The sequence below is a fragment of the Sciurus carolinensis genome, chromosome 13 (genome assembly GCF_902686445.1).
Source record: "Sciurus carolinensis chromosome 13, mSciCar1.2, whole genome shotgun sequence".
Taxonomy (NCBI): domain Eukaryota; kingdom Metazoa; phylum Chordata; class Mammalia; order Rodentia; family Sciuridae; genus Sciurus; species Sciurus carolinensis.
Genome location: NC_062225.1, coordinates 16,976,979 through 17,265,336, shown reverse-complemented (window position 1 = coordinate 17,265,336; position 288,358 = coordinate 16,976,979). Strand labels below are relative to the sequence as shown.

General features: G+C 36.7%; 5 protein-coding genes, 2 non-coding genes and 1 pseudogene across 21 annotated transcripts in view; 6 read left to right on the top strand and 2 right to left on the bottom strand.

Moving 5' to 3' along the window:
* Lims1 (LIM zinc finger domain containing 1) overlaps nt 1-85,316 on the top strand; it is a 142,829-nt gene extending 57,513 nt beyond the window's left edge. For 2 of the 9 annotated variants that reach the window (XM_047522343.1, XM_047522344.1), the window contains exons 2-11: nt 62,029-62,188; nt 71,197-71,263; nt 72,094-72,214; nt 72,556-72,705; nt 74,602-74,752; nt 76,086-76,178; nt 77,555-77,603; nt 79,127-79,202; nt 79,395-79,587; nt 82,430-82,560. In XM_047522343.1, the coding sequence (XP_047378299.1) occupies nt 62,029-62,188; nt 71,197-71,263; nt 72,094-72,214; nt 72,556-72,705; nt 74,602-74,752; nt 76,086-76,178; nt 77,555-77,603; nt 79,127-79,202; nt 79,395-79,542 (1,015 nt within the window). In that variant the 3' untranslated portion in view covers nt 79,543-79,587; nt 82,430-82,560. Of the gene's footprint in view, nt 1-28,616; nt 28,824-57,495; nt 57,728-62,028; nt 62,189-62,601; nt 62,895-71,196; nt 71,264-72,093; nt 72,215-72,555; nt 72,706-74,601; nt 74,753-76,085; nt 76,179-77,554; nt 77,604-79,126; nt 79,203-79,394; nt 79,589-82,429 lie in introns of those variants that run through there. The other 7 variants (XM_047522341.1, XM_047522336.1, XM_047522339.1 and 4 more) reach the window with 7 other exon arrangements.
* On the top strand, nt 48,473-48,546 carry Trnad-guc (transfer RNA aspartic acid (anticodon GUC)). The gene has a single exon. It is a non-coding gene; the product is annotated as a tRNA-Asp (tRNA).
* Nucleotides 85,317-103,823: 18,507 nt separating the features above from the next.
* Nucleotides 103,824-104,447, top strand: LOC124963554 (testis-expressed protein 38-like). The gene has a single exon (XM_047523294.1). The coding sequence runs from the start codon at nt 103,824-103,826 to the stop codon at nt 104,445-104,447; it is 624 nt and encodes a 207-aa protein (XP_047379250.1).
* A 2,552-nt stretch (nt 104,448-106,999) lies between these two features.
* Nucleotides 107,000-171,262, top strand: LOC124962933 (E3 SUMO-protein ligase RanBP2). Of its 3 annotated transcripts, none has more exons than XM_047522169.1 (30): nt 107,000-107,165; nt 123,226-123,290; nt 124,609-124,720; nt 125,157-125,309; nt 127,888-128,118; nt 128,656-128,801; nt 129,924-130,116; nt 131,652-131,739; nt 133,588-133,797; nt 134,701-134,882; nt 134,970-135,145; nt 135,305-135,428; nt 136,542-136,703; nt 136,920-137,057; nt 137,133-137,279; nt 138,113-138,292; nt 138,375-138,458; nt 141,941-142,076; nt 145,949-146,043; nt 146,909-151,718; nt 152,292-152,369; nt 156,136-156,306; nt 156,902-156,994; nt 157,319-157,497; nt 165,382-165,586; nt 166,674-166,775; nt 168,658-168,803; nt 169,647-169,920; nt 170,037-170,371; nt 170,749-171,262. In XM_047522169.1, exons 1-30 carry the CDS (start codon nt 107,094-107,096, stop codon nt 171,052-171,054), a joined length of 9,393 nt encoding a protein of 3,130 aa, XP_047378125.1. In that variant the 5' UTR covers nt 107,000-107,093; the 3' UTR covers nt 171,055-171,262. The 3 variants fall into 3 exon arrangements, with proteins under 3 accessions (XP_047378125.1, XP_047378124.1, XP_047378126.1); XM_047522168.1 differs by having other exon boundaries at nt 123,223-123,290; XM_047522170.1 differs by lacking the exon at nt 152,292-152,369 and having other exon boundaries at nt 107,001-107,165; nt 123,223-123,290.
* A 2,530-nt stretch (nt 171,263-173,792) lies between these two features.
* On the top strand, nt 173,793-253,347 carry Ccdc138 (coiled-coil domain containing 138). Of its 5 annotated transcripts, XM_047523019.1 has the most exons (16): nt 173,822-173,917; nt 175,018-175,055; nt 175,733-175,790; nt 185,337-185,454; nt 187,433-187,557; nt 191,117-191,295; nt 196,593-196,751; nt 200,457-200,576; nt 202,763-202,840; nt 202,934-203,041; nt 203,719-203,883; nt 215,874-215,990; nt 223,297-223,489; nt 228,340-228,516; nt 249,975-250,113; nt 252,424-253,273. In XM_047523019.1, the coding sequence occupies exons 2-16, from the start codon at nt 175,044-175,046 to the stop codon at nt 252,587-252,589; spliced, it is 1,914 nt and encodes a 637-aa protein (XP_047378975.1). In that variant the 5' UTR covers nt 173,822-173,917; nt 175,018-175,043; the 3' UTR covers nt 252,590-253,273. The 5 variants fall into 5 exon arrangements, with proteins under 5 accessions (XP_047378974.1, XP_047378977.1, XP_047378976.1 ...); XM_047523018.1 differs by lacking the exon at nt 175,018-175,055 and having other exon boundaries at nt 173,793-173,917; nt 252,424-253,274; XM_047523021.1 differs by lacking the exons at nt 175,018-175,055; nt 228,340-228,516 and having other exon boundaries at nt 173,793-173,917; nt 252,424-253,347.
* On the top strand, nt 206,039-207,211 carry LOC124963352 (heterogeneous nuclear ribonucleoprotein A1-like; annotated as a pseudogene).
* A 4,925-nt stretch (nt 253,348-258,272) lies between the features above and the next one.
* Nucleotides 258,273-258,345, bottom strand: Trnat-ugu (transfer RNA threonine (anticodon UGU)). The gene has a single exon. It is a non-coding gene; the product is annotated as a tRNA-Thr (tRNA).
* Nucleotides 258,346-266,889: 8,544 nt separating this feature from the next.
* Nucleotides 266,890-267,177, bottom strand: LOC124963747 (small ubiquitin-related modifier 2-like). The gene is made up of 2 exons (XM_047523625.1): nt 267,025-267,177; nt 266,890-266,952 (listed from the first exon to the last, which is right to left on the bottom strand). The coding sequence occupies exons 1-2, from the start codon at nt 267,175-267,177 to the stop codon at nt 266,890-266,892; spliced, it is 216 nt and encodes a 71-aa protein (XP_047379581.1).
* Between the last annotated feature and the right edge of the window lie 21,181 nt (nt 267,178-288,358).

The following is a 288,358-nucleotide window of genomic DNA, read 5'->3' as shown; positions in this document are numbered from 1 at the left end:
TATAGTAACCATTAGTTGTACTAATTAAAATCTCCCTGCTTCAAAGGGTGATGATTGTGGTTTTTACTTCTTGTAGATGTGTATTTAATTATTGAATTTAAGTATTGTTGGTTTCAAAGTAAGGAAGGGTAGGTATCCTTAATAATGCTTGGTATCATGCACTCTGGTCCTGTGAAACCTATGCTATAAAAGACCTTGGTAATGCTTTTTGTCATTATATTACATTAAATTTTTTTAATACAAATTCTGTCTAGGGTCTTTGGGAAGAAAATATACCATTTAACACTGTGTAGTTAACTTTTGTCCTTGCCTTGGTAGGAAAAAAAAAAAAAAGCATCTTATAACTACTTGAAAAATTATTCATTAACCTGAAAAACTATTTTCTGTTTTAAAAAATCAGTGGGAGGTTTGAGGCAGGAAGATTGCAAGTTCAAGGCCAGCCTGGTTAGCTTAGTGAGACCCTGTCTTAAAGTAAGAAATAAAAAGGGCTGAAGATTTATAGCTCAGGGGTAGAGTACTTGCCTAGCATGTATAAGGCCCTGGGTTGAGCCCCTGGCACAAAGAAAAGAAAAATCAGGCCATTTCTTCTTAAAGGAACATTAATATACCCTCCCTAAATTTACAAAATGTTTATTTTTATTTAGAGGTAATTTTTCACTTCAGAAGGATCTTGTGCTTTTCTATATGACTTGCCTTACTCAGTGAATTTTCTTATAGATTTAAATATATTTATGAAAACATTTATTTCAGTCTTAAGAAAAATGTCGACAATAAGAAGACTGTATGATGTAGATTGAGATGCATAAGGGCATCTCATTTTTGTTGTATATATTTGTGTATTGTATATATATATATATATATATATATGTAGGTATACACACATAATCAGGAAATATGGAATAATTATAGTGATCAGAAGAGTAGAATTACTTTTCAGGGATAAGAAAGAAAGTTAAAAAGAGGATGATCCCTTTAATTTGGTCTTTTAATGAATAGAAAGGGTACCTATGGAGCTGGGGCTGTAGCTCAGTGACAGAGGGCTTGCCTAGCACATGTGAGGCACTGAGTTCGATATTTAACACCATATAAAAAAATAAATAAAGGCATGATGTCCATCCACAACTACAAAAAATTTTTTTAAAGGGTACATATATTAGCTTACAGATAACAAGACATTGTGCATGACTGATAGAATTAAAAATGAATAAGAGATTCTAGAAGAACATACAGTTTTGATTTAAAAAATATATGTAACCTAGCATCTTGACAAAAGTACTGTAAAATTTTGGGGATAACCAAAAGATATAATGACATCATTTAGTGATTCTTAAATTGGGCTTTGAAGAATTTAAAAAATGATGGAAAAGTAGGTTCCAGGCAGAATTGGTGACAGCTTAAGCTTGAGAAAGTTTATAGGTCAGTGTTACTATTCTGTTCACAATCCTCTATTGCCTTCCATTTTACCTAGATCCAGAGTCTTTATTCTGATCTGCACCCTGTTCTGTACCTTTTAGATGCCATGTCTTTCCCACTAGATTGTAAGATCCATAAAGCAGGAACTTTGTCTTCCTTCTTCACCTTTGGATTCCTACCTAATACCTGGAGCAGTAAGTGCTTAGTAAATAATGAATGCAAAATTCAAAAGTTGTTTTCTGCACTGGAATGTAAGATGTTTGAGGGTAAGAATGACAGGGAATGAGACTGCACGGGGAGTATTGGTCTTGAAACGTTGGAGCTTAAAGGCAGTGTTTATGCTTTTCGCGGCGAAGTAATGTTGCGAAGTAATGTTGCAGCATAGAGGATTAGAAGGACCAAAGAGTGGAGATAGCAATACCATGTAAAAGATTTATGTCAATAGTTTCTTCAACTGACTTTTGAATGTTTGCTCCATGCTGAATACTGTGGTGAATTCTGGGGATACAAAGATGACTAAAAAATTATTGCAGTTGGTGGGGCCAGATATATGAATGTTCTGTAGCAGAGGTCTGAGCAAATGATGTAGTGGTGACCTGAGCCTGGGCATTGTCAGAGGGTAGAAAAGGGTGAAGTTTCATCGACAATTTCTTGAGGTCAGCTGCCGGAAGAATTCCTAGAGAAAAGATGAAGACTTTAAGGTAACTTTGAAAAATGTTTCTAGTCTTATTATTTTTAATGTAGTAGTCTTTTTGTGATTTTGGATTAGGTCTTTCCCAAAAGTTCTTAGTACTATGTTGATTGGTCCCTTTTTCTTAGAACAAGGCACATGTAAGAGGAGTGCTCCGTTTAAACTTTGAGTCAGCATGTAGTTTCTGGGGCTTAGTTTGTCAAAATAATTACAGAAGGAGATGTTAGTGTTCTATAGAATGATTGAATTAAATGGGGGTTGTATATGGGAAAATATTTTAAACATTGAACATTTGCTACTAAATATACAGTGGCATTACTAGGGGAAGTGGATACTTTTAACATCCCAGATGATAGTTGGGAATAGGATATATAGAATAAAAAAAAACTGAAAAATAGCTTTTATTCATGGGGGAGGAGTCAGGGAGGCACATATGCCCTTAACTCTGTGTGTATGTGTGTGTCTGTGTGTCTGAGTGTGTGTGTGTGTGTGTGTGCAAGTACACACATACATATCACTTAATAACTGCTTAAAAAGAAGTTTATTTGCCACCTGGGAAGGGCATTTAGACACTTGGTTCTTCAGGTTCAGCTGTTCATGGTTTTTCTTCTCACTAATTTGACAATTTCAGACTTGTAAGGAGAATATACTTTTCTCACTTGTTTTTTTTTTATTAAACCTGTTTATATTCTGAATACTGTGGTATAATCGAAAAATTATAACGGGTTCACTTGATGCTTTGACTATATATCCCTTGTCGCTTTGACACTTACATGTTTTTTTCTTTTTCCTGACCTCCTCCTCCCTGATTTTTTCCCTAACCTTCTCCTCCGTGATCTTCTTCCTTATCTCTCCTCCCTAATCTCATTTTCTCTGAATCACCTCTTTAAAAGCCACCTGTTCCTGCTGATGGGCAGAATCACAGACTTTGGTACAGAGTCCCCTGTGTTTCTCCTTTGCTGGCAAAGCAGTAAACCTTTTTCCTTTTTCTCAAAACCATGTCCTCATTATTGGATTGATATCAGGTAGAAGGACTGAACTTTTGGTAATAAAACCATGGGTTTTAGAACTATAGTCTTGGATTCAGACCTTACATCGCCACTTGTATAATTTTGAACAGTTTATTTAATATGTATGAGTCATGATTCCTTGTCTATGAATGGCAGCAGTATCTAATATGTGAATAGTAAGGATTAATTGAGATAACATCTGTAAAAGGATCCTGGCTTGAATTGGGCAGAAGCTAAATGGTCAAAAAATGCTCTCCTCCCATTATTGTGGTAAAATATATATGTAACATAAAATTCACCATTTTATTTATTTTTAAGTATACAATTTAGTAGCATTAACTGCATTCAGAGTTATGCAACCACTGTTCATATTTTTCTACTACTATTTCCCAAATGCTTCATCATCCCAAATAGAAACTCTGTAACCATTAAGCTGTAACTCTGTATTCCCTCCTCCCAGCTCCTGATAACCTCTCATCTGCTTTCTGTGAATTTACCTACTCTAGATTTTTCATATAAATGGAATTGTACAACCTATCTTCTGTGTCTGACTTCTTCCTTGTAGCTTACTGTGTTTTAACTTTATCTACATTGTAGCTTGATCAGAATTTTGTTCCTCTTAAGGGATGAATGTGGTTTCTTTGTGTTTTGTTTGTTCTTTCATGTGTTGAGAGACACTTGGTTGTTTCTTTGTATTGTGTCTGAATCCCTGTTTTTAGTTCTTTGGGCCTGTATCCAGAGCCCCAACTGCTGGGTCTTTTACTTTTTGAGGGATTGCTTTTGCATTCTGTCCCACTCCCACTCCACATATACATATCTCCTTTAAGATCTGGAAATATAGAGTTCAGAGTTGAAAGCAGCAAGCTTCTCTTTAGCTGGTAATTTCATGGTTTTTCATCATTTCCAAAGGGGTGCAAGTATCTTTCAAGTCTTCCACTGCCTGACTGCTACAAAAACAAAGCCCCTTGTCTCTTCCCTTTACTTTTTTTCTTTCTTAAATCTCCTCCTCTTTTTCTTTCCCCCACTAATCTTCCCTTTTACCCTTTGCTCCTGTTGCGCTTCCTTGCCTTCTCTAGAGGAATGCCCAGGAGGAATCTTCCTGGATTAGTCCTCCTTTCCCCTCTCCAGCCCTGCCCTGACCTCAAACTGCTTTCCTTCTTGTGAAAAGGGTGATAGAGGTGGCAAATAAGCAAATAAGAGATGCAACCAGTATTCTAGAGGCTAAGCTACATTGATTCACAGTAGACTTTATACCAGATTTGCAGAATGATTAGCACTTGTACTTAAAAAAAAAAAAAAAAAAAAAAAAAAAAAAAAAAGCAAGTCTTGGGTGAGGAGTAAGAAAATAACATCAACCAGTGGGAAAATGGAATCATCAGAGCTGCCAGCCTTGTGTACTGCTACACAGCTGGGGAGAATTGTAAAAGTGAATTTTCCATAGATAAAACAGCCAGAGATAAACCACAGACTGCCAAATCAGATGGGATTAACTAGTCAGGAAAGGTGTTTTTTCTGGGCGCAGTGGTGCATGCTTGTAATCCCAGTGGCCCTGCAGGCTGATCTCAAGTGCAAAGCCAACCCCAGCAACTTCGTGAGGCCCTGTCTCAAAATAAAAAGGGCTGGGAATGTGACTCAGTGGTTAAGAGCCTGTGGATTCAATGCCTGGTACCAAAAAAAAAGTTCTTTTTATCCTTGGTTGGCTAGTAATTAAGAGGCATCATTCAGTTTTTATATCACATATTTCTAAGATCATGGTAAGAGTCTTCAGTCACTACATATCTGATGAGACCCTAGTGGCAAATAAAGCATGCATCCATGCATCTAAGGAGAATAAGGTATACACAAATGAAATTGCCAGAATTACAACAAAGCCACATTTAAATGTAGGCATTAGTAATGAGGTGTTGGTAAAATAAACAGCAGCCAGAATTTTGAGATTAATTTTAATAAATTAGTGCATGGACTAGCAGAGAGGGGTTGAAAAGGATATAGTAAATGAAGGGTGTGAGTAAATAATGCAGCTCTGGGGAACAGGATTTGTCTTGCTGAGAAATTCAACACATACCTCTGCCTCATATGGGTGAATTCTATGGAAGTGATTAGAGTGGAGAAGTAAAAAGGATTGGAATCCAGATGTACCATGAGTCACCCCAAGATGACTAAAGCAGCTGTTGAACATACCCACAAAAAGGGAAGTAGCATTTATCAAGAACATACTTTGTGTTGCTGAATGCTAAAATGTTTTCCTCATGTTTTTAGTTCTCACTGGCCTGAGAGGGAGTTTTATTTTGTCCACATTATAGATTATAGATGTTTGACTTGCAGGTGAAGAAAATCACCTAGCAAATAAGAGATGCAACCAGTATTCTGCTCCAGGCAGCTGCTCCCCCTTGCTGCATGGTTAGAAATGAAAGAATTCTAGAATTACCTTTCTTTTGAGTTTGAGCAGGGCTGCCTGAGTTTGCAGTTCCTCCTCCTCAGTGCTTTCTGGACTGCATTTCTTTATTCAGTAAAGAGGGTTTATGTGATCTAGAGTTGTGCTAAGCCAATAGAAATGTAATCTGAGCCCCACATGAAGTTTGAGATTTTAAAGTAGCCATGTTGCAAATGCAAAAAGAAACAGGTGAAATTAATTTTAATAATATATTTAATCCAATGTTTCCAAACCATTATGATGTCCAAACAATATACATACCTTATAGTCAATATTTTTAAATTATCAAGATAGTCCAATGCATATCTTACACATAAAGCACATCTTAATTTGCACTAGCCACATTTAAGTTGCAGCATGTCACTTGTGGCTACCAAACTGGAAAGAAAAAAGAAGAGTCATCCTAAAAGTAAATCAAAAGTGAGGCCCCACTTTCAAAGACTTACTGAGCAGCTTCCCCTGAGATGGCAAGCTCCATGGAAGAAAGGTACCTACAGAGAAGATGGGATTGCTTTGTGAAGGAGAGTAAAGAATGTGACCATGTTGCATGAAGACATTACAGCCTGAGGGCTATTTATGGAGAGCATTAAGGTCAGACTGACCTTTATCACCACAACCTGTAAGGATCACAGGAAAACTCTGTGGTGTGGACTACTAAATGCTGAACTATATTTGGATTGGAGCAGGAGATAATGACGTGTTTTGGCAAATTATAAACCTTAAGAATGGAAACCACAGCCTCTAATGTATATATGGATTTGTTGCCAGACTCTTTTTTTCCTAATGTCTTTTTCAGATGGGAGCTGTAAGGTCTGCCAGAGGAAATAACTATGAACAAACTACCTTAAATGGGATTTTCCAGACCTCAACTCTACCCAGAACAATATAGAGTTTCAGACCTCCATTCCAGCAAAACAGATCATTGCATTTTATAAGATTTTCAGTTATTTCTTCCATGCTTTCTTACTTTAAAAATTCTTCTTGGACCTTTCATCTTTCTTCCTGTGATTCTGCCTCTTTTGTTGTCTTTGTCCTACTTTATGTCTCTCTTTCAGTCTTTCCTCACTATACTTGCTGTTTTATTTTGGGGTTTTGGTGGCTTTGTGGTAAGCTATGTACTAAGAATCAGTATACTTTGTTTCTGCTCTTGGTTTTCTTCATTATGAGACTTTAATTCTGTTCCTTCATCTGAAAATGGAAAAACAGTAGAGGTAGAGCCTTTATAATCTGTCAGGGTCTTCATTTTGCAGTTTGGAACCTCATTTTAAAAAAAAATATTGTAGTTAAAAAACATAATAGGATTGGGAATGTAGCTCAATGGCAGGTAGAAAGAACACTTGCCTAGCATGCATGAGGCCCTGGGTTTGAGCCCCAGCATTGCACAAAACAACCAAAAACCATGATACAAAATTTTCTATCAGAACCGTTTTTATGCATACAGTTCAGTAATGTTAATTATATTCACATTTTGTAACCATCACGCCATCCATCTCTAGAACTCTTCATTTTCCCAAATTGACTCTGGACTGAAACTTTGGGGAGTCATTGAATAATAATTCTCAATCCATCCCCTCCCCCAGTTCCCTGTCTGTCTTATGAATTTGACTACTCTGGGTACTTCATGTAAGTGGAGTTAAACAGTATTTGTTCTTTGTGATTGGTTTATTTCACTTGGCATAATGTCTTCAAGGTTCATTCATGTTGCATTGTGTTAGAATTTCATTCCTTTCAAGTCAGAGTAATATTCCAATATCTGTTTGTAGCACATTTTGCTTATTGATTCAATGTCGATGGAAATTTTGGCTTTTTGAGATTTTTCTTATCTGGGCGAATTTACATTGTTCTTTGACCAAAATTTTATTTTAGCTATTGTGAATGATGCTGCCATGAATATAGGTATGCAAATACCCCTTCAAGTCCCTGCTTTTAATTCTTTTGAGTATATATATAGAAGCAGAATTGCTGGATCACATGGCTATTAATTAATGAGCAACTGTCATACTGTTTTTCACAGCAGTGACATCATTTTACATTCCCACTAGCATCATAAAAATGTTCTGATTTCTCTATATCCTTGTCAACATTTATTATTTTGCTTGGCGTTTTGATAGGAGGCATCCTAATGAGTATGAGATAACATCCAACTGTGGTTTTAATTTGTGTTTCCCTATTGGTTAGTGAGTAGTCCAGTTTATCTGTTTTTCCTTTTGTTGTCTCTGTTTTTGGTGTCATATTTAAAAAGTCATTACCAAATCCAGTGTTACGAAGCTGTTCCTCTGTATTTCCTTGTAGAGAGTATTTTATAATTTTAGATGTTATTATCAGGTATTTGATCCATTTTAATTTCTATGTATGTGTCAGGGGTGAGTTCATCTTTATTTTTTGCATGTTCATATATAGCTTTCCAGCACCATTTGTTGAAGAAGCTTTCTTTTCCCAGTGAGTATTCTTGGCACCCTTGTTGGAAATTATTCAACGATTCAGACAAGAAGATGTAGGTCTATGTGTTTATCTTTACACTAGTTCTATATTGTTTTCATTACCATACCATTGTTGTGTATTTTGAAATCAGGAAGTGTGGGACCTCCAACTTCGTTCTTTTTTAAGATTGTTTTGGGCATTCAGGTTTCATTAAGATTCGGTGTGAATTTTAGGATGAACTTTTCTATTTCTCCAAATAAAGTCATTAGGATTTTGACAGAGATTAGAGCCTTGTTTTTTTTTTTTTTTTTTTTTTTTTTTTTGCGGTGCTGGGGATCAAACCCAGGGCCTTGTGCTTGCAAGGCAAGCACTCTACCAACTGAGCTATCTCCCCAGCCCTAGAGCCCTGTTTTTTAACTCTGTAAAGTGAGGGTGATTTTTTTTTTTTTTTTACAGTGATTTAATTGACAGCACAAGAAGTTTCTACCTATAGTAAGATGTCAAGTAAGAGCTGGCAGTCTTCAGAAACCTGATGGTGGGAGGCTTACACTGGATAGGTCCTTGAGAGGGAAGATTAGAAACACAGGAATGGGTGGGGGGGCATCTTCTGGCATGTCCAGGTAGAGTTGCCTTAAAACAAGCTTAAGGAACATGTGTCAGGGACTTTGGCTTTTGCTGTAGATACAGGAAGGGCTGATACTATTTGACACCTTATGTAATAGTAGCATTATCCTGAGGCCATGCCATTTCGTAACTAACATTTGCATAGTACTTTATTTCTTTGCTAGCTCATGTTACTCAGCTTTCTGAGAGTGTGAGAAAACACCTGAGATAATAAACTTAAAGGAAGAAAGACTTACTGTGGCTTATGGTGTCAGAAGTTTCAGTCTGTGGGCACTTGGCCCCATCATGTTAGGCTTTTGGTGAGGTAGTACATTACGTGCATGGTAGAGCAGAGCTGGGATGCAAAGAGGGAGAGAAGAAAGGGCTGGGACAAAATACTTTTTCCAAAGGCCTTCCCCCAGTGATCTGCTTCCTTCAATCAATCCTCACCTCCTGAAGTTTGCACTACCTCTCAATAACATCACAGATTGGTAGCCAAGCCTTTAGCACATGGTCTTTGGGGAACATTTTAAATCCAAACCATAACACTGATTAACATCTTTCCCATTTAATCCTTAAAAAATGATTGTGAAGCAAACAAACAAGCTCTTACTTACAAGTGTGAAAGTGGGAGAATCTGCAGCTGGAGGTGTCACAGGGTATCCTCATGACTTTGGCCCAACTACCCTCTAGGGGTAGTAGAGTGCCAGAGCCAGAAGTCAAGTAGGTGGTGGCTTCCTCCAGCAGTCAGGCTATCTTGAGGTAGTTCAGTGTGGCCTCTCTAGGTCTGAGCTACTCCTCTGACTACCTTGTTGCCCTTGTCCCCTATCCTTCCCTTCTGACTTCCTATCCCACCTTCTCTTTTCATCTGTTCTATCATGTTAGATAGAAATATGCATCATTTTCTTCTTTTCTTTTCTTTTTTCCTTTTTCGATTGATTTGTTTTGCTGTTCAGGAGATCAAACCCAGGGCCTCAAATATGCTAGGCAAGTACTATATCACTGAGCGTCACTCCTAGCCCTACATAAATTTTTTACATTATTCATTGATCAGAATTTTATATGTGGTTCTTTTAATGTAAAAAAACAAAACAAAACCCTGTGAGTTTAATATTATATAGTTCTCCTTTTAAAAGTACCTCTAAACACAGATGTAGTGGCATGTGTCTGTAGTCTCAGCACTTGGGAGGCTGAGGCAGGAGGATCACTTGAACCCAGGAGTTAAAGACCAGCCTGAGCAATGTAGCAAGACCCTGTCTCAGCGACAACAACAAAATATACTTTGTACTTTTACTTAAAATTTAGAATATTCCAGTTTATAAATGATCGATGGTACCCTATAATAATTTTTTCAAAAGGTAAGAAAAAATACTTTGCTATTCAATGGTAGTTTTCAGTATATACCTCAGAAAAATAGCTTTAAGAATAATTGTTCATTTCAGCAAGTTTTGGTCTGTAAGGATGAGGATTTTTCAATCACTACCTACCCCCCGCTTATTTTTTCTTTTTTTTTGGTCCCAGGGATTGAACTTGGGCACTCAGACACTGAGCCACATCCCTAGCCCTATTTTGTATTTTTTTTTTTAGAGACAGGGTCTCACTGAGTTTTTTAGTGCCTCACTTTTGTTGAGGCTGACTTTGAACTCACAATCCTCCTGTCTCAGCCTCCCAAACCACTGGTCAATCACCCCCCCTTTATAAAATACTTTTTAACCATGTCCTGCCCTTAAGGGATTATGACTATGCATTATTAAACATTCTCTTCAGTCAGGATGTCAAAATTATTTATTTCAAATAAAGTGAACAGACTTCAGTAGCCAATGCATAGTCAGTCCCCTTACTTAGCTACTTCTGCTCTGTTTTTGGGGGAAATTATTCTCACTGAACCTCAACTAAGACCAGAAAATGATCCTTAAATTCAGCCTTTTTTTTTTTTTCTTCTTCTTCCAACTGACAGGATTATATTCTAGAATGCAGGTTTACAGTTTCATGTTTCTGGAGCAGCCAAAGGTCGTGTCCATTGAAGTCAAGAGAGCCTCCCTGGCCCCTCTGTCAGACTAGCGTTGTGACTGTCTGGCCTTCTCTCAGCATTCACAACTGTCAGAAAGCTGCATATAGTTTTCTTTTTTTTCTTTTTTTTTTTTTTTTAATTTATTTATTTTATTTTTTCTAATTACTTGTACATGGCAGTAGAATGCATTTGTACATTTTGAAAATCACACATAAATGGAATGTAATCTCCGGGAACATATTTTAATAATGGACACAACAATTTGGTTGATTGTGGTGCTGGTATCATGAATATGTACATATGCCACAAGATAAAAGTATACACTTAAGATATATGCAGGTTCATATGTTCCAACTAAACCTCCATAAGACTGTTAAAAAAGTGGGATGTATCCAAAGCTGATGTTAAAAATGAAATATAGAGACATAAATTAGTAAACCATAAAATGACTAGGAACTTACTAGCAAATCATCCATCTCACTAGTTTGAAACAAATAAATTTTGTAAAAGTAGGAGTAGAGAAAAGAAAATCTTAAGCAAAAGAGTAAAATTAGAAGATATTGAAAATAAACATAACACAGAATCACCAAAGTTGATGATGGTGCTTTTTTAAAAAATATATATATATATATTTTTACATTCTTTTTTTTTATTGTAAACAAATGGGATACATGTTGTTTCTCTGTTTGTACATGGCGTAAAGGCATACTATTTGTGTAATCATAAATTTACATAGGGTAATGTTGTTTGATTCATTGTTATATTTTCCCTTCCCCCACCCCTCCCACCCCTCCCACCCCTCTTTTCCCTCTATACAGTCCTTCCTTCCTCCATTCTTGCCCCCCTCCCTAACCCTAACTCTAACCCTAACACTAACCCTCCCACCCCCCATTATGTGTCATCATCCACTTATCAGCGAGATCATTCGTCCTTTGGTTTTTTGAGATTGGCTTATCTCACTTAGCATGATATTCTCCAATTTCATCCATTTGCCTGCAAATGCCATAATTTTATTATTCTTTATAGCTGAGTAATATTCCATTGTATATATATACCACAGTTTCTTTACTCATTCATCAATTGAAGGACATCTGTGTTGGTTCCACAATCTGGCTATTGTGAACTGAGCAGCTATGAACATTGACGTGGCTGTATCTCTGTAGTATGCTGATTTTAAGTCCTTTGGGTATAGGCCAAGGAGTGGGATAGCTGGGTCAAATGATGGTTCCATTCCAAGTTTTCTAAGGAATCTCCACACTGCTTTCCAGAGTGGCTGCACTAATTTGCAGCCCCACCAGCAATGTATGAGTGTACCTTTTTCCCCACATCCTCACCAACACCTGTTGTTGCTTGTATTCTTGATAATCGCCATTCTAATTGGGGTGAGATGGAATCTTAGGGTTGTTTTGATTTGCATTTCTCTTATTACTAGAGGTGTTGAACATTTTTTCATATGTTTGTTGATTGCTTGTAGATCTTCCGTGAAGTGTCTATTCATTTCCTTAGTCCATTTGTTGATTGGGTTATTTGCATTCTTGGTGTAGAGTTTTTTGAGTTCTTTATAGATTCTGGAGATTAGTGCTCTATATGAAGTATGATTGGCAAAGATTTTCTCCCACTCTGTAGGCTCTTTCTTTGCATTGCTGATAGTTTCCTTTGCTGAGAGAAAGCTTTTTAGTTTGAATCTATCCCAGTTATTGATACTTGCTTTTATTTCTTGTGCTATGGGAGTCCTTTGAGGAAGTCTGGTCCTGAGCCGACATGTTCAAGATCTGGACCTACTTTTTCTTCTATAATCTGCAGGGTCTCTGACTGATTCTGAGGTCCTTAATCCATTTTGAGTTTAGTTTTGTGCACGGTGAGAGATACGGATTTAGTTTCATTCTGTTGCATATGGATTTCCAATTCTCCCAGCACCATTTATTGAAGAGGCTATCTTTTCTCCATTGCATATTTTTGGCACCTTTGTCTAGTATGAGAAAATTGTATTTATTTGGGTTTGTGTCCATGTCCTCTATTCTGTACCATTGATCTACCTTTCTATTTTGGTACCAATACCATGCCGTTTTTGTTACTATTGCTTTGTAGTTGAGTTGAAGATCTGGTATTGCAATACCCCCTGCTTCGCTCTTTCTGCTGAGGATTGCTTTAGCTATTCTGGGTTTCTTATTCTTCCAGATGAATTTCATAATTGCTTGCTCTATTTCTGTAAGGTACGTCATTGGGATTTTAATTGGAATTGCATTGAATCTGTATAGCACTTTTGGTAGTATGGCCATTTTGACAATATTAATTCTTCCTATCCAAGAACATGGGAGATCTTTCCATCTTCTAAGGTTTTCTTTAATTTCTTTCTTTAGTGTTCTGTAGTTCTCATTGTAGAGGTCTTTCACCTCTTTTGTGAGATTGATTCCCAAGTATTTTATTTTTTTCAAGGCTATTGTGCTGCATACAGTTTTCTAAGGTACACAGTTGAGAAAATGAAAATTTTATTTTGTGAGATGAGGTAGTCACATTCAAGGGGGAAATTACTTGAAGTCTGCTGAAATACATTATGACAACATTCTAAAAAGAGATGGGAAAAATAGGAACACCTTTAAGAAGGTGTTCTTAATTAACTTAAGGTTACATAATTTATAGAAAAAGTGGGTGGGTTTCATTTAGGTGTCAGATCTTACATTCCTTATATAAGGGTATATATAAAGAAAGGATGCATTGCAAAAACAGGAGCTTGGAGCATTTGGATGATTCACTCATTTCCCCATAGGCAAAATGTCTTAATTTGTCCCTCACCTTTTTTTGGGGGGTATGGGTTGCACAGATCACTTTGATACTCTAAGGTGTAGACCTCATCATAGAAAAATTCACAAAAGAACATACATAGAAAGTTTTTCGTATAACCTCAGGATTCCTGCTACCAACCTTCCAAACACTAGATTATAATGATGATTGTATTTCTGAAGACTTTTATAAAGACTTTTTATTGAGTAGAATACTTAAAATATTGTGAGTTCTTAATAATTGAGTATGCAGCGAATTTAGTAGCAGACAGTAGAGGGTGATGTTTTCTAGCACAGAGTAGATCTGGCACTTTGTAGTGGGCCATCAGTGAGTGCCTGTACGTGCTTGCATCACACACACACACACACACACACGGTCTATCTTCAACACAGAATGGAGTAAGAATTCCTTTTTCATTTCCTTTGTCCATAATACAAATGCTGTTCTTTTTTGCAGGGGAAGGTACCAGGGATTGAACTCAGGAACACTCAACCTCTGAGCCACATCCCCAACCCTAGTTTGTATTTTATTGAGAGACAGCATACTCTGCAGGGTTGTTATGATGATAGATCAAGTTCCTAAACTACCCAGTGCACACAACAGATACTAGTGAATGGCCATCATGATGATAAAGATGACAAATAAGGACTTAAAAAGCAGTTCAGAACTCAATCTGCAGAACAGGTGGGAGGAAGCTTTAAAGGAACAGCATCTCTAGCTGGGCATGGTTGTATGCATCTGCAATCCCAGCAATCACTGAGTTGCTCAGCACCTCACTTTTGCTGAGGCTGGCTTTGAACGTGTGATCCTCCTGCCTCAGCCTCCTGAGCCACTGGGATTACAGGCGTGCGCCACTGCACTCAGCACAAATGCTGTTCTTTTGTTTATTTATTTTTAATTAATTAATTTATTTTTACAGTACTGAGTAGGAGCCCAGAGGTGCTCTACCACTGATCTACACCCCTATCCCTTTTTATTTTTTATTTTGATACAGAGTCCTGTTCAGTTGCTGAGGTTGGCCTCAAACTTCTGTTCCTCCTGCCTCAGCCTCCTCAGTTGCTGGGATTGCAGATGCATACCACCATGCCCAGCTAGAAATGCTGTTCCTTTAAAACTTCCTCCCACCTGTTCTGCAGATTGAGTTCTGAACTGCTTTTTAAGTCCTTATTTGTCATCTTTATCATCATGATGGCCATTCACTAGTATCTGTTGTGTGCACTGGGTAGTTTAGGAACTTGACCTATCATCACAACAACCCTGCAGAGTATGCTGATTTATGGATTTGGACTGGATATTTAAGTAGCTGGATTAAGGTCCCCACTAGAAAAATTTGCCAGTTTATCAGTTCACAGAAAACTAAAACAAATATCCACTTTTCTCAAATTTTTTAGATTAGAAATGGATTTTTTTTCTCCAGGTGGGTATTAGATGTGATTGGAGAGGCTCTTTATAGGCATATGCCACCACACCCAGTCTAGTGAGAGGTAGGCTCTGTCTGCTCAAAAGTACCTCTCACTAGGCTGGGTGTGGAGGCATGTGCCTGTGATCCCAGTGAATAGGAGGCTGAGGCAAGGAGTATCACAGGTTCTAGGCCAGCTTTGGCAATTTAGCAAGACCCTCTCTCAAAATAAAAAGGACTGGGGAATATAGCTGCTCAGTGGTACAGTGCCCCTGGTTTTAATTCCTAGTACTGAAGAAAACAACAGCAGCAGCAAAATACCTATCACCAACTGGGTACAGAGTCATAATCCTGTAATCTCAGTGACTCAGGAGGGTAAGGCAGGAATATCACAAGTTCATGGCCAGACTTAGCAACTGAAAGAAAACCTATCTCATCAAAAAATTAAAAGAACTGGGGCTGTAGCTCACTGGTAGAGCACTCCTGGGTTCAGTTCCCAATATGGGAGTTGGGGGAGAACTCCTACTATGATTGAAATTCCCCATACTCCTAGCCCAAATATTGAAGATACTGTCAAGTGAGGATGTCTAGTGGGGAATTTATAGTTTCACCAATTAATAGTGTAGTTTAAATTTATCAGATTTTTTTTCTTGCCATACCTTTAATAGAATTGAAGAAAACTTGTGGTGTTTTATAAACTAGGAAAAAGGAGAGCTTGATCAGTACTATATTTCAAAAGAAAGATTGAATACAGTTTCAGTAGATGGTTAGCATTACATCTGTAATGTCAATGAAGACAAAATACCTCGTTTGTAATTTTGCTTATGATTAAGCTATGGTTGATGAATTCTGGCAGGCTGCAGAGGTGGAATTCCTTTGGGGAAAAAGAAGGACATATCTGTTTCCTGAGAGTCATAATTCTTTTTTCCTGTTCAGCTATTAAATAGTCAGAACCTTCCAATGGTGGTCATCTGGTAGGGAAAAAAAGACCTGGCAAGGCAGATGTATGCCAATCAGGCTATTTGTTAGTTGTGCCAATGCAGGCTTAGTGGAAGCTGAATAAACCTAGTCCTGGTCCTTTCAAAACATATGATTGTGTAGGTCTTTTGGGTGTTCCTTCTGGAAATGTGGTAACTAGTGTTTCTCTTAGGAAGTTAGCATCATATAAAGAAAAGTCTAGTAGAGAGAAAGGCATAAAGGATTTAGCATCCAGCCCTTAACAGAAGTTTGGAAAATCCCTTCTACAGAGGAGCCATAGGCAATTTTTGAAAACATTGTTTAACATTGTCAAATATTACTGCATTTAAATTATTATTACTGCATTAAATCTTTTACTCTTAGTCTCTCAAATTAAATCCACTTCTGGTAGAAATGAAAAAATATTAACTTTTTATGTTTGTGGTACTAGGAATTTAACAAGGATTCCCACATGCTAGGCAAGTGTTGTATCACAGAGCCACATCCCCAACCCAAGATAATTTTTTTCTTTTAAATATTGTTTTAGTTGTAAGTGGACACAATACCTTTATTTTATTTATTTATTTTTGTGTGGTGCTAAGGAGTGAACCCAGTGCTTCACACATGCTAGGCAAGTGCTCTACCACTGAGCTACAACCCCAGCCCAAGATGTGCTTTTAATATTGGTTGCATATCAAGTGGTGGCTCTTTCACTGACCTGAGAATTAGTGACCCTTTCATCTTCTGAAAATTCTGTATGCATGTAATATCTGTAGAAGCCACGTGGTGGCAGAAACAGTGTTTTGAAATTTTGTGGACTTAGAAACATAACAAAGATACTGTCTGCACTGTGCCTTCATCTTTCTTTTTTTCTTAAAAGAAAAAAAGGAAACAAATTAAAAAAACATTATGAAGGTCTAGAAAGTAATAAAAAGAGCCTCCAAGTATGCAACTCCAAGTTAAAAAATAAAACATTATAAATATGATTGAAACCTTTTGGTACATTTTTTCTTCTGGTTCTTTCCCCTTTCTGTTTTTCCTCAGGAGGAAACAACTTTTCCCGAATTTGCTATGCATCACTTCTATGCATGTCTTAATAATTTCTTTTATAGCTTGGTGTGTTCTTTTTTAATTAGTTAATTTGTTTCCTTTTTTGCAGTGCTTGGAATCAGAGCATTACACTCTACCACTGAGCCACACCCACAAGACTGCATTTATGTGTTAGTTTATGGAATTATTTCTTTTCTTACATATTTTATATAACATATACTATTTGTGTTACTATGCAAGTTGCGTTTTCACTCATATTATTTTTGTTTATTTGTGAATTCATGTAGCTTTAGTGAGTTATTTTTCTTTCACAGCTAAATAGTATTCCATTGAAGAGATCACAACTTTTAAAATCTGTTTTCTTGTTGGCAGACTTCGAGAGGCAGCCTGGCAGAGTAATTATGAATAGGGCCTCTGGGCACACAAGTGCCAGTCCAGATCCTGGTGCTATCATGTACCAGGTGTGTGCCCCATTTGTACTTGTGCAAAATAGAGGTTCACTTATTTAACAGACTGTTGTGAAGATCAAATACAATAATATCTAAAGCATTGACATGATTGTTGTTATTAACTGTCACTAGAACAAGATGACAGTACTATAGGCTCAGCTCAGGGCTGATTTTGTGCATGCACACACACATGCACACACATGCACATACACACACATACACACACAATGTAAACTCCAGTGGAATAGAAATCATCCTGAAAGAAGTGGGAAAATAGTGAAAACAGGACTTGCAGACCACTGAAGTGGCTTCTTTCTTAAGGCCTAAAGTAGGTGTGTTATCTGCCAAGAGTGATAGGAAGGGAGGCTGTGATAGGTGATTTGACTTTACCATTGAGCACATCCCTGGCCCTTTTAATTTCATTTTGAGGTAGGATCTCATTGAGTTGCTTGGAACTGCACTAAGTTGCTGAGGCTGGCCTTAAATGTGGATCCTCCTGCCTCAACTTCCTGAGTTGCTGGGATTATAGGTGTGCATCACTGTACCTGGCTCAGTATACTTTAAAAATAATGCATGTTTTCTTTCATTTGACTTAGAAATAGTGCCTCTGCTTTACTTCTATATAGTGATCTCATTAAGTTCTTAGATATTTCACCTATATTTTGGGAACTTTTATTCAGTAGAATATGGTTCTCTAGTATGTTTTGATCAGTGAAATAATGCCTTGACTTCAAGAGTCAGTGTATTCCTCTTAGCAGAGATTGCTTAAGATCACGAATGAAGCACAAAGTTGTAGAGCTTTCTTTTCTTTACTTGTATCCTGCAAGGACTGGTGTGCTTTATGTTGTAGAATCTCCTTCTGTACCAGCCTTCCTTTGTATCAGTATGAACAAGTGGCTGCTGGAATGGCTTAGACTCAAGTGTGTTTGTGGAATGAGGAACTGAGATGATTGGTTTGGTCACACCATCAGTGCCTCTCCATATACCCTTCTCTCCCAAAGTCTCTCTGTGGTCTCAGTTGCTTCCAGCACCTCCCCTGTTGCTGTTAACCAACACCCTTGGACAAAACCTGTTTTATTACAATCTGTGCCTTTTTTGTCCCCAGAATTCTTGGAAACATTGAGTAGTCCCATGTACTCTTAAAAGAAATAAAGCCACGTTGATAATTTGACCCAAAGACTGCCAAGGAATCCAGGAATTCCATTAGGTTGAAGATCACCAATTTGACCCCTTTTTTTTTCACTGCCTTTTTCACTTGAGGGAGAAAAATCAGCAAAGAAAACACATATTATTGAGAAGTGTACATTAGTCTTCAATGTCTTCATCCCAAACCCTCAAACTGATCATCTATATACAATCTTCACCTAGAACATAATGACTAGGTCTGGTTCACTTGGGGTGAGAGGGGTGTGGGTTGTCTGAGGTCTCTGTTTGGTCCATTCTGTGTTGACTATAGGGGCTGCTGTCTGGGCTTCTGTACTTGTTACACTCCTAAATTTCCCAGAAGCCTCACTAGAGGCTACTCCCATTCAAAGTTGATCTTTGGGCATTGGGAGGGAGAATATTTTGGGGCCCTGAGACAGTATAGTTTGATGACTGAAACAGGAATGTTTGAGTCAGATAGACCTGGCTCCGTCCCTTATTGGTTGCATTGCTTGATCATATCATTTAACTGTTTTAGAAGTCAGTTTCCTCATCTGTAAAATAGGAATAAAAAGTGCTACCAACCTCATAGGGTCATGATGAAGATTATAAATGAGATGGTATACACATTGTGCTCAGTAGGTATTCAGACCTCAACTGCTGATAATAACTCTATTAGATAAGTAATTGAGAGACAAATTCATAGTAGTGTGAGATAAACATATTTGTATCCTGGCCTTTTCTTTGTAAACTCTTTTTAAACTATTAGATTCAAGATGAATTTAAAATGCTATTCTTTCTGGAAACAAGATAAGGCCTTGTGAAGTACAGCTCAGGAGCCTGTTTTGTTGGCTTGTCAATAAAAGAATGTGGAGAAAAATGTTAACAATGTCAGCCGCTGCTGCCTCCTCCCTGGCCACTCCTTCATCACCCTGGCATCTCTGGCTTTGCTTCCTGATATACTTCAGGCTCATTCTCCCTTCTGTTTTCACCATCCCACCCAAGCTGCTGTCTCTTCCTGGACTGCCGCACAGGGCTGGGACTGCTCTGGTCTGGGTCCTTACTTGGCTGCCCTGCAGTGAGAGGAATATTCAGTATACTTGATCTTGTCAGTCCCTTCCTTTGAACAGCAGCGTCCTGTCTCTCTTGGGATAAAGAATGCCAGGCCCACTGCAACATGCCACTGCCTGTCTCTCTAATCTCATCTCACCTCTGACCCTCTCCCTTGGCCACAAGGTTGTGCTCCTTGAGGCCTTCCAGGTATTTGGGGTGTCAGAGCCAATGATTCTTTCTCAGGAATCTTTCCCCTGAAATCCCACCCCTCTCCCTTCCGTCAACAGCCTCATAGCACCCTATTTTTCTACAGCTTGACATGTTTTAAATTATAGACTTAATTGTGTGATTATGTGATTAATGCCTGTGTCTCCCACTTGCCTGCTGGTTCCACCAGGTCCCTGAGTCTGGTGCTCAGAGCAGGGCCCAGCATGTGTTAGGCATTCACTAAAGGTGTAAGAGTTGAGCGACAGAGGGCAACACATTCTCCTGTGCCCATTGCCGAGCCCCTCCCTCCTGTCAGTCCATTGTAGTGTTGTTTCTCTTTCCACCCCTTCCTCACAAGACCCTTGTCCTGATGCTCATTACACTTGAGTGACAACAGACCCTCTGCATATGACTTCTGGGTTTTCCACATTAATCTGAAACCTGTGGTCTTGGTTTGGAAGGTCTGCAGCTCCTCCAGTTTTGTCCCCTTGTAGGTTGTCACATTGCATTGAGGTTTCTACTTACAGTGCCCTCCATGTCCCCTTGCCTTTCTCCACCCACATCTTTTCTGGTCTTTCGGTTCTCATCAACCAAAGTCATTTTGGTAAATATTCTTCTAGACTCTGTTATGTGTGAATACACATATATGGGGTATACGTATGTGGTCTTTTCATAGGAAACCCTCTCCTATGGTGTTTTCTTTTTCACGTAACAGTAAGTATATCATGAAACCTGGAGTTTGGATAAGCTTGGTCCCCATTGGTAAGGGTATTAAGAGGTGGTCGAACCTTTAAGAGGTGGGACCTGGTGGGAGGTAATTAGGTTAGGAGTAGTACCCTTGGAGTGCTGTTGTAAAGCAAGGCCACTCCATGTTTGTTCTCATCCACATGCATTGGCTGTTTTCACATTTGCCCCCCTGCTATCTGCTGCCATTAACCATGTTGTGACACAGCAGGAGACCCTCAACAGTTGTGGTTGCCCAATCTATTCTTCAGAACTGAGTCAAAATAAACCTTTTCTTTATAAAATACCCAGCATTGAGTATTTTGTTATAGCACCACAAGATGAATTAAGGCAGGGCTGGGGAGATAGCTCAGTTGGTAGAGTGCTTGCCTTGCATGCACATGGCCCTGGGTTCAATCCTCAGCACCAAAAAAAAAAAAAAAAAACCCAGGAAAATGAATTAGGGCAAAAACCTTTTTATGTACAGTAAATGTCTACTTTATAATTTCCAGCTGTTGTCAACTGCAACTGAAATACAAGTAATACTATACAAAAAATACTTATAAATCATTTTTTTCAGTAATTGTTTTTAGAGCTAGAAATACTTTCTTATAAAAACCTACTTGTATCAAAAAACATTCATCCAAGTTAGGAAGAAAAAAATTAACAATAAATGAAGGGATAATGCCAATATCAAAATGAGGCAACAACTTTTTTTCACCTTTAAGATCAGGTTTTGCACAGAACCTTATGATTAGTGAAAATGATATGAAATGACGGTTGATGTATTGACACTACTGACTATAGTAATGAAACCCATCCTAGAGTAAGGCAGGAACTGTGGTGTAGTTTTTGGGCACACTTGAATTTCAGGGCAGGGAGAACAATTGTTTCTTCTTCCTGGTCCTCAGAAGATCAGAATTGCTGGTTTGCACCTGCCTATCTTGGAATGTAAAAATAACACTCTCCTCCTCTCACATACAACAGGTACTTCACCTTTTGGATTTTTTTTTTTTTTTTTTTTTAATAAGGATTTAGTCTAGCAATGTGCTTAGCAAACAGATACAAATTATCACGTGCGCTTGTGCACACACTAGCACACACACACACACACATACACACCAAGTGTATGGTGGGGGGCAGGCGGAATAGTTGTGGTTGTTATCTGAAAAATTATATCTCTGTGGGTACCTTGTTTTAAACCAAATTATGTGAAAATCTGAATTTACATACAGCTCTTGTGAAAAGATTTCTACTAGAATTCCTTTATAAAACAAGTTCATTTGGAAAATGAAAACTTACTATGTTTGCTAAAGTTTGACTTTATATGTAGTTTTCCAGAGACTTGTTTACCACCTTGAATGTAATAATTTACCCTCAGGGAGGAAGAGTACTGTCCTCCTATAGACATGGCTCCTGTTCCTTCCCTGAGACTTCAGTGAGCTCTTGAGGCAGAGTCTGTGTTCTCTTTTAGCAGAAGTGTATTGGGACTGTAATAGTAGGCATGCCTTTTTGTGGTCTTCTGTATCCTGAGTCCCTTGTATACTGGTAACAGCTGACCATAGAGAAAGTGAGCAGGGATTAATGAGCAGGAAAAGCCCAAAGGCTGCCAGTATCTTTCTTCTCTCTTCCTGCCTCTACACTCTGAGGGCCTGGCATGTATGAGGTCTTCAAAGAAATGTTTGTTGAGTGGTTGAAAGTATGAAGCCTGCCCTTGGATTCCAGTTTTATTCAGGAATGGGATTTCTGACTGAAGTAAAGTCTGCTCCATCAAGGAACCTAGGTAACACTGACACAGGTCCTTTCCTAAAGTCAAGTAATATTAATCTGGGGCTAGACCATGAAGATAATCTACTTCAGCCAATTCTGTTTCCAAATGGAAAAATTGAGGACTGATAGTTATGTGACTTCCTGTGTATTTATATGGCAGTCACAGCAAATAAGTTTCCCAACAAAATTATCAGCTAAATGTTTCCTGGTTCTCTCTTGGACTCTTCCTCCATCCTTCCTGTGCTCTCCCTTGGCCCCTTAAAAATGTGGGCTTAGTAGCATGAAGATAGAGAGAAGATCAGTAGAATAGAAGAAAGAGATTGAGGGGGAGGGAAGAGGGAAGGGAAAAGGTAGGAAATGGGGAATGGATTTGACAAAATTATACTATGTGCACGTATTCGCTGTGAATTCCACCTTTATGTATATCTATAAAACATCAATTAAAAATAAATAAATAAATGAGTGGAAGGTAGACCAGTAGAGGAAGGAGGAGGGACCAGGAGGAGGGAGGCAGGAGGGAAAGGGGAATCACAAGGACTGAAATGGAGTAAATTAAATTCCATGCATGTATGACTATGTCAAAATGAATCCAACTGTTATATCCAACTGTAATGCACTAATAAAAGGAAAAATGTAGACTTGCCTAGGTTATTTGGAATTTTATTCTAAATTCTTTTGGGCATATATCAGGAAAATTTGCCATATTGTGTCAGTGTCTTCTGAGAAAGTCCAAAGTTAGTTGTAAAACTTGAAATTCTTCTCTTATTAGATACTGTACAAGGAAGTTAATGACCTGGAAATATACAGCTTTTAAAACAGTTTAGAGGCCGTTAGTACCAAGTGTAAAGGTACTGGTAACAAGCCCCATTTAACCATAACTCTGTCATGGAATTTTATTCTAAATTCCTTTGGAAATATACCAGGAAAATTTGCCATATTGTGTCAGTGTTCAGTGGCTTCTGAGGACTTTTTTTTTTTTTTGCTACTGGAGATTGAACCCAGGAATGCTTTACCACTGAGCCACATCCTTAGCCCATTTTATTTTTAATTCTGAGACAGGGTCTCACTAAGTTGTAACTCTCTTGACTCTGTAAAAGGAAAAAAATGGACAATTCAATAACACTAATGATCAGTTTTAGGATCTTGATGTTCATTAAGTTTCTCTATTCTCTTATGCGTGAAGGATTTACTTACAACAGTATGCAGAAAACTTGACTATGACAAGTTTTAGGTAAAGATCTAGGGTTTTTTTTTTCTTCTTATCCACAATGGTTTATAATTTTGGAAGATACTATTCAGTTCTGCATATCTGAAATCTCACAGAAAGTACATTTTTTTCTAAGACTGCGGAAAGGAAGTGTCGTTTTACAACTCATTTATATAATGCGGAATGTTAAATGGGAAACCAAAAAGTTTCAAAACTCTGGAGAGTTCATCCCAAACATAACATTACAGAGTAATTAGGCTCTTAAAGTCAAAACAGACTAACACCCACAAAAATAACTTATTTATTTAATGAGTTTGAATGCCTGTGTGTCCCTGTCCTATAGACAGGGAAATGTTGGATATATTACTGCCCTCGAGGAGCTGCTGTTCAAGGGCAGAGGCGAGTAAAGTCCATCATGAGACCATGTGATTTTGACAAGGGATCCTTGGTGTGGAAAGGGGATTGTGGCACATGAGGTCTAGAAAGGCTTCTTGTAAGAGACAGACCTGCCATGGATCCTCCTCCTTGTCTTACAAGGATGCTTGTGGAAGGACCAGGAAATGAGCAGAAGCACAGTTTGTCCTGGTAACCTCCTAACTGACATCCAGTATGCTGGGGGCAGAGGAGCAGCAAGAAGGACTCAGCAACTGGCGCCAGATGGCTAGCATACCTCGTTCCCCTTGTTTGCTCTGTATCATAAAGGCAGTGGAGACGTCGAAGGGCTTTTAGGCAGAGTCAATAAATGATTGATTTATATTTTAAGATCACTTTGATTAGATTATAGCAGAGTAAGACTGGTGGATCAGTTAGGAGACTGAGAGAAATTAAGGGGAGACAAAAACAGTTTTACTGAAACAGAATCTAGTCCACTGCAGGGCTCAGAGTAAAGACATAACCAAATGAATAAGTGTCATTTAAGAGTCTTACACTACAGCATTGAAGACTTTTTTGAGAGGGGGAGATCATTATGAATGTGAGGTTCTGAAGTAGAGTTATATGTGGTCTCCAAGTTCCCCAAAACTGTTGTAAAATGTGATGCTCACATGCATTTTCTGGGAGAGTGCCATTAATTGTCATCAAATTCACAAAAGGTCTGTGACTCCTGGAAGATGGAAAACTTCTGGATTAGTAGTTGTCATGGGAAGAGACAGATCTCATGTGGTGCTCCATAGAGCTTTGTATTTAGTCATTTCAATTAAGAGTTTAAACTGGGCTGGGGAGATAGCTCAGTTGGTAGAGTGCTTGCCTTGCATGCACAAGGCCCTGGGTTCAATCCCCAGCACTCCCAAAAAAAAAAAAAAAAAAAAAGAGTTTAAACTTGTAGAAGAAATTATTATCAGGCTTGCTGATGACATTATGAACAGATGGCTATTTATGCCTGGAGTCAAAGTACAGGTTCACTGAGAACCTGGCAGGTTGGAAAGAAGGACCAAATTAGATGGAGAGTTATAATGAAGGTTATAGAGGAAGCAGGCTGGACGTTGCTTGTCTTAACAGCTTGTAGGGACTGTTGTTCTCTAACATGGTTAACACTGGGCATGGGGGAAAGCCCCAGGAAGTTTTATGATTCAGCAAACTTCCATCACTACAAGTGTCTAGGAAAAGGCAAAATCCTAGCTTATAGATGTTATGTAGGGGCGAGACCATGTGGAGGAGGAATTCGGTACTGAATGGGAGGCTGGACTGACCTTCAAAAGACTTTTTAGAATGCAAAAATGAAACGTTTCTTTAGAGACCCACAAAAATGCACCAATCCAGGCCTCCCTCTGTACTGTCAAAATCATTCCAAGACAGTTGTTTGAAACTTAAAACTCTTTTTAAATAGTTCTGATCTGAGAATTTAGGCACAGTTGATAACACTAGTTCCCTGGAAAACTTTTTTTGAGAGGAAAAAAGATAACAGACCTGAGAGCTCCCTTTCTTGCACCCGCCCTGCTATGTGTGCTGGGTGTGTGCCTCTGCCCGGTGCTGATGTATAGGACCTGTTTAGGGACAGTTAGTTATCTGACAACATGCAGCCTGAGTTCTAGTCAATTGTGTATTTTGTGGCATTTGTGAATTTCACTTTCAAAAATTGTGGGGGTGCACGAAGGTGCCTCTGTTTCCTTCCTCAGCTCTCCTTACAGCAGTCAGGTCTTGGTGTATATCGGAAGGGATGTGGTGAGAGAGAGGGCGGTCCTTTGTCTCTTGAGTCAGTGAAGACAGTGCTTACGAGAGCCTTCCCCAAAGACCTAAAATTTAATTTTACTCTGTTATGGCAGTTTCATTAGAACATAAGCATCAATTTACTGAAATTCCTATTTGTCAGTCTAGCCATTAGAGAAGTGAAGGGACAAGAGTTGTCACAGCTTGTTTGTTGCAGGGGTTGGAACTGTTTTGTTCCTTTCCTCACATCCTCTTAAGCCTAGACTCATCAGATTCAGGATCGTCCCACACAGTTTTTGATGTTTCCTGTCTGGGGTAATCTTCAGTTGTCACAAATTTCTTGTTTCCTTGTCAGCATGCTGCATTAATATTTTAAAAGTTCTTTAAAAAAAAAAACAAAAAACAAAAAAAACCTTAATTACATTTTTCTGAAGACATGTCTTTTTTTTTTCTCCCCTCCACCCCTGGGTTCTGGGGATTGTACCCAGGGCCTCACACATGGAAAGGACACTGAGCTATAACCCTGGCGCCAGAAAAGAGGTCCAACTTAATGTTGGAGTTTCTGTGTTTGCAGAGCGTATACAGTTGGTTTGTATTTTATTCATCAGGAATCTATTCTATTTCAATGGCTAGAGTGGAAAAAAAAAAGATCGGTAATGGATTCTCTCATTTTAATCATCTGGTTTTACATGAAATGAGAGAATTGGATTAGGACTCCAAATTTTATGTTTTATTACTATGAACTTTAAACCTTCCTGTGTTTTAGGTCTTAGGATTTTACTAGGCAAGCACTCTACAAGTAAGCCACATTCCCAGCCTGCTACTTAGTTTTGAATAGGCAAAATTTTCAAAAATTAGAAGATTAAAAAAGTAGTATGAAATGGAAAAGTTATTTGCTCCTGTCCCCTAGGTCTCTCAGAAGCAACCAGTATTACCTGTTTTTTAAAAAAATATTTTTGATGGGGGTGCAGATAGCCTCCCAGAGAGAGAAAGAAAGATGTCTGTCACCTGATTTTTTGAAACACATCTCATGACTAATTAAATCTACCATAATGACAAAATGGGTTAATCTCTTCCCCTGCATCTTTAAACATGTATTTATATTTGATGGCAGTTATAAAAAGTCATGTTTTCCAGTATGGCCAGGGTAACAGGGGTAGCACCAAGGGAAGCTTGCATCTATGTCTTGAATGAAGGAGTAAGATATAAATTCCCTTTAGGCAGGTGTGTGCCTTAATTTTTATATTTATGGTACAGATATTCTTAGAGGAATATATTAACTCCCTAACCCCCCTCGACCTTGGTAGATGTGTGTGTGTGTGTGTGTGTGTGTGTGTGTGTGTGTGTAAAATATCAGACTTATTTCTCCGTGTTTTTATGGTGGAGGGGATTCTAAAAGGAAAAGATGTTACTGGAGACCTAGGCCAGAGGCGTCTCTGATATCCAACAAATTAGGTCCAGCCACTTGCCCCAAAAAACAAACAGAAAAGGTAATGGTGAAGAGAAAGGAACTTTAATCAGTGTAACTACACCTGGAAGGCTAGGGTACACGTGTCCTTAGTCCAGTCTTTGAGGGGCTGATAGTGACCCTGAGGTTTTATGGAAAGAAGAATGAGGGCAAGGGTCTAGGAGGCTTTTCATGGGGCCAAAGCAGGTAATCTTGATCAGATGTGGTCTGTCCATCAGGATTGGTCAGGTGGGGTCTTGTTTCTTATACAAAAATTGTTACTGGTGGTAGGAGGGGTACTTGAACTCAACACAAGATGTTTATCAAATCAGACCTTGTTCCTGGAATCCAAGGTGACTTGTAACAAAGGAAATGGATGCGTAGAGGAGGCAGAAATGCCAATCTTTAATCCTGCTTTAGCCTCCCATTGGACATTTGCAGGCAGAAGCGAAGTGTTCTTGTACAAAGAGACTGGTATAAATTGCCCAAAGAGAAATTACTTAGAATCATGAAGTCCAATTGTTACCCAAGAACTTGTCAGTCTTGAGTGGGACTGAATCAAACTAGAGGATGGAGCCTTGCCTGGTATGGTACTAACATAACTTGGAGCTGGTAACAAGAACTTGCCCACAGTATTTGTCTTCTATTATCTGTTCCACCTTCCCCACCCCCCAACCAAAATCCAGTACTTCTTCCTAAGATCAAATACACAGATAACTAGCCAGTGGCAGAGACCTATAGTCCCACCTATTCAGGAGGCTAAGGCTGGAGGATTACTTGAGCCCAGGAGTTCAGGGCCAACCTGAGCAACATAGTAAGACTCCTATCTCAAAAACAAAAAAAGGGCTGGAGCTGTGACTCAGTGTTAGAGAGCTTGCCTAACACATGTGAGGCACTGGGTTTGATCCTCAGCACCACATAAAAATAAATAAATAAAGACATTGAGTGTCCATGTACAACTAAAAAAAGAAAAAGATAAATACACAGATAAATACAGACTGCTTTGGTACCCTAAGTAACCTTTAGAATGACAGTGTTAGATGGTGTATGTCAACTGGGTGGCTTTGTGAATAGGAATTATTCAGAATGAGTAGTTAAATTCAGAAAATCATTTAATGGAGATTGATGGAAGAAACTGTCTCCCTTTTAGTTATGAATTTTTGAGTAATATTTAGTGGGAAGGGGGTGGACCAGATACTTCCTTCCCTTCTAGAAAGGATTTTAAATGGAGCAGTGAAAGGGAGGAATTGTACTACCTCCCTTTAGAATTCTGCCTTTTTTTTTTTTTTTTTTTTTTTTAAAGAAAATGTCCTCGTGAGCTATGATGCACCAGGCACTTCTGTAAACTGACAGCTGCTTGTGAAATATTAATGGATTTCTTGGCAAATGAAACAAGGCTGGACCCTTTTTCAGTCATTACCTTACTATAGCTCTTTGGCCCAATTTTAATTCAGAATGATCCTGTAGAGATTTATAAAGGAATTGATTTGATTATCCATAACAATTAAATATTGCTTATTAGTAAACATGTGAGCAACCGCCCCGTCCATCACTGACTCCCCCCTCCCCAAGGTGCAAGGCCCAGAGATAAGGCAAGTCATGCCTTGCCGAGGAGGGTGTGTACTAGTGAGAAACAGGAAGCTGTGCTTCAGCGGCCTGGCCTGCACTGCCTGGAGGTTTCCAACCCTGAGTCAGGTGTGCTGAGGTCCCTCAGCAAGGGACACTGCCTTTCTGAGCCCTGGCAGCCACACTGCTGAGCATAAATGCTTTAAAGTGTCAGTAATTGATGTGTAGAGAGAAGTATGACTGCATTACAGCTTAAAGAGCTTTCACATTCAGGTCTCTACAGGAGAAGGCGCGAGCGTCCTGATAGTTTGAAACTAAATGGGCTGCCGGAGGAAGAGCTAAGGTGAGTGCAAAGTCAGGGTTGGTGAAAGGTCAAGGATCCTAATAATTGTGGGGATCCGTGCCTAACTGGAGGCAGCAATGGGAGGTACACGTTGAGAAGAAAACTCTTCCCTGTCTAACTAGAGTGCACACAAACTTCATGTCCTGCTTCACTGGAACCCTGCACAACTAGAGCTCTTTCCCATTTCTTCACAAGACCTTTAAATTGTAGCTCTTCTTCAAAACTGGAGAATTGTGTCTTTAAACACTGTATGATCGGAGAAGTTTTTAAACTGAGAACAATTGGTTCCCCCTAACAGCTAATAGAGAGCTTGTTCTGGTTTATTTAGAGCACCTTTCTGTGAGGAGTGTTTTGAGCATTGCTGGGGGTAGTTGTGGTGCTTGGGGTAGGGAGGGGCTTGGGGAAGTCTTTGTTATTGAAATGGTGTGTAACAAAGGAATGCAGTGGAACTGTTGAATGTAACCTAGGAAGGAAGGACATCAGAAATCTGGAGACTATGTTGACAAAAAGATTAGGGTTTTGGCTTTCAAAGTTAATTTGCCTAAAACAACACAATTGTAGTTTTTTGTTTTAATGACTGGAAATTTCATTTCAGATTTGTGGTTCTGAAAAGTCCCTACAATATTAAGCCCATGTGTTAAAATACTGTGTGACTGTGAAGGAAGGTTTGGATTTTGTTCCTGAGATGAAGTCTTCCTGTTTCAGTGCTGACAGTAGGCTGCAGTAAAGATAGACTTCCTTCTTTTTAAAATTACATTTACTGCATAAGTAGTTTGTTTTGGATTATTGATTTAAGTGTTTAAATGTTTTGATTAGATGGTAGAAGGGCTGTCTATACCTTGTGTACTATTTCTTTTCCCATCAACTCATTTTCAAAGTTTATTTTAAATTCTCTATTTAAATTTGATAGTGAAGAAATTAATAAGCTTTTAAAAACTTCTCCAGATTTGTACTTAATTGTCTTATAACCAAATATAGATGTTAGTACAGGAACTGTACTTTGGAAGGAAAATGTTTATTTAAAAATTATTGACTCCAATTTTTGAAGAGTATAGTAGCATTAAAGAAATATTATTGATGCTATTATAGGCATTTGCTCTGTCAGATGTCTCTTAGCTAATTTAATGTATGAACTTTGAATTGATTGGATTAAGCAGGATTTAAAAGCTTTAGAGTTTGTATTGTTACAAAATGTGAACTTAGTGAAAATATTGAGCTTTATATTGCTAACAGGATAGGTGGTTGGAAGTAACCTCTGAAATCAACATTTGTTTGTAGATGCTAGTCTTCTCTAAATCCAAGAATGAAGTTACCAAAAACAGGTTTAATTTCATATTTTGCATTTTAGGAATTTTCTTTTTTAAAAAATTGAGATCTATAAAACAACATTCTAAACCAACCTCTTTTATTTATTTTGAGATAGTAGCCAAAGTACCTATGAATTAAATTACCTATTTGGGTGGTTATTTATATAGTGGCAATGACCTTTGAAATAATTCAATTTCTTATGTCCTAGAACTTAAATTAAAAGGTTAGGGTCAAATGTTGCTTGTTCCAGTGGATCGAAGAGAAATATTTTCCACCCATTCTGCCTATGTAGTTCCCTGGTTATATAAGGGACTTGTTTCTGCCCCTGCTGTCCACTAGTGCAGAGAGAAAGGCCATTTTCCTTATTTATAAATGCAGTTCTACCAGGAAAAGTAGACAATTTTCAATTTTCTTGTGACTATTTAGTCAGTTCAGAGAGCTAGGATTTTCCCCTCTCCAAGAATATTTAGCCTGTTTTTAGTATTATCTCAGGTTTTCCGGCTAGTAAAGAATAAAAAAGAGTAAGGAATTTGAAGTTCAAATTCAGTACATTCCAATTTCAGTGCCGGTTTGACAAGTTACATATTCTTTTTGAGCCTTGGTTTGTTTTTCTTTAAAATGGGGATGAAAATAACTACCATTATTGAACAACATTTACTGTATCAAAATCCCATGAACTTGGTAAGGCAGTGTCATTGTCTTGTGATTAGTGCTGTAGGGTTGATAGTATCATAGGGTTACTGTACCATTCACCTAATTTTTATTGAGTGGCTACTCTGCAGGATGAATAAGATAGAGTTCTTCCTCTCAGAAAACACCTAGGTTTTGGCATACTGAATATGACCAACATATTTTTCCTATGAGTATTTATTTGACTTTGAATACCCATGCTATCAAACATTTCCATGCTGTCTCAAGTATTGCTCAAGAACCATTCCCTCTCCAATTCCTTCTTTACTCATATGTTCATTTTCTTGGCATGTATGTGAACTTTAACAGAAAAAACACTAGAGACGAGAAAGGTCCATGCCCACTGCCAAAAAACATTTTTCTCTAAAGTTTAAATAAAAGACTGTGCTCCAAAACACAAAATAGAAGTGTTTTAAAGAGCACTGTAACATACATGAAAATAGTTGTCTTCAAACTTGAAATTATTCAAAACAGGCACGTGTAAAAGGCAGCATGGCAAAAACACTGGGCTTTGTACATTTTTTTAAAAAGTATTACTCCTGATCTATCTAAAAGTTACCTTACTTGTGTACTTTGAACAATGGAACATTACCCACTGTATTTGAAGGCCGTAGTATTCCAGGGGCCTTAGAAATCAATCTGAGCCTTATACTTCCTTATATAGAATATTTAGAATATCAGCCTTTTTTTCCCTAAAAATTTTGATGCCCCAAAATAACATCTATGATACACCTATGTACATATACTTACTTCTTAGTTATTTATTCTCTTTCTTAAATTATGTTGTACCTATATGTGGTGATTTTTTAAGGAATCCTTAATGACAAACACCTGATCAATTTTTTGCTTTTAAAAATTCTCCAAGATCACTTTTGCTTTGCCTCAGATATACACAATCTGTAAATGACAGATTAGGGGCACCTCAAAATTCAAGTCTTTGTTAGCTGGATTCAAAAGCTAGTTTAATATAAGGGTTGGTAAACCATGACCCTCAGACTAAATCTGGCCCACTGCCTGTTTCTATGTAGCCTACAACCTTAGGATGTATTTCATATTTTCAAATGTTTGAAAAAATAATACTAAAAAGAAAAAAATATTTGTTGATGTGTGAAAATTATATGAAATTCATATTTTGGAATCTTTAAATAAAGTTTTATTAAAACCTAGCCATTCTTATTTGAAGATGTTGTCTATGGTGGTTTTGTGTTACCCTGCCAGATTTCAGTTGTAACTCACATTGGTATGGCCCACAAAGGCAAAAAATATTTCCTGTCTGGCCCTTTACAGAAAACCTTGACTGACTTGTGGTCTACTGCTGAGATAACAATGCTTCGATCTTTCCCTAATATTTCTTGTTACTGTTTCTGCCCATTCCTCTCCCCATCTCTCAGTTAGATTTGTTTATTTATTTATTTATTTTTATTTTTATTTTTTTATTTTTTATTGTAAACAAATGGGATACATGTTGTTTCTCTGTTTGTACATGGCGTAAAGGCATACCATTTGTGTAATCATAAATTTACATAGGGTAATGTTGTTTGATTCATTCTGTTATTTTTTTCCCTTCCCCCCCACCCCTCCCACACCTCTTTTCCCTCTATACAGTCCTTCCTTCCTCCATTCTTGCCCCCCTCCCTAACCCTAACTCTAACCCTAACACTAACCCCTCCCACCCCCCATTATGTGTCATCATCCACTTATTAGCGAGATCATTCGTCCTTTGGTTTTTTGAGATTGGCTTATCTCTCTTAGCATGATATTCTCCAATTTCATCCATTTGCCTGCAAATGCCATAATTTTATCATTCTTTATGGCTGAGTAATATTCCATTGTATATATATACCACAGTTTCTTTATCCATTCATCAATTGAAGGACATCTAGGTTGGTTCCACAATCTGGCTATTGTGAACTGAGCAGCTATGAACATTGATGTGGCTGTATCTCTGTAATATGCTGATTTTAAGTCCTTTGGGTATAGGCCAAGGAGTGGGATAGCTGGGTCAAATGGTGGTTCCATTCCAAGTTTTCTAAGGAGTCTCCACACTGCTTTCCAGAGTGGCTGCACTAATTTGCAGCCCCACCAGCAATGTATGAGTGTACCTTTCTCCCCACATCCTCACCAACACCTGTTGTTGCTTGTATTCTTGATAATCGCCATTCTAACTGGGGTGAGATGGAATCTTAGGGTGGTTTTGATTTGCATTTCTTTTATTACTAGAGATGTTGAACATTTTTCCATATGTTTGTTGATTGCTTGTAGATCTTTTTCTGTGAAGTGTCTATTCATTTCCTTAGCCCATTTGTCGATTGGATTATTTGCATTCTTGGTATAGAGTTTTTTGAGTTCTTTATAGATTCTGGAGATTAGTGCTCTGTCTGAAGTATGATTGGCAAAGATTTTCTCCCACTCTGTAGGCTCTTTCTTTGCATTGTCTCAGTTAGATTTATTATGCCTGGATAAAATCAGGGTTATGTTGGCCATTTGAAATGAATGTTAATCAAAAAATATAATGTGAAACTTGTATGCATCTTCAGTAGTTTAAAAATATAATGAAAATGTGAAGTTAATGGAATGTAGTTCCTTAGAAATTTATGCTCTCTTTTTTTCCTGTTGCACTAACCTTGAAGTACCCTTCTCCTGGTTGCTGAATAGACTGGGATAACCAGGAATAGACACAGAAAAAATAACCTTTCTGGTTATTGAGTAAACTTTCTCAGCTCATATCTTTCTAGATATAGTGTATAAAATCATTTTAAAATAGCAATGTCCTTGCCTTGATTTCAGAGTGAAAACACAGATCATGTGTTCCTAAATGATTCATTACAGTTTATTGAACACTGTTATGGACCCTTATATTAAAGACGTGGGTGTGCGTATATGTTTAACTTCTTATGAAATAAGAAATATATATAGAAAATATAGAAAAAGTGGTCATCATTGCACAACCAGTTCCTGTTCTTGACTTAGAAGTCAGTGCATAGAGTTCAGTTGAGTCTGGAGTAGATCTAACTAGGATGTGAATTTCCTTACTGTTTTGCAGTTTGCTGATTGCTTTTTGGCCTTGTTTTGACTGAACCACTGTTCATTGAGATATGGTGGCACATGCTTATAATCCTAGCTACTAAGGAGGCTGAGATTGTCTAGCTTCAGGTGTTTTCTTGGCAATGCTTAGTGTTCCTTGACTTATAGATGCCTAGCTGAAATTCCTGCCCTTTTTTTCACATAGCCATCTTCTCCCTCTGTCTGTCTGCAAAAGGCCTTCTCCCCTTTTGTGCCTTGTCTGTGCCTCCTCTTCTATTTTTTATAAGGACACCAACCATGTTGGATAAAGGGTTTACCAATACTCTAGTATTACTTTGTCTTAACTTTAATCTTCATTATATGTGCAGTGACCCTATTTTCAAATAAGGTCATACTCACAGGTACCAGAGGTTAGTACGGTAAAACGTTTTTAGTGTGTGTGATTTCTACCTGCACTAATGACCTCTTAGTACAAGAGTATATAAAGATTAAAGAACATTCCATTCTGTAGGGTTTTTTAAAACAGTATTGTTGAAGTTGGAGCTGGGGTTGTGGCTCAGTGGTAGAGCGCTTGCCTAGCATGTGTGAGGTCCTGGGTTCGATCCTCAGCACCACATAAAAATAAATAAAGATATTGCATCCATCTGCAACTAAAAATGTATTTTAAAAAAACAGTTTTGTTGAAGTTAAAGTAATGAATCTCAGTAAAGTGCACAGTTGGATCGTCCAGCTTGATTAATATTGATATGTATACTCCGTGATAGCAAAGTGGCAATCAAGACAATGAGTGTGTTCATCATTCCCCAAATTTTCTCATGCCCATTTATAGTGCTTTCCTCTTTCCCTTCCCTCTGCTCAAGCCCTACACAAACTTTGATCCATTTTTTATCACTGTGGATAAGTTTGCAACTTTAGAATTTTACATAAATGATATGATTTTATTTATATATAATTCTAAAAAAATGTGAGCTCTTACCCAGGGAACTGTGTGGCCTCACTTAAGTTATAGAATACGATTTGTTACGTGGAACTTCTGAATGCACTTGATCCTGTCTTAAAAGTTAAAAATATAACATTGAATCTAAAAGTAAAGGTTAACCTCCTGTGCTTGCCTGTGGGTAGTAAGTTTAAAACAAAATGAAAATTTCCTGCCTATTATTCATAGATATTTGCCAGAGAAATATCTAGATTGAAAAAGCTGAAAATATTTCATTTGTCTATGTAATAATGAGTTTGTAACTTAAAATTAAACATCCATGTTTTCCTTTTGCCTAAAATATTATCCTCCTGCCCATAGCAAACTGTGTGAGGGGAACCAGAATGAGGTAGGAAGCTACAACTAAGCATCATATGTAGTGGGTTTACTTATATTTGAAGTTTCTGTTGACAGCATTAGTTCTTTTTTTAAATTTTTAGTTGTAGATGAACACAATACCTTTATTTGATTTATTTATGGGGTGCTGAGGATCAAACCCAGTGCCCCATGCATGTGAGGCAAGCACTCTACCACTGAGCCATAACCGCAGCCTGCCAGCATTATTTTTTAATTCAGATGTATAGAATTATTGGAACCATCTAAAATTCTGCAGTGTTTTGGAAAATTTCGACATTTCCAGATGCTATAAAAGATATTCATTGTTTTACAGTAAAAGTAATGGTAATTATCTTTGAAATATCAGAGATAAATTGATGTTAAAGGTATTTTAAACAACGAGATTTTGTAAGAGCGTAGCCAGTTTAGGTCAAAAATTCTCCTGGATTTGGAATCATTCTTTGTGTGGTAGTCAACAAATACCTTTTAAAATGGGTTTAGGGGCTGGGTTGTGGCTCAGTGGTAGAGTGCTTGCCTAGCATGTGTGAGGCACTGAGTTTGATCCTCAGTACCATAAATAAATAAATAAATAAATAAATAAATAAATAAATATTCATCCATAACTAATCAAAATATTTTTTTAAAATAAATAAAATTGGTTCAGTTATTCAACACAAAGTGTAATCTTGCGGGGCTGGAGCTGTGGCTCAGTGGTAGAACACATGCCTAGCATGTGTGAGGCACTGGGTTCAAACCTCAGCATCACATAAAAATAAACAAATAAAATAAAGGTAGTATGTCCATCTACATCTGAAAAAAATTTTTTTAAAAAGTGTAGTCTTAGATCTTCTTAATTTAATGTTGTACTTTACTGAAGGGATATATTGCTAGATTGAGTTTCTGGGTTATTGTGTAAAATATATTTGTGTAGACAGTTCTGCTTCAGTCTACCTGTATTGAGGTCCAGCTATGTGGTAGGAAACTGGGGATATGACATTGATTAATGTACTAACATGTAACTACTACTAACATGTAACTTATGTAACTTAGCATATTGTGGGGAAAACGGATACAGAAAAATAATTAAAATATACTCTATTGCCCAAGGGATGGCAAGGATAATGTAGGAAGAGTGGTGTCTTTTGTTTGTTTGTTTGTTTGTTTGTTTTGCCCCTGGGGTGCTTCTCCACTGAGCCACATCCCTGCCCATCTTCTTATTTATTTTTATTTTTTATTCTGGGTACCTGGGATTGACCTCAAGGGCACTTAACTACTGAGCCACATCCCCAGCCCTTTTTTGTATATTATTTAGTGACAGGGTCTCACCGAGTTGCTTAAGATGCTCAGTGCACCACCACACCTGGCTAGAGTGTGTTAGGCTTTATGGACCATGCAGTCTGTGTCACAACCACTCAGCTCTGCTGTTGTAGTGTGAATGCAGTTGTAGCAAATACATAAATGAGCTAGGCACTGTGGTGCATGCCTATAATCCCAGCAGTTTGGGAGGCTGAGGCAAGAGGATCAGGAGTTCAAAGCCATCCTCAGCAACTTAGCAAGGCCCTAAGCAATTCAGAGACCCTGTCTTTAAATAAAATATAAAAAAGGGCAGGAGGTATGGCTCAGTGATTAAGTACCCCTGGGTTTAATCCTTGGCATGCCTCCCCCCAATAAAAAAGCATAAATGAATAAGTTTAGCCTTATGTGTTCTAATAAAAGCAAATGTGAACCATATTTGGCCTGTGGATACTCGTTTGCTGACTGCAGATTTAAAACAAAAACATTCACTATCTCACGGTGTCTGTGAGTTAGGAATCCAGGTCCAGATTAGCTGGGTGCCTCTGGGTTCAAGGCCTTTGATGACATTATTATTAAGTTTCTGGGCTGTGGTCTTCTCAGGACTCCTGTGGAATCAGTGATCTGAGAGAAGCAGATCAAGAAGGAAGCCACAGTCTTTTGTAACCTAATTTCAGAAATGACCTCCCATCACTTTGGCTGTGTTGCCTTCATTAGAGGCAGTAAGTCCCTACCTTGCTCAAGAGGAGGGAATTACACAAAGATGTGAGTGTAAGAAGATGAGGCCATCAGGGTCGAAGTGGCTGACAACCACACAGGGTTTGATGTATCACCAAGTGGTGTCAAATACCTGCTTGTTAAATCCCTCTACTTCTCTTTGCTTAGAATCTGTATTTATGTCTGTAAATCATCTCATCGTATCTATGACCACTGTCTTAATAAAATCCAGTTGAAACCAGACATAGTGGTATATCCCTACAATCCCAGCTACTCAGGAGGCTGAGGCAGGAGGATTTCAAGTTCAATGCCAGCATAGCAACTTAGCAAAACCTGCCTCAAAATAAAATGAAATAAAAAAGGATGAGGGTATAGCCCTATGGGAGAACACTTGTCTAGCATGTGTGAGGCCCTGGATTTGATTCCCCCATGGTAAAAAAGAAAGATTCACTTGCATCTTCATGGATGATGTAGCAGCACCACAACTGCCTACCATGTATTTTCCCCATCCTTCTATGTTCCCCGATTTCAATTTCCATTTCTTATTTCATTGGTAGACTTCAGTAAACATTTATTGAACAAAATCAAATAGAATCCAAGAAAGAAACTAAGAAACATTAGGTTTGGGGATATAGCTCAGTGGTACAGGGTTTGCCTAACATGTACAAGGCCCTGAGTTCAGTCCCCCAGTGCTGCAAAAACAAACACATGCAGAGCTGTGACCCTAGCACTGTTAGTATTTTCCCATGTTCTCTTATTTAATTTTCTCTTTATCCAGTTAGTAAGGGGATAAGACTGGCAGCTTCAAGCCCAGTTTTCTCATCACTCACCTTCTGTGCTCCCTGCACCACCATGAGCCTCACAGGACACAGTCCCACTTATCATCACTGTTAGTTGTAATCATGTCTCAGCTCTGTTGCCACTGTGTAAGCTGTCTGAAGACAGTTGTCACTGATAATTTGTATGGGTTTGTTGTGAATTTTTTTCTCTCTGCTTTTTCCTTCATAGTAGCTTTGATAAATACTCAGTAAAAATTTATTGAGTTGCATGAATAAATGAAACTCATGATAGCTTGATGTCAGCCATATATGCGTCATATTTGCTTGTTATCAGCACAGTCCTGCTGGATCTCCTGGGGCCCATTTCACAATCCATGTGTTAGATTGTGTTTTCCCTCTGATAGCAGCCGTGAGTTTATCATCCCTCTCATGCATCTCTTTCTTACCCTTATACCTCTGACTTAACACTCTCCACTTTGGCCCAGTTTGCCAGCCTCTTGTGAATGTGCTTAATGCCCTGCAGTCCTCAAAGCCAGCTGTTCTTTCTGTGATAGACAGTCCGAGCAACCCCATAATGTGGATTCTTTTTTTTTTTTTTAGTGTGGTGTTGAGGATCAAACCCAATGCCTCACACCATGGTAGACAAGCGCTCTACCACTGAGTTACAGTCCCAGCCCATACCTTGGATTCTTAAACCTCTGTAGTCCAGTGTCTACTCCCACCATGATCTCCTGCCCTGCACCAATTTAGTCATTCTTGGTTCTCAGTGGGAGAAATAGCAATAGACTTTGGCAACTTAAATGGAGAATGACTTTATTAGAAAGATTCAGATTGTGCACAGAATCGACAGAAATGGGAAAATTGAAGAATCAGGCCCAGAATAGGCAAGGTCCAGGAAGACCTGATAGCAGACCCCATAGCCAAGTTCTGCTGCTGGGACAGACTGAGCAGGGGCTAACACCGAAGTCTAGGTTATCCCAAGCAAGAGCACAGGGAGCCCAGGTGCCAATACGTTGCTGTCGGGAGCAAGTGGGGAGGAGGCCCATCTCCCAGTCTTAGGGTTCTCACCATAACTCAAGTTACTTTCCCTTTACTTCTTAAAATTTACAGTGTTAATAACTTAAAACTTACAGTGGCAATGATTCCTTCTCAAAAATTTCTCCTCCCTTCATCTCCAACATTACCTTTTCTTAGTCGTGCTAATGATGGGCTTGTGATGTGGGACCATAGGGTCCAGTGGGGCTGTACCACTTCTTTTCACTTTGTCCTCTGTCTTCCTTTCAGTATTTCCCAAAGCTCATCAGTATTCATGACCTCAGATACCATCTATGTCAAGGTGACTGTCTAATCCAGGCTAGGAGTCATTTCTAATCCTTATTTAAGACTCACACAGTTTAAACTAGTGGATGTTCAGATAAACTTTATGAATGAAGAAATGTCGGAAATTAATTATGAAAGCAGTTTATCAGATCATTTATTGACTAGATAGTGAAATCATAGAGTGTTTGGATTTTTCTTTCCAAACTAAACCTAAAGTCATAAAAAGAGCTGAGTGCCATGGTGCACACATGTAATCCTAGAGGCTCCACAGGCTGAGGCAGGAGAAGTCCAAGTTCAAAGCCAGTCTCAGCAACTTAGTGAGGCCCTGACCAATTTAGCAATACCCTGTCAAAGAATAAAAGAGGACTTGGGGATGTGGCTCAATGGTGCTCCTAGGTTCAATCCCTGGTACAAAAAAAAAAAAAAAAAAAAAGTCATAAAAAGAGACTGTAGCATAAATGAGGATTTTAAAAGCAATATTGTGTAGGGCTGAGGGTGTAGCTGAAGTGTAGAGCACATGCTTGGCATGTGCTTAACCTGTGCAAGTCCCTAAGTTCGGTTCCCAGCATCAAAAACCAAAATTGTGATTGTACTTACTTCTAACCCCTGCCCCACCAAAGTAAAGAATAGCATTATCTAGTTGAATAGTACAGAGCATGTTTCAATATACTTTAAAATGTGCAGAGAAATTTCATTGCATTTGTTTCCTAAGACAAATATAGTAGTAATTATTTGTATAAATTAAAAAAAAAAAAACTTCTTTGACCTATGTGCTTGAAGCAATATTGATAGATTGGGTCACCACTATAACCAGCTCTGCAATTCAGCAGAAACTTTGTTGTCATCCTTGTACATCTTGGAATTGCCATCTGCCTATTTAAAGGAAGGCATTGTTCAGTGGTGAAAAGGTACATTTTATTGTCAAAATTCTATTTGCTTGCAGGTAATGAAAATGAATTGGAAGTATTACAGGAAAGAAATATGAATATGCTTGAAACTAGGAATGGATCACAGATTACATGTGATGTTCTAATTTATAATGTTTACTTCACGTTTGAGTGGAAAAAAGGACTTACAGGGTTGTTTCCAAAATGGTTTCTTCTGTACCCTGGCCTTCTGAGGTGTTTATAAAGAAAGAGAGAAGGAGACAGTGACTGAAATTGATTGATTCAACTGCCAGTGGGTTAAACTTTCATTTATAATAGAAACAGCTAACTATGTGATCATTTCAGAAAAACAATCAGTATTTTTAGAGCTTCTGATTATCACAGTTGTAGACCAAAAGATGCAAATATGAGTTACATCACACACTTAATTTTTGAGAAAAGGAGCATGTAGTTACTATATTTGTTGGATATTTCATATTTTAATCTGCGTGAGTTTGTTTAGCATATTAGGAAGTGGGACTGTGAACTTAGGCCTCTCTGAACATCAGTTTCCTTTAGAGGAAACAGAAAGGGTTGGTCCAGTCAGTAGCTTTAAAAGAGATATTGGTTCCCAGGTAGGATTTCCCTGGGTACTGTGCATATTAAATAAAATCAGAAGTGCTCTGTAATGTGAGAAGGGAAGGAAGAGGCTTTGTGGCTAGACTCACAGCCCTGGATTCTTGTCCCGATCACCTCAAACTGTCCTGTGGCAGCTGCCAAAGAACCTTCACTCAGGGGAAGGTGCTTTGAAAGCCAGCAGAGGACAGCCTGCCCTTACTTAGAGGCTGTGATTTTGCTTAACTTGAACCAAGACTCCTTCAGACTTTATTCTGTTACTGAACACCACTGTAGGAAATAAGAATTTAAATATATTATGCTTATGTGCTGAATTATTTATGGATCAGATGATACTGTGTGTGGAATTAGCTTCAAAATATTTTATGCAACTGGGCATGGTGGTGCATGCCTATAATCCCAATGACTGGAGAGGCTGAGGCAGGAGGATCACTAGTTCAAAGCCAGTCTTAGCAACTTAGTGAGGCCCTAAGCAACTTAGGGAGACCCTATCTCAAAATTAAAAAAAAAAAAAAGTAAAAGTGTCTGGGGATGTGACCCCGTGATTAAGCACCCCTGGACTCAGTCCCTGGTACCAAAAATGAAATTAAAAAAATAAATAAATAACTGTATGGAGGCTCAGAGGTAGAGTGTGTGCTGAGCATGTCCATGGCCGATAAAAAAACAACTATGATTTGATAACTATTAGAGTTGGGTAATGGTTTATTGGGATTTATTACACTCACTAATAAAAGGTTAATAAAAGTTGAATTTTTCAATAATAAGAAGTTTAAAATTTTTGGTATAATATAATGAATGGCACATTTTAAACTGTTCCCTCCCAAAGGACTCAAAATCAGTATACTACAGTGATGCAACCACAGCAATGTTTATAGAAGCTCAATTCACAATAGCTAAACTATGAAATCACCCTAGATGCCCTTCAACAGATGAATGGATTAAAAAAATGTGGGGTGTACACACACACACACAATGGAATATTTCTCAACCTTAAAGAACAATGAAATTATGGCATTTGCGGGTGAATGAATGAAGCTGGAGAATATGCTGTGGGGTCCTCTCTGCTATGTCCCGTGTGGAGGAGAAAAGGGTTAACTGCAGGAGGAGGATGTTGGCAGTTTTTCTATTACCCCAAAAACTTATCTACTCAATAAACACACAAGAACCAATACTCTTTTTTAAAATGAGACAGAGCGTGACGGGTCTGGCCATACCAGCTCTGGCCTCTTACGACAACAACTCACCCAGCTCTCTTTTATTTATAACATACAGGTAAAGGGGGCCAGGACCAGGAGGAGGTTCTTCTGTGATGGACAGGATGGGGTGGAGTTAGGGAAGCCATTCTCTTAGGGGGAAAGTTCCAGAAGGAGACAGGGAACCACTCCCAGGCAGTGCCACATGCTTCCCGGCAGTTCCTAGAAGCCAGGCCTCTGTGTCCCATGGCTCAACCTGGTCTGATTCTGCTAAATAAGGATAATTTCCCACATCATGCTAAGCAAAATAATTCAGTTCCTAAAAACCAAAGGCTGAATGTTCCCGTGATATGTGATACTAATTCACAATAAGGATGGGGGACTAGGGAAAATAGAGTTACTTTAGATTAGGTAGAAGGGAATGAAGGGAGGGGAGGGAGTATAGGGGTAGGAAGGATAGTAGAGTGAAACAGACATTACCTTTTGAACATATGTAACTGTATGACTGGTGGGATTCTACATCACGCACAACCAGAAGAATGAGAAATTATACTTTTGTTTATATGAGTTATTAAGGTGCATTCTACTGTCATGTATAACTAATTAGAACAAATTTAAAAAATCCTCAGTGGGGGGAAAAAAAAAGTTAAGTGCTAAGGGGCTGGGGCTGTGGCTCAGTGGGAGAGTGCTTGCCTAGCATGTGTGAGGCACTGGATTCGATTCTCAGCATCACATACAAATAAATAAAGGTTTGTCAACAACTAATAAAAACATTTTTAAAAATAAAATAAAGGCATCTACAACTACCAAAAATTTTTTTTAAAGTTAAATGCTGAATCAATGAAAGTTACAAGAGTAAAGTGCCTCCATGTTGAGCAGAGATTTCTCAGAAATTGTGATTAAAATGAGGTGGAATTTCTAAGGGAACAGGTGCCCAGTGTTCTGGACAGTTTGTTCTCTGACAGGTGGTGCCATCCCATATGGCACAAAATGATGTTTAGGGCCAAGTGAATGGTAAATGAGCTGGAGAAAAGCCTCCTGACTTCTTTCTCTGCCTCCTTGGCTTTGGAAATGTAAGAAGGAATGCAAATATTACAATAGAGCCAAAATATGAATAATGGCATGATTTAGCAGCTTCTGTAGAGCTGTGTGGGAGCCCTCCCTGCGTTTGTGGTCTCTGAGCACTAGAATTCTGACTCAGACTGCCTAAATTTAGATGAAAATCTTAAACAAAATGGAAGGTAAATTGACCTTTCAAAGTCTGTGTATGTAAGCAGTTTCCTTAGAGGCAATCTATAACTACTTAGCAAGAGTAGACACGGATTTCTGGATGAGAAAACACTGACATTGCCTTATTAGCATCATATTATTGCTTTTCTTATATGTGTGTTCTGGTTAATAAACTGTATCAGGTGATATCCCCACACACCCTACACCCTTCTTTCTCCTCCATTCTAGGAATTAACCATGCATCCATATGATAATTAAATGTTAAATTATGACAACAATGTAAACTTTTGGTTTTGCTCTTTTGAATTACTTCCCTTTCTTCTTTTGCAGCGTCTTTTAGTTCTTAGCAATTATTTTGTTTTTTAAATTCATCCTCTTTTGGGGGGTGGGTACCAGAGATTGAATTCAGGGGCTCTCGACCACTGAGCCACATCCCCAGCCCTATTTTGTATTTTTTAATTTAGAGACAGGGTCTCACTGAGTTGCTTAGTGCCTTGCTTTTGCTGAGGCTGGCTTTGAACTCATGATCCTCCTGCCTCAACTTCCTGAGCTGCTGTACTTACTGGTGTGCCCTGTGCACCCAACTGAAATTCATCTTTTTAAATGGAATTAGTTCCTTTATTTCAGAGCAGTTTTATCTAGAAAGATAAAACTAACTCTTGAAATAACCATGTGGTCTCTCATAGATTAGGTTAGCATCATCTGGGGAAGGATAAAAATGACTTCTTTGAAATAGAGTAAAACCATTGATACAACCAGCATAGATGCTGTCATTTAGAGGGCTAAATAGCACTTTCACATGTGTTCAATCCATATGGTTTTATTAATTTGTTTGAACCATTCTCAGTGTTTCATCATTTGATTTGCTAATGGTTTCTAAACTCTTTGAAAACTTATTTTCTTTTTTTCCCAGCCTGGTAATTTGGCTTTGCACCAAGTTAGTTTTGATTTCATTCTTTCTTTCTTATGAACCACCATGAAAGAGATTGTTCTGTCTTGTGCTTTACTAATGCTTGGTTAAAGGTTTGGATTAAAGAACTGGACAGACTCAGAGTCACTCAGGTGCAACTTTGCTGTCCTGAACTGAAATGCCTGGCAACAGTTCTATTTATAAAAGAATTAGAGCAGGGAGTTCCTAACTCTCCAGTCAGGAAGGTTTAAGTTTCATTTTACAGTCTTTCAGTAATTAACTATTAAGAGGTGAGTACACACATGGCTTAGACTACATGGTACCCATATGTGCATGTCTTTGTGCCTCAGTTACACAAGTTAGTGAATATTCTGAGCATTGGTGCTCTTCTCATTTTCACCAATGTTTCTCTGGATTCTCTCTTGCACACTCTTCTTGAGAAATAGCATGCTTGGAGATTTGTGGCCAAGATTGGGCTATGGCCTCTGGCCAAGCTCCAGGGGAGAGCTCCTGCAAGAGCAGGCAGGGGAAGGCCTGCTGAACAGAGTTCCTGTGGAGGCAGTTGGATCATAGTCCCATTCCAGGCTGGCACCTCCTCCTATAAGGATGTCTGTAGAAGGGAAGGGAAGGAATGACCGGGGGGCTAGTTTATGCTCTGTCAGGCAGCTGCGCTCTTCCACGTAGCACTCATTTTTTAGTGATTATGACAATAATTCAACATTCCTGCTGTTCAATTTAATTTATGCCTGTGGAGTTTGGGGAAGAGATGGATGGTGGGGAAAGAGAATAGAGAATAAGGGAATGTCATTTCCTAAAATCTCATTATGTAACAAATTCTTCAGATGATTATTGTATTGCCTTCAGATTTTGCCCAGTCCCTTTTAGGAAACACGAAAGCTTGTGTAGAACATTGTCCTGGATGTTTGCCTGAGCCAAGTCTTCTTCCAGCCCTCAGCTGGAAGAAGAGCTGTTTTTTTTGTTTGTTTGTTGGTTGGTTGGTTTTTGGTACTGGGGTGGAATGCAGGGTGCTTTACCACTGAGTACTTCCCTAGTCCTTCTTGATTTTTATTTTGAGATAGGGTCTTGCTAAGTTGCTGAGGCGGGCCTCAAGCTTAGAATCCTCCTCAGCCTCCAGAGTCTCTGGAATACAGCTGTGTGCCACTGTGCCCAGCCCAGGGCTGTTCTACAGCACACACGCACATACACACACACTCCCCAGCTGTGCTTTCCATCTGTGGCACCTTGTCAGGACCATGTCTTTGAAGAGATGCCACATAGCAGTGTTGAGCAGTACATACGGTCTTCTTCACCAAATATTCTTCACCAAAATATTCTGAAATAGAAGGACTTGTTTAGAAACCAGGTTGTTGGCCTTGGATTGTGGCTTAGTGGTAGAGCACTTGCCTAGCATGTGTTCAATTCTCAGCACCACATACAAATAAATGAATAAAATAAAGGTCCATCAGCATCTAAAAAAAATATTTTAAAAAAAGGAAAGAAAACCAGGTTGTTGCTTCATTATATTGCAGGAGTTATGTGGCAGAAGGGAAACACAGGATGGCCATGACAAGAAAAGGTGTGTGGCACTCACCCTAAACAGCATAGAGATCCTTCCTATGTCAGCATTTAGTGAATGCTGAGAACCTTGGGTTCTCCTTCTCATCCCATTTTCAGAAGCAATTAGTGAGAGCTTACTGAAGACCTTAGGTTCCTCCATTCTTCTCTTGCTTCTGAGGACTGATGCAGGCTGTGTGCCCCTGTTTGCTAGGGTAACACCAGCATAAAAAAATATTACAGGAACATAGATTGATTGGCCCCAAATATGTCACCAGTACCAGAGTGCTGTCAGGAAGCCAGCAGAGGTGGAGGTGGCACTATTCTATACTGGAGCAGGAAGCTGCCATGCAACCATGCAACCCTCTGACTTTAAATTGAATAGTGAGTTCTCTTGCAGCCTCTGCCTTGGAAAAACAAAGAATGGAGCAGACTAATGTGATTTCCATTTAATTGACCACTTTACCATGCTATACCTTTACTTAATAACCTACTCTTCCCACCCTTCCTAGTTTCAAACGCAAATAGGAGACTCATTCCTCATATTGAATAAGGAACTCAAATGTCTAAAAACACTCAACTACAGAGTCCTGACATAGGCCTCCTCTGTAGGTCTGGGTCCAACCAGGAAAGGAAACGTATACAGTAGTTTGAAAAGTAAAGCTTAATATGTATAACAAATAATTAAATCTAGTGGGGTGTTAGAGTAATAAGGAATTGCCAACTAAGAAGAGAAAAAGCAACAGTATAGTCAGAGAGCTGCCTCTACCCTAGGGCAGTCTCTACCCTAGGGCTGAGATAGGTTCCCAAAGGGAAGTCCACCCCCACTCCCCCATTCGCCGAGGACACATTGCCAGGCTCACAGAATGGTAAAGAAGTCTGGCCAACTTGCTGCAGTACCAGTAACCTGAGGCACCCCCCTACAGAACTACACTGCTGGAGCCCAACCAGGAAGTTGCTGCTGAACACCATGCCCTGTAGGAGCTGGACCCAGCCTTGTGTGCTGCAGGAACCTGATGCCCAGGGATGCCCGGCATGCCAAGTGTTTGCCAAGGGAGCTGGAAGCAAGCCCTTCCCCTACAGCATCTCTCCAGCGCCCTCTACTGACACTGATTCAGTGTTGCTTACAAAGGAGACCAGCACCCAGTGTTCCTGCGAAGCTCAGGAAATGAGTGATTCTGTCACAATTACCGTAATCTTATTCATTATTTCTAGATGTATAGAATTCCTCTTCTTGAGAAGAACTAAGAAACTGAACAAAGAGCTTCCTATTTAAGCTATCACAGGGTTGAGTGACTTTCAAAAACCAAAGCTTCATTTTGTGACAGAGGTTGGCAAACTCTGTGGGGATGAGAGAGGGGCTGAATTACAAGAGCCAGAAAAAGGAGGAGGAGTATCTGAAGACTCCTGGGAGAGGCTGCAGCACCAGCTGGTCATTATCTTTTTTCATTGCAAGATAAACTGATAAACTGTTATGCTAGTCAAAATAATTCCTTGCTTTCTCTTTGTATATCACAAGTTTTGAAATTATTGAAAGAGAAGAAACCTTTTAAAATGTCCAAAAATGAAATTTCAGTCTCTCTGTTTAATCTTGGCCAGTATGTTCAAATGCTTTTTAATAAATTAAAATGTGTGTTCTATGTCAAAAAGTACTGACTACGAAAGATATGTATATTTGAATTTGAAAGGGTTTATTGTTTTCACATGAGTGAAATATTTTTTCTTTTGTCCTTCCATACTGAAATTGTTTTTCTCTTTAGCTTATCACTGAAGAAAGTAGGCCTCACGTTAAGCTTAGTCACAAAGTAAAAATTCCCATTTACTTCCTCTACCAACATAGCTGATGGTCAGTGTTGGACGAGATAACCCTGCTGAGTCACAACTAAAATAAGAATGTAATTAAGAGCCAGAAAGTCTGGTCCTTGGCCACCCTGGCCATATAAAGAGCTCCTAGATACACTCAGAGGTTTCCCTGGTAATCTGGGCATCTCTTAACTCAGTGCTCTGCTAAAAATACTCTTGGTCTATATTTGAAGTACAGGGCTTCCTCAAATATATCTATTTTGGTCAGAATGCGGTATCTTTTTCAAAAAATGTTTAGGGATCAGAATATATTAATGGATCTCAATACGAATAAAAGGAAGAAGTGACTTGAACATGGAAGGAACTGCTTTCAGAAACATTTTCCAGGAAAAGCATTAAAATTTCAGAGAAAAATCACCTAACCTCTGAGGGAAGTTTTTAAGAATTTTTTTTTAAGCAGTCAAACATTCTGCTTGAGTTGCCATTGGGTTCAGCTGAGAAAAAAATTGTGAGAGGACTTAATAGAGTTTAAATTGCTATGATTCTCACTGAGTGAACTGCCTGTGCTGAGGACACAAAGTCCTGCTGAAGAACACTGAGCTATTGGGGGTGGTCAGTGCCTGCCAGCGTGTGGTCTGGTCGGAGGCCCTCTGCTTCTGACAGGACGCACAGTGCTTGCATACAGAGAGGGTGCTTGGTGCCAGGAGGGGTACAAAGACTGTAGGAGTTCTTTCAGGGACTTTTGGTGTCCTTGAGGAGATAAGGAGTACTTTATAATACAGAGCACACTATTGTTTTCCTAAAATCATGTCCACCAGACTGGATGCACAGTAAACACTTCAGTTGCTAAACTGATGAGTGAAGGCTGCAACTCCCCAAGAAAGCTCTGAGAGAAGACCTGGGCAGGACTCAGGCAGAAAGCTGCAGAGAGAGGGGGCAGTAATTTTACACCCTTTCAGATCTGTCACCCAGAACTGAAAATGCTGATCATCACTTTTAAGATAATTCTGGGACTGGGGATATAGCTCAGTTGGTAGAGTGTTTGCCTGTCAAGTACAAGGCCCTGGGTTCAATCCCCAGCACCACAAAAAAAAAAAAAAAAAAGATAATTCTGAACAGTTACCTTGCATTAAAATTATATGCATGTACGGGTTCTTCGAGACCAAATTGTTAAAGTGCTTGTCTCTAGCTAGCAGGAATATGAATTACTTTTCTCTGCCTCTTGTACATTTTCTATAGTGAGCTATATTGCAGTTCACCAGAATAAAGCAGTGCAGGTCAGTGGTACCACCCCAGCGTGTATACACTTCTGCATGCACAGATGTGCAGAAATATGCTACCCTGACGTTCAGGTCATTTCTTAGTGTTCTGCCTTCAGTCATTGTGACTTTTGCTGCCCATTCTGCTGCTCTCCTGGTCTAGTATCTTTCTTTCTGTGGTGGGTTGAAATGTGTGAGGAAATGTCATCATTATCATACAGCCAGGTCCCTAGGTGTAGGTGGCCAGTCAGTTGTGTTGTGTTTGTGTGGGGAAAATAGTCTCTCAAACACTTGCTTTTTCTCTGCACATGATTCAGAATGTTAATGTCAGAGAGAGTCTTGGAGAAAGAGGAGAATGCCATAAAGAGCTTTATTTCCATCTCTCTCTCCAGTTTTACCAAGCTCCCTATCCTTTACACAGTGAAGTACTTTTGGGGCAGGTAATTTTGTTGTTTAGGTCATGCTGAAAGGTTTATCTAGTGATCTTGCAGAGAGAGGTCCTTCATGAGAAATAGGCCTCTCAGTGAGCTTTTAGTACTTGTTAAATCAATTAGTATTGGTCTGGAGTTGTGGCTCACTGATAGAGTGCTTGCCTAGTGTGTGGGAAGCCCTGGGTTTGATCCCCAGCATTGAGAAAAATACTAGTTAGTATTAAGTAAATGAACTACTGATTTGCAACATTTTGTGCCTATTGTGGACAGAGTATTTTTTCCTACCTTTTTGTATTGGTGCATTATAGTTGTACATAATGGTGGGGTTTGTTATTACCTATTACGTATGTGTACATTACGTGTACACAATATGACAATATAACAACATTCCCCAGTATTTCCCCATTTGCTCCCCTTCTCCCTCCCCTTGGTCTCTTTCCTCTATTCTACTGCTTTGCTTTTCATGAGACACCCCTGTCATCAGAAAACAGGCAGCTGAAACTCCAAACCTTGGTTCTTCTGGGTTTTGTTTTGTTTTGTTTTGTTTTTTGTTTTATTGTCAACAAATGGGGTACATCTTGTTTCTCTGTTAGTACATGAAGTAGAGGCATACCGTTTGTATAATCATACATTTACATAGGGTAATGGTGTTCAATTCATTCTGTTATTTTTCCTTCCCCCCACCCCTCCCACCCTACTTTTACCTCTATACAGTCCCTCCTTCCTCCATTCTTGCCTCCCTCCCATCCCCCATTATGTATCATCATCTGCTTATCAGTGAGATCATTTGTCCTTTGTTTTTTTGTGATTGGCTTGTCTGACTTAGCATGATATTCTCCAATTTCATCCATTTGCCTGTGAATGCCATAATTTTATTATTCTTTATGGCTGAGTAATATTCTGTTTTATATATATATCTATATATATATATATCAATCACAGTTTCTTTATTCATTCATCAATTGAAGGGCGTATAGGTTGGTTCCACAATCTGGCTATTGTGAATTGAGCAGCTGTGAACATTGATATGGCTGCATCACTGTAGTATGCTGATTTTAAGTCCTTTGGGTATAAGCCAAGGAGTGGGATAGCTGGTTCAAGTTCTTCTGTTCTGATGAAAGAAAATTTAAAGTCAGGTACCAAAAGCCATGCAGGAGAACTTTATTATAAATAAAAGTAAAGTAAAAGCAAAGTAAGGCTCAAGAGAGAAAGTGGGTCATCTGCAAGCAGAGAATGGCAAGAAGACACTACTATTTCCAAATTTATTACTGTTCGATATTTACCAAGACAGCTGGATACCACCTTCTGTACTCTTTGCCAATCAGGTGTTCAACTCCTCCTTCTCATTGGGTGATGGTGTTTTTGACCTTAGTTGGTCTTCTCCAGCACTGTCATGGTGACCAACCTATTTAGGGGGGCTTCATCTACAAGTCAGTCCCATGTTAATGTGGACACTGGGATCAGTAGCCAGTCAGAAGTTACCTTAGTGCACCTGCTCTGCTGAAGGAATCTTCCTTCCCAGACAAGTGGCTATAGCCATAATTCCTAGCTTCACACCAACCTCAGTGAACCATGTCAAGAGTTAGTTCCATTAATCCTTTTCTTTTCACATATTTTCCAGTGAGCTTTTTTGGCTTCTGTTTATTTTCTGCAAATTAACTATCACCCTTTGTATTCTTTTCCACTTTGAAAGCAGTTTTAAAAAGACCCTAAAGTAATTTAAGGAAGACTTGTGACCTCGCCATACATTTCACTGCTCATTGCTTCCTACTGCCTAACAACCCTCACCCCTGTGCCACTTTTCCATTTTCTTCTCTAGCTTCTACACATGAAAGAAAACATAAGACCCTTGACCTTCTGAGTTTGATGTGTTTTGTTTTGTTTTGGGTGCTGGGGATCGAACCCAGGGCCTTATGCTTACAAGGCAAGCACTCTACCAACTGAGCTATCTCCCCAGCCCCTGATGTGTTTTTCTTAATGTAATGCTCTCAAGTTCCATTTTCCTGTAAATGATAATTTTGCTTTTCTTTATGACTGAATAAAACTCCATTATGTATGTATACCACGTTTTCTGTATCTGTTCACCCATTGATGGGAACCTAGGCTGGTTCCATGGATTGGCTGTTGTGAATTGTGGTGCTGTAAATAAGGGTATGCATGTATCACTATAGCATGATGACTTTAATTCTTTAGAATAAGTACCGAAAAGTGGTATGGCTGGGTCATATGATGGTTCTGTGCCTGATCTTTTGAGGAACCTCCACACTGATTTTTATAGTGGTTATACTAATTTACAGTCCCAACAGCAGTGTAAAATTGTTCCTTTTTCTTCACATTTCTCTCCAGCATTTATTTTTGTTTGTATTCTTGATGACCTGGGCAGAGTGTTTCTGAGGCTGTGGAAGCATGTACAGGACCCGGCTTGTATTTGCAGAAAACCCTCATGGGCATGGAATCAGAGCACTCTGCCTGCCCTGGGCCATCCCATGGAGCATTCTTACTGTGGTTCCTGAGTGACCACTTTCTTCTGCAGGTTTCATTCCCATGGACTTGCAACACCAGATGAGGAATTTTTGCCCAGACTCCATGTACTAATCACAGTATTTGAATTGTTGATTTTAGTACTAAATATGTGCCTGCTAGTTCACTTCCTGAAAGTTTTCAGCCACCAACTGAATAGCGTTCCACTCATTTTCCTCATAAAGGAAGTGAACACACTTCTCTATAAACCTACATATACACCAATGTATCTTACGTATAGATACATTTTGTTTCAAAGGGAGATTCTTGAAACAATCTGATGCAAACACCCTTATTTCAGTTGCAATTTCATTGTAATTGTTGGACTTAATGGGCTTCCTGGACCCTGAGATAGGGCCTTAATGGTGGTGGGGGGGCAGATAATTTAGTCTACTTATTTCATCTTTGTTAGGAGATACTTCTTTTTTTCACTTAGTTTCTTCAGCATACAAGAACAAAGTCAAATTACCTCTGCCCTACTTTGATAATGCCAATAAACAACACTAGTGCAAACATGTAAAAAATGCACCATTTTAAGTTAAGTTTGAGAAATGTGTGCCTGATTTCTTTCTCACCTCACTCTCATGCCTCTGTGGTAACATCCCCCCCCTTTTTTTTGCTTGCGCAATTAAAAATTAGGAAATAATTTTAAACAAGGCAAAATGACATATTAATTACAAATTCATATCCTTTTCTGGCTAACCTTTGTCTATTTCTTCACTGTCTGTTGAAACAAAACACAGTGCATTTGTTCTGGAAGCTGGGAAATGGGATAGAATTTTCCAGCTCCATTATCTTTACTTGCAAGTCATGATTGTTTTGTTTTTAGTGGTCTGGGGAAAATTAGATTAAATTTTCCGTTTTGAGTGAGATGGAGAATAATAGTGAAAATAGTTCATTTTGCCAGATGATAATTTAACCAGGCCACCTCACCAATTTGAATACCCTGTATGTCACAAAACTCTTTTACTAGAGTTGGAGAAGTTTTATCCTAGTGATTTTTTGCTAAATTTTTTGTTTAGTCATCAATTATGTAAATCTGTAGAAAGGAGTAAAGCATTTATTAGACTCCCTTTTCCTCTCAGTCCCCTAGTATGGAAGAGGAATTGGTTCCAAAACACCACCCTACACCTCCATCACCACCCCCCTTACAAAAATCCAGGGATACTCAAGTCCCTTATATAAAATTGCATAGTATTTGCTTGTAACCTATGTACAACTTCCCATATACTTTAAATCATCTCCAGATTACTTATTAATACTTATTAATACCTACTACAATATAAGTGCCGTATAAATTATTGTAATACTATATTGTTTAGGGAATAATGATGAGAAAAACCTACAAGTTCAGAACAGATGCACCTTTTTTTTTTTTTTTTTTTTTTTTTTTTTTTTGGTGGTGCTGGAGATTGAACCCAGGGCCTTGTGCATGCACGGCAAGCACTCTACCAACTGAGCTATATCTCCAGCCCCAGATGCAACTTTTAAAAACAAATATGTTTGATCTGAAGTTGGTTTTAATCTATGGGCAGAATCCACAGATTTTGAAAGCCAACTATACTAAAGTCCTATGAGTTGGAGCAATTAGTAAAAATGTCTAGTTTGGCTTGTAAACTCTGTAGATGTCATAGGGATGAACATTATAAAATTTGAGAGAATTTAAATTTTAAAATGAGAGCTATTAAAAAACTGCATTTTGGTCACTCTTTTCTCTAAAATGACCCATCCTCTCGAGGATATTTTCCTTCCTGCTATAATAAACTTTTCCACACTTTTTTTAAAAGATGCTTTTGGGGGGCTTGAGTGTAGCTTCTTGATAGAGTGCTGGCCTAGCATGCAGCGAGGCTCTGGGTTAGGTCCTGAGCATTAACCCCCCCCCCCCCCCGAAAAAAAAAAAAAAAGAAAGAAAGAAAAGAAAAGAAGAAACAAAAAGGTTTCTTTTTTATTTTGTCAACTGTGCTCATGATTTTATCCAGACTTTAAGTATTTGAGCTCCTGGAAATAGCTGAAATGTTCTTTGTGGTATCTCTAAGTAGGCTATTTGTCTTTGGTTGTGTGTGTCAGAGGTGGAGTTTGTTTTGGCTGAAATGGTGGAGTTAGCAGACTAGTGGAATCTGAGGCACTGCATTGTCTTTACTGGAACCATGGTGGGTCAACTTAACACCAGGTGTGTCATGCATGGTTTGGACCCTTAAAAGTGTCAGGTACACTCAACCAGGGCCCAAATCAATCCTTCAGTACATGATAAGAGTTTGGCATACATTAAGTGATCAAAATTATAATTTTACAGAAGAGAAATCCCTACAGTCTGGATGAATTTAAGGAATTTTGAGTTCAGAACTGCCATTGGGGATCTCCCAAAGTCCCAGGTTAGCCATGGTGATGAGTAGGGCTAATTAAATTATAGAACTTTTTGAAGGAACCCTTAAGGAATTGAGGACCTCAGGTGACCCTAGTTCTTCTACAGAACCCACCTAATGGACTAGTACTTCAGCTAAAATGTACTTTTTTGGTATTTTTTAGAAATAGCCTCTTATTCTACTTCAAAGACTATTTTGCTGCTGCTGTAGTGGCAGTAGCAATTTCACTCAAAACATTGTGATAAATATTTTTCTCAAGGTTACAATCACAGTCCAAAACATTATTCGCATTTCTTCAAGTGAGATAATTGTCAAAAAAATTTTAAAAGAAACAAAATGCATGCATAAAGAACTCGAGCAGTGGTGCTTATTTGGCCTTAGATTACTCCCTTGTCCTCCTTGGAAAAATAACGGCACATTTCTTTTAACTCTGCTCTGTGGTAACTAAATCAGAGAAGAGACTGCCTGCATAGTCTTTGTGGAAGAATGATGCCGCCTAACCTTTCGTTGGCTTCTTGATAACAGATCCTTATTCAAGACCCTATGGATACACAGACCACCTTGTTCATTGAGCACTGGGTACTGACCTAGAAATCTGCTTCATGTTTTGCTTGCATATGGCAAAAACTATATGTATATCTATATTTGGTTTCTCTGACCACATTGTACACTCATAGAAGCAGTGTCTGTGATTTGTATTCACTTTTTTTTTGAAACCAGGGGTGCTCAAACACTGAACCACATCTCCAGCCCTTTTTATTTTTTATTTTTTTTTATTTTTTGGGTGCTGGGGATCGAACCCAGCCTTTTTATTTTTTATTTTGAGACAAGGTCTTGCTAAGTTGCTGAGTCTGGCTTTGAACTTTCAGTCTTCCTGCCTTGGTCTCCCATGCTGCTGGGAACTACCACACCCACCTTGTATTCACTTGTTTATTCATTCAATAGATATGTAATATTTTTTACTAATAGTGGGTGGGCCAGATACTTCTTAGAAACTCCCTTGGATCTACTGTATCCTGAGCATATAGTAAAAGTTTCATATGTTCAAAATGATGCAAAATAAACAGTGGAACAAAAAAAGCAGTTACTTTTTTAAGAAGTCATAGACCTTATCAGAATAGCTGCTAAAGAACAGCTATTATACTGATTAATTAAACAGTTTAAAACATATTTATGGTATATGATATCTTTGATCATAAAACCAATTCATATTGAAGTGACTTTTATTTAGAGGCATCCAGATAGAAGAGATCATGTTATTCCTGTTTTCAGACAATACTATTTTACGTATAGAAAAACCTAAAAATTTCACCAAAAAACTTAGAATTGGAATCAAATTCAGTATAAAGTTGCAGGATATAAAATCAAAATACCAAAATCACTTTTTTTTTTTTAATAGTCCAATAATGAAACTGCTGGGAAGGAAATCAAGAAAACAATCCCATTCATAATAGCTACAAAAAAAAATCTATAGGAATAAGTTAAGCCAAGGAAACGAATGATCTCTACAATGAAAATTATGAAACAATGATGAAAGAAATTGGAAAGAACACACACACATAAAATAAAGACATCCATTCTCATGGATTGAAAGACTTAATATTGTTACAATGTGTTTACTACCCAAAGCTATCTGCAAATTCAGTGCAGTTTCTGTCAAAATGCAATGATATTCTTCAGAGAATTAGAAAACTCCTAAAATTTGGGTGGAACCACAAAAACCTCAAAGAGCCAAAGCATTCATAAGGCATTATAATACCTGACTTCAAAATATACTCCATAGCACTTTCTTCCTAGTTATTTAATCCCTTTGTGCCTTAGTTTCTTCACCTGTAAAATGATACTAGTTTCATAGGTATGTTGTGAGGATTAACTGATGTGATTGGGGACAATTGCTAAGGAACCCAAATTTCATCCACTGCTGCTATAGTGTTGCAGCAGATCCCAGGTACCTACCAGGTACCTATCAGTGGCTTCTTTCTGGGATCTTATCTTGCAAATTCCAAGAAGGAAACTCAGACAACAGAAGGTGAGAATGAAAGGGTAGGATTTAAGAAGAAGCAGAGCTCTTGCCTGGAGTAAGAGGACCTGATATCAAGTTGCCACTTAACAGTACTAGTCTAGGTAGAGTGACTGGGTAGGGGCATTGATCAATATTTATTCATCAGGTATGGGACAAGTTTCCAGCTTATTGGAAAAGTGCAAAGGCTATTGGTTTGGCCTGCAACATTCTGATTGGTTAGCCCTTAAGTCTGTAGTTTTCACTCAGGTCTGTCATGCCTCTGTTTTCCTGCTGCCCTGGGACAAAGGAGTTGGCTATAATGTTGGGAATGTTTCTACAGGTTAATTTCATGGAGTAGTCTGTTCATTTAGAGAAACATCTTTTGGAGGGGGAGAATTTCTTTAACTGTCTGCCTGTTTATCTATCAATCCCATTTTACTCACTAAACTTTTATATCATTATGTATTGTTATTATGCAGGTCTCGGCTGCATATTGCTTTCTGCTCTTGAGACTCTCCATTGTAACCTGCAGTGTTCATCATTGTACCCACGCCTACTCTGTAGATTTTTTTTACAAGCTCCTTTCGGTCACTTGCTTTGGGTGGAACAATTTACTGAGCAGAGAGGACTAGAACCAGAGAAAGACTCTGAACCCCTGGTGCTACGTCATTGTCATGGTCATTATTAACACCATACAAGACAGTAGTATGAACTGAATATAGTCAGAATGCCAGAGCATGTGATGACTTCCTTAGTCATGGTAAAGACTAGGAAAGCCTGACTTACCTGTTACAGGATTAACTGGGATTAAATAGAAGACAGTTTATAATTAAACTGTAGCATTTGCCTATTTTCACTTGTATTCATTCATTGCAACTTTAATTGAACTCTCGCTAAGTGCCAAAAATAAAGATTATAGAAGACAAATGTAGCTCTTGGTTTCAGAGGCTCAGGGAATTCCTGGGCATGTGGCAGTCATGCTCTGTGGTTGTGGGACCCCATGCCAGCGGGGAGGGTTCCTCATACTGTCTTCCTACCATGACCTCACCAGGAGCTTCTCAGGGGGTGTCCCACAAACTCTCCAAAGGTTCTGTGCACACCAAAGTTGAGTTCACAGTGTTGGTGCTGTTGAAACATGGTGACAGATACTCAGAGTTCTTGCTTGTTTGTTTCTTTCGGGGGCCTTCAAAGCAAACTTCTATTCCTGTAGTAGTTAGTGTTAATGGACTCAGTCCACCAGGAAGGCTGCTCTGAAAAAGATTGCCAGTACTCTATGGAATGTTTTTCTAGAACTTCTAGAAAACCTCAGTAAATCCAGTCTGCTGTGCCAACTGAGTGCTGTGCTACTGAGCTCTTAACATGAAGTGTCAGTAGCCACCCTGACCAGCCAGGCTGACGTGTGTGGGAACAGTGGGAGTGACTCTGGCTGGAGAGCCCGGAGGCCTGGATATTGTTTCTCCTGTCTGTTTCCTGCCACTGTCATCTTGAGCTCTGAGCTCCCCAGCACCCACGATGGCTCTCCCAGGCCGAGCTCGCCCCTGCGCTATTCCAGAGAATGAAGAAATCCCCCGGACAGTTCTTAACAGTGTCCAGGAGGCTAATGGGAATGAAGACGAGAGGGCTGTGTCCAAACTGCAGCGCAGGCACAGTGATGTAAAAGTCTACAAGGAGTTTTGTGATTTTTATGCGAAATTGTGAGTCTTCTTCCCTTACAGAATGTCCCTTCCAGACCTTGAGTTCTTCAGCTCCTGATTCCCTAACTCTTTTGATCTGGCTAATATGGTTTTATTTAACGGAACTTTTCCAGGGTTATCTGGGGCCCCGAGGGTGGCCCACAATGCGGCATGTCCGGGGAGGCAGATAGGTTGTCTTGTCATGTAACACTTGCATTTGGAGGACACACACATGTGAAGGAAAATGCTGTCTCCACAGGAAAAGTAGAAAGTTCTTATCTTAAGTAGATTTCTAGTAGTAATACATTTCATTGTGTCATCTGTGAGAGAGGTTGAGAGTTTGTATTGCTGGGATTTATAGTAGGAAAAATATATACTCTAAAACTTGCCAAGGGTAAGGGGCAGGTTGGATGAAACAGTAAAAAAATTGAATTAATGAACATTTTTTTTTTTGGGTAATTATCCTTGTAACCAAAATTTTAACTGCATAGTGAACTCTCAAGATGATTCTTAGATTTTGCTTATCGTTGCACTTTTTAAGGCCAGAAAATGTGTTTTTACTTGTGACAAATGAGGCACTTGAATAATGAAAAGCTGGATGATATTGTTTACTATGAAAGTAGATCAATGAAATCAGCCATAACTGGCTAGTTAGGATTATGTCCCCTATCATCAACACTTTTTAGTGAAAATCTTTTTCTGAAAAATCACAAGAAAACCTAGAAACTGATAAGGGCAAAGCAGTTAATTAATTTGTCTGAAAATGGAGACTCCATATCATCTGCTTCACAGGGTTGTGGTGAAGATTCAGGAGAACATTGAAAGTAATTATACAGAGTAGATTAATGAAATGCCCAGTAGGTCACAAGCTGTGGAGGCGACCACACATGCAGGTAGAGCTTGTGCTCTGAGTGGGCATCTGCAGATAAACTTGTCAGATTTGAAGGCCAGCTTGGCCAGTGACTGCTCACCATAGGAGACTTCCATTTCTAGAACTTTTAGAAACAAGGAAGGTTTTAAGGCAGAATGGCAGCTATAATTCATTCATGACTTTTAAAAAGTAATTTCTGTCATATGCAGTATTGAATATAAAGTAAACTGTAAAGGAAGAGGGTACCATGCCAGAAGGCCAAGGCTAGGAAGGAACGGGAAGCATGAGTGGGTCAGTAGGATAGCGGGGTGATTGTTCTGTTTCCTTTTTTCCTGTTTGTTATTAAAAGGAATCCTTTTTAAAAAACACATACTACATTATCTCTAAACCAGTTTATTTTTCCTATATGTGGGAATTAACTGCTTGTTTTTATGTGTCTACCTATTTTGCTAATTCTACTTGAATATTTGAACTTGAACATAAATAGTCTCTAGGGTAATGAGTATGAACAGGTCAGTGGTAATCAAACATTTTAATCTGGGGACCTCTTCACACTCTCTCCTGTACTGCCAAAAAACCAAACAAGTATTGAAGTTCCAGAGAACATCATTTATCAGTATTTACTGCATGAGAAATTTAAACTGAGAAAAAGTTTAAACATTTACTAATTTATTTTAAAGTAACTATAAACTCATTACAAGTAATTATATTAGTAATTGGTGATATTAATATTTTTATGAAAATGACTATTTTCCCAAATGAAAAATGGCTAGAGGGAAGAATGACATTTTTTATATCTCTGCAAATCTCATTAATGTCTATCTTAATAAAACGTATTTTTCCATATCTGCTTCTGCATTCAACCTCTTGCAGTGTATTGTTATAGATGAAGAATGGAAAGAAAATATGGCCTCCAAAGAGATGTGGTTGGGAAAGAGAGGACCTTTCAGACCCTCAGAGGGTCATGATGATCTGTACACTCTGAAAACCGCTGATTTGGGTAATACAAAGCACAACATTCCAAAAATAGGCTTCTTCAGCATTTTTGGAGTTCCATTGTAAGATCACTTGAGGTTTGGAGACTCTTTCAAGAGATTTAGAGTTAATAATAGCCCCAAATATTTTAGGTATCATCTTCTGGTTTCCAAAGTGGCTTTGTATACTTTTTCTTATTTCATGCTCAAAACAGTTCTGAGAATTATTGGGACAGATGCGAGGCTTACCTTACTTCTCCACTTAGGGACACCTGTGCACTTAGGTCAGGGGAAAAGAAACAGCACACACCTCTCCAGAGCTTCACTAAAACTCCCACATTAATGTGAATAGGAGGAAAATAGATTTTTCTCCCTAACCCATAATAATTTTGAAATGACAAAATGGAAATTCATTTAATATAAGGCTTTTGCCAGGTTTGCCTAGCAGTAATGCTGCTTCCCTATCCTCTTTCCTTTTTTTTTTTTTTTGGTGACATTTTTCAAACCTCTTTAAATAAAGTTTTATTTACTTTTTTTTTCTTTTTTTCTTGTTTGGCTTCTTTCTTTGTGGTACTAGGAGTTGAACCTAAGGGCTTTCTCCACCAAGTTATATTCCCCAGATCTTTTTTAAATTTTGAGACAGGGTCTCGCTAAGTTGTTGAGGTTGACCTCAAACTTGCAATCCTCCTGCCTCAGCCTCCCAAGTTGCTGGGATTATAGGTGTGCATCCCACATGCACTAAAGTCAAGTTGTGATTGGTATAAGATAATGAACATGGGCTTTTTGGATGGAGTTACTAATGGCAAGATTATAAAATAGGATTACTGTTCTTTGCAACATTTGAGGGAAGAAGTCAAAGTACCTTGCACTGGGGTGGGGTAAGCATGCCATTTTTGCTAAAGAAATAGTAAAACTTGGAAACTGATAGGGGCAAGTCAGGCAGTTGCTCTATCTGAAAATGGAAACTATTTCATCTGCCTCATGGAGTAATTTTACAAAGTGGATTAATGAAATACCCAGGAGATCACAAGCTGTGCTAGGCAACCACAAACACAAGTAGAGCTTATACTCTTATGGGCGTCTGCAGATAAACTTGTCAAATTTGAAGGCCAGCTTGACCAGTGACTGCTCACCATAGGAGACTTCCATTTCTAGGGCTTTCAGAAACATGACAGGTCTTTTGTGAAATCCCCACCTAATAATATGCCTATCAGAGCCATGTTGCTTTTCTTCTTCCAAACTGCTGGTTAGAGAAATTGGGATCATGTTCACAGGGGTAGTGGCACTGCCCTAAGAAGTGCCCAAGTTGCGGGACTCAGCAGTAGTTACTTCCTGCATGGTTTCACTTTCCTGACATGTAAAACACGATGATGTCCCTATCATGTTCTCTTAAGTGTTAATCCTGTGCTCTGTGTGATGGAGTCCGATCTTATAGTTCTAGTCCTGTGCCTTCCATAACTTTGTGATGTTGGGTTAATCATCCACCTCTGTGAATCTGTTATTCCCTCTTTAAAATTATCTTTATAATGTAAAATTTGTGATTTTTAAGATATATTTTATAGTATTAGTATTCAGTGTTTGTCTTAGCAGTAAGACTGGGATACCTTGGCTAGTTCTCAAGAGTTACTTAAGCAGTTGCTTTTGATAGACTCTAACCAAAGGGATAAATGGTCTGTGTTTAGGTTATGATATGGCAGTTCAGTTTAGAATCTGTTCTCAGAAGGGAAAGAAATTTGCTTTGAGTTGTTGTTTTTTGGATATTTTAATTAAGCTACTTGTCCAGCTGGAAATCTAAGTTTCTAAGGGCAATTTTTTGTTGTTGTTGCTGCTGTTTTGTTTTGTTTTTGGAGACAGGATCTTACTATGTTGCCCAGGCTGGCCTCAAATTCCTGTCCTTAAACAATCCTCCCACCTCAGCCTCCTGGGGAGCTGAGATTATAGGCTCGTGACACTATATAGGACTGAAGGCAGCTCATGTCCTTTCTTTTCTGTCCTTATTATCTAACACGTCTTAAGCACTCTCTCAGTATATTTAACTAGAAGAATGACAAACTTGTTAAAGAAAACCAGAATCAAGACAGCTGTGGTGGTGCACACCTGTAATCCCAGATCTTGGGAGGCTGAGGATCGCAAGTTCAAAGCCAGCCTCAGCAACTTAGTGGGGCCCTATCTCTAAATAAATATGAAAAAGGACTGGTGATGTGGCTTAGTGGTTAAGCGCCTCTGGGTTCAATCCCTGTTACCAAAAAGAAAATAAAAGAAAAACAGAATCAAGGCAGGAGGCCCTTTCAGAACCTAAGATGCTGGGGGAAAGAGACTGAGGTAATTTGAGTTGAAAGACTTAACACAAACAATAAATTGGCTTCGTAGATAAAATACCAGTTTTGTGATCAGATAGAATTTACTCCTTCATTCTTCATGTTGTCTGGTCGTAAGCCTAAGACAATCTGTGACTTGATGTCCTTTGTGTGTTACAGCAACATGGCCAGTGCCCTGGCCAGTGCCACTTGTGAGCGCTGCAAGGGGGGCTTTGCGCCTGCTGAGAAGATCGTGAACAGTAATGGCGAGCTGTACCATGAGCAGTGTTTCGTGTGTGCGCAGTGCTTCCAGCAGTTCCCAGAAGGACTCTTCTATGAGGTGGGTCAAGCTTGACAGGGGCAGGAGGCAGCATGCTCCGCTCTTCCTTCCCCTCTTTTCTGAGGTCGCCATCTTAATTTTCAAGTTCATTATCAAAGATTGAATTGAAATGCCACAAACATGCCAGTCATTTAGTGTCTGTGATGTCACTGATGGCCTGTGTACTGAATACATGGACCATAGCCTAGGTGGGATGCCCTCATAGACTTTACCACTTATATCATTCAGTTCATCTTCCTGTTTGAGAACTGACAGTACCTTGCAACTGTCTGTCAGACCCAAGCACTTCAGCTCCAAACACACTCTGTTTAGTCTTCAGCTGCAGTGTATCTAGCTTTACCACATGGGCGCCCTTGTGCTTCCCTTACACAATATAGCTTGCCAGTTCCATCTCTGTGTCTTTCCTTTTTCAGAACACCACTAGATATCCTCTGTAAAGGAGAGCCAGTGTCACTTACTCCTTGACTTCTCATCATGAGCAGGAGTGTCCATGCATTTGTCTTCTAAAGAACATCCTACTTGGAAATGAGTATTGGAGGGAACTACACTGTCTGTGTTTAGCCCTTCTACATGACTTGATTTCTTTTCATGTATTTTTCTTGATCCTTGCGTTTTATTATGTGGTTGATACTTCCTTTGTAGTATATTTAGTGTTCTCACTATTATTGAGATCCCTTTTTCTTAATAAACATGTATTTCAGGGGGACAGTCTAGGGAGGCTAACCCATGTTGTAAATGAAAATATATTGTGTGAGTGTGTGTGTGTGTGTGTGTGTGTGTGTGTGAGAGAGAGAGAGAGAGAGAGAGAGAGAGACCAATTTGGTGATTTACTTTTTCCACCTTAGTTCTTACATATTTATGTATATATGTGCATCTCTATATAATAATTATGTATGTAGAATTATGTTACAAAGATGACTGCTCTTTGATTTCTTTTCTTTTTCAAAAAATTATTTTTTTCCTGACTTAGATTTCCATGCCTTACAAGCCATGCATAGAGAAGGACAGATAGTTTATAAAGTTGTTCACCATTCAGGCAACATTTTCTCACAGAAATAACCCCATGGGAGTGAGGTTTCCAGGCCAACCTGCCAGAAGCCATTTACCGCACATGAATGCATGAAACATGTATGTCTATAGTAATATAACTCTGGGAAACAGCTTTAAGAGTTTCAGTCAGGGAGTGAAATTGTATTCACTAGTGCGTATATTTTTGAGCTTCTGGGTTCCAGAAACACAACTTCCCTGTAACAAAAACCTCAGCAGTAGGAAGAGGAGGCTTGTTTTATTTTCACTCACAGATCTTATTAAATTCTTTGTTGCAGTGGAAATCTTTTTGTAAAGGATGGTGACTTTGGGAGTGGGGATAGGAAGTGACAGTGGGTGGGACAGGAGCAGGAGAGGCCAGTGTACAACAGCAGGAGAGAAGAGAGGATGGAGAGGAGTTCCAGGGGTGTGGCATGGTGGTGGCAGGATCAGAGACCCCACTGAGGCTGTGGGTGGGCTGTAATTGGTAAAGAGGGAGAAAGGGAAACCCCTTGAGGCTGAGGCAGCAGTTGGGAGGGGAACTTGCTGCTGGTGGTTGCCATGACTCAATTTTGGAAAATGGACCTAAGGACCTGCCTCTTAGAAGTTGTAACAAAAGGTTCTAATCTTGCAGGACTAGCAAGGAAGGAGATGAGACCATTTTGATTTAGGATTTTTAAGGTGGAGGGAACCCCTCCAGTGATTTGAGAAGAAATAAGATAGAAATAAAGGTTTTATTACTTACAGATCCTTGGGGAAGGCCACATGCACACAAGTCAGGGAGTACAATACAGAAGAGAAATACAGGAACCAATGGGCCAGTTCTTTCACTGGGTACAAAGTTTGACTTGTTGGGTTTAAAGCAGTAGGCATGAGTTCTAGTTCACACTAAGAGGTGGTTACTATGGCATATCTCTGCACAGCCATGTGGAGTGTGGGGGTCAGTAGGGCCATTGAAGATACTGCTAGCTGACCCCTAGAGAGGTGGTCTCCAGGGAACAGTTGTATAAGGCAGACATCAGTATTGATCACATCAAGGAACTGGGGGAGGTATAGAACTGGAAATTGTCCAGGGTGACGGAGTCACACATCTGGTGTAAAAAAGTCAGGTTGTATTTACAGTGGATGCTGAAGTAACATGAAACCATAGGAACTCACTGTAGACTCTTAGCAGATGGTAGGGGTTCCAGAAATATGACTGAAAAGGGAACATTAGCTGGGTGTGGTGGCACATGCCAGTAATTCTAGCCACTTGGGAGGCTGAGGCAGGAGAATCACCAGTTCAAGGTCAGCCTCAGCAATTTAATGAGGCCCTAAGCAACTTAGTGAGGCCCTGTCTCAAAATAAAAAATAAAAAGGGCTGGGGATGTGGCTCAGTGGTAAAGTGCCCCTGGTTTTAATCCCCAGTACAAAAAAGAGGAAACATTAGTCTTCATACTGTATAAGCCCTATCTTTTCCCCTGCCTTTCTTCTTTTCTTCCTTGTGGCTTTGAGAGGTTGAAACACAACAGATTTGTGACCTGAAAAGAATTAGAACCTACTTTCGTTGTTAATATCCTTTATAGTATTCTTTCCCTTAAGTTCTCTTTTCAAATATAAGATTATTATCCAAATGGCAATTAAGGTAAGGCCTCTAGAGGGAGCCCTGGAGGAGTAGTAGAGACCAGCTCTGAAAGGCAGCCTCTGTTCTCCCCGCATCTTTCATAGTTCCCTGCCTACCATTCCCTCTGAGAGTACCCTCGAGCTCCAATCCGTTACATTTTCTTTTTTTTCTTTTCCTTTTCCTTTTCCTTTTCCTTTCCTTTTCCTTTTCCTTTTCCTTTCCTTTTCCTTTTCTTTTTCTTTTTCTTTTTCTTTTCCTTTTCCTTTTCCTTTTCCTTTTCCTTTTCTTTTTCTTTTTCTTTTTCTTTTCCTTTTTCTTTTCTTTCCTTTTTGTACTGGAGATTGAACCCAGGAGTGGTTTACCATTGAGCTACATCCCCAACCCTTTTGATATTTTATTTTGAAACACAGGGTCTTGCTAAGTTAAGTTGCCCAGGCTGGCCTCAAACTTGGAATCCTCCTGCCTCAGCCTCCTGAGTCTCTGGGATTGTAGGTGTGTGCCACTGTGCCCAGCTCGGTCATCACATTCTTTGACCTGTACTGTCCATTTGCTTGCCACTTTGGAATGAATGCTACTGTTGAGCTACCTTGGTTAACCAGCACACCTGCCTCCACATGTGGGTCCTGTCCTGTCACTTGTACTTGGTCTTAAGGAAAGTCTTGGAAACAGCCTTAAACAGAACAGAATACAGTATGACTCACACTTGTTCTCTTGCCCAGCCCTCACTCCCCTTCACTTCTAGCCTATAAATAACCTCCCTAGTATTATTCCAGAAGATGCTATGAATCTCAGAACAAGGCTATTAATGGGTTGTTGCCCAGCATAAGCTCTCCAGGCCGAGGAAGACTGCTATTTTAGCTACAATGTTTACTGTTTAAACTTCTTTTCCAGATCAGGGATTTATAAACCTGCATATGAGAAATAAGATTTTCCCTCTTAGTTGAATGATACAGCTTTCAATAAATACATCCAAATGCTGGTTGTAAGCTTTCCAGTTAGATCCAGCAATAAAATGTTTTCTAGAAATGGAAGCTGAATTACCTGATTTGTTTTCCATTTGAAACTGACTTAGATGCTTCAGTTTTCATATAATCTTTGTATAACAAATGCAGGGCTGGGGGTGTAGCTTAATGGTAGAGCACTTGCCCTAGCATATCTGAGGCCCTGGATTCAGTCTCCAGCACCCCTCCCCCTGCCACCACCAAAAAGTATCTTTTCCAGTCTATATATGTCTTATTGCTTTTCTTACTATCAAAACATCATCTTTTCCTTATTTCCACAGTCCCCACTCTTTTATCTAGGAGACTAGCTATGAAGACCTATAGGGGAGTTCTATGCACTTATTTCCCCTTGAAAATGAGATTTACTTTTACTGCGGAACTTCCTAATGTTTTAGATTAGGTAGCCAGGACAGCCTTCCTTCTGACCACAAGGCAAGTCTGGAAGGAGACCCTTGTTTCTTGCCTGATTACTTGTCTGTTTATCTGGAGATACAAGTCCAGGTATTTCTGGCTCATCTCTGTATAATAGCTACCAGAATTATTACCCATATTGACTCCCTACTCGTGGTGAACGTATATCCTACTAGATTATGTGGTTTAAAACCAAAAACTGAAGTTTATCATTAAGGTGGTATTCTGTCCCTTGGAAGAATGTAAGGCAACACTTGATTCCTGTTTTCTAGCTTCCGACATAAATATTTCTCATTACTTGACATCATTAGTGATATTTTCAGCCTAATTCCATCTGTTTTATGTATATTCTCTGAGTCCATATAGCTATATTTCTAGTAAGGAAAGCATTTCCCACATTTTATGATAATTTTTATATGTTTATCTTCCCATATAATTGAATACTTGTGGTGCAAGGACTATCCAAATTAATTTTGTATCTCTAACAAAGTAGGTCTAGTAGGTACTTAATAAATACAATAATATAGATTCAGCACTTGGATGGTAATTACAAGATAAAATGTAAACATATTAACTAGGAGTTAAATCAAACATTTTCTAACGGGCTGTCTTTCAAAACCTTGGTACTCTTTACCTAGTTCCTATTGTTTATCACATAAACATCGTCTGAACTTGATCATGCCTGCATACAGTTTAGGTGAATGAAAGAAATTAATTTTTAAATGGAAACTGGAGAGCCCAATTTTGGGTAGAACCTCAAGTAGATTTCCTGAGCTATAATGTAGTATCAGAATCGTATGTAGACCACTGACTTCTCTGTTGATTAAAGCCATTGTGGCTTTGTTGAATGAATTTACTTTTTATTTTGAAAACTTAAAAACCTACAGAAAAGTTAAGAGAATACTACAGTGAACATCATGTGCCTTAAACATGTCATGTACACGTAACACATTCATTTTTTTGCCAAAAGATTTATAAATAAGTTGTAGACATGAAATTGAATAGTTATAATTTCCTATAACTTTGATATTTGCCTTTAAATGCTTGTAAGGATAATTGCTCTTTTCAAGGGAGCAGTGGAGGAGGTCTGAGCATGATGGTACACACCTGTAACCCCAGTGACTTGGGAGGCTGAGGCCAACCTGGGAAACTTAGTGAGACCTGGTGTCAAAATAAAAACCAAAAAGGCTGGGGATGTATCTCAGTGGTAGAGTACCCTGGGTTCAATAGCCAGTATTGAAAAAGCAAAAACAGGGCTGGGGTTGTGGCTCAGTGGTAGAGCACTTGCCTGGCATGTGTGAGGCCCTGGGTTCGATTCTCAGCACCACATATAAATAAATGAATAAAATAAATGTCAATTGACAACTAAAAAAATATTAAAAAAAAGAAAAAGAACAAACAGGGGTTGAGGGAAGGAGAGAGATGGATGGTTTGGGGGATTCTCAAAATGTTACTGGTATTCTCAAAATGTTCTATGACATTATATCAAGTCGAGAATCTAATATATTGAGTTGGAATTTTAATATAACAACTTCTAGCAATTAAAGTATCATTTTTTGAATTTAAAGTCTACCCCCAATAATTTAAAAATAATTTTCAACTATATTTCTGAAGGTACATTAAAAGGAAAAGAAAGAGAGCTTAATTTTCTTCTCCTTGAGTATGGGTTGGCATAGTTACCCTTTCAGAGGGTTTAAAGTAGTGACTTTGCTGTGGGGAAACCTCGGGTGATACATCAGCATAACCAAGTGATCAGTGTTGACATCAGCAGTAATGCCATGTTGATCTCACATGCCTTGATGTGATACACCAACATTATTACCGCTGTGGTATTCTGTCCAAAAATCTATGATCAGAGTCTAAGTGAGAAAACCCATATGGAGGGACATTTTCAAAATGCCTAAGCAATATCCTTCAAAAGCATCACCATCCTGGAGGCAAGAAAAGATGGATTGGAGGGGATGAAGAGCCCTTGACTATCTGATTGTGAGATTCTGTGGTGACAGTTATTCATTCATGTATTGATCTGCCCATCCATTCAACAAACATTTATAATATTAATCAAGCAGTTACAGTGTGCCAAGCACCTTTTCTATTCTACAAATAGAATGAAAGCAAGGTAGACATACTCTTCAAGGAAGTTGTTGATTAAACTAGACCATAGTCAAACCACAGAAAATTAGACACAAAAACAGTATCATGAAATGATTGGTAGTGGGGATAAGATAAATCTACCTAAGAACACACTCCCCCTATCCCTAGAATCTGACAGCTGGAGTAGATATGTTTAAAATGCTTTAGCATTGTACCTGACACTTGGTAAAAACTTAATAAATGGTAAGTGATTTTTTTTGAAGTAATAGTTGTCATATTTGGTACTGGGGATCAACCCCAGGGCCTCACATACACTAGGCAAGTGCTCTAACTCTGAGCAACCCTTTTTATTTTTTATGTTGATACAGGATTTCTCTAAGTTGCTGAGTCCTTAAGCTTGCTATCCTCCAACATGAGCCTCCTGAGTAGCTGGGATTACGCACACGTGCCACCATACTCAGCAAAGATTAATTTTGGGGGACATGGTTACTGGGGATTGCACTCAGGGGCACTCGACCACTGAGCCACGTCTTTAGCTCTATTTTGTATTTTATTTAGAGACAGGGTCTCACTGAGTTGCACCTCGCTTTTGCTGAGGCTGGCTTCGAACTCGCAATCCTCCTATCTCAGCTGAAAAGATTAATTAAAAAAAAAATAATCTTGGCATAGTTTTATAGACCATCATAGTATTGTCTCAAGAATTTTCAGTCAGAGTTAACATTTGTGTGATAAATTTAATTAGAAAGAACTCTTAGAAAGAATTCACTTAACAAAGACTCTGTAGAAAGTATATTTTTTCTTGTTTAAAAACACCCAAGGGGGGCTGGGGAGATAGCTCAGTTGGTAGAGTGCTTGCCTTGCAAGCACAAGGCCCTGGGTTCGATCCCCAGCACCACAAAAAAAAAAAAAAAAAACACCCAAGGGTGGTGTGCTGGAGATGTGACTTAGTAGTAGAGCATTCCTTGGCAGGCATGAGGCCTTGGGTTTGTCCTCCAGCATGACCGAAACAAAAACAAACAAACTCAAGGAGGGTGGCTGGAGTTGTAGCTCAGTGGTGGAGCAGGTGCTTAGCATGTACAAGATCCTGGGTTAAAGGGAAGAGAAATATATACCACCTCTGGGTAGTTCATCACTCATTTATTTGTAATGAAGATGATAATATCTTTATTTAGCAGAAAGAAATATACATTTCACATGTAGTAATTAGCATGGGTTTCCCAAACTGAAATTCGGTTTCCTCTATTCAGATAGTTTATTTTTGCATTTTAATTTTAAATAACATAAATGTTGATGATTATAAAATTATCCTTCTTTTTCCCCAGATTTTTATTGGTGCATTATAGTTGTATATAATGAGATTTGTTGTTACATATTCATACTGGCACACACACAGTATAATAATATGACTTGACCAGTATCACTCCCCAGTACTTCCTCCCTTCCTCCCCCAAAATATCCCTCTTTTAAATTTTAGTCTCTTTCAGAAGATGGTGAACAGGTAACAAGCACACTGTAGCTGAGATTAATAGTTGTGCACTTCTGTACCGAGTGATGTCCTACCTGTGATGAATCATATCTTAAGATATATTTATTCAAAGGTTGGAGGTATGGCTCAGTGGTATAGCACTTGCCTTAGCATCTGCAAGGCCTCTGGTTTAATTCTTGACCCTGCCAAAAAAAGATGTATTAAAATTACAGCTGGTGTTAATTTTATTTCACTAATGCAACATTTATATTTTCTGCCTTCTACTGGCAAATATATATGTTAACTGCCAGAGTAGTATTTTTATTTTTTAACCTATATAGCTTTCTTTTTCATGAAACATAGTAAAAGCTGTTTTTTTTGTTTGTTTGTTTGTTTGTTTGTTTTTTGTCTGGTACTGGGGTTCTAACACAGGGGTGCTTTAGCACTGAGTTATATTTCAGGTTTTTTTATTTTTTATTTTGAAACAGAGTCTTGCTAAGTTGCTGAGGTTGGTCTCAAACTTGTGACCCTCTTGCCTCGCTCCTGAGATTTCAACAGATTTTTAGAAGCAGGGTATGTGAGCCAAAAGCAAAATTAAGTACAGTCAGGGGAGACCACTAGATTCCAGAGGCACAATATTCATTCTAGTCACTACCTGTTCAGTTTATCTTTCCTGCATCTACATGTAGGAGAATGGAAGGTCCCAAAATAAAAAATTTAAAATTTAAAAATCCTCCTAGACAGCAGGGTTATGGAAAGAATTAATGACCATTCAAAAGTAAAGCAAAAAGCACACCCATGACCTTACCAACCCCAAAGAAACATCAAACTCTAAAGTGGGAGAGTAATCAAGATTTGGACATTAGAATGTTTATTGTTACTCTTTGAGAAACTACTACAAAATGAAAATGTCAGCATATTTTTCTAGCAAGCTATAATTCCAGGAATGCCTGCACAGAATACAGCCTCCCCAGTTTCAGTAGTTGCTAGGTTTATATTTTTTTTTCCTTATTTTTACTGGTTTGGTAATATGAATTGAGAGAAGAAATATTAATACCACTTGGGGAGAGCCCCAAACAAAGAAATCTTAAGTATATCGTAAATGCTTTTTGTTCCTTTTTTATTCATTTTGGATGCTGGTGCTAAATTTCCAAGTGTCATGGTTTCAAAAGAAATTTTATGCCCTTTTTATTTGTTTCTAGAATGAGGGGAGGATAACATTTTTGCTTTCTTCTGTTACCCTCTTTGAAAATGTGCAGTATGAATTTCCTCAAAAGTAAAATTTTTACCCTTCAAAGGAAAAAAAATCCTCATAGAAACCCTTTCCTATGTGTCTTCATGAAATAGTTATGTTCCTCCTGGGGTTGTGTCATGTTTACAAGCTGATGGTACTTTCTTTCTTCCTCAGTTTGAAGGAAGGAAGTACTGTGAACATGATTTCCAGATGCTTTTTGCTCCTTGCTGCCATCAGTGTGGTAAGTTTTGCTGCTGGATGTGAAGTGAAAAGCAAGTTTCAAAATGATCGAAGTCATTTAAAAGTATTAAAATTCCAACAGTAAAAATGGTTTTCAGTGCTCCTTATAAAATAATTATTATAAGACATACTTTATCTGCTCACTTATTATTAACTTAAAACAAGTACAAAAGTATTAGATCCTGGAGAAAATTGAATTTTATGGAGAAAGGGATAGAGGTGTTTAGGGACTAACTAGGACTTCTATAATTGGTCTTCTAGAATTCTCTTTCCCCTGTTAACCCAGCTTTTGCCTACTTGCTCTTGGGCAGGCCAGGAAAAGGACAAGGAAGACAAAGAGGAGTTGAGTGACTTATGGGTTGTTTGCATGACACTTAGGTACTTGATTGTATTTCAGACACTTCAGTTTCTAGGGGTTAGAGAAACTGAATAAAATGTAAAGGTTTAGTGAAGGAAGAAATTAAATATGAATTATAAAAAAAATGTATAATTAGGACTGGGGGATTAGCTCAAAGGATAGCATATGCTAGGCACTGGATTCAATCCCAGCACAAAAGAAAATGGAAGGAAAGGAAGAAGATGCTGTGGATTTCAGTTGTCTGTATTAACAATGCCCAGAAATAACCAAAAGGTATCAAGAAAGTCCAGGATATTAAAAGGAAAGCCAGATTCAGATATATGATAAATCAACCCCAAAATGTGGCTACAAAATCCAAAACAAGTATCCAGATGAAATAAAGGCCATTTTTTTTCCTAAGTGGTGTTTACTCTGGTAGACAGTTTTTAGCAAGTAAGTGCCACACTGGACATCCTTTGTGTTACTTCCCACAGGTGAGTTCATCATTGGCCGAGTTATCAAAGCCATGAATAACAGCTGGCATCCTGAGTGCTTCCGCTGTGACCTCTGCCAGGAAGTTCTGGCAGACATTGGATTTGTGAAGAATGCTGGCAGGTAGGAGTTTCCCTTCCTTGTCGGATGTGGGTGGGTGAAGTGTCTGTTGCAAGGTCATGTGCATTTTGCCTGTGAGATGTGAGATGCTGCTGTAGGATGTGGGAACTCAAAACACTGCAGTACTGCAAGATAGCTGGTGCCCTGGGAAAACAACCTTCACGTGACAGGTGGAGCTGCTGTGCGTGCCTGCGTGCCAGTGCAGACACACTCGCAGATAGGGTTCTGATTATGGGGGTTGGAATGATTTTTTTCTGTAGCATGATTCTGTTCTATTAAGCACAGAAGAGATTTTTTAACAAATAGTTAATTTCTCTTTAAATTTCAATTTTGTCTCTGTTTAGACATCTATGTCGCCCCTGTCATAATCGTGAGAAAGCCAGAGGCCTTGGAAAATATATCTGCCAGAAGTGCCATGCCATCATTGATGAACAGCCTCTGATCTTCAAGAATGACCCTTACCACCCAGACCACTTCAACTGTGCCAACTGCGGGTATTGTGGGTTTTTTCCCTTTTATTGCATAAACAGTAGAAACAAAATAAGAGATTATATTTATTTCTTTTCCTCCAGCAAATTATTTTTCTCCTCCTTTTAAATTTAATGTGGAAAATTTTAGACCTGTAGAGAGCTCAGAAGAGTGATCTAACAAGCACCTGTGAACCCTGCCTTTAGTTTTACCAGTTAGCATTTTGCCACACTTGAGTGTGTGCAGTGTATGCTCCCTCCCCTCAGTCTGCATGTGTGTCTGTGTGTGTGTTTGCATATGCAATAACCTTGACATTTTTTTCACTGAACAATTTGAAAGCCAGTTGTAGACATGATAACTTTCAATGTCTCTCCTAAGAATAACAACATTTTCTTAGAGAATCATAATATTTTTATCATATCTAAGGAAATCACAACAAGTTTATATCAGATATTCAGTCTATATGAAAACATCTGCATTTAGCCTCTTAGGATGTTTTTATCATTATGTTTTTGCAATATAGGATCAAAAAAGCCTTTTCTCTATATATACATAATTTTTGCAGTTGTGATAATTAGGGTACGATATTTGAATATACAAAAATAAATTTATTTAATTTTGCTTGATCGCATCTAAAGGGAATGTATTTAAAATTTTTTGTCTTCAAAAAAATCATCATAAATTTTTAGGCTATGAATTTTCCCCCAAGATGGGATGTTGCCAAGGCTGGGCTCAAGTGATCTTCCTGCTTTAGCCTCCCAAGGAGCTGGAACTATAGGTGTATGCTACCATACCCAGCTTTAGTATAAAAATTTAATGGAAAAAAATTGTTACTGTGGTCGATATGAGCTTACATACTAAATTATAATAGAAAGGAAAGATAGTAGATTAAGGATTAATAAAAAGTTTGTGGTATCTTATCTTTTGTAATTGAATTATCATTTTGTGCTCTATCTAGTTTTCTTACCTGTCCTTCCTCTTGTGTGTTCCCTGCCCACTTTTCATTAGCATCGATCCTAAAACATTATTGTTTTTAACAGATGAAACTGAGCTTGATGGTGCAAGCCTGTAATCTGAGCTACTCAGGAGACTGAGGCAAGAAGATCACAAGATTGAGGCTAACCTCAATCTTGCCTCAAAATAAAAATTTTAAAAAGGACTGGGGGTAAAGGTCAGTGGTAGAGTGCTTGCCTTGCATACATGAGGCCCTGAGTGTAGTCTCCAGTATTGGAGTGGAGGAAAGACAAGTCCATTTGACTAATTGGGCCATCTCTGGCTAAATTTATTGGCACAAAATAGCTAACTTAGGCATTTGGGGAAGGAAAATTGTGGGCATTTTGTTGTTTATTTTCTATTAACCTAAGTTTACAATGAGCTAAGTTCTAACAGCTTGTTAAAATTTCAGTAATGGTTACTAAATGGAACTGGTCTCTAAATTACTCACTCTGCTCAGTCTAGAAATCACTACTGTGATTCTTAAGAATACAGATGAACTGTAATACTATGTAATACTATGTAAGTGTATTACTGTGATAAGGAAATGATAAATATGACTGGTGTGATGGTATGTAGATGTATGTATGTATGATACATTGCATGTATCTTAGTATTACTTAAAGATTTTGATTTTTTTTCCCAAAATTTTCACTGGTGCATTATAATTATACTTAATGGTGGGATTTGTTGTTACATGTTCATACATACACACAATATAACAAGAGATGTTGATGTTTTGATAATAATCTGAAACCTATTCAAGCCTATTAATTCAGGTTACTCTGATCACCTTTAAGGGGGAAAAAAAGTCACCAGGAATTATTATAGGAATATATTTTAAAACCTTCTAAAAAGTGAGCTAGCTATACTGGTTGCCTACTTTCTCTTAGTAGAGGTATTCACTTGGGTATGTTTCTCGTGGACAGAAAAGAGCTGACTGCTGATGCCCGGGAGCTGAAAGGGGAACTGTACTGCCTACCATGCCATGATAAGATGGGAGTCCCCATCTGTGGTGCCTGCCGGCGGCCCATTGAGGGGCGTGTAGTAAATGCCATGGGCAAACAGTGGCACGTGGAGGTGAGTGCTAAATGGGAGGAGTAACCAGCATTTTGGATTTCCATGGCTCAGGCAAGCTAGCAAGATTAAGAGATTCTAAAGGTTAAATATGAGCATTTTAAAGATAGTGACACGCAGAAAATGAAGAATGCAGATATACACTGCTGTTGTGATCTGTGAGTAATGATGTGGGATGTGCACTTTGTTCTTAAATCCTTTTTTTTTTTTTTTTTTTTTTTCGTTGCTGAGGATTGAACCCAAGGCCTTGTGCTTTTGAGGCAAGCACTCTACCAACTGAGCTATATCCCCAGCCCCTTCTTTTTTTTGAGGAGGGATACTGGGGATTGGATTCAGGGGCACTCAACCACTCAGCCCAATCCCCAGCCCTTTTTTGTGTTTTATTTAGAGACAGGGTCTCACTGAGTTGCTTAGTGCCTCACTGTTGCTGAGGCTGGCTTCAAACTCTGGATCATCCTGTCTCAGCCTCCCAAACTGTTATGGGGCGCAACTTAAGAACAGACCGATCACCACTGAGAAGTCCAAATTTGAGAGTCTTTATTAAGCTGGCCAGCTGACTGTCTCACACAATGCCCCCAAAAAATAGCTATTGGGAGAACAGTCCCGACCACAGGGTTGTAGGGGTTCTTATACCAAAAATCACATCAATCATAAGTGTCTGTTGCTATAATTCGAAATTACACATTAACATCATGAGATCATCGACAGCGGGGGAAGTGGGTCAAAATGACCCTTACCTAGGTACAAACTAAAGAATGGTTGCTAACATCCACACGATTACCGTTTACATGGTACACTGGTTAAGAGCAATAGAGGTCAAAAGAGAGCAATTTTTACTACATAGGAGTTGCCATTGTATATTATTAAACATGTCATGCTGAGTAACTGATGATAGGTACAGAGGTGGGGTGTTCCCATGGGAGAAGTTTATTTCCTACATAACATGGAGTCTCAGAGCAAAATGGAGTCTGTTTAGTCATTTCCTTTAGAGTCTGGCCTATAACATTTTCATGGAACCAAATCTGTCAGCCCATTACAAAACCACTGGGATTACAGGCCTGTGCTACCATGCCTGGCTTCAATCTTTCTTTTGAGGCAAGAAATGTTATGGTCCATATTCAGCAGCAGTCCTTCTGTTATGGATACTAAGATGTTCATTTTGTGTTGTTTAAGTAGGCTGTGTCTTAAAGTAACCTGTCATGGACACCTGGATTTAAGATCATTAAATTATTCTGTTGTTAATTATAATGTCTTCTCCAAGAATTGATTAACTTTGAGGTTACATTATTAGATAAATAAAACATGGAAGTTTATTAATTACTTGTATTTTTCCCAGCATTTTGTTTGTGCCAAGTGTGAAAAACCATTTCTTGGTCATCGCCATTATGAGAGAAAGGGTCTGGCATATTGCGAAACCCACTATAACCAGGTATTGATTATATTCATTGGATACTAGATGTACTTTTATGAAATAAAGCTCATCAATAGTTTGGCTAAAGAAAATCTCTTAGAAAATATACACTGGTCTGCAGAGATTTGTTTTTTAACTTTTTATTAGGAAATAATTTCAGACTCAGTAATGTTGTATAATAAAAAATACAAAGAATACCTGTATACCTTTTACTCATATTCACCATTTGCTTGATCATTTGCATATGTTTGATCTTGATATATAAAAACATATTCTTATATAAATATACATATCTATTTACAAATACATATAAGTGTGTGTATATAAAAAAAGACAAGTTTTTTTTTTTTAATTTTAAACATTTGATGATAAATTCATCGTGGTCCTTTACCCCTAAATACTTCATGTGTAATTCACAAGAATTCTGAACTCTTACATAACTGTAGTTATAAGTGTTGATATAATACTTTAACACATTTATTCAATTTTTGTCACTTTTAGCATATTTTTCCTACTCTTAAGACCACAGTCTAGGGTTGTCATATTTCTTTGGCCTCCTCAAATCTGGAACATTTCCAGAGCCTTTAATAGACTGCTTTCTACATGGGCTCATCTGCTGGTTCTTTGTGATTAGATCAAGGTTGTGTGCTGTCATCTGGGACACTGCAGTGGTGGAGTGTCCTCAGGGCCCATTGCTGCCTAATGGCAACCTCCCAGTCATGATTCTGGCTGATATTTACACTGTAAAACGCTGTTTCCCCCTTTCCCTTGCATCTAATAAGTAGCCTGTGGGCAGCCACTTGAGGACCATGTAAATATCCTGTTTCTCATCAAGACTTCCCCAAGATTTGGCACCCTGTGGTGATTCTTGCCTGCTCAGATTAAAAATGATAGTTGTCCAGCTCCTGTGCACTCCTCCCTCAGTCAGCCCTCAGTACTGTGCTTGAGCAAGAACCTACCATCCTTTCCCATCTGTAGGTACACTGATTTATTCATTTCTTACCCATATGGACTCAAGAGTTCTAATATTTTTCATTAATTCTTTTTTTTTTTTTTTTTTTTTTTGCTATACTGGGGATCGAACTCAGGGCCTTGTGCTTGCAAGGCAAGCACTCTACCAGCTGAGCTATCTCCCCAGCCCCTTCATTAATTCTTTTGGTGCTCAAATTGTCATCTAGAAAGATTTTTTTAAGTAATGAAAAGTAAATCATTTATGTTATAAGAAGTAAATACTTGTAAAGGAACTTTTGCTAATTTTCTGTAGAAATGGTAAATTCTGTATTTGGGTAGCTAGCTATTTGTTTTTAAGTTATAGAAAGAACTGAAATTATATTAAATGTTCATTGTTCAGAAACTTAATTCTAACCCATCTTGAACTTTTTAAAAATTTTCAGCTATTTGGTGATGTTTGTTTCCACTGCAACCGTGTAATAGAAGGCGATGGTAAGCATCTGTAGGTTTTATATGGCACCGTTTGACACAAAAACACTTTGGTAATGTAAAATTGAAAGAGGTTAATGATTGGTATTGTTTGAAATGTGATTATCATCAGTTACTTTTTCTCTGTCTTTGGGATATTTCCAAGGTAAACTATAGCAGATGGATGATAATTTCTGAGAGTTGGATTTGTTACTCATTTATGATAGTCCTTTAGACCACTGCCACAGTGTTGTTAAACCTGCAATTGTGGGAGCTGTTCCTGGCAGGCCCTCTGGAACAGCTATTCTCTGGATGCTCTGGCACATTTACTTGGAACAGTTTAATCTGCTGTGGCAAATAGGAAGAGACACTTTAACCCTGTACAAGCTAAAACCTGGCATTTGTCTGCAGATGTAACTAGAACTTATTACCCTTGTATGGTAATTATACAGGGCTGATTGACTGGAACAGAAAGGAAGCAGCTGTGTTTGCTAAAAGTCACTAGCACAATTCTTCCACAGACTTCCTGACAAAGTTTTAAACAATCCTGTTTGCAGTATGCTTCATGGTTCTTGGCAGACATCACCTAACTCAGGAAATATTTTCTGAAACATTGTTCACATGTAGTTTTTTGAAAAAGTCAGTTTAGAAAAATCTTTAGTACCATTAAAAATAAAAGTTAACTCCCTTCTACATGAGAAGTGAAGGAAGCTATCAAAGGAAACTATTTTCTTGTTGTTAACTTTGGATGAAAGACTCCTAAGGCAAACAAGTTAATGTCTGGATTTTTAAGAGTTAACTCATGTGATTTGTATTTCTTGGACCAACGTTGGTAGGGACAGAAACATAAGAGAGTGCCCTGGCCTGCAAGGACTGTGTCAGAAAAATTTGTCTGAACAACATAAATGAGCATACAGGTTGCTGCACTGTCCAGTGGACTGAGGGGACCCAATCTTTGGTGTTAAGACATAGCTCATATCATTTGGATACCTTAAGAAAAGGGAAAAATTAAGGATTGAAAAAGGCAATAATCATCTTCCTAATTGAAGCCTAAATCATGGAAGACATAAATACTTAGTTTGCATGTTTTTTTAATAATGTGAAAAATAGACCTAATAAATTAACAGAATAGATTGATTCAAAGCACTTTAATTAGTGGCACTTAACTTTTTAGCTGTGTGATTCTTTTGTAAGAAAAGAATCTCTCAGGGCTGGGGAGATAGCTCAGTTGGTAGAGTGCTAGCCTTGTAAGCACAATGCCCTTGGTTCGATCCCCAGCACCCAAAAAAAAAAATAATAATAATAATAATCTCTCAAGGGCTGGGGATATAGCTCAGTTGGTAGCGTGCTTGCCTCGCATGCACAAGGGCCCTGGGTTCAATTCCCAGCACCACACACACAAAAAAGAATTTCTCAAGAAAAAGGTTGTTGAGGCCTTACTTCAAGTGCCTTGGGATCAGCCTTAGTTCTATACCAGAACTGATTGAAGTTCTCCTGCTTTCCATAGCAATATATTTCCACATGACCAGATCTCTCTTTCTCTCTAGTGGTCTCCGCCCTTAACAAGGCCTGGTGCGTGAGCTGCTTTGCCTGTTCCACCTGCAACACCAAGTTAACACTCAAGTAAGATTCTGATGTGGTCCAGTGTGAATCTTCAGACTGAAACCTTGGGTGATGCTAAAAAAATATTCCCAGAATTTAAAAAGAATTATTTTATTCCTATTTCTTCTTTCTCTTGAGATCTTTTGAAAGTAATGCTTCTTCCTTTAATTGTTCCCTGTTCTTTCTTCTGTTCCTTCTCTGTTATATTCAAAGGGATAAGTTTGTTGAAATTGATCTAAAACCAGTCTGCAAACACTGTTATGAGAAAATGCCAGAAGAATTTAAGAGGCGACTTGCCAAACGGGAGAGAGAAGCAAAGGATAAGGACAAGCAGAAAAAGAAAAAGCCAGTCTGTTTGTAAACTTTTCTGTCCCTTCTATCATCATTTTCACTACTTTCTTCTTTGGTTAGTCCTTCAGAATGTTTTTGTTCTGTTTCTGTCTTTTGCTTTTTTTTTTTTTTTCCTTTCCCTTTTTATTTTTGGCATGTTTTTGTAGTTCATCAGAGATTGAAATACAACTATTTGTCCTATATGGCTTAATTATTAAAAGTTTAAAGCTTATTAAGGTGCATACTTAAACCAGCTTGTGCACATATCTTTCCCTTAATCTGTAGATTCATCTCTTTTAAAATCACAGTATAGTATAGATCTCATTTCTTTCAAGGGAAGGAGTTCCAATGTTTTAATAATGGGGAAAATTTGCAAGTATTTTTGTCCAATGACCACAGCTTTTAAAATCCTTATCTTTAGTTTCTTTGCCTAAAATCATTTAATTTGAGAAACTTTAAGTATTGTGTGATATTTCTAAAACCATGTGCTCTAAGTTCTGTATTCAATTCTCTCCGCATGCTTTGCATCTAAGCAAGGCCGTCTGACTTACACAGCGAGGCACCTCCTCTCTGCGGTGCTTGCGGGTGTGCTTCCACACAGTGCCCATGCTCTGCTGTTCATGAATGCATTGCCTTTATGTCTTCAAACTTTTTTATTCCTGATTTTCATGGGAAGTATTTCAATCTTTGTCATTCTGTGTGCTGAATTACTAAGTTTCATTTTCCCTTCATGGTTACCACTGTTTTGAGCACTAAAAAATTTTTATTATTTCAGTTTTCATGTGTTCTTATATAGAGGAATTAAAATGCAAATATAAACCTAAAATGACGGAATGCATACTAAGTAGTTTCTCTGAAAGCAGAAATAATTTCAACTTCAAAAAAATGGCAGTTTTAATAGCTTTTGTTACAAGATTTTGGAATAATTGTTTTTAACTCAGTTATACTATTTAAATTAAACTGTCCCCTCTTGAAGCTTTTGATTTGCCAGTTGAAATGTAACATTTGAATTACTATCAACATTAGTTTCTCTGTGAAGCACAGCTGGAAAATAATTCCTATTGTAGTATTCTGAAAAATAGAAACATTTGTGCTGGGGTTGTGGCTCAGTGGTAAAGCTTTGCCTAGCATGCGTGAGGCACAGGGTTCAATTCTCAGCACCACATATAAATAAATGGATAAAATAAAGGTCTATCAACATCTAAAATATATTTTAAAAAATAAAAACATTTTAATTTTAAGTGTGAGGATTAGAATTAGCTTTGTTATTAACACTGCTCTTTAAAATTACCCTAAACCAAGTCAAGTACACTTCAAAAAGTACAGTAAGAATTATATTAACAGATTTTATGTTTGATGACAGTGTGCCACTAGACTTGTTCTGCAGATATTTCTTAAATATAATTTTACAGCAAATGAAGTTATAAGGTTACATATTTCTTAACTCAAAATTAAACAGCCTGTATTCCAATAGTAATGTTACTGTACTTCCTATTGGAAGTATGTTACAGATGGTCCAGAGGCCATGTGAAAAGTTTCTTCTCCAGAGCTATTTACAAATTAAAGTTGTTTTATGTATTTGCCTTAGCTTTTAAAAAAAGAATTGAGTTTTCTGAGGTAGGACAGACAAGACTGGACACAGAGGAAATATCAGGAAGCAGGTTTATTGGCTGCAGCCAGTCCAGAGGGGGCCTTTCACCTAAATCAATTCTGCCCTCCGAACCCTGAGTCCAGAAATTTTTAGAACTTTATACCCAGTGTGCGGGGCGAGGGTGGGGGGGTTGGAGGGCCACAATTTGCAGAGATTTACATAAAAGTAGGGTTTTTTTTTCTTTTGAGTTCACAGAGAGTGCCTCCTAATTTTTTCAGAGATTTTTACACTTCACCACAAAAGCAGAAGTAACATCATGAAACCCATGGCCAAATTTAGTTATTGCAAGATGGAGCAACAGGAAATAGGAAGCCTAACCACATTTGAATTCTTTTGCAGAAATTCTTGCTGCTGGTCTAAGAACAATTAGGGTGAGGGTCTCTGGAGAAGCTTAATTAAGATTTTTGGCGGAGGAAGAGGCACAACTACATTGCCATGCAGCCACCAATTATAAAGTATCTGAGGGAGATCTGGTTACCTTTGCGTTCCTTAAGAGTGATTAAAAACTTTCTTGTATCTCCCTCCCCAACTTTTTGTCAGACAACTAAATTAACCCGTTATGATTTAAGATAATTTTTTTTAAAAAGATTTAAGGTGTTTTTGTTATTGTTGTTGTTAGGGGATAGGCTGAAAAAAGCATTTTATAACAAGAAAGATGAACACTTAGAGCTAATTTAAAATACTAAGTAAGGGCTGGGGTTGTAGCTCAGGGGTAAAGCACTTGCCTTGGATGTGTGAGGAACTGGGTTTGATCCTCAGCACCACATAAAAATAAATAAAACAAAGGTATTGTGTCTGTCTATGACTAAAAATATTTTTTAAATAATAAATAAAAATAAAATACTACATAAAATTATTTTTCCTCCAATAAATAAATCATTCACATTATGAAAACCAATTTGTTTTAAATAAATTTATTCTTTTAAGATTGTCTCATGGTACTTTACAATGTGATTGACTTTGCTTATCTAATTATATTTACATTAGATTTCCTTTTTACTAAGTAAAATGTAACATACATTCTGTGTTATCCAGATAGATGTATAGGACCAATTTTTAAGGATATGTTTTAAACTGATAATGTGAATTTTTATATTTATCACAGTAAGAATTAAACTTGGAATTACATTTTCTTACTCAGATGACTATAGATATTACCATATAGTATCTTCATTTAGTCCAACTGAATTACTTCATATTTTTTATATGTCTGTTTACTATATTTCCACTAATATCTTTTTTTTTAATATGTAATCATTGTCTTTAGGAATAAATTTGTGGAGTTTGACATGAAGCCAGTCTGTAAGAAGTGCTATGAGAAATTTCCACTGGAGCTGAAGAAAAGACTTAAGAAACTAGCTGAGACCTTAGGAAGGAAATAACTTCATTATACTTTTTCTTTTCTATATAAAGATGAGATTGCCAATGTTACTTGAGTTGATCCACCCTTATTTAAAGCTGTATATTTCAAAGCTGTTGAGAGTGAAGAATAGTTTCTTCATCTCTTCTATTTCATTGAAAAAGTATTTGTGTAATCATATTTAAACCACAGATGAAATTAAGATTTGCCTGTTTACTCATATCAGTTTGTTGATATTTTGACTATGTAGCAAAAAAATCCACATGGTTAAATTTTAAATTTTAATTAAGGCCCAAAAAATGAAGTGTAACTTTTCAAAATGAAAGGAGTCAGCTTTTACCTGACTCAGATTTTTTTTTAACAAATGTAAACATTATTTTACTTTGTGGTCAAAATTGCTTCCCACTGCTGTTGGAGTGGATATTCAGAAGAAAAATAACCACCCAAAAAAGCAAATCTTAGTATGTTTATTAGGCTGATAGCTATAAAATGAATATACACATTATTAAGACAAGAAACAAGTGTAGTCAGAACTACTTGATTTTATTATTTTTTTGGTAAATGCAATAATTATTATGCTTTTCTATTTTGTTTTCTTTGTGAACTCTTCCTTTGTTTGATTTACTTAATACATAGTTGTAGCTAAGCTAATATTATACTTTTAAATTTTTTCTGGAAAAAAAAATGACACCAGGTATCTGAAAATACAACATACTTTACCATATTGGAAAAACAAAGTGTTTTTTAATGTGTTACATCAATTATGCTTCTAAGCTTAATGTCAAAACACATATTCTTCAAATAGGATATGAAATTAAATTTTATGTAGCTTGAAATGTATCACTTAAAAAAAGTGAATGTGGGACTGGGGATGTAGCTCAGTGGGGGTGTAGCTTATGTAGCCTAACATTCATGAGGCCCTGGGTTCCATCCCCAGCACTGCAAATAAAGAAGAAAAAAAGAAAAAAGGATGTGTATGTATTGGTCATATATTTCTTTTGTAACCATGCTAAACCTATGCTTCATACATAATCAAACTTGCTTTGCCTTAGAAAAACATACCTCAATCAGGAATTCTAGCTATTTTATACAATACCAACTAAAAGTCTAAAAATAAGTGCATTGTCTGAGATGGGTAACGCAAATTCATTTATCACAGCTATAATTAAAAAGTTTTTCCCATCAGTTTTTGGGAAAGCCTATGGAAATCAATTCCTGTCATCTTATTAGACAAGAATGATGTTTGTGTGTTTCAGGTTTTCCATTTCAAATCTCATAATCAGTTGGATTTATCTACTATAAATAGGAGGTATATAATACTCTTAAATTGTAAGAGGGATGTTTTAGTATCAGTTTTAGGTCAAAATTAGGTGAATTATTCTATTTCATACAAAATTTTACCCTGAAATTTCTGGACCCTTCTCTTTGGATAAACTTGTTATGCAAAGCTTTATGAACATTTTTAAAATGTTGCTGCTGCTATGTATACTTAAAAGGAAAATCGCTTAGATAGACTTCTAGGAAGGTAATTACTGGTTCTTCAAAAAATTGCTGACGTATTGCTTTGCCATAAAGAATATCTCAGGACATTACCATTCTGCCATTAAAATATTGTTATGCACGAAGTTTTAAAAATTTTGATCATGGATATTATAAGAATAAATTCTGTCTCTGTTTTCAGATAATTTGTAACCAATTTATTTTTTAGTGTTCTTTTAGAGTTAAAAGAATTATAAATGATTCAAAATAATCAATATATAGTTGTAAGGTTGTATGTGCTCAGTAACTTAAAACAATCTTTGCATTTGACTAGAATCAAAATCCCGTTAGCGTGCCTTTTTCAGCTAATAATGACCAGCAATGAAAACCTTGAAAATATTTATTAAATATTATACTATGCATATAGGCAAAATAGGACAGTTTGTACTATAGGGTCTTAAATATACCCCTGCATCATAAATATGGTTCCAAAAAGCAAGCTTTTTTCTTCCTTCCTTCCTCCCTCCCTCCCTTTCGTACTAGGGATTGAATCCAGGGCCTTGCACGTGCTAGTCAAGTGCTGTAACACCGAACTACATTCCCAATCCTCATTTATGTATACTCTTAATCACTCTATAGATGTGTGTACTGAACTCTGTTGCCTTTGTTTACATGTCATACATAGCTAGGTACCTCCTATAGCCAAAGGTCCCACTGCTGTCTTTGCTTATCCTCTCTCTTAAAATACGAATTAATAATATTTTCCCAAAGTTCAACTTGTTAGACCTCTAATACTTTATGGTATCTAGATACAGTGTTTTCTTTCTTGATAGGGGGTATCATTGGAGCCCTTGTGCATGGGAAAGGAGGAGGAAATTGAAGTTTTAAGTGAAGTAGAAGACAAACTTGATCTAGTTCATATTTTACATTGGACTTTCCCTGGCTGCTGAAAAGCTCAGGTCAATAAGCATCTCTTCGTTTAAAACAAAATCCTACAAGGCAATCTGAAATAATTCATTGCTCTTACTAAGTTTCAAAGTGCTCTTTTTTCTTAACAAGCCTAATGTAATATGAGTAAAATATACTTTGGATAATGTTCAAAGCCTTATTAACATTGTTCCTGAAATAAGAGGTCATTTGGCCTCATCTGTTTGCCAAAATAACCATTTCTAAGGTAAGGAAATTTTGAGATAGGCTTGTAAGTATTTCATTTTAGATTGTAAGCTCAATGGCAGGGAACCATATCAATAATTATGTTTTTATATAGCAAGCATTGCAGTATACTCTTGGTGCTTAATAAATATTCAGTTATTAATAATAACCTGTTGTGTATCATTTAATTTGAATCAAATATAGTTGAAGAATATATATGAAGATCCAAATAGTCATAAAATATCACAAACATTCATTCATGCACATGAATAAAAGAAAATGGCCCATTACCTGTGTTTCAGCCAAGAACTTGTAGAAGGGTGGTGAAGTCTTGCTGCTATTCATATATATGCTATTTTTCAATTCTTAGCAAAGTACATACCTATCTTAATACAAAATTCATCAAGCGCTGAGTCACTGTGTGTAGCATGTTGGGAAGAAGCTGGTAGCCAGAGCATTTCCTTCCAGTATTCAGTCCTCCCCTGGCTCCTCACCTGCCTTAAACTGCCTAAATGTGGACATTCCTGAGGCTCTGTATGAGTTGAGTCTTGCATTCCTTTTCTTCCTCTGGGGAGGCCAGATAGGCCATTACACCTCCTCGTGGGAGGTATCCTGATGGAGTAACACAGTGGCAGGGCCTCCAGGGGTGGGGAAAGGCTTTCTAGAGGAGCTGGGCAGTCTGAGAAATAGAAGTTAGCTAGGCAGGGAAGGAGGCTAGATGGGCTTCCCAGGTTGAAAGCTCGGTCACTTTCCCTCTCACCTTGGTTGAGGCCTCCATTATTTGAACTTGCTGGTTTTGCCTCTTCTTCCTTAAATGAATACCCTCATTTATTCTGGTGCAGCCTCTGGAACTTTTAAGTTTTAGCCCAGGCCTCCTCTATTCCTTGTCCAGAGAGTTAGACCTGGGTATTTGGTCTCAAAAGGACCCAGCCAACCCATGTTGCTTTTGTTCCAGCTCTGCCCTCCAGTTCTCTTTGGTGTAATTATAAAGCTTCAATTTTCTGATTGGAAGACCTGAAGTCCCCACGAACAAAAATAACAGGGAGATTGTTGAGAGAGTTGCTTAGGGAAGCAAACCCTTCATGTTATGAGCCCCTGGGTTCCTTCTTAAATGGTTCCTGCACAGATCCATAGGATCCCATTTTATAAACCAAGGACTGAGAACAGAACTGACTCCTGCTAATAATAGGCACACATGCTATGGTCCCTGACTGACCACTGGGTGGCACACAAGTGAAACTGAACTGAATAACCTGAACACTTTGTTGACTGCTGAAGTATTAGAATTTGTGGCTTGAATTTAACCAGGAAGATTGCCTGCCTTGACAAAAATATCTGTATTAATGGAGCTGGTTTGTAGCTCAATGCTAGAATGCTTCCCTAGCATGCACAAGGCCCTGGGTTTGATCTTCAGTGCTGGAAAAAAAATTGTAAATAGAACCTAAACTTCTTTCAGTGATTTTTTTCCCCCAGTAAATCCACAATGTTATACAGTCATCCCACAAATTACAAAACATTTCCCTCACTCCAACAAGAGCCCCATTCATATGAGTAGTCACATGATTCCCCCATCCCCTCTCTGCCCCTCCTGTCAACCACTTGTCTACTTTCTGTCTCTGAATTTGCCTACTCTGGACATTTTATAAAAAACAAAATTATATAACATGGGCTTTTATGATTGGCTTATTTTATGTGTGTCAGTGCTCAGTCCCTTTTTATAATAGTTTTATTCTGTTACATGGCTATACTACTTTTTTAAAATATCCACTCTTTAGCAGATAGACATTTAGGTTGTTTTCACTTTGGGCTGTAAAGAATGGTGTTGCTATTGGGGCTGGGATTGTGGCTCCATGGTGGAGTGCTTGCCTTGCACATGTGAGGCACTGGGTTCAATCATCAGCACCACATAAAAATAAGTAAATAGGGCTGGGGAGATAGCTCAGTCGGTAGAGTGCTTGCCTTGCAAGCACGAGGCTCTGGGTTTGATCCCCAGCACCGCAAAAAAAAAAAAAAAAAAAAATTAAATAAATAAATAAAATTAAGGTATTGTGTTCATCTACAACTAAAAGTTTTTTTTAAAAAAGAATGGTGCTGCCATTAATATTCCTGTACAAGTTTTTTGCATGCATATGCATTTCCATCTAATTCATAAACACAGGATATCGTTCCCTTGATTTTGATAGTCTTTAATTTCTTTCAACAATGTAGTTTCCAGTCTATAAGTCTTAAACACTTCTTTGATTAAATTTATTCATAATTATTTCTTTTTTATGCTATTGTAAATGGAATTGTTTACTTAATTTCAGTTTGTCCTTGGTGTACATAGACAATTACTTTTTTATGCTTAAAAAAGTAAATACAGTAAGATAGTAAGTACAACCTTGCTGAATTGTACTTACTATCTATGATAGTTTTTGAGTTTTATTGTTTGTTTTTAGGATTCATTAGGGTTTTATATATATAAGATCTTGGCATTTGTGAATGTAATTTTCTTTCTCACATTCCCATATGGATTTTTAAATTTATTTTTCTTTGTAATCATCCTAATTAGAACCTCCAGTACAACAAATAGATGTGAAAGAAGACATTCTTGTCAGACCCATTCATTCATTGTTGTATTTTTGTTTTGTTTGTTTGTTTGTTTGTTTTCTGGTACTAGTGATTAAACCCAGGGCACTTAACCACTGAGTCACATCATCAGCACTTTTTTATTTTGAGACAGAGTCTCACTGAGTTGCTTAGGGCCTTGCTAAGTTGCTGAGGCTGCCTTTGAACTTGCAATCCTGCTCCCTCAACCTCCTGAGCTGCTGGGATTATAAGCATGCACCATGGCACCTGGCAAACCATTCATCCCTTCATGATGAGTATGTCAACTGTGGAGTTTTTGTACATACCCTTTATCAGGTGGGGACATTCCTTCTATTCCTAGTGTATAGAGTTTTTCTATCATGAAAGGTGGTTGGACTTTGTTAGGTGCATTTTCTGAATCTACTAAGATGAATCTATTGAGGTGTGAAACAGTAACTCCCCATTTTCTCCCTATACCCTCCAGTTACTGGTGACCAGAATTTGACTCTCAGTTCTATGAATCTAACTATTTTAGATACCCCATAGAAGTGAAATCATGCAGTATTTGTATTTTTGTGACTGGCTTATTCCACTTAGCATAATGTCCTCAAGTTTCATTCATGTAGCATATAACAGAATTCCCTTCTTGTTTAAAGCTCAATATTATTTTCTGTGTATATTCACCACATTTCATTTATCCACTCACTTGCTGATGGACTTGTGGGTTACTTCTATTCTTGGCTATTGTGAACAATGCTACTTTGAATAAATACGATGTGCAATTAATTCTTCCAGGTCCTGTTTTTAATTCTCTTGGATATAAACCCAGAAGTGAAATTGCTAGATTATATGGTAATCTTTTTTTTTTCTTTTTGAAGAACCCTGTTTTTGGTAGTGGCTGCACCATTTTATATCCTAACCAACATTGCACCAGGTTTCCAATTTCTCCACATCCTTATAAATACTTGAAATGTTCTGGATCTTTTGAGTAGCTATCCTCATGGTATAAAGTGATATCTCATTGTGGTTTTGCATTTTTTAATTATTAAAGATGTTGAACATCTTTCATATGCTCATTGACCATCTGTACGTTGCCTTTAACGAAGTGTCTATTAAAAAAATGTGTATTGTAGCTTTTTGCCCACTTTTTGTTTTTTGTTGTTGATTTCTCTATTTTTTGAGTTCCTAAACTATTTGCATTCTAATCTTTATTATGTCCTTTTTGTTTGCTTTAGGTTTAATCTGCTTTACTTGTCCTAAGTCTTAAGGTGGAGGGTTAGATTATTGATTTCAAATCATTCTTTTTTTAACCCATTATGTTCAAGGTAATTGTTAGTAGGTAAGAACTTACTACTGTCCTTTTGTTAATTATTTTCTTTTTGTTTTGCAGACCCTTTGTTCTTTTATTCCTCCTCTGCTGTCTTTGTGAATAAATGATTCTCTGTAGTAGTATTATTTGATCCTTACATTTTAGAGATCATTCTTTTTTAGTATAGTCTTTTATAACTACACATTTTCCTGTAGCTATTGCTTTGGTGTGTTGTTTTTATTTCATTCACCTCAAAAAGTACTTTCTAATTTCCCTTGTGATTTCTTTAACTCATTGGTGAATTTCTCAAATTTTATTATTTCTATAATTTCATACCATTGTGGTCAGAAAACCTACTTTGTAATGTTAGGTAGGTTAGTTAGCCATGAACAGGTGGGTAGAGGGAAAGGGCAATGAAGGACAGACATCAGGCCTCTGCACCAAGAAGCTTCCAGGAGCCATAAAATTGAAACTGAGGAACCTTGTTGGAACAGGCAAGCATTGGAAAATGAGGTCCGAATGCCTAACCGTCCCCTATAATCCCTTGATAGAATTATTACTTAAAATTCTGGGACCCCAACTAAAATAGGTAAGTAATAGAAGAGTGGGGTCGGGTACATCAAGACCCCCAGCTATAGCTAATTATAATCCCTCAAGGGGCACTGTGGTTTCCAGGTAAGTGCCACCATTATCTCTTGCAACCAACTATGTCACAGCCACCCTGTTAACCAGAATATCCAAGCCTTCACAAAGGAAGTTGCTGGGGCTATCCAAAGGGTGATAAACCAATTTAGGGGAGACAGGGAAATCAAGGCAAGAACAAAGGACTCAGTTTCCTTACAAACCCAGCCCTGGGCTGGGGAGATAACTCAGTTGGTAGAGTGCTTGCCTTGCAAGCACAAAGCCCTGGGTTCGATCCCCAGCACCGCAAAAAAAAAAAAAAAAAAAAAAAAAAAAAAAAAAAAAAAAACAGCTCTGTGAGCACCACACCGTCCTCTCTTTGAGGTGGTCTGTGCAGTCCCTATGCTATACATGACCCTCTCCTTTCACTGTTTTGAAACTTTTTACTTAACACTCTGTGTTTCACTCAAATTCTTTCTGGTGAAGTAACAAGGACTCCCACCTGAGGCCTGCAGTGGCTGCCCTGGCTCAACCCAGTAGGCCCCCAGTTCTCTGAAATTTATTGACATTTGTCTTTTGCCCTAGAATAGGGTCCATACTGGAGAATGTTCCATGTGCACTTAAGAAGAATGTGTTTTGCTGCTGTTTTCTTCTTTGTGGGGGCTAGAGATTGAAAACAATGCTAGATAAGTTGTCTACTGCTGAACTACTCAAGACCTGTCATTTTTTTCTTGAGACAGGGTCTCATTAAGTTGCCCAGACTGGTCTTGGATTTGTCATCCTCCTGCCTGTCTCCCCAGTAGCTGGGAATACAGGTGTGTGCTACCAGGTTTGGCTGTTACTGTTTCATAGAAGTCTTGTTTGTTTATAGTATTGTTCAAGTCTTCTATTTCCTTTATTATCTTGGTCTAGTGGATCCGTCCAAGATTGTTCTTTAAAATATTTGGTGGTTGAGCGGGAGTGGTGACACCTAACTATAATCCCAGCTATTCTGGAGGTTGAGGCAGGAGGATCTCCAAGTTTGAGGTCAACTTAGCAAGATCCTGTCTCAAAAAATAAAAAGGGCTGGGGATACAGCTCAGTATTAGAGCATTCCTGGTTTCAATCATTGGTACAGCAAAAAGAAAACAAATTGATGGTCGAAAACAAAAATCATAATATTGGTAGAGTTTATGATAATGCAAATACAACAAAAAGAGAAAAGGTAAAGATACCTATATGGTTTGTTTTCTGCATTCCACTTGAAATAGAAATATATTCATTCTAAATAATCTGACAAAGTTAAATAACTTGCAACCCTTTGTACCAACACTTAAAAACATTATTCAAAGAAATATTTTCAAAAGCAATAAACAAATATCAATGCTAAAAATTATTCCAATAACCAATAAGAAAAAAGTAGAGATTCTTAAAAATTTAATAAATAGAAACATAATAAAATGATATGTATATTCAAACATCAATAATTACATTAAATACAAATGAACTAAACATAATAATTTAAAAATATTGTCAGAATGGATAAAAACAATACCCAGGGGTTTGCTGTTTATAAGGAATTTGCTTTAAATAAATGTTGGTTAATGGTAGAGGATGGGGGAAAAAAAAGTGCCATAAAATGTTAATCAAGAGTGGGAGTGGCCAGGGACTGGGGTTTAGCTCAGGGGTGGAGAGCTTGCCTAGCATGAGTGAGGCACTGGGTTTGATCATCAGCACCACATAAAAATAAATAAATAAACAAAATAAAGGTATCTATCTACAACTGTTTAAGTCAGTTTTTCTCCCCTGTGACTAAAAGATCTGACCAGAACAATTATAGAGGAGGAAAAGTTTATTTGGAGGCTTAGGGTTTCAGAGGTATGAATTCAGAGAGCCAGGTCCATTACTCAGGGCTCAAGGTGAGGCTGAACATCATGGTGGAAGGGTGTGGCAGAAGGGAGCAGCTTATATGTTGATCAGAAAACAGAAAGACATCACTCTTCAGATACAAAATATATACCCCATAGCCACACCCTTAATTAATCATCACTTTCTCCAGCCACACCCTACCTGCCTCCAGTTACCACTCAGTTAATGCACTCAGGGATTGATTAATTGATTAGGTTAAAGATTCTCACAACCTAATCACTTCTCCTCTGAACCTTCTTGTATTGTCTCACACATGAGCTTTTGGGGGACACCTCACATCCAAACCATAAGAACTAAAAATATTTTTTTAAAAAAAGAGTAGGAGTGTGGGCTGGGGATATAGCTCAGTTGGTAGAGTGCTTGCCTTGCAAACACAAGGCCCTGGGTTCAAAAAAAAAAAAAAAAAAAAAGAGTAGGAGTGGCCGTATCAGACAAAGTAGATTTCAGAGCCAAGAAAACCATAATAATAAAAGCATCAATTCACCAAGAGATATAACAATCCTAAATGTTACAGAGCTTTAAATTCATAAGGCAAAAATTGACAGAATTAAAGGGAGAGAGACAAATTCAAAAATTATAGAGATCTCAATATTCCTCTCAGTAATTGAAAGAACTATTAAAAGACCATCAAACAACAGGAAAACAACAACACTACCAACCAACTGGATCTAACTGAACTTTGTAGAACACTCTACCAGACCGCAGAATACACATTTGTTTTAGTCAGCTGTTTCACAGTTGTCACCAAAGGACCCAACCAGCACAATTATAGAGGAGGAAGAGTTTATTTGAGGGCTCGAAGTTTCAGAGGTCTTAGTCCATAGAAGACTGGCTCCATTTCCTGGGGCTCAAGGTGAGGCAGAACATCATGGCAGAAGAGTGTGGCAGAGGGAAGCAGCTCACATGGTGATCAGGAAGCAGAGAGATTCCACTCTCCAAATACAAATATATACCCCAAAGTCATGCCCCAATTCCTACCTCCTCTAGCCACACCCTACCACTTCAATTACCACTCAGTTAATCCCATCAGGGATTAAATCACTGATTAGGTTAAGGATATAACTCAATCATTTCTCCTCCAAACCTTCTTGCATTGTCTACACATGAGCTTTTGGGGGACACCACAGCTAAACCACAATAACATTGTTTTCAAGTGCACATAGAACTGTTCACCAAAATAGACTATGTAAGACAAACCTTAAAAAACCTAAAATCATGTGAAGTATGTCCTCTGACCATAATGGAAGTAGACCAGGAAACAGTAAGACAAATATAACTTGAAAACTAAACTGGATGACTTTTAAATCATCCACGTATCAAAGAAGTCTCAAGGAAAACGGAAATGCAAAAATTCTCAAAAAATATTAGCAAATAGAAGAAAGTAGTATGTAAAATGTTAACACATATTCTGCCATAAAAAGCCATGAAATTCTCATCAATGGCCAAACCTTAAAAATTATACTAAGTCAAATATGACAGATACAAAAGGACAAATACCATATCATCCCACTACCTTGAGGTGCCCAGTATAGGCAAATTCAGAGACAGAAAGTATAATTGAGGTTACAGGAGGTTTGTAGGGGGAGAATGGGAAGTTACTGTTTAATGGATTTAGAGTTTGTATTTGAGATGATCAGGAAGCTTTAAAGTGGATAGCGGTAGTGGTCACAAAACATTGTGAATGTACCTAATGCCACTGAATTGCACACTCGAAAACAGTTAAAATAGTAAAGTTTATGTTATGTGTTTTACCATAATACATGAACAAAGACATGACAACTGTGATTTATACTAGGAATTTAAGGATGCTATAATATTCTAAAATCAATGTGACCACACTAATAGCTTAAAGAAGAAAATTACATCATATCAATTGATGTAAAAAAAAAGTATAAACATAACTCAGTGTTCATCCATGATTAAAAAAAAACTATCTGCAAGCTAGAAGGAAACTTCTGTAGTCTGATAAAGGCATCTATAAAATGTCTGCAACTTAAGTCCTACTTAAAAGGGGAAAGACTTTCACTGTTAAATAGGAGAGAATATCCTCTCACTAACCTGTGCACAATAAGTCCTAGATATTAAAGTCAGGCAAGATAATGAAATAAAAGGCATAAAGATTGGAAAGGAAGACATAAAACTATTTCCTATGTATAAAATCCCAAAAACCTACAAAATATCTCCTAGAAAAAAGGCTGGTAGACCATTTGTCTAGCATGTGTGAGGTCCTGTGTTCAAGCCCCCATACTGCCAAAAAACAAACAAAAACCCTCCTAGAATAGGTGAGTGTGATAATATCACTGGATACAAGTTCAACACACAAAAGCAAAATGTGTTTTTGTACACTAGTAAGGTACGACTGAAAGCTAAATTCTAAAACACAATAGCATTTATATTATTAAGAAAAAAAAGGGCTGGGTTGTGGCTCAGTGGTAGAGCACTTGCCTGGCATGTGTGAGGCCCTGGGTTTGATACTCGGCACTGCATATAAATAAATAAAAGATCCACTGACACCTAAAAAAAATTCATACATATATATTCTGCCATAAAATATGTATATATGTATGTATATATTTTTAAAAAATCTGCTGTAAGACTGGGCACGGTGGTGCACTCCTGTAATCCCAGTAGCTTGGGAGGCTGAGCAGGAGGATTGCAAGTTCAAAGCCAGCCTCAGCAATTCAGCATGGCCTAAGCAATTTAGGCAGACCCTATTTAAAAAAAAAAAAAAAAATAGGGAGGCTGGGGATGTGGTTCAGTGGTTAAGCGCCTCTGAGTTCAATCCTTGGTACCAAAGAAACCTAAAACAAAACAAAATAAAACAATCAAAACCCAGTTACAAGCAAACAAACTATGTATAGGATGCTTAAAGCTACAAAATGCTAACAAATTTGAAGATCTAATTAATGGAGAGATATATCATTCCCATGGAATAGAAGACACAGTACAGATAGAAATCTCCCTATTGATCTACAGATGAAACACATTTCCAAAAAAGTCCTAACAGAATTTTTCACAGACAGACAGGGCTGGGGATATAACTCAGTTGGTAGAGTACTTGCCTTGCAAGCACAAAGCCCTAGCTTCAATCTTCAGCACCGCAAAAAAAAAAAAAAAAAAAAAAAAAAAAAATAGACCAAGACAACTGGGTTAGAGAATTTGAAAAAGTAAAGGAACTAGAATATGGTAGCAATTTTGGCAAAGAAAACTTGGAGAAATCACATTACTCATTTTAAGATTTATTTTAAAGCTAGAGTAATCAAAAGCGGTATATGCAAAGAGATATACATGAATTAATGAAACAAAATGGCAAGTCCAGATCTCTAATATGGCCATTTTGATTTCCACAAAGACACAAAAGCTCTTAAATGGAGAAAGAAGAATCTTTTCAAGAAATAGTGCTGGAACAACTAGACATCTGTATGAAAAAAAAAAAAAGGAGAAAGTACAGTCAGTGTAGTTCAGTTGGTAGAGTGTGTGCTTAGTGCATGAGGTTCTTGGTTTGATCAGCACCCCTGCCCCCAAAAACGAAAGCCTCTTGACATAAACTTTACACTGAATACAAAAATTAACTCAGAGTGGATCACAGATCTATATGTATGTAAAGTATAAGAAGAAAATTTTACTGACCTGGAGTCAGGCCAAGAGTTTTTAGACATGACACCAAAAGAATGATTCATTAAAAAAAAAAAAAAAAATTGAGTAAATTAAACTTTACCAAAGTTAAAAACACTTATTCTGTGGAAGATTCTGTTTAGAGAATGAAATAAACTATACAGACTGGGATAAAAATTCTTGCAAATCATATTGGATAGAGGACTTGTAATCAGAATAAAGACTCAACAGTAAGATAATCTGATTAATAAATAGGTAAATAAATATGCAAGTACACCTATGAAAAATATTCAACATCTTTATCTACAAAGGCTAAAATAAAACCATGACAAGATCTGTTGCATAATTTTCATAAAAGCTCAAATAAGAAATAGTACCAGGCTGGGGAGATAGCTCAGTTGGTAGAGGGCTTGCTTGTCAAGCACAAGGCCCTGGGTTCAATCTCCAGCACCTCATTAAAAAAAGAAAGAAAAAAAAAAGGATGCAGAGGGGCAGATTTCTCATGCATTGCAGATGGAAATGCAAACATCCTACCACCTTTCCAGAAAAGTCTGGCAGTTTCTTATAAAATTAAACATACACTCACCATAGTACCCAACAATCTCACTGGATTCTTATCTTTAAAAGAGGTGTATCGATCCCCAGCATCCAAAAAAAAAGAGGTGTAAGAAAAATTTCCTTAAAGGACCAGACAGTAAATATTTTCACAGTTTACAGGCCACAGATCTCTGTCACAACTATTTAATTCTTATTACTATAGTGCAAAACCAGCCATAGACAGCATGTAAATGAATGGGCATGGCTGCTTTACAAAAAGACTTTATTAGCAAAAACAGCTACCCGCCCACAGGCCAGTTTATTGACCTTTGTTCTAGAAAGAGAAAAACTCCTGTCCCTTGAAAAACCCTTACAAAAATACTTATAGCAGCCCTGTTCATAATAACCCCAAATTAGGAACAGCCCAAATTCCTACAACTGGTAAATGGATAAGTCAGTGGTGGGTCCCTATTATAGAACATTACTCAGCAATGAAAAAGAATAAACTATTGCTATATAAAACAACTTGGCATAATTTCCAAGGCAAGTATGCTGAAAAAAAAAAAGAGAAGCTTATGTCAAAAGATTACAATCTTTATGATATGGTATTCTTGAAAAGAACAATTACAGTGTGAAGTGATCAGTAGTCCAGGGCGAGTAGGGAGCATGATGGTGATACATGAATGAGCTTTGGGGGATGATGGAATTGTTCTGTATCCTGATTATGGTAGTGGTTGTATGGATCTGTACCTGCCTTAACATTTGTAGAACTATACACTCAAACAGGCAATTTTTAAATATGATTACTTGCTGGGGATACAGCTCAGTTGGTAGAGTGCTTGCCTTGCAAGCACAAGGCCCTGGGTTCAATCCCCAGCACTGCAAAAAAAAAAAAAAAAAGATTACTTACCAAAAATATCCATTCTATTAAAAAAATGACCACTTTTGTGTCTCTTTCTTTACTACCTAATCTCTCCTTTTGCCTGCACTGTTTCTTCCAAAAGAGAACTTTTTGGAACTAAGTCTAAAGAGTTTTTCAATACACAAAAATAAAATTTACAATTGAAAACTGAAATCTAAAACATAATAGCATTTACATGACTTTTAAAAATTTCTATGAGCAAACAAAACAACAAATAGTGCTGGAAAATTAGACATCCATATAACAAAAAAACAAGGGGTGGTGAGGAAATGGGGTGTAGCTCAGTAGTAGAGTGCGTGCTTAGTATACGTGAGGTCCTTGGTTCATCAGCAGCCACTCCCCAGAAAAGCCTTTTTAAAAAAATATTTTTTAGTTGTCAATGGACCTTTATTTTATTTATTGATTTGTGTTGTCACTGAGAGTCAAACCCAGTGCCTCACACATGCTAGACAAGTGCTCTACCACTGAGCCACAACCCCAGCCCCCAGAAAGGCCTCTTGATATAAACTTTCCACTTAATACATAAATTAATTCAAAGTGAATCACAGATCTATATATATGTAAAGAGTAAGAAGAAAATTGTACTGACCTGGAGTCAGGTCAAGATTTCTTAAACAAGACATTCCTGATCTTGTAGCAACATTTGACGTTATTGACTCTTCTCTCCTTAAGACTTGTTTTAGCTTCTGGAATGCTGTGCTTTTTGGGTTTTCCTTCAGACACATTGACTACTTTAGGAAGTATCCTGCTGTCTTACACAGTCTGTTCAGGTTTAATGTCTGGACAACACGCAACAGAAACATGTAGCACTGTGTTGTCCAGTACACTACCCACACAGGGCAAGCTGCTTTTGAAATGTGCCTGGTGCTACTGAGCAACTGTTTTTAATTTAATTTTAATGAATTAGTTTTTAATTTTTAAATTTTAATTAATTTAATTTTAATGAGTCTATCTTTTCAACCCTAAATTTTATGAAATTGAAATACAAATCAAGTATGTTTTATGAAAACAGCATACACACCTGATTTTGAATACCTAGTATAAAAAATGTAAGGTTACTCATATGTTCATAGTAATTATATTCTAACATTTTATTTTGAATATGTTGAGTTGAATAAATTTGTTTTTTTGGTACCAGTGATTGAACACAGAGAGGCGCTTGCCTCTGAGCCACATCCCCAGTCCTTTATTTTTTAATTTTATTTTAAAAAATTTTTAGTTGTAGATGGACACAATACCTTTATTTTATTTATTTATTTTTATGTGGTGCTGAGGATTGAACCCAGTGCCTCACACATGCTAGATAAGCGCTCTACCGCTGAGCCACAACCCCAGCCCCCAGCCCTTTATTTTTTGAGACAGGCTCTCTCTAAGTTGCTCAGGGTCTCCTTGCTAAGTTGCTGAGGCTGGCCTTGAAATTTCAATTCCCCTGCATCAGCCTCCAGAGCCACTGGAATTACAGGCACATACCATACCTGGCAAGTTGAATAAAGATATTACAATTAATTATCCTGTTCCTTTTTACTTTTTAAAACTTTTTTTAGTTGTTGATAGACGTTTATTTTATTCATTTATTTATTTGTGGTGCTGAGAATCAAACCCAGTGCCTCACACGTGCTAGGCAAGCGTTCTGCCACTAAGCCACAACCTCAGCCCCCTCCTTTTTACTTTTTAAAAATGTTGTTACCCCAGCACTACAAAAAAAAAAAAAGAAAAAAAATGTTACCAGGGCTGGGGATATAGCTCAGTTGGTAGCGAGCTTGCCTTGCTTCCCAGTACCTAAAAAAAAAAAAAAAATGTTGTTACCATGTTAGTACCATTACTAGTAAATTTTAAATTACATGTTGGGCCATGCTATATGGAGATCGGATTCCTACAGATACAAATATATGTATATACATACGTGCAAGTGCTGAGCGCCGCCTCACATGCTTCCAGGCAGGGTTGTGTTATCATGTGATAGCCCCAACTCCTTCCTCAGTTGATGAATGAAAGATCCATTTCTGCACATGAAAAGGCAGTTTAGTTTGTATGGATGAGAACAGCAAGTACAGAAGCTGCTATTTTCAGAGTTACAATTTTACAAAGTATTTTTGAGACAGGGTCTTGCTATGTTGGTTAGGCTGGCCTTGAATTCCTGGACTCAAGAGATCCTCTTGCCTCAACCTCCTGAGTAGATGATACTACAGAGTCACATATCACACTGTAGTGCCCAGATAAAAGCAAAAAATTTCAAGTTAGGAATAAACTTGTCCAAAGAGGTGAAAGATCTGGAAGCTGGAAATTATAAAATACTGAAAGAAGTTGAAGAGGATACAGATAAACAAAAAGTACCCTGTGAAAGAATAGCTATTATTAAAATATCCATATTAGTCAAAGCAATCTATAGATTCAATGCTATCTGTATTAAAAAAAAAAAAAACTAATTGAGGCTGAGGTTGTAGCTCAGTGGTAGAGCACTTACCTAGCACATGTGAGGCACTGGGTTCAATCCTCAGCACCACATAAAAAATAAATAAATAAAATTTTTTTTAAAAATTGTATTTTTCACAAAAATAGAAAAAAACTATCTTAACATATGTGTAGAACTCCCCCCGACAAAAACCCAAATAGGCAACTTAATTTTGAGCAAAAAAAACAAAGTTGAAAGCATCTTATTACCTAATTTTAAAATATGTGACATACAGTAATAAAAACAGAATGGCATCACATAAAAACTGACATATTAACCAAAGAACAGAATTCAGAGACCAGAAATAAATCTGTGCACTTATATGGTCACTTGATCTTCAATAACAGTGCCAAGAACACATAATGAGGGAAAGATGTCTCTTCAATGAAGAGTTTTTGGAAAATTGCATGTCCACATGCAGAACTAAACTGAACCTTTATCTCACACCATATTCACAACAGACTCAAAAGGGATGAGAGATTTAAATATACATCTGGAAGACTACTAGATGAAAACCACTGACCAAAGGCTTCTTTCTTTTTTCTTCTGTTTATTTTTTTTATTTTTTTACAGACTGTATTTTGATTCATTGTACACAATGGGGTACAACTTTTCATTTCTATGGTTGTGCACGATGTAGATTCATACCATTCATGTAATCAAACATATACATAGGGTAATACTGTCTGCCTCATTCTACTACTATCTTCCCTTCCCCCATCCCCTCCTGTTCCATTTTCCTCTACACCATCCAAGGTTCCTTCATTCTTCTCCCCCCACATCACTACCCCCACTCGTTATGTATTCTCTTCCACTTATCAGAGAATACATTCGGCCTTTGGTTTTTTGGGCTTGGCCTATTTCACTTAGTATATTTTCCAACTTCATTCATTTACCAGCAAATGCCATAATTTTATTCTTCTTTATGGCTGAGTAATATTCCATTGTGTATATATACCAGTTTCTTTATCCATTCATCAAGTGAAGGGCACCTCAGTTGGTTCCACAATCTAACTATTGTGAATTGAGCAGCTATGAACACTGATGTGGCTGCATCTCTGTAGTATGCTGATATTAAGTCCTTTGGGTATAAACCAAGGAGTGGGATAGCTGGGTCAAATCATAGTTCCATTCCAAGCTTTCTGAGGAATCTCCATGCTGCTTTCCAGAGTGGCTGCACCAATTTGCGACTCCACCAGCAATGTATGAGTGTGCCTTTTACCCCACATCCACACCAACACTTATTATTGCTTGTGTTCTTGATAATAGTCATTCTAATTGGATTAAGATGAAATCTTAGGGTGGTTTTAATTTGTATTTCTCTAAATACTAGGGATGATGAGCACTTTTTCATATGTTTGTTTCTTCTGTGAAGTGTCTGCCCAGTTCTTTAGCCCATTTATTGATTGGGTTCTTTGTATTTTTGGTGTAAAGTTTTTTTTTTCTTCTTTTTTTTGAGTTTTTAATTTTGTTTCAGATGGCTGGGCAAGGCATCTACATTCTAGAACCTCTTTACAGTCATTAAACATGTGAAAGGCACTTACACATAAAAAGGTAAGGAGAAAACTGGTCACGATTGTCTAATGGGGAACATTAGCCCCCAAATAAATTGTCTTACAAAAATATCAAGCTTGCTTTTCCATTTTTCTAATACTGGTAAAAATTTTAAAAAATTACTTATCACATTTTTTAAAAGTCTATAAGCTGGTATATCAAATTATGGCTATTATTTTTTTACATATGATGTAAAGTTTTTTAAGTTCTGTATAAACTTTGGAGATTAATGCTCTGTCTGAAGTATGTGTGGAAAAGATTTTCTTCCACTCTGTAGGCTCTCTTTTCACATTATTGATTGTTTCCTTTGCTGAGAAAAAGCTTTTTAGTTTGAATCTATCCCATTTATTGATTCTTGCTTTTATTTTTTGCACTATGGGGGTCTTGTTAAGGAAGTCTGGTCCTAAGCCAATGTGATGAAGATTCAGGCCTACTTTTTCTTCTGTTTGGTGCAGGGTCTCAGGTCTAATTTCTAGATCCTTGATCCATTTTGAGTTGAGTTTTGTACAGGGTCAGAGAGGGGTTTAATTTCATTTCACTGCATATGGATTTCCAGTTTTGCCAACACCATTTGAACAGGCTATCTTTTCTCCATTTTAAGTTTTTGGCACCTTTGTCTAGTATGAGATAACTGTATTTATGCGGGTTTGCCTCTGTGTCTTCTATTCTGTACCATTGGCCTACCTGTCTATTTTGGTGACAATACCATGCCGTTTTTGTTACTATTGCTCTATAGTAGAGTTTAAGGTCTGGTATTGTGATACTTCCTGCTTCACTCTTTCTGCCTAGGATTGCTTTAGCTATTCTGGGTCTTTTGTTCTTCCAGATGAATTTCATGATTGCTTTTTCTATTTCTATGAGAAATGTCATTGGGATTTTAATTGGAATGGGCTAAAAGCTTCTTGACATTGGTGTGGTCAATAATTTTCACAAGCACAGGGGGAGAAAAAAGCAAAAATAGGTGGGATTGCATCAGACTAAAAAGCTTCTATATAGCAAAGTAAATCATAAACAATGAAGTGACAACATACAGATTGAGAGAAAATATAACAAACCAAATATATGAAGGGATTAGCATAAAAAACACATAAGAAATTCAAATGAAGAGGAAAAAAACAATGAATGGGCAAAGGCTGGGGGTATAGCTCTGTGGTAGAGCACTTGGCTAGCATGTAAATGGTCCTGTGTTCAATCTCCAGCACCACAAGAAAACAAAAATAAATGGGCAAAAACCCTGAATAGACATTAATCAAAAGATATTACAAATGACCAACAGGCAAATGAATAAAGTCAACATCACAAATCATCAGGGAAATGCAAATTAAAGCTATGAGGAATTACTTGATACCTGTTAGAATAAATTTCACCAAAAAGACAAAAAATAAGTCAGGCACGGTGGTACGTGCTTGTAATCCCAGCAGCGGGAGGCTGAGGCTGGATGATCACAAAACCAGTCTCAGCAATTTAATGAGCCCTAAACAACTTTGAGACCTGGTCTCAAAATTAAAATAAATAAATAAATAAATAAAAAGGGCTGGGGATGTGGCTCAGTGGTTAAATCCCTGGTACAAAAAAAAAAAAAAAAAAAAAAAAAAAAGGACAAAAAATAACAAGTCCTGGTGAGGATATGGAGAAAAGAATGTAAGAGTGGTAATGCAAATCAGCACATAATAGAAAACAGTATGGGGAGGCTCCTTAAAAAATGTAAAATATGTGACACACGAATCCCAATTCTGTTATACATCCAAAGGAAATGAAATCAATGTTGAGGATATATGTGCACTCCTGGGTATGTACACATGAGTGCATGAAAATAAAAAGAGAAAGAAATCTTGTCATTTGGAAAAACACAGATGAATTTGGAGGACATTATACTAAACAAAAGAAGCCAGGCATAGAATGACAAACACTGCATGATCTCACACGTAAAACTCAGAAGCTGAGTGGTAGTTGCCAGGGGCTGGTGGGCTGGTGGTGATGGCAGGAATAGATGTTGCTCTAAAGGTATAAAGTTCTAGTTAAGGCAGAATGAATATATTCTGGAGTTCTGTACTGCATGACAACATTTAATATATTGTGTTCTAGGAAACTACTAAGAAAGTAGATTTTAAATGTTTTCACCAAATAAACCCAAACAACAAAGGATAAAAGTGAGCTGATTAATTTGTTTATTGTCTTGATTGTGGTAATCATCTCAGTCACAATACATACATTTAGCAAAACATCACATTGTGTGGGGTGCGGTGGCACATGCCTGTAATCCCAGCAGCCTGGGAGACTGAGGCAGGAGGACTGCGAGTTCAAAGTCAGCTTCAGCAACTTAGGTCCCAAGCAACTCAGTGAGACCTCCTCTCTAATAAAGTACAAAAAGAGGCTGGGGATGTAGTGAAGTGGGACAGAAGAGGTTGGACACCTGAGGAATTTTCAATAAGCAGGTTTATTGACTGCAGGGTTCAGAGGTGGCTCTGAGCAATGAGTATAGAAATTCTTTGAGCTTTATACCCAGTTGGGGGAGGGGGCTAGGAGGTTCATATGACAAGTGAGTTTTGTTCCAACCTCTAAACAGGGGTTTCACAAGTTTTTTCTGCAAACCTGGCATTTATAAACAAAGAGGAAGCTACAAACCACAATGCCTTCTGCAGATTTTTGCTGATAGCTGATGTCCTGTGCAAAAAACTCTTGGATAAGAAGAGGAACTTACATGCCACAAATATGGTGGGGGTTTCTGCTTAATTATGGTCAGGATCTTCTGGGTAGGGAGTCTCTGGCCTGCTTCAGTGGCTCAGGGTTAAGTGCCCCTGGGTTCAATCCCCAGTACCAAAACAAAGCAAAACAAAAACAAACAAAAAATCCCAAAACAAACCAAACATCACATTTCACATTGCAAATACATACAATTTTGTCAATTAAACCTACATGAAGCTGGAAAAATGTATTTGCAAAATGAAAGGAATACAGATGCTCTGCGTTTTAAAAAATTTTTTTAGTTGTAGGTGGATACAATACCTTTATTTTATTTTTATGTGTTGCTGAGGATCTAACTGAGGGTCTCACGCTTGCTAGGGAAGCATTCTACCACTGAGCCACAACCCATGATGCCCTTTGACTTACAATGGGGTGACATCTCAATAGAATGAAATATCCTAAATTAGAAGTGCATTTTATCCTCCTGTACTTTGGATGCATGGGGCTGTGTTCTGTGCTAACTGTCTGCTGCATGATGTTTCTCCATTGGAGGAAGAAGGTGCGGTGGGACAGGCGTGCCCAGCAGTGGGCGGAGGTGATGAAGGTTGCCAGCTTCACTTACTGTCTACACCTCTATTGGATAAACAAGAGGCGGCACTGTGGTTTGAATGCAGCTATCACCATAGCCCCTCCCGAGGCTGTTACCACTCCTGACTTTAAAGTGGACATTCTGGATTCGACGTGGGAGTCAGACACCTCTGAAGGCAATGGTTATGCCTCCAGAGGAAGAAGCCCCTACATGGAGTCCCCTGGTCTGCATCAACCTGCTCTGGTGGTCCCAGAGCAGCCCCTGTCTATTCGGACGCCGCAGCGCCAGATCAGATCCCCACTCCTGATTCCCACCTTTCTGGAGAGACCCCTTACCCCACTTCTCTGCAACCTAGCTCCCCGGCTTCACCACTCTGCCTCCTACCTGTTGGACATCTGTCCTCAGAAGAACGTGCACTTCTATTCCCTTCCTACGCTGGACTATGGGGTGAACTGTTCCAGTGAGAAGCCTTTTGTGCCAGATCTTCAGCTTCCTCTCACTGAAGGTGGGAGCTTCAGGGGCGAGGACTATTAGTAGAAAATGGGAAATGAGAGTCCATTTGTATGTTATTAAATATTTTTGAAAAGTCAAAAAAATAAAACTTTTAAAAATGCAAAAAAAAAAAAGAAGTGCATTTTATTACCCTTCAACCATGTCCATTATAGCTTAATCTAGCTTACCTTAAACATGCTCAAAACATTTAATTAGCCCACAGATGGGCACTGAGAGAGCAGATCATATCTCATATTGCTGAGGTTAAGGTCAAAATTCAAAATTTGAAGTTAGGTTTCTACTTAATGTGTATCACTTTTGCACTATTTTAAAATTGAAAAATTTTAAGTCTAGGACCCTGTCTTTAAGTTATTGTGTGATAGACGACAAAACCAGGCCTGGATGTAAAATAAACTATAAGAACACTGTCATGAGAATTTAATGCCTGGGAAGGGGAGAGTTCCAGTCGTCTTTCTAGTCAGCCTTTCTTCAAGAAACATGATTTAAACCACAGACCCCTACCTTTTGGATTGTAAATAACTACCCCTAGGAATCTAACTACTTTCCTTTGAAGAGTGGCTAGAGATTTATCTAAGGCCTGTGAGAGGAGCAAGTTCTTATTGTACTCTGCTTCTGAAAACATGCTTCCTGCTAGAAACCCTGTACACAACCATATATCATGTAGACTAAAATTTTATAGCCCCAGATAGCCTATAAATGTTTTGAGAACTGGAGATGGGGGCTCAGAATTTGGAGTCTGATCTCCTTTGGGCCTGCTGGTGTAAAAGTTCTCCCACTCTGAGCCGTTTGCGGCTTTGTGTCTGATTCCTACAACAACTGAACGATAATGAAAATGGAACTTTCAGTTCCTTAGTGGAAATGTCATGCCACTTGACAAACAAAACCTGTGCAAAATAAAATAAAACGTGAAAATACCCAATTAATGCAGAATTATGAATAGTTTGTTAAAAAAAAAAAAGGTTATTTTTTTGGAGCTGGGGATGGAATCCAGGACCTTGTGCATGCTAGACAATCACTCTACCACTGAGCATACCATAAGTCCTAAGAGTTCCTCAAGGTTCTCTTGGCCCACTCCTTTTCAGTATATTCAACAGATTGATGGTACCATTTTTAATTAGGGAATGTGGCTGGGCAAGTTGCTTTACTGCTCATTTTCTTGGTTTCCTTATCTGCTCTAAAACTGAAGATACTAAGAAATAAAATACCCTTTCACAGTACTTGAGAATAAATGAATTAAACGTGAAGTGCTAAGAAAAGAGCTTAGAACACAGCCACGTGCTTATTTCTTAGAACTGGCTATTACTAACACATTTTCTCAGGCAAACTCATGGTTTCACTATCACAGGAGGCTTGTGACTTCCATGTCCACTACAGATATTTGTCCTGCCATTTCTTCTACAAAGCCATTTCCACTTAGATATATTCATGGCATCTCAAGTGAAATAGATCAACTCCATATCAAACTAGTCTTTTTATGTTATTTCTGTTAATGTTGTTCTTCTTGGTATGTAGTTATACTGGTAATCTTATTATACTGGAATTATTTTTTTTCATGAAACAAAATGCTGTTTTTCCTTCTTTATTAAGGCAATGCTTGTTCACTGAAGAAAATTTGGATATTATACAAAGACCAAAATAGACAAAAATTGCTCATAACCATAATATCCCAAATTTCCAGTTAAAATATCAACGTTTGATATTTTCTCAACAGTTATGACCCTATCATATGCACAAAGGTGCTTTTTTTTCTTTTAAAATGTGAGTTTTTTGTTTTAATTGTAGACGAACACATTACTTTTATTTTATTTATTTATATGTGGTGCTAAGGATCAAACCCAATAACTCACACGTGCAAGGCAAGCGCTCTACCACTGAGCTATATACAGCCCCAGTTCAACAAACGCCCCTTTAAGTCTAAAATGTCCTTATCATTGAAAACATTTTATAGATCTTGTCTTAAGCTAAGATTTTAAAATTCAAATTCCTAAAGTAAGCATTTCCAAAGATTCGGAAAACACTCAAAATCTCGAGACTAATACTGTTAATATTGTTCTGCTATTAAAAGATGAAAGACGGAGGGCTATTCACACATAGACAACCTCTTAAAATGTAATCGTCAAAATACACAGCATTTTTGGCCTACCTTTCAGTTATGCACTTTTAAGTGTTTCACATAATATACTCTTTTAAAAAGTACGCATTGAAATGCTTCATATTCACACGTCTGACACAACGTATTTAACCAATCGCCTCCAGAAAGGTTGTTCCAACTTTGTTCAACCCAAATGACCTGTTTTTTCTTTCCACAGCGCCGCGTGACATCAAGAACAAATGACCAAAACTTTTAAGAACTTAGAAGAAAGTCCGCTCGAGGCGCTGAACCTCTCTAACCCGCCTCACGGAAAGGACTCCAGCAGCCCATAACCCACCCGGAACTGGAAGAGTTGCGCGGGGAGTCAAAGGCAGGGTCGGCGGACCGGCAGTGCGCACCAGGAACGCGGCGGCGTGGCGCACAGTATTGACGCAGGACGCACGCACGCCGGACTGCACCTCCGCCGGCAACGGCGCTGCGTCACTGGTTTTCAGGCGCTCAGCTCCTGGAGACAGCGACTGCCGCGGGCCTTAGGGTCGGCCTTCCCGCGCTCCGGGAGCCAGGTCGGCGGCGCGATGAGGCGCAGTAAGGCCGACGTGGAGCGGTACATCGCCTCGGTGCAGGGGTCCGCCCCGTCGCCGCGAGAGGTGAGTGGGTCCGGGAAAGACCAGCGGCCTCGTCCTGTTCCAGCCGCGGCGCCGGCGTCATGGCTCCCGGCGGCCGCCGCTGCCTGGCGCGTTTCGAACATTGAGGCGCCGGCCGGCTGGCGCGTTCCTGTGGGCGGCGTGGCGCTCTGGAGCTCAGGGCGGAGGCGTGGGAAGTACCCAGGCGGACTGGAGGCTCTTGGCGCCGGCATTTCCTCTTCCTTCTGACCCTTTCCCCACGGTCCTCATTCGCGGGCTCACCCTGGCCACTTCATCGGCCTTTCGCACGTCGCGTTGGGCCTTCACGGCCTCATCCCTAGTGTTTGGGCGCCCGCCGGCCCCCAGTTGGCGCTCCAAATGCCACATCTAGGCGGGTCCTTTCAGTCTCCAGGACATCTTGTGGCGGAGGCCGCACTCCTGGGCTTGGAGGTTGGTGGGACCCTGTAAGAACTGACGCAGCTCCATGGTGGGCTTTCATCGCTGGAGTGAGTGACAGCGTGTGCATCCTGCGGACCAGAGCAGGAACAGTCATGTTTGCAGTCCCGCAGCGCAAACAACCCGGGAAGGCCCCTTATTTCTAGGCTTCTATCGCTGTGCTTTCCTAAAGGTCTTTTCCCACTCGACCCTCCTCCGGGTACCTCTTTGGAAGCTGCTCTTACTTGCTCCCCCCCACCCCTCTCCGCCTCTTTTTTTTTTTTTTTTTTTTTTTTTTTTTAATTTTAAAGCGGAATCTCAGGAACTCTGAATTTCTTACAGACCACTGTTGCTGTGGTTTAGAATTTGTAACTTTTTCCATAATTTGCGCTTATGGCATTTTTCCTTTTTTTTTTTTAAGGTCAGTAATGTGGTAGATGTATTTTGGGTTTAACTAAACTAGTAATTGGATATGGAGAGTGAGGAAAAAGCCATCAAGGGTGGACGTGCACAGGATCTTCAATCAGTTTGCCGGGGGTTGAATTGTCACAGCTTTATCATTTATAAATTGGAATTTAGGGCACGTTAAACTTTTCATCAATAAAATGAAATGGTGACATTGATTGAATTAGAATGATCCGTGTTAAACGTTTAGCGCTGTACTTGACTATAGTACTAAATAAATATTAGCTATAATTATTTTTATTACTGTTCAGAGGACCTTCAGGTATGTTTTGGGCAAGGACGTATGAGAGTAGATCTATAAAAATTTTTTTAAAGAAACTTATGGATGATCATGATTATAACAGCAACGTAGTTGTGTCTTTTTACCATAATTATGCAGAGCTTGTTTTGCACAACCAACAAGCCTATGGATTTTGAGACCTGCAAAGGTTAAAGATTCTAGTCCAGGGTCAGATAGATGGCTCCGCAGGATTAAGCTTTATTTATGTTAAACTAAACTCTATTGGGGTTTTCTGTAACTTCTGAAATTGAAGCAAATTTAGAGCCTTCATGGGATTCTTAATGGAGACCTGTTTTTTCAAAAGATTAAGAACCACTGGACTAGACAGAAGTTAGAATGTTCTTTTGCATTATGTAACTTTTCCATCAAATAGAGTGGGGTGGGGCAAAATTTTTAGAATTGGTTATTATGGGTACCCCTTTCTTACACTTAAAAGATAATTATTTTGCTCGTGTGTTTCCTCAAACAAGATGAAATCATTTATCTTAGAATCTGAGGGTTTCAATGGGATGTGAATTAGCTAAGCAAGTAACTTTGGAACCTGTGATACTCTTCTATAAAGTTAGTTCAGAGTGAATTGACAAAGTAGGGTGCTTCAGATAGTTTGGAAGGGAGATTGTGGCCAGGTAAGGGGCTGTGAAGAATAGAAAGAGATTAATACCTTCTTCTCTTCTGATTTGGCAGAATCTGGCCATCTTTGAACTGGCCATGCTTCCTAGGATGTACAAGTTCTGGAATGTGTTGATATGTCTGTAATCTCATATCTTCCCAGTCTTCCTTTATATTTTAATTTGTTCATCTTGTCAATTTACTTTCCTCCTTCCTTCTTTTCTTATCCTCCCCTCCTTCTTCGTTTTCTTCATTCTTCCTTCCTTTCCTCCTGTTGAACCTAGTGCCACTTTAACACTGAGCTATATCCCCAACCTTTTTTGTATTTAATTATGTGTCTTGGGCATAGTAATTTTTATATTGGGGGGGTAAACCAGGGATTGAACACAGGGGCACATGACCACTGAGCCACATCTCCAGCCTTATTTTGTATTTTATTTAGAGACAGGGTCTCACTGGGTTGCTTAGCGTGTCGTAGTTGCTGAGGTTGGCTTTGAACTCACCATCCTCCTGCCTCGCCTCCCGAGCCGCTGGGATTACAGGCGTGTGCCACTGTGCCCAGCTATATTTTGTTATGATTCTGGGTCTTGCTAAGTTGCAGAAGTTTCCCTCAATTTTGTGGGCCTCCAGATTTGTTGGAATTCCTAGGTATGTGCCACCATTCTGGGCTCATTTTGTAATTTTTCTTCTCCTTCATCTCTTAATTGTTTTTCTACCATTTACTTCTGTACTTCGTACTTTTGAGTAACACACATATATACTTTTATGTGTTGATCTTCTGTCCCTTATTTACTGGCATTCCTTTGTGCATCTCCAGAACTCTCCATAGGTATTTGATTCCCCCACTCATTTTGCCTGTACTTTTTTTTTTAAACAATTATTTTTTTTAATAAATATATTTTTTAGTTGTAGATGGATGCAATGCCATTTATTTATTTATTTATTTATTTATGTGGTGCTGAGGTTTGAACCCAGTGCCTCACACGTGCTACGCAAGTGTGCTACCTCTGAGCTACAGCCCCAGCCCTTTGCCTATACTGTTATTGCCACTTTTGGCTAAATGAATATTTAGCAGTTGTATTAAGTTGAATATTTTTGCCTTTGAGTTACTTTTGTTATATAGTTTTATTTTTCCTGGAGTTTTTTTTTTTTTTTTTTTTTTTTCCATTTGTGTATAACATATAGATTCTTTATTCTAACTCAGCAGGTTCAGCTCTTTAAGTGTGATCAAACAGGTCACATATCCCATCAGTTTCATTTAAAAAGATTTTTTCCTTTTTTAAAAATCTTTTTCATGTTGCCCAGGCTGACCTTGAACTCTTAGGCTCAAGTCATCCCTCCTGCCTCAGCCTTTTGGGTAGTTGGGATTACAGCCACTGTGCTTTTTTTGTTTGTTTGTTTGAGTACTGGGAATTGAACCCAGAGGTGCTTTACCATTGAGCCACTTTTTATTTCTGATTTTGAGACGGGGTCTCACTGAGTTACTTAGGGCCTTGTTAAGTTGCTGAGACTGGCCTGGAACTTGAATCCACCTGCAATCTGTGCTACCTGATCTTTTTTTTTTTTTTTTTTTTTTAATTTAAAGAGACTTGTGCTCTAAAATGCTGCTCCTCTGCTGACTTCCCTTTCTCTTTCCTATAGGGCTGTGCCTCCTGGGACTTCTGGTTGTCATCACCTTGGAAATTCCCTTCAACTCTTTTCTGTTAGAGCCTCTGTTTCTAGTATACCATGTCCTATTGGTATACTTTTTTGTTATGGTGTAACATAGTCACATTTCTTTGAGAAGGAATGGATGAGAATCATGTGTTTTCTTTTTTTTTTTTTTTTTTAAAACATTGTATAACTGAAAAACCTAATTTGATTTAATAGTTTATCAAAATCTTAGTTCAGAATAATTTTTTTTTCAAGATGAGAACATTATTCCATTTTCTAATAGTTCTAGTCTGGTGGGATTCTTGTTCTTGAGAACTTAGATTTTCCTTATTTCCTACAGTTTTGGAACATTTGTTATATTTTCACTTTTACCATTTATTCTCTTCTGTTAGCTCTCTGACGTTCTTAATTTTTTTTAGATGTTTTAGTTGTTGATGGACCTTTATTTAATTTGCGTATTTATATGTGGTACTGAGAATCCAACCCACTGCCTTGCACATGCTAGGCAAGTGTTCTAACACTGAGCCACAACCCCAGCTCCTCTGATGTTCTTGTTACTTGAAAATTGAACCTTTAAAACTGAGAACAGAATCATTTGTTGCAAATATTTGGAGGAGGTGCTGCAAGAGATGGGGAATAAGTTGATTATGCAAGATGGAGAAACTGTGCTTCAATAAATTAGGGTTTTTTTTTTTTCATTTTGTACTGAGTGTGCTTAACCACTGAGCCACATTCCCAGCCCTATTCTTTTCTTTTTTTTTTTTTAAGAATTCTTAAAATATTTATTTTAGTTGTTAGTGGACCTTTATTTTATTCATTAATTTATATGTGGTGCTGAGAATTGAACCTAAGTGCCTCACACATACTAGGCAAGTGCTCTACCTCTGAGCCACAACCCCAGACCCCCCAGCCCTTTTCAATTTTCATTTATTATTTTATTTTATTGGTTATTTTTAGTTGTTATACATGACAGTAGTCATTTTTTAAATTTTGAGACAGGGTCTTGCTAAGTTGGTGAGACTGGCTTTGAACTTGTGATCCTATTCAAGTTGCTGGGTTGAGGGGCTTGTGCCACCATGCCTGGCTATGTATTAGTTTTTAATAACAGTTGTTTAGATACAGTAGTCCTCTTTAATAAGATAGTTGAAAGCAAAGTAGTTTATGGAATTATTTTTCTTTAAAAAAAATTTTTTTTCGTTGGCAACGGACCTTTATTTTATTTATATGTGGTTCTGAGAATCGAACCCAGTACCTTGCACTTGCTAGGCAAGCACTCTGCCACTGAGCCACAACCCTAGCCCTATGGAATTATTTTTTTATTATGTGTTGACATTATACCTTGTAAGAATCACTTCACATTTACAAGAGGGGGAAATAAGCCCTAATGTCATCTTGACTGTGTTGTTATGTTTATCATACTTCCTCCCTTTTATTTATTTAAAAAAATTTTTTTTAGTTGTATGTGGACACAATATCTTTACTTATTTAATTTTATGTGGTACTGAGGCTTGAACCCAGGGCCTCACAAGTGCAAGGCAAACTCTCTACCACTGAGCTACAGCCCCAGCCCCTCCCTTATCTTTTAAATTAGATTCACTGAGAGGAGGGGAGACTGTATACCCAATTATTGTGTATTCCCTTTTTGCTTTTAAAAGTATTTGTGATTAATTACAGTTGTTCTTGACATATTTTCTTTAGTTTTTTGTTGAGTTCTGAATAAAGTGTGTTCATGGTTCTTCAGTGTTTTCCTAATGTCACTATTTTGACATAAAATTAGACATTAAAAAAAAAACCTATTGAGGTATAATTCACTTATCTGGGAATCAAACCCAGGGGCTCAGTTCACCCATTACAAGTGTACAATTCAGTGGGTTTGTGTATATTATATTACTAATTTTTTTTTTTTTTTTTGCGCTGCTGGGATTTGAACCCAGGACTTTGTGCTTGCAAGGCAAGCGCTCTACCGACTGAGCTATCTCCCCAGCCCACTAATTTTTTTAATTCTGAAAATATATATAGTTATTTCTCTATCCATAGGGAATTGGTTCAGGATCCTCGTTGGATAGCAAAATTCATGGAGTTCGAAGTTATCTATGTAAAACCATGGTATTTGCATATAACCTGTGCACATCTACCAATATACTTTAAGTCATCTCTTGGTTACTTATGCAGGTTGAGCATCCCTAATCCAAAAATCCAAACTCTGAAATACTTTTAATGCTGACATGTTGCCTCAAGTGGATAATTATACATACCTGATTTCCTGTAATGGGTTTGCAGTCAAAATGCAGGAGTACTAATAAGTGCTACACGAATTTTGTCTTTAGACTTGGGTCCTATCACAGAGGTACCGTATATATATGTAAATACTCCAGAAAATTTGAAAAATAAAAAAAGAAAAAAACACTTCTGGTCCTAAGCATTTGATAAGGGATATTCAATCAGTAATACCTAATACAGTGTAAGTGCTGTGTAAGCAGTAGTTATGCTGTATTGTTTCAAGAATAATGACAGGCAAAAAGTCTATACACATTTATCAGATGCACTTCTGGGGAATATTTTTGAGCCAAGATTGGTTAAATCTGAATGTGGATATGGAGGGGCAACTATATGCTAAAATTTGCCATTTTAACCATTTTTAGTTTGGTGGCATTACTTAACATTCACAGTAATGTTCAGTGATAGCTCTTATTTCCAAAATTTTTCATCATTCCAAACAAGTTGGGTAATGATTAAGCAGTAATGTAACAGCTCCACCTTCCTGCCTGCCCCAAAACCCCTAGTAACCTACTTTTGAGTTTTATGGACTTTTGCCTATTCTAGATTATTTCATATAAGTAGGATCATACCATATTTGTCTTTTGTGTCTGGCTCATGTCTCAGTGTATTTTCAGGGTATTTTCATGTGTATTGTAGCGTGTCAGAACTTTAAACCTTTTTATGGATTAACAATAGTCCATTGCATATATTTATTATAGTGTGTGTATATACTACATTTTGTTTGTTCATCTGTCTATAGACACCTGGGTTGTTTTTGTCTTTTGACTGGTGTCAATAATGCAGTGAACACTGGTGTACAAGTATACTAGTGCCTACTTTCAGTTCCCTTGGGCATATACCTAGGAATAGAATTGTTGGGCTGTATGATAATTCTGTGCTTAGTTCTCTGAGGAACTACCAAACTGTTTTCAATTTATGGGGTTCCATTTTTTTTTTCCCCTGTATCTTTGTTAAACCCTTGCCTTTTTTTTTTTTTAAATAGTTATCCTGATGAGTGTGAATCAATCTCTCCTGGTTTTGGCTTGCATTTCCTAATTCCTAATGATGGTTGAACATCTTTTCACTTTGTGTTGTATTTTTAAAAAATATTTTTTTAGTTGTCAGTGGATTTTTATTTTATTTATTTATATGTAGTGCTGAGAATTGAACCTAGTTCCTCACACATGCCAGGCAAGCACTCTACCGTTGAGCCACAATCCCAGCCCTGTGTTGTATTTTTTTAAAATCAACTTGTCTTTTGTTAAATTCTAGAAATTTTTTATATATTCAGATTATTAAGTTCTTACCAGATATATAACTTCCAAATATTTTCTTCTATACAGTCTTTTCACCTTTTTTTTTTTTTTTGGAGTGCTGGGGATTGAACCCAGGGCCTTGTGCTTGCAAGGCAGACACTCTACCAACTGAGCTATATCCCCAGCCCTCTTTTCACTTTTTTGATGTCTGTTGATGAAGAAAAGTTTTTAATTTTTTTTAAAACAGGGTTCTTTTTTTTTTTTTAGTTGTTGATGGACCTTTATTTTATTCATTTATTTACATATGGTGCTGAGAATCGAACCCAGTGCTTCACACATGCAAGGCAAGTACTCTACCACTGAACCACAATCCCAGTCCAAAAGTTTTTAATTTTGATGAAGCCGATTTTATCTATTTTTCTTTTGTTTCTGGTGCTTTTGCTGTCATATCTGATCACCAAATCCCAGTTCATAAAAATTTACTCCTCTATTTTCTTCTGAGTTTTATGGGTTTTAACCTTATATTCTGTAAGTCCTTGATCCATTTTACTTTTTGTATATTGTGAGATATTTACCTTCGTTCTTTCACATGAGGAAATCCAATTATATCTTTACCAACTTTGAAGAAGCTTTTCTCTGTTGAATGACCTTGACCCTTGCCAGAAATGGTTATAGATTAATGGATTTATTAATTCTATTTCTTTAGTCTGTATATCTGTCCCTATGCTAGTACTACACTGTTTTGGTTGCTATACTTTGTACTAAGTTTTGAAACTGGTAAGTGTGAGTTTCTTCAGCTTTATTCTTCTTTTCAAGAGTGTTTGACTGTTTAGGGCCCCTTGCAATCCCATTTGAATTTGAGGACTGACCTTTTCATTTCTATTAAAAAAAAAAAAAGTTAATTGGAATTTTCATAGGGAGTGCATGAATCTGTAGATCGCTTAGGGTAATATTGACATCCTGAAAAATATTAGGTCTTCTTATCCATGAACACAGATAGATGTCTTTGCATTTATTTAAGTCTCTTTTGCAGTACTAGGGATTGAACCAGAGGCTTTGTGCATACCAGGCAAGCACTCTGCCACTGAACTACATCAGTTTTTAAATTTTGAAACATGGTCTCTAAAGTGTCTAGGCTGGATTAGAATTTGGGATTCTCAGCCTTCTGAACTGAGATTACTGGAATTACAGGTATGTGTCATCAAGCCTCACTATTTAAGTCTTTATTTTTTTTAGGTAATACTTTTTTTCAGGGTACAAGACTTTTACCTGCTTTGTTGAATTTATTTTGATACTTTATTCTTCTAGATGCTTTTATAAATGGAATTGCTTTTTAAATATTGTTTTGTGTTTGTGATTTTGTTTATAATTGTCTTAGTTTGCAAATTTGTGCTGATGGTGTAGCTCTTATAGTCACTCTAATGAGTTGCAGAAGCATCGCCAGTCATACATAATAGTAGTTCCACACTTTTATGTACTTTTAAATAGCTGTTGAACAAAAGTCCTGAATTATAATACCTGACTTTCTGTTTGATTCAAAAGTAATTGTGTTTTTGTTTGTTTGTTTGGGTTTTTTTTTTTTTTTTTTTTCTTTCACTGCAGGGTATTAAACCCAGGGTCTCACAAAAGTAAAGTTTTAACTTGATATTCTATTTTGTCATACTGACTTAAAAAGTATCTGACCCTTATAGTTCATCTGTAAAAAATGAGAAGTGTCATTCTTTTTTAAAATTACTTATCCACACAAAAATGCCTTTCGATAAGTAAAAGGTAGCATTTTAAAAACAGGGAATTTGGGCTGGGGATACGGCTCAGTTTGTAGAGTGCTTGCCTTGTAAGCACAAGGCCCTGAGTTCGCTCCCCAGTACCGCAAAACAAAACAAAACAAAACAAACAAACAAACAAACAAACAAAAACAGGGAATTTAAGTTAATTGGAATGTTAAAACCAAAAATATAAACATTGCTACCTTATATTCAGCCCATGTGTTGATCAGGCTAATGAATACTAACTGGAAACAGGAGAATCTTGCTTGGTTCTGTGACAAAAGATATTTCCCCTGTGTTTAAACATACTTATATAATCACTTATATAAATCTGATCTCCAGTGGCTTTTGACATGGCATTGCCCATATTTGTGATAAGTTGAAATTTTTAATGAAACACAGTTGTATCGTTAGAAAGGGAAAACAGTGATAGCATTTACTGAAGTGGAATTACTGTCAAAGTTTTAAAAAGTTCATATTGTTTTAACCATAAGCCATTATACATAAATCAGGACTGTCCAACAAAAGTATTTTGTTAGCTGTTCATAAGCTGAATTCTAGTGTAACAGATCAGTTAAATTATGGTACAAATAAAGTCACAAGAAAGACTTCTGTGATAAACAAGACTGTTCTGTAATCAATAAAGCAGTGACTATTACTCATTAGTAGCTTTTTTGAGATAAGATGTCAAGTCTGCCTTTCTGCCACTTTTTTTTTTCGCTTGAAGGTGGACATTTATTTTTTTACTTATTTATTTATATGTGGTGCTGAGAATTCAATCCATTGCTTCACCCTTGTTAGGCAAGCGCTCTACTGCTGAGCCACAACCCCAGCCCCTCTGCCACTTCTTCATGCCAATAAAGATCATTTTTGTTCCAGGCATGTACTTTATTCCAGGCATGTATTTATTGAGATAAATACTCCCATCAACTCCTTCTCTTCCAGGTGATGCCTTTGTTCTTGTTGGCATTTGTGTAAAAGAATCCAGTGACCTGACCTGTCTTCCTTCCACACAGACTGTGGAGTTTTGACCCAGTATTATGCTTGAGGTTTTTTTTTTTTTTTTTTTTTGTTACTGGGGAATTGAACCCAGGGTGTTTAATCACTGAACTACATTCCTAGCGCACACGCCCTGCCCCCCCTTTAAATATAAGTAGTGCCCATTTTTTTTTAACTTTTTTTTTTTTTTTAATGTGGTACTGAGGATTGAACCCACTGCCTCACATATGCTAGGCAAGCGCTCTACCAGTGAGCTACAACCCCAGGCCCCTAGCCTCTTTTTATTAATTTATTTTATGTGGTCCTGAGGATTGAACCCAGTGCCTCACACATGCTAGGTGAGCGCTCTGCCACTGAGCCACCGCCCCAGCTTCCTAGCATGTTTTTATATGTAGTTTGGAGACAAGGTCTTGGTGAGTTGCTGAGGCTGACTCTGAACTCAGTGATCCTCCTGCCCCAGCCTCCCGAGTAGCTGGTATTACAGACGTATGCCACCATGCTTGACCTTCTTAACAACACACATTTTTAATTTGTTCTTTTGTTGCTAGTTCTATGAAGGTTCCTGCTTAGAAGCTAGTTGTCCCACCTTCTCTGTAATCAATTTTTCTGATTGTTCATTGCTGGTGTATAAAACCACAGCTGACTTTGTGTGTTGGTCTTGCCTTACACAATCTAGGCGAGTACTCTTTGCTGAGCTATACCCTGTGTCAGCCTGAATACATTTGGTTTTTTAGCTCTACTATTTTATGGACTTTCTGAAATTTTCTCTGAATGGGATTAAGTCTTCTGCATGTATAGTTTGCCTCTTCTTTTTTTAAATTGTATGCCTTTTATTATTTTCTTATCAAATTACCATGGCTAGAACTGTAGTACTTCAAAATGGTGCTGAAAGTGGTATCCTTTTTGTATTCCTAATCTTATGGGAAAAACTTTCAGCCTATCACCTTTGAGTTTAATGTTAGCTATGGGGGTTTCCATATGACCTTTATCATGTGGAGGATATTATCCTTTATTCTTAGTTTTCTTGAGTTTTTTTTTTTTTATCATGGAAATGTTAACTATATTAAACTGCCTTTTTGTCTATTTTATGGCCTATTTAAAAATATAACTTTTGTGGACCTTGAGTAGTTTTATGATTAAAAAAAAAAAAACTGTTGGGCTAGGGTTGAGGCTCAGTGGTTAAGTGTCCCTGGTTCAATCTATGGTACCAAAACAAACAAATAAAACCCCCCCCAAAAACCTTACTTGCTGTATTATCATCTTTGGTGAGGATTGGAAGTTGGGTAGGAGAAAGGAATTTTAATAAATTAAAATTTCATAACACAAGGATTGGGTGGTATTCCAAACTGATGGATAAAAGGTAGATTATTTAATAGGTGTTGCTTGACCAATTAACTGCTAATGATCTTTTTAAAATGAGTATTGTAGTCTCTACTTAACAAAAATGTCAAATTTAAAAGTAATTTTAGAAAAACTAAAGGGCAATAGTGATAAATATCTCATGGATCTCAAATGAGAAAGACCTTTCTTAGTACATAATTGGCAAGATTAAACAAAGATTCTTTTTACTGTATAAAAATCAAAGTCTTGTTTCACAAACACATTAAAAATACACAAATAACAGTCTGGGAAGAATGCAGAAGAGCTGTAAATATCATTATGTTTAAGAACTCTTAAAAATTAGTGATGTACCTGGGCATGGTGGCACGTGCCTGTAATCCCAGCAGCTTGGGAGACTGAGTCGGGAGGATCAGCCTCAGCAACTTCGCGAGGCCATTAGCAACTCAGTGAGACCTTGTTTCTAAGTAAAATATAATAAAAAGGCCTGGGAATGTGGCTCAGTGATTAAGTACCCCTCGGTTCAATGCCTGGTATCAAAAAAAAAAAAAAAAAAATCAGTGACATAATCTTCTCTATGCCCTTTTAAAAAGGAGAATGAATAAAGTATGTTAATAGAGAATTTATACTATAAGTATCTGTTATTCTTTATAAAAATGGTCTTAGTAATTAGTGAAATATCATGTTACCTCAGTGGCACTTCTACCTACTAAATTAGCAAAAATTAAAGAAATGAAAAAAATCAGTTCTGAAGAATATATGTTCTTACTTAGGTATTTGATATTAAGTAGGGGAGAGTAAATTGATCTAAATTTTATGGAGAATTGACAGTATAGGAAAAACTCCAAATTTTTATATTCTTTGAACTAATTATCTAATTTCTAGGAATTTATCATAAGGAAATAATCTTGGTAACATAAATTTATGTATATTCCAATAAATACCACTTGCCAGGTAATGTTCTAGGTTCTAGTGTGGTGACCAAACCACAGAGCTTGTATCCTCGTGGAGCCTACAGTTTTAAGAGATAGACAAACATTTATAGAGACAATAAAAATGGTTGATTTGAGTCAATGCTGTGAAGGAACTAGTTTAGGAAGTTGTCGTAAATAACAATGAAGGGGATCTATTTCAATCAGAGAAGTGAACAGGAAGGCAGCTATCAGAAGTCAGCTCAATGCTCCACTGTTCTATGGAGATGGATCCCACTGCTGTTAATTTTGATTCAGTAGTTTGTATACTAGATGTCTCTCCTGTAGTTCCTCTTGAATTGTGAAAGATTAGATGGAAAGAATTCATCCATCAGCAGCTGAGTAAAATTAACCTGTCTCATGAAGTTAGACCCAGCTCCATTAGTGAGCAAACAGTCCTAGATAGATAAATTAGTCTCCTCAAAGACAGGAAGGACCAAAAAAGTGAGTCCGTGTAAATATTTGACTGCCCAGAACCAGAAATAACTGTTTTGGCACTTCTTGCTTTAATCCAAAAAGGTCAAAATGATTGGAAGACTCCATTTTTTATTGTCTGTATTTGTACTGAAAAACCAAGATAAAGTGAAACTTTAACTTTCTTCTGCCCTGGAATTTTCTGTTTTCTTGAGCTTGACTTAAGATACCTGTGTTAGCCTTTTGGCAGGCACTCTGGACCCATCCCTACCTCCCCTGGTAAGGTGTATGCAGGTGGCCTTGGGGGCTTTGTACTCCCTCTAAACCTGTCATGAGTTTTCTCTGCCAAATCAGAGTCACATTGAAAATGCTTTTTTTTTTTTTTTCTTTTCTCCCCCCCCCCCCCCCAGCCATTTTCTCTGACTCCATTCCCCTAGCTCTGGTTTCATTAGGACAGTTGATGAGGCATTTACCTGCCTTTGGAGGATAATACTTTGATTTGCCTATTTGTGTTGAATTTCTTCACCTTGACATTGAGAGTGTTGTACAGAAATCACATGTCAGTACCTACTGTTGGTGTTTGTTTTAAGTAAACAAACTCTACTAGTTCTATTAATGGCATCTTGGTTTTAGTCACTGACTGAACTATAATATATAATATGCAAGGGGAAAAGTGCTGTTGGAGAGGTAGGCAGGTGCCATATCACATTTGTGTGTGTGTATGTAGAGCAGAGAGAAATTTTGGGTATTTTCAAAATGTAATGGAAAGTAAAGGCATAAGGTGGTCAGTTTTGTATTTTAAAGTGATACTACCTCTGGTGACTGAATTCCATAGGAGGAAAAATGTGGAGGGGAACAAGAAGATTTGCCTTGAAAAGTAATGGTTTGGTAGTAGCAGTTGAAATGTAGAAAAATGGATGGATTGATGTGTGTGTGTGTGTGTGTGTGTGTGTGTGTGTGTGTGAGAGAGAGAGAGAGAGAGAGAGAGAGAGAGATTGATATATATATATAGCTATAGATATTAATTTAGAATCCGAAGTACACTTAGTCAACATATAGTCAGTAGTCATAGATGAGATCCAGTGTATGTCACAGATGAGATTTTCTGGGAGGAAGAGGACTTAGAATCAACTCCTGGGGAAGTCAGAGTAGAGAGAGGAAGACTGAAGGAGTTGGAGAAGGAACAACCAGTAACATAGAAGTCAAACTAAGGACAACGTGGTTTCTTGGAAGTCAAGAGAAAAGTATTTCCCAAAGATGGTGTGACTTAAGAGTGTCGTACTACAGATTTTATAAGAAGGAAGAATGGAAACAGATCATATAGTAAATAGTGGGGGTTAATTAAATTGTTATATTTCAACTGCTGCTTGCTTACCTGGCTTGACCACTTCTGTGCTTTATCAAGTTTCTGATGTAGTCTCCATTCAGTGAGACAGTTTCTGAAAATCTTAACATCTCTTGCAGAATCTAAGATGCCATTGCTTATGTCTCATCATTATTATCAGCTAAGAACAAGCACTGCCAACTAAATAGGCATAATGTTAGAATACCTGTGATTTGTGAAATGAATACCGATTTTGGATTCTTAAAATGTAAGATACTATAAATTGATAAAATACTATAATATAGCACCCCTCTCTTCCATATGATATTTGTCACCTGAATTGTAAGCATCCTGAAGACGCTTATTGTTTACTGCTAATTTCTTGTTGCTTGCAGCAGTACCTGGTGAATTGTAGGCCCAGTGAACAAATCCTAAATTTTAAGAAACTTAGACTATCTTTTAATATTCTTAAAAAAATGCAATTTTTCCTAGAAAAGATCAGGTAAAAAGGTGAAAAGAATTCAAGTAGGTGCCAGAACTAGCAAGTTTCAGGTTTGTACTTATATGTCATATATGTTCAGTGAGTTTATTCGTTTTGGAATTTTGACTTCATTACTGATTAATTTTAATGAGACCTTTCACAAAAGGTATTTATTGACCTTAAAGATTAGTAGGAATTTACAAAAGAAACTTTTTCTTCTCTAACTAGGTGAAAAACAATCAGTTATCCTACCATTTAACTGTCTTCATAATATTTTTTCATTTGACTTTGGGAGCACTGGGCAGAAACCACACTGTGTCAACACCTCTTTTGAGTAATAGGAATTTATAATAGGAAACTTGAAAACTACAAAAAAGTCCTTATATAATTTTGTAATTCAGAGGTAATTATAGTTTCATATATATCTACTGAAAAATATACACTTGAAATCATATTTTTCTATAGACTACTTTTTTTTTTTTTTTTTAACTTAATATACCAATTTTTTTCCCTGGGCCTCGTATAGTCCTAAAAAATAAGATGTGTGATAGTTGAGTACTCTTTATTACATTATGGCTAGAACATAATTGTGTGTGTACATGCATTCTGGACTTTGGAGTTTATGGAACTAAAGAGCCAGGGTGTGGACCTGGTTTATTCCCTGAAGAATTCAGGTTTTTTTTTTTTTTTTTTTTTTCCCCTGCCTTTTTGATTCCTTGTTGTGTAAAATACTTAGAGAATAGGGGCTGGGGCTCCAACTCAGTGTCAGAGGGCTTGTGTAGTATGTCTGAGGCACTGGGTTCAATCATTGGCACTACATGAAAACAAACAAAGGCATACTGTCTATCTACAACTACAAAAAAATAAAAAAATAAAAAAAAAATAAAAATACTTAGAGAATAGTCCATGGACCAGGGACTCTCTAGTGCATAATGGATCTGAAGTGTTTGCTTATTCTTCCCAGGGGGGTTACACATGGTAGAAAAGGGGGTATACCAGAAACCCCCTCTTTCCCTAGAAAAGTTTATTTCTGTTTTCTTAAAGGGAAGAGTGCATAGGTACCCATTGTTCTTAAGGTTTCTAAGGTTGATAAGATTTTTTTTTTTCTTCTTTTTCTGGTGAGGTACTGGAGTTTGAAGCTAGGGTCTCAGGCGTGCTAGGCAAGCACTAACCAAGTGCCTGTTTGCTAAGTTACCCAGGCTAACCTCAAATTTGTGATCCTATATGCCTCAACCTTCTAAGTAGCTGGGATTACAGGCATGCATCATGATGCCTGGGTCTGATATGAATTTTTAACTTTTGATGTCTGCTTGTTTTTTGTTATTTTTGAAGTTTTTGTCTTATGATAGGAATTGGAAAACATGAAATCATGAGTTGGTTGTTGTGACTGTGATCCCAGCAACTTGGGAGGCTAAGGCAGGAGGATCCCAAGTTCATGGTCATCTTCAGCAACTTACCAAGACTGTCTCAAAATAAGAATAAAAAGGGCAGTGATAAAATGCCCCTGGGTTTAATCCCTAGTACTTAAACAAACCAAAAAACAAAAAACCAAAAAAACATGGAATTGTTACTTTTAGAATATATGTGCATTTTTCAGGCAATTTTTTTTTTTTTTTTTTTTTTTTGCTGTGCTAGGGATTGAACCCAGGGCCTTGTGCTTGTGAGGCATGCACTCTACCAACTGAGCTATCTCCCCAGCCCTTTCAGACAATTTTTTAACCTTTTATGTGAAGGACAATAATGCTAATCTTGTTAGGGCAAATTTGGCCTTATGAAAAAGTTGTGTAATATTTAAAAATATGAAAAGTAAAACAATTCAATTTTTTTTCAGAAGTCAATGAAAGGATTCTATTTTGCAAAGCTCTACTATGAAGCTAAAGAATATGATCTTGCTAAAAAGTAAGTACCAAACTATAAACATACTTTTGTTTTCAAATATTAGTGCCTTAATACCTCATGGGTTTGAAATAGGAAGAAATGCTATAGAACATAATATTTTTATCTAGATGTATCCCTGAATAAGGCGTTCATCACTCTGTCAGATTTGTTAATTTGAGCCTAGAATATTTCCTGAAGGTTGCTATGTGTTTATATCTAGGGCAAGAATTTTTTTGACTTAAAATACTTTTCTAAAAATTGTCCTGAGTTAGAGTAAAAGAGGACTATGCCAGTATCTTTATTTTCTTCCTGGTTAAATATCTGATGCTTTATTTGGCTGGAAAAGAGCAATGAATACAAAACTAAACTCTGATTATGGAGCAGGAGAGGAACCTGTGTAAAGGATCTTTGACTCATTAGGTGGTTTTCTCATTAGGAAAGAAACTTGGTGATTCTGATTTCCTAATGTGGAGCTACTTGAAGCAGGAAGTTGGGAGGGAGGCAGCTAGTAAGCATTGCTGGGAAGAGGACAATGCTGATAAGAAAGGAAAATGATATTATCTTATCAGCGTTAGGACTATTAATCCTTGATCCTTGTTAATGTGAGACTTTTCCCTCTTGGTTTTCATCTTGGTTTAATTTCCATGATTTCAATGTTACTGAAACCTAGAAGATACTTGATTTAAGAAATGGAAATAACTTTTGTTTGGTAATATAGTTAGTAATTTTCTTTGGTTCAGCTTTAGCTGAGTATAGTAGAGATTATTTTCATGTTTATAGGGTACACAATTTTCTCTTAGTTGTCTGGGAAATAGTTAAGTATTTTGCATCATGATAACTTCATTATATTGACTTATTAATATGTAAAACTCTTTAATGTGTTACTAAAATGTAATTAAGGAAAAACAATTTATATGTTCTTTTTTTTTTTTTTTTTTTTTTTTTTTTTGCGGTACTGGGGATCGAACTCAGGGCCTTGTGCTTGTGAGGCAAGCACTCTACCAGCTGAGCTATCTCCCCAGCCCTATATGTTCATTTTTTATGTGTAGGTGCCACTAGAAAAAACATTTGGCATATGTAGCATTTAATGGTAAAATTAATATATATATTGTCTGTATGCTTGTTTTAAGTATTTATTTATATGAATACTTCTGAGTTATTGCATGTTCCACTCTAAATAAATAATGGTAGGCAATAATTGAATAACAATAAAAATACTTTAATCATTGCTTTGGTTTAGGATGTACTTACTTTTCAGTTGCCACTTAAGTACAAATGTTAAGCTTAATAATCTAAAGATTATTTAGTTTTGTATTTTTGAATTACTCTCTTAAAATAGATACATATCTACATATATTAATGTACAAGAGAGGGATCCCAAAGCTCACAGATTTCTGGGTCTTCTCTATGAAGCAGAAGAAAACACAGACAAAGCTGTTGAATGTTATAAGGTAATTATAGTATGAAAATAAAGCCTTTGTGCAGCCAAATACATGATGCCTAGAGTAATTTATATAATGAATAATTCATACATATTTTATGGATGTCATGAAAATAAGCATTGATATAATAGTATCTACCATCTTGTAATAGATTTAAAATTATTTTGGCCAAAAGTACACTAATTTAACATCTCTAAATTTTATTTTATCATGGTCAAAGATGGTGTTTTGGTGTGTTTTTTGAATTTGCCTGATATAATGATATAAACATACTTTTTGTTTAATTTCCATAAAATTCCAGGCCACTTTTAATTTTATTGATTTTGAAATAAGATATTGTCATCTAGGAATAAAAATTTTAATGAATGTAGTGATAATTTTTTAAATGTTTTTATGACACATACATGGAATTCATTATTTACTAATTTATTATTTCTTGTGTCAGCGTTCTGTGGAATTAAACCCAACACAAAAAGATCTTGTGTTGAAGATTGCAGAATTACTTTGTAAAAATGATGTTACTGATGGAAGAGCAAAATACTGGGTTGAAAGAGCAGCTAAACTTTTCCCAGGAAGTCCTGCAATTTATAAGTTAAAGGTAAAAAATTAAGGCAATCAAATATGTGAAAGGAGAAAACTAAGACACAACATTTCTAATATTTGGAGGCTAATTTACTTTTCAGTAGCAAGCCTTGAAGTGAGGAGGATGTGTTTCAAGATTTATATTTAAAAAGAATTGCTCTTAAAACCTTAGCATCTACTCTCTTACTAGGCACTGTTATGCATTGCAAATGATAAACCTCATTTACCCTTCTGGAATAATTAGTATTTTAGAGATTTTATAGTTTTGTAGTTAATGGTGGTACTAATATTTAAATTAGGCTGTCTGTAATCATATTTTTGCTTCATTAGGTGAAAATTAACTGCAAGTTGACACTTTACAGTTATTACAGAAGAGTTTTCTAATAACTATTATCTAAAAATGGAAACAATTGTCTGATGGGATAGTGAGGTTTTCAAGCAAAAGATTAAAGTTTCTCAGAAGTAATTACTAAATGTCATAGTTCTTTTTTTTTTTTTTTTCTTTTTTATTGTAAACAAATGGGATACATGTTGTTTCTCTGTCTGTACATGGCGCAAAGGCATACCATTTGTGTAATCATAAATTTACATGGGGTAATGTTGTTATGTCATAGTTCTTGCTGATTGTTATTCCTTATTGAGTAAAATATAGTTTACTAGGTAACTTTTCTGGAAAAAGTATTTCCAAATGTGTTTAGCAAACATCTTTTAAATATATGTTGTTATGTAGTATTAAATGTATACAATATTAAGGGAATCATAAATGTGTATTTCTTTTAATTGTCCCTCCCCTCTGCCATAACACGTTTTTGATAGAATTTTTAAAACTTTATTTTGAGTGGGCTGGGGATATAGCTCAGTTGGTGGAGTGCTTGCTTGCCTTGCAAGCACAAGGCCCTGGGTTCAATCCCCAGCACCACAAAACAACAACAACAACAAAAAAAACCCTTTATTTTGAAATTGATTTCTTAGTGATTGTTCTGGTTATGTTAAAAAATGTAAATGTGTGTGTGTTAATGTATATGTGCTATATTTATGCTATACACACACACACACACACACACACACACATACGTACATACTTAAAACATATAATCAATGGCCAGGGTTTGTGGGTTTTTTTTTTTGTTGTTTGTTTGTTTGTTTGTTTTTGGCAATTAAGGAAAGACTGAGTACAAGTTTGTGAAAATGGTCCAGAAAGTGGCAAGAGATTGATGGAGGAGATTGGAGAATGATGTACACAGCACTAATGGAGGGCTTGGTCTTTGTTAAGTAGAGGGAGCAGGGAGAAGATGAGTGCCAGTAGGGTTAAGTAAAATGGAATTTACATATGATGGCCTCACATTTTCTCAGTGAAGGGTAAATTGAGGTCTTCAGTTGAAAATGAGGGCTGAAAGATGATGAGGGAAAGTTCAGATTTAAAGTGATCTATTCAGAGAATGGAGAAAATGAGTCTTTTAGAGGTAAAATAGTATTTTATTCTATGCCGTACCCATTTGAGGTTTAAGAGAATGAAATTGAAATCAGCCTGGGTTATGATTACCCAAATTCAATATGCCCTACCCCCAGTTGTTCAACTGGTAGTCTGTTGATACAAAGAAAACAGTTGGTAGGGTTTTTCTAAGGAAAGATAGAGGGAGTTAAAAGGGTCTTCAAGAAAGCAGTAATATGAATACTAAGGGTTATTGCATTTTAGCTTGTTATAGAGAAGTAAGCTGTGTCTAATTGAACTTGGTGATATCCGTGTACTGAAGGGAGTTTCTCACATGGCTGAGGGATATATATGTGACAGTGAGGGTGTGTGGGCCCCCAGTGAGGTGGAAGAATAAGAAAGGGAGTGACCTGAATAGTATAAGCAGAATACAGTTTTGGGATGACTGAAGTTGAAATGAAGGACACTGTCATTGGATACGAGATGCTTAAAGAACTGAGCAGTGAAGCTACTGTGTATCTTGTATATTTCAATTGCTAATACCAATGACATTTGTTAGGGATAAAGAGTAGTTTATTCTGTTGCCCCAAATGAATATTATAAAAATTGTGGTGGGTTGGGGTGGGGTATGATTTGAAGGTGGCAATGGAGAGTGAGTACGCTAGGGGAGAAAGCTGTTATGGCAGAGAGATGTTAAGGGATGTTTTGACATGATACTCTGTATAGTTAAGGCCTCTAGGTGAAGCAGTGCTTTGAGAAGATGGAGAAGGCAGCAGAACAGTGGTAAACAGAGGGTGAGGGCTTGACTCAGACGAGGAGGTATAGAGTAATTTGAAGACAAGGGTGAGGATCCACTGGGGAGGCCTAGGCTCCTGCTGGTGACTGAGTTGTGCAGGAATGTAAGGCAGTATAGTCTTAGTAGTCTCATTTTCGTATGGGCAACCACAGTTACTGCAGTAATTCTGAATGCTTCTGTCTCTGTAAAGTTCTCAAATTTTAGCTTCTGGGAGCAGTTCTTTGAAGGGACTAATTTAAAGGTGTGTAGGATGGTGTTTTTGGTGGCAGCGGGAAGCCAGTCACAGTAGAATGTTGTGCATGTCCCATGACTTGTTTAAAATTGCACAGCTGTTTCTTGGAATTAATTGTTTTTCTCCCCAAATAGGAACAGCTTTTAGATTGTAAAGGTGAAGATGGATGGAATAAACTTTTTGACTTGATTCAGTCAGAACTTTATACAAGACCTGATGACATCCATGTGAATATCCGACTGGTGGAGCTGTATCGATCAAATAAAAGACTGAAGGATGCTGTAGCTCACTGTCATGAGGCAGAGAGGAACACAGCTTTGCGTTCAAGTTTAGACTGGAATTTGTGTGTTGTACAGACCCTTACGGTATGTAAAAACTTAGGTCTCTACCCTTTTTTGTTTTTGTGGTACTAGGGATTGAACTCAGGAGGGTTCTTCTGACTACATCTCCAGACATCCCTTCCCCATTCCCTTTTTAAAAAAGTTTGAACCAGGTCTTGCCAAGTTGCCTCCAACTTCCAGTCCCACTGCCTTAGCTTCCTGAGTAGCTAAGATTGCAGGCATGTGCCACTGTGCCTGGCTCTACACTTCTATATAGGCAACATATATTTCTTTGGACTCTAAACATTGCCTTTTAGCACTTAAATTTCTTTAATTGATGTAGAGCAACTATAAAATGAGATCTTTACTAGATCATTTCAATTCACAATGAATAGATTGAGGAATAAATATGACAAATACATTGTTTGTATTTTGATTTATAAGGCTCATTTAAGAAGCAATATATTTTCAGAAATGTGATTAGGAATGTGTCAGGGAATTTGCGAAAATAAATTATGGTCAGTTTCTTAAAATTTGATAAAATTTTGTGACTTTGACTATACTGTTCTTCTTACAAAATAGGAATATCTGGAATCTTTACAGTGTTTGGAGTCTGATAAAAATGACTGGCGAACAACCAATAAAGACTTACTTCTGGCCTATGCTAACCTTATGCTACTTACACTTTCCACCAGAGATGTTCAGGAAAGTAGAGAATTACTGGAAAGGTACGTTGACTTTGAGGAGAATATTTTAGCATAAATTACACATTTTATTTTTGCAGTAATTGTTTCCTTAGTTTAAACTTCTTTCATAGCATCATTATTTCTATAATATACCCAGGAATTATAGTTAATACATTGTAAAACTTGGAGAGAAAATTATTTTGACATCTTTTATGGGAATAATTAGTTGTGTATAACTTAATTTATTTTTACTGTACTGGAGATTGAATCCAGGGCCTCATGCATGCTGGGCAAGTGTTCTACCACTGAACTACATCTCAGCCCTTTTTTATTTGGAGACAAGTTTTTGCTAAGTTGTCCAGGTTGATATCCAACTTGAATCTTCCTGCTTTAGCTTCCCAAATAGATAGGATGACTTTTGATTTTTAGAGAGTTCTGATAGTTCAGTTTTGATTAAAATTAGCCTTATTCAGTTCTGGCGTAATGAGTCAAGCCTTAAAATGAGTGTTCTAATTGGTATACTACATTTTATTTTGTATAAATGGGACTTTTTTTTTTTTTTTTAAATGATGATAGTTATTGAACCCTGGGGCTCTTAACCACTGAGCCACATACCTGGCCTTTTTATTTATTTTTTTAATTTTGATACAGGGTCTCACTTAGTTGCTTAGGGCCTCACTAAGTTGTTGAGGCTGGTTTTGAACTCAGGATCCTCCAGTCTCAGCCTCCCAAGCTGCTGGGATTACAGGTTTGCACCTGGCCACTAGTTCCTTTTTTTTTTAAAATATGTGTGTGTGTGTGTGTGTGTGTGTGTGTGTGTGTGTGTGTATTTTTTTTTTTTTTTTAGTTGTAGGTGGACACAGTACCTTATTTTATTTTTACATGGTGCTGAGGATTGAACTCAGGACCTCACACATTCCTGGCAAGTGCTCTACCACTGAGCCACAACTCCAGTTCCCTGAATTTTTTAAGTATAAGAAATATGCAGGATAAAAATAAGCACTAGATGCTTCATAACTTATAAACTAGAGAATAAGGATTATTAGGAGTCTGAATGTGGAAGATGAGGCTTGACAAACTTTTATTAAATTTATTTTAAATTAAAAATGAAAATGATTCATAATTCAGTAGGTATGGACTACTGTTCACATTTTAACATTGCAGGTTTGATAATGCTCTTCAATCTGTGAAATCCTCTGTGGGTGGAAATGATGAACTGTCAGTTACTTTCTTAGAAATGAAAGGACATTTCTACCTGCATGCTGGTTCTCTGCTTTTGAAGATGGGTCAGCATAGTGATATACAGTGGCGAGCTCTCTCTGAACTGGCTGCATTGTGCTATCTCATAGCATTTCAGGTAAGTCTTTTCCAGATTTCTGAGTCTGATAAAAATAACTGACATTTCAGCATGGAGGTGTGCTCTGATATGCAATGAATATATGTGAATATATTTGTAGAATTAAAGTTAGAATGAAGTTAGTTTGCTAGGTTGAACATAACAACATATATACATGTATTAATGGTGAGGCTGGTGAATCAGGTATTTTGACACATTGCTTTTGACAGTCTACTTTGCCGTGGCTTACTCAAAGACTAGTTTGCATTGCCATTTCTGGGAACATATAATAAAGACATAATTTCAGATATGGATAAATTTTTATTCAAAAAGATACATATAACAAAGACCCAACAAGAAGGCAAATTTGGGGGTGTGATTAAGGTATGATAGAAGGTGGTGATTACCATTTGAACATGTTAATTGAAAAGTATAGACATAAAATATAACATGACATATATGTTAAAATATAACATATATGACTTTTATGCTTCTTTGGAAGCATAAAAGTTTTCCTTATACATAGAGCTTGACAGGAAGGAAATATGCCTCATTTTTAGATGATGGGATGCTGGCTAAAACCCCTTTTCCAACATTTTTTTCTCATTTTAGTGTTTTCTTTAATGAACTCTTTTACTTCTGAAATGAAAAGGAATTAGCAATCTTAAAAAAAAAAGGGGGGGCATTAAACCTGGTTTATTAAAAATGATTGTTAAGTTGGGCATGGTGGCACATGTCTTTAATCCCAGCAGCTTGGGAGGCTGAGGCAGGAGGATCAGACTTCAAAGCCAGCCTCAGCAAAAGTGAGGCACTAAGTAACTTGGTGAGACACTGTCTCTAAATAAAGTACAAAACAGCGCTGGGGATGTGGCTCAGTGGTCGAGTGCCCCTGAGTTCAATCCCTGGTACCAAAAAAAAAAAAAGATAGCATGAGAGAGTCCTTTTTTTTTTTTTTTGGCTTGGGGGAGAAAAGAAGTTTCCTCTGTCTAGTTCATGTTATAATTAATGTGTGGACCTTTTTATAATGATATTCAGCTCACAGTGTTATGTGCTAGTCAATAGAAGGAATAGAAGGAATGTATTAAGTACTGAAAATGAGTATAAAGGCATTGAGGATCACTAATACGTGTAAATATCAAAAGTTTATTTTAATTTTATTTTTTGTACTGGGGATTCAACACAGGGGCACTTAACCACTGAGCCATATCCTCAGCACAGCCTTTTTTATATTTTATTTTGAGACAGGGTCTCACTAAGTTTCTTGGGCCTTGCTAAATTGTTGAGTCTCTTCAAACTTGCAGTCTCCTAACCTCTGGAATTGCCGGCTGTGCCTCTGTGTTGAACTTGAATGTGCTTTTATTAGAAATTTTCTAGAAGTCCTCTTTGTCTGTATCTCTTACAGATTATGAATTCCTTGCTCTCAGTTTTTTGCCATGTTTTTCAGTGAATTTTACCCATTAATTGTTCATTATCAAAAAAAGTATAGTATGAGAGGAAAGAACATGTAACTGTTAGGAATATAAGTACTACTGAATTTTTATTTCTTAAATTGTCAGGTCCCAAGACCAAAGATTAAATTAATAAAAGGAGAAGCTGGACAGAATTTACTGGAAATGATGGCCCATGATCGTCTCAGCCAATCAGGTAATAGTAATTTTTTTTGGGGGGGGGGGCGGTATTGGAGATTGAACCCAGGGCCCTGTGCACTCTACCAGCTGAGCTATATCCCCAGCCCAATAGTAATGTTTTAACTGATTTAATTAAAAAGAAAAAGATAAATTTCCTCATTAGGGTACATCTTGTGTTATGTTATTTGTGTCCAGGAGATAGTTTGTCATAATTTTACTTGTTTCTTTTTGCCATATAAGGATAATAAGAATAGGGACTATAAAAGGGACAAATACTTGAAATTATTCTCTATAGAGGAAACTCCTTGACCTTTCACTAATCTAGCTTCTAGAGCATTCATCTGTTTGAGATTACTTCTCAAGTAAGTGTAATTATTCATTTGCCGAACATTTAACACCAGGTACTTATAAAATACTGCTATGGGGAACGTAAACATGAAGATATGGATCTGTATCTTAAAAGAGCTGAGAACTTAGGAAACTAAAAGAGATGTAGTTACATTTTCTTAGGCTCTGGGAATTTGTAGGTGTATTTCCAGTATATTAGGGTAGCTAGTGAAGAAACATCAGACTTAACACAGGGAGCAATTTTTTAAAAAATTAAAAAAAAAATTAAAAAAATTTTTAGTTGTAGATGGTTACAACATCTTTATTTTATTTATTTATTTTTATGTGTTGCTAAGGATTGAACCCAGTGCCTCACACATGTGAGGCAAGTACTCTGCTACTGATATACAACCCCAGCCCCATAGAGAGCAATTTGGATATAAAATTGAGTGAACCTTGTAAAGAGCAAGAAGTAATATTAAATCAAAGTTGCCATGAGCTTTGGTCTATACTTAAGCTGTCACTTGAAACTTACATTTCTCTTATCTCATAGTTTTTTTTTATTTTAATATTTTCTTAGTTGTTGATGGATCTTTATTTTGTGTATTTTGTGTATTTATATGCTTTTAAGTATGGTCTAAGAGCTATGCAACTTTCATCACAATTAATTTTAGGACATTTTCATCACCCCATAAAGAAACACTATACCCACTGGAAGTCACTCTTGTTTACCCCAGTCCCCTCAAGCCTTAGACAATCATTAATCTGCTTCTGTCTCTTTCAGTTTGCCTATTCTGAATGTTTCATATAAATGGAATTATATTATATGTTTTTTTGGTAATTGGCTTATTTCACTATGCATTATTTTCAGAGTTAATCCATGTTGGAGCTAAATCCAAGAAGTGTTTTTAAAATAGATTCTCTACCCAAAACTTATGAAATAAAAACATTTCCGGTAGTGGGTGCTGGAAAGAAATACTGTTTAAGAGGAGGATTCTGGGATTGGGGAATAGCTCAGTTGGTAGAGTGCTTGCCTTGCATGCACAAGACCTTGGGTTCAATCCCTGGCACCACAAGTGGGGAAAAAAAAGAGGATGATTTTGGTTAGCCAGATGTAGAAATCAGCATATCAAATCTGAGGATTAGAGATTGCTTCTTGTCCTGTGCCCACTTAAATCCTATACTTTTTGTCTAAAATGCAAATACTTTGGGTATTTTCCATACACATTTCTGTCTTTCTTTTTTTTTTTTTTGGGGTGCTGGGGACCGAACCCAGGGCCTTGTGCTTGCAAGGCAAGCACTCTACCGACTGAGCTATCTCCCCAGCCCCTTTCTTTTTTCTTTCCTTTTATTTTGTTATGTTCTTTTTATTCTTTTTATGTATTGTCTTGTTATGTATTTTCCTTTTATTGGAAAGTGAGGTCTGAGATAACCATTTTAATTCCTCCTTGGGTATATGAATGAAACGTTGAGATCTGCGAGTAAATAGTGTGTATTTCATTGTAAAATGGTGAAAATAACTTAATTTGTTTTTCAGGGCACATGTTGCTAAACTTAAGTCGTGGCAAGCAAGATTTTTTAAAGGAGGTTGTGGAATCTTTTGCTAATAAAAGTGGGCAGTCTGCCCTGTATGATGCTCTGTTTTCTAGTCAGTCACCTAAGGATAAATCTTTCCTTGGTAGTGATGATATTGGAAACATTGATGTACAAGCCCCAGAGCCTGGTAATTTGGCTAGATATGATGTTGGTAAGTTGTATCTTTCATAGGCAATATTTTACATCTTAATCCTTTATATATTAGGAGGAAAATAAATTACCATAATATCTTTACCTAGAAATAATGTTTAGATTTGTTTTTCCTTAGGGGTTGGAGGGCATATATTTTTCTTTGAATAGTTGGTTATACTACTTGTATTGCTTATTTCATGAATTTTTCCCCATAGTATCTAATATTAAAACTTTAATATTTTTAATGGCAGCATAATCTTTTTTATGAGTTTTATTTTGCTTACTATTGTTGGGTATCCAAGTTGTCTCCAGTTTATTTTCACTTTAAAAAATACTGTGATTGAGTAAAGTATCTGCCTTTAAAATTATTTCCACAGAGATTTCTAAAAACAAAATTACTGAGACAAAAAGATGACCATCTTAAGTCTCTTGTAAGTTGCCAAAATGCTAGAAAGGTTGTACCTCCATTCTTTTAGAAGCCCATAAACTTTTCAGTAGTGAATTTCTTGCAGAAGGAAAGATCTCTTTACTACACTACTGGATAAATATAGTAGTATTCTTTGTAAGGACTCTTTACTGGAAGGGAAATCTATTGTTTTAAGATTACTGATTAGATTGGCATTCTTTGTTTGACTTCTGTCAGTAGACTTTGTTTTATTGTTTTATGGCAGGTCTCATGTTAGCCCAAAGAGAACTTCCTCAGTCAGAACTGATTTATTAAAATTTTTATTTACAAAGTGTGAATGCATTTGATAAAGAACATGAGATTTTGCTTAGGACAGATTTGCCCCCCATCTCTGACACAGAAAAGGATTTGTAATTAAGAAACATTTTATATTAGTTGTTTATATTATTTGCAAAACTAATGGCATAAACAAAATTTCCAAAACCTCAGGCCATTTCTTTTTTTCCTTTTTTTAAGGTGCTGTTCGAGCACACAATGGTAGTCTTCAGCACCTTACCTGGCTTGGCTTGCAGTGGAATTCACTGCCTACTTTACCTGCAATTCGAAAATGGCTGAAACAGCTTTTTCATCATTTGCCTCAAGAAACCGCAAGACTTGAAACAAATGCACCTGAATCAATATGTATTTTAGATCTTGAAGTAAGCAAAGAATTTAACAAATTAAATATTTTGAGTTTCATTTAATTTTTTCCTAATGGAACTTAATTTGTTTAAAAAACAAAACAGGTATTTTTACTTGGAGTAATATATACCAGCCACTTACAGTTGAAGGAGAAGTGTAATTCTCACTACAGCTCCTATCAGCCACTGTGCTTGCCACTTCCTGTGTGTAAACAACTTTGTACAGAAAGACAAAAATCTTGGTGGGATGCAGTCTGTAACTTGATTCACAGAAAAGCAATGTAAGTAATAAAACAAAGATATATTTTTTAACTTCAGTTTTATAAGAGACTTCATTTAATTCTCATGAGGATTTAACATGTAATATGACAGTTAACTTACAATGTTAGCTTTCAACTATGTGTCTTTAAAGCAATTTTATTAAATAAAACTTTTTTTAGACCTGGAACCTCAGCAAAATTACGACTTCTAGTTCAGCATGAAATAAATACTCTAAGAGCTCAGGAAAAACATGGCCTCCAACCTGCTCTGCTTGTGCACTGGGCAAAATGCCTTCAGAAAACAGTGAGTCACATTTAAGTGTAAACTTTTTTTTAAAGAACATTGTCTTAATTTTGAAAAACCAAGAATACTAGTTTGTTAATATTAATGCCAGTTCAAGTGTTTCTTAATTTTGCTACAAATGAGTTTATGTAGTTAAATAAACATAAGCACTTAGAATAATCCATAGTATTGTTATATAAGTATGTGTTTATTATTATTACTTAATAATTATGATATACATACATATATATATAAATATATATATATATATATATATATATATTTTTTTTTTTTTTGGTACCAGGAATTGAATCCAGAGGTGCTTCATCACTGAGCCACATCCCCAGCTCTTCTTTTATATTTTTTTTAGACACAGGGTCTTTTTGAGTTGCTTAGGGCCTTACTAAATTACTGATTCTGACTTTGAATTGGCGATCCTCCTGCCTTAGTCTCCCGAGCTGCTGGGATTACAGGTGCATGCCACCATACCCGGCAAGGTATGATAATTATCATCCAGCTTGTAAATTCTTTTACACATTGGTTAGCTTAAGGCTTTATAGGTAAGGGCATTATAGCTCTTTATAATTATTTGAGATCTTTTCTGAGTCAAGAGTGGATGTTGATGGATAGTTCTTTGACCAAACTCTTGACACTTTCAAACAGATTTTGGCTATCTAAAAATGACAACCCTACAGATTAGGCTGCCTCATTTGTTAGTATCACCAAAAGTGTTTAGAAGTTGATTCTTACAGGGCATAATAGCACACATCTGTAATCCCAGAAGTGACTTGGGAGGCTGAGGCAGGAGGATCACAAGTTCAAAGCCAGCCTCAGCAACTTAGTGAGGCCCTAAGCAACCTAGGGAGACCCTATCTCAGAATCAGAAATAAAAATGGCCTGGGATATAGCTCAGTGAGTAAGTACCTCTGTGTTTAGTGCTTAGTGTCCCCCCCCCAAAAAAAAAAAAAAAAGTTGAATCAATATTGGACTGTTCTCTGGTATATACTCAGAATACTTGAGATTTATTTTCATTTTGACTTAAAGTTTTAACCAGTTCTTAGGATTTGTAAATGAACATTTAGATTTGATCATATTTATTTGTTAAAGTTGTATGCTTCTAACTTTCTATTTTAGGGCAGCAGTCTTAATTCTTTTTATGATCAGAGGGAATACATAAGCAGAAGTGTTCATTATTGGAAGAAAGTTTTACCATTATTGAAGACAATTAAAAAGAAGAGCAGTATTCCTGAACCTACTGATCCTCTGTTTAAACATTTTCATAGTGTGGACATTCAGGTAACTGAGAATCCCCTGGCAAATTAACTATGTTTGCAGTTGATAAACAAAGAGATAAGAGATATTAACTGCTGAAATACATTGCTATTTAATGATGTGGTTGCTTTCATAATCTCCTAGCTGACATAAAATAGCACATGAAAGAGTAATAAAGATCATTTGGGTTCAATATGCTGAATAGAAGCAATTTGACTAAAAACTACTAAATGCGTTTAGGTATCTGAAGTTGGTGAATATGAAGAAGATGCACACATAACTTTTGCTATATTGGATGCGGTTAATGGAAATATAGAAGATGCTATGACTGCTTTTGAATCTATAAAAAGTGTTGTTTCTTACTGGAATCTTGCACTGGTAAGTAAATGTACTTGAATTAAGAGTTTTTTGTTTTTAAAGTCTAATTGTTAAATAAAACCACTGTTTGTATAGATTTTTCACAGGAAAGCAGAAGACATTGAAAATGATTCTCTCTCTCCTGAAGAACAAGAAGAATGTAAAAATTATCTGCGTAAGACCAGGGACTACCTAATAAAGATTTTAGATGACAGTGATTCAAATCTTTCAGTGGTCCAGAAAGTAAGTTACAGCTTGTTATCTGTAGTTTAGTAATATTAATAACTGGATAATGGATTTTTTTGCCTTGGTTTATATTTTGGTGATTCCCAAATCACTTTTTTATTGGTGTACAGAAGAGGTGTGTAAGAGTGAGTAAATGCTTAATTCACTTTTCTTTTTTTTAGGTTGGGTTCCGCCCCCACCCCAACTTGGTAATCTAGATATATACTCTTAGGAAAGTAGTTGGGAAATTGAAAAGGTTTTTAAGGTAGACATTTATTAATTTTGTTTTTTTAGAATGTAATCAAAACAAATATTGAAACCTCAGGACTAATTCTTAATAAATTTTGCTTAAATGAGAAATTTCAGAGCATTGCTTCTTATCCTGATCATCTTCTATGGACTCATTTGTTTTCTAGCTGTCAGAAGTTTCAGACTATCAAACTGATAGAGTTCATTTATGTTCAGATTTCCTTCTGAGTATTTTGTCACATACTTTGTGTTGCTGCTTAGATTAGTGCTTACATTGTCTGGTCATTCCAACATATGTATTTCTCTTTCTATTCAAAATCATTTAAGAAAAACCAGTAACTTATTTACTTCATTCATGTGGAAAAACTTGTGAGGTTTATAGTCCTCTACTGTTACATGAAGTAATAGAAATAGTATGGACTTGAGAGTCAGCTGACTTAAGATAATGATACTTTTATATGTATCATTATTTAAAGTATAAAGTACATGTTAAAAAGTGATGAAAATTTAAACAGATTAAGTAGAATCTTTATGTTTGTTTTAGAGATATTAATTTGGTATTTTTGCAAACTAAACCCTTGATTAATGCCCTTTGTTTTTAGTTGCCTGTGCCTCTGGAGTCTGTAAAAGAGATGCTTAACTCAGTAATGCAGGAACTTGAAGATTATAGTGATGGAGGTTCTCTTTATAAAAATGGTTGTTTGCGAAATGCAGAGTCAGAAATAAAACATTCTACGCCGTCTCCCACTAAATATTCTCTATCACCAAGTAAAAGTTACAAGGTAAGTAATTTAATCACTCCATTGGGGAATATGCTGCTTCTGTTCTAACTGTACTAGATGCTGTTTTTTGTTTGTTTTTTAGTATTCTCCTAAAACACCTCCTCGATGGGCAGAAGATCAGAACTCTTTGTTGAAAATGATCTGCCAACAAGTAGAAGCTATTAAGGTAAATCACTTAATTTCTCTAACTATGCTTCTTCTTCCTGTTTTCCTTCCATGACTATTTCCTCACTTTCTAGGGTTGCTCAGAATGTCCTTTACCATACTACTATAGAATCATACTGTATTTTACATATCTTTGTCTTGACCCTTACCATATTTTTGAAATTACTTATGTGTCTGACCCCCTCCATCAATTGTGAGTCCTTAAAAAATCGAGACTGTCCTCTGATATTTGACAAAGGTACCAGAAACAACACTGAAGAAAAGACAACCTTTTTAATAAAAGGTGCTGGGATGATTGGTTATCCATATGTAGAAGAATGAAGGTAGACCCTTATCTCTCACTGCACAAAAATCAACTCAAAATGAATCAAAGACTGTGGAAACTGTGCAACTCCTAGAAGAAAACACAGTCAGTACTCCAGTGTTTAGGCACAGGCAATGACTTTCTCAGTAGGATCCCTAAAGCTTAAGGAAATAATGCCAAGAATTAATAAATGGAACACATCAAATTAAAAAGCTCCTGCACAGCAAAGGAAACAATTAGGAATGTGAAAAGAGAATCTACAGAACGGGTGAAACTCTTTGCTAGCTACTCTTCTGACAAGATTAATATCTGTAATATACAAAGAGCTCAAAAAACTTTATACTGGAAAACCAAATAACCCTATTAATAAATGTGCAAATTGGGGCTGGGGTTGTGGCTCAGTGGTAGAGTGCTTGCCTAGTGTGTGTGAGACACTGGGCTTGATTCTTAGCACCATATATAGATAAATGAATAAAGTAAAGGTCTATCAACATCTAAAAAGTATTTTTAGAAAATAAATGAGCAAATTAATTAAACAGACACTTCTCAAAAAAAGAAATACAAATGGCCAACAAATACATGAAAAAACATTCAGTATCTTTAGCAATTAGGGAAATGTAAATCAAAACTACACTGAGATTTCATCTTACACCAGTCGGTGGCAATCATCAAAAAGAAGGATGTGGAGAAAAAGGAACACTTGTACACTGTCGGTGGGACTATAAATTAATACTGCCAATATGGAAATCAATGTGGAGGAATGGAACTGAGCTATACCACTTCTCATTATTTACCCTGAAGAAATTAAAGTCCTCTTATTACAGTGATAGGTACATACCCAGATCTATAGCATCACAATTCACAGCAGCCAAACTATGGAACCAGCCTAATTGCCCATCAGCAGATGAATGGATAAAGAAAATGTGGTGTATATGTACACACAATGGAGTTTCATTCAGCTGTAAAGAAAAATGAAATTGTGTCATTTGCAGGAAAATGGAGGGAACTAGAGACCATCATATTAAGCTAATAATTAAGTCAAATTCAGGAGGCAAAGGGTCATATGTTTTCTCTCATGTGAAAGCTAGAGAGGGAAAAAGAACAAAGTTGGGGGTGTAGCTCTTAAAAATCAAAGGGAGATCAGTAGAGGAAAGGGACCAAGGGGTGGAAGGTGGGGGGCGGGGGATGCTGGGGAGTGATGTTGACCAAATTATATTGTTAAATTGTGTGCATGTACAAATATGTAACAACAAGTCCTATTAATTTGTCCAACTGTAATGCACCAATAAAAAAATGTGGAAGGAAAAAAGGTAGAGACTGTTGTTGGATGTGGTGATGTATACCTGTGCTACTTAGGAAACGAAGTTAGTAAGATCAGAAGTTCAAAGTCAGCCTGGAGAACTTAGGGAGACCTGTCTCAAGATAAAGGGGCTTTGGGATATATCCATCCCACAATATCCATAAGCAGAGACTGTTTTATCTGAAACATACCCTGATTCCTGGCACAGAGGTTCCTAAATGATTGAATAAAACTACTGAAATAAACTAATCATACTTTTTTCTATGAGTTAATATCTCAAATTGACTGTGAATGAGGTCTATGTCAGCTTTATAGCTAGGAATTGAAAAGTGACCTTTAAGCTTCCAAAAGTCTTTTTATCTTTTTAATAAGTACTTTCATATGAATTTGACTTTATTATGAAAGGAAATCAATTTTATATCACAGTATTCAAAGAGGCTTTAGTTCTTTGAATTGGAATTAGTAGTAGATTTTTTTGCATGCTCATTGGACAAGAAGCTATTACAGACTTTGCCATTACTTAACGATCTTGGACCAGTCCCTTCCTGACTTTAGTCTGTTCAACTTTTCGTCTGAAAAGTGAGAAAATTGTTGAAATCCTGTCCTGTCGCATTTTCCATTTCATTAAGTTTTTAGAGCTATGATTATAGCATGGATTGCAAATTTAAAACTATGAACCAGATACCAGTAGTGACAAGTAAGATTTTCCAGTAGATTCTTCCAGTTTCTTACTCTTGAATGTGCAATTTCTAGAGTAGGTATAGTAGGTGGATAAGTGAGAAAACTTTTAGCTTGAAGTTGAGATAGTTGACTTTCTGGGAAGTTTTTGTTTCTGACACTTCTAGAAGAAGACCATAGACAGACGTGCTAGATTTATTCCTTATCTTGCTTATCGTAACTGGTGTGATTCCTGGGCTAAGAGAGAGAAGTTTGAAACTTATCACCTGTTGTCTGATACGCCGATATAGTTCTTTTTTTTTTTTTGGTTGTTGTTTTTAAAAAAGAAACCATTTCTTGATAAGTGCCCATTTTGTAAGGGGACATTTTGTGGATTTTGGGGTAGATAAGTTGTCATCATTTAGTTGTTTATAAAGTAACAAATTGGATAGCTATATTAGAAAGCAATATAACTGCCCTCTTGTCTAGGTAGTAGAGTGATATTCAAAAACATTTTCTGGAGTAGGTCTGGATCAGATTTCCTGCATATCTTTCTTGCTTTAAGGTATGAGTTATGCTGCCTGTCTTAAAGTGTATTAGCATTAACTCTGAAGTGCAAAACCTAGAACATAAATAGCAAATAACTTCTGAGCAAATACAGTCCTTTTTGGCTGGTGGAGCATTTGAATATCACCTTGAGAATTATTGTTAGTTTATTACATTATATGATGATATGTATCAAGAATTGATTTTCAGTGTTGAGTAGTCCATATAGACCAAAGAATACAGCAGCATGGAAAGGAAACACTGACCAGGATGGTTAGGTTAAAACTACTTGAGGACCATGAATGTCAGAAAAAAGAAGTTAATTGTAGACCTTGTTTATTTTGAGCCAGGAAGTGTCTTGGCTGGGGCTCATCTTTACAAAGATTAATGTAGGCAAGTGTAGAATGAAAATGGACATGAGGTAATTTAGTAAGTTATTCAGTTGTTTAAAGTTAGAGTGAATGAATTAGGTAGGTGGAACTAAGGAGTGAAAGAATGGGAATGGATAAATTTCACCAAATTGAAGATCATGTTCTTGCTATCCAGATTTCATTGAAAAATAGTATCTCTTAAAAGATCATCATTTTTTAAGTTTAAATATTTGTTACGTTCTGGCATTGTTTCCTGTATGATATTTTAAAATATTTAAAATTACTTGCTTTTTTTCTCCCAATAGAAAGAAATGCAGGAGTTGAAACTAAATAGCAGTAACTCAGCGTCTCCTCATCGTTGGCCCACAGAGAATTATGGACCAGACCCAGTGCCTGATGGGTATCAAGGATCACAGACTTTTCATGGGGCTCCACTAACAGGTGAGCTGTCAACTGAATTAATCCCCAGGTTTTGATAAGATTACTCACTCACCCCCTTTTTTCTTTTTTTGTGCATTGCTGGGAATTAAACCGAGGTCCTCGTGCTCTATCTCTGAGCTCTATCCCTAGTCTCCTTTTCATTTAAATAGATAAATTATAAAATCAGCTTGTTTATATGTTTGTTGATATTCATGTCAGTATATGACTACTTACATGTTACTTAAAAATCTGTATTTGATGGTACTGAGAATTTATAACTTCAAGCAAAAATCAAGCTTCATCTGATCTCATGTATATCATGGCTTAAAGAACCCTTGATTGTATATCTCAGATAAGCTGAATCTGAGGTGGGATTATTCCTTAAATTGAAAAATGTTAACCAATATAATTATGCACCAAGAGATGTCTAATTAAGAACATAAACCTCTGGAGAATATTTTGGTGATATAAAGAGAGGCAGAACATTAATACAGAATTTAATTTGAAGTACTATACACAGAAAGAAAAGGAGTTTGAAACTAAACTACATTAGGTTTTTCAGTAGTTCTTTGTCACTTACTAGCTGTGTAAGTTAACCTGTCTGACACCTGGAGATAAAACTCCTCTATAATTAGGAGCATTTGTCTATGTGCAGGTAGGTATGGGAATATCTTTGACATTTATACCATATATTGCAAACACCTGATGAACCAAAATTACTAATAGTGCCTACTGTGATTTGGTTATGTGCAAAAGTGCTTTGCATATATAATTTCATTTTTTAATAGTAACTCAGTGGTAATACCATTATTAATCCCAACTTCATAGTTGAAGAAGTGACTGTGGAAAGATTAGGTAACTTACCCATTAGTATTAATGGATCTGGAATCCAAACTCTAGTTATCTGACTCAAAGCCACTTGCCAGTATGATACATTGCCTCCAGGCAGTTAGAAATTACAATAAAAAATAGATTTGTCTTACTTGAGACAAACTTCCAAAATGCTACAGACTGAGCATCCCATTCTAAATATGTAAATCTTAAAAACTCCAAAATCTGAAACTTTTTTTTACATACCAAGTTAGAAATGGAAATCCTACATCTGACCTTATGTGCAGGTTGCAATCAAAATACTGTTGTGCTAAAAATATTACATAAAATAACGTTCAGTCTATGTATTTAAGGTATATATGAAACATGAGTGAATTTCATGTTTAGACTTGGTCTCCATCCCCAAGACATCCCATTATATATACACAAATATTCTGAAATCTGAAAACACTACTTTCTAATCCCAAGTATTTTAGATAAGGGATACTCAGCTTGTAGTAATGTATACATATATTTTTCCTACTTGCTTTTAACCCAGGAAAAATTTAGAATAAGCAGATTTAGTTTAGATTATTAGTCCATTTGTGTGATGGCTCATAGTAAAAAACGATATTTAAGGCAATCCCATTGTATCCTCTTAGAACAGTGTCTTCTAAAGGCAAGCAAATAATAGAAAATCCTGTGAAGGCAAACTTACTAAGGGTCATAGTGAAAGATAAATATATGAGATATTTAGAGCCCAGACTCTGCTCACTTAAAATCCCTGTGCATTGTCTAGAGCCTTGTATAGTGAGGATAAATAGACTGGTTAACCTTTTCTAGGCCTTTTTTTGGGTTGTGTGCAGTAAGTCATTTGGTACCTTGTGGGTCACAATTAATTCTTTTGTGTGTAGGTATAAAAGGTCTTTTGGTTTTATAAGCATATAAACACAACATTGACATTGTCCTGTTTATTCTTAAAATGACCCTATGAAATATGAAGTAGTACATCCTCATTTTACAGCTGAGGAAAATAAAGACTCAAGTGGCTTATTGACAGGGTCTCAAAGTAATTTCGTGTCATGAAAAGGGAGAGCGCCCAGGTCTCTTAATATCTGTGTGTTCATAGACATTTTTTCCATAACAGAAGTAAAATATACCAAGATGGTTCTTGTCTTTCAAAAATAAGATTAAAAAAGATGAATAAGCTTATTAGGAAATATTCAGAAGTAGTGAACAGTGTAAAATAAACTAAAAACTACCTTCCTATCAGAATCCTATTATCATTTTGGAGAATTTTTTGTTTCTTTACGTAATTTTTTATGACTATGTTACTATGTTGTATATAGATGTGTTTGCCAGCTTTTTAAGTGTTACTTTAAGTTTCAAGCATTTTTAAAAAGTATTATTTGGAAATATTATTCGTGAATATGTGGTATCTCCTCATGTGGAAGTACTGCAGATTCTATTTCTTTGTGTTTCTGGTTTGTGCTGTCACAAATAATGCTTTGGAAACATTCTAGAATTGTTGGCTGTTTTAAAAATTCAGCTTTTCCTCTTACTAAGAGTATCTCATAGTGTCCATCTTTGCTCTCTTGGCTGTTACCAATTTACAGAAACCTTAGTCAGTTTGTAAAAACAAAAATGACATCAGTCTTAAAATTTTTTAAAATTTCATTCTCAACATAATCTTATTTATTTCTTTCCTGAATTGTGTATTCATGTAGTGATTTTTTTTTATTAGATAATTTTTAGTAGATTTATAAGAACTCTTTAATTTGTTTTTCCCACTGAGGTAGTAGTCATTTATAAAGTCCCTGCAGTTAATTTGCAGACTTTTAAAATTCTTGGCACATATTTATTATCTTGTTCTTTTCCTATTTCCTCCTCCTCAAAATAAGTCCAAAATAACTGTCTTCACATTAGTTTTCCAAATTCAGACTTGGGCTTCTGAGTAGCCCTTTGTAGGTCTTCTTCAGTGCTTTTTCAGAATCAATTGCTTGGCACATCTAGAGTCACAATTTCCCATTCTTCTTTCACATATAGGCATAAAGGTGTTTTGCTTGTTTTATTTTCTGATAAAACTGTCAAAACAGATCAAGCACAGGAATGTAGTGCATAATATGAGTGCCTTTTAGTTTGGTTTCCTATAAAACTCAAAAAATAGATGGAGCAAATAGTTTGCATATCAACATGATTGTTTTTATATCTTTATTACTATTTTTTTAAGCCAAGGAACATTTTGTATTACTTGTTGAGATCCTTTTCATGAATTTGTCAGGTGATTTTTGATCTGAACATTCTCAGTAAAAGCTTGAGTTTACAAAATGCAGCCTTGTCATTCTGAAGATTATTGAGGCTCCCTTCAGTATTAATGGTCCTTGAAGCCATCAGATGCATTTTGGTTCCTAAGTCCTTCTTTTAATTATTGTATTTGTAGTATTTCTGCTGTTGCTCCTGCTATACTTTTATGCCCTACTGATTTTTTTTTCCTCTATTCCTTTTTTGATGCCTGTTAAGCACTTGTTCTTGCTAATCAAATCAGTGTTATTTTCTTATTGTTCCTGTCACATCTAGCTTTTTTTTCTTCTTTCTTTCTTTTTCTTTTCTTCCCCTCCCCTCCTCTTCCCTCCCCTCCCCTCCCCTTCCTTTCCTTTCCTTTCCTTTTTTTGGAACTAGGGATTGAACCCAGTAGCACTTTACCACTGAGCTATATCCCAAATCCTTCTTAAATTTTCTTTGTTTATTTGTTTTATTTGTTTTTTGAGAAAGGGCCTCACTCTTACAGTCTTCCTGCTTCAGTCTCCTGAGTTGCTGGGATTACTGGCACAGTGTGACACTGTGCCCTGCTCTAGCAGTCCCCCCCCCCCCCCCAGTTTGTCATTTGATAATCTGTATGGTGTATTTTGATATGTAGAAATTAAAAAACAAAACAAAACTATGTAGTTAATTCTTTCTTTGGTTTCTATTACTTTTGTATTTATAGTTCTTGTTTAGATAGTTGTAACTGTAGTATAGATTTTAACAGTGTTTTCTTTTTTTTTCTTTTTTCTTTTCTTTTTCTTTTTTTTTTTTTTTTTTAGTTGCAACTACTGGCCCTTCAGTATATTATAGTCAGTCACCAGCATATAATTCCCAGTATCTTCTCAGACCAGCAGCTAATGTTACTCCCACAAAGGTAACAAAGGAATAATTTATGTATTTATAACTTTCTTTTTTAATTGTTTAGGCGTCCTTTCAAGAAATTCAAGGAGTAGTTCAGTATTAAAACTTACAATATCCCTCAGAATACTGACATTTTCCATTTATTTCCAGATACAAAGATTATCCTTCTTAGTCATGTTATTTTTGTCACATAACAATAAATGTGAACATTTTAAATATTTTAAAAATGGGAGTGGTGGTGTTGGGTCCTTTATCATTCTGTTTTGACAGAAATAGGACTAGAAATGTCCTTATTCTACCACTGTGTGGTAAGTACTTCTGCACCTGATGTGGTTATATAACTCTTGATTAAGACCCAATATTACAGCAGTAGTTGAATGTGAGGGCTTTGAGGACAGTGGGTTGGGATGCAGTTAGACCCTTGCTCTTCTGCTTATTGTGACCTTGGGCAAGTTTCTTAACCTTTCTACATCATATGCCTCATATGTAAAATGAGGATAAGTTAATATCTTAGTTCATAGGTTTTTGACGATATTAAAATGAGATAAAGTGTTCAGAACAGTGCTCAGTTGGCACATTAATAAATACTCCATAAATATTAGTCTTCATCAATATTGTTGATATCATTTGAGAAATTGTTTAAGAATGAAGAAGATATTCTATTATAGATGTAGATCTTTAGGATGCTTTTGTTAATTTTCATTATGTCAAGTATACATGAAAGTATCTGTAGTAATAGTCTCTTAATGAAGTGCTGTGCATTCTAATGATATCTTCTTCACTTAATTCTCATGTTTGAAGTTGTGAGAAGTGATTTGTATCTAGTTCTGTAGTTTTTTAGATAATCTACAAAATGTTTTTAATTTTTTTTCTTTTAGGGTCCAGTGTATGGCATGAATAGGCTTCCACCCCAGCAGCATATTTATGCCTATTCACAACAGATGCACACACCACCAGTGCAAAGCTCATCTGCTTGTATGTTCTCTCAGGAAATGTATGGTCCTCCATTGCGTTTTGAGTCTCCTGCAACAGGAATTCTGTCGCCCAGGGGTGATGATTACTTTAATTACAATGTTCAGCAGACAAGCACAAATCCCCCTTTACCAGAACCAGGGTACTTCACAAAACCTCCGGTTGCAGCTCATGTTTCAAGATCTGCAGATTCTAAGGTTATAGAATTTGGAAAAACTAATTTTGTTCAACCCATGCCGGGTGAAGGAATACGGCCATCTTTGACAACACCAGCACATACAACGCAGCCAACTCCTTTTAAATTTAACTCAAATTTCAAATCAAATGACGGTGACTTCACATTTTCTTCACCACAGGTTGTGACTCAACCCACTTCTACACCTTATGGTAATAGTGAAAGCCTTTTAGGTCTCCTTACTTCAGATAAACCTTTACAAGGAGATGGCTATAGTGGACCAAAACCAGTTCCTGGTCAAACTATTGGGCCTCGAAATACATTCAGTTTTGGAAGTAAAAATGTTTCAGGAATCTCATTTACAGAAAACATGGGACCAAATCAGCAAAAGAGTTCTGGTTTTCGTCGAAGTGATGAAATGTTTACTTTCCATGGTCCAGGGAAATCTATATTTGGAGCACCTGCTCCAGAACCGACAAATAAGAATCATGAAACAGATGGAGGAAGTGCCCATGGGGATGATGATGATGATGGCCCTCACTTTGAGCCTGTGGTACCACTTCCTGATAAGATTGAAGTAAAAACAGGTGAGGAAGATGAAGAAGAATTCTTTTGCAATCGTGCAAAATTGTTCCGTTTTGATGGAGAATCCAAAGAATGGAAGGAACGTGGGATAGGCAATGTAAAAATACTAAGGCATAAAATGTCTGGTAAAATTCGCCTTCTAATGAGACGAGAACAAGTATTGAAAATCTGTGCAAATCATTACATCAGTCCAGATATGAAACTGACACCAAATGCTGGATCAGACAGATCTTTTGTATGGCATGCCCTTGATTATGCAGATGAGTTGCCAAAACCAGAACAGCTTGCTATTAGATTCAAAACTCCTGAGGAAGCAACACTTTTTAAGTGTAAGTTTGAAGAAGCCCAGAACATTTTAAAAACCTCAGGAACAAATGTAACCAAAGCATCAAATCAGACCATCAGAATTGTGAAAGAACCTGTAAGTCATGAGAATAAGGATATTTGCAAATCTGATGCTGGAAACCTGAATTTTGAATTTCAAGTTGCAAAGAAAGAAGGCTCTTGGTGGCATTGTAACAGCTGCTCATTAAAGAATGTTGCAGCTGCTAAGAAATGTGTATCATGCCAAAATCTAAACCCAAGTAATAATGAAATCATAGGTTCATCATTAGTAGAAACTGGTTCCACTCCTAAAACTGGCCCAGAAAATGCTCAAGATAGATTTTCATTGATGACTCCCAAGAAAGAAGGCCACTGGGACTGCAGTATTTGTTTAGTAAGAAATGAACCTACTGTGTCTCGGTGCATTGCATGTCAGAATACAAAGTCTGCTAACAAAACTGGCTCTTCATTTGTTCATCAAACTTCTTTTAAATTCAGCCAGGGAGAGCTTCCTAAGTCTGTTAACAGTGATTTCAGATCTGTATTTTCTGCAAAGGAAGGACAGTGGGATTGCAGTGTTTGCTTGGTAAGAAATGAAGGAAGCTCTACAAAATGTGTTTCTTGTCAGAATCCAAGAAAACAGAGTCTATCTACTACTACTGTTTCAGAACCTGCCTCTTTTAAGTTTGGTACTTCAGAGATCAGTATAACTCCAAAGAGTGGATTTGAGGACATGATTGCTAAAAAGGAAGGACAGTGGGACTGCAGTTCATGCTCAGTGCGAAATGAAGCAAATACTACAAAATGTATTGCTTGTCAGAATCCAGCTAAGCCTAGTACATCCACTTCTGCTGTTCCAGCTCCTGCTTCTTTCAAGTTTGGTACTTCAGAGATAAGCAAGGCTCCAAAGAGTGGATTTGAGGGAATGTTCACCAAGAAGGATGGACAGTGGGATTGCAGTTTATGCTTAGTACGAAATGAAGCAAGTGCTACCCAATGTATTGCTTGTCAGAATCCAAATAAACAGAATCAGCCTACATCTGCTGTTACAGCACCTGCCTCTTCAGAGGCAAGCAAGGCTCCAAAGAATGGTTTTGAAGCAATGTTTGCCAAAAAGGAAGGACACTGGGATTGTAGTGTTTGCTTTGTACAAAATGAGGGTACTTCTTTAAAATGTGTCACTTGTGATACTGCTAAACCAGCTCACAGACCTGTTGCAGAAGCTCCTTCAGCTTTCACAGTGGGCTCAAAAACGAAGTTAAATGAGTCTTCTGAAAGTCAGATGGGAACAGGATTTAAAAGTAACTTTCCAGAAAAAACTTTTAAATTTGGCATTACAGAGCAAGGATTTAAATTTGGGCATGCTGATCAAGAAACTACACCTTCATTTACATTTCAGGGATCTTCTAATATGGAATTTAAGTCAATAAAAGAAAGATTTAGCTTTTCCATCCCTGTGTCTGCTGATGGGTTTAAATTTGGCATTCAAGAACAGGGAAATCAAGAGAAGAAGAGTGGAAAGCACCTTGAAAATGACACCAGTTCCCAGGCTCAGGATGTTCATAGTCAGAAGAATAGCAGTGGTGTAATTTTTGGTCAAACAAGCAGCACTTTTACCTTTGCAGATCTTGCAAAATCAACTTCAGGAGAAGGATTTCAATTTGGCAAGAAAGACCCTAATTTTAAGGGATTTTCAGGTGCTGGAGAAAAATTATTCTCATCACAAAGTGGCAAAGTGGCTGAAAAAGCCAACACTTCTGCTGATCTTGAGAAAGATGATGATGCCTACAAGACTGAGGACAGTGATGACATCCATTTTGAACCAGTAGTACAGATGCCTGAAAAAGTGGAACTTGTAACAGGAGAAGAAGATGAAAAAGTTCTGTATTCACAGCGAGTGAAATTATTTAGGTTTGATGCTGAGATAAGTCAGTGGAAAGAAAGGGGTTTGGGGAACTTAAAAATTCTCAAAAATGAAGTCAATGGTAAACTAAGAATGCTGATGCGAAGGGAACAAGTATTAAAAGTATGTGCCAATCACTGGATAACAACTACGATGAACCTCAAGCCTCTCTCAGGATCAGATCGAGCATGGATGTGGTTAGCTAGTGATTTCTCTGATGGTGATGCCAAACTGGAACAACTGGCAGCAAAATTTAAAACACCAGAGTTAGCTGAAGAATTCAAGCAGAAATTTGAAGAGTGCCAGCGACTTCTTTTAGATATTCCACTTCAAACTCCCCATAAACTTGTAGATACTGGCAGAGCTGCCAAATTAATACAGAGAGCTGAGGAAATGAAGAGTGGACTGAAAGATTTCAAAACATTTTTGACAAATGATCAAACAAAAGTCCCTGAGGAAGAGAATAAGAGTCCAAGTACAGATGCTACCAGTACTTCAGACACAACAGTCAAACCAAATCCTGAAAACACTGGACCCACTTTAGAGTGGGATAACTATGACTTAAGGGAGGATGCTTTGGATGATAGTGTAAGCAGTAGCTCAGTACATGCTTCTCCATTGGCAAGCAGCCCTGTGAGGAAAAACCTTTTCCGCTTTGGTGAATCAACAACAGGATTTAACTTTAGTTTTAAATCTGCATTGAGCCCGTCTAAGTCTCCTGCCAAGTTGAATCAAAGTGGGACCTCAGTTGGCACTGATGAAGAATCTGATGTTACTCAAGAAGAAGAGAGAGATGGACAGTACTTTGAACCTGTTGTACCTTTACCTGATCTCATTCAAGTATCCAGTGGTGAGGAAAATGAACAAGTTGTTTTTAGTCACAGAGCAAAACTCTATAGATATGATAAAGATGTTGGTCAGTGGAAAGAAAGGGGCATTGGTGATATAAAGATCTTACAGAATTATGATAATAAGCAAGTTCGCATAGTGATGAGAAGAGACCAGGTATTAAAGCTTTGTGCCAATCACAGAATAACTCCAGACATGACTTTACAAAATATGAAAGGGACAGAAAGAGTATGGGTGTGGACTGCTTGTGATTTTGCAGATGGAGAAAGAAAAGTAGAACATTTAGCTGTCCGTTTTAAACTACAGGATGTTGCAGATTCCTTTAAGAAAATTTTTGATGAAGCAAAAACAGCCCAAGAAAAAGGTTCTTTGATAACACCTCATGTTTCTCGTTCAGGCACTCCTAGAGAGTCACCATGTGGCAAAATTGCTGTAGCTGTATTGGAAGAAACCACAAGAGAAAGGACAGATTTAATACAGGGTGATGATGTAGCAGATGCAAAATCAGAAGTTGCAGAAGTATCTAGCACATCTGAAACAACAACAAAAGCTGTGGTTTCTCCTCCGAAGTTTGTATTTGGTTCAGAGTCTGTGAAAAGCATTTTTAGTAGTGAAAAATCAAAACCATTTGCATTTGGCAACAGTTCAGCCACTGGGTCTTTGTTTGGATTTAGTTTTAATGCACCTTTGAAAAACCACAATAGTGAAACCAGTACAGTAGTCCAGAGTGGATCTGAAAGAAAAGTAGAACCTAACAAATGTGAACTGTCTCAGAACCCTGATATCAAACAATCTTCAAATGGCAAAGTCAAAAATCTTCTTACTTCCTTTCCAAAGGAAGAGTCTTCAACTAATTATACATTTAAAACGCCAGAAAAGGGTAAGTACTTAGTCTGTAAAGTTAAACACAACTTGTTTTTGTTTGTGTGTTTGGTTTTAATGTTCATCTTGATGCAAACTCTTTGTAGGACACTGATGTTCTAGTAAAAGTTGGGTCATAAACATTGCTTTGCGAACACCCAGAGCATATTTGATCAGACTTTTTTCTCCCTAAATGAATTCACCCGTGAGTATTCAAACAATAACAGATTGTCACTTATTTAAGAAATATTAATAACTGGAAGATAAACGTATCATGTGAGGGCAGAGCAGAAAAAATAAAGTATAAAGACTCAAAAATTTAAATCATGAGCATTAACTTGAGTATTTTTTTAGTGTTCATTCTTGAGTGTATTATTGTCACTACTCAAAGCTCATGATATTGAGATGTTCACACATTATGTTAGTCTGACTGCCATTTATTAAATGAGCAAAGAATAAAAGTACTGGAATAAGTAAATAAGAAGAAAAACCAGATTGGAATAAATTGAAGGACTCTGGCTTTTTATATTTTAAAATCATACTCATTTTGTATTCCAAAATGTTGAAAATTTAAAAAACTTTTATTTTCTAGGATTTAATTTTAGCTTATTTAAGTCTAATCCAATGGCCTTTTGGACCAGCACCCCTTCCTCACAGACTGAGAGCAAAGGTATAGAGCTAGCATTCTCAGTATGAGGTGGCTAGCAGCTGGTAATCCTTAGCGAAGTAACTGTGGCTGTATGAAATTAAGTACTTAACACTACAATGTGCATGTTTCAGAATGCCATTTTAAGCAAAATACCTTTTGACTGGTAATATAATACCTTTAAATGCTGTTTTTAAAAATGTACCTGAGTGCTATATGTGTTGCCATTATTGCACATTGGTTTTGGTTTTTTGTTTTGTTTTGCTTTGCTGCTTTCTACTTTATTGCTTTGTTATTTTCAGCTCTGCTTATGTTTTTATCTAACCCTTATCTTCAGCCGCTAATGTCTGCCAATATTCAAATGTGATGGCAGCAGCATGTATTCAGTCTTTTAAGAATTTCTTTTTGTATGTGGTTTGGGAAAGTAGCATATTTAATTATTTTTGACAGCCACCATTCTATAGCCTGTGGTTTATATGTGTAGCACAGATCATTTGCAGAAGTAACTGTTGCTATTATAGTAGAACAGGAAGGAAGAATCTGTTAAAAGACCTTCAGAAGCAAGGTCAGGTAAATGAGTACTCACCATTACTGTCTAGTAACACATCTTAAGCACCTAAAACTACAGTGATAGAGTGAAAGTCCTTGATTATTGGAGCCCTCAATTTTTTTTTTTAAGTTTTAACATTAAACTTCACTTGTGTGTTAAAAGTGAAATTTATTATAATACAGTTAGTTCAAGTGTCATGATTAAAAATGCCAGTTAAAATTACAAAGTATCTAAATAATTTTCCCAATGTAAATATTGCAAACAACAACTTTAACAATTCTATATGTACACAGAATATTGAGAACATAAAATCATGCATAGGGTCAAAAACAACATTGCATATTATTCTTTTAGATATCACTTTTCTCTTCTGGTCCCAACATCACACCAACACATGAAGGGTGTGCTGATTACTAAGATCACAGCCCATATATTACAGTTTGGAACATTTCACAAACACTAAATAGAGTCTGAACTCCTCCTAAACATAAGGTCAGATGAGACACCCCCCCCCCCCCCCACAAATGAGCAGGACACCCAGAGGGGGTAAGTGATCCATCTAAGGGGAAGACAAGGAAGCTAGGTATAACGTTTACTCCTCTCCAACAAAGTTTCTCAAATTCTAGTGTGAATATGATTCACCTGGGATCTCATCAGAATGCACTGGGTCTGAGTAGCGGTGAAGGAACTTCAGATTCTGCATTTCTAATAAGCTCCTAGGAGATGCTGATACTTTTGGTCTATGGACCACATTCCAAGAAGCAAGGGTCTACAACACAGAGAGAGCTGTTTTTCTGGACCATAAGAGACCTACTTCAGTGTTTTCACCTACCTAAGCACACCTCCACACAAAGGTTTAGATGCCCTGCACAAGTGAGCAGCTGTCTAAAAGACTGTGTTAAAAACACTTTGAGAGCATAATTCAACTTCAGTAAAAGCAGCAGTCCATTATTTAGGAATAAAACTAATATTTTACTTAGAAAGTCTTCCTTAAAATCATCATGATATAAAGGTATAAAAAACCAGCATATTAAAAATCCCATAGTAAAATGCCACATGTACACGCATATACATAGAGTACAAATCTTAAGGAATACAATGCTCTCTATCAAAATAAAGTGCTACCACTGCTCCAAGATAAAATCATCTCCTCCTCCAAATACAAGGAAAAAACCTTGAATTGTAAGAAAAATGACAGCATTGCCTGCCAGCACAAGGCCACAGGCTTCCCATTTGATCACAGCCACACGTGCAAGAATAACAGGAAATTGAAAGGCAGAAACAACAATCCCAGTAGTGAAGAAACACGCGAGTTCCCAACAGGCACTACTGGTTGCGTCAGAGTCATATGTGACTCTTGGCGATGAAATGAGGAATGGGGGAGATGGCGTGGAAAATCAGGATGAACAAGGGCCAGTAAGCACCATAATCCTCCAAGGCACTTCCCGGCATAAGAAAAGGATGAACAAGGGCCAGTAAGTACCATAATCCTCCAAGGCACATCCCAGCCCAGAAGCCCCAGTGAAGGATAATGCCACAAGAGCTTTAACCACTGCCATGTCTCCCGAGCTAGGGCCGCAGCTGCTTCCGGCTTCGGAGCCCTCATTTTTGAAGTGACCAATTATTGCTAGCCAAGACAGCTCTTAGAAAATGCAATCTTTGGGGAATTATGTGAACAGTATGGATGTCATAAAAAAGTGGTAGTCTTTGTGAACTCTATGTTAAGAATCCCTGGTCTAAGAGCAAACCTTTTAATATGCTACTGTAGGACACAGAAAACCTCATTCTGTTTGGAATCTGGTCATAGTTCCAAAAGACCTTAGAAATGTGACTTTAGACATGGGAAACAAAGGTCAAGAGAGGCTCTCTGATTTACCAGAGGCCTCTTTTCAAGCTAATAGCAGAACCGAAATAAGAATCTATTTTACAGTGTTTCTTTACTATCCCTGGCTAAGAAGTTGATACTAAGTTTTTCTTTGTTATGAAGGAGTGGGGCAAGTTTAACATGGTAAAAGGAGGAACTCTAGAAGTGTCATCCAACTGAAATAAAACATGGTCTATATGTGTAACTTACGATTTTTCTAGTAACATAAAATAAACAGGTGGTTAAAAAAAGATTAAATCAGTTTTAATACTGTACTTGATTTAATCCATATGTCCAAATTATCAACTTCTAATCATAAAATATTAGTAAAATATTTCATAATCTTTTTTTCATTCCAGGTCAATAGTCTATTATGAATGTTTACACTAATAGCTCATCTCAGTTTGAATTAGCTACCTCTCTAAGTATTAAATAGCCACATGTGGCTAGGTTGTCATAGTGGACAGCATGGCTCTAGAGAATGTTTTCTAGCACCATTGTGTACATGGCATGCTCCTTGATTGACTAAGTTATATTTTTCTTCAGTCAAAAAAAATTTTTTTTTATAGACCAGAACAGATTACACAAAAAATTCCCTTTTTTCCAGACTGGGGTTGTGACTCAGTGGTAGAGTGAGGCACTGGGTTTGATTCTCAGCATCATATATAAATAAATTTAAAAAATAAAGGTCCATCAACCACTAAAAAAAGTTTTTTTTAAAAATACTCCTTTTTTTCCCTATTTTTTTGCCCTGTTTGTTGGTGGGTAGTGGGGTGAGGGGGAACAGTTTTTATTTTCAGTCATAGAAATTTTCTTGGGTTCTTTCATTATTAACTACCCTTAGGATGACAGTTTTTATTTAATTTTGTCTAGTATCACCCTGGAAATTGAATGGAAAACTGGATGCAACTCAGTCACCTGCCATCCTTGGCAATTGTTAAGTTTCCTTATAAGAACTAATGAAGATTGACTCTGGATTAGTTTCATACACATACTACTCTTTGTTTAAAATATATTTAAGTTTTTTTTTTTCATTTGATAGAAATGCATGGATAATTTGCTGTACTATAGTATGCTAAATGTAGTCATGGGAAGAGGACTTTTTAAATTATGGAAATAGTTTCTTTTCAATGAATAGTAAGTAAAATAATATTTTTAAAATAGATTTTGTAAAGGTTTTGGTAGACCACTAAATGAGGCTGCTATTTCTAATTTATGATAATTGTGAGCTTTGTCTGCACCAAAATATTTGTTTTTATCTGTATGCTGTTTTAACCTATAGACGAATTCTGTGATCTTTATTTTTAGTTGGAATGTTGATGTTAACAGTTATTCAGTACTTTGTCTTTATCATTTTTTTTTTACTTGTGTTACAGCAAAAGAGAAGAAAAAACTGGAAGATCCTCCCTCAGATGATGATGTCCTCATTGTTTATGAACTAACCCCTACTCCTGAACAAAAAGCACTTGCAACCAAACTTAAACTTCCTCCAACTTTCTTTTGCTATAAGAATAAACCAGATTATGTTAGTGAAGAGGAGGAGGATGGTAAATCCTTTGTTGTTTTAAAAGCATGCTGGTTTTGCTAATTTTAGTAATTGGGAGTATGGTTTAATTATTTTAAACCTGACTTTTAGAACTTACCACTGCTTTCCTTACAGGTAGATATTTGACTTAAATATGTAAATAGTAGATAGAATGATCAGAAGAATGATATTAAACAAGCAAATTTTGGTTGACTATCATGTGCTGGGCAGGTGTTTTGAGGGAATTGAAAGTAATAATTTTCCAGAGCTCTTAGGGTTCCAATGATGGAAAACTGTATGCATATCAGAGCTTTTAAGCAGGGCACTTACATGCTCAGAAAGATCCAATAGAATCAGTTGGGCTGTGGTGTAGAGGATTGGGTTGTGGGAAAAGGAGATTAGAAGCTGTACTAAAGTGATAGCAAGGCAGCTCAAACATGAGTAGAGTACAAGTGAAAGCTCCAACAGCAGGAGAGGCCTTAGGGATTTCCATTTGGCAAAATGGACTGTGTGCATATGGAGAATGAAGGAAAGAATGAAGTTGGAGATAATTCCTAGGTTTGTGGCTTGGAAAACCCTTGAAAGTAATTATTAGAAATACTTGTTTTTACTTTAAGATGAAGATTTTGAAATGGCTGTCAAGAAACTTAATGGAAAACTCTATCTCGATGACTCAGAAAAACATAGGCCATTAGAAGAAAATCTAGCAGGTATGTTAAGTTTAAATGACTAATTAGACTTTTTTAAAACAAATCATCTATTTCAAAGGAACCTCCTGATCTGATGATCAGTAATAATCAATTTTATTTATTTAACATATCCTTGTTCCTGGTGATTTAAAATATTTCAAAAATAATGCTACATAAAAACATGGGTCTCTTGGTGATCCTTGTTCTCCATTAGTATTCATAGGTCTTGTTATCTGGATCTTTGGATTACACTGAGGCCCAGTGAAAAGCTGATCATTGTTGTAGAGTAGTTGGACTTCATCTAATTTTATCTTTTCTTTTGCATGTGTTGTATGGATATTTCAGATAATGAGAAAGAATGTGTTATTGTTTGGGAAAAGAAGCCAACAGTTGAAGAGAAAGCAAAAGCAGATTCATTAAAGCTCCCACCTACATTTTTTTGTGGAGTCTGCAGTGATACTGATGAGGACAATGGAAATGGGGAAGACTTTCAGTCAGAGCTTCAAAAAGTTCAGGAAGCTCAGGTAAGAATGTCTTCATTGTTCTCCTTTTGGTTCCATTGACTTTGTTGATGTAGTAAGCAGTAGAATGTTCTTAGCAAATGGTAATGATGGGTGTGGCTATCAGATAGAGTGAATCTTTAAGTGGAGAGGCATATTATTTATGAATTGGTACTTGCACAATACTTAAGATATTAGATTTCCCAAAATTGAGCTATAGATTTAAGGGTGCCAGTCAAAACTTCACCAGGATTCTTTGAAGATGTGAACAAGCTAATTCTTAAAATGTCTATGGAAAGTTATGATTAACCCACACTGAGACATTATCACCCACACTGAGACATTATCACCCAGAGTTTTGAGTTTTTACCTAAAATAGATATTCATTTTTGTCAAATTTTCTTACTCCATCTATTGTTGCAATCATGGAACTTTTTATTAAATCTATGAAGGATATTGATTTTTGAATGTTCAGGAAACCAACATTACATTCCTGGAATAAGCCTCAATCATGGTATTTTAATTATAATTTTTATATGCATTCAGATTTGAGTAAATTTTGTTACAACTTTTGGATTTATATTTATCAGGGGTATTGGTCAGTAGTTTTTTTTTTTTTCTGGTATTATCTTTAGCTTCCATATAAGAGTTAATACTAGTATCATAAAATGAATTGAAAAATATTTCTGGTACTGCTGTTTTCTGAAAGAGATTGTGTTAACTTGTAGCCATTTCTCCTTGAATGATCAGCAGTTTTTACTAGAGGAATCAGATGCATGAAGTTTTGTGAAGATTTTTTTTAAAAATACAGTAAACGAATAGAGAACTGTAGGGTATCTATTCAGTTCTTCTACTAGTTCTTGAGTGAATTTTGATAATTTGTGTCTTTCAGGGAATTGGTGTCAAATTTGTGTGTGTGTAGAGCTGTTCCTTTAAATTTCTCTTTAGTCTTTTAATGTCTGTAAGTTCAGTATAGGCATATCCTATTTTCTGTCTTCTTTGTGCTTTCTTGGTTAATCTGGTTAGAGGTTCATCAGTTTCATGAGTACTTTTTCCCATCCACCAGTAGAAACAGATTTTGCCTTCATTGATATTTATTCTGATTTCTGTGTCAAATTTTATTGATTTCTGTTCTTTATTATGTGTTTCTTGCCTTGGGCTTATTTTGCTTTTTTTTTTTTTGTACCAGGGTTTGAACTCAGGGCGCTTAATCACTGAGGCATATCCTCAGCCCTTTGTTTTTTAAATTTAAATTAAATTAAATTTATTTATTTGGTACCAGGGATGGTACCTAGGGACTGTTAACCACTGAGGTATGTCCCCAGACCTTTTTTCATATTTTTTTAACGACATGGTCTTATTAAAGCTGAGACTGAATTTGAACTTGTGATCCTCTTTCCTCAGCCTCCCGAGTTGCTGGGATTACAGGCATGTGCCACTGTGCCCAGCTATTTCTAGTTTCTTAAAGTAGAAGCTTAAATTAAGACCATTTTTTAAAGAACATAACCTTTATTTAATTTAATTTAATTTAATTAATTTATTTAATGTGGTGCTGTGGATCAAACCCAGTGCCTTACTGTGCTAGGCAAGCGCTCTACCACAGAGCTACAACCCAAGCCCACATTGTTCATTGTTATACAAGTATTTAATGTAAGAATTTCCCTGTAAACATTGTTTAGCTGCATCCCACGAGTTTTAATGGTGATCTTTTCGCTTTTCATTCAGTTAAGGGTTTTTTATTGTCCTTGCCATTCTTCTTGACCTGTGCATTAGTTAAAATACTTGGTGATTTTCCACATATCATTGCTGTTGATTGCTAGTTTATGGTTCATTGATGTTTTGAATAATTTTAGTTGAGTTTAGTGAGATCTGTTTTCGTGATTGTTTCATGTACACTTGAGAAGAATTTTGTTGTCTGCTGTATTTGTGTGTGGAGTATTATATAAATGCTAATTAGGTCAAATTAGTTGATACTGTTATTCAGGTCTTACATATCTTTGATGATTTTTTTTGTCTGCTTATTCTGTCAGTTACCAAGAATGTTATCAAGCATAATTGTGACTGCCTGCCTTTCATCAGATTTCACTTCTCATACTTCTTTTTTTTTTTTTAGTATTGTTTTAGTTGTCAGGGGACCTTTATTTTATTTATATGCAGTGCTAGGAATCGGATCCAGTGCCTTGCACATGCTAGGCAACCACTCCACCACTAAGTTACAACCCCAGCCCCTCATACTTTGTTGATCTCTTGTTTTAACTTTGTTGATTTTCCAAAATTCTCTATTTTTTTCTGTTCTTTTGTTTCCTTCTTCCTGCTTGCTTTGGATTTAATTTGCTCTTTCTCCAACTTCTTAAGATGTGGAGATTATTGGCCTTTGATTTTTGTTTTTCAACATTTATAGGTTTGTTTTTCTCTAAGCATTGCTCTAGCTGTATTCAGTAAGTTTTGGTAATTTTTGTTTTTGTTCATTTCAAAGTATGTTGTTTTTCCTTGTCATTTCTTCTTTGACCCATTAGTTATTTAGTAGTGTGTTATTTAACTGCCACATATTGTAAATTTTCCTTCTGCTATTCCATTGAAGCTGGAGAAGGTACCTTGTATGATTTCAGTTCTTTTGAATCTCTTGAGTCTTGTTTTGTAGACTACCATTGGCTCTATCTTGGAAAATGCTTTTGTGTACTTGAAGGATATATTTTCTGGGTTTTTTTTTTTAATATATTTTTTACTTTTAAATTTTTTTTTCTGTGCTGGGGATCAAATCTAGGACTTGTGCTGCAAGGCAAGCTTGCTACCACCTGAGCTATATCCCCAGCCCTATTTTCTTTTTTTTTTTTAGCCTGTTAAAACAGTAAAGTTTGGTTTGCTATTACTGTTATAAAATGCATCTTTACAAATTATGACTTATAAAATGCCAGGGAAAGGAGTTACCAAAAAAAAATTTTTTTTTGCTTATAGTTATTACTTACATACTTTATAGCTCTGTATGGATTCAAGTTACCATCTATAATTCAGCCTACTGGACTCATTTAGTACTTCTTATAGGACAAGTCTACTAGCAAGTTTTTTTTCAGTTTCTGTTTATTTGTGATACCTTAATTTCTCTTTTTTAAATTTTTATTTATTTATTTTTCCTCTTTTTTTTTAAATGGTAGTTTTGCTGGATATAAAACTCTTGGTTTACGTTCTTGCAGCACTTTGAATATATAATCCCACTGTTTTTCTTTTTTTAGTTGTAGGTAGACATAACTTTATTTTTTTAATGTGGTGTTAAGAATCGAACCTAGTACCTCACATGTGCTAGGCAAGCACTGTACCACTGAGTCACAACCTCAGCCCTATCCCACTTTTCTGACTGATTTCTGAAAGGGCTTTTCTATTAATTCTTTAAAAAAATTTTTTTTTTTAGTTGTCGATGGATGTTTATTGTATTTATTTATATGTGGTACTGAGAATCGAACCCAGTGCCTCACACATGCTAGGCAAGCACTCTACCACTGAGCTACAACCCTAGCCCTTCTATTAATCTTACTGAGCATCCCTTATATGGAAGGAGCTTTCTGCTTTCAAGAAAGTTCTCTTAATATTTAGCCTTTGATAGTTTATCTGTGATGAATTTAAGTGTGTATCTTTTTTATTGTATCTGTACTGGAGTTCATAAAGACTTTTTGGATGTTTTTGGCCATCAGTCAAATATTTTATCCTTTTCTCTCCTGGGTTTCCCATTATGCATATGTTGGTATGCTTGATGGTTATCATGTAGGTCTTTGAAACCTTGTTGAGTTTTCTTCACTGTTTTTTTTCTTTAGATTTCTCAGACTAGATAATCTCAATTCATTTATCTCTAGCTTATTGATTTCTTTTGCCAGTCAGATCTGCTGTTGGCCCTTCTAGTGAATTTTTTTTTTTAAAGTAGACTTTACTTTCTGGAGCAGATTTAGGTTTATAGGAAGGTACCAGAGATATCCATGTAGCTCCTGCCCTCAACATAGACATGTTCTCCCTCATTAACATACTGTACCATGGGGACATATTTGTTACAATCATAAAATGTGTATTCATGCATCACCACCCAAAGTTTATAGTTTACATTAGGTTTCCCCCTTGTCTTGTACTTTCTATGAGTTTGGACAAATAATGAATGATGTGTACACCATTATAGTGTCTTACAGTGTGATTTCACTGTCCTGAAAAGTCCTCTCTTACATCCCTGATCCCCATCCCTGTCTGCCACTGATAACATGGTTGTTGGGCTGTGTTTTTTAATATCTCTTAGTTATCAGTGGACACTTATTTATTTATGCAGTGCTGAGAATTGAACCCATTGCCTCACATGTGCTAGGCAGGTGCTCTACCATTGAGCTACAACCCCAGTCCCTCTTTGGTTAATTTCTAGAGTTGGTTAAGAAGTTGATTTTGATCATCTTTATTAATGTTTTTCTTGTTTTTACGAAGGGGTGTATTTATATAACCCATTCTTTACCATTTCAAAAGTGACAATTTGACCCCTTTGTCTTGATCATCCTTCTTTATCCCTTGTTATTTTTCTTGAATATGCTTTATCTGGTAAAAAAGATTAACTCAATCTTATTTTTGTGTTTAATATGTGTATTTGTGTATTATAATCTTTTTTTTAAACCACCTATATCAATGATTTTCTTTGGACTGAATTTTGGCAGTTTCTTTAAAAATCTAATTGGATAATGTTTTATTGGTGTTTAAACAATTTACATTTTATTTAATGTAATTGCCATGGTTAGACTTTTATCATTTTCTTTTTAGTTGTATTTTATTTTTCATTAGTTTTCATTTTCCTTTTAAATTATTTCAATATTCTTCAGAATTCTTATTAAATTTTATTGTTGTACCATTGTTGTGGTACCAGGGATTGAAAAAAAGAGCTTTGTGTGGGCTAGGCAAGTGTTCTATCACAAAACTGTATCACTGTTGCTTCTTAAACTTTTATTTTGAGACAGGGTCCTGCTAAATTACCCAGGCAATCCTACCTCAGCTTTCTGAATCTTTTGGGGATTATAGGTGTGTGACACCATACCCAGTTGGCAATTGACCTTTGGGTATTCAGTTTTTAATTTGTAATCTTGTTATTGCTTAGCAGTTCCAGGAAATTGTGTATTCTTTGTTTTTTTATTTTTACATTTACAGTCATATCCTCAGAAAAGATTGACAGTTTTATTTTTTTCCTTTCCAATCTTTATATCTTTATACCTTTTATTTCAGTGTATCTTGTGAATTCCTAATATATCTTCTGATATGAGGGAACATTCATACCTTGCTATTGTTCTTAATAAGAAAGCTAGTTTCTCACTGTTAAATATCATGTTAACTGCAATTTTTTTGGTAGATGTTCTTTATCAAATTTAATAAGTTTCTTATTCACACATGCCCGCAAGTGCTCTGCTACTGAGCTATAGCCCCAGCCCCATTTCATTGGTTTCTGATCTTTTAATTCTGTCTACTTGGTGTAGGTTTATTTTGCTCTTCTTTCTCTAGTTTCTCAAGATAGAAGTTTAGATTTTGATTTTATATCTTTTGAAATTGACGCACTTATTATTGCTGTAAATGGTCCACATCCTTGCTTTCATGGCACCTCTTCAATTTTGATAAATTGTATTTTTATTTTTATCCAATTAAAAGTATTTTTAATGTCTCTTGAAACTTCTTTTTTTTTGGGGGGGTGCTGGGGATCGAACCCAGGGCCTTGTGCTTACAAGGCAAGCACTCTACTGACTGAGCTATCTCCCCAGCCCCTTGAAACTTCTTTTTTGACATGTATTTATGTTCAGTTTCCAAATAGTTTGGAATTTTTCCAGTGAATATTTTTGTTAATGATTTCAAGTTTAATTCCATTTTGCTTTGAGAGTATGCTTTGTGTGTTTTCTATTCTTTTAAGTGACCTCTTTTTCTTTTTTATGTGATGCTGGGTGGCAAACCCAAGGGCTTTATGCTTGTTAGCCAAGTGTTCTACCATTGAACCATAGCATGGGCCCTAGCACATGGTCTTTCTTGGTAAATGTTCCATGTAAGCTTCTGAAGAATGTGTATTTTACTGTTGATGGATGAAGTGGTCTATAAAACTTATTTCTCTTACTATAGGTTTCATTGTAAAATTCCCATTTGGTTCTTTTTTATAATCGCTTCTTTACTGAGAAAGTCTGTTTTCACTTAAGAGTGTCTCTCCTTACTTCTTGGAATATTGTCACAATATCTTCTTTAAAGTCTGTTTTGGATAGTTCCAACACATGAGTCATTTGATGACCACTCCCTCCTCTGTTCAAAGAGAACTGGCTTGAGACTTTGGTGTGTGTGCCATTGGCACTTCTACTTCACTGAACCATTGTAACACCAGGCTGGGATATAGGAGAGACAGAAAAAAATTCCACATGGATGTCACCACCAGATTTCCCATCTGGTTCTAAGATACTTAAGTCTGCTACATTTATCCACCTTTCAGAGCTTCTTATAGAGTTGCTCTGCATATTTCAGTCCAGGCATCTAGTTGTAGGTTTGGGGAGAGAAAGGGTGAAGTGTGCTTATTACATCTTGTCCAGAAGTCCGAGTCCTCGCTTTCTTGTAAAACAGGTTATGTGATCCTTTTTGTAAGTCAGTATTTTCTTTTTATAAGAAATAGCAACTTTTTTTTTTAATTATTTTTTAAATTTTTTACGGACTGCATTTTGATTCATTGTACACAAATGGGTACATCATTTTGTTTCTGTGGTTGTACATGATGTAGATTCCTACCATTCGTGTAATCATACATGTACATAGGGTAATGATGTCTGTCTCATTCCACCATTTTTCATATCCCCCCTTCCCTGTCATAGTCTAAAGTCTCTATAATCCAAAGTTCCTCCATTCTTCTCTTACCCCCCCCCCCCCCATTATATAACATTTTCCACTTATCAGGGGAAACATTCGGCCTTTGGTTTTTTGGGATTGGCTTATTTCACTTAACATGATATTCTCCAATTCCATTTATTTGCAAATACCATAATATTATTATTATTTATGGCTGAATCATATTCCATTGTGTATATATACCACGGTTTCTTTATCCATTGATCTGTTGAAGGGCATCTAGGTTGGTTCCACAATCTAGCTATTGTGAACTGAGCTGCTATAAACATTGATGTGGCTGTGTTACTGTAGTATGCTAATTTTAAGTCCTTTGGTGTATAAACCCAGGAGTTGGGATAACTGGGTCAAAAGGGGGGTCCATTCCAAGTTTTCTGAGGATTCTCCACACTGCTTTCCAGAGTGGCTGCACCAATTTACTGTTGCCAATTGTGGGGAAAAAGTGTGCCTTTTCGCCCACATCCACGCCAACATCTATTATTGTCTGTGTTCTTGATAATAGCCATTCTAATTGGAGTAAGATGAAATCTTAGAGTTGTTTAAATTTGCATTTTTCTAATTTCTAGAGATTTTGAACACTTTTTCATATATTTATTAATCACCTGTATGTCTTCTTCTGTAAAGTGTCTGTCCAGTTCCTTGGCCCATTTATTGATTGGGTTCTTTGTATTTTTGGTGTAAAGTTTTATAAGTTCTTTTTAAATTTTGGAGATAAGTGCTCTATCTGAAGTACGTGTAGAAAAGGATTTTCTCCCACTCTGTAGGCTCTTTTTTCACAGTATTGATTTTATCCTTTGCTGAGTAAAAGATTTTTAGTTTGAGTCCACCCCATTTATTGATTCTTGCTTTGATTTCTTGTGCTTTGGGAGTCTTTACTATTGCTCTGTGGTATAGTTTAAGCTCTAGTATTGTGACACCTCCTTTTTTTTTTTTTTTTTGCTTGTGGTGCTGGGGATTAGAACCCAGGGCCTTGTGCATGCGAGGTTTAAGTCACAGTATTTAATGGCATAATATTTTGTTACTTCCTCTGTGCAGAAATCCCAGAGTGAGGAAATAACTAGTACAACTGACAGTGTGTATACAAGTGGGACTGAAGTGACTGCAGCATTTTTCTGTAAATCTGAAGAATCTGATTCTATTACCAAACCTATAAGTTCATCATCTGTTTCCTCTGGAACTGTGGACAAACCTGTAGATTTGTCTACTAGAAAGGAAACTGATACAGAATCTACCAGCCAAGGTAAAACTTAATGTGTGTCTATAATGTATTACATAAAAGTACACCTGTATGTTTGAGAAGATAGACTTTTAAAGATACGAAGGGGGCATAAGATATCAGCAATACTCAGAAGGAAAGTCATACTGCCTTGCCAACAAAGAAAATAAATATGTGTCTTTATTGTTAGACCTGTGATTATAGGGATTACATAGTATTGTGACTCTTGACCTGTTTGCCTGAACATAAAAGATAATAGTTTACTTTCATGGTGATTTTCTTTGTGATAATGTTTTTATTTTAGTATTAATAGTATTGCTCAAGCTTATATTTCTTTTTTTTATAAGCCTAAAAGGTTGGTAAATTATTCAATTATAGTAACTAATGTTTGGTATTGCTTTCTTCCCATTTTTCCATTCTAATTATTTTTTTGAGGTGGAAGAAGTGTCTCTATAAATTGTATTACTTTATAATATATGGTACATGATTTTTTCCCCAAAAGGAGTCCTAAATAAGTCACAAATACTACATTTATAGACACTTTAGTGTTTTCCTATGGTAAAAGAGGAAAAAGAGGAAGGTAATTGCGCACCTAAAACCTCTACATTTTCAGACGAATTAGTAAGGCATTGTGATTTCAGAGATCACATAGAATTCAGATAACCCCAAACTTCTGATGATCAAATGTAAATGAGACATTAGGTTTTTGTGAGCTTTTTTATAATACAAAACACAAAACATTTTTTATACAGGTGTTTTCTAAAATCCTCCCCTCCATTGCTTGATTCAGCAACTTTTTGTAAAAGACTTTTACAAAGCAGAAACTGTGATTGTGTGATCTAGCTTAATAGTTCACCACCTCATTAATTTTTTGGCCTGCATTTGGTATAGTATTGGATTCATTGTGAATAGTACCTGTAAACTTGATATTACTGAAGAAGCTCAAAATTAGATGTAAAATTTACCAAAATATACAACTTACCAAAATATAGAAGCTAAACCCTTTTATCCTGTAGTATAGAAAATCTTGTCCTTTTTTCACTCCTGGGGAAATCTTTGATGTTCAGAACATCTTAAGTGAAAGAGTAAATTGTTCTTTTTCTTTTGTCAGTGGAAAGTAAAACAGTTTCATTTGGATTTGGAAGTGGTACAGGACTGTCATTTGCAGATTTGGCTTCCAGTAATTCTGGGGATTTTGCCTTTGGTCCTAAAGGTAAGATTAAGAAGTTATTTTAATCATCATGTTAACAGAACAAAAAGCAACTTAAAGAACCAGTCCTTTGTTACAGTGTTGTCATTAAAATAACACTTCCCCATTTATTAAGTGTTCTCATAATGAAGGACTTCTCTGATTGATGGATTGTATTGGGGATTGAACCCAGGGGTCCTCTATCACTGAGCATACATTGCCCACCCCTTTTTAAAATTTTATTTTGAGGCAGGGTTTCATTAAGTTGCTAAGGCGGTCCTTAAACCTGTGATTCTCCTGTCTCAGCATTCCCAGTCACTGAGATTCTAGATCTGCGGGACCACACCCTGATTAGTTTCATTAATAATAATATAACCATAAGAATTTTTAAAAAAATTTTGTATAAATTATTCTAATGATCTTCCCTGTCCTTAAATGCAGAACTATTCTTCAGTTTTGGAATAATTCTGACTTTGGTAATGTTTTATTCTTTTAACTATATTTACTTTTAGATTTGATTCATTGATACTTCAAGAATCAGGAATCTACTTTTTCCCCCCCACTTCTTAAAGTGCTAGGGATTGACCTCAGGGCCCCACACATGGTAGGCAAGCCCTCTATCACTAAATTATGTCTCCATCCCGGAATCTGCATTTTTTAAGGAGATGATTTGGATCTTAGTATTACGGTCGTACTAATTTATGGTGCTAAAATAAGTTTATAAATGATGTGCTTTTCTCAGTCTCTATCAGTGATGTTTCTATTTTTAATCCATTTGGTAACATTTCTATAAAACAGTACATTTGTAAAAATGATTTCATTATTTAATTGTTACAAGATTATTAGCATAAGGCTGTTCATTTTTTCTCATTCTTACGTCTTTCATATCTGTGAAATCATGTAAATTTCATGTCTGTGAACCATCTAAATTGTTGTTATATAAGATGTTTGATTTATGGAATAAATTTTATTGAAGGTATATGCTTAAATGATTAATGCAATTCAAATAACTATTATCCCCACATAGTTACACTTTTTTTCACAGCTTCTGCTACTTGTAGAAACAGTAAACTACTTTGGGATATGATGTTACATTAGAATTTGTGGCTTCCCTGCTAACAGGTTTCTTTATTTTTGTTTTAACCTAATAACCTAAAACGTAAAAGGGTTAATAAGTCAGCAGATATAGCAACATAGTGGGTACAGTTATCTGCAAAAAAATGCCAAATGAAAATTGGTGTGTTTGCTGCTTATTACTCAGTATAACCAAGTACTGTATCATAATTGCATACTAACGTGTAAAATAGGAAAAACATCAGGAGGGAGACTTAAATAAGCCTTGCCCACTACATTCTCCATTCACTAACCTCTTTTCTTACTTTGTTTTACTTAATTTATTTTGTTCTTAAGGTTTGACAGGAATCAGGAATCAGTGTGCTTGTCTTTTCACAGAAATAGCTTTTGACTTTCTCAGTTCTTTTGTTTAATTGCAGATTATCAGATTTATTATATTTGTTTTCTTGGGTATTGAATTCTTGCTTTAATTTAAGATGTGCTTGTTATAGTAACTGCAAGTATAAATTCCTTGCAGTTTTGTGTGTGAGTTGAACTTAGAATATTTTAAACTTTTTGGGGGAATGAGGGTGGTTCTGGGATTGAACCCAGGGATGCTTTACTGAGCTTCATTCCCAGTCTTTTTTATTTTAAGACATAGTCTTACTAAGTTACTTAAAGCTTCACCAAATTGCTGAGACTGCCTTTGAAATTTCAGTCCTCTAGCCTCTGCCTCCCCAGCCACCCTACCTGGCTTATTTTAAACATTTTTAATAGATGTATTGGTTGTTGGAAGTTTAAAAACCTTTAACAAATAGATTATGTGGTTTACATATCCTAATTTATTCCTCAGATAAAAATTTCCAATGGGCAAATACTGGAGCAACTGTGTTTGGAACACAGACAACCAGTAAAGCTGGTGAAGATGAAGATGGTAGTGATGAAGAAGTAGTTCATAGTGAAGATATTCATTTTGAACCAATAGTGTCATTACCAGAGGTAAATGTCAGGGAATGAAAATTTTATTAATTACTTAATTTTCATTTTAAGCTTAAAACTTACCCCGGATCAATTTGTCAGTGTTTTTGTTTTTTTCATTTTTGGTTTTTGTTTTTGGTACTGGGGGTTTAACCCCGGAGTACTTTGCCACTAAGCCACATCCTTAGTCCCTTATTTTTTATTTTGAGATAGGGTCTTGCTAAGTTGCTTAGGTTCTCACTAAATTGCTAAGGCTGGCCTTAAACTTGAAATCCTTATGCCTCTGCCTCTGGAGTCACTGCGATTATAAGCATGTACCACTGTGCCTGGCTTAGGCATTCAGCTTTTAAGTATACTTTTGGTTTTTTCCCTTGGTTTTTGTTTTAGCGGTGCTGGGGATTGAACCCAAGGACTTCAGACATGCTATACAAGTGCTCTATCAGATCTTTACCTGAGCCCTCTTTCTAAAGTTTGTATGTAGATTTTGCTTTGTAATTAGTATATGCAATTGTTGGGAAGAAATAATGTTTTTCATATGTTGTTAGAATATCATGTTCGTTTTCATACTGTAATTCTGGGGATAAAGTAATTTCCATACTTGCCAAAGTCATTTCAGTAAAAAGTAACCTTTTATAGTTTTTGAACAAGAATGTTGTTTTAGGAAAATTATTTTGTCATTTTTTCAACCTCAGTCAGTAGTTAATATTTCTTTTCAAGAACCAGCAACTTTTTGAAGCCTCTTAACCTATAAAGGAAAATCTATTAATGTCCTTACAAGGAAAATCTGTTTAAAACTTTGGATTTTTGAAATTTGTTATGGAATTATAAGTATCAGCTTACAGATGAGTTCATCTTTTTTCATAGGTAGAAGTAAAATCTGGAGAAGAAGATGAAGAAATTTTGTTTAAAGAGAGAGCCAAACTGTATAGGTGGGATAGAGATGTCAGTCAGTGGAAGGAGCGAGGTGTTGGAGATATAAAGATTCTTTGGCATACAATGAAGAATTACTATCGGATCCTAATGAGAAGAGACCAGGTGTTTAAAGTGTGTGCAAACCATGTTATCACCAAAACAATGGGATTAAAACCCCTAAATGTTTCAAATAATGCTTTAGTTTGGACTGCTTCAGATTATGCTGGTGAGTTTCTAACTAAATGCCAATTTTCTCTCCTTTTTTGGACTTTTCTAAAATCCATAAGAAACAAAACAATTTATAAGTTATGTTAATATTCTGGTTACTTCTTTTTCCAATAGATGGAGAAGCAAAAGTGGAACAACTTGCAGTGAGATTTAAAACAAAAGAAATGGCTGAGTCTTTTAAGAAAAAATTTGAAGAATGTCAACAAAATTTATTGAAACTCCAGAAAGGAGAGGTATCTCTGGCAGCAGAGTTATCAAAGGAGACAAATCCTGTGGTATTTTTTGATGTTTGTGCGGATGGTGAACCTCTGGGACGTATAACCATGGAATTATTTTCAAATGTTGTTCCTCGAACTGCTGAGAACTTCAGAGCACTATGCACTGGAGAGAAGGGCTTTGGTTTTAAGAACTCCATTTTTCACAGAGTAATTCCAGATTTCGTTTGCCAAGTAAGTACTAACTACCTGTCGTAACTGAAGTCAAAAAGAATGTACACCACAGTAACTTGGGGAATTGACCTCAACATGTACTTTTCTTAAGATTTCTTTAGCTTTCCTAAATAAGAGTTGTCATCATCACTGGTTTCCTAATTCTGCCCAGAACTTTCAAACTTAAAGGGGTCCAAATTTCTTAACACCTGAACTATGCTGGAACCTGAGGGTGGAGAAAAAGCTTTTCATTTTTTATCTTCATTCAAAAATAAGTATTTAATTTCAAACTGCATTCTTAAGGAAACTGGGTGGTCAGGATTTACCCTATAGTGACAGCTTCTATGTATATTTACTGTTTTACTCAGGATTCCTATTAATTGAAATCTTTCTTTTAGGGGGGAGATATCACAAAATGTGATGGAACAGGAGGACAGTCCATTTATGGAGATAAATTTGAAGATGAGAACTTTGATGTGAAACATACTGGTCCTGGCTTACTCTCTATGGCCAATCGAGGCCCGAATACTAATAATTCTCAATTTTTTATAACATTGAACAAAGCAGAACATTTGGACTTTAAGCATGTAGTATTTGGGTTTGTTAGGGATGGCATGGATACTGTGAAAAAGATTGAATCATTTGGTTCTCCCAAAGGATCTGTTAGTCGAAGAATTAGTATCATAGAATGTGGCCAGATATAAAATCATTGTTTTTCATAGTAAATTTTATCTGTATAAGCAGTTGAATTGAAGCTTAGCTGTTACAGACAATATGGTAATTATGTTCAGCTTTTGAAAATGAACGTTTCCAATGTATAAATGTAAAATTGCAGCTTATAGCTGTTGTCACTTTTTAATGTGTTATAATTGACCTTGCATGGTGTGAAATAAAAGTTTAAACACTGGTGTATTTCAGGTGTACTTGTGTTTATGTACTCCTGACATATCTGTATTAAAATGGAATAATAACTAATCTTGTTATAAGCAATAGAACTTCACAGACTATTGAAGGAATATGATATATGCAATTTAATTTTAGTTCCTTTAAAGATATTTGAACTTGTTGCATGGATGTATTTACCATTTGAATAAAGGGACCACAACTTGGATAATTTTATTTTAGATCTGAAATATATTTGGTAATCTTAACTACCAGTGAGCTCCTTTATGCATAGAGACTCATTTATGAATGGATAGAGCCACAGAAGATAATTAACCAAAGTGCTCTTCTATAATCTTTACACCTCCTGTATAGTCACAAATTAAATTTTAGAGCACCTTCTTTTCTTAAAATATGTAGCTTCCTGTGCCCTTTCAAAAGGTATTGAATTTTTACGTTTGAAACAAGTTGATTATATTTCCTTAGGTTTTTTTTTTTTTTTTTTTTTTAACTTTTCTGTCATCTGTCTCTACTACCTCAAAAACTTCAGCTTGGTCCTGATGATAGAATTGAATTTTTCCTTGTCGCTGTTGTGATAAAGTATGAATATTTTCAAAAGGCCTATACCATGTTATTTGGTTAAAGATTTGCTTTATATTAGATTGTTGCAGTACCTTTTTCTGATGAATTTTGTAGCAGAAATAAAGTGACAATTGATAATAGCCATGACATTTTAAACATTCATTACTTGTGCATCTAGTTGTCTGTTCATTTTAGTACTAGACGTAAGAGGACAAGTAAAGAAAGGTCTGTATATAAATTGCCACATTATTTTCACAAGTTTGATACGCAACAGAAATGGTTTGTGTCAAAGGAAGTGTAACCAAACTGCTAAAGAAAGATGTTTTTATTGGCTTACTCAATATAGAACTACAAAGAATTTCATTAGAGCACAAAATTTTATATATTCCAATTGTGGATATTGCATCCCTTCTGTGTTCTTCTCAGTGAACATACCTTATTTTGTTTAGCGAGGAAAGACAGATTTATTCCTTGTATGGCAATTTAGAAATAAGGTATCCTGTAGTGAATACCTTTGAAACCATCTGTCAGAGATGATGGCCGGGATGTGATGTGTGGTTTGTGTAATGAGTGATGGAACACCATCATATCCATGACTAAATCTACTTGGTCACAAAGCCAGATACCTAAAATAAACTAGTCCAAATCTATCAATTGAATTACTTGAACCTTCAAGGAAACTGTAGACTACATATATGTACATTTAATATTTAGAATTGGCTCCTTTGGAAACCTATTTAAATTGATTTAAAAAGTGTGTTGTAATTTTTAGCTGAGACAGTTAATGCTGTCATGATTTTAGAATAAGTTCTAAGTAAATGCAAGTGCTTTTAAAGAATTTTTAAAATAGATTTTCGTGTGGTTCTAAAGCATTAAAATTAAAAGCTTCAAAGATTTTGACCAAAAAACTTGACCAAATGACATGTATTGTTCTAAAGACACCTAAAAGTGGCTTGAGGCGTTTATAAGAACTGCCTTTGAATTACATTTCAGGAAGGAACTTTGTGGTTTGTTATTTAAATGCTAAGGTATTAAACCCAATCTATTTTTTTTCAAATTTGCTAGATTTCATATTGTCTCATTAAAATCTGCTTAAAGATAAAGTAATTCCAGTATTTATGGATCTTAGGCAATACTTTATGCAAAATTGAGTATTGGTTTGGTTTATTTAGATAGGAACTACTTTGCTAAAGTATTGCTATTATAAAATTTTGGCAATTGAGGACTTTAATCCAGAGTATTTAGTTATTAGTCCAGATATGTAGTTGACAATCAGTTTAGAAAAGGGGTTGTGAAACAAGTGTTCAAACAACCGTTCCCGTCAGTCCGTCTCTAATAAAGTTTTTAGGTTGACCTATCAGGCACCTGTGAAATGCTACCACTGTTTTAGTAGTACATGTTTTCCTGGAGTTTACGTTCTCAAACTTTTTGATATACTGTTTTCCCACATGCAGAACACAGGCAGGGAAAGCAAAGAGGTTTCTATGCCTACCTATCCGCTGTATTCTTGATTTCCTTCTGTATGACAGCAAACACCACTTCCGATGAAGAGGCAGGTGTATTTGAAAATGCAAACGCACACCAAGTGTGCTTAGGGACCAGAGGCCTCCGCAGTTGTGTTTCAAGTCTCCAGCACCGGTACCACGGCATGGTGCCCAGAGGGCCCTTTGGGACGAGGGGGAGCAATTCGCCCTTTTAACCGGGATGACTCGCAAGGGCAGATACAACGCTGCTTACTACACATAAACTTAACCTCAGAAAATTACACATTTGTAGCGCGAGGACAACTCGGCGGGGTCCGGCCTCTTGCAGGGCCAAGAAGCTTTCAGAAACCAGTGAAACAAGCCTTCACCGTCCAGCCCTGTGTAAGCACTCCGCCTGGCCGCCTAGCGTGCCCCGGGGGCGGGGCTGGTGCGTCAGGACGCACGTGGAGTGCGCGAGCCCCGCCCCCGAGCCGGGCCACAGGTTTGAGCGCGTTTCCCGGGGAGACCGCTGAGGCCCAGGCGCGCCATGGAGCCCCGGGTTGTGAAGCCACCAGGGCAGGATTATATAGTAGAGCGTCTCAAAAGCCGATATGGACTCGGAGGCTGCTGCTTCGGTCAGGTGAGGGCACCTTCCCTCTCTCCCCGGGTGGGCTGTGGAGGTCGTTCCGCCGCTGTGAAGCCGCAGCCCAGAACCGCCTGTGATTCTCCGGGGCGCGGGCCTCTGCGCGGGAAGGCCCGGGGGTACCGAGGTGCTCTGCGCCAGGCCTCCTCGCGCCCTGAGGAGGGCGGACTTGATCAAAGTCAGCCAGACTAGGGCTGGGGACAGTCACAGGAGAGAGAAGCTTTCCCTTAAAAAAAAAAAAAAAAAGTCACCGTAACTTTTGCAAGGTTTATGTTCTACAAAGGACGTTGAAAACATTGTTGAACTTTTGTTTGCAGTGACGTGAGTGAAACAGGGCTAAACAATTTTTAAAAAAGACTTCTTATTTTGAAGTCTTTTCAAATTTACAAAAAAAAGTTGGCAAGAGTGGTGCGAAGAATTCTTGTGGCCTTCATTTGAGTTAACCCGTTAACATTTTGCCACAGTTGCTTTACCATTCTCTCTCCTCTCCTCTCCTCTGTGCCTCTTCACATACACATTTTCCCCCAGGAGCTATTTGAGGGTAATTTTCTGGTATCATGTTCCTTTGCCCCTAAATATAGTTTGTTTTTTTTCCTGTGCATGAAGGCATTCTTTTTTTCTTTTTTTTTTTTTTAGTTGTGGATGGACACAATACCTTTATTTGACTTATTAATTTTTTTGTGGTGCTGAGGATCAAACCCAGTGCCTCACAAATGCTAGGCGACTGCTTTACCACTGAGCTACAATCCCAGCCTGGAAGACATTCTTTTTTTATAACCCATAGTAGTATTTTCAGAAAATTTAGCATTGCTACAATAATACTGTATAATCTGTAGTTAATATTCAAATTTCACTATCAAATTCTGTCCTTTGCAGAAGTTTTTTTCCCTTGGTGCCGAGCCATTCTAAGAATGAACATGGCAATTGGTGGTGGTTGTTGCCCTTCACAGGGAACAGGTTCCCAGTTTTTGCTTTACATAACATTGATGCTTTTGAAAAGTTTAAGACCATTGTTTATTAGAATGCGCCTCAGTTTGGGATATGTCTGCTGAATACCTCCTGATTAACTTCTCGTTTTACATTTCCGGGAAGAATAGGACATGATTGAGTGTGGGCTGCTCAGATGTATCAAGAGGTAAATTATGTTGGTTTGTCCCTTGGTGATGTTAACTTTGATCATTTAGTTAGGGTGTTGTCTATTAGATTTCTCCACTTTAACCTTTAAAATTTTTATGTATATATATATATATATAATATATATATATATATATGTACACACACACATATACACATACATACATACATGTGTTGGGGGGGTGTACCAGGGATTGAACTCAGGGGCACTTAACCAGTGAGCCACATCCCTAGCCCTATTGTATTTTATTTAGAGTCAGGGTCTCACCAAGTTGCCTAGTTCCTACTTTTGCTGAGGCTGGCTTTGAACTTGGGATCCTCCTGCCTCTGCCTCCCCAGCCACTAGGATAACAGAACACCAAGCCAAACCTTACTTTTATAATTAACATAATTTGTGGGGAAATATTTTTTTTTTTTATTCTTTTCTTTTGAACTAGGAATTGAACCTAACCACTGAACCACATCCTAGCTCTTTTTATTTCTTATTTTGAGACAGGATCTCACTAAGTTGCTTATGGCCTCGCTAAATTGCTAAAGCTGGCCTTGAAATTGTGATCCTCTTGCATCTCCTGAGTAACTGGTGTGTGCCACTGCTCTAGGCTGTTGAAATATTTTAAGACATTAAATTGATTATTAATATACAAATTAAGTTTGTCTTTTTCTTTTTTCCTTTTTTAGTATGATTTTTTAAATTTTGATCAGGCTAAATATAAGAGAAGATCTCTGACTTCCCCAGGTAAGCCAGTAAAATAGTTTGTATATTTGCAGTTTTTAACAAATTTAATTAGAGGTTTTTAAAAAAATATTGTTTAGACTTGTAGTTAGTGCTAGGTATCTTGTGATACTAAGATTTTTTTTTCATTATCTCTGATAATGAACTAATAATAGTAATCATAATTTGGGGGTAAATATGTAAGATGTCTTTAAAATTCAAATGAGTTTTGTTTTGATTTTTTAGTATAACAGTATGTCTACCATTGAAGATGTTAAAGGTTAACCAGACTATGTTGGATAAATAAAACTGATAGCTACTCTTTGGGCATAAACTGTTCTGAATTGTTAGGATAGTAATTATTATACTGTAAGAGGAATTTATCAAATAAATATACTTGGGAAAAATACTTATACTATGGGATTGAATGGGTTGTAAAATCTTGTACTCTGCAACTAACATAGCTGAGGTAATTTGAATTAACCATTAGCCTAATGATTTGTTCAAAGTTTTTAAGTGGTATCTTTATAAGTATGATTATGATACTTTTGGAGTATTGCATCAGAAATAATTGTATCTTTAAAAGTTTGTCAGATTGCTTATTTCTTTTTTCCCTAAGCTTTTGAATTTTTGCGAAATGGAAATTATTGTTTGTTTTGATGCACTATATCAGCTAATTGGGTCAGTAAAATCTTTTCTTTAAACTGAAGTCAGTTGATTTTGCAAAATACTCTTCTGAAACATTCCTTCAGTATGGAAAAGAACTCCAGATATAAGTTAATACATTAGCTTTTAAAAGAAACTTAAAATTATATTTTATTTTGAAAATTTTCCCTACAAAACTTCCACTGTTCAAAAAACAATGAAAAATGTAGCTTTTTTTAGTTTGGATCTGGGATAACCCTTAAAGGCTTTAAGTTTAAAGTTGGAGGTTTGGTTCTCAGCTGTGGAAACTTTAGGAGGTGGGGTCTAGTTGGAAAAGGTGGGTCACTGAAAGTGTGCCCTTGTAGGACTTGTTTTGTCCCTATATCTTTTCTCTTGCTTTCTCTGCTTCCCAGCTGCCGTGAAATGAGCAGGTCTGCTCTGCCATGTGCTCTCCACCAGGATGATCTGCCTCGCCATTGACCCATAGCAATGGGGCCAAGTGACCAGGTTATAAAACCATGAACCAGGATAAATCTTTACTCCTACAAATTTTGTCACAGTGATGGAAAGATAACTAAAACATAACCAGTTAAATTTCTGCAGGGGTGAAAATGACTGTTAGCAAAAGATTCATGCATTTAAAAATTTTGTCACTGAAGTTTTCTTTTTATTCACTGGATATAGATGTTGGCCAACAGTTTATTTTAAAACAAATGATCTAGGTCCCAGGAAGTGTCACATTAACTGGAAAGAAGGCTAGATTCTGAATATTCCTGCATTCTGAATTTCCATTTCACCTCGTGATTGTGTTAATTGGAAAAAATTCACATCAATTCTCTAATCTTTAGGTTCCTAGTCTGTAGAATAGGGTTGAAGACACATACTCTTTTTACCTTACCGAGTTGTTGGCAGGATCAAATAAGGTTATTATTCCACTATTATGGAAAAAAATTTTGTAATCAGTAAAGTACTGTCATTAAATATAAGATTTGATGCCGATTTGAAATACTTGTTTTTACATACATCTAAAACTGTAATGGATTTATCCATTTTTCTATAAATGACATTATTTCATTCTTCTTTATGACTGAATAATACTCTAACATGTGTGTTTACATTTTCTTCATCCATCTGCTGATGGTCACCTAGGCCAATTCCATAACATGGCTCTTGTTAGTAGTGTCACAATAAATAGGTATATAGGTTTTACTATAGTTTGCTGACTTTAATGTACCCTGATAAAGCTGGATCATATGATAATTCTATTTTTAGTTTTTTATGGAACCTCAATACTATTTTCCATAATGGCTTATCTCTTCACTCACTTGATTTCCTTTGCTGGGTCAAAGCTTTTTAACTTGATGTAACTTCAGTTGTCAATTTTTGCTATTATTTCCTGAGTTATTGGAGTCCTGTTCATGAAATCATTGTGTATGTACCTATGTCTTAAAGGGTTTCCCTATGTTTTCCTCTAGATTCAAAGTTTGGGTCATATGTTAAGGTCTTCGATAAATTTTGAGTTGATTTTTTGTACAGGATGAGAGAGAGAGACATCTCGTTTCAGTCTTCTATAGGTGTAAGTCCAGTTTTTCTAGTACCATTGCTAAAGAGGCTGTCTTTTTCAACATGTTTTTGGCTCTGTTGTTGAGAATCAGTTGAACGTAGCTTCATGGGTTTGGTGCTGCGTTCTCTATTGTATTCACTTGTTCTACATGTCTTTTTTTATGCCATACCATAGCTGTTACTAAGGCACAATAGTACATTTTGTAATTGGGTATTGTGATACCTCCAACATTTTTCTTTTTTGCTCAGAATTGCTTTGGCAATTCAAGATCATTTATCCTCCCATCTGTATTTTATGTCTTTTGTGAAGAATGTCATATTTTAATGGGGATTGCATTGAATCTGTAGTCACTTTTGGTAGTATGGCCATTTCTCCCAACCCATGAACATGGGAGGTCTTTCTGTCTTCTAGTGTCTTCTTCAATTTCTTTTTCAAGTGTTGTATAATTTTCATTGTAGAGGGTCTTTCACTTCCTAGGTTTTTATCCTACTGCCTTCATGAATTTATCAGTTCTATAAGGCTTTTAGTAGATTTTCTAAGTTGAAAGTAGAATCTTGTGCAAACAGAGATAATTTGAATTCCTTTCCATTTCTATTGCCTTACTTCTTTGGCTAAAGTTTTCAGTTCTCAGCCAGGTGTGGTGGCACGTGCCTGTAATCCCAGCAACTCAGGAAACTGAAGCAGGAAGATAAGAAGTTTGAAGCCAGATGCAGCAACTTAGTGAGACCCTGGCTCAAATAAAATATAAAAAGACCTGGAGATGTGGCTCAGTAGTAAAGCAACCCTGGGTTCAATACCCTGGTATTCCTTTAAAATATGTATTATAATATATATATGTATGTATATATATAATTATGCATAATATAATTATATATCAAATAGCACTGCATATTATATATACACATATGATATATAACGTGTATATATAAATACACATACAACATTTTTATATTTCACTGGAGATTTAGCTTAATGGTAAATTACCTTTGGGTTCTATCTCCAGTACTGCAAAAAATAAAAATAAACTTTCCAGTTCTCTATTGAATAAGAGTGGGACAGTGGACACCCTTGTCTCATTCCTAATTTTAGAGGAGATGCTTTAAATTTCTCCCCATTCAGAATGATGGTGGCAATGGGTTTGTGATATATAGTCTTTATTATGTTAAGGTATGATCATAATTTATTGAGGGTTTTTATCATGAAGTGATGTTGAATTTTATGGAAGACTTTTACTGTATCTGTTGAATTGATCATTTGATTTTAAAAATTTGTTTATTTATTGATACTAAGAATTGAAGCCAGGCATGCTTTACCACATCCACAGTACTTTTTATTTTTTATTCTGAGACAGAGCCTTCTAAGTTGCTGAGGCTGGTCTCGAACTGGTGTTCTTTCTGCCTTAGCCTCCTGAGTTGCTGAAATTATAGGCATGCACCACCACACCTGGCTATATTTTGTGTGTGGGTGTGTGTGCATGTGTATTCTTAACTGATTTTGGTAGTAGAATGATACTGGCTTTGTAGAATGAGTTTGGAAGAGAGTTGTTTCTCTTTCAGTTTTATAGAATAATTAAAGGAGTATTGGTGGTATTTAACCTATCTTGTAAATTCAACTGTGAATTCTTCTAATCCTGGGCTTTTCTTTGTTAGGAGAATTTATTACTGCTTTAATTTCATTATTTGTTATTGATCTATTTAGATATTTTATATCCTCTTGGTTCAATTTTGGTAGGTTATTTGTGTCTAGAAATATGTCCATTTCTTATAGACTGTAGTTTATTGGTTAGAAGTTTTCCAAATATTCCCTCATGATCCTCTGGATTTCATTGGCATCTATTGTAATATATCTCTTTTCAACTTTAATTTTATTCATTTTGGATGTTCTCTTTATTTTGGTTAATTTGGCTAGGGATTTGTTAATTTTGTGTATCTTTTCGAAGAACCAACTGTTTGATTAATCCTTTTCTTGTACATTTAATCTCTGTTTTGTTTATTTCTGCTTTGATTTTTATTATTTCTTTGTTTGTACTGATTTGGAATTTGTTTTGCTCTTGTTTTAAGACCTTGAGATGCATAATTAGGTTACTTATTTGAGGTCTGTCAAGTTTTTTTTTTTTTTTTAATGTATGCACTTATAGTTATAAACCTACCTCTTCTAATTACTTTCTCTGTGTCCCATAGGTTCTGGTGGGTTGTGTATCCATTTTCATTTGAGTCTAGGAATTTCAAATCTCTGCCCTTATTTCTTCAATGACCCACTACTCGTTCAGAAGTGTAGTTTTCAATCTCCATGTATTTGTATAACGTCTGCAGTTACTCTTGCTGTTGATTTATAAGTTCCTTCTGTTATAAGATGCAAGAAAAATTTCAACTAGTTTGTATTTGTTGAGCTTGCTTCCTTGCTGAAAATATGGTCTATTTTAGAGAAAATTCTGTATACTGAAGAAAAGAATGTGTTCTCTACACCTGTTAAATGAAACAGACTGAGATGTTAAGTCCATTTGATCTACACTGTAATTCCAATGCTTCTCAGTTGATTTTGGGGGTGGGGTAGTTCTGGAAGATCTATCTCTTGGTAACATTAAGGTATAGAAATCACCCACCATTATTGAATTGAGGCTGGTCTCTCCCTATAAGTCCTGTAATATGTTTTATAAAGTTGGATTCTATGACATTGGTACATCTATATTTACAGTGATTACATCTTCTTGAGATGGATTATTCCTTTTATCAGAGTATAAGGACCTACTTTGTCTCATGACTGATTTGAGGTCAGTTTTGTCGGATATAAGTCTGGTTACTTTTGCTTGCTTTAGGATTCCATTTGATGGGAATTGCATTCTCCATCCTTTCATTTTCAGTTTATGAATGAATGGTTTTGGTAGTGAGGTGGAGTTCTTGCAATAGTAAGCAGATGGACTTTTTTTTTTAATACTATTAAGTAGTCTGTGTCTCTTAATTAGAGAATTCACATCATTTTCATTAAGGGTTACATTCAAAGTACATTGAAAGAATTATACTAGTTCCTGTCATTGTTAGTTTTCTTTTGGTTTTGAGAATTTTGTGCTCATTTCTTTCTTTCTTATTCATCTTAAATTTTTTGTTGATTTACTGATACAATCAACTTGTTCCTCTTTTGCTTAACTACACTTGTAGTGAGATCTATTCTTTCATATTTTTTTCTGGTTAAGCTGTCTGGTTCCTCATCTGAGTGTAGGATTATGTATGGTTTAGTAGTCATGAATTCTTTTATTTCATGCTTATCTTGGAAAGCCTATCTCTTCTTTGATTCTGAAAGATAAGTTTTCTGGATTTAATAATTTAGCTTGGCAGTTTTTTTTCCTTCAGGTCTTGAAATCTATCAGTTCATGCCCTCCTGGCCTTTATAGTTTTTGTTGAGAAATCTGCTATTATTCTGATGGGTTTTACTTTATAAATTATTTGGCGCTTTTCTCTTGCAGCTTTTAATAGTCCTCCTTCTGTATTTTTAGCATTTTAACTATAGTATTCATGGAGAAGTTGTTTTCTGGTCATTTCTATTTGGCACTCCATTATCATTTCAAGATTGGGAAATTTTCTGCTGTTACTTCACTGAATAAGTTTTGTATGCCTTTAACCTGTATCTCTGTTCCTTCCTCTAGAACTATGAGTCTTTTTTTTTTTTATAGTTTTTTTTTTTTTTTTTGCGATGCTGGGGATTGAACCCAGGGCCTACACTCTACCAACTGAGCTATATCCCCAGCCCTGAGTTTTTTTTTTTAACTAATTTTTAAATTTGTTCTAATTTGTTGTACATGACAATAGAATACATTTATATATTCTGATAGATCATACATAAATGGAAGTAATCTCTCATTTTTCTGATTGTACATATTGCAGGATCACATCAGTCATGCAGTCATACATGCACATGAGGTAATAATGTCTGTTTCACTCTACTATTATTCCTTCCCCTAGACCCCTTCCCCTCCCTTCACTTCTCTCTACCTAATACAGAGTAACTATTCTTCCCTATCCCTCCCAGCTTATTGTGAATTAGCTTCTGCATATCAGAGAAAACATTCGGCCTTTGGTTCTTTGGGTTTGGCTTATTTTACTTAGCATGATAGTCTCCAACTCCATCCATTTACCAACAAATGCCATATGAGTCTTAAGCTTGATCTTTTTAATGTTGTTCCAGAGTTTTTATATGAACATACTGTTTATAGTTTCTTGGTAACCCTTCCTTATTAATGAGTCCCAATGTTCTAGTTCATCCACCCTGTCTACAGGCTCTGAAAATTTGTTTTCTGCTTGGTCTAGTCTATTGGTGAGACTTGGAACTGGGATTTTTATCTTGACTTATTGAGTGTTTTATTTCCAAGATTTCTGTTTATTTTTCCCAGAATCTCTCTTTATTAAATTGTTCTTTCATATTGCATTGTCTTCCTTAAATTATTCATCGACTTATTTGTATCTTCTTTGAATTCATATTTAAAAATACTTTTAATTATAGATGGACACAATACCTTTATTTTATTTATTTATTTATCTTTCTGTGGTACTGAGAATTGAACTCAGTGCCTCACATGTGTGAGGGAAGCGTTCTACCACTGAGCTATGTACAACCCCAGCCCTCATTTGATCATTTTAATAATCAGTTTTTAAACTTCTTTGTTTCAGGATTTCATCTCTATTGGTACTTATGGTTTTGGTTCCTGGGGAGTTATGAATTTGAAGAGTCATGTTGCTTTGTTTCATGTTTTTGTGTTTCTGTCTTGAGACTTTCACATCTATTGAACTGACTGTCTCTTCCAGTATTATGTGAGGGTCTTTTTACGTTGTGCCCTGGGATATTGGTTTGTTGTGTAGTGTTGAGATTCATTCCAGATGGAGTTTATACTGTAGTTTCCCTGAAGCTCCTTAGACTGTGTTTGGTGTATTTTGACTGTAAGTACTTTGTCAGAACCCGAGGGATTTGCTTTCTTTGTAGGCCTTCTGTGAATGGAGTCCCTCTGCTAGTTCAGGCAAGTATGATATAGATAGTGGAGTAATCAAAGTATACTTTACATGGCAGTTTCTCCAGCACTTGTTAGCACTGTATAGTGTAAGAAGGCTTGGGTGCAGCCCATGCTAGGGCCCCTTATTAGCAGCATGGTCACAACAGTTTTGTTATTTGTGGTTGCTCATGGGCTGTAGTAGTCTTCAGCCCACCCCTGTCATCTGTGCATACTTGCAGCCAGGTTGTCTGCTGGGTGCTTTTCTCTACTCTATTTTTTAAGTTGAGCGATCCATCAGAGTTTGAGCAAGACTCAGTCTGGATAGACTAAGGTACAATTTCTCTCAGCTGGGTCAGGGCTAAAGCTCAGTGTCATAACATCTATCCATTGCGTTCCAGGTGCTGGGCTTAATCCATAGTGCTGGTTTGAGAGGAGAAAATGACCACCAGTAACAACAAACAACTTGAAAGCAAATCATATATCAACATACAATAAGAACATATAAAAAAGAACCTCTACAACCTCACTAACCAGAGAGAAGAAAGGGGTACTCATAATATAGAATAGGTTAAAAATTAGACCTTAATGAAAGTAAAATTAATACTGAAATAGCTGGGCATATTGACTTACACCTATATTCCCATCTACTCTGGAGGCTGAGGCAGGACTATTACAAGTTTGATGTTAGCCTGGGTATTTAATAATATCCTGTCTTTCTCTCTCTCTCTCTCTCTTTCTTTCTTTCTTTTTGTTGTAGATGGACAGAATGCCTTTATTTTATTTATTTATTTTATGTGGTGCTAAGGATCAAACCCAGTGCCTCACATATGCTAGGCAAGCACTCTGCCACTTAGCTACAGTTCCAGCCCTGATACTCTGCCTTAAAAGTAAAAAATAAAAAAGGCTTGTAGCTCAGTGGAAGACCAACCCTCGGTTCGATCCTCAGTACTATGCAAAAAAAAAAAAAAAAAAAAAAAAAAAAAAGTACTGGATAAAATTTTAAAGGGAGGAAACAGAAGAACGAAGAAAAATGAAAAGAAAGAAAAAGGAATAAAAATGAGAAAATAGAGACAAGAGCAAAAATCCAATTAAATAATTAAAACATTTAATAAAATTGGATAAAAGTATTTAAAAAAGGGGAAACAAAACAGCAAAGAACAAAATTAAAATGAAAGGAAAACCAAAGAATGTCGTATTCCTCCTTGCCAAGATATTTAAGATGGAGACAACTTCTTTCCAAGACCTCAAATTTTTGTCATTTGCCAGGTATGGGGATGTTGTGGATGCTGGTGGCAGTATGATATGTTCCTTTTCACCTCCAGCTCAGGCAGGCCAAACCAGTTAGGGCAGTGTGTGGACTGAGCTCAGCCTCTCCTTTCCCATTAGCCTAGGCTAAGGCAAAGTTATCTGCACCAGGGCTAAATTCATGCCCAAGGTCTTTGATTTTGCATCAGGAATGGGATTGCAGTGACAGTTGGAGCCATCCACCAGCCTCTCAGCCTCCATGCCTGTGAACCAGTCTGGTTTGCTCACCCTTGGTCCCAAGATCTTCAGTCAGTACTCTTGGGCATGTGGCAAAATATCCAAACTGTAGTGGTTTGTTGTCTGCCTCTGAGCATGGAAGAAGTGACCAAATCAGTGGGATCTGCACTGGGGTAGGGAGCCTCCTGAATGAAGAGATTTGCCAGTTCAAGCCATGATGCTCCTGGACCCAGCCCTCTTGTAAGTCCACGCAGCTGCTGTCCCTTCTTTTCAAGAGATCCAACCATACATTTTATGTAGAAGTGTCTTGCTTTTCTCTGCCTCATAGACCACGTTTCCCACTGCCTAGGGTCCTCAACAGTCAATTCCTGGACCCAAACTGACTCTCAGAGTGAACACAGAGAAGAGTAGAGGACATTGGATCTTGGAGATATAAAAAATACAGGGGTTTCTGATCTCCCATGCAATAAACTCAGACAGTGGGACCCATCTTTAGATGGCTTCTCATTATGGCATTGATGAATTTCCTGCAAAGTGCAGGTAATCTCTTCTCTCTTGATAGCTTGCTATGTAGATCCCAAGTCTCTTTTTATTCTAAAGCACAATATTTTGGGGTTTCGCCTGATCACTGGCTCCCTGTTTTTGCGCTCCAGTACTTTTCTATGGCCCCTACCTCAACATGCAGCTGCACGTCTTCCATTTTGGTTCAGTCTTGGCAAACAGTAGGTAAGCCTTGAGTGCCTCTAATCTGCCATCTTCAGGAGTTCTTGATTCCAGTTTTCTCTAAACTTGCATTTAGGCGACATACAGATAAGAAAGCATTTGGTGGATGGAGTGTTATTGTAGGAGGCTAGGATTAGATAATTAGTATGTGACATTAGTATATCTTTTTTGTTGACAGATGATTTGGATATCCACTCTTCTGGAGATAAAGTTGGTTCCTTGAAATGTTATTCTGATGAAAGAAAACTTTGTACAACACCTTTTTGCAGTTCATTCAAGCACTTAAATGTGAATTGGTAAAGTATTCTGAATTCTTACTGTTATTTTTCACTCAGTACCTCAAGAAACTGAGAAAGGGAAAAGGACAAATTGTTCATGTGTTTGCTTTTCCTTGAGGGAATGAATAAGCAGTCTGGGGCCCACTGAATAGTTGAAGATACTAATTTATTAATTTTTGCTGAGAATTTCTTATTAAAGACACCTTGTGTTTAGTGGCATAATGGAAAGGTAAATTATTTGCCTAATTTAAGAGATAAAAAATTACTTATGTGTGTATTCATCCAGCACCTAAATGAAAACTGTTCTCTTTTCTTTAAAAAAGGAACTCAGGGGTCTGGGGAGATAGCTCAGTCGGTAGAGTGCTTGCTTTGTAAGCACAAGGCCCTGGGTTCGATCCCCAGCACCCAAAAAATAAATAAATAAATAAATAAATAAATAAAAAATAAATAAAAAAGGAACTCAGAAAAAAACTGCAGTGTAGGATTTTGGGCAACATTCAAGCCAGTGTCTATTGTAGATCCAATAATGTTAAACATTGTACATGAAGTAATTGGGAGAACCATTGAAGGGGATGTAATAACCAAATATGTATCATGCAATACTGTGCTAAACAGGGTTATAGTTCTATAAAGGAGATAATGGTGAAATGAATGTTCAGTTGAATATTTAATGATAACAGTTTGTGGGTAGAAGAAATACTATCAAGAAGAAAAAACATTTTGAAATAATGTAAAACTGTAAAGATGTGTGCATATACAAAATGAAATGTTGAAATAAACAATTGTGCTTAAATAGCTCTATATTATTAACATAACCCTTATTTGGGAGGTTGAATATTTTAAATAAATTGCCTCTTTTTCTCCTTAAATGAGTTGATTCATGTAAAGCACTTTGAACATTGCTGGATATATAGTAAAATATTCAAATATTAACTGTTCTCATTATTGTTAGTACTCTTTCATTTGTCATTCACAAAATAATCAATTCAAGACCAGGACATTAGGTAGATTGAATGTAGAATAAGAAAAGTAGAAAATGCTTTAATAATTGTAGCTTCATAGAAATTATGTCCTTATGTTTAACTGATATTTTAATCATTTTATGTTTATTTAAGTGACATGGGTATAATTCCAAATTATAATTTGAAGGTTTTGGATTATGAAGGTTTTCACACCATTGGACCATTTTCACAGTCCCTGTCTATCTAGAAGTATGCTGTCCAGCACAGTGGCTACAGACCACATGTAACTATTGAGAACTTGAAATGGGACTGGTCTGAATTGAGATACTGTAAGTCTAAAATGCACATTTCAAAGACTTAGCATGGATAAAAGAAAGTAAAATGTCTTCATAATAATTTTTCATATTGATTTTATGTTGAAGTGGTATCATTGTAGTTATACAGAATTAAATAGAATATATTGTTAAAGTTTACCTCTTTGTTTTTAGTATTCTACCAGAAAATTTTAAATGACCTATGTGTCTTGCATTGTATTCCTTTTGAACAGTGCTGCTCTAGAAATTTCTAGTCTAAGATGGTCTTTTTAGAGAACCCTGGGATTCTAGTTCTGTTTCAGTCTTTACTAGTTATGTCACGGTCAGTTACTTAACTTCTCTAGAATTCAATTTCCTCATGGTAAAGTTTATTTCTTTACCTAAAATAGATAATAGTATGTGCTGTATCTCTCTCACTGAATTATTGGGGATCAGCAGAAAGAATTTGGCAGTTTTAGAGCATTCTACAGATTTATGTCGTTTTGAATCAGGCCTGTGTAATGACTAGGAAAGGTTGAAGGATGCTTAGTGAGTCATCAAAATCAATAATGGTTCATTTTTACCTTTTCGTTTTTTACATGTTTATTTTTTGCATTTAAAAAATGTTTGCTTTTCACATTTTTCCTCATTTGTTATGCTGCTAATATTTAAAAAGAAATTTTATTCTTTTCAAATGCTGTAGTAAACTTCTAGTTTTCTGTGATAGACTTTTTTTTAAAGCCTAGATGATGAATTGGATTCTTTTCATGATTTGAAGAATCGGGAAACAGAAGAAGTAATTGAGAATGATCATAGAGTTAGTACCTCCAAAATAACCAAACAGTCTTTTAAAGAAATGGAAAAAGGTAAAAAGAAATATATATATGTATATATATTTTTCATTTAAATAGTAATTTGGGGGCTAGGGCTGTTGCTCAATTGCAGGATGCTTGCCTAGCATGTATGAGGCACTGGGTTCGCTCCTTAGCACCACATAAAAATAAACAAACAAAATAAAGGCATTCTATCCATCTGTAACTACAAAAAAAAATTTTTTTTAAATAGTAATTTTGTTAGTACACATAAACTTACCTCTTAATAACACTGGTCCTTAGGAGTATTTCTGTGTTTTGGGTATTTCTGTGTTTTGAATTTTTTTAACCCATGAGATGATTACTGTGCTTGTTATTAACTAGAGAAGAGAAAAGTGAACATTATTTTCCAATTGTATGCTGTGTTTTCAAAACTTCTCATGATAAGTTAGTAACAATATTTCTGTGATGCCTTCAATTCTTTTTCATGTCAGTGTTTGTTAGAAAGTGAGGAAATGATTGTGGTAGTGTTTTCCTAACCCTAATATTTTGAGAAAACAGCACAGATTACTTACAGTATGGCTTCCTTGACACTGAACTAGTAGCAACTCTGTGAACCTGTCTTCCTTTCATAGTTTTGTCAGGATTTCATGCAAAGAGGCAACCAGTGATGAAGCCTTTTTGCCTTTTGGCTGTAAGGGTTCCAGCACTGTTGCTGATGCTCTCTTTTTTCCTGCAAATATGTTGTCTGCACACAATAAACATTCATTTCCCCCTTTCTCCCCTCTCCTTCATCCCCTTTGTCATATGGATCTCAGTGTTTGAAGACAATGAAGATGCCTTCAGCTTGGAATTGGGTCTTCCCACTAAAAACATAGGTTAAACTATTTTAAAAGCTAAATGTATGTGAAAGTTGACCAAAAACGTAAGGAGTGCTCAGGCTAGAAATTGGTGAGGTGGGAACATAGAGAGGCAAGCAAAACACTGAACTGGTTTTACTTTTAGTGTATTTACTGAACGGAATGATGTGAAACTTTTCTTTCTTAAAAATTATTTCAGGATCTGGCTAAGATGGTGGGCTCCTTTAAGCTAATGCAAGTTAAAACCACTGCTAGAGAGCATTTTATGCTTTAATTATTAGAAGAAAATGAATTCTGATGGTACAGTGTTGGCAGGAACATGAACTAAGAGCAACTTACTTATCCACTGCCTTTGGGAGTAAATTAATGTAACCACTTTGGAAGAAAATGGCATCAATAGTAAAGTCAAACCTGTGCATATAGCATAGTACATGTGTGCTACAGTCATATGCCCCAGAAAAACTCTTGAATTTGTGTATCACATGCATGACTGTGTAGCATCTGTATAGCCAAAGCAGCTCAAATACCCCTCTGTGGGAGGAAGTTGTCATGTATTTATAAAATAGGATAAAGTAGTGAAAGTTTTTGAACCCATCGTTCTGAAATCATCATGGGTGGATTTCAGAGAACTTATTACTATTTAAAAAAGGAGGTTTAGAAATTATTATAGACATATAATTGAAATCGGGCAAAACAAACAAGAACCGTGTGTGTGGGTATGTGTTGAAATTGCTTTAATATTTCTTTTACTTTAGACAACTTTTGTTACAAATATTAACTCATTAATTTTATAAATTAATGGGTTTCACTGATTTTCCCATACTTGCATATATCATGTTTTAATTGTTTGCACCCTCCCAACTATTTTCTCTTCTCTCCTCTTTATTTCCCTGTTTTTCTTCCCCTTCCCTAAAATACCTTCTCTACTTTCAGATCATCTTTCTTTCCTAACAGTTTCCATGTATGAGGGAAAACATGTGATACTTGACTTTCTGAGTTTGGCTTATTTCACTTAACATGAGAAACTCCAGTACCATCTGCTTTCCTGCAAATGACATGTTTGTTTCTTTTTTATGACTGAATAATATTACATATGTATATATGTCATATTTTCTTTATCTATTCATGTATTGACAGCACCTAGGCTGATTTCTTGAGTTGGTTATTGTTAGTAATGCCACAATAAAAATAGGTATGCAAATATCTTTTTTGTATGCTGACTTAATTTCCTCCAGAAATATAGCCAGGAATGCTATGTAGCTGCATCATATGGTAATTCTGTTTTTAATTTTTTGAGGAATCTGCATATTGTTTTCCATAATGGCTGTGCTAATTTACATTCACACCAACAATGTGTAAGTGTTCCTTTTTCACATCCTTGTCAGCATTTGTTACTTTTTGGTTTTTTGACTAGCAGTTTTGACTAGGGGGAGTGGAATCTCAGTGTAGTTTTGATTTGCATTTCCCTGATGGCTAAAGATGTTGAGCACTTTTTCACATATTTATTGGCCATTTGTACTTGCTTTTGAGAAGTGTCTATGCAGGCTGTTTGCCCATTTATTGATTGGATTACTTGCTCTTTTGTTGATAACTTTTTTGAGTATATAATTCTGGATGTTAATCTTCTGTCAGATGAATAGTTGACAAATACTTTCTGCCATTTTGTAGGATCTTTCTTAACTCTCTTCTTTTTTTTGCTGTGTGGAAGCTTTAAAATTTGATGAAATCCCATTTGTTAATTCTTGCTACCATTTCCTGAACTATTAGGATCTATTTTGAGTTGATTTATGTACAGGGTGAGACATAGGAGTCTAGTTTCAATTGTCTACGTTTGAATATCCAATTTTCCCAGTACCATTTGTTGAAGAGGCTGTTCTTTTTCCAATGTGTTTTTGACTCCTTTGATGAGAATCAGATAGCTATAGAGGTGTGAGTTTATTTCTGAATCTTCTAATTCTATTGGCTTTTGTATTTCTTTTTTATGTCAATACCATGATGTTTTTGTTAACCATCAAAATACATCCTAGCATATTTGAAATCAGGAATCATGATGCCTCTAGCCTTGCTCTTTAATTTTTCCTTAGGATTGCTTTGGCAACTTTGGGTCTTTTATGCTTTCATTTGAATTTTAGGATTTTTTTTTCCCTAGTTCTGTGAAGAATGTCATTGGTATTTTGATGGGAATTGCATTGAATTTGTAGATTGCCTTTTGATAGTTTGGCCATTTTAACAATGTTAATTCTCCTAGTATATGAACATGGGATGTCTTTTCATCTTTATCTTCTAGTGTCTTCAGTTTCTTAAGCATTTTATAATTTTTACTGTAGAGTTTTATTTTTACCTCCTAAATAAGAACTTTTTAGATAGAAGTGATAGAAATTAAAAAGAAAAATAAGGCAATAATTAACATTGTATTTGAACTTGTTAGTTTGGTTACAGAGAAGGGAATATTGTAAGCTTCTAAAGTGATATTCCATTTTATATCCTAGGCAGTTAATACATAGTGTTCTCATGCATTTTAAAATAATTAAATCTGAAATAATTTCATTCTTAGAGAAAAGTTGCATGAAGGATTCCTGTATACTTTTAAGCCAGATTTTTAAATGTTAATATTTTATTGTATTTGCTATATCATTCTTTCTTTCTTGAAATTTTTCACAATACTGTAATTTATACTTAAAAAAATTCTTCTTGAAGGTTACTCTGAGACTATTTGGAGCTATAATAAAGTTAAAATTTTATTTACTTTGCAGTTGACCTGCCAACAGATAGGGCCTCATCAAGACCTCGGACTGAATGTTGTGATGTCGGTGACTCTTCTTTGAAAAGTGCCATCTGTCCAAAATCTAAAGTGTCAGACAAGCAGACTTTACTTCCACATCAGATAAATCAGATATATGATGAGTTATTTCAAATACATCTGAAACTGCAGGTAAAATCTAAATACTGATTCGAGAATTCAGAAATATTTATATTCTAAGCACCAAGTATTTGCAAAATTTGAATACAGTTTTAATTAGATAAGTGGGTTAAGGCAAGGTCAGAAGCGAACAAACTCAATTTGTAGGAACTGTTGAGGGAGAAAAATGTAGAGACTGAAAGAAAAATACTGGTAGTAGTGATTTTATTTGTAGGCATGTGTCTTAGGCTTCAGATTATCCTGTGTTTTATGTTTATCCTCATCCCATCCCATTCTTCAGAAACAAATCTGCTGGTAAAGTGTGCTTTTTTGAAGTAGGTGTTCGAGATTCATTGTTTTAAGTAAGGAGTTTCCTTGTCAACTGTAACTAAAATTTATTTTTGAACCTTCTTGCAGTTTATCTTTTCTTTGGTGTTTGTTTCTAATGGGTATAATTTATATATTTATCACATTTCCACTAGGAGTACAGAAAGAAACACATGTAATAGAGAGTTTCTGTTTGCTATTCTTTTCATTGGAAACATATACACTTGAAATACCGAAAACGTTTTTAAAAACCAGTAGTTCATTTTGTTAAATTAATTCATGATGTAATAATGTAGCATTTCAGAAAAAAGTTTTTCTTAACCTGAATCACTAGGAAAAAATTAAGAGAAAGACAAAATCTGGTCCTTGACCCAGAAGTAGAGTTTAGAGAGGAGACAATGGAAAGGTCAATCCAGGTACAAGGAATTAAGAGATGAGAGTTGTTTGGAAAGGAGTGATTGTCATATTGTGAATTTAGCTGCCTGTCTGGGAAATAAAACAGTGAAAACTGAGTGAAAAACTGTTTTATAGGTTTTTTAAATCAAAGAAGTGACAGTAGAAAGACTTTTGATGATACTCTATAGAATAAAAAAGCAAGGTTGCAAGGATAGATCTATCATCTATAGTAAACAATAAAGAAAAATATTTTTAAAAAAGTAAAGTTCAAGGGATTGATCTGATTTCTTTAATCTTTAGTCTGACTTTAAAATTTACTCTGTAGTGTTAGAGTTGTTAAGCATGTATTTTTTTTCTTTTACTATTAAAAGGGTTTTTTTTTGATAAAAGTTTAATAGGAACATGTACATGATCCAATTTTTGTGCCATAGTAGAGTATGCACCAAACAGGCATCTTTAGAGAAAGTACATGGATTTCTCTGAACAGCCATTATTCATACTCATCCAAGGCTTCTAACTGTACAGTATTTTTCCTCATGTTGTCACCATGCCAGTCTTGTTCTGTTGCACAGTAGTTGTCATCTCCCCACATTCATCCCAATATTTAAGGGGCCACATCCCTGCAATAGTCCTTGATCATGTCTGTCCCATTTAATTTCAGTAATAATTTTCTTTTTTTTGGTTTTTTATTTTTTATTTTATTTATTTATTTATTTATTTTTGGTGCTGGGGATCGAACCCAGGGACTTGTGCTTGCAATGCAAGCACTCTACCGACTGAGCTATCTCCCCAGCCCCCTGATAATTTCTTGGCTATAAATTTTTTCAGCTTGGGAGGGTAAACTTTGCTCATGTTGTCTATTCGATAGACTCAGAGATGCTTTGAAGTGGAATTGGTGGCCTCCAAGCATATACATTTTTGTTACACTATTGCTTTAATTTATTCAATAAATATATGAGTACCTATTAATATGCATTTGTGCTGAGTAAAATATATATGCCTCTTGCTACATGTAACTTATTAGAAACAGTCATAAGTACCCATATTATTATAATTTTATAAACTTAAATAAAGAAATAATATATGTATACTGTAAGTACCTGATGGGGGAGATTGTGATCGAGATTGGAGGAGATTGAGGTAAGGTTTTTCTGAGAAATTAACATTTAAGTTAAATCCTGAAAAATGAGTAGAGGTTAGCCCAGTGAAAGATTTAGTTTCTACACTGAGACATTCCAGTGTGAGAAGTTCCTGAGGCATAATTAGTTAACATATTTATTCAAAGAAAATGTAGTAGGTAACTCTGAAGATTTTTAAAGCAGTAAAGTTGCAAAATCTAATATGCATTTACATAAATGTCTTAGAGAGGGACAGGGGTATAATTTGAGAGACCAGAGAGCATTCTACTGCAGGATCCCAGGTGAGAAATAAGGGTGACTTGGACTGGGGTGGTAGCAGAGGAACAGAATAAAGGTTACTGTAGATGTAAAATATTCTGGACTTGGCATGATTAATTCAATGAAGTATAGGAAGACTTAAGTAAGTCTTCTTACATTCTCACATTTCTGGTTTGTGCAGCGTGGAGAAAGAATGGATTTCATGAAGAAGAGCAATATTTCTGTTTGAAATGAGTCAGGTTCAGTAGTAAAATATATTAGCCTGGCTATTAGAAATAGATAGTGGGTGATTATCTAATTTAAGAGTCATTTATGTGTTAGTGTTCTATCACTGTTACAAAATACCAGAGATATTCAACTTATAAAGGGAAAAAGTTTATTTTGGCTCATAGTTTTAGAGATTTCAGTTTATGATTGACTGGCTCCATTGCTTCGGGTGAGTGCAAGATAGTACATAGGGCAGGAACATGGGGCAAAAAACATTGCTCACTCATGGCCAGGAATCAAAGGACAGAGGCGTCAGGATCCCACTATCCCCTTCAATGGCACATACCCATTGACCTAAAGATCTTTCTTTAGGACCCAGCTTATAAAGATTTTGCAACCTCCCACTTAGTGTCATTATGTGGACCGTGCCTTTAATACACGAGCCTTTGGGGGATAGTCAGCATCCAAATGTGTTAGTGTTTAACGTTGTCACCAGTATGAGAGGTTAGAGAAGTTGGTGTGAAGTAATGTTAATAGTCTGAAGTATCCTGTATGGGGCTGGGGACCTCAAGGATACAGAGAAGTGGCTGGATTTTGGAGATATTTAAAAGGTGGGTTAAATAGGACTTACAGATTGTTTGGATGTAGGAGATATGCAAGAAGTTTTATCAAGGGCAAAATTTAAGTTTAGTTTTTTGACAGTTGGATAAATCATGCTGCTTTTTGCTTATATAGAAAACTGGAGGAAAAAGATTAGTTTTTTCCTTTTTAAATTTTAACTTAAAAATTAATTTTTAATGTATAGTTAAATTATTTTTTATTATATTCACAGAGTTGTACTGTTGTCACTGTAACCAATTTTAGAATATTTCATTATCCCAAAAAGAAACCCCAACCCATTAGAGGTCATTCTTCATGTCCTCCAAAATCACTTCAGCCCTAGGCAACCACTAATCTACTTTGTTTCTATGAGTTTGTCTATTCTGAACTTTTCATATTACTGGAATCTTATAATATGTGATCTTTTATAGATAACTGACTTCTTAGCATGGTAATTTTTTTTTTTTTTTGCAGTATTGGGGATTGAACCCAGGGCCTTGTGCTTGCAAGGCAAGCACTCTACCAACTGAGCTATATCCCCAGCCTTTAGTATGGTAATTTTAAGGTTCATTCATGTTATACCATGTATCAGCACATGCTTTTTTATTCTTTTCCTTTTAGTACTAGGGGATTGAACCCAGGGGAGTTACATCACTGAGCTACATTCCCAACTTGTTTATTTTTACTTCAAGGCAAGGTCTTACAAAGTTGCCAGGTTGACTTTGAATTTATAATCCTCCTGCCTCAGCTTCCTGAGTAGCTATAATTACCTGTATGCTCCCTGGTACCTGGCTAGCACATGCTTTTTATTGCTAAGTAACATTCCATTTTATAGATATATCACATTTCTTATTTCATTCATTAATTTCTGGACATTTGGGTTTTTTCCACTATTTGGCTATCATGAGTAATGCTGCTATGAATGTTTGTATTTAAGTTTTGTGTGAACATGTACTCCATTTCTTTTGGGCGTATACCTACAGTGGAATGGCTGAGTCATAGGATAACTGCGTTTAACCTCTTTGAGGAACTGGCAGACTGTTTTACACTTCCACCAGCAGTATACAAGGCTTCCATTTTTCTCACATCTTTTCCATCATTTATTTTTCTGTTTTTGAGAAAAACAACCTTTATTTTCCTGGGTCTTATTGTGGTTTTGCTTTATATATTTCTGTGATGTTTAGCTGAATTCAGTTTTGGACATGCTTATTTTGTGCTACCTGAAAGTATATAGGTAGAGATGTTAAATAGGCTGTTTAGACTTGAGTTTGGCACTTGAGACAATCAACTGAACAGTTGCAGGTTGGGAACATATGGTAATTTTAGCCATTGGAATGGATATAATCAAGCAGAGAGTGTGAAGAATGGGAAGAAAAATAACTTAAACCCAAATCCTGAACAACCATAGTAGTTACAGGATGGTGGAGATATGGAACCTGCAAGGGAGACTGCGAAGCCATGACCAGAGAAGGTGGTAGAAAACCAGGAGAACATGATATGCGAGCCATTGGAAGTATTTTAAGTTGAAGGAAAGAGATAGTCATATAACATGCTGCTGAGAGATTCAGTAAAATAGGAACTGAGAAGTTATCTTTAAATTTCATAACAGGTAAGTCATTTTAGTAGGGCAGTGTGGGCTGAAGCAAGATTAAAAATAAATTGAGGAATGACTTGGAGGTAAAGAAGGTTCAGCAAATGTTGACAATGTTTTAGGTTTGGTTGGGGAGGGAATATGGGAAGGAGCAAAAGATTTTATTTCAGATGTGACAAGAGAGATTGAAAATATTTACAGATAATCAGAGCAGTCTTTACAAAGGGGCTTAAGACAATGAGATCCTGAACCTATCTGTGTACAGAAGAGAAGGGGGTGAAACTGATGTTCCCTTCTGTGGTCTTCCCTATGAATTTACCAGACCATCCACAGACATTGTTCTAAGGTGTCGTGTTTAAAATTAGGAAGGAGGATAAAGATTTGAAATAGACACTGTGGAGAACAGAATAAAGAGCTAATGATGAAAATGTAGCAAGTTTTCTGAACAGCATTGATAACTTAATAGAGGATTGAGGACCATGAACTCAAAAAATACCACTTTACATGGTGTGTGATTTTTCTCTGATGGTTTTTAATCTTTGTTATCCTCAGGACAGGGAAGATGGTAAGTGTGTTAGCCCAGGCCTAGAGTCTTTCAGCCCTTGGTGATAGAAGGACAACAAAGTAAGGGAGTAGAGGATGTAAGTAAAATAATGGACCATGTCTAGCAACTACTATAATCCCTATTTTATGTACCAATGCATTTTCAAAAACCACTTGGTTAAATCACAGCGTCAGTAGATAAACATGTAATTTGAAGATTTTGTGAATGTTCTTTTTAAAAGTCATTCATATCTGGTATTTTGATACAGTGTGAAACTGCAGCACAACAGAATTTTGCTGAAGAACTTCAAAAGCGAGAACGTTTTTTAATTGAAAGAGAACAACTGCTTTTCAGACATGAAAATGCCTTGAGTAAAATTAAAGGTGTTGAAGAAGAGGTTCTTACAAGATTTCAAATTCTAAAGGAGGTACTTATAAAGTCTTAATTTTTAGAGTAATATAACTTCTTTTTTTTCTTAGTTTCTGTAATAATTAACATTTTGTCATATTTGCTCATTTAACCTTCTCCCTCCTTTTCTCACACACACAACCCTGTATACACACCCACACAGATCCACACACACCTTATTTTCTGAACTATTTGAAACTAGCTTGCAAAATCAATACATAGTATCCCTAAATACTTAGGCGTGTGTCTCTTAAGAATAAGTACATTCTGTATATCATTATATATCAGAAAATTAATGTTAATTGAAAAATAAAATTTAATATATAGTTCATGTTCACTTTCCCATTTAGTCTCCAAAATGTCTTTTATTACTTTTTTGTTTTGTTTTGTTGTTTTCTAATCAAGGGCCTACACAAACTCTGTGCATTATCTTACACTGCTTTGAATCTAGAGTAGTTAACCATTACCATTTTTATTGTTCATGGGACTTTTCTTTGGAGTCTAGGTCAGCAGTCTTGAGGAATATTATTGCATCCTACATTTGCCTGATTGTTTCCTAACAATGATATTTGGATCAAATACTTTTGGCAAGAATTTTATATAGTTAGTATAATTTAATAACTATTATACTAACTATACTTAGTATAATTTATCTTTGCTTGATATTATTAATATGTACAATAATATCTTGGTGTCATATAGCTTATTTCTTATACATGTAATTTACACAGAGTAAAATTCATTGTTGTACATTTCTATTAGTTTTGAAAAATGCTTTTAATTTTGTAATTGCCACCATCCTCAAGATAAAATGTAGTTCCAGCTTCAAAAAGTTTTATTATATTCTTTTATAAATATTCCTCTTCCCATCCTAAGTCTTTGACAACCACAGGTCTATTTCCTGTCCCTAGTTCTGCCTTTTCCAGAATATTATATAAATAGGTTCATTTCATGCTTTTTAACTTGTGATTTTTAGTAGCATCTCATTTATGATGTTAACTTGGCATGCTTTTCTTTGACTTTATCCAATTTGTGGTTTATTATGCTTCTTGAATTTGTAAATTTATGTCTTTTGCCACATTTGGGAAATTTGCAACAACTATTTCTTCAAATATTTTTTAGGCTTCAATTGCATTGTCCTCTTCTCTGTCTCTCCAGACTCATATGTTAGTCCCTTTACTGTTAGCCAGAAGATTTCTGAGGCTATGTTCCCTTTTCCTCATTTTTTTCCTTTTGTGTTCTTTGGGCTGGATAATTTCTATAAATATGTCTTTTAGTTCACTGTTTTCTTTTTTCATCTCCTTGTTGCTGTTGAACCCTATTGTGGTTTAAATATGAGGTGTCTCCTAAAAGCACTTGTCTGAGACAGTGTAAGAAAGTTTAGAGGTGAAATCTGCGTTACAAAAGCTTTAAATTAATCAGTACATTAATCCATTGGTAGTTTTTAACTGGGTGGTAACTACAGACAGGTAGGATGTGGCTGGAGAAGGTAGGTAGTTGGGCTTGTTCTTTCTTTGCTTCCTGGTATCATGTGCTGAGATGCTTTCCTCTGCCACTCCTTTCCACCAAAATGTTCTGCCACACCTAAGGCCCAGAGCAAAGGAGTCAACCAGCTGTGGACTGAGACCTCTGAAACCATGAGCACCAAATACATTTTGGCTCTGAAATTGTTCTTGTCAGGTCTTTTGGTCACAGTAGTGAAATACCTGACTAAATCAAGCCCATTTAGTGAATTTTTATTTCTGACATTTTGGAGTTCTAAAACTACCAATTATTTTCTTTAAAAATTTTTTTTCTCACAATTTCTGTCTTTATAAAGAACAGAGATAAGAGTTAAATGCTAGGGCTAGGGATGTAGCTCAGTTGCAAAAAGAAAAAAAAAAACAAAACAAAAAACCAAAAAAACCCCAACAATTTCTGTCTTTACATTTACTTTCACATTTACATTAACCTCATAGAACATACTCAAAAATCCAGCATCTGGGTCATCTCAGGATTGGCATCTGTTGATTATATTTTTTTCTTGAAATTTCATTACATTTCTTGGGTCTTTGCATGTCCAGTGACTTTTGGATTGTATTGAAACATATTATATAGATTATGTGCATTTTATAATCCTCTGGAGAATATTGTTTATTTAAAGTATTTATTCAGCCCAGTGACATTAAGGTCTTAGCTCCTTCTGACCTTCTATAGGCTGTGACTCTCATTTCCGTTTGGTTTTCAGAGCCTTTGCAGTTTTGCTCTGTAATTGTCTTGTGCATGTGCCACTTAGAGGATAGTTTGAGACTCGGCAACAGTTTAAAATCTTACTTCAGTTCTGCAAGCCTTTGCCCTGCTGTGCTTGGTTTGTCCTGTGTCTGGATAACTCAGAGATGAGCCCAATTTGTACATCTTCATGTACTCCAAAGTGAGAGGATGCTTTGAGATTTCTTCTCCAATATTCTCCCCACACCCCAGACCACAAGTTCCCCTCTTCCTGGTTTCTTTGACTGTCTTTATCTCAGAGCTCTTAGAGAAGTTAAACTCCACTTTCCATCCAGGGCTCCACCCTGGGGCAGAAGTTTGAGAGAAAAAGAAGAACAAACCAACAAAACAGGAAACTTCACCCCTTTCATGTTGTTTCTCCAAATTTTTACTCCCTTCTCTAATTCCTGACTCTTGTTTACTTTTCACAGCCTCAGGTAGCTGCTTTCTGTGTTTTGTCTAGGGTTTTTAGTGGACATCAGTAGGAAAAGCAGAGTGTAGTGGGGTTATCCTGCCATATCCTATCGTATGTCTTTAATACCTTTTCAGTGTGGAAAAATTACATAATAGAAATATTAAACTAGTTTTAAAAGTAACTACATATGACTGTATCCTCAGTTATTTAAGGAAATCACTTAAAATAGTAATAAAATTACATAAACTAATTTTTCACATTGGATTTTTTCATAGGGCTAAGGAAAGAATACTTAAATTCTCAGATCTCTCCATGCTAATTTTATTCTTATTTCTCTCTTTAGATTTGTCTACTAATCTTATTAATTATAAAGATAACTGCTTTAATCATATTTACATAATTACTTAGAAGGAAATTTAGTTTCTTGATTTCCTGTAGATACTTGCTTGTTTTGATATTTTATGAATAAATGAAAGTATTTTATATCTTAAATCTAAAACATTTTATCCTATTTAATTGTAATTAGAGGGAAGTTGATTTTTATCATTTCTGAAACTGATTCAGGAGAGAAATAGTTGGGGCTTCAAGAAATTATGTATTTAACATTGTTTGAAATGTAAAACTGACATACAAATTTTAGCTACTTTATGGTAACACTAGCTAAAATTTACATTTTAATCTATAAAGCTATGAATTGCCTATTAGTCTCCTGAAAAAAATCATAAATCCTTTGTTGTTTTATTATTCCTTGATATGAAAAAGAAAATACATCGATGACTTTGGGTGGATTTCTCTTAGCAGAATCAAAAAATAGACTTACTGCTACTTAATTTATATGATAATATGTTTGGGTCTTTCACAAATGTTTTTGATGTTTTGCTGTTATTTTGGTTTATTTCACAATTTTTATAAATTATTTGCCACAATAGTCATCTATGCTTAAATCTACTGATTAACATTTTTGTGATCGAAGGTGTTCTACTTTTAGTTAATTTATGTTCAGTAGCATTAGTGATATGGGTTCCTTATCTGATTATTAGATTGTATCTTTTTCCTTCCTAGCAACATGATGCAGAAGTTGAACACTTAACTGAAATTCTTAAGAAAAGGAATAAAGAAAGCAAGAGACTAAGATCCTCTTTTGATGCATTAAAAGAATTGAATGATAACTTAAAAAAACAGGTAAGACCTATTTTAATATATTTTAGGTAATAAGACCTTCTAGTGGGCTGGGGATATAGCTCAGTTGGTACAGTGCTTGCCTTGCATGTACAAGACCCTGGGTTCAATCCCCAGCACCACCAAAAAAAAAAAAAAAAAAAAAAGACCTTCTAAAAATTATATTTTTTATTTAACAAAGAAGTCAATATTAGAACATTTTGGCTAGAGAAAATTTTGGTTGGCTTTATGCTAATTTTATTTTGAAACACTTAGAAATATAAGTAAAATAGTCTTAAACTGCTCTTGTATCCTTTTATATGGGAAAGCAAGTTAGATGTTTGACAATTTGAAATTTTGTTCTTTATTCTTTGAGACAGGGTCTTCCTGTTTCCCAGACTAGCCTCAAATTCATGATCTACTTATCTCAGCCTTCTGAGTAAGCTGGGACTATCACTGTGCCCAACTCTGAAATTTTCTTAAAGTTTTAAATTTTTTTGTAGTTACTACATTACTAGATTAAAAACAAGTGAAAGAAAAAAATCCTGATAAGCTGAAATAATTAAATTTTAGACACTGATTTCTGGCTTTAATACTTACTATTTAACTGTAATTACATACCTAATAGATGAGACACAGCAATAGGTAGGATTAGGGAACAGGAGCACTTTCACAAAAAGCCTTCAGTCTGAAGCCTTAAGTAAAGAAAGAATAGAAAATTTGAAAAGACATGTAGGACATAGTTAAGTTTAACATATGAGAATTCCAGGAAGAGAGGAACAAGAGAATAGGACAAAAGCCAAATATGATAGCCAAGAATTTTCTAAAACTGGTGAAAGATTTAATAAACTGTTACTACTGACAAGGATAAATTTTAAAGAAATCATACATAGGCACACTATTTTTAAACTGCTGGAAACTTCAGATGTAATCTCAAAAGTGGTTAGAGGGGAAAAAAAATTAAAAAGCTGTAAAACCAAAGTTTGGCTTTTAAGGAAGAAATACCACTTATCTTAAACCTAGAACAAGAAGAGGAGGGCAATCTCCCTTAATTATAAAGCCAGATAGCCTTGAATCTAAATCTTGACATTATAAAAAAGAAAAAATGCGACCAGTCTCTTAAGAATATATGTGCAAAAAAGTTTTAAATTAGCAAAGCTTAATCCAGTCATACAAAGAATAATACAACTAATTGGAATTTAGTTCAAGAAAACATGAGTGGTTTAACACTTGAAAATTAACATCTGATTGAAGGAGAAAAAATCATATGATAATTTCAATTGATTTGAAATTCAGCAACAACAAATGGTAATAGAATTTCTTAAGTTCTCACAGAGTACCTACAAAAAAAATCCGACAACAAAATAATATCTAATGGTAAATTATTACTGAAATCTTGCTTTCTGAAATGAGAACAAAATAAAGGTGATTGCTGTTAACACTTTGTTGAGCATTTTAATGAAGTCGTTGTTGATCCAGTAAAGGGAAGAAAGGATTGGAAAGAAAAAAAATTAGTCATTCACAGATGACATGATTATATACTTACATATATAACATAGATATCCAAAGAAGCATATAGACAAACTCTGAATGAATAAGCAAATTTAGCAGACTCTGGATGTAAGATTACCGTACGTACAGAAATCAAGTGTATTTCTATATGCCAACAGTAAGTGCTATTTATTGAAAGATCCCATATGTAATATCATAAAAAAATAATTGACTACCCAGGAATAAATCTAAAGAAAGATGTGTCGGACATCTATGCTGAAAGCTACAAACAGTAAATTAAAAATAAAACCTACATTGAAGGATATATTATATTCATGAATGAAAAGACTCAATGTTGTAAACATGTCAGTTCTTCCCACTGATTAGATACATGTTACAATCTAGTAACTGCACACTCAAGATTTGTACCCTTTTTTATATATATGTTGTTGTTCAATAGAAGTTTTACTTGAAAAACATTTCTCACTACCATAAGTGCCTTTAAGATGTTAGGGGTCTTGCAAATTTTTCATAGAATGAAGTAAACTTTCCTGGACACTATTAATGTTTAGGGGAAAATGGTGATTTTTAGCTGTGACCTACTTGATCATGAATGCTGCCTCTGTTTTGCTACATTGCTTGGTTAAGTAGACCAGATTGAGAAACTCTTCTAATATGAAAATGGTTTTAGTTTTATATTTGAACTTTTTCCTCCCTAGTTAAATGAAGTAAGTGAAGAAAACAAGAAGATGGAACTCCAGGCTAAAAGAGTTCAAGCTCGTCTGGATAACTTACAGGTAAGATTGTCTGCTCCTCACAACATAATTACATTTGGATTTGTTTACTTTTCATACAGTCATTCTTTAATATATGGATATGTACTGTTGCAGAGGAAGTATGAATTTATGACAATACAGAGATTGAAAGAAGATTCCCATGCTGCTCATGAAGTGAAAAGTATAAAACAAGAAAAAGTATCAGTTTCTAAAACTTCTAAGGTATGATGTGACTGAAAATTTCTTCAGAGGAAAATCTATTTCGTCCTTTAATTTTTTTCTTTCATGTAGCAAACATTCTTTTTGGTATTCTTTTAGAGACAAATATCTCTAGAATATTGCAAATACATTATTATTTGCAAAAATAAAATATTTTAGCACTGTTTCAGGTACAGTAACTCATATCATCAGAACATATGGTTAATAATGACTTTATAATTTTGCATATCATGTCAATAGAATTTATAGTTTAAAGACAAAGAGAGTAACTTTTGTGGAAAGAAGAAAATATGAATTCCCATGGAATTTCTTGACCTTTGGAAACCTTCAGATTTGTTAGAGTCTTTTAGATATATGATGATTTATAGAGTTAAAGCCAATTTTACTTTTCTGTTTTATCAAACTTGAATCAAGAACTTTCATGAAAATTCTTTTATTAATAAAGTTCAGTTCTTTCATCTTCATTTTTATGAGTTTCTTGCTTATCTTAGCCAGCATTAATGTTTTTAATATTCGTTGGACCTATTTGACTTGGAATTTCTTTTGCTTGTTTGGAGAAGCTCTGTCCTTAAAAAAATCTAAAATATCTAAAAATCTGAAAGCACTTTAGGTAAATTCTTCTATAACTTTGATGAGATTATAAATTGACATAATTGTTCAATTTAATTTTTGACCTATAGGTACCACTTAATGGGCAAGTCTATGAACTTCTAACTGTCTTCATGGACTGGATTTCAGACCATCACCTTAGCAAAGTAAAACATGAAGAATCTGGTATGGATGGTGAAAAGCCATTACTCAAATCTGCTTCTCAGCAAAATGATATTCAAGAAAAGTGTGTAAAGGTTTGTTTTTTAAATTTGAAATATATGGTTCAGTAGATATGAAAATTAAATAAGGGAAAGCCTCTGATATCTTATAAGTGAAAAATATTGAAAGTATTTTTGATAGAAAAATGACCACACTAATAGTCACTTCAAGAAGTTTCATTTTGGACCCTATCAAAACTAATTCATCCTTATGTTTTTCTTAATATGATAGGAATTTATCTTTTCAAAAGTAGAGATAAGATATTAGTGGTGAAATAATTGTATATTAGAATTATAAATATTCAGTGATTTGGACAATTCCTTCTACACATAATTTTAGGATTCAGAACCTACTGGAACCTACTTGGTCTTTTGGCATGTAGGGCTAAAAGGTTTATTTTCAAGAGGACTCTAATAATCAAAGAGAAACAACTTCTCATATTACAGATATTAAATTGAATATTGGTACTAATAATTTCTACTTAAGATAAAAGATATTTAGAGATTGATAGATTCCATAAGAAACACATGAAAAAATTGAAGAGAGAAGTATGAGTGATATTGGCTAAATTATATTGTTTTATAGTGTGTGTGCACAAATATGTAATAACAAATCCCATCATATATACACCTATAATGCAAGAATAAAAAAAGGTGGAAAGTGAAAAAAAAAAAAAAGAGGCGGAAGTCAAGGAGTCACCCTATCATTATTTCTGGCTTTGACAATGAAGGACCATGAGTGATGGAATGTGGGTGACTTCTAGAAACTGGAAATTGCCCTTATCTCACAAGTTAACAAAGATATGGTGATCTCAGTCCTACCACTTCAAAGCATTGTATTCTGCCAACAGCCTGAATAAGCAAGGAACTGGATCATCTCCAACCTCCAGAAAGGAACATAATTTCTATAGACATCATGATTTAGGTCAGCTGAGATCCACATCCTAGAACTATAACATAATAAGTGTGTTGTTTAAATATTAAGTTTGTGGTACTTTGTTATGGCAGTGATGGGGGGTCAAATGAACCGTTTATAGAATTTTTATCATGTACATCAGATATTCACCTATGCCAATTCTAACCTTACCTTACAATATCTGCTAATTAGGAAGGCCTGCAGTATTTAAGTTCTGCAGAGAAATTCCATTTTGTAGGACTAGATGATGTGAAGGTATAGTCCTAAGACATTAAAGCTAACAATCGGCAATTTTAAAAAATGGAATCTGGATCATATATGACTGTACATCAGTTTAATGGCATAAGAATATAATATTTATAACACATATGCCTTGGGATTTTCTTTATCATCTTTAAAGGTATTCTTGACTTAATTGGGATTTACAATTTTTGCTGAGCATAGATTCTTATATCTAAAATACTGTTTCACCTTACTAATAGGTTAATAAAGGTAAAGCAATCTTAAAGTTTAAGAATAGTATTAATAGAATAAGAAAAGGGTAAATAGTACCAAATTAATGAATTAGTGAATTGAATACTTATGGCCAACATAAGCAAGTATTCATATCATTCATATTTTGATTTTAAAATAATGTGATCCTTTTTTAAAAAACTTTTTTTCTTTGATATGAGAATAAGAGAATTAAAGTATAAACCACTTTGGTGAGTCTTACATTTATTATAAGAATACTACTATAATTCAAAAGTAATTTCAAAGAGTAATCTCTTTAGAAATTAACCTTTGGATCCTTCTGACACATTTGGTTATATATTTTATCACAGTTGTGACCCGTTATCATTTAAGGATGGATTTAATACTTAAAAACACAAAAAGCCTCTGGGGATTAAATGTGGTCCGTTAGATAGATGATCAGACTGGATATACCTTACAAAACTTAATTTTCTTGTGTGATTCAAAAGTAGATGAGTGGGATATTTCCAAAGAAATTGAGAATGGAAAAATGTAGTAGCATGAAGTAGAATCTGCAAACAATAGATGTATTACAACTAATGGTTATAAAATTGTGGTCATAGGCCTATGCATCAAGATGGTAGTCTAGGAAGATCCAAACCCTCATAATCCCCTGGAAACACCAAATTAACTATAATATGTAGACCAGGACATGTTTGCAAGAACTCCAGAGACCAATTGAAATGCTGTAGCAGGCAGGTCAATGCGCAGCTGAAAAGGGAATCCAGGGATACGTTGCTCCTTTCTGCCCGTGGACGCCGCCGAGAAAGCATCGTTGGAAGTCTCTGTTCCTGCTGCCGTCATGTCTAAATCAGAGTCCCCTAAAGAGCCCGAACAGCTGCGGAAGCTATTCATCGGAGGACTGAGCTTTGAAACAACTGATGAGAGTCTGAGAAGCCATTTTGAGCAATGGGGAACACTCACGGACTGTGTGGTAATGAGAGACCCAAACACCAAGCGCTCCAGGGGCTTTGGGTTTGTCACTTATGCCACTGTGGAGGAAGTGGATGCAGCCATGAATGCAAGACCTCACAAGGTGGATGGAAGAGTCGTGGAACCAAAGAGAGCTGTCTCAAGAGAAGATTCTCAAAGACCAGGGGCCCACTTAACTGTGAAAAAGATCTTTGTTGGTGGCATTAAAGAAGACACCGAAGAACATCATCTACGAGATTATTTTGAACAGTATGGGAAAATTGAAGTTATTGAAATCATGACTGACAGAGGCAGCGGAAAGAAGAGGGGCTTTGCTTTTGTAACTTTTGACGACCATGACTCTGTGGATAAGATTGTCATTCAGAAATACCATACTGTGAATGGCCACAACTGTGAAGTGAGGAGGAAAGCCCTGTCAAAGCAAGAGATGGCTAGTGCTTCATCTAGTCAAAGAGGTTGAAGTGGTTCTGGAAACTTTGGTGGTGGTCGCGGAGGTGGTTTTGGTGGAAATGACAATTTTGGTCGTGGAGGAAACTTCAGTGGTCGTGGTGGCTTTGGTGGCAGCCGTGGTGGTGGTGGATATGGTTGCAGCGGGGATGGCTACAATGGATTTGGTAATGATGGAAGCAATTTTGGAGGTGGTGGAAGCTACAGTGATTTTGGCAATTACAACAATCAGTCATCAAATTTTGGACCCATAAAGGGTGGAAACTTTGGAGGCAGAAGCTCTGGACCTTATGGTGGTGGAGGCCAATACTTTGCCAAACCACGAAACCTAGGTGGCTATGGCGGTTCCAGCAGCAGCAGTAGCTATGGCAGTGGCAGAAGGTTTTAATATTGCCAGGAAACAAAGCTTAGCAGGAGAGGAGAGCTAGAGAAGTGACAGGGAAGCTAAAGGTTACAACAGATTTGTGAACTCAGCCAAGCACAGTGGTGGCAGGGCCTAGCTGCTACAAAGAAGACATGGTTTAGACAATACTCGTGTATGGGCAAAAAAAACTCGAGGACTGTATTTGTGACTAATTGTATAACAGGTTATTTTAGTTTCTGTTCTGTGGAAAGTATAAAGCATTCCAACAAAGGGTTTTAATGTAGATTTTTTTTTTTTTTGCACCCATGCTGTTGATTGCTAAATGTAATAGTCTGATCATGACGCTGAATAAATGTGTCTTTTTAAAAAAAAAAAAAAAAAAAAAAAAGGGAATCCATCAAAAGGAATAGGAAAAATTGTGGGATTTTGCATGTCCATGTCCCTCCCGCTACAATATGATGCAACCAGGAAGAAACTCCCATATCCCAGCTCCTCCTTTGGAATGGAAGCCAAAGAATGGACTGTGCAATCAATTTTTTGGCTTGTCTGGGGGCTGCTCACAGTACTGGTTTTTGTCTTGTCTTGCCTATTGGTTTTTGTCTTGCTGAAGAAAATGATGGCATAGTTTGGAAGCTGCACAAAACAAGTGAATGCCATACAATGTTAGAGCTTCAGCGATCGGTACTTTTTCACAAAGAAGTCAGAGGGATTATAGGCTTCTGAGAAGAAACAAGAAAGGCTGTTTGAGGAATTCAAGACAATATAAAGTATACAGGACTAGAGAAGACATATCTCCCAGAAAAAGTGAGAGGTCTTACAATTTCTAGCCAGGCTAATTGGTGAAAGTCTTCCCTGCATGAAGCTAGTTGTATAGACTTAGAAAGGTGGTTGTTTTTCAAATGCCCAAGTTGGGGGTGGGGTGTTGGGGAGGCAGGTGAGAATCACAAGGCATCCAAAGAAACAAGAACATTATTTCAATCAAATGAACAAAATACTGACCTTAAGGAAATGCATCTCTGAAGTTTCTGACAATTTTAAAACTGTCTTAAAGATACTCAGTGGATTAAAAGAGAACAGACAACGCAAAATTGGGAAAATGATGTATGAACAAAGCGAATATCAGCAAAAAGATGGAAATTATAAGCTGTTGCAGTCAGCTTTTTTACCACTGTGACCAAAAGACCTGATGAGCAATTTTAGAGGAGGAAAATTTTATTTGGCACTCAAAGTTTTCAGAGGTCTCTATTCATGGACACCTGACTTCATTGTTCTGGGCCTGAGGTAAAGCAGAACATCATGGTGGAAGTGTGTGGAGGAGGCAGACTGCTCAGTACATAGCAATCAGGAAGTAGAGAAAGCTCCACTCACCAGAGGGAAAAAATATACCCCAAAGGAGCATCCCCAGTGACCTACCTCCTTCTCCAGCCATATCCTAAGTTCCTACAATCACCACCCAGTTAATCCATCCAAGTGGATTAATATATTGTTCAGGTTAATGCTTTTAAAACCCAATTATTTCAACACTAAACTTACTTGTATTGCTTCACACATGAATTTTTTGGGGGGATACTGTATATCTGAACATAACAGGAATACAATGTCTGATCTGAAAAATTCACTATTAGACTTGATCAAACAAAAGAAAGCATCAGCAAACTTGAAGACAGGTCATTTAAAATCAATTAAGAACAGCAAAAGAAAAAAACTGAAGAAAGAGAACCTAAAGGGCTCATGGGATGCCATCATGTGGACCAATGCACACATTATGGGAATCTCAAAAATGAGAGAGGGAGAAGGGGCAGAGATCTTAGTTGTAGAACTAATGGCTGAGGAGTGCTTTTTCTGAGGAAATAGACATCCAAATTCAAGAAGCTAAAGACACTCCAGCTAAGAAATCCAAAGAGACCTACATCAAGACACAATATAATCAAATTTTCAAGTCAAAGAAAGACAAAAGAATCTTAAAAGTCAAAGACAGAGTTGCAAGAGAAAAGCAACTTGTCACACACAAAGAAATCTGTGTAAGGATTTTACCAGATTTTCAGCAAAACTCTTGCAAGCAGGAGATGGTAGAACAGCATTCCAAGTGGGAAAGTAAAAAAAAAAAAAAAAACCTGTCAAACAAAGTGTACTTTATTCAATGAAGTTGTCCTTCAGAAATAAAGGAGAAAGTAAGTCTTTCTTGGATAAACAAAAACATTAGAACTTCTCTACAATAAGTTCTAAATGGAATCCTTCAAGTTGAAATGTAAGTACTTTAGACATCAAATATAAAGCCATATGAAAACAAAATTTTCTGATAAAGGTAAATATATGGACAAATATAGTAAGTAGCTGTATTGTAATTTTGGTGCAGGCATGTACTCTGAAAACCATAGATTATTATTAAAAGAAATTAAACCTTATCTGTAAGTTTTGAATTTATAGTTTCATCCCATGTACAAACTGTTTTTTTTTTCCTACATATAATTTGTTTTTTGTTTTGTTTGCATTAGGGTATAAAGGAAAGCAGAATGTTTTATGAGGTTTGCTTCAGCGACTTTAGGACAAATTAAAAGTCTTAAACTGTGGTTAAAATAAAATAAAAAGCTCTAAATAATGAACAGACATGATCAGGAAGACAATATTCTTAAGATGCCAGTACTCCTCAGTTTAGTCTACAGCATCATTATATTCTTTATCAAAATCCCAGCTAGCTTCTTTGCAGAAATTGAAAGGGCAGTCCTTAAATTCATGTTGAAATGTTGTTGACCCAGAATATCTACAAGTTTAGAAAAGAAGTATACTTTCTTCTTATTTTTAAAATGAACTACAGCACTACAGTAGTGAATAGAGTGGTACTGGCTTGAGGTTGGACATACTGATCAGTGTACTAGAATCAAAGTCAGTAATGGACCTCATGTTTACAAGGAATTTATTTTTGCCATAATACTAAAAGAGTGCAGTGAGAAAAGGATAGATTTTCAAAAAATGATGCTGAGACGGCTGAGGAACTGCATACAAAGAATGATGTTACACTCCTGCCTTAAACCATATGTTAAAAACCTACTGAAATGCATCAAAAGTCTCGAGGTGTAAAGAGGTTAAAGTATAAAACTTGGAAGAAAACATGTAAGTAAATCTTTGTGACGTTGGATTTGGCAGGGTTTTCTTAAGTATAACAAAAAACATAAGCAACTAAAGAAAAAAAACAACAGAATAATTGGACCTTTGAAAATAAGAATCTTCTGTATTTCAAAAGATATCAAGAACTGGGGTTGTAGCTCTGTGGAAGAGTGCCTAGCATGTGTGAGGCACTGGGTTCATCCTCAGCATCACATATAGATAAATGAAGGTCCATCGACAACCAAAAAAAAATTAGAAAGAAAAAAAATCAAGAGAATTTAAAAAACCCACTGAATATAGAAAATATTTTCAAATTACATATTGAATAAGGGACTTCCATTCTGAATATTTAAAAAAAATTAACTGAGTAATAAAAATGCTCAATATGCCCAATGAATTTGAATAGATATTTATCTATAAGAGATGTGTAAATGGTCAGTAAGCACATGAAATAGTACTCACCATTATTAGTCATCAGGGAAATGTAAATGGAAACCATGATATACCACTTCATACTCACCAGGATGGCTTATATTAAAAAACCACATGATTATAGATTTGAAGAAATTGAAACTCTTACACACTGCTAATAAGATTATAAAATGGTATAGCTATGTTGAGAGATAGTTTGGCTGCTCATTCAAAAAAGGATTGTCAGATTACCTTATAACTCAGCAATTCTACTAGGTGTGTGGTAAAGAAAAATGAAGGCATTTGTAGACATAAAAATGTGTACATGATTGTTCATAGTAACCTGACTTATAATAGCCAACAAGTAGAACTAGCCCAAATGTCAACCAACTAAGAAGTCAATAGATTTTTTATATCTCTTATAGTGGATTACTGTATTTATAATAATACTACTATTATTGAAAAGGAATGAAGTTTTATGCATTTTAAAACATGAATTTTAGCATTATGGAAATTCCTCAGAAAACTTAGAATGGACCCACCATTTGACCCAGCTATCCCACTCCTTCTTTTAAACCCAAAGGACTTAAGATTAGCATGCTCAGTAACACAGCCACATCAGCATTTATAACTGCTCAATTCACAATAGCTAGATGGTGGAACCAACCTAGATGCCCTTCAATAGATGAATGGATAAAGAATCTCTGGTATATATGCACAATGGAATATTATTCAGCCATAAAGAAGAATAAATTTTGCAGGTAAATGAATGGAATTGGAGAATATCATGCTAAGTGAAATAAGCCCATCCCAAAAAATCAAAGGCCAAATGTTTTCTTTGATAAGTGGATGATGATATATAATGGGAGAGTGAGTGGTGGGTGCCGGTAAGAGAAGAATGGAGGAACTTTGGATTGTGTAGAGGGAAATGGGGGGAGGGGGTGGGGCAGGAAAGATAGTGAACTGAGACAGACATCATTACCCTATGTACATGTATGATTACACGAATGGTGTGAATTTACATCATGTTCATAGAAATGAAAAGTACCCCATTTGTGCACAATGAATCAAAATGCAGTCTGTAAAAAAAAAAAAAAACACCATGAATTTTGAAAACATTATGATAAGTGAAAGAATTCATTCACAAAAGACCATATGGTATGATTCAATTTATATGAAAAATCAAGAAAAAGCTATAGACAGCAAGTAGTTAGTGATTGACTGGAAGACTTGGGGTAAAATGTTGGGATGATGCTAATGATAAGATTTTTTTGGAGGCTGAAAATGTTCAAAACTGGTTGTGGTGATGGTTTGCGCAATTTTATTAATATTCTAAAAATCACTGGATTATACAGTTTAAAAGTTTGGTTGTGGGTGAATTAGATACTGAACCCAAATCCATTTACTCACCTCTGATAAAGATGCTCAGTGAATCATGAACAATTTATTGGAGTGAGGAAAAATATTTATTCAGTAAGCCAGCAAAACTGAGAAGATGGTAGAATTATACCCCAAAAGATCATCTTGACACAAATTTCACACTCCATTTATCTTTGGACAAGGGGAAAAGTGGGGGTCGTCTGGTTAGAAATAGATCGATGACTGGGAACTTCTAGGCACCAGTTTAATGGTCTGGAGTTGGATATTGCAAAATCTGGTAGTTGGCAATCTGTTAATCATGATGCCCCTGTAAAACTTAAAATATCTTAGTTACCCTTTTCTTCTTGCTTCTAGCGTTGAAATGGTAGGAGAGACATTAGCGAAATTTTGAAATTTTCAACCTTTTATTACCAGTTCTGAACAAACATTCCTTAAGCTACTAATGTGTCTACATGCAGAGTTGAACAGAAACAATCTGACCCAAAAATTAAGGTAGCAAAGGAGACAGATAAAATGCAAAGGCAAAGATACCAGACTTTTCACCCTGTTTAGTCACCCTTTGGACATCTGCATAGGTCCAAGTGAACAGTTAGTGCTCTTTCTTTCTTTCTTTCTCTCTTTCTCTCTCTCTTTCTTTCTTTCTCTTTCTTTCTCTCTCTCTCTCTTTTTTCTCTCTTTCTTTTTCTCTTTCTCTCCCCTTCCTTCCTTCCTTCCTTCCTTCCTTCATAAATGGACACAATGCCTTTATTTATTTCTGTGTTGCTGAGGCTAGAACCCAGTGCCTCACATGTGCTTGTCAAGTGCCCTACCACTGAGCCACAACCCTAGCCCAACAGTTAGTTCTTTTGACAAAAGCAGCCTTCAAGTCCTTGAAAGGTGATGTGGGCAACAGTTATCATCATAAACCCACATGTCAGAGGCACTATCTACAGCAGAGCTAGTGAAAGACTAATAATATATTAATAGCTGTGTGCTTCGACCTTCAAAATTAGTGATATTTAAAGTCAACTGGAAGTAAGTGAAACTGGAGAGTTTATTTAGATTTTCCCTCAGTTACAAATTATGTCACAAAAAAGCTATTGCTGAAAAACGCACTACCACAACCAAAACAATATAACCAGGGCTACATGGTGCTCTTGGTCTTTGTGTCTCCTAAGTCTCCATATTTTGGACACTTTACCATCTCCTTTCTCCCCCTCCTCATGTTTTATTTTGTTATGTTGAAGAGTCTCAATTTGTTGAATATCTTATAGTCTTAATCATTCTGAATGCTTCCTTATGGAGTTATGTAACCTGTTTCCTGTTTCAGTCTCATATTAAAATGAGGTGGGAGAGTTTAACACATAAAATTTTACTGAGATTGTGATCTTAACAGAGTATGTGGTTATCAAATTGCATTTATTCATGCAAGTATTTATAAAAGTACTGTTTGGACATTTTTCAAATTATGAAATGTCTGTAATTTTTTCTTTTTTTCGTTTGAGGTTTAATTGTTTGAATTATAGGAAATGATACCTTAACAGTAGTAGGAAGCCAGTGAAGAACATTGAGGGAGAAAATAATATCAGGTTTATTCTTTCAAAGGATTGTGCTGACTGTTACATGGAGGTAGGATTGGAGTCAATCACATGTCTGTGGTGGGAGAATAATTAAGAAACTCTTAAGTAGTTAAGGTGAAATAAGGTAGCAATTTGGATTGGGATGGTGGGTTTAGAATTAGAACTGGACTATTTCTAAAGGAGATAAAATTGATGGGACTTGTTAATTGTAAGAATTGAAGTGTCAAGGTTGACTTTCAGGTTTATGACTTTTGCAGCTGTATGAGTTGATAGCAGTAACTCAGAGTAGTAACTGTTGGGGAGGGAAATCTCAGTATGTAGGGGAATCTGACAAGTTTCTTTTGGATATGTTGAGTTAGAGATGGCTTTGAAACAGCAAAATGGATTGTGTCTAGTATCTGTTGACATGAGAGACCCAGAACTGTTGGAGAGGTTTGAGATATATATATATATATATATATATCTCAAACATTAGTCATCAGTTTATAGGAGCTAATATTGAATCTTGAGTAACTCCAATATTTAATAGGCAAATGAGAATAAGTAAGCAAAAGAGACTGGTAAGAGAAGTAGAAGGGAAACCAGGAGAAATTGATGTCACAGAATCTGAAGAGGGAGAGTATTTCAAAAGGAAAGTATTTCAAAAGGAAAAGTACCACATATGCACTTTGAAACTATTTATTTTCATAGCTTATTAGTCATGTGTGTGGTTGTATATGTGATTTTGTATCCTGGCTTTGCTTTACTTAGTTTATCAGTAATGTGTTTCTATTTGCTCATTGTATTCTTTTTTTTTTTTTGTACCAGGAATTGAACTCAGGGGTACTTGACCACTGAGCTACATCCCCAGCCCTATTTTGTATTTTGTTTAGAGACAGGGTCTCACTGAGTTGCTTGGTGCCTCACTTTTGTTGAGGCTGGTTTTGAACTCAGGGTCCTTCTGCCTCATCTCCCAAGCTGCTGGGATTACAGGCATGCACCATTTGTATTTTTTAATGATATTCTCAGTCAGATGCAGCTACATGAGAAAGCAGAGAGGCTCAGAGGAAGAAAGAACAACAGAGTTTATATATTCACAGGTCTTAGAGACAGAAGGCTCTGCAGGTTTTGCAGAGCCACATGAGAAGACACCAGAGTGTTCAAGAAGCGGAAGACAGAAACAAGGGGAAAGCATTAGAAAGGAAAGACTAGGCAGGGTGAATAGGAGTGACTAGCTAGAATAATTTTCCTAAGGCATGGATCACACAGAGGAAGTTTGACTCTGGATTGATTAGATCAAAGGCATCTTCAAGTGTGCTTTTTGTTGTCTCTAAGAATTGGCTAGCTCAGGGAGGGACAGCCTTTCCCCAGTTAGAAGACTTTTTGAAAGATATTGAAACATCACAATACATATACAGAAAATAAGTGTACATACAATACATTCATAATCTTTAGTCCATTGGATGTAAAGTTAACTTAAAATTTCCCTGTTAACCATTAAGTTATTTCCAGGTTTATACTGTTATAAATAAATATCTTTGTACATGTGGTTTTGCAGGGGTATATTTTAGGTGATTTCTTAGACTAGTTAACATTCCAGAAGTTGTGTTATTTTATCAGAGCATTAGGATATATCTTTATGGTGTTTAAAGTCATTTAGCAAAATGACCTACTTTTGAAGCAAAGGTCATCAGCATATTTTTAAATTTTTAAATTATTTTTACAATTGACATTAATTATGATAACAGATGTGTAAAGAGGAAAGTAAATATTACTCAAGTTATTAAAATCCAACTGTTAGCATTTTTAGAAAATATTCTTTCACATATCTTTTTCAATATAAATCTAAATAGACATTTTATATAAATTGGATTCTTTATTATTGCTTGCTATGGACTATTCTATGATAATAAAAATAAATCTAGGTTATCATTTTTAAAGGATATATGTTTATTTTATCATTTAAACTTCAAAGAGTATGTATATTAAGGTTAAGCTCTTTAAATCCCTTGATATGCTATTGCTGGATGAGAGCAAATATGCATACTTAAATTTTTTGAGGAGGTGGTAACTGGGGATTGAATCCAGGAGCACTTTAGCACTGAGCTGTATCCCCAGACCTTTCTGTTTTTTATTCTCCCGACAGGCTCTCACTGTGTTGCTTATAGCCCCAATAAATTGCTGAGGCTGCCCTGAACTTGGAATCCTCTTGCCTCAGCCTCCCAGATCACTGGGATTCAGCACTTGCCATTGTATGCAGTACATACTTAAAATTTCAAGTGCACATTGCCAAATTCTGTAGCATATGGCAATTTTAAGAGATTTTTATTAAAAATTTTTTCTTTTGTTAATTTTTTAGAAAATTTTGGTAGTTAATTCCAGACATCTAAAACTGCTGCGCCTTTCTATTTATGTTTAGCTTTTGCCTATGATGACAGAGCAGCTACAGTGGATGCCATTTGTGAATGCCAAACTTCACGAGCCTTTTGTAAAATTTATATATTGGTCCCTACGGCAGCTAGATGGAGGAACACAGGTAAATGACTATAGGAACTTATTTTCAGGTAATACTTCAATTAGTTTTAGTTCCCTTGATTTTGTTTATATATATATATATATATATATATATATATATATCTTCTGTATTTATAAAATGTCTTGCAGAGATTTTGATAAGAATAGCATTAAACTTATATATCAAATTGAGAATTGACTTTTTTTTCCCCTCATATTTTTTTAATAAACAAATGGGATACATGTTGTTTCTCTGTACATGGCGTAAAGGCATACCATTTGTGCAATCATAAATTTACATAGGGTAATGTTGTTTGATTCATTCTGTTATTTTTTCCCTTCCCCCCCACCCCTCCCACTCCTCTTTTCCCTCTATACAGTCCTTCCTTCCTCCATTCTTGCCCTCCTCCCTAACCCTAACACTAATCCCTCCCACCCCCCATTATGTGTCATCATCCACATATTAGCGATATCATTCGTCCTTTGGTTTTTTTGAAATTGGCTTATCTCACTTAGCATGATATTCTCCAATTTCATCCATTTGCCTGCAAATGCCATAATTTTATCATTCTTTATGGCTGAGTAATATTCCATTGTGTATATATACCACAGTTTCTTTATCCATTCATCAATTGAAGGACATCTAGGTTGGTTCCACAATCTGGCTATTGTGAACAGAGCAGCTATGAACATTGATGTGGCTGTATCTCTGTAATATGCTGATTTTAAGTCCTTTGGGTATAGGCCAAGGAGTGGGATAGCTGGGTCAAATGGTGGTTCCATTCCAAGTTTTCTAAGGAGTCTCCACACTGCTTTCCAGAGTGGCTGCACTAATTTGCAGCCCCACCAGCAATGTATGAGTGTACCCTTCTCCCCACATCCTCACCAACACCTGTTGTTGCTTGTATTCTTGATAATCGCCATTCTAATTGGGGTGATATGGAATCTTAGGGTGGTTTTGATTTGCATTTCTCTTATTACTAGAGATGTTGAACATTTTTCCATATGTTTGTTGATTGCTTGTAGATCTTCTTCTGTGAAGTGTCTATTCATTTCCTTAGCCCATTTGTCGATTGGATTATTTGCATTCTTGGTGTAGAGTTTTTTGAGTTCTTTATAGATTCTGGAGATTAGTGCTCTATCTGAAGTATGATTGGCAAAGATTTTCTCCCACTCTGTAGGCTCTTTCTTTGCATTGCTGATAGTTTCCTTTGCTGAGAGAAAGCTATTTAGTTTGAATCAATCCCAGTTATTGATTCTTGCTTTTATTTTTTGTGCTATGGGAGTCCTGTTGAGGAAGTCTGGTCCTAAGCCGACATGTTGAAGCTCTGGACCTACTTTTTCTTCTATAAGATGCAAGGTCTCTGGTCTGATTCTGAGATCCTTAATCCATTTTGAGTTTAGTTTCGTGCATGGTGAGAGATATGGGTTTAGTTTCATTCTGTTGCATATGGATTTCCAATTCTCCCAGCACCATTTGTTGAAGAGGCTATCTTTTCTCCATTGCATATTTTTGGCCCCTTTGTCTAGTATGAGAAAATTGTATTTATTTGGGTTTCTGTCCGTGTCCTCTATTCTGTACCATTGATCTACCTGTCTATTTTGATACCAATACCATGCCGTTTTTGTTGCTATTGCTTTGTAGTAGATTTGAAGATCTGGTATTGCGATATACCCCCTGCTTCACTCTTTCTGCCAAGGATTGCTTTAGCTATTCTGGGTTTTTTATTCTTCCAGATGAATTTCATAATTTCTTGCTCTATTTCTGTAAGGTACATCATTGGGATTTTAATTGGAATTGCATTGAATCTGTATAGCACTTTTGGTAGTATGGCCATTTTGACAATATTAATTCTTCCTATCCAAGAACATGGAAGATCTTTCCATCTTCTAAGGTTTTCTTGAATTTCTTTCTTTAGTGTTCTGTAGTTCTCATTGTAGAGGTCTTTCACCTCTTTTGTGAGATTGATTCCCAAGTATTTTATTTTTTTCGATGCTATTGTGAATGGGGTAGTTTTCCTAATTTCTTTTTCTGAAGATTCATCACTTATGTATAAAAATGCCTTAGATTTATGTGCATTGATCTTATATCCCGCTACTTTACTGAATTCACTTATGAGATCTAAAAGTTTTCTGGTGGAATTTCCTGGTTCCTCTAAGTATATAATCATATCATCAGCAAATAGGGATAGTTTGGAGAATTGACTTTTTATTGTGTTGCATCTTCCAATTTATGAACACAAATTGTCATTGTCTCTTCGCTTATTTAGAACTTTGATTTCTTTCATTGGTGCTGTAGTTTTCTGCACAGAATTCCTCTGTATGAGTTTTCAACTGAGTATTTAATTTTTATGTGATTTTAATTAGCATCCTTTTAAATTTTGATGTCCATATGTTTGTCAATAGCATGTAAAAATATAATTGACTTTTTTGTTTATTTTGTGTCCAGTGACTTTGACCTTAGTAGTTTAGGAATTTCTTAAAAGACTCCTTGGAATTTTCTACATAGATAATCATGTTATCTCAAATATAAACACAGTAGCTTTTGTTTTTGTTTTCCTTTTTAATATGTATACCTTTAGTTTCTTTTCATGGTTTATTGCATTAGCTAGAATTTCTAATACTATACTGATTGTACATGGTGGTGAGAGCAAATATCTTTGCCTTGTTCTCCACCTTAGGGGGCACCATTTAGTCTGTTACCATTAAGTAAACATTAACATAGTATTTTTGTAGATGATTTTTTTCAATTTGAGTTAATTCCCCTCAATTCCTATTTTTCAGAGGTTTTATTATGAATGGGTTTACTATTGAATTTTTTCAAATGAATTTTTTGTATTGATTGGTAAGGTAATTTAATGTTTTTCATCTTTAACTGGTTAATATGGTAGATTACATAGATTTTTAAGCATTGAATCAGCTGTGCATCCCTGACGTAAAGCCCATTTGGTTGTGATGTTTAATTCTTGCTTATTGATGAATTCTATGTGCTAGCATTTTGTTAAGGATTTTTCATTTACATTCATGAGGAATATTGGTCTGTGGTTTTCTTTGTTTTGAGCTTTGGTCTTGTATCAGGGTAATGTTAGGTTTATAAAAATGGTAATTATCTCATCTGGAAGAAATTTTGTAGAGTTAGTGTTAATTCTTTAAATATTGGGTAGACTTCTGCAAGTGAACTGTTTGGACCTAGAGATTTCTTTTGGGGGGGGGTTTAAATTTTGAATTTATTTTTCTTAATAGTTACAAGACTATTCTAATTATATATTTATAATTATATAATTCATATTGGTGACTTGTAGTTTGTGCTTTTTGAGGAACTGAACCATTTTATCTACATAAATTTATTTGTGTAGAGTTTATCACAATATTATCTTTTTGAAATCTGCAGTGTCTATAGTGATAGCCCTATTTTATTCCAGATATGGAAATTTGGGTTTTCTTTTTTTTTTTTTTCTTAGAAGTTTGTCTTTTTCATTGTTCTTTCAGAGGATTATCTTTGTTTTGTTGATTTTTCTGTCATTTTTTTGTTTTCAATTTTGATTTCTTCTTGCTATCTATTATTTTCTTGCTTCTTCTTGCTTTGAGTTTATTATGCTCTCCCTTTTCTCGGTTACTGAAGTGAAAACTTATTGATTCAAGATTTTTCTGCTTTTAATATATACATTTATTAATTTAGTGATATTTTTCCATCCATTCTGCTTTAATCATGTCTTATAGATTTTGATATGTTTTATTTTCATATCATGACCCATAAATTATTTAGTCTGTTATAGGTCTTTTCTGTTTTCAGGTTTGGTTGTTTGGTTGATATTCGTAAGTTGTTTTATATCCTTGTTGATACTTTATCTAGTTCTATCAATTGTTAAGAGGTAATGTTGAATATCTCAAAATGTATAAATGCATTCTATTGTCATGTGCAACTAATTAGAACAAATAAAATTTTTAAAAATTAAAAAAGGAAGTCTCTAGCTTTAGTAGTAAATTTGTTTCTTATTTCCATCCATTTTTATCTCACATAGTATATCTCTATTACTCAGTCCAAATACATTTAGGATTGTTTTGTCTTCTTGATAGATTGACCCTTTTATTGTTATATAAAGTCCTTTTTTGGTCAGTTTCTTTGCTCATGAAATCACTTTAACTGATATTAATATAGCCATTTCTTCTTTCCTTTGATTCATATTCTCATGGTATATCTTTTTCTGTTTTTCTTTTACTTTTGACCTGCTTATATTCTTATATTTGAAATGAGTTTTTGTAGGCAGCGTAGGACTGGGTTATGTTTGTAAATCAGTTTTGTCAATCTTTGTGTTTTATTTGGTATTTAATTTGTACATGGTGGGGCTTAAACTGTCACCTTATTACTTGTTTTTCTCTGTTTTTCATTTTTTTGGTTTCTGTTTCCTACTGTCTTATGGGTTACTCAAACAATTTTTAGAATTCCATTTTTATTTAGGGTATCTCTCTCTCTCTCTCTCTCTCTCTCTCTTTTTTTTTTTTTTTTTTTTTTTTTTTTTTTTTGTGGTGCTGGGGATTGAACCCAGGGCCTTGTGCATGTGAGGCAAGCCCTCTACCAACTGAGCTATGTCCCCAGTCCCCAAGGGGTATATCACTTTATCTTTTTTAATAGTTCTTGGTATTATATTATATATGAATCACTTATTAGTCTAACTGGTACCATGATTTTACCAGTTTTGAGTGAAATAGAGAGATATGACATCTCTTAACCTCCCTCATTTTATAATATAACCATGCTAAATATTTCTTCTGTATCTGGGCACGGTGGCCTGTGCCTGTAATCCCAGCATGGATTTGAGAGATTGAGGCAAAAGGATCTTGAGTTCAAATGCAACCTCAGCAACTTAGTGAGGCCCTAAGCAACTTAGCAAGACCCTGTCTCTAATAAAATATAAAAGAAAAGACAGGGGGATGTGGCTAGGTGGTTAAGCACCCCTGGCCTGGTACAAAATAGAACTGCATGAGATAATGTTATTGTTTTTGCTTCACCCATCATACAGTTTATAAACTCAAGAAGAGAATAAAAGTCTACTGTATATTTTTGTTTTTTGTGTTCTTCCTGATGTTCTTTTAGCCTTTCCTTTCTGTTTAAAAGAACTTTATTTTTTTGGAGTAGATCTGCTGATGACAGATCCTCCTGTTTTCTTCATTTTGACATCCTGATTTTTCTTTCATTTCTGAAGGATATTTGCACTGGGAATTGAATTTTGAGTGAGAGGCTTTTATTCCCCCCCCCCCCCCCCCCCCCCCCCCCCGCCAACCTTTGGCTTTTTAGAAATGTGCCAGTTCCTTCTCACCTCCACGGTTTCTGATAAGAAGTCTATTGTCATTTGAGTTATTTTTCCCCTTACATGTAATATAGAGTATCATTTCTCTTTCTCTCTTTTTTTTTTTTCCTTTGGTAGTTTTCATAAGTTTGATAACGATAGGTCTTAGTGTTGATCTCTTTGGATTTATCCTGTTTGGGATTTGTTCAGCTTCTTTAATCTCTACGTGTATTTTTTGCCATGTCTGGGAAGTTTTTAGCTATTTTTTCTCAAGTATTTTTCTAGCTACCTAATTTTTTTTTCCTTTGAGGACTCTATGACATGACTATTAAATTTCTTGTTATACTCTTCTTTTGTTTTTTTTTTTTTTGGATGCTGGGGATCGAACCCAGGGCCTTATGCTTACAAGGCAAGCACTCTACCAACTGAGCTTTCTCCCCAGCCCCTCTTGTTATACTCTTAATTCCTCAACATCCTATTTGTTTGTTTTTCAGTTTAGTATGGTTGTTCAGATTAACTGTTTTCTGTTTTTTTACTTTCTAGTTAACTAATTCTTTCTCTATCCCCTCCATTCTGCTACCCAGGCTATTCTCTAAATTTTTATTGTGTTTATTGTATTTCCAGTTCTAAAATTTCCACTTGGCTTTTCTTCTGTATTTTCTTTGGTAAGACTTTTCAATTCTTCAATGAGATTTTCTAAAAGTGTTTATAAATGCTCATTTTATCACAGCTGTGTTAAATTTTTTGTTGGGTAATTGTATTATTTTGTCATATATTGGGATTGACAGCTGTCGATTCTCTTTTTTCATTTAGTTTTGAGGCTTTCCTTATTTTTGGTGTGGTAAGTGTACATTTTTGGCTAGTATTGGTTGCAGATATTGCTGAAACCTCAGCAATAATTTAAAAAAATAAAATTTTTGTGTTTTTTTTACTTTTTTTCAATTAAAGAGAAAGTGTCCACACACATATTTGAAAAGTAAAGAACAATTCATTTTCCTATTATAAAAGTAGTATAAAGCATTAGAGATTGTTTTTTAAACAAAAATAAGTAGAATTCCTTAATCTTGTCATTTTAGCATAATTACTATAATAATCTTCAAATATTTAATTTTAAATTGAGGTTTTAAATCTCATGTGTTACTTTTTCCTAATGATATTATACTCTTATTAGCAATGTATTTGAATTAGATTATACTGCTTGTGCCATCCAGTCATTTGGCATTTGATACTCACAAAATCTCAGTATATCTATGTTTCTAATTTAAAAGCTGAAGCTTGTTATATGCATTGCAGGATCAGTATTGAATAGGGAACCAGTTGTTCACAAATCCCCATTCAGAGGCAGGTAACTCTTGTAAACTCAGTGGCATGGGATTGAAGAATTAGAATCATAAACAAAGGAAAATTTTATTTCTAAGTCTGGGTTAGCAAAGCATATTCTCTACAGCAGTCTGAAATGGTTTTCTTTCATTTGATTCTTGGTGAATATATGGAATACCACTAGATTCTGTTATTTTAGAGGAAGTTTGTTCTATGCCATTATTCCTATTTTGCCTGTTTTCTTGTTTCAGTTTGTTCTCCATGAGAATTTTCTATGATTCTAACCTAGTATTTTATTCTTTTGAAATTGTTCAGTTTTCAGAAGCACTGAGGACATTTATAGTCAGATTAAATTGAAAACAGTGAGACTCTAGATGGTCATTTCCTAACCAAAACAGTAAGATACACTTGAGAAACTGGTAGTCAGTGATGGTGGAGCAATGACGAACAGAGAGCAGGCAGTTCACCTCTTCCTTTGATGATACTTTGTTCCAGAAATATAGCTTGATCTTATGTTTTTACATGTTTTAGAAAAATACACATACTTAAGTTTCTTTTCAGTTGATTGTAACCTTCCAGTCTTGCATATTTTTAATTGTTTCTTTTTTTAATTAACAAGAAATTCATTTACTTTTAAGTTCATTTATTTGATCGCAGTATTTAAAATAAATGTTTTCTGAGCATGAGCAAATACACTAAGATCGTACATATTTTTAACAGCATTCAACTATGACATCAACATTGAGAAGACTGGGTGAAGATATTTTTAAAGGAGTGGTAATTAAAGGAATTCAGGATAATTCTTCAGAACATTCTGTGGAAAATAAACCAAAGACAGCTGCTTTCTTTAAGAACTCCAATTTGCCATTGAGATTTTTGTCAACCTTAATTGTTCTCAAAACAGTCACTCAAGGTAAGCTTTCAAGCATGCTTACAGAATAATTTTTAGTAACTAGGAGAGATAACCACATAATAAAGCCATTATTTTATAATCAAATATGTTTTAAATTTTCAGCATGAGATTTTGTCTTATTTCATAATGGTGGCACATTATTTAAAATCAATTTTTATTTGCTGAATTTGAGAGAACGAAGTCTTTTGTATTGTTGCTTCCTCCCAGAAGCCTGTGTTGATTCTCTTAGATCATGTTCTAATAGCACCCTTCACTTACAATTGTTGGCTTATTTGCCACATAAATTGGAATTGCTAGTTAGTTTATTATTTTCTGCTAGACAACCAAGTTGGCAAACTATAGCTTATAGAGCATATCGGGTCCACCATCTGTTTTGTTAATAAAATTTTCTCACACAGCCATGCTTGTTTGTTATGTCTTGTCTATGACTCTTTTTGCCTTTGAACAGCAGAGCTGAGCAGTTGGCAACAGAGACTGTATAACCTCTGAAATTTATAAAATTATTACCTGACCCTGTACCAAAAAAACTTATCAGTCCTGCACTAGTTAGCTTACTGAGGATAAAAACTTATTTTGTTTATCCACCCATACCTAGCATGGTGCTTGGTACATAAGAATGAATTTATTGATATGTAAAGAAATGAATCAATTAAAAATAATGCTATGTGCACAAGACCTGGACTCAGTCCCCAGCATTGCAAAGGAAAGAAGAAATGAAGGGAGGGAGGGGGCAAAAGGGAGAGAAAGAAGGAAATGCTTCAACCAAAGATGACCATAATTTTTTCCCTCCAGTACTAGAGATTGAACCCAGGCGTGTTCTACTACGGAAGCACATCCCAACCCTTTTTATTTTTTATTTCAAGACAGTGTCTCACTAAGTTGCCAGCTTGGCCTCAAAATTTGTGATCCTCCTGTCTCAGCCTCCTCAGTTGCTGGGATTTACAGGTGTGCAGCTTAATTATATGTATTGTCAACTTAATTGATATACTTTAAATTATTACCTGTAACCAGTTGTCACTCTGAATCATTAAATATGAGAATTTTTGTTAGAGTCATGCCACCGTAGTCAAGCAATAAATATATTAGTTTTGTATCTATTGTGTTTGCTAAATTATATGACTCAGAATGGTGGGTTCTTTAAATGAGCAATGACAATAACTTAATTTGGCTACTTTCTCTGAAGTATGTTCTGTGTAGTTACTCCCAGTGGTAAGGGAACTAATAAAAAAACAAAAAGTCATAATTCTGCCTTCTTAGTTATTTTTGCTTGGTTTCTGTTCTCAAAATTATAATAGACTGGTAACTGTTTGGAAAGATCATTTATGAGCCAGGCATGGTAGCTCATGCCTGTAATCCCAGCAACTCAGGAGGCTGAGACAAGAGGATCACAAATTCGAGGCAGCCTTAGCAACTTAACAAGACCCTCAGTAACTTAGCAAAACCCTGTCTCAAAATTAAAAAGGCATGGGCACACTCAGTGGTAAAGTGTCCTGAGTATAATCCCTAGTATCAAAAATAGAAAAAGAGAAGAAAGGCACAATTAGCCCAAAGTAAAGTTTACTGCAGGCCTATTTCAAGAACTTACGTGTTTACACACACACATAGATGAATAGTTTTATCAGACCATAGCCACATATTTAAAAATGTACATATTTATCAGAGATCCAATAAGGTTGATACCAGAAATTCAGTGCCACATTAGTACAAGAAAAAATTTTAACCATTAATCATTTAATTAAGAAAAATTCAAAATTATATATCAACATTTAACATAGTTTGATAGAATGTCATGTTCATTCTTGATAACTCTGTAAAAAGGCAAAAATACAGTAAGGAATATTTATTTAAAATGGGGAAATAACAGAAGGGAATTATGTACTCTTTGTCACCATTTTTGTTCAGTACATTATTGGACATGCTGATCATCTTTACAGAGCCATGAAGTATGACTGTTAGTTTTCTAGAGAAAAACTAGTAGAGAAAACTATTAATTCAAGGATGCTCACGTATAAAGCCTAAAACAACCAATAAAAGAGCCAGTGAGAGGCTGGGGTTGTGACTGACACTGGGGTTGTGACTCAGTGGTAGAGCACTTGCCTAGTATATGTCAGGCACTGGGTTTGATTCTCAGCACCACATATAAATAAATGAATAAAATAAAGGTCCATCAACATCTTAAAAATATATGTATCTAAAAAAAGAGCCAATAAAAGGAGGTATAGCTAAAATGCCAACAAAGGAGATAATAAACACCTTAATTAAATGACTACTAAGGTTGTCTGATCGGATGACCAAGTAACTTTCAGAGTGAAGACTGTTATTGGAGATGAGGGTCATCTCATAGTGATTAAGTGGTCTTATCATCAGGAGAACATCATAATCCTTTATGTACCAATAACACCAAGCAAAACTGATAGAACCAAAAGAACAAACAGTTGTTTTTTAATTTTGAGACAAGGTTTACTAAGTTTCCCAGACTGACTTTGAATTTATAATCCTCCTACCTCAGTCTCCTGAGTCACTGGGATCATAGGCATGCGCCTCCACCCACAGCTATATTAAATTCTAGCTTAATAGTAGCTATCTATTATCAATATCAATAGACTTCATTACTGTTTATATTATTTAACTTTTAAGAGTTGAATTATCCTGTCTATGGCTATATAAACAACCAAACACTTATGGGACTTACAAAAACCTTTTATTTACTAGCTCACAATTTTTTGGATTGGTAATTTGGAATGGACTCCAAGGACAGGTTTTTTTGAACTGGGCTCCCTGTTCTTGGTTGGCCTTTCTCCCATTGGGCTTATTCACATGTGGCAGACAAGTTGGTGATGCAGAGCTCTCAAGGCTAGGATCCTGGGCACACAGCATCATTTCTTCTGCATCTTGTGAAGAACATAGAGTTAGCCTAGGCTCAGAGCCGGGCAGTGGAGCTCATCTGTAGACGGCAATTGTGGCAGAGTTTCTAATTGCTTTTTAAAGCTACCGTATAGACTAAATAAAGGAAAACCGTATCTTGCACTGATTAAGATCAACAGATTGACTTTTGGTAAAGAATATAAAGGTAACATTTCAATGATAGGACTTTGTTAAAAGACTCAATAATATAACACATTGAGGAAAATAACTTTTGAAATAGTTATAATTAATATTTAAAAAATATTCTTTTGGAAGATAAATTGGTCTTGTTTTTAGAAACACCTTCACTATTGAATAAATTCAAATGAGAACATAATTTATCTCTAAAATCATTCTTTTTTTTTTTTTTTTTTTTTTTTTTTTGTGGTGCCAGGGATTTGAACCCAAGGCCTTGTGCTTGCAAGGCAAGCACTCTACCAACTGAGCTAGATCCCCAGCCCTCTAAAATCATTCTTGAAAAAAGTAGTCAAGTACTATTTTCTACTCATTAAAACTTAAAGAACAATTTCTTCAGGTTGTGAATTTTAAGAAAAATCCCATGTAGCATTCAGCCTTTTTAGTACTCAGATGATATATTAATAAGTGAAGCAATTTGTATTAAATGCAGCAGGTGGTGCTGTGATAAAACTTTTGTTTCTTATAGAGTTTATAATTCATGAATACTCTGTGTAATTGCTAAATATATATTTATGCATATATATTCTAGACAAGGCAAATCTAAACAGTCTAAGAACTTTGTTCTATTATTCTTTTATGGCCAGTGTTTATTTTTTTAGCTACGAAATTAAGTGTAGTAATGTTAATGTTCCTTGAACTAAATTCTACCAAAAAGAAAAAGGAGTACACTATAAAGGGATCCAGAGGCACAGATCCTTATTTCTCAAAATATTTTAATATATATTTTAATTTCATATGAGTTACTCTAACTTCTCATTCTTAATAACTAGAGTTTAGTTGTTTCCTTAATATTTATGTAAGAAAATCCAGCCCAAAACGAAGAAGACAATAAATGTCATTTGGTGATTCTGTTATACTTTCAGTGTATTTCAAGTCATTAAAGTAGAAATCTCAACAGAAAAAATAACTCAGTATTATATGAACAGCATGAACTTTTTAGAATTCCTTTTAAAAGAGTTTTGAAAGGAGAATTACAGAAAACTGTTGTTATGAGTAGTGACTTGGGTTTGTCATAGTGAAGTATAATGATACAAGTATCTAATACTTTATTTGCATTGATGATAATTAAATTAGTGCTTTTCAATCCTGACTTTAAAAGCGTCCCAGGTACCTGTGGAACATCTTTAAGAGAATTCCAGGCAATCTAATCTGACAGGTGTCTTTATAGTGCTGGCCTTGGTAAAATGTTGCTACCATTTGTATGTATAGATATATCAAGAAAAGTAACACACCAGAGCATATCTAAATTTCTGAAGTTGTCTTTCAGTGGTCTAATATCCAATTTTTAGCCAGAGACAGAAATCCTTGTTTAAAATCCATTTGGCAAGTTTGTATAAAATCACATTTTGAAATAACCATTCAGAAAGAAGTAAAGTCATGCTGTTCAAATTTTTTGGAAGCACATCACAGTTATAATCAAATATGGAAAATAAACTCTCCTCATGATATTTTATATAAATCATGTTTTATTTCTTGATACCAGAAAGAAATAGGTCTTATTTGTTGTTTCAGTACTAAAATATGAAAATTTTAAAGGAAATTTACCCTATCATGATGTAATACCTTTTCTCTCCCTTTCCTATTGAGTTCTTACAAATTAAGGGGAAATTAATCTAAATTTAGCCTGTGATTTCTTGTCATTTAGTTTTTGTTTCTCTTGATTTTGTTAAAGTGATGATGCTCTCTTTTTATCTTTCTGATTACCAACTAGACTACTGATATGCAGATGATTTTGCATTGTTTTTCAGCTGATTACCTGGCTCAGGCATTTGATTCTCTCTGTTTGGATTTGAAGACAGATGAAGGGAAAACATTGTTTTTGGAGTATCAAGCAGTTCCAGTAATATTAGGTCATTTGAGAATATCCAGTAAAGGACTCCTATCCAATGTCATTGATAGTTTGCTTCAGATGACAGTAGAATCTAGTAAGTCTTTAAATTTTATAAATGTGAAAAGAATCAAAATGAAATGTTTTTCTATCCTCCTCTAGTCTGTAACTTCACATATCAGAGTGAAGTAACTTTATATAGCAGACACTATTTTATTTTATAATTTAATTTGTATTATAATTTATATAAATTTAATTATAATTTATAATTTAAATTCTTAAAAATAATTTTGACAGTTGTATAATTGAATCAGCAATATCATTAAGAGTTAAAAGCCCTGGGCTGGCATTGTGTCTCAGTGGTAGAGCACTTGCCTAGCATGTGTGAGGAGGCACTGTGTTTGGTTCTCAGCACCATATAAAAATAAATAAAATAAAGGTATTGTGTCCCTACAACTAAAAATTTAAAAATAAATAAATGTTCATCAACAACAACAAAAAATCTTTAAAAAACAAAAAATTCCTAACCCTTTGTCCAGATGTTCATTAATAGCAGTTTCCAGTAGTCATTAGTTTATGGGTACACTGCAAATGTTACATATTTGAGCCTCTTTCTCTATTTTCTTTTGTCCTGTTGTCCTAACAGATCCAATTTTGTAATCCATGTTTGCTCAGGGGGAGTGAGATTATCAAATATATGTTTAGCTAAAGTGAGAATAATGACAGAGCTATGTACCTGTTCTTGCCTGTTCTTCTTTACTGTTTTCTTGGGAGAATTGAGAGCAGGGCAGCAATACTTTGGTGGTATATGTGGCTAATCTGCTTAACTTGCATTTGTGATATTTTTATGGTCTGTGGGTTTTTTTCTTTGTGACTTTTATATTTCACACATATTACATGGAAATTCTAAACATAAATTATTTAATTGGGTATTGTTCTTTGAATCTCACGTAACCTCTTGACGTGTGACAAGTAGCCATTTTGCTTAAATTCTTTTTCATTTGTAGTGTTCTATTTCCTTTACAACACTTCTAAAAATAAAATGTTTATGCCTTTCAGAGGTGGAATCTCAAATTAGAAATTCATTGTCCCTCCGTAGTAAGTGACATATGAATTTGATGCTGCTGTGGGTAGCTCCCTAGTGGTTGGGTACAAAGCATGGGTATGCTTCTTACTAGGTGCATTTGGTATATGGCTTCACATTTTCAATTCATTTCTATTTATAATTCTGCTTTTCTTTGAAGTGGACCTGGTAGGGAAATAGACGCCTAGAACAATTGGGTAACTTCTTCAGGGTACCCACGATATGCAATGTAAAACTGAGTCTTTGACTCTAGACATGAGGCTTATTCTACCACAGCAGCGTAATTGAATTTCCAAGGTTTGCTTTTTCTCCTGCTCCAAAATATTTGTTTTTTGATATATTTTATCAGTATATATAGCCATTGTAACTGTTCAGATATTAGATTTATAGTTCATGATCCGACCACCTGGATGAGTAATCTTGGAGTTTCATATCTCAGATTACTAGTGTAGTAAGTAGGACAAAAAGTTTAAAGATTACTAAGGTTACTGTTTAAGTGACTAGACTTAAAACTGCTTTGCAGAAATTTTTTGTTTTAATGAGGTAAAAAAATTCTACCAGACGCAAATGTTTATTTTTTGGAAACAGATCTTTTTGAATATATCCAGTAGATTAACTCTTTCTTTTTATAGTCAAAGGAAAATTAAATATAATTTTAGGAAATAGTTGACCTACTTAAGGTGAGATGACTTTGTGGCATCACAATTTCTCCAATGTATTAGATTGGTCAACAGGTGTTCAGTTTTTTGTGTTTGTTTACCTTTGTTCAGGTTATTCTCAAATCCAATTTTTACTCGAGTAAACAAACCAATTTCTACTGCTGATTTCTATGAAAATGCTATAGTTAGTTCAGTAACAAAGTTTTAGAAGATCAGAAATGGCAAATCTTTGATATCTGACTAAAGCATATTTATTTGCTTTGTATAGTCCCCATTTTAAATGGAAATCTAGTACCTGGTATTTGTCACTTAAAGAAATAGATCAAAATGGAGTATTTCTTGGGTTTTTTAATTATTATTATTATTACACAAATGGGGTACAACTTTCATTTCTCTGGTTGTACACAAAGTAGAGTCACACCATTTGTGTAATCATACATGTACATAGGGTAATGATGTCTCATTCTATTATCTTTCCTTCCCCCTGTCTCCTCCTCACTCCTCATTTTCCTCTACACAATCCATCCTTCCTCTCTTCTTCCCTTATCTCCCCCCACCACCTGTTATGTATCATCATCCACTTATCAGAGAAATTCTTTGGCCTTTGGGTGTTTGGGATTGGCTTATTTCACCTAGCATGATATTCTCCAACTCCATACATTTACCTGCAGATGCCATAATTTTATTCTTCTTTATGACTGAATAATATTCCATTGTGTATATATGACACAGATTCTTTATCTATGCAACTGTTGAAGGGCATCTAGGTTGGTTCCCCAATCTAGCTATTGTGAATTGAGCTACTATAAACGTTGATGTGACTGCATCACTGTAGTATGCTGATTTTAAGTCCTTTGGTTATAGGCCAAGGAGTGGGATAGCTGGGTCAAATGGTGGATTCTAAGGAATCTCCATACTGCTTCCCAGAGTTGCTGCACCACTTTGCAACTCCACCAGCAATGTATGAGTATACCTATTTCCCCACATCTTGCCAACGCCTGTTGTTGGTTGTATTCTTTTTGTGTGTGTGTGTGATGCTGGGGAATGAACCCAGGGCCTTGTGCTTGCAAGGCAAGCACTCTACCAACTGAGCTATCTCCCCAGCCCTGTTGCTTGTATTCTTGATAATAAACATTCTGATTGGGGTGAGATGAAATCTTAGGGTGGTTTTGATTTGCATTTCTCTTATTACTAGAGATGTTGAACATTTTTTCATATATGTGTTGATTGCTTGTAGATCTTCTGTGAAGTATCCGTTCATTTCCTTAGCCCATTTATTGATTGGGTTATTTGTATTCTTGGTATAAAGTTTTTTGAGTTCTTTATAAATTCTGGAGATTAATGCTCTATCTGAAGTGCGTGTGGCAAAGATTTTCTCCTGTTCTGTAGGCTCTCTCTTCACATTGTTGTTTCCTTTGCTGACAAAAAGCTTTAGTTTGAATCTGTTCCATTTATTGATTCCTGCTTTTATTTCTTATGCTTTGGGAGTCTTGTTAAGGAAGTCTGGTCCTAAGCCAACATAATGAAAATTTGAACCTACTTTTTCTTCTATTTGGTGCAGGGTCTCTGCTCTAATTCTTAGGACCTTGATCCATTTTGAGTTGAGTTTTGTGCAGGGTGAGAGGTAGGGGTTTAGTTTCATTTTGCTGCATATGGATTTCCAGTTGGGCTGTTGTTTTTTAAATTTTGTTTTGTTTGTCTAGGTTTGAGACTGGAAACTCATTTCACTTTGCATAATTTTCACATACCATTTTATTTAAGCTCATAGAGAAAGAAAAGTTGTGGGAAAAGAAATCTCAGTGGAATTTATCTGCAGATGACTGATGTTGTCTAACTAGTGAGCACTGGGTATCAACTGTGAGTGTCATGTGGGCAGTGCTCCACCCCTGCCCCCACCAGGAAGAGGTATCAGTACTGGAGCTGCAGTAGGTCAGTACAGAAACTGAAGGTTTGGGGAAACCTGTGGAGTAATTTGATAGTAATTTCTTTCTCTATTAAGTCATAATAATTAAACATATGAGCTTATATTTTTTATTCCATTTTTAAATTTTCTAATAGTTTTTGAATGACATGTTGTGTAAATGCAATATCTGTATTCAGTTGGAAATGTAAAAAAAAACTGATCATTCACCACACTAGAAGCAGTAGGCTTTTTTTTTTTTTTTTTTTTTTGTTGATGGACATTTATTTTATTTATTTATATGTGGTGCTGAGAATTGAACCCAGTGCCTCACACATGCTAGGCAAGTGCTTTTCCCAGCTCAGCAGAAGGTTTTGAGTTAATCTTATTAGTGATCCTTCAGAGTGATTTTTTTTTCTCTTCTCTTGTGTCCCTCTCCCAGATGTATCAATTCAGTTATGAGAAATGTTATCAACTGTATAGTTGTTGATTTTTGAAAGTTGCTAAAAAGCATTTATTGGAATATAAATTAAAATTTGCCCCTTGATTTACCTAGCTATATGTATTATGAGCACTTTTTTTTTTCTTAAGGTTGAGGCTTCTGATTTTTGTCTACTTTTAGTATGGGTGTATATCATGTAATAACTTTGTGGTGTTGCTTTTGGAAAATTACTTTGTGGTTTCTTTTTCTTGTCAGTGTTTGAAAACTATTATTTACTTTTCTAGGTTTAGCTGTATATGAATTTGAGTCATTTTGTTACAAAGAGTACTTTCCTTTTCTTGTCAGTCTTAGTTCAAACAAAGGGGTTTAAGTTGTATTTAGTTTATTCTCTCCTGTGGCCTAGAAATTGCCTTGTCTAGGTAACCATGCTACCCTTAAATGGCAACCACATATTTGAGTATATTTTGCAGGCTTTTTTAAAAAGTGAAGTTTATTTTTACTATAAAAGTAATAGAAACTTGGAAAACTGCAAATATGCAAAAAATAGTCTCGGTGGGGATTAGGGAGATGTTGGTCAAAAGATACAAAAATTCAGTTACGAATAAATTCAGTTCTGTTGTATAATGTGGTGAATATAGTAATAACAATGTATTGTGTACTTGAAAATTGCTAAGAGAGTAAATTTTAACTGCTCTCACCACACTACCCAAAAATGTATGTGACGTATATGTTAGTGGGTTTGATTTGTGCAGTCTGGTGATATAACTCAATGGTAAGAGTATATGTCTAGCTTGTGTGAGGTCCATATCATCTCCAGAGAGGGATCTTGATTTACCCATTCCGTATCATATACATATTACAAAACATCATGTTGTACAACATAAATAATACAATTTTATTTGCTAATTTTTGAAAATTCCAGAAAAAAAAAAACACTCAAAAATACGCACATTTACTTCTTGTGAACTTTGACTTCCTAATTTTTTGCTATGAATGGTTTTTGTGATGTCGGTTACCTTTCTCTTTCTTTTTTCTTTTTCTTTTCTTTCACATGGTTGGATCCTGGGGTTTGTTACCAGAGATTTAGGCCCTAGGGGTCCTAACTTCAAGGAGTTCCAAAAAATTAGATCTGGCCACTCACTCCAGAAGTCAAATGGGAAAAAGTAATGGAGAAAGACAATTTAATCAGTAGAGCTAAATGAGAAAGACAAGGGGAATCAAAGACCAGCTTGCCTTTGAGGATATTGATATGAGCTTTAGGTTCTAATAGAAGAAGAATTGGGGCAGAAAGCAGGAGGTATGCATAATTGGACAGTCTCGGTCAAACTGGTCTGGTTGGTCATTATCTCAGAATTGGTTCTATGAAGCTCAAGAAATAATCAGCCTTATCATTGGATAATTTGCCTGTTTCTGGAACATTAAGGACAATGACTGAAGACTCTTTGGTACCATTCTGTGGGACTGGAACAGGATGGCACAGAAATTGGCAGATAACAGGCTGTTCACGTTACCTTAGTTCTCTTATTGATCTCCCCAGTCTTAGAGGAGATGGGATAGGTCAGGTAAGCTGAGGGCTAATCAAACTTGTATTACCAGTTTTTAAACACTCCTTAAGTGAATAGCATGCCCGTTTGCAGAACTGATCCAAAGTTTAAGGTAATAAAAGAGACAACGAGGCAGATATGTCAAACTTTTTTATCCTGCTTTTAGTTACCCCTTGAGCATCTATGGGCCCAAGTGAAGAGTCAGTGCTTTTTTAGCAAAAGCAGCCTGTTAAGTTCTTGTTTCCTACGTACAGTTGCATACTTGGACATTCAGGCAACATTTATTTGTTTAAAATATCAAAATGAAAGAAAATTTTTGGAGATGTTACAAAGAAATGTTTTTGATTTCTTCTGTTTAAATTCTGTTTGGGAATATAGATAAAAAAAATAAATTTAAAGATGCCAAAGAATCATCAGAATGGACTCTGATGCATGCATTAAATATGTTCTGTAGATCTAGAATTTATTTCTAAACATATCCTTACTTCTTAGTTGGTGTAACTAACATTTTTCATTGGCAATTAATTTTCCTTGATTTGGGTAACATCATTTCTTCCCTTCTTGCCATTTTTAATATATTCTCCTCCTGTGTTCTTTTTATTAAGGAAATTGAAACAAGAATAAGCTAATAAAATTATACATATGATATTTCCAACAAAGCACTAATCTAATGCACACTCACCTGTTTCTAGTCATTACAGTTTCTAGTCCATGTACATACAGCCTGTTTTCTCAGTATAAGGTTTTCATGTGGGGAAATTCCCTTATAAGGAAACACAGTAAGAAGATTTTTTTTTTTTTTCGGTACTGGAGATTTGAACCCAGGGCCTTGTGCTTGAGAGGCAAGCACTCAACCAACTGAGCTATATTCCCAGCCCTAAGAAGATTTATTTTAATAACTAAAGAATATACTCTATGTTTTTTAAAGTTTTAAAAAAGCTAAGATGGCAGCATATATGGGAACTATACTTTATTGCTTCCCTGTGACTCAGAATTGAAGCAGCTGAAGAACAGCTACACAACCAGGCAAGTGACTGAGGGAGTTCACTGTTGGAGAGTTGAAGAGACCCAGAAAGTCTGGTCTTCGTCATAGAAGGCAAGAAAGATACATCAGCACTCTGCCTTACGGCAGTGACAATACCAAGGCCTGGCAGGCAGGCATTGTGGGGTATTACACAAAGGAAAAGAGAGAAAGATAGTGGTCATATTTGGCAAAAAACAGCTATAGAGCAGAAAGGCAGTCTGAACTTAGCTCACAAATGATCCACATTTCTCAACTTGTGAGCAGAGACCTGTGGCAGAGAGCCATCTTGTGAAGGTCGCACCTGAGTTCACTGCTGTGAAAACCCTAGAGTGCCTACCACGTGGCCCAGGGTGACCCTGGTGGAATGCTATTGAAATAGGCACAGAGAAGATTATATGCATTGAGATACAGAAGGGAGTGCAGCCTGCTTTCCTTTTGAGTCTGGTAGCGAAGACAACCAGTTGAAGAGGTTGGGAGATTGAATGGGAACAAGTGATTGCTTGTGAGAACTGGACCTTAGAAGACCACAGTTGTGTGAGTGGACTGCACAGAATCTGATGTACCCCCCTCCCCCACTACCTGAGATGTTTGGTCACTCCATCCTATAAGTAGAAATCTTGGTAAGTTCCCAAGATCCAGACACACAGCAGTGCTAGACATCAGCCAGGCCCTAGGGGTATGTCCATCTGATCTGACCAGAGTAGACTTCAGCCAAGGAAATATCCCATGCAGAGCTTGGTGTCTGATGCTGCAACTTTCCACTTAGAACTCCAAAAATCAGCAGCACTCTGGGAGTGCCTCAATCTAATCTATCAAGAGTAAACTCAACCTTTACACCATGTACAAACAGAGAAACAACATGTATCCCATTTGTGTACAATAATAAAAAAAAAAAAAAAAGAGTAAACTCAAGAGGATGCTACCAAGAGTAAACTCATTCCATGCTACCAAGTACTGATGAGCAGGAAAGCTGAGAACCATTTCAGTCAGTTTTAGTCCCTGACCACTCCAGCTGACAGTTCGGCAAGTGACCCAAAAGGAGAAAGGGGTTAATAACCCCCAGCCCATCCTCTTTCCATGGGGTGCATAGGCCAAGAAGACATGGTAAGAAGTGTAGATTGGCATAGATAGTGAGTCTGCTCTTATCCACACGTTTGATCACCTCAGTGGAAATAGTTCTTTCATTTTTCATGAAGACTTTTCTTGTATTTGCTGGTTGGTATGCACACACACACACACACAGAATACACTTTTATTTTTTCTTGGGGGTTGTAACTTTTTCTGTTGTTACTTTTTCCTCTCCTTTCTTCTAATACTCAAATTTTTATCATTTTCTCTTTTTATTTTGCTTCATTTTTATTTTTTCTTTCTTTATACCCTTGACTTTCTACCTTTCTTTTGCTTTCTTTCACTTTTTGAATATTCTCACTTTTCTTTCCCTTCCTCTTCCCATTTTCTTCTCTCTTAAATAATTGTATTTTACCAGCTTTTAAAACTGTTTATTGGTTTATATATAATTTCTTTTTTCTTTTCTTTCTTTCTTTTGTAAATTTATATTACTTCTGCTCTCACCATTCCTGTTGTGGTGGTTATTATATTGTGGATGTTGTAGTTGGCACCTGGTATTTACGTTAGTGCTGTATCTGGTTCACTAGTACTTGTTGCTGCTTTTGTTTCTTTCTTCCTTTCTGCAAGGTGCTGGGTATCTGGCATGACTCTGAGAGTTTGTGGGATAGATGCTCTGCTGCAGAGCTACCCTCCCAGCACAGCTAAGAGACAGTGCACTTCACTTCACATAGAACCCAGCCCTGCTCAAACTTTGGCAAATATGTTAAAACAAAGAATAGGGGAGATATACCGCCAGCCAATGACCAGGCTCCAGGTAGGTACATGTGGGATGCCTGAAGACCCCTGCTCCTGGATGTGTACTTCTATAGCAATGGCAGAGAGAAACAACACAAAGACTGTGGATACCATACCTGTGAGGGGTTTCAGCATAGGTCATTCACATACCCTTTTAGAATCTACAGTTCGTAAGACTAAAGGAATAATCACAAAGGTTTTATCCCATGTACTCAACTGTCTACAACAAAATTACCTGATTTACTAGAAGGACTCCACTTTTGTGAGGCTGCAGAGAAAGTGGGACTTTCAGGCTTCAACACAGTATGTTGTATGCCATAGTACACCAGTCATCACCAAAGAAGTAGCAGGAAACTATACTATGAAACCAACTTGAAAATGTATGCAGTGGTACACAGTAATCCACAAGACACATTTCAAGAGAAGGCTGTACCCTATAAAGGATTTCACATACAAGTGGAAGAGAAATCCAGCCCAACAGATATACAAATCTCAACACAGACATACAAAAAATATGACAAAACAAGCAACATGATACCTCCTGTAGTTTATAATTCACCAGCAACAGACGCCAAAGATAGTGGAGTGTATGAAATACTAGATAAAGAATTCAAAAGAATGACTATAAGAAAGATCAACCAATTTCTGAGAGAGCACAAAAGAACATTTAACAAATTAAGGAGGACAGTATAGGATATAAGTGAGAAATTCAATAAAGAGAGTTATTGTGAGAAAAAACAAAGAGAAGTCTTGAAAAGGAGAAGATTAATAATCAAATAAAAAACACACTAGAAAGCCTAATCAATAGACTAGATCAAGCAAAAGACAGAATTTTAGGGCTTAAAAACAAAGTGGATGAACTAGAACATTCAGACAGTAATAAGGGGGGAAAAAAACCCCAAGAAACTGTGAACAGAACATACAGGATCTCTGGGACATTATTAAAAAGACTCATAGGTCTAGAAGGAGAAGTAGAGATACAGGTTAATAGCATGGGAAACCTATTCAGTAAAATAGCAGAAAATTTCCTAAATCATGAAATGATGTGGACATCTAGGTACTTAGAATCCCAAATAGACATGACCAGAAAAAAACTGCTCCGTGACATATTATAGTTAAAAAGCCAGAAATACAGAACAAAGGCAGACTATTAAAAGCTGCAGCAAAGAAGCACTAAGTAATTTATGAAGGTAAACCCATTAGAATTACAGCAGATTTCTGAGAAGAAACTTTAAAGGCCAGGAAGACAGGGAATGATGTATTTTAAGATCTGGATGGAAATAACTGCCAACCTAGATTGCTATATTCAACAAAGCTATCCTTCAGAATCACAGTCAAAATAAAGACCTTTCTTCATAAGTACAAACTAAAGGAATTTCTGACCCACTATGCCTGCATTGAGAAAGTATTTAAAAGAGTCCTACACTTGGAAAAAAGATGATGAATATAACCACGAGAGCAGGGGAAAGTATAAATCTCACTAGAAGAGTGCAAATGAGGAACAGGAAAGAATCCGACATAAGAACTACAACAAAATGTAAGAAATTAGTAATACTTTTCGATAATAACTGTAAATGGCCTTAATTCTCCAATTAAAGGGCATACTGGTAGATTGGATTAAAAAACAAAACCAAACTGCTTGTAAGCTACAAGAAACATCTCTCTGGCAAGGCAAAACATAATGCAATGAAAGTGAAAGAATGGAAACTGATATCTCATGCAAATAGAATCTGATGAAAGCAAGCAGGGATGCTGCACTCGTATCCAACCAAGCAGTCTTTTTTTTTTTTAATATATATTTTTTTAGTTGTCAATGGATCTTTTATTTTATTTATTTATATGCGGTGCTGAGGACCAAACCCACAGCGCCTCATACATGCCAGGCAAGTGCTCTACCACCAAGCCACAACTCCAGTCCCTCCAACCAAGCAGTCTTCATACCACAAGTAGAAGAGAAAAAAGTCACTACATACTGGTGAAAGGAAAAATCTACCTAGAAAATATAATGATTATAATTATACTTACACCAAACGTTGGTGTGCCTAGTTTCATAAAACAAACACTACTAAACATAAACAGACAGAAAGACCCCAGTACAATAACAGTAGATGACTTCACTATCCGTCTCACAAATAGGTCATCCAGACCAAAAAAAAAAATCAACAAAGAAATGTCACAGTTATATTGTACTATAGATCAAATGGACTTAACAGATTTAGAGTGGTCCAGCCAATAATAGCAGAATACATTCTTTTCTGCAACTCGTGGAACTTTCTCCAAAATAGGTCGTATCTTAGACCAGAAAGCAAGCCTTAACAAATAACAAAAAAAAAAAAAAAAGGAACCAAATTTTTTGCTAAGTCTTCTCAGATCATAATGGAGTGAAACTAGAAATTAATAGCAAAAACAAATAGAGAGACACATAGAGATTGAACAATATGTTTTGAATGATCAGTGAATCATTGAAGAAATCAGGGGGATGGGTATAAAAATTCCTAGAAAATGAAAACCTCACCTACTGTGGCATAGAGTGTAATCAGTGGCATACAGTGTAGGCAGTTCTAAGAGGAAAGTTGGCAGTGGTGCCTACATTAAAAAATCAGAGCTCTCAAATAATCTAATGATGTCTCAAGTTGATAGGAAAGATTGAGAGATCAAATAATTTTTAAAAAATGATAAACATTTTTCTAAAAACATGCGTTCTCTGGCTATATTTAAATTTTAAATTGTGGTTTTTTTAGCATATAATTTCAAAGATGCAAAAGTGAAAAGTCATAGTTTCTGCCTCTAGCAGGTCTGCTGTGAGGTCCCTGTGTTCTAGCGAGGACCAGTAGGAACTTCTGGTAGTCACTGGTCCTGTGTTGTACACCTTTTGCTCTTCAGGCCTTCCAGTACTTTGGAAATCATTTGTATGAAATCCCCTCTGTTTCAAATACCTAGAGTTAAAAAAGCCCCAAAACTGAAAAGTCTTCATTTTCTTCCCTGGTGGGAACCAGCACAAACACAAGCACATTCACTCTCTTATTTTTTCCTTTTTATCATAAAAATTGTATCATGTTATTAAGTTATTATCAGCAGTATTTCTTGGAGATCCCATTTTAGTACATAATTTCTCCAATTGAAATTCATTCAGTTAAGCAGAACACCATTGATGAATATTTGAATTCTTTCTAGTGTTTTGCTAATATAAATGCTTCTGTGAATAACCTTATACAACATTTTGTAAGTTTCTACATGTAGGAGTTTATTTGGTGGTAGTTCATTTTAATTCTGTCAGGTAAATCATCTTATTTACATTTCATTAGTGTTACTTCTGGGAATTTATCTTTTTCCTTTTTTTTTTTTTTTGAAAATATTTCCCTGTTCATTTTCCTTGACTCTTGTTAGTATCTGCACATTAGAGAAACAGCCATGTCTCTTAATCTTTACAGACTGGCCTCTACTGGAGAGAGCTTACCAATCAACCCAGCCAGAAATTCAGAAAGTACATACTGTCATCAATTCAATATACTTTTAGATAATTATTATGTGTCAAATCTCATACTTTCATGGTAGTCCTACCTGCTTTCTTTGTTCTTGCTGGCCCGCAGACATCTGGAATATGCTGAGTCCCTTCAGAACTTTGAGATCAGGGAAACTGAGGCCAGTTTCTCAGACAAGCTGGGTCATTGGACACACAGTGTGCCTCTTCCCCTCTCCAGGTAAAAACTGAGAACTGGGGTTTTTCACCCACACACTCTATGCTGAGCCAGGAGTGGGGCCAACTGTGGTAACTGACAGCCCAGACTATGCTGGGCAACTAGAGTTTGCTGCATTTCTGTCAGTGCTCTGAGATGGGCTGGACATAGTTCAGTCCTCTAGGTAGTCCCTGGCAAAGTTGGGATGTTGGACACACATGTACCTTTCTCCCTCCTTGGAGAGAAGCTGGGAACTGAGCTGTTGTTGTTTAATCCCTATCATATGGATTTGTGCCAGGGGTAGGGATCATGGGGTATTGAAATTTCCCTATTGGCTCCAATATGACTGGTTTTATAGGAGCCTCTTAAAATTTCTGGATTTGTTACATAGGGATTCTGCTCATAAATAGTTCTTGGATCATTGTGTTAGGGGTGGGAGCGTTTTTAGGGTCCAAGGCTTTCTATTCTCCCATCTTGCTAACATCATTTTTTCTCCCTCCATATTTTATTAGGATACTTGTGATTGCATTTAGACTCAGCTGAGCTAGGATAATCTCTCCCATCTCAAGATCCTTAACATAGTCACATCTGCATTCACAAGTCTCAGTGAATAGGATCTGGATATCTTTCAGGGGGTCATTATTCAGCCTCCTATGCTAGTCTTTCATTTTTTTTCTCATTAATTTCATTAGTTTGAGAGTTCTGTCAGTCCCCAAAACTTGGATTCTGAGCACTAACACTGCATGATAACTAAGATATCATTACTAAACAGTGTACTGACTTGCTAACTGTGTGCACTTTTAAAAATTATATAATCCTTATAGGAAATGTTGGCAGACTTAGAGATTCAGAGATTGACTTTTCAATTATTTTAAGTTGTCCATTAATTGTGTTTTGTCAGATATTGTTTTAGTATAATGTTGGTACAGGGAGCCTTAGTGCCACTTTTTTCTTACTACTGAAAGTGAACTGTAGCTGAGATTGATTATATCTTCAGGGAATTGTTCTCAAATTGAAGATTTAAATATCCTCCATCAAACTTTAATCAGATGGTATGACTCAAAAAAAGCATTGAAAAAATTGTTTCAAGAGGCAATATAGGGGCTGGGGAGATAGCTCAGTCAGTAGAGTGCTTGCTTTGCAAGCACAAAGCCCTGGGTTCGATCCCCAGCACCGCAAAAAAAAAAAAAGAAGCAACATAGATCTTTGCAGCAGAGACTGTGGGTTGCCTCCCCATCTCCATTCTCACCTCTTTCTGCCTCACCTGCCTCTCTCCTAGATGCTACAAAACCTAAGAGTTTTCATCCCCAATCTTCCTTGCTTGACTACTTCCTTCTTGCTTGAGTTGTGGCCAGTAAGTTGGAAGTCTCTTTCTGTTCTCTTACTTTCTTATAAAAGGATTGAACTGGGTACAGTGGCCTGTGCCTAGGAGGCAGAGGTAGGAGGATCACTTGAGCCCAGGTGTTCAGGGCTAGCCCGGGCAACATAGTGAGACCCTGTCTCTTAAAAAAGGAAGTGGGGGGCAGATATGATTGATACATGTTCCTGCACCCCCCTCCCTCCCTCCGTCTTTCTTTTTTTCTTTCTTTCATTCTTCATGGCCTTTATTGTCTGGAGCCTTTTTTAAAAAAATATATTTTTTAGTTGTGGGTAGAAATAATACCTTTATTTTGTTTTCTTCGTGTGCTGAGGATCACACCCAGTGCCTCACCCAGGTAGGTGAATGCTCTACACTGAGCCACAACCCCAGCCCCATTCTGGAGTTTTTGACCATTAGAATAAAAACAAGGATATTGAGACAGAAACTAAGAATCTTGAATTTCTAATGGCATTGTCTTGCACCTGAACCAGTTTTAGGAAGTAAGTACCTATCTCCAATGATAGGAAAATATTTGATTAAGCCACTATAAGTCAAATATTCTATTACATTCCCAACTAAACCAAAATAGACTTTATTCATATTTGGAGTGGGTTTTACTTTATTTAGTAAAAATTTTGTCTTTCCTTAAAGAAAATCTTTCTTTTTCTGCTTTCTTTTCTTTCTTCTATTTATTTATTTTTTGTAAATTTGTATGTGCTCATTACTTTTAATTTATTTTTTAAAAATTTATATATTTTTTATGGTACTGGGGATTAAACCCAGGGGCACTCTACCACTGAGATACATACCCAGCCTTTGTATTTTTTATTTTAAGACATGATCTAATTAAGTTGCCCTGCTGGACTCAAACTTTCAATCCTTCTGTCTCAGCCTCCCAAGTTGCTGGGTACTCATTATTTTAAAATTAAAGTAAAGGTGGATGTCAGCATGTGGCTGACTAGGATGCCCCAGACTCTTGTTTCTCCCCAGAAACGTCAAATACATAACTACTAACTGACTAAAATTAACTTCTAAGGAACACTACAGTCAAACTGTCAAAAGTCAAAATGAGAGTCTTTTTTTTTTTTTTTGGTACTGGAAATTGAGCCCAGAGGTGCTTAACCACTGGGCCACCTCCCTAGCCCTCTTTAAAAATATGTAGAGACAGAGTCTCACTGAGTTGCTTAGGGCCTGGCTGTGTTGCTGAGGCTGGATTTGAACTCATGATTTGAACTCAGCCTCCCGAACCACTGGTAATACAGGCATGTCCCACTGTGCCCAGCCAAAATGAGAGTCTTGAAAGCAGCAAGTGAAATGTGGTGGTATGTTCACAAACACAGTGGAGCATTACTCAGCTTTTGAAGAGGAATGAAATTCTGACATATTCTACAAAAGGAATAAGCCTTGAATATATCATACTAAGTGAAATATGCCAGACATAAAAGGATAGAGCTTGTATGATCCAGCATATGTGAGTTACCTAGAGTAATTAAATTCAGAGACAGAAATTAAGATGGTAGTTGCCAATGGGGTTGGGGTGTGGTAGAAGGGGGAAATGAGGAGGTATTTTTCTACTGAGTATAGTTTCAGTTTGAAAAGATGAAAGTTTTGGAGATGGATGGTGTGAAGGTTTTAATACTACTAAACTGTACATTTTTAAATGATTACTGGTAAACTTTATTTTATGCATGTTTGACTACAATTTAAAAATTGAAAACATAGGCCAATATCCCTGTTAGAACTGATAAAGAAATTTAGTAAATTTGTAGGATACAAAATCAACTTAGAAAAATCCTTAGCATTTCTGTATACTATCAACAGTTTGTCTGAAAAAGAAATTAATCCTATTACGTTGACATCAAAATAAGTAAAATTACTTAGAGTAAATTTAACCAAGGAGATGAAAAAATCTTACACTGAAAACTATAAAACCTTTATGAAAGAAATCGATAGCACACATAAATGGGTATCTTGTTTTCATGGGATAGAAGAATCAATTTGCACTGCTAACATACCCATGCTACCTAAAGCAAAGTACAAATTCAGTGCATTCCCTGTTAAAATTCCATTGGCATTTCTCACAGAAATAGAAAAAGCATTCTTAAAATCCATATGGACTGGGCACAGTGGTACATTCCTGTAATCCCAGTGGCTTAGGAGGCTGAGGCAGGAGGATCATGAGTGCAAAGCCAGCCTAGTGAGATCCTATCTCTAAGTAAAATCATTTTCTCTTCCTCCTCTTCCTCCTCTTTCACTTTCTCCTCTCTTCTTTCTCCCTCTTTCTCACCCTCCTTCCTCTTCCTCCTCCTCTTCTTTGTGCAGAGTATTGAACTCAGGACCTTGCTCATGCTTAGCATGTGCTCTACTGCTTAGCTACATTCCTGGCTCCTTGGTCAATTGATTTTTGACAAAGGTACTAAGGACACATAATGAGGAAAGGATAGTTTTTCAATAAATAGTTTTGATAAAACTAAGTATCCACATAATAGAAGAATGACATTAGATCCAATCCTATCCCTTATACAAGAGACCTGAAACTATAAAACTACCAGAAAAAAAATATAGGAAAAAAGCTCCATGACATCGGCCTGGGCAGTGATTTCTTGATAAGACCCCAAAAGCAAAATTAGTCAAGTAGGATTGTATCAAACTAAAAAGCACCTGCACAGCAAAGGAGACAACAAATCAAAAAGACAAGCCACGAATTGAGAGAAAATATTTGCTTATCATTTATTGGAGATAAGATTAATATCCAAGGCTGGGGATATAGCTCAGTTGGTAGAGTGCTTGCCTGTCAAGTACAAGGCCCTGGGTTCAAGGCCCAGCACTGAAAAAAAAAAAAAAAAAAAAAAAAAAAAAGAAAGATTAATATCCAAAATATACAAGAAACTCAAACTACTCAATAACAAGAAACAAGTAATATGTGAATAAACATTCAACATCTCTCATCATTAGGGAAATCCACATTAACCAGAATGAAATATCACTCATCATTGTTAGATTGTCATTATCAAAAGATGAAAGGTAAGTACTGGGAAGTGATATTGGCCAAATTATATTATCATATTGTGTGCATGTTTGAATATGTAACAACACATCCCATCAGTACGTACAACTATAATGCATGAATGAAAAATGTGGAAGGTAAAAAAGAAAAAAAACCTTTTTTTTAAATGAAAGATAAATGATGATAAGGATGTGGAGAAAAGGGAATCTTCATGTGCTATGGTGATTTTGTAAATTAGCACGACCATTTTGGAAAGTATAAAAGTTCCTCAAAAAATTAAAAATAGAATTACCATACAATTCAACAGTCCCACTTCTGGGTATATATATCCAAAAGGATTGAAATCAGCATGTCAAGGGAGTTGTCTGTGCTCCACATTCTCATGTGTTGAAAGCCTGCTCCCAGTGCAGCAAGGTTCAGAGGTGGGGCTTCTAGGCAGTGATTATTGGATCATGACAACTCTGGACTCATTAATCATTAACACTGAATCGATTCAGTGTTCATCACTGGATCAACTTCTGGAAGGTGGGACCCATTTGGAGGAGGTGAGTCACTGGGAGTGTGCCCTGGATGAGTTTATCCTCTCTCTGGCCCTTTCCTTTCTCCTCCTCTCTGCTTCCTGGCTGCCTTAACTGAGCAGGATTCCTCCTCCACACCCTTCCATTATGATGTTCTGCCCTAGAACCAGCCAGCCATAGACTCAAACCTCTAAAACCGTGAGCCAGAATAAATCTTCTTAAACTTGTACTTGTCAGATATTGTCAAGCAATAAAAAGCTAACATAGGGTCTGTATGCATTCAGCCTTCAAAACACAGGAAATTCTGTCTTTTATGACAATGTGGATGAACCTAGAGGACATTATATTAAGTGAAATAAACCTGGAATGGGGAGACAAATACCTGATAACCTCACTTACATGAGAAATTTTAAAAAGTTGAATTCATAGTAGATGGTAAATGGGGATTATTAGAGGCTGGGGACAAGGAGAATGAGTAGATAGGGAAAAGGGAGACTTTGACAAAGGAGTGCAAACTTCAGAAGGATTAAGTTCTGGTGATCTGTTATACAGCATGGCCACTGTAGTTAATAGTGTTTTGTATATTTCCAAATATATTTATCTTTTAGGGAGGATTTTAAGTATTCTCACTATAAAGGAATTATAAGTATTTGAGGTCATGGATATGTAAATTAGTCTGATTTGATCATTTCCCAATGTATGCATGTAATGAATCATCACATCGTGTTCCATAAATATGCATAATTATCATTTGCTAATTAAAACTTTAAAATGGAATATAAACTGAACTAAAAAATTGAAACAAAATGTGGAAATCTGAAGTTTTTTAAAAAAAATCACCATAAATCTCATTATTTAGAAATAACCATAAGTAATACTAGGTGAACATTATTTCAAACATCTATTATTGTGTTCAAATGAAAAGATGGATGAATAAACAGAGGGAAATATTTTACAGAAATATTTATTATATATGTTATTTAGCTTAACCAGGAAAAATAAAATGAACTTATAACTTCCTTCTGTTTGGAAATAAGATAAACATTTTTTTTTCCTGTTTTGTGTGGGGGTGGTATGCCCAGGATTGAACCAAGGGCCTCATGCATGCTAAACTGTAGAGAGTGATTGTGTTTTTAGAATGCCAGCCTGAGGCTTTTATACTTAACAAGATCCCTGCTAGTAGAGTAGTTGGGGTTTTCATTTGTTCAAAACTCCCAGTTCTGCCTTTATTGTCCAAGCATTTGCTGTTGCTTCAGAGAAGTCGGAGAACAACCTGATTGCCCTCTTTTAGTGGTGATCTAATCACCTTGGAGATTAGGTTTCAGCATATGAATCTTTGGGAGACACAGATATTCAGAGCATAGTAAACAATAATACCACTTATGAGAATTCCTCCCTCATGACCTAATTACTTCCCAAAGACCACACCTCCTAGTATTATCACAGTGGGATTAGGATTTCAGAACATGAATTTCGGAGGGATAATTCAGTCCGTAACACCAAGTTTATTCAAATTGAAATTCTTCTGTGCTTAAAAAGTATAATTAATTTGGATATTGTAGTATTGGAAAAAATATTAAAATTGCAGTGTTTCAATCTTATAATCTGACTCATGTAAGAATCCCAGAACTACTTCTCTCCTATATTTCATGTCTCACAGCTTTAAAAAAGAGATGGCAACTCAAGCCAGTGAACCTCTTTTACTTGTAAAAAGACTATTGCAAGCTTTACTTTTTAAATTTGTTGATATATTCAAATTTTTGGATGATCTTGGCTTTTTTCCATTATTGAGGTCATATAAGAAGTCCACTTTTGTGTGGCAATGCCTAGAATTTTATTTGGTGCTTTTCTTAATAACCTCTGAGTGTTTTGTTCATACCAAGACCTGATTTACATGTAAAATGAAGTACGTTTCATGCTTTTTTAGTATATAGACAAATGAACATAACTTTTTTTGGGTGCTTTTTATTTAGACTTTTAGATTGAAAACATTGATATTGTTATAACATTGAAATTGTGGGTTGTAGGTGTGTTAGGTATGTTAAGAACCCTCAGTGATCTTTCTTATCATGACATCATTTTTCTTTACCTATTGATTTTGGTTTCTTAGCATAATTTATAGTTTTTTTTTAATCTATTGATTTCAGTTTTGTTAGCCATATGAAACACTGTAAACTTTCTTGTGTACAGGTCACACGAATGATGTCTTAGAATCTGAAATAAGATGATTGATTCCAAATTTCAATCAAAATGTTCATAATTCTCTCTGTAGATTATATACTTATCTGTGAACCTAAATTTTCAGTCTTTAAGAAAAGTCTGTGCAAAGGAGATTGAGATACACACACAAAACACACACCATGTGTGTGACTCAGTGAACTATTTTTAGACCATACTTTGGTTAGGCGACTGTTGTGAAGGTAATGAGTTTGTTACCATAGTTGTACTGCATGTTTATGTGCGAAGGACATAATCATTGTGTCGAGGTGCTCCACTACTATCATGTCACCTTTCATTTTCTGTTAGCAAAACATTCCTAGGATTTTATTTGTTATTTTGGATTTTGTTGTTCTCATGGTTTATTTTAATAGTAACTATCAAGGCAATGATGTGTAAGCTTTTCAAGCTGTGCTTATGGATTAAAAAAGCAAATGAATGCAAAGCTATGTTTTTATATCTTTAATGTCAGATAACTTTACCTGTATTTGGAATAAGGCCTGTCTTCATTTTGGGTGCCTCTGAGTTTTACAGAGACTTTTTATAAAAGACTTCAGCTACTTGAAAGGCCACAAGTTAACATTTTTGTGTAATTTTTATTTCTTTTTGAGTTTCCATAACAGCTAGTGACACTGACTTAAATTTAAAAGGCAGTTTTTTGTAATAAACTCAGAACAACTCTAACAGGGCTTTTTTTGGGAAGGAGGGGGTGGATACCAGGAATTGAACTCAGGGGCACTCAATCAGTAAGCCACATCCTCAGCCCTGATTTGTATTTTGTTTAGAGACAAGATCTCACTGAGTTGCTTAGCACCTCACAGTTGCGGAGGCTGACTTTGAACTTGTGATCCTCCTGCCCCAGCTTCCTGAGCTGCTGGGTTTACAGGTGTTCACCATGGTGCCTGACTCTAAAAGAGTTTTTTTTTTGTTTTTGTTTTTTTTTATTTTTTTTTAGTTGTAGATGGACACAGTACCTTTATTTTATTTATTTATGTTGTACTCAGGCTAGAACCCAGTTCCTCACATGTGCTAGGCAAGCACTCTACCACCGAGCCACAAACCCCAGCTTTTTAATTATGGTTCATATTGATAAACCTTTGCGTACATCTCTGTCAGACATTCTTAGAGGTAGAGTTCTGATCATAAAATATACACACTTTTGAGATGATAACAAATTTGCCTAATTCCAATTATTTTATTCTGAGATTTAATATTTTTACTATGTTTTATTATAAATTGGTTGTTTGTGCCCTTTACTCCTTACTGAAATACTAGGTACAGCCTTTCTAATTGATTTACAAGAGATCTTTTGTAGTAATGGTATCAGTTTTGTGGCAATTATATTGTAAAGGGATTCCCTCCACCTTCTGAGTTAAGCATTTCCCTTTTGTTTTGCGCCTTTTGTTTTCCAGGACTTTGACTTTTAATTTTTTCAATTCAACTGATTTTTAAAAATATATTTAAGGGTTGGGGTTGGGGCTCAGTGGTAGAGCACTTGCTTGACATGTGTGAGGCACTGAGTTTGATTCTCAGCACTGCATATAAATAAATGAAATAAAGGTCCATTAACAAAAAATATTTTAAAACTACATTTAAAATTTTATTTTGATGTGTTTTATTCCTTTCTTTTATGAATCTTGCCCTCTTCTGCTTTTATGCATAAAAAGTTCTTTCCTTAGTAGAATGAAACAGACAGTATTACCCTATGTGTATTTATGATTACATGAATGATGTGAATCAACATTGTGTACAACCATAGAAATGAAAAGTTGTACCCCATTTGTGTACAGTGAATCAAAATGCAGTCTGTAAAAATAAAAAAAAATTAAAAGAAAAGTTCTTTCCTATCTGGCGATTATATACATTCTCATTAATACTCAAGTTTCTTAAATTTAGGCGTATTTTTTTCCTTAATTTTCCACTTCCCAAAAAACTTCCTATTCAATTATCTAAACTGATTATATAGTCCTGAGCTTATTGAAGAAATGACTTTCTCTTTTCTTTCAAATATGTGATTTCTGCTGAATTTAGCCTAATATAGAAGTTCAGTGTTAGGGAAATTCTTTTCTCTTTCTTTTGTGACATTCAGCAAGGGCCAATCGGTGTTTTAATTTTTCAAATAATTTTGTCCCATAGCTTAAGTATAAAACAATGAAAATTCAAGCTAATGTTCATGAGTAACTTGCATGGCTCTGGTTTTGTTTTTAATTTCCTTTTTAACTACTTTCTAACAGTAAAGCATTGGTAATTCGTTTTTCAGAATCCTTGCAGCCTTTCCTGGAAGCCTGTAGCAATACTTTATTTTTTCGTACTTGTTCTGTACTGCTTCGGACCCCTAAGCTTGATCTTCAAATCCTAGAAAAGCTCAGTATTATTCTACAGAAACTTTCTAAAATCAAGTAAGTATTTCTTCTAATATTTTTATTGAAAGATATTTCATTATGATCATTAGGCCTTTCTGTATATTATACCATTTCAACCTTTATTATTATATCAAAATTTCTGACCCACAGGTATAGAAAATAAAAATTTAGAAGGAAAGATAGTGGTGGAATGAGACAAACATCATTACCCTGTGTACATGTATGATTACACCAATAGTGTGACTCTATATTGTATACAACCAGAGAAATGAAAAATTTTTGTACCCCGTTTGTGTACAGTGAATCAAAATGCATTCTGCTGTCATATATAACTAAATAGAACAAACAATAAAAAAAGAAAAAAGAAATAAGAATTCATGAATATTAACATGTATTTAAGACCATGTATTTAATGATAGACTAGATTTACAGTATTAATCTTACAACATCTAGTTGTTTCTCAGTTCACTTCAGCTAAGCCAACTTTAAATACCACAGGCAATATATGAAACTAAAAGCAATTTTTAGCGAACGTAATATCAGAATAAATCATCGCACAGTGGTATTCTATAATACCACAGGTAAAAATAAAAAGATCATAAAATGTATTTTATAATTTATTATTAATGTGCTAAAGTATATATAGAGAATGAGAATGAAGCAGGCAAAAGAGTTTAAATGATTTTAGTAAACTGGGCTTTTATTAGGAAACTATTAGGGCTTCCTGCTACTGCTGATTTGGATTTTGTGAGAATCAAGATTCAATTATTGCTCTTTCTTCTTTCCTCTAACTTGAACATTACTGTGACCAGTTTTTAAATTATAAATTAAGGACATAGATTTTAAACTATTTTCCTTGAATCTGGTGTAGTCTACTGTTTACTTTGAGGCACATCTGGATATCCATCATCTCTTCATCACACTAAAATTTTGATTTTTGACTCACCTCTTCTCAGTCCCATCCCTTCATTCATTGATATTCATGGTAGAGAACTTGGAATTTTATTCCAGGCTTCAGTATACTTAAATAGTAAATATAATGCATCTTAAATATACCTCTAGGTAGAGATAATGAATCCATGAGTTCTGTTTGGTACCATGCCCATTACACTGTAATAAGTTATTGCCACGTTAGAACCTTGTTCTCAGCTCACCAGATTATTAGTTTTGGTCTGATATCAGTGGAATTTACCAATTTTCTGTCTCCCTTTTTTCAGACTATACCATGATTCTCTTCATTTGTAATCAATAAAATCTCAATACGGCCTATTGCATTTACCCTGTGGTGACATGAAGCTGCATTGACATTTAACTAGATTTAATTCTTTTTTAATCTCTTAATTTATGGGATTTTTAAAAACTAGCCCCAGCTGAATGCAGGGACAAATATCTGTAATCCCAGCAATTTGGGAGGTTGAGGCAGGATGATCCCAAATTCCAGACTGGCATTGGCAACATAGTGTTACCTTGTCTTAAAACAAACAAAACCAGAAAGGGATGGGGATGTAATTCAGTGATAGAACCTTTGTTTGGGTTCAATCCCCAGTAACATCCTCCCTCCCCTGCAACCCTCCTCCCCCAGCAAAAAAGAAAAAAGGTACCAAGATGTAGTTAATCTTTGGACCAAAAACATTTTACTCTCCTTGACATGTTTTGTAACTTAGCTTCATTTCAACTGTAAAGAAGTAGAACAGAGCTTTAACAAAAGGATTGGGAATAGCTGATGTTCAAACAAGGCTTAAAATAAATCTTTAAGACCACAAAGATAAATCCTTTTGTATTAACCGGATGATAGATAAGATTATTTGAAAAATTTTCTCAAGAGGTAAATATACCTAGACAAGGAATAAGTAATACATAACAGAATTCTGATGGAAAATGAAATTAATTTCATTTACTGTAATAGTAAGTTTAACTTACTGTGATAGTACTGTAATTTCTGTTAGAAAAAGGGTGGTTGAAAAGTATTAGAGCTAAGTCCAAAAGTAAACCAGTATCCTGCCACTTTAAAAGCTAGCTTACTTAAAATGATCAAGTATTTGCTCTCTTTCTAGCTGTGGGGGAAACAAGATTACTCATTCTCTAATAGTGAATATGGTACAGTTTTTCAGAACTATAAAATATATTCTTTTTTCCTTTAGTGTTTTTCCACTTCAAGCCTATCTCATAAAAACTGGTTTGTTTGTTTCAGCATCTTAATCCATTAGTGAGCCATTTTCTCCACTATTTTTAAAAACAAATGCCATTTCCTCAAATTTACACATAAGCTGTCTCTCAAAGTCGTTACAGATAAATTTCCCAAGTATGTATAATTAAATAGTGTACTCATTTTTTTCTTTTTTACAGGAGTAATAAGAAGCTCTTTGAACTTTTTACAATTCACCTGATGCTTCAAGAAATACAAAGGACAACACATCCAGAACATGCCTTTCTCTGTATTAACTTAAATTCAACTCTGTTCAATTTGGGTTTAACAAAATGCAACTCCCTGGTCTCCAATGCAAGCCATTAGCCTGGCTTATTTTTATACAAATACTGTGTTGCTTATTTGTAAAAGTGAAAAATCACTAAAGTAACTAAAGTTCTACCAATAAAGTTACCAGTAGCATCATTATCATGAAAGATAAGTAGAAATTTTTTTTCAACTTTTTAAATGAAATCTAAATAAAATGGAATTTTTGTAATGTTTCAGTTTATCTAAGGCAGTGCTGATATACAAGATGGCATTTGCAGAATTTATGACACTGGGGTTACTTTTTATAAAAGTATTTTAGGAAGATTCTTAAAATTATGTGATTGTTTGGAATAAAATTGGTGCTTCTGTGGGAATGGTTCAACCATGTTGTCATTTTGTTTTCTTACTATAGTAGAATCCCTCCTTTTGGAAGCAAAAGTACGTTTCTCTCTCCCGCCCCCTCTCTTTTTGGTGGTGCTAAAGAGCTAACCTAGGGTCTTCCACATGTTAGGCAAATGCAGTAACACTGAGTTACACCCCTAGCCCCAAAGTACATAATTTTAAGTATCATTTCAATATCACAGCTATTCAATATAGCCTAGATTTGCAAATTATTTTTTATAGTGCTGCTTACAGGGTACCTTAGAGAAGGAAATTTAAAAATATTTTTCATAATAATTTAATTATTACTGAAGCATGTATATACAATGTAAAGCATTTTAAAAACAACAGTAAAAAAAAAAAAAAAAATACTACCAGAAATATCTCGTGGTATAGCCAAAAATGAGTAAAGTGACCAGATGTGAGGTCTAGGTGAGGTGGTAGTGGTGAAACTTGGGACTTAGAACACTGAGGAATGAGAGAAAAAGAAAGTTGTTTTAAAGAGTCATAAAACTATACACTGTGTAATCTCATTTTTAGGATCTAGAAGAAATTTTGAGGGAACTGTTTGGCCTCTTCAAAGAATATAAGGAAATGTGCCACTTGTGAAGCAAAATAGAAAGCCATAAGGAGAGAACGCACTGAGCTGAATATGGTGAGGTTTATAGCAACTTAACGCCAAAGCCAGAATTCACATTGGAAACAAACAAGAACTTGATTGATTGATACACCAGAAAATAAAATTAGTATTATGAGAACAGGAAGCTCTCTCAGAATTCTGAGTGCCTAGACACAAGTATTCGTAAAAGAGTAGATGTGATAGGGTGGGCTTGCAGCTCAGTGGTAGAGCACTTGTCTAGCAAGTGTGAGGCACTGGGTTCAATTCTCAGCACCACATAAAAAGAAATCAATAAAGATCCATCAACAACTAGAAAATATTTTTTAAAAAAGAGTGGATATGGTAATAGAACAGAGACTGGCCCTCCAGCCTGGGATATTTTGGTATATCTGAAGATGAGACCAGAACAAGTGGAGCATAAGCAGTATTCAAAGATAAAATTGTCTAGGATTTGGGGGACTAAAGAAAGAACTGCATCTACAGACTGAAAGAGTTCATTATGTTCCAGAAAGATTTAGAAAAGTGTTCTATAATTAAATTTATCCTGGCAAAGTAGTAAATATAAAGCAAAAACAAAAGCAAGTTATCTATGAGGAAAGAAAAACAAACTAACCTTATAGAATGGCAGAGACTAATAGGGAATTCTGGAAAGGAAAAAATTTAACCAAGAGTTTAAACATAATGAAGATTTCTTTCATAGGCGAAGAAAATGGGAAGACATTTTCAAACATGCAAGTGTTCAGAAATTATACCACTTATGTTCTCCTTTCAAGAAAAGAAATTAACCAATTTAGAGAAAACAAGCTATGGTGAAAAGACTGAACTGAACTAAATCAACTTCTGGGGCTGGGAACATAGCTCAGTTGGTAGAATGCTTACCTTTCTGGCATGTAGCAATTTAAAAACTCTTGTAAAAATTCATAGTGATAAATGAAAACAAACAAAAAACAGACTAAAATAATGACATAAAGTTAATTTATTGTTTCCTCTGGTGCCATATTTGAGCTGATAAAAAGTGTCACTGGTAAAGAAAAATGTCCTTTATTTAGAGGAAAGGGAGACAAGAACCTGTTGCTTCTTAATTGCTTTTAGCTGAAAAGAATGTCAAAGGGGCATATTTTGGAATGCCATTTCCTGAATTTCTTTAATGGTTGGTTTTCTTTAAAGACCAATTCGACCATAATTGTTAAAAACAAGTAAATTTGGTGAATATAAATGGAATAAAATTTTTAAATGAATTTTTCAATAGCAATTACGTTTTATAAAATGTCTACTTAAAATTAGCTTTAAAAATGTTTTTGAGTGGGGCTGGGATATAGCTCAGTTGGTTGAATGCTTGCCTCATCTCAGGTTCAATTCCCAGCACCATAATATACATTTTTTTTTGATAACTTGAAACTTTAAGTAGATAATCATAAAGTGTCTGAGTCATTTGTTAAAACTCACTGCTGCAACTATACCTTTGTCTTACAAATTGAAACAAAAACAGGGCCGTGCTATTCCTGAGTTCAAAACCTGATGGAATTTTATTTTTCTTATGACTCTCTAGTCAATCCAATCAATCCTACCTAAAATGTAAACATCTAAGGAGTTAACTAAGCAACTCATTTGAGACTGAAAATAAAGAGGAAAGAAAGGGGGGAAAGGCCTTCTTATTTTAAAATACTCTTAAAACTCCTTTACCCAATATTCTGGTTATCAAAGACAAATAAAATCTGAAAAGACTTCTCCACAAACATCGGTTTGGTCATCTGAGCAGATAACTTAAATATTTTTGCCAAAAACATAATTTAGGGGCTGAGGTTGTAACTCAGTGGTAGAGCACTTGCCTAGAACACATGAGGCACTGGGTTCCATCCCCAGCACCACATAAAAAAACTAAAAAGTGTCCATCTGCAACTAGAAATATTAAAAAAAAAAAAAATTGGTATCCAAATGTGCTTTTTTTTATTACTTGTATATATATATTTTTTTTGTCAAAGCATTCCTTTATATTTAGTAGATATTTATTTTATTTTTATTGTAAACAAATGGGATACATGTTGTTTCTGTTTGTACATGGAGTAACAGCATACCATTTGTGTAATCATACATTCATATAGGGTAATAAGGTTTGATTCATTCTGTTATTTTTTCCTTCCCCCCACCCCTCCCACCCCTCTTTTCCCTCTATACAGTCCCTCCTTCATTCTTGCCCCCCTCCCACCCCCCATTATGTGTCGTCATCCGCTTATCAGTGAGATCATTCGCCTTTTGGATTTTTGAGATTGGCTTATCTCACTTAGCATGATATTGTCCAATTTCATCCATTTGCCTGCAAATGCCATAATTTTATTATTCTTTATAGCTGAGTAATATTCCATTGTGTGTGTGTGTGTGTGTGTGTGTATATATATATATATATATATATATATATATATATATATATATATCAATCACAGTTTCTTCATCCATTCATCAATTGAAGGACATCTAGATTGGTTCCACAATCTGGCAATTGTGAATTGAGCAGCTATGAACATTGATGTGGCTGTATCTCTGTAGTATGCTGATTTTAAGTCCTTTGGGTACAGGCCAAGGAGTGGGATAGCTGGGTCAAATGGTGGGTCCATTCCAAGTTTTCTAAGGAATCTTCACACTGCTTTCCAGAGTGGCTACACTAATTTGCAGTCCCACCAGCAATGTATGAGTGTACCTTTTTCCCCACATCCTCTCCAACACCTGTTGTTGCTTGTATTCTTGATAATCGCCATTCTAATTGGGGTGAGATGGAATCTTAGTGTAATTTTGATTTGCATTTCTCTTATTACTAAAGATGGTGAACATTTTTTCATATATTTGTTGATTGCTTGTAGATCTTCTTTTGTGAAGTGTCTTTTCATATCCTTAGCCCATTTGTTGATTGAGTTATTTGTATTCTTGGTGTAGAGTTTTTTGAGTTCTTTATATATTCTGGAAATTAGTGCTCTATCTGAAGTATGAGTGGCAAAGATTTTCTCCCACTCTGTAGGCTCTCTCTTCGCATTGCTGATAGTTTCCTTTGCTGAGAGAAAGCTATTTAGTTTGAATCGATCCCAGTTATTGATTCTTGCTTTTATTTTTTGTGCTATGGGAGTCCTGTTAAGGAAGTCTGATCCTAAGACAACAAGGTGAAGATTTGGACCTACTTTTTCTTTTATAAGATGCAGGGTCTCTGGTCTGATTTCAAGGTCCTTGATCCATTGTGAGTTGATTTTTGTGCAGGGTGAGAGATAGGGGTTTAGTTTTATTCTGTTGCATATGGATTTCCAGTTTTCCCAGCACCATTTGTTGAAGAGGCTATCTTTCCTCCATTGCATATTTTTGGCCCCTTTGTCTAGTATGAGAAAATTGTATTTATTTGGGTTTGTGTCCGTGTCCTCTATTCTGTACCATTGATCTACCTTTTTATTTTGGTGCCAGTACCATGCCATTTTTGTTACTGTTGCTTTGTAGTATAGTTGAAGTTCTGGTATTGCGATACCCCCTGTTTCATTCTTCCTGCTGAGGATTGCTTTTCCTATTCTGGGTTTCTTATTCTTCCAGATGAATTTCATGATTGCTTGCTCTATTTCTGTAAGGTACATCATTGGGATCATTTAATTGGAATTGCATTGAATCTGTATAGCACTTTTGGTAGTATGGCCATTTTGACAATATTCTTCCTATCCAAGAACATGGGAGATCTTTCCATCTTCTAAGGTCTTCCTCAATTTCTTTCTTCAATGTTTTAAAGTTTTCATTGTAGAGATCTTTTTACCTCTTTTGTTAAATTGATTCCCAAGTTTTTTGTTTTTTTTTTTTGTGGCTATTGCAAATGGAGTTATTTTCCTCATTTCCCTTTCAGCTGTTTCTTTGCTTGTGTATAAAAATGCTTTAGATTTATGCATGTTGATGTTATAGCCTGCTATTTTGCTGAATTCATTGATGAGGTCTAGAAGTTTTCTGGAGGAGTTTTTTGGATCCTCTAAATATAGAATCATGTCATCAGCAAACAGTGACAGCATAAGTTCCTCTTTTCCTATTCGTATCCCTTTATTTTCTTTAGTCTGTCTAATTGCTCTGGCTAGAGTTTTGAGGACAGTGTTGAATAGAAGTGGTGAAAGAGGACATCCCTGTCTTGTTCCCGTTTTTAAAGGGAATGATTTCAGTTTTTCTCCATTAAGAATGATGTTGGCCTTGGGCTTAGCATAAATAGCCTTTACAATGTTCAGGTATGTTCCTACTGTCCCTATTTTTCTAGTGTTTTGAGCATGAAGGGGTGTTGTATTTTGTCAAACGCTTTTTCTGTGTCAATTGAAATAACCATATGATTCTTATCCTTAAGTCTATTGACATGAAGGATTACGTTTATTGATTTACAGATGTTAAACCATCCTTGCATTCCAGAGATGAACCCCACTTGATCATGGTGCACGATTTTCTTAATGTTTTTGGATATGGTTTGCCAATATTTTGTTAAGGATCTTTCATCTATATTCATCAAGGATATTGGTCTAAAATTTTCTTTCCTTGATGTGTCTTTTCCTGGTTTGGGTATGAGGGTGATATTAACTTCATAGAATGAGTTCGGCAGGGTACCCTCCTTTTCTATTTCCTGGAATACTTTGAGAAGTATTGGAATGAGCTCTTCTTTGAAGGTCTTGTAGAACTTGGCTGAGAATCCGTCTGGTCCTGGGCTTTTCTTGGATGGTAGGTTTTTTTTTTTTTTTTTTTGGGGGGGGGGGGCACTGGGGATTGAACCCAGGGCCTTGTGCTTACAAGGCAAGCACTCTACCAACTGAGCTATCTCCCCAGCCCCAGGATGGTAGGTTTTTAATGGCTTCTTCTATTTCATTGCTTGATATTGATCTGTTTAAATTGTGTATGTCCTCCTGGTTCAGTTTCAGAGGAGCATATGTCTCTAAAAATTTGTCAATGTCTTCGGTAGTTTCTATTTTGTTGGAATACAGATTTTCGAAGTAGTTTCTCATTATGTTCTGTATCTCAGTGGTGTCTGTCATGATATTTCCTTTTTCATGACGAATTTTAGTAATTTGAGTTTTCTCTCTCCTTCTCTTTGTTAGTGTGGCTAAGGGTTTGTCTATCTTGTTTACTTTTTCAAAGAACGAACTTTTTGTTTTGTCAATTTTTTGAATTGTTTCTTTTGTTTCAATTTCATTGATTTCAGCTCTGATTTTAATTATTTCCTGTCCTCTACTACTTTCGCTGTTATTCTGTTCTTTTTCTAGGGCTTTGAGCTGTAATGTTAGATTCTTTAGTTGTTGACTTTTCATTCTTTTCTGGAATGTGCTCCATGCAATGAATTTTCCTCTTAGTACCGCTTTCATAGTGTCCCAGAGATTTTGATATGTTGTATCGTCGTTTTCATTGACCTCTAAGAATTTTTTTATCTCCTCCCTGATGTTTTCTGTTATCCATGTTTCATTCAATAGCATATTATTTAGTCTCCAGGTGCTGGAGTAATTTCTGTTTTTTATTTTGTCATTGATTTCTACTCTCAGTCCATTATGATCTGATAGAACCCAAGGCAGTATCTCTATTTTTTTTGCATTTCCTAAGGGCTGCTTTGGCATAACATATGGTCTATTTTCAAGAAGGTTCCATGTGCTGCTGAGAAGAAAGTGAATCTGCTTGTTGATGGATGGAATATTCTATATATGTCTATTAAGTCTATAGGTTATTGATTGTGTTATTGAGTTCTGTGGTTTCTTTGTTTGGTTTTTGTTTGGAAGATCTATCTAGTGGTGACAGTGGTGCATTAAAGTCACCCAGATTATTGTGTTGTGGTCAGCTGGAGGTCCTGGAGGCAGGGTGCGGTTTGGTCAGGCAGGGGTCCTGGAGGTCGGGTGTGTTTGGTGTGGGTGCGGGATCCTGGAGGCCAGGTACAATCAGTTGGTCTGGGGTCCCGGTGATAGGGCGCAGTCAGTTGGTCTGGGGGTCCTGGCAGCAGGGAGCAGTCAGTCGATGTGAGGGCCCGAGAGGCAGGGAGTGATCGGTCGGGCTGAGGGATCCTGGAGACAGGGCTCAGTCAGTCTGGCCGGGGGTCCTATGGGGCCTGGCTGTTGTCTCAAAATGGTGGCAGCCACGTGTAATCAAACCTCCAGGTACTGTAACTGAACTTCCAGGCAGCAGCAGGCAGCTGGTGCTCCACTGGCGGCCGGAAATCAGTTTGCTGACTGTTGTCAGACGATCAGGAGGTGAACCTCATGCGTTGAGTGATGGATAGGTGTAAGGCAGGCGATGGACAGGCGAGAGGCAGGCAAATGGCGGATGATAGGTGCCTGGCAGTGAGCAGTCTGCACTCAAAAAAGGGGTCGATATGCTGGCAGACTGCAGGTGGTCACAGCAGACAAATGGGTAAACAGCAGGGGATCGATAAGCAGCAAAAACTGCCTCACCAAGAAACAGATATCCTCTGCTTGAAACCAGAGTTACGGAGTGACAAGGAACGCAGCCTCCCTCTAGTCCCCCAAATGTGCTTTTTTTTTTTTTTTTTTGCAGTACTGGGGATCAAACCTAGGACCTCGAACTTGCAAGGCAAGCACTCTACCAACTGAGCTATCTCCCCATCCCCCAAATGTGCTTTTATAAGCCACTATGTATTGCTGAATTTTATTGCCTAATGACTAAAATTTTTAAACTTAATGCCAGAGTATCTGTTTACACGTTTTTTGTATTTCTGTGTTGATAACTAGCACTGCTTCATTGGGTCTTTCTTGTGTGGACTTCCATGCTACATAAAACATGTGGTATAGTTTCATCCTTAACCACTAGGCCACATCCCCAGCCGTTTTTTTTTTTTTTTTTTTTTTTTTTCTCTTTAAATTTTCTCATTAATTGTTGATGAACCTTTATAAAAGTTCTCACTAGGTAGTTTATAGCCTTGCTAAGTTTCTGAGACTGGCTTCCAATCTGAGATCCTCCTTCCTCAGCCTCCTGAACTGCTGGGATTACAGGTGTGCCCCATCAAGTCCAGCTAACATTTGTTGTTGTTATTTGTCTTTTTTTAAGAAGAGGAAAAGTTTGCATATAGTTTCAGAGGTCTCGGTCCATAGGCAGTCATTTGTATGTTTTGTCATAATTAGAGATTATTTTGTCACAACTTCATTGCTTTGTCATAGGAGGGTCTTTACTTTCTTAGATTATCTATAGGAGAAACTTTGGATCTTGAGGGGAACTACATCCTGTATACCTTTCCTGGGAACATCTCTTGTGTCCATGGTTAGGTCATGGACAGCTTATTAGTTCTGAATTACAATTAAAGTAGGTATTCCTTTGATCATTTGGACTTTTGTATCTAAAATCCTATTTTTTCAGAGCGCTCTCATCCTCAACAACTGTTCTCTTGGTACTTGGGAAAAGTTTGACTTAAGGGGAAAAAAAAGTGGTTTTATAAATCAGAAATTCTCTCAGAAAAAATAAGAACTAACAAATTTTTTTTTTTTTAAGTTCATGTGACTTGGGTAAATCTTTAATAAATCACCTTATTTCTAAGTCATTGGTAAAATAAAAAAAATGTCTTTAGACTTGTCAGTATACATTTGTTTACTTGGATGTGCTAAAAAGAAAAGTTTATCTCTGTGAAATATCTTACAATCATAAAACTATAACCAATCTAAAAACAGTATACAATGAAAATAGCTTGATGCTTATCAATCACAGGAATATGAGGGAAAAACCACATATAACTCAACAATAACAACAAAATATATGTGGATCTATTAGTAACTATGTCCTGGTGTATACCAAAATTATTTTTCTATAAAAAGTTCCAATAATAAATAATATGTATTTATAAAATGTTGGTATGTGATAGACATTACTTCCTAGGGTTTCTCTAAAAACTACTGAGAGTTAAAACTTCTAATCAAGACATGTGATTCTGTATATATAATGGGCTAAAAAATGTGTTTTTGATAAAAAATTGTAAAACGCAATGGTATGCTTTTTAGAAAAAATTTTTTTTATTTAATTCAAAGGTTATATTAAGATTGTTTCAAAATATGGCTTTAGAAAGAAGAAATATCAGGCCAAACAAACAAAAGACACAGTAAGTAGAAAAGAGGGATGATAAAAAAAAAAGTGTGAAGACGTATTTTTTGGGTTAAAAAGTGTTTAAAGGGCTGGGGTTGTAGCTTAATGGTGGAGGGCTTGCCTGGCATATATGAAGCACTGGGTTTGAGTCTCAGCACCACATAACATAAAAGGTCCATTGACAACTAAAATTTTTTTTAAAAAGTTTTGTGATTTTTATTTTTGTATGAGGAAAAAAATCTTGTTTGGTCAAAATACTAAGAAAATGTCTATAGGTATTGGAACAAAATCTGATCCTGTTAGTTTGACTTCCTAGCCTTGAAAGTTTTAAAAATCAGAGACTCCTAAATTGTCAGATACTCAGAAGGCTGAGGCAGCAGAATCACTTGAGCCCAGGAGTTCACTGGGAACTATAGGGAGACCCTGTCTCAAAACAAAACAAAGACCTAAACTATAGGATGGTCAGTCAGTGATGCATTTGGAAAAAGATCTTGATCAACAGGGGAAAAGACTTCGCTATGCTTCTGCACAGCAAAGGAAACCATGTGAAGAGAGAACCTACAGAATGGGAGAAAATCTTTGTTAGCTACTCTTCTAACAGGATTAGTACTAGACTATATAAAGAACTCAGAAAACTTTACCCACACACACAAAAACCAACTCTATTAATAAATGGGCAAATGAATTAAATAGATACTTCTCAAAAGACACACAAATATGTGAAAAATATTCAAGCATCATTAGCAATCAGGCAAATGCAAATCAAAACAATATTGAGATTTCATCTCTCACCATTCAGAATGGCAGTCAACAAGAATATAAACAAATGCTGGAGAGGATGTGGAGAAAAAGGAACACTTTTATACTGTTGTGGGATCATAAATTAGTACAACCACTATTGAAAACAGTATGAAACTTCCTCAAAAGATTAGACATGGAACACCACATGATCCAGCTCTACCACTCCTTGGTACTTATCCTAAGGGTTAAAGTCATCACACTACAATGATCCTTGCATACCCATGTTTATAGCAGCACAATTCACAATAACCAAATTATGGAACCAGCCTAGGTGTGCACCAACAGATGAATGGATAAAGAAAATGTGGTATATATACACAATGGAGTTTTATTCAGTCATGAAAATGAAATTATGTCATTTGCAGAAAAATGGATGGAACTAGAGATCCTTATGTTAAGCAAAATTAGTCAAACTCAGAAGATCAAGAGTCATATGTTTCCTCTTATATGCAGAAGCTAAAGAGGAAAAAGGAAAAGAAAGGGAATGGGAATCTCATGAAAAATCAAAGGGAGAGCAGTAGAGGGAAAAGACTAGGGATGGGAGGGAGGAAAAGACTGGGGAGATATTGGTCAAATTATATTGTTACATTGTGTGCATGTACAAATATTTAACACCACTAAAGGTATAAAACTAGTGTATATAATTTTTAAACTAACAAAGTGGGGACATGTAAACAAAGACAAGAATAAAATAAGGACAGTACAATGGGACAAATACACAAATAATACAAAATAAGATAGAAATGACTTAAAATATCAGTAATGACAACCAGTGTAAAATGGGTGAAGCTCACACATTAAAGGCAGTGGTTGTTGGACTAGATTAAAAATAAAATCCAACTATAAATTGTTTGAAACAGAATGAAAGTAAAATGATGTTGAGAAAAAAAAGACATGGATAGAACCTATTCAAAACAAAGGTTGTACAGTTCTAAAGTACAAATCTACTGTAAATAATCCTTTTTCAAACCAGAGACAGGGCCATTGCTTATTGATAGACATTTTAGTTCACTGGGAAAGTTTCATAAATATGTATAAGTATGTATACTAATATATAAGTATATAAATTTGTATAAGTATGTATATTTGTACACATGTTGTACATACTTATATACATATTATATATTTTCATACTTATACTTAGTTATATATATATGTATACACTTAAAATATATACAGCAAAAGTTAAGTTTTTACTACTCATGGAAAAACTACATTCATCATGATGGGAGGTTTTATTGTTTTATTTTTTGATGGTGGGAATTAAACCCAGGGCTGAATCACATACCCATCCCATTTTATTTTTTATTTTGAGACATGTTCTCGCTTAGTTGCTTAGGGCCTCGCTAAATTGTGTCGGCTGACTTTGAACTTGCGACCCTCCTGCCTCAGATTCCTGAGCTGCTGGTGTGTGCCCACCACACCTAGTGACGATGGGAGATTTTAGTGCTTCTCTTTCAGTAATCAGTGCATCCTGTCATAAGAATTAACTGAGCAAGATGAAATAGGTCAATAAAATGGTAGAACAGAATTTTGACCCAATAGCAGGAACACACATTCTTTACAAGCACACAGAACATTGCCAAAAAGTGCTCATGTTCTTGGACATAAATCACATCTTAATAAATTTTGATGAATTAATATCAAAAAGCATATTTTCTGACCATGGTGTAATTGGTGAAAGTCAGTAACAAAAAACACTTAGGAATGCATGCATTAGAGAATCTTGTTTTAAAATTTTATTTGTTCTAATCAGCTGTACATGACAGTTGAATGCATTTATACATTTTGATAGATCATACACTAATAGAGTGTAATCTCATTTTTCTGATTGTACATATTGCAGGATCACGTCAGTCATGCAGTCATACATACGCATGAGGTGATAATGTCTGTTTCACTCTACTGTCATTCACATTAGAGAATTTTTTTAAAATATTTTTTAGTTGTAAATGGACACAATACCTGCATTTTATTGATTTTGTTTTTATGTGGTGCTGAGGATCAAACCCAGGGCCTCACACATGCTAGGCAAGTGCTCTACCACTGAGCCACAACCCAAGTCCCTGAGCCATAACTCAAACCCGAGAATTTTAAACGCTCCTGTAAACTAAAAGTTCAGATGAAATTTAACTGGAAGTTAGAAAACACTTTAAATAATAATAGATATATTGTTTACATTTTAAAAATAAATATATTAAAAAATTTTTTTGATTCATTGTATATAAATGGGGTACAACTCATTTCTCTGGTTGTACACAAAGTAGAGTCACACCATTTGTGTAATCATACATGTACATAGGGTAATGATGTCTCATTCTATTATCTTTCCTTCCCCCTGTTCCCTCCTCACTCCTCATTTTCCTCTACACAATCCATCCTTCCTCCATTCTTCCCCTATCTGTCCCCCCTGCCGTTATGTATCATCATCCACTTATCAGAAAAATCATTTGGCCTTTGTTTTTTTTTAACCTAGCATGATATTCTCCAACTCCATCCATTTACCTGCAAATGCCATAATTTTATTATTCTTTATGGCTGAATAATATTCCATTGTGTATATTTAACACAGGTTCTTTATCCATTCATCTATTGAGGGGCATCTAGGTTGGTTCCACCATCTAGCTATTGTGAATTGAGCAGCTGTAAACATTGATGTAGATGTGTCACTGTAGTATGCTGATTTTAAGTCCTTTGGGTATAGGCCAAGGAGTGGGATAGCTGGGTCAAATGGTGGTTCTATTCCAACTTTTCTAAGGAATCTCCAGACTGTTTTCCAGTTAACTAAAGTGATTTTTGGAGAAAAATTGTTAGAAAATAAGAAAGACTGAAAATGTTTGAGCCAAACATACAAAGAAAATAGAAAAAAAAAAAAAAAAACCCAGCAAAGTAGAAACAATTGTATTAAGTTAAAAGAAAAGATATAAAACAGAATTCACAATACTTTAATGAAAAGTCTTAAAAAGGAAATCTCAGGTAAGACCCATGGTCCATAAGAGTAGGGGCCTAGGTAGTAAGAGTAAACATTGTTATACTTGCAAAGCCAGCTTGAATCTTGTCACTTGGAGGAGGGGTGTATGTCTGTGATGTCCATTTATACCTATTTAAATTTAGAAATCCTCTCAGAATGTATTTAGGAGCTCTTTATTTCACTTGGAACTTGGTAATTTTTTTTGTTTTCCTTGAGATGGGGTCTTGCTATGTTACCCAGGCTGGCCTCAAACTCCTGGGCTCAAGAGTTGCTCCCGCCTCAGCCTCCTGAGGAGCTGGCAGGTAATTATTTCAAATGTCTCTATCATTTAACCTCAGAACACTTTCTTTAATTATGTTGTATTTATTCTGCTCCAGTTTTTCTAATTTTCAAAAGAAATTATCTGTCCATTTTAGGTCATCTTTCTTTCCTTCCTTCATAGCTATTACCTTCTCTCCCATGTTCCTCTTGCAAACCTTCGTCCTTTCCTTCCTTATTCTTGGAATATTTCTTGAGCTTAGTGTTCCAACAGATTATTTCTGATCTGTATTGTTGCTAATGAGGTTTGCTTTTATTTATTTATTTATCTATTTATTTATTTTGCAGTACTGAGTATCCACCCAGGGCCTTTAGGCAAGCACTTTATCACTGAGCTACAACCCCTGTCCCTAGATTGCATTTTTAAGCTTTAAAAAATGTTTTCCTCATTAAGCCACTTTATCTTTGTCTCATTCTTTACTTTTTCATCTTAACAATTTCTCTTTATGATTTTCTACCCTTGTTGCTTTTTGGCCTCTAAATTTTTCATAAATCTTTTTGTAAATTTTTCACAAATATTTTCTCAGAAACTTCCAGAGAGTGTTCCAGTTCCCATTCTGGTTTTTTGTTTTGTTTTGTTTTCATTTTAAACAAGAAGTTTATTTAAACAATGAGACGCTTGACTTGAAGGGAAAACTATCTAGGAATCTTTTTTTTTTTTAAGTGTAGTTTACCCCTACTTAAAGACAGATTTCCCTACATGTAACAGCTACATACAAAAAAGTTATAAAATTGTCCTTGGTTTTACAGTGATAAATGAAAAACATTAAAATTCTCCAATTGAACAAGGTATGTAAGGATTTTTATGTTGTTCAGGTTTTTTTTCTTTTCTTTTCTTTTCTTTTTTTTTTTTTTTTTGTTAAAACAGTGAGAGCAAAATAACTTACTGGAATATAAATATAAGAACTGACTGAGCATGCTACTAATGGAGAAAGGGGATAACTTCACAGAACCAGTATTTTTCTCCATCCCGTCTCCATTTGATGTCAATCAAAACATATCATTGGCCATTTAGTTAAAAAAATGCAATATGCTTGTGCACATACACCAGTTACTTTATGTACAATAAAGGAATGGGGAAGGGGAAAATGAAAGAATAGAGAAAACCACACTGGAGCAGTCAGGATGTGGTGGACCAAATTGCAGTTTTCTAATTAAGAATGTATTGGTCTGTAGGAACAAAGTTCTGAAGTAAAGTAGCAGGTTCCCTTTTTAGTAGACACCTCCTGTCTGCTGCTGGAACACATCCATTGAATCTTCATCCTCTATTTCCAGCTGTGCAGGTGTGTCTGTTTCATTAATGGGCTGCCCATCAAATCAGAATCTGATCTGCCTCATCGACAAAGCCTGTCGTTCACAGTAGAACTTCATTAGTTTACTAAGTGGTGTCTGCCTCTTCATCTTAAAGTGCACCGCAGAACCATCCTGCCCCACCTCCTTCAAGGTAATATGATTATTGTTCTCAGTCTTGACTCCTTCCTTAGGCTTTTCGTCGGCCATGGGGTGAGCGCTGGACTCTCCTCAGCTGCCACTTCACAAAAGAGGTACCAGGTCCACACCAAACGAGCACCCATTCTGGTTTTAATAGGCACTCATTCTGAGAGGCAGAGTGTTCCACCCGCTGCTGTGCGTGCAGTGGGCATATTAGATAACCTGCCTGGCTACCATGCGCAGACCCCAGAAAAGTGCCAATCTCCCCTGTGCTCCCCATGGCCGCACGTTCTCATCTCAAGGGCTGCAAAATTGATCCTTGGAGATGCAGAAAGAAAACAGTAAAACATTTCCATTTTTTATCTTTTTCCTTTGAAGGTGTTTTTGTATATGTATATATATATATGCACACTTCAACATATACAGTCTCACTTTGTTTTAATCACAAAGGTGTGGGGGCCACTGGTCTCATTCCCTCAGTGTATAGCTAGACCATGGACATAGCTGCTGTTAGCTTATTCCTCATTTTCCAATAAATGGCATTCAACTAATGGAATGGTTTGCAATATTGGTTGCACATTATTATCACTTAGGTGGGTTTTTTAAAAAGAGACCTGATGCTTGGGTCCCACCGTCACATATCTGTTTTACTTACTTTGGGTGCGTACTAGAGGTGTAGAAGCTCCCCAGATCATTCTAAATGCGAAAGCCCAGCCAAGACCTGCTAATAACGCGATCCAAGGGAGGAGCGAGGTGAGGACAGACGTAGACCCTGATGCCTAGCCTTTGCCACTTTCCAGGATGGAAGTATTCCCCTGTAACTTGTTTCAAACCATCAACATGACATTAACTGAATTGCAAATTTTCTGAAAATTTTTAAAAAATCAGCTCTTATGAAACGGCAGAGCAGAATCCAGCTCTCCAGTGGATGAGGAGTGAGATGGAAACAAGTGGGACAGAACAGAATGAGCCCCTGCAGTGCCATCCTGGGTGGCCATGTTTCTGAGTCAGGCTGTCTATAAACGGGGTGGGTGCGTGGCTCGGGAGCGTTTCTGGAGCCAGCAGTGTCCAATTTTGTGACAGGAGAAGTGGTCGTGCTGGCGTTGCCTTTGTGATACTGCATTGGGCTGTACCTGTACATTAGTGCTTTTCTACACGGGTAGAAGGAATATTTAAGTAACAGACATTAAAGGGATCATCATACCCCACAGCAGTGATGAACCTTAAAGCAAGTGAATGGTGCATTTGGCTATCCCAGGTCACCGAAGACCAGAGTACAGGCAGATGCAGGGCTGGCCACCTTCTGAAGATGCAGGGACTCACGTCCCTTCCTGTGCCTGAAGGGTTTTCAGGGGTGGGAGTTCTCCAAAAGTGAAAGTTCTCAGGAAGGTGTTACTGGACAAAGCTGAACACTTGGCCTTGTCTACCTGTTCAAACTTTCTATCCATTATGTTCCCATCTGCTGTGTATCACACAGAGTGCCCCCACCCCCAAAAAACCCTTTCTCAAACCTCCTTCCCCCATCTCTCATCCCCTTGCCTTCCCAGGTCCCCCTCCTCACCCTTCTGAGAGCCACACCCCCCTGATTTTTCTCTCTTGCTGGACTGCTTCAACCTTTTCTGGCCATGTCTCTATAGCACATTCTCCCCACAAGGTGCTGAGTGTGAGCAGCCGGCAGGTGGGTGTGGGTGGGGTGGCCACAGAAGACGCCCCTCCATCACAGAGCACCATCAGGACCAAACTGCCAAGGGTGGCAATGTCCCACTTGTTCCGTATTGTTCCATGCTTTGTATTTTGTCCCATCCTCTATTCTGAAAGCCTAGAGCCTTTCCACATGCGTAGAAGAAGGTTGATACAACTGCCAAACCTGTGAAATTTGTCCAAGTAATAGTTTGTATCACAAGGCCTAAGGTTGTCGAGAAAAGCTCTAAAAGCACGTCATGGCAAATCCGCAGTTCCCAGCCGAGATGAGACCAAGCCTGGAAAATCTCCCTGGCTGCTGTTATTGTAAGTTAGGTAAGACGACATGGGCTCAGTGACAAGAATGTCCACTATTTGTTGATCACTCACCCAGCTTCTCAGACATTTTTTTCTTTCATTCTTTCGTTCATGGCCAAAGCTAGGTCCTGACAAAATCCCAAGGTGGGCCTGTGCCTGTCAGCTCCCCAGGCTAGACAGTCACAGTCCTCTCTGCAGAGCTACTGGCCAGTGAGGAGAGACAGGATGCAGGTTTCTGGTGTTAACCTCACTGGTTGTGCTGGAATCTTCCATAGGCTCTTCTAGATCTGCTCTGTACATTTCCCTGACCTGATGGGCTTTCTGCTAGGCTTGGCCATGGGGACATCCTTAGGAGGCAGCAGGACATTCCTACTTCTGACCACCGCATGCCCGGCCCTGCCAGGCTACCCCAGCCCCATGCAGGGCACCAGAACCTGCTCCCCTAGAGCCTGCTCCTCCCTTTCTAAGTAGACCTTCCTGAGTCTGCACCTTGAGTGTCCCATTCATTTCTTGCCAGTAGTTGCCTAACTCACCAGCTTCACTCCTAAATGATGTGAACTCACAAATCACTTCAGTCCTTGGGGCCCAGCTTGCTTTATCTGTCAAGCAGGGACTACAATGCCTGTTCACCTTGATCGTGAATGTTGAAGAAAATAATGTGCAGAAAGGCACTTTGGAAAACATAATCACCCACATGCAAGCTAGCAATGCGGTTCCAGAGGCCCAGCATGGGTCTATCATGCGTGACCCAACTGCAATGAGGACATCTCTGTGAGAAGATGAAGCACTGAGCACAAGTCCATTCTGAAAAACTCAATGAAAGCAAAATAGAGAAAAGAGCATTGTGGGAAAGAATGGACAGGGATCTTGTTTTGTTTCTTAATGGTAGCAGTGGCATGTTTCAAGCAGGAACCTGTCAGAGTCCTACGTAATAAATACAAGGTCAAGGCCAGCTTCATGCTAAGTAATGGTCTTGGCTGAGGAGCAAGATAAACGTACCATGGCTGTCAGGGCAGGTCCTTTTGGGGCAAGTGTGTGCCCTGCTGGATAGGACTTGCTGGCAGCTGCCACTGGCATCTTCAAGCTAAGAAGGGCCACTTAGCTTTTTGTTTTTCTCTTTCAAAAAGCAGGCAGCCCTGTGTCCAGGCATGCCCCTCTTGGGAGTAGCAGGTGTGCTCTTCAGGTGTCCAGGCTCCTGCCCACTCCCTGTCCGCAGTGGCTGCTGGAATTTCCCGTCTGTAGAATGAGAACAGTTAAACCAGCCTTCCTTTCCAGGGAGCTACTTGAAATATTGCCAACACAGGATTTTGCAGAGGATTGATGCTGAGAGACGCTAAAATATAATTTTGCTCGTAGAATTTACTGATGAGTCTTTTCTTTCCAGGAAATCTGGAAGGGAGCCCCAAACTCCAAACTTTCTCCCCTTTCACACTCTAGTGCTGGGTTCCTGAAGATGAAGTTGTGTGTGAACAAATGACGCTTCGAGGAACATTTTATTATTTTGGAACCAAGTCAAAAATTTTAAAATTATCATTGAAAAGTCGCTCTCAAGAAAGTGTTCCATATGTTTTAAGCAAATAGACTTTAAATTTCAACATAAGCATTGTATATAAAAAGAAAAGACCAAAAATTTTGGAGCTCCGCAAGCAGTTTTTTCTTATTTAGATGTGTTTTGTGCACCCACTTAATAATTAAAACTGACTTCTGCACTTCAGAAAGTCTGAACAACTGTCTAATGAATTTTGCATGTATGATTGTCCTGTTTTCCTGGGGACAAATGCACTGGTTTTGTCTGTTACAGGATTTTTTTTTTTTTTTTTTTTTTTTTTTTTTTTTTTTTTTTGCGTCTGGTTTTGTTTATTACAAGGTCAAGTGGAAATGGATTTCCGATGGAAAACCAGTTCTGGGTAGATGTATTTTAGGAGCCCAGCAGACATCACCATCTGCCCATAGCCCTCTCTCCCCGTTAGGTTTGGAGATTGTTCAGAGCCCAGTTTACTTTGAGCATTAGGGTAGACCCAGGACTTGCTCTGGTGCTGAAGTGCCCTTGGGAGTGGGGCTGTGGCTGGTGCCCCCAGGGCAGCAGCCATCCTCGTCCATCAGGCGGACATCCGGACATCACCCGCTGAGGGCGGCAGTGCATGGCGAGATTAGATTCTGGTTCCTGCTGGCCAGGCCCGGCACTGCCCCATTACATCTTTCCTTTGCATATAAAATGCTTATGTGGAAATGTGAAGTTGGTTTGTTTAAAACACCAGGAAAATAAGCCCCTTTGACTCCTGCCACTGAGCTGGGCTTCCTGTGAATGCAGCCCTGCATGATCCTCGGCAACACAGCGGCATTCCCACAAGGTCAGGCCTGCCAACCTGACCCTTAGAAACAAATTCACGGTCACTGGACCCACCCCTAGGTTTCAGGAGATAACTTAATAGTCCATATTGGCAGCATCTGGAATATAACAAAATAAGAAGGCTACAGAAAGTCCAGCTGGTCACTTCCTGGCTTCCACACAGCAGTTTGCTCCAGGTAGTGTTTGGTTGCCTCTCTCTCTCAGACTGGTGGATTCAGCACAGCCTGGCTGTTTAATGAGCCCTCTCCTTCATGGAGGATCACAGGTAGAAAAGCCCTGCTCAGCATCGTGTGCTTGGCTACTCAGTATGCCTGGTTATGCCCGCAATACCTTGTTTTTATTTATTTATTTATGTACGTACGTGTGCTTGTGTGTGTTTGCAGTATTGGGGATTGAACCCAGGGGTGCTTAACCACTGAGCTGCATCCCCAGCCCTTTTTAATTTTTTTTTTTTTTTTTTTTTTAATTTTTGAGACAGGGTCTTGCTAAGTTGCTTAGGGCCTTGCTAAATTACTGAGGCTGGTTTTGAACTTGCAGTCCTTCTGCCTCAGCCTCTCAAGCTGCTGGGATTCCAGGTGTGCACCACCTGGATCAGATATTTTTCTTTATTTTAAACTGATACATAACCCTCCCCAAAACATACACATTAATGGGATACTATGTAATATTTTGATACATGTGTACATTATATAATATTTAAATCAGTTTAAACACATTGATCTTCTCAACAGTTATCATTTATTCATGGCAAAAACTTTTAAGATCCTTTCTTCCAGCTTTTTGAAATTTTTTTTTTCCTTGCACCTTACCATGCAATAGCATGTCTGAACTTACTCCTATCAAACTGTAATTTAGTACCCCCTCTCCAACATTCCCCATGCCCCCTTCACTACTTCTCCCCAGCCTTGGGTAATTACTATTCTGCTCTCATCTTCTATGATTCAGCTTTTTTAGATTTGACATGTGAGGTCATATGGTACTTGTCTTTCGGTGCAGGGTTTATTTCACTTAACATAATGATCTCCATTTTCATTCATGTTGCTGCAAATGACAGGAGTTCATTCTTTTTATGGATGAATAATATTCATCAGGATTCCGTGGCTTATGCATACATTTTCTTTTTCTTTCTTTCTTTTCTTTTTTCTTTTTGGTACTAGAGATTAAACCCAGGGGCACTGAGCTACATCCCCACACCTTTTTCTTTTTTATTTTGAGACAGGGTCTCACTAAGTTGCTTAGGGCCTCGCTTAGTTGCTGAGGTTTGTTGGGGGCTGTGCCAGCCAGAACGGTGCCTGATCACATCGGCAGTGAGGAGGTTAATTGGCATAATCGCACTCAGGTGATTTATCACTGGCTGTATTCAGTTAAGTCCACATGCACAACGCGTGCACAGGTGTTCCCAAGTGCACCTGCTCGGGCCTGCTCATTTTAACCCTTGCTGTGATAGGGCAGCTGGCTCCTCGTCTGATAGCAACTGGCGTGGCCCCACCCTCCGCCTCCTGGAGGGAATATAAGCGGGCGGTGGGTGGGGGCGCGAGAGTAAGGAGCGATAGTGAGGAGCAGCAGAAAGAAGCAGAGAAGCCATTAGCAGAAAGGAAGAAGAAGCGGCAAAAGCAGATAGAAGCAGCGAGTAGGTGCAGCGGTGGAAGGCAGATCGCAGAGCGGAGAACTGGGAATACATCTTTAGGTTGCAGATCACAGATAGGCAGATCGCAGTACACGGGACGCATCACTAAGAAGCACCTCAGACGCACCCTTAGTTCACAGGATGCAGGATGCACCTTTAAGAAGAAGCAGCAGAAGCCTAAGAAGACATAGATCTCTGAAAGTGTAGTCTCTCTCTCTTAAGCAAAATCTCTCTTTCTCTCTGATAAGCAAAGCCTCTCTCTCTCTCCTCTCAAAGCAAGTAAACCTCATTTCCTCTATCCTCTATGAACAAGCAAGCAAGTAAGGAAGTAGCTCAGGAATAGAAGTGGCTCAGTTTCCAGTCCACCACCCATAAAGACCTGCGCAAATTGTTGCTGCAGGCAGTGACAAATACCCGCAGATTTGGCACCGCAAAGAGCCAGTGACAAGGTTGACCTTGAACTTGCAATCTTTCTGTCTCAGTTTCCCACACATTTTCTTTGTCCATTCATCAGTTGATGGCTACTCAGGTTATTTCCCTTTCTTCACTTTTGTGAATAGTGCTGCAATGAACATTCAAATGCAAATGTCTTTTTGACATACTAATTTCGTTTTCTCTGGGTAGATACCCAGTACTGGGATGGCTGAATCATATGCTAGTTCCATTTGTAACATTTTGTGATGGGCTGACAGATCTGACTCCATGAGAATGTTATAGGCCAGACTAAGGGAAATGACTAAACAGAATCCATTTTGCTCTGAGACTCCATGTTATGTAGGAAATAAGCTTCTCCCATGGGAACACCCCCCCTCTGTGCCCATCATCAGTTACTTGGTATGACATGTTTAATAATATACAATGGCAACTCCTATATAGTAAAAATTGCTCTCTTTTGGTTCCTATTTCTCCTAAACAATGTACCACGTGAACAGTAATTGTGTGGATGTTAGCAACCATTCTTTAGTTTGTACCTAGGTAAGGGTCTTCACCCTCTGTCGATGATCTCATGATGTTAATGTGTAACCTTGAATCATAGCAACAGACACTTATGATTAATGTGATTTTTGGTATAAGAGAACCCCTACAACCCTGTGGTCAGAGCTATTCTCCCAATAGCCATTTTTTGGGGCATTGTGTGAGACAGTCAGCCGGCCAGCTTAATAAAGACTCTCAAATTTGGACTTCTCAGTGGTGATTGGTCTGTTCTTAAGTTGCGCCCCTTAACAGTTTTAAGGAACCTCCATACTGTTTTCCATAATGGCTCCCCACCAACAATGTGCAAGGGGTTCCTTTTCTCCACATGCTCACCAGCACTTGTTATCTTTAGTTTTGTTTGATAATAACCATTCTTATTGCCATGAGATGATACCTCACTGTTTCTATTTGCATCACCCTAATGATTAGTGATGTTGAAACTTTTTTTCATATTGGTCATTTATATGTCTTCTTTTGAGAAATAGAGATCTATTGATCATTTTAAAATCAGATTGATTTTTTTTTTTTTTGCTATTGAATTTTTAGAGTTTCTTATATATTAACCGGGTGACTGTGGCGCACACCTATAATCCCAGTGGCTTGGGAGGCTGAGGCAGGAGGATCGAAAGTTCAAAGCCAGCCTCAGCAAAAACAAGGTACTAACAGAATAGGGGTGGGGATGTGGTTTAGTGATCAAGTGCCCCTGAGTTCAATCTCCAGTACCAAAAAAAAAAAAAAAAAAAAAAAAGTTTCTTATATATTTTTGATATGGACCTCTTATCAGATGTATAGTTTGCAAATATTTCTCTCATTCTGTAATTTATCTCTGCACTCTGTTGATTGTTTCTTTGCTGAAAGATTTCTAGCTTGATATAATCTCATTTGTCTATTTTTGCTTGTTTTCTGAGCTTTTAGTCTTGCCCCCACTCCCCCGCAAAAATCCTTGCCCATTCCAGTGTCCTGAAATGTTTCTCCTATGTCAACTTCTCCTCCTCCTCCTCCTCCTCCTCCTCCTCCTCCCCCCCCCCCTTATGCCTTTTTCTAGTAGTTTCAGTTTCAGATCTTACATTCAGTTTGAGTTGATTTTTATTACTGGTGAGAGATAGAGGTCTACTTTTATTCTTCTGTGTCAATATTCAATTTTTCTAGCATCATTGTTGAAAATATTGTCCTCTCTCCAACATGTGTCTTTAGCACCTTTGTTGAGAATCAGTTAACTATAGACTTGTGGGCTTACTTCTAGACTCTCTATTCTGTTCCACTGGTATGTGTCTGTTTTTATGCCAATACCATGCTGTTTCCATTACTACACTTTTGTAGTTTGTTTTGAAGTTGGATAGTATAAAGTTTCCTGCTTTGTTCTTTTTGCTCAGGATTACTTTGTCTTTATGGTTTTTTGTTTTGTTTTGTTTTGTTTTTGTGGTTCCATATACATTTTAGAATTGTTTTTTCTAGTTTTGCAAAGAATGTCATTGGTATTTTGATAGGAATTGATTTGAATGGCTAAATCTCTGTGGATATTGTGACATTTTAGTAATATTGATTCTTCCAATCCATGAACATGGGATGTCTTTCCATTTTCTTATATCCTCTTCACAATTTTTTTCAGCAATGTTTTATAATTTTTATTGTACAGCTCTTTTACCTTTTTGTTTAAATTTATGCAAGCCATTTTATTTTATTTTCTATAGCTATTGTAAATAGGATTTCTTTTTTGATTTCTGTTTCAGTTAGTTCACTATTGGTATATAGCAACACTGCTGATTTTTGTATGTTGATTTTTGTATCCTGCTTCTCTGTTGAATTCATTTATTAGTTCCAATAGTTTTTGGACAAAGTCCCTAGGGTTTTCTATTGTAAAAGATCATATATCTTCAGAGATAAATTTCTTCTTTTCTAATTTGGATGCCCTTTATTTCTATCTCTTGCCTGATTTCTCTGACCAGGGCTTCCAGCACTATGTTTATGTTGAATAAAAATGATGATAATGAACAATCTTAGATATTCCAGATCTTAGAAATCTTTCAACTTTTCCTCATTCAGCTTATTAGTTGTTGACTTATTGTAAGTGGCCTTTATTACATTGGGGTATGTTCATTCTAAATGTAATTTGTTCAGCATTTTTATCTGTTATTTAATTAGCTCAATTTTATCAATACTGTTTGGTTGAGATTATGTGGTTAATATATCTGGGATTTGTACAAAGTGTATTCCACTTGACTCTTCCTCTTGGAATTTTGGAATTGATGATTTTACTACTTAATAAGTACAAATTTTACCCTGTCAGTCTGGTGATATAAATATTTCTTTAGTTATTTACTTTGAAATAAAGTCCCATCAACTGTATTTTATCCTGGAAATGTATTAATGAAATACATTAGATTGAGCCAGTCCTCTTTATAATATAAAGCTACTACGCTGCCCTTTCTGCTGGTCATTTCCCCGCCTCCCAACTACTTGTCAGTCTGTGAACATCCTAGCTAGCTATTGGTTCATCAGTCAGCTTGCAAGTATTCTTCTCTCTCTCTTCTCCTGTCCTCACTTTCATGCTTCTCTCTTCTCTTCTCCTCACTTTCATGCTTCTCTCTCCCCTCCTTGCTTTCATGCTGTCCCCTCCATTTCTCTCTCTCCTGCGCGTGCACCCTTTCTCTTTTCCTCTCATTTTCTCTCTTACCCTGCAGGGAGACACTCTTGTTTGCTTAATAAACTCCCTTATGTGAATTCCTGTGTCTGGCATGGTTTCCTGGGTTCTTACATTGGTGCCATGACTCGGATGGGATCTTCCGCTGTCTCTTAAGCAAGTGGAACCCCATCGGAAGCCCCAGTGCCCCCCGGACACAGCCTCACCTTCCATTCACCCAGATGGTTTGCTCTGCTCTGCATTCATCACTGGACTTCAGATTGGTGAGTTCCCTAGGTGATCTCCCCTAGGTCGATTTAAACACTCCTCTGCCAACCTGAGAAGCGACTGTTGAGTTTCCGGGGCCCTTGAGGCAGCTGAGGAGTGGGGGACCCCCAGTCACTACTTTTATACTTACGGCTGGCCCCCTTAGTCGGTCTCATCTGCCGGGTGGGTTCCTGATTTTATGGTGGAGATTCTCTCTCAGGGTTGAGGCTCGTCTTCACGCTCACGCTCGCACTTGCACTTGAAAACCCTGATGTCAGGTCCTCAACCCTTCTTGACTTTTGCCTGGCCCACATTGATGCTTGGGTGATGACACCATCATTGTGCTGCCTCCTTGGCTCCAGCCAACTACTCTGGCCTCAGGATGCCCTGGCCACCGACTCGGCTGTATTAGTCTCCACTATGGGATCTGGGTCCTCCATTCTGGCAGATTCACCCCTGGGAACCCTTCGCCTGACCCCGGCTTAAAGCCATTAAAATTCGTTTGTGTACCCTTTAGATAATCAAAACAAAATGGCCATGTAATGGCTCATAGCTTCTGTGAGCGAGCGGGCAGATGGAAAGGGATTCCTTATCTTCAAGTCTCTTCTTTCTTGCTTCTTGGCTCTTCCTGCAAACTCAAACACTTCCTTTTGGCTTCTTCTCCCCCTCTTAATCCCTCCTCCTCCTCCGACTTTGACTCAGCTCTGTTTCTGCTTCCATTCCCCTGCCCAGCCCACCTAGTCCTCCTGCCAGGAGGTCCCGCATATGCTGGTGTGGAGGGAGTAACCAGCACAACAGTCAGTGGCATATCCCAGTAAGGAGTATTATATAGCAGCCCCATTCCTCAAAAGTATTGGGAGATAATGTTTCACAATTTCTGCATCCAAACCTGAATTGATTACTAACCAGGAAAAAGGGTTAAAATGCTCTAGGCATCAAGTTTCTGCTAGAACCTGTTAACTCCTTTCAGATCTCAGTCAAGGCTTACATTGAAATGTAAATGGAGAAAGCCAGAAGGTGCAGTGGGAGACCAATCTCAAACCCAAGGAAAAAAAAGTGTCCATTTTAAATTTCTCCTTGGCTACAACACAGAACACTTTATCTCTCCTTCTCACCTCTTCTCTCTGCCCTTCTCCTTCTCACTCTCTCTTGCTATAATTAATGGCCATTATCATTTTTCTTCTAGGACTCTTGTTTTTCTTAAATGCTATATTTTTGAGCTCACAATTTTGATCCTACATACCTAGGTTAATGATTTTTGATCAGTTCTTTTTTTCAACTCTAAAGTTAATTTTGAACATCTGTTACATTGCAATGGAGATAAACATTACAAGGCCTTTGCTTTTGTGTTAAATATAAGTGTGCATAAAATTAAAATTTAAAAAAATGGATCCAAATACTTTTAATTCACATGATTTAAAAAGGTTCAATTTAAATTGGGTAAACTACCTGTCATCAATAGGATATACGTAAATGTATTTCTAAAGGTTAGTGAGAGCCTGATTTGTTTAAAGGTTAATATAGTGAAGCATGAAAGCATTTTGCTACTTTGCCACACAAAAGGAAAGTTAAAACCTCTCTCAGCCTTTCTTTGATTCATGTTTTAGATAAAATGTTAAATTGTGTTAACTAATGTTCATATAGACTCAAGAATCGATATATGTAAACTTCTTAAAATGACATTTAAGAAAGAGTAATGTGCAGTAGCAAAAATGGGACAACAGTGACTGAGATTGGGGTCTCTGACCTCATGACTGTGGCATGCCTGGTGCCTGGGAGTGTTCCTGTGCAGGGGCACAAGATGCCTAACTGCTGTGGCAGTACATTGATCTCAGGCACACAGCTCTTGGGGAGGAAGGAATTCTTTTGCTAGATAACCAGTGTTTCATCAGCTCCCTTCTCTGGTTCCTGCCTACCTTACAGTAACTTTGGACAGTGGACTTCCTTGAGAGCTACATAGAGCTCCTAACATTGCACTTTGCAGCTGTGAAAAAAAGTTATGTAGATGTCCTAGTCTCTGTAACTTTCCTGAAAACAAAGAATAATGCTTACATACGTATACAAAGATTGCTGACATAACTCTTTAGATCTGCATTTCCATCAGAGGACAGAGCTCCATCTGATCTCAGCTTAATCTTCAAAATCTGTGTTTATAACATTTTACCTAAGATTTGTGAAGAGCCCCACCTCACCCTGCTGCATGTTAGAATGGCTCCAAAGTAAGCCAGACTTTAACTCATTTAAAGTTGTGTTCAAAAGTTTGATGTTTGTTGTAAAGATTACTGTGATCTCAAACAGCAGATATGATGAATAACTCAGCCAAAATTCAAGATAGCTATTGCACAAACTGAATGTTTTACTGTTGGTGATTCCATTTTGTATTTTCCTTGTAAACTCTAATTGTTGCCTGATTAATATTTTGCAGAAGCACTGCTTCAAGAGCAAACACCATAAATTAACTTGAATTCATTGGCATGTTCCAGATTCTGCAATATTTAACCAATCTCACTTCAGTACTCATGTCTTTTTGTTCTTCTCTCAAGAACACCCCCCAGATGCCTTTACAACCTGCTCTTCCCCAACCAGACTTCTACCATGGACCCCTCCATTGACCCGATTTCTAAAAAGGGAACTCCAAACTGCTTGCCCCACTCTGCCCCCTTCCAGCTCGAAGAAGCCAGAGCAGTTGTCATCCCCCTTTCCCTACAGCAGTAAAGGAGTTCCTAAAATTAGAGGGGGGAATGAAGCCAGAATTGGGGACAGGCAGTTAGTGTAGAAATAGGGGATCTGTCAAATCGAGGAAATGAAGTCCATGAAGGTCATCTGCCTCTGGAAATCTGGAAGTTGAAGACTGCCCTGGGAGAATGGACTTTTTACATCTCACCTGCAAAACCAGGCCTAGTCACATAGGCAGGAAGGAGAGATAAGGCAGGAAAGAACTGGAGAACAAGATTTTCTTATAAAAACAAAAACGGGGGAATGTAATACAAAGTTGCTCCCCACCCTTTCCATTGCATCACAACCTAGGTTGTCAGTCTGAAAGCTGCTCTCCCGGCCCTTTCCGCTGCAGCCATTTTCCCCGTCTCCCAACTACTTGTCAGTCTGTGAACATCCTTGCTAGCTATTGGTTCATCAGTCAGCTTGCAAGTATCCTTCTCCTTTATTGGTCCCCTGTTAGCCCGGTGGAATTCAACTGCTTAAGGATAGCTTCCCCGCCATCTTTTCTCATGCTTTCTCTCCCCTACTCACTTGCTTTCTCTCTCCTCCTCACTTTTCCACTCTTTTGTGCACACCCTTTCTCTTTTCCTCTCATTTTCTCTCTTACCCTGCAGGGAGACACTCTGTCTGCTTAATAAACACTCTTATGTCAATTCCTGTGTCCGGTGTGGTTTTCTGGGTTCTTACACTCTTGACTTGGAAGACTTGGCCTAAATAAATAATTTCAAAGCAGGAATATATGTTAAAAATATTTGTAGAAATGTAATTTACATATATGTGTGTGTAATTATATATGTGTGTGTATAACTTTATATATGTGTGTATAAATTATTATAATTATCAGAAACTTGTTATGTATCAATGGATGATTCAGCATTAAACTTTAATGGTCCACTTGAGAACATATTATGCAAACCTTAGCACAATAAATGTGACAACTGTTAGACATAGGGAAATGTTAAATGAATAGTATTCAGTGAATATAAATAACAATATTACACATTCACTCGGAATCTAGCCATGAAGAGATTGTCACTTTAAGAAAGGAGGTCATGAGTACAAACTTCTTGGTCTATTACCCTGATGAATAAGTGACTACCCCTCAAAATTGGCAGGTGCCGGGGATGGGGCAGGAGTGAGTGGTGTTGCTGAGCCATCTGGACTCTCCTGGGCTGGAGAAGATTGGGAGCAGAGCCGCGAATCTGATTACATTCCTGGGAGCTTGGATTTATGGGAAAGGACTTAGTGAAAATTAGTGAGTTTAATTTGGCTCAGTTACAGATATGCATAGCTCCAACCCTTGTATTAAAAAAGAGGGTCTGAGCTGGGAGTAATGCAGACAAGTAGAAGCTTTTTGGTTGATGTGGTGGAGAGTTTCTGAGAACACGGAGCATTCTCCTGGCAGGGGAGCCCTGGGCAGTGGGTTCTGGAACTGTGCACACCAGGTTCACATGCATTGCCAGGGCTGCAGTGTTCAGCAGCCAGGTCATGCAGCGTTGCCTGCTGCTGTGATTCCAGGATAGACACAAGAGCAGAGATGATGAGCACAAGCAGCCCACCCCAGGAGGACAGGCAGGTCCCTTCTCCAATATTTGATATCCTCTTCCCACTGCATAAAAAAGACTGAGCAGTAACCCTGGAGTAGGGTCCAAGCAAAGCCCCAGTAACCTTGAAGTGATTGAACTGTGAATGGCAGACTTAAATTTTGAATTGTAGATGAGTTGAAAAATGTTTGCTTTATTCTTAGATATTACCACCAGTTAACACTGGTCACCTCTGATGTTCAGCTAGTCACTTAAAGGACCAATGCAGTCCCTGCATGAAGAGAGAGCCCTTGCACCTCCCATTCTACAGGGTCTCATGGTCTGGAGCATGGCAGGGCCTGGAGGTTGAGGTTCTCCCAGGTTAGGGTCATGGCTCCCTCTCTGGGAATCCTTCCACCCTCTCCCCAGGTCCGCCACCTTAAGGAGCAGCTATCTGAGTGCCAGCATTTTCCCCAGTCAAACCAACTCTCTCTTCTTTCCTACTTCATCTCCTACTAATTCTCCTAGTGATAATCGTTGTAAGCCTTACAGTCATCTTTTCTACCTAAAACCCATTTAGAACATTTTATTTTTGCAGTTAACTTGTTAGTTTTCATATCCTGTGAGATTAGTTCATCGTAATGCAATGATAGCAAACACATATTGAATTTGATATGCCAGGTGGAGTACTTTATATTTATTACTTAATTTAATTCTCATAGCAATTCTAAGAGCAACAAATTACTGTTATCCTCATTTTCAAAAGACAAAATGGAGGCATAGAGAAGTGACTTAACATTCCATTTCAGTCACCATGCAGGTGACTGAGAAAAGTGGAACACTATAATGCTCACAGCATCAGCAAGTGATGCTGACCAGCAATGTGCAAATAAGGAAAACCATGAACAAACTGTTTCAAGGGAACCCTCAGGTAACAAGTTGAGTGACAAGCCAGGTTCAGGGTGAGTCTAAGCAAATAGTTTTAATTCTCTCTATTTTCATCCTTTCAGTAATCTTACAGAAACACCTACCATAAGCACAAAAGGATAGGACCTCAGGCTGGGGTTGTGGCTCGGTGATAGAGCACTTGCCTGGCATGTGTGAGGCACTGGGTTTGATTCTCAGCACCAAATAAATAAATAAACTAAAGATACTGTGTCCATCTACAACTAAAAAAAAAAAAAAAAGAAAAAAAAAAAAAAGGACAGGACCTCAGCAGATTCAGAGAAACCTCTATTCCTTCACAGACTTGGGCGCGGTTGGGGCATATTTTTTGGATGTGAAAATGGCCCTCAGTTACAGAGGGGATTTTGGTTTTATAGGGCACATCATTGGGAGCCATGTACATGCAGTTTTGACCATCAGGGTCAAAACTAATTTAGGAAGGCAGTTGTAAAAAGGTTGAAACTCAGTGTTGTCTGGGGAGATAAGAGTTCAGATCCCAGGGATGAGTACTCAAATCTTGCCCATTGTTACTTGCTGTACCTCCATTTAGGACTAATTTGCCATGGGGGAAGGTCAAGGTTTAGGGCCCAGCATTTAGTATCCGCCCCTTTCCCCCAGGGCCCATTGTTATCAGAAAAGGAGTTGCTGGGAAGTTAATCCTTGGCTAGTTTCCCCTCCCTCCACCCGAGGGCACCTCTCTCCTTTTTTCTTCGGGGGCTACCTTACAGGAATATTATTTTCCATAACCCTTCACCTAAGGAAACAAACTTTGTCTGGTATTCTCCATACTTCTGACACTTAATATGTGAGTTTCCCTTCACATTAAACAATTGCTCAGCTCTCTGAACACCAATGGGGTGTCCTACAGTTCAGTTGACACTATGTGTAGTTGATTTGAACCCCGCAGGTGAGGGCTCAGTCCCAAAAGACCCCTTTTCCCACCCCCACTTCAAATGCCAACCATAAGCACCAGGTTGTGACCTGTATTTCCAATGAGCTGACTATGCATTGGGGATTCCATAACCCCTCCTCATACTCCATAATTTGTTCACAAAATTCAGGGAACATACACTCAACAGTTTATTATAAAGAATATTACAAAGGATAGAGATGAACAAGTACATAGATGAGGTACATAGGACAAAAATGGGAAAGCCTCCCCTCCTCAGTGCTTCTGTTGCTGGAGTTCAAAGTCAGAGGTCTGACTCTGGGGGTCCCAGTGAATAAAATGTGGTCACTTGCCCCCAATCCAAAAAGTGATGGTGCAAATCAGGAAAATAACTTTAATTAGTATGCTACACTAGGGAGGCAAGTGAGAGCACGTATCCCAGCATATGTGGGTTGGGGTGCTGGGATGAGTTTTACATTTAAATAGAGGAAGGACTGGGCCAGAGGAAGAGGAATGCATGATTAAGCAGCCTTGGTTAAACTGTGGACTGGCTGATCATTATCTCAGGTCTGGTTCTGCCAGGTGGCCGTGGAAGTGAGGGGTAGTCTCTATTTGCTTCACAGGCTGTTTATCTATCCTACCTGTGATCCTGGTCCCATGAGATCATTGCTCTTGCTTGGTGGGAGCAGTCTCAGCATGGGGTGACCTATTGCAAGACTGCATGGTTCTAGGAAGGGGTCCGGCAATGCCTGGAGACTTCTGGGCCACATGCCAGGGCTCTGGAACAGGAAGTTATAAAAGCTGGCAGTTGAATGTCCTTGTAAATCTTGAAAATACCTTAATTACTCTTACCTTGGTGTCTTCAACTGTAAAGGGGAAAATTACCAGCTTTAGATGAACACTCCTAAAATGATTAACTTGCCTCTATGCAAGAGGAAGAGGAATCAGACCCAAAGTTTAAAGTAATGAAAGAGACGGATGCAAAATAAAGGCAGAGATGCAGAACTTTATCCTGTTTTTAGTTACCCATTAGGCATCTTAGGCCCAAGTGAAGAGTCAGTGCTTTTTTAACAAAATGTGAGAAATAGTTCAGTGGTCCATTTTCAAAATAAAGCATTTAGCCTTAATTGGGAACTAAGATCAAATTGTAGTCTTTTTAAATATAGCCCTTCCCTTTGCCTGCCCCAATTTTAAAATGGACTATTTGCATAGACTGTAACCCTGAGCTCCTTCTATCAGGCTAAGGGGCAGCACAGTGCTACCTGTGCTTGGTAGCACACCCTTCTGGCAGAGTAAAAGTAAAGTTTACCTTGCCAAACCACTTCCAAGTCTAATGTCAGGGACGGCGCCATAGGTGCCATATTGTCAGAATTATCAGCTGTCCAATTCAGCTCACAGGGGGGTTTGTTATCTTGCTGTATTTCTACCAAAAAGCAGCCTCTAATTCTGTTATACTCCCATGTGTTCTCAACCTGGAAGCTCTCTTTACTTGCTTGTTAAGGGGTTTTAGGAGGGTCCATTACACAGGTATGATTAATTAAATCATTGGACATAGGTGATTGAGCTCAACTTTCCTCTCCTAACCCTTTAATACTGGTATTTCTGGCAACCAAGTCACCTCCTTGAGGTGAAGGGGGCGTGTGGGCAAAAAGACAGTCAGTGTAGGCAATGAATAACTGGGTCAGGAAGATGGGGGCTGATTCAAAGGAAATAAAATGCTAATACCTCCAGAGCATTTTCCTCTCCTCCAATCTGTTGCCAAGGTTACCTACCTCCAGGGAATTGTTCCTCCCTGCAGTGAGTTGTTAATGAATGCTCCCTGGGTGGCTTCCTTCCTGCCTATACCCCTGGAAGGTTCCTTTCCCACCTTTTGGCCCACTTTCAGCCATGTAGGCAAGATAAGGGAGGAGGGGGCTTGAGAACAAAGGAAGTCTCAAAGGTACAAAAGGGGCGGGACAACCCCACTCCCTGGGGCACCAACTTGGACCCCCTTCTCTATGGAGGAGCCTCTGTCCCTCTCTCTCTCTCTCTCTCTCTCTCTTCTATCCTCTAAACAAAACTTTTTGCTTTGCCTTGGCATTTCTCGGGTGTGCTCAATCTTTAACACTTGATTCTCAACACCGGCATCATCGTTAGCATACAAAAGACACTCATCCCTGCAGAGATTCCAGGGGTCTTAGAAGTTCTTGTGTCGGGAACTAGGGACTAGGACCAAATATAACAAAGGATGCTGCTACGATTTGGGTCTGAAATGTCCTCCAAGGGTTCATATGTTGAAGGCCTGGTCCCCAGTGCAGCAGTGTTCAGAGTGGGCTTTGGGAAGTGATTGGATCATCAGGGCTCTGACAGCAATATTGGGAGGTGGTGGAAACTTTAGGAGGTGGGGCCTTTTGGGAAGAGGTGGGTCACTGGAGGTGAGCCCTTGATGGGTATATTGACGGGTATTCCTAAAAGACAGCTCCCCATGAAAAACGAGGGACAGTGTGGCTGTGGCTCAGGAGTGTAAGGAATCCCACGAAAACCACATCAGACACGGGAAATCACATAAGGGAGTTTATTAAGCAAACAGAGTGTCTCCCTGCAGGGTAAGAGAGAAAATGAGAGGAAAAGAAAGGGAAAGAGAAAGGGTGCATGCTAGAGAGAGTGGAAAAGCGAGGAGGAGAGAGAAAGCAAGTCGGGAAGAGAAAAACAAGAGAAAAGATTGCAGTGAAGCTATCTTTAAGAATCCTGCCGGGCTAACAGGGGACCAATAATGGAGAAGGATACTTGCGAACTGACTGATGAACCAATAACTAGCTAGGATGTTCACAGACTGACAGTAGTTGGGAGGCGGGGAAATGGCTGCACCGGAAAGGGCGGGGGAGCAGCTTTCAGACTGACAAGCTAGGTTGTGATGCAAAGGGCAGGGCGGGGAGCAGCTTTGTATTACAGGGAGGAGGGAGGGGAAACTGGCGAAACACTAAACCTCTCCCAGTGCACCCTTTCCTAATAACAATGGGCCCTAAACTTAGACCTTCCCCCATCGCAAATTAGTCCTAAATGGAGGCGCAGCAAATACTGAAACTCTGGGAAACAATGGATCCCAGAATAAGAACAATGAGTTTCAACCTTTTTACAACCACCCTCCTAAATTAAAGTTTTAATCTGTACAACTAGCCCCTGACCCTATAAACCCAAAATCCCCTCTGTAACTGGGGCCATCTTCCCCATCTGGAAAATGGGCCCCAAAGGCGTCTGAGTCCACGAAGGAGTTAAAGGCTCCTCTGAATCCTTCCGAGGTCTGCCTCCCTTCCTTTTGTACTTACAGGTATGTCTTGTCCCCATTGCTCCCCTGCTAGCTTCCTGGCTGCTGCGAGGCAAGCAGCTTCCCTTCCCCATGCCCTCCTAGCCATGATGTGTTGCCTCTTCACAGTCCCCAACTGGAGCCAGTCAGTTATGGACTGAACCTTCTGAAACCTGAGCCAAAGTCAGTCTCTCCTCCTTTGTTTTTCACAGGTGTGATGTCACAATGACAGAAAACTGAATAACACACAAGCCTTTCACCCTTATCATTCAGGAAGTCATAAGGACTTTAGAAGCTCTGTGCCAGGGACCAGGTGAAGGGACAATGGGTTAACAAGGCCGCAGCCATTTCTCCCCTGCTATTATGCTGCTGCCAGTATTCTGCACCCCACTCCCACACACCATTTTACAACCTGGATTGTTAGCCTGTGAACTTCCTCGTCAGTCATTGGTCAGATTGTTATTAGACCGTGAACTTCCACTACTTAAGAATAGCTTCCCCAACATATTCTCTCTCCCCTCTCCCCTCTCTCTCTCCTCTCTCTCTTGCTTCATAAAATCTCTTGTGTGAGTTCCTGCGTCCTGAGTGATTTTATGGGTGCTTCACCAGGGACAGAAACCAAATACAGATATCTTACTATGTCACATGTACAAAACATCAACTCCCTGTGGGGCTGGCAAGGATGTCCAGGTATCACTGCACCACAGGGTGCAACTTGGAAGGAGTCCCTGCCCTCCCAGGCAGCTTTGTCATGCAAACGACAACCCATGTCCCGGTTTTCCTGGTTTTTAATACACTCCGCCACACCTAGGAATAAGTTTCAGGAAGTGAGTAAGATGTTTCTGAAGAGCCTCTACACATGGAGTGAGGAAGCAAAGTACAGCCCAGGCCTTGGGGCCACACAGCGGACTCACAGGCCTCTCAAGCCTTCGTGACTGCCAAGGGGAATGAAATACAGAAAATACTTAAAAGTCTGAGCAAATCCTTGTATAAAGAGATTTCCTCCAATTCCACACAGGGATCATTTGGCTCTCCGTGTCCTTTCTAGGCCACCAGGTTGGAGGTGGAGGAGAGATTTGAATGCCATTGACTGAGGGACCCTTTGTTGACCTACCAAACTCCATTTTGCCTTCTCTCTCTCTTTCTCTCTCTGAGTCAGTTTCTCCTGCATTCACCTTGGATTCCAGGAACAACAGGTTTGATGGATAAACATCTTGTGACAAGAGTGGAAACAACCCCCCAAGCAGCAGCAAATTTCTGAGCCTGACAAGACTCTGCATGGCCAATCCCAAGATAACGATCATCCAGGTCCCAGCCTGGCCTAGGGCACCAGCTACGCAGGCCCCCGCCCCCACTTACCTTCCTTCCTTTCCTGTATAACGCCGGAACTACTATTAGCACCTTGAAGACAGATTTCTCCGTTCTTCCCTGTGCAGCCATCCTGAGAATAAACTCCTTTCCTCCTTCACCTCTAGTCATCTCTTGGATTGGCCTTTGGGGTGAGTGGCCAGACCTAGATTTTTGGAAGCCCTGGGGCTAGGCCTTTGGCCCAGTTCCAGTAACAAGACCTGCGTCTGGGCAGGCAGCCCAGCTGAGCCCACTGGGCCTGAGCCTGGCACACAAGTCTTCCATCCGCTCCCCCAGAATCCCCAGCTGGGCGACAGCTGCTGCTGCTATTTCGTTTTGTCAACACAATAAAATGGACCCAGCTGGGAAGTGCATTTCAACAGAGTGCTGCCCCTACAGGGGTTGGCTTCTTCCATTTTTCCACTTCACACTTGTGGAAAGCAGAGAGGCCTTTAAAGATGTTCATCTTCTAATTCCCAGGAACTATGAATATGTCACCTCACATGGCAAAAGGGTTTTGCAGGTGAAGGATCCTGACAGGGGGAGATGATCCCCAATTGTCTGTGGGTACATGAATTCACAAGGGTCCTTATGAGGTAAAGAGGGAGGCAGGAGGATCAGAGGAGAAGAGTTCAAAGTGAGGCAACCGTGGGCCTGGAAGACAAAGGAGCCATGAGCTGAGGAATACAGGCTCTCTGTTAGCTGGAA

Bases quoted from the DNA above. Each gene is read 5' to 3' on its own strand.
- LOC124963747 (XM_047523625.1), bottom strand. From the start codon at position 267,177: ATGGCCGACGAAAAGCCTAAGGAAGGAGTCAAGACTGAGAACAATAAT. The intron at 266,953-267,024 runs GCTTTGTCGATG...ACACCTGCACAG, and splicing joins AGTTCTACTGTGAACGACAG to CTGGAAATAGAGGATGAAGA.
- Ccdc138 (XM_047523018.1), top strand. From the start codon at position 173,825: ATGGAGCCCCGGGTTGTGAAGCCACCAGGGCAGGATTATATAGTAGAG. The intron at 175,791-185,336 runs GTAAGCCAGTAA...TTTTGTTGACAG, and splicing joins AAGATCTCTGACTTCCCCAG to ATGATTTGGATATCCACTCT. The intron at 196,752-200,456 runs GTACTTATAAAG...TTTCCTTCCTAG, and splicing joins GATTTCAAATTCTAAAGGAG to CAACATGATGCAGAAGTTGA.
- LOC124963554 (XM_047523294.1), top strand. From the start codon at position 103,824: ATGGGGCTGTGTTCTGTGCTAACTGTCTGCTGCATGATGTTTCTCCAT.
- LOC124962933 (XM_047522168.1), top strand. From the start codon at position 107,094: ATGAGGCGCAGTAAGGCCGACGTGGAGCGGTACATCGCCTCGGTGCAG. The intron at 138,459-141,940 runs GTAAATCACTTA...TTCTCCCAATAG, and splicing joins AACAAGTAGAAGCTATTAAG to AAAGAAATGCAGGAGTTGAA. The intron at 170,372-170,748 runs GTAAGTACTAAC...TCTTTCTTTTAG, and splicing joins TTCCAGATTTCGTTTGCCAA to GGGGGAGATATCACAAAATG.